Consider the following 288,358-nt stretch of genomic DNA (forward strand, 5'->3'; position numbering starts at 1 on the left):
TCTCCAGCTCTCAACTTTTTAGAGTCAGGGTCATGATATGTAGCCCAGACTGGCCTGAGATTCACTATGCAACTTAGAATAGTCTTGAACTCATGATCCTCACGTCTCAGCCTTCTAAGTACCAGGATTACAGGTGTAACCCACAATGCATAATTTATTTTCTTTCTCAGTGGCTTTATTGAGATAAAATTCATATAGCATTTAGTTCATGTGCTTTGTTTTGGGTTGTTTTGTTTTTCAAGTCAGGGTTTCTCTATAGCTTTGGAGCCTGTCCTGGAACTCACTCTGTAGACCAGGCTGGTCTCAAACTCATGGAGATCAGCCTGCTTCTGTCTCCTGAGTGCTGGGATTGAAGGCGTGTGCTGCATGCCCTGTTTTCCATCACAGCATGCTGTAGGTTGAGCCCAGAGCTTTGTGTAAGCACTCCATCTAACAATAATCTCCCTTTTAGTTCTGCCAATTTTCTTCACATGTATTTTGGAAAGAGAGAGGGGAGGAGGGAGGAAGAGAAGAAGTGAAGGAGTCTACATGGTGAACAAACCAAGTAGATACCATATCTCAAAAACAAAATAAAACAAATAGCTCCAAGGAACAGCACCCAGGGTTGTTCTCTGGCCTCCACTGTATGCTCCTTATATATATAAACATATACATGTGCAAACACACACACACACACACACACACACACACACACACACACCAATATCTCTTCTGGCCCCAGATCCACTGGTCATTACCTGCTATCAAATGCAGGAGGGCACAGGCACAGTGACACATAGAGCTGGTGGACTGACCAGCTCAGCTTCCACCCAGGCCCAGATCCAGGGCTTTGAGTTGGCCCACCCTAACGTCTTCCCCATCTTTGAGTTGCTGTCTTGCCCAAAGAGGCAAGTCCTGCAGATCCATAGCCACAGGATCCCTTTGACTCAGGGCAACAGCAGGATATCTAAGAGTCTCTATGAGGGTCCAGTATTGATGGTGTAGTAGAAGCCAGGGACCTTGAACTAGACTAATAACTTCTCAAAATGCATATTTGCAAGTAAAGCTGTTCAGGCAAAAGGGAACACTACGTGACACACAACTTCCAATGCTATTAAGACAGAATGAATGGACTGGAGAGATGGCTCAGAAGACCTGGGTTCAATTCCTAGCACCCACATGGCACTTCACAACTGTCTGTAACTCCAGTTCCAGTGGATCTGACTCCCTCACAAAGACATGCAGGTCAAACAGCAATGCATTAAAAAAAAAAGCATCTCTTTCAGGCAGGGCATGTAGCTCAGTGGCAGACTGCTTAGCACATTTGAGGCCCTATGGGATACAACCCAGTGCCTTGTGCATTCTAGACAACTCTTCTACCACCTAGCTAAACCCTGGGCTGTAAGCTATCTATCTTGCAAGAAGATACTGTTGGATCTTATTTTGTAATTTAATCTGACAATACTTACTTTTTATTTAGTCCATCATTAATCAAATTACCAATCGTTAGACTACAATTGATGACCCGAGTCTTCCATTTCACAAAATTATTCTTCGTTCCCTTTTCTCTCCTTTCTCACTTTTCTGATAGACCAGGTTTCTATTTTAATTATCCCATTTGCCCATCTGATTAGTTACAACTGTTTGTTTTGCTTAGCTTTGTGGGCTTTACTTTCTACTTTTTGAAATAGGGTGTGTCTTAAAAGTTTGTATTGCTGTGATGAAACACCATGACCAAAGTAGGTTCGGGAGCAAGGGGTTTATTTGGTTTACACTTTTATTTCACTGTCCATCAGGGTTCACTGAAGGAAGTCAGGACAGGAGATCAAACAGTTCAGGAACCTGGAGGCAGGAACTGATGCAGAAGTCATTGAGGGGTGCTGCGTCTGCTGCGCAGCCTGTATCCGAGAACGTGCGGAGGGTGTCGGGGATTGACAACACAGAGACTGGTTCAACGGTGTAAAGAAAACTTTAAGCAGGCCCCAAAAAGGCTCAAGAAAACTTCCCAGGAAAGGCCTTCCTCCAGAGAGGCTTCTGCTCTCTCTCTACCCCTGGCTGGTTCTGCTCTGACACCACAAACTGATTTGGGTGTGTCAGAAGAGGCGGTTAGTTTTTGGACAAGGTCGAGATCCAGTGGGCAAGCCCTTTTCAGGAACTTGTTGCCCCGGGCATTGTATTGTTTTTAGTAAACATGTTTTTAGTAAACATTGTCTTACAGCTGCCTACTCCCAGGCCAATGGGGAAGTGGGTCTCTGCTCAAGGTCTGGTGTCCCCACAGAGGGGTGCTACTTGCCTGCTTGGCCATCATGTTTTTAAAGACAAGGTTTCTCTGTGTAGTCCTGGGTGTCCTAGAACTTGCTCAGAGATCCACCTGCCTCTGCCTCCTAAGTGCTAGGGCTAAAGGCATGCACCACCACAACCTGACTACTCAACCTGCATTCTTTCTGTATACAATAACTGACTCTGAATTCCTATCAGAGAAGACATTCTCCAAGCAAATTTCAAGCTTGTGTGTGCGTTTGTAGTGTAGGCATGTGAGTAGACACCTCCTGTGTATGTGTAGAGGCCAGAGGTCAATGACCAATATCTTTCACTTATCCACCATATTTTTTTAGCTAGGGTCTCTCATTGAACCTGGAGCCCCCTATTTTGGCTAGACTGACTAGCAAGTGAACCTTCAAGTCCTGCCTGTCTCAACTTTTCCAGTGGTGATGGGCAGATTGATGCTGCTGCCCCTGGCTCTTTTGCAGGTGCTGGGGATCTGAACTCAGGAACTGAGGTTGCCTGCATGCACTTTACCCACTGAGTCGTCTCAGTCCTCCAATCACATTTCTATGATTGCTTACTCCAAAGCTGTAAAAGAAATCAGACAGATGCATACCAACCCAGGAAAACCTCAAAAGTAAAATACTGTATTTGTCAGCTTCCCATCATGATGACGAAGTATCAAGGACAGTAAGAGGAGACGCTTACTTTGACTTGAAGAGGTTTCGAGTTGGCCATTGCTTTGAACCTATGGTGGCACGCATAGTTCATCATGGTGACAACATGTGACAGAAGAGGCCCATTGAACTCATGGGGCCTGAGAAGTCAAAGAGACATAGAAAGACCAGGTCTGGCTGGGCAGTGGTGGCACATGCCTTTAATCCCAACACTCAGGAGGCAGACGCATGAGAATTTCCGAGTTCGATTCCCAGCACCCATGTCAGGCATCTCACAACTACCTGTAACTCAAGCTTCCTATCTGGTACCTCTGGCCTCTACAGGTACTGCATTCATGTGCATATACCCCCCAATCCCCTACATACATACACATAGTTTAAAATATTAAAATTTTTAAAAAAAGGAAGCAGTATTGTTTTAAGGTAGGCATGGTGACATGCACTTGCAAACTTCATTACTCAGGTGGCTGAGGCAGCTATACAGTGAGACATTGTCTCAGGAAATGAAAACAAAAAAAGTGTGTGTGTGTGTGTGTAAAAGAGGCAGGGAGAAACCTTTAAAAGGATTCCTACACAAGTAAACATCCAACTTTACCATCCTGACATGTATACCCAAGTAGGTGACTCCAATTTGATCTCACTTCCAGTAAGCCAATCAAAGGGGGGAAGGCCTTCAGCGAGTGTCTGCTCCTGGAACTGCATATAGCCAGACACTGGGTGTTATCAGAACCCGAGCAGCCATTATACAGGCTCTTCGAGGAATGACAAGGAATGAGAGAGAGAGGAGAGGGAGAGAGGGGGGGGAGAGAGAGAGACAGAGAGAGAAAGAGAGAGAGAGAGGGAGGGAGGGAGAGAGAGAGAGAGGAGGGAGGGAGGCAGGGAGGAAGAGATCAAGCCATTTTCATGTGTTTTTCTTTTTGTTTTTGTATTTTCAAGACAGGGTTTCATTGTGTAGCATTGGAGCCTGTCCTGGAACTCATTCTGTAGACCAGGCTGGCCTCAAACTCACAGATATCCGCCTGCCTCTGCCTCCTAAGTGCTGGGATTAAAGGCGTGAGCCAGCAATGCCCGGCTGTCATCTTTAAGTATTAAAAGAGCCATTGCAATGGAATTGGGCCAGTCTATACAGCAGCCATACATGGGAAAGCCACTCATCTATTCATGAAGCTTTTCTGAGGGGCCATCACCTCATCATGCACAGGGACAGTCTGAGAAATGTGTCCTTAGATGTTGCTTAGGTGATTTCTTTGTGTGAATGTCACATTGTGAATGCCCACAGTGGTACAAGTCTGTCATTCAGGATGGCTGCTTTTAGAGGGAGGGAGGTGAACTGGAGACGGAACCTGAGACACTGCACACGCAAGGCAACTGCTGTATCACCGGAACTACACCCCTGACCTAGTGTGGCTTCTTAACACACGGAGCATGGGATGCTGAGGCTGCTGCTTGTTGTCCAGTAAGCTCTTTTACCCACAACACTCTGTGAGTTTGAGGTCAGACTGTACTACATAGTACGTTTCAGGCAAGCCAGGGCTACATAGTGAGACTGTCTCTCAATAACAAAGGGGCTGGAGAGATGGCTCAGAGGTTGGGAGCACTGCCTGCTTTTCTAGAGGTCCTGAGTTCAACTCCCAGCACCCACATGGAGGCTCACAGCCATGTATGATAAGATCTAGTGCCCTCTTCTGGCATGCAGGTGTACATCTAGGCAGAACACTGTATACATAATAAAACTGAAAAAGAAAACTAGATAAAAACAATATACTCTAGTACAATAAAAACTTACATGTATCAGTAAGTCATTTATTAGCACTATCAATTATGTACTGTACACAACTGTGCTACATTTTTACACGAGTAGCAACACACTGGCTTGTTTGCACCAACACCAAGACCTGAGTAATACACTGCATTATATCATGACAGCTGTAACCTTGATAGGCCACAGGAATTTTCAGCTCCATTACTATCTTATGGTAATATGCAGTTTATTGACCAAAATGTTTAGGCGGTAAACAGTTGTAAATATCAAACATTGTTCTAGATACCAAAGAGGCCAGGAGGGACTAGAGCTAACAAAAGGTCCTGATCTTGAAGAGTTCATATTACAGTTATTAACACAGACGAGGAGGTGGTGGTGCCACGACAAAAAGCCTTGAGGGGTGGGGGTAGGGGACATGGAATCGGAGGGGACCACTTTCAAGACCAATGGTCTGGGAATGCAGAGATCTGAGTGAAGTGACAGAGGTAAGCATGCAGGAATGGGAGGGATGTGGTGGGAGCGTTTCTAATCCACTCCTGAATACCAGGGCCCAGGCTGAAGCCCGTTCACATGGACTTTTCTAGAACATCTCTTGAAAGAAGTTCCAGAAGAATTGTACAAATGAGTTTTCCACAAATGAGTCCATCATTTAAACTCATCTGGAGAAATCTTGCATCAGGATTAGCCCTCTCACTCAGGAGGAGTCACCAATGCCAAGAATCTGGGATGGGAGATGTCTAGTAGCAATGCCTTAGTTGTCAATTAGCTGTGTGTGGGTAAGTGCTCTTTGACACACAGCAGCACAGCCATCGGACATTTCTCAAGCAGGAAACATGGCGTGGATGGAGTTCCTTGTGCTCAAGCTCAGAGCCCAAAAGGAAATCGAGGCACTGCTTTTGCGTGGTGAGAAGAAAAGGACGCTTTCACTGCACTGTCACAAACTGTTCGAGTCACTCAACTAGGAAGACAGGTGAGGAGAAGGGACAGTTTCAAAACTACATGAATGGAGCCTGCTAGATTTATACTTCAGAGACAGTCCTCACATATGAACATTTCACTGGCTCCTCTGTCATATGAGAAAGTGAGTTGCAGTACTCATTTGGTTTTGTTTTCTGAGATAGGGCCTCGCTCTATTGTCCAGACTGGCCTTGCGCTTGTGGCCATCCTCTTGCCTTATGCTCCCCGGTGCTAGGAGTACGGGCCCAAATCTCCACACCTAGCCCACTGCAGTTTGCCTGTAATCCCAACAGACTGATGTAGGAAGATCTTGAGTTCTGGGTCAGGCTAGGCTGTGAGAAGATGGACAGAACACTAAATGGACCTCTTATGGTATGTGAGGCTACATAGTAAGATCCTGTCTCAAACAACACACTCCTATCCCAAAAATCACAATCAAAATACTTCACCAGTGATTTAATTTAACTGGATATGACACTGCTGCAACAGACTGTCCCTAGGTACCCTAGGGAAAGGGATGACTGGCCACCACTGACAGCTTCACCAAGCTCTGCGAGCCTCTGGAGGCTACCCAAAGGTGGAACTCTGGACATGTGCCAAACAGGGGGTAGGTTTTGGGAAAGGGTGACCATTCTGGAATGGACAATGCTTGATACAAGGCTCTGGAATGTCAACTTAAAAACAACAAAAACCTAACCCTTGGATCATTACTGACAAAATTTTAATCTACTATTAAACCCTAAGAACAAAATAGCCTTGACAATTATCTGAAAGGTTTTCAAGAAAAATTTATTTTCATAAATTAATTCATGTAACAGTGGGCATTTAGAGTCACAAACTATCAAACAGAAAAGGAACTGTAGGGGCATCATGTATACCGACATTACCAAAGATGGACACATTTCACTGAACTATTAGCCATGATAATATAGGAACACTGGGGACAGCAACTTACTGGCCCAGATACCAGCTCAAGGGGGCCTCTTGCTGAGAATTCAAACCCAGTTCAACACCAGACAGTCAGTCTCGTAAAGACAGAACAAGCCTGAATCTCAGCATGCTGTGCTGGACGGTTGCCACACGAGGACCCCAGCTTCACAATCAAGAAAGCCTCGCTGCTCAATGTGTGCTAAAAGGGACTATTAATTGTGACTTGAACAAAACTAAGTCTCCCTAGCCAGTTCTATATAGAAGTTCAGTTCAGGAAAGCAGCCCTCTCCTTGACAGGAGTCCAGGTGAGGACATTCCATACCTCTGGCCAATTATTTATGCTTTGGATACAGCCACCTATTGTGTGGTCATTACAAAGGCCCTTTTCATGATACCAAGGGAAAAGCTATAGAAATAAAACAAGGGGATCAAAGAAAGCACCAACTGCACACTCCCCTCCCCTCAGGTGCCAGGAGGAAAGTATCACAACCTACAAGTTGGTCTTGCACAGATCTTAATGCACACGACACAGAGCAGGTGGGGCCCCAGCCTGGGAGGTCAAGGGCCATGTCCTCTTGGCTGCACTGCAGCCCTGGACCTGCTGCCACAGTCCCGCAGGCTTGCTGCTGCTCTAAGCCTGGGGGGCAGGGGATATACCCCAGGGAAGGATGCCCACAGAGTGGGATCTAAAATTGACCTCAGGTTGGCTCTGGAGCCCTCACAGAAGACCCTTTCAGGCAAAATTGTGAGAAAAAAAAAGTCATGATTTTCACAGCTCTTGGAGGAGCACAAAGTTCGGGATTCACAGCATGAGTTTCTGAGCTCTTCAGGCTCGAGTAAGGCAAAGCTACACATCTTTCCACTGCACCTCCCCCCTCAGTCAGCTCTTACAGTAAGGGCAGCAGGCAGGCAGGCAATCTGCTTTAACAGGTGATGAGGTACATCTAGATGAACAGAGAGAAAAGCTGGACAGGACAGCAGGACAGAAAAAAAGAGAGGCACTAACGGAGGGAAGGAGGCTGTTACAGCTGGAAACTCAAAGACGGCAAAGGAAATGGCTGACATCTGGTTAGACCTGAGCTCTCTCCTTTCCCTATAGCCGTAACTTCAGAGGTAAGCGCTATTCAGTTGTGCTTAATGGCGACTTCAATACTTGGGGTGGGGACACCCCATCCTTAGAAATTCTACCAATTCCCATCACAGAACAGATCCGTAGTCCTGGCAGGTGACATGCCAACCGCCAGTATCTCCCTTCATAGTCAGAGGCCACGGGTTCCAAGGACACTGATGTGTCCCTGAGGCTGGTCGATCAGAGTGAAAGTGGACAGTGTGACAGGTGTGGCTGAGTATGGACTGACCCAATGAGTCAACTTCTCTTTGCTTGGAAGTAGAAGAGCCTGTTAAGGGAAGGCCAAGAACTGCTGCTCCCCCTACATTCCCAGGGCAAGGATGGACTGGATCTCTCTAGTTCTGCCACTGTTCAGATGTGCTCCCAGCCTTTCAAGTGCCCTACTTGTCATGGGCAAATCCTGAAGGTCTGCTGTCATGCTGCTGGTGCCACAGCTGTGCACACCTCATCTCTTGTCTCCTGGGTGATCTGGTAGTGAGACTAATGAATGGCCGCCTACTGCCTGCTAGCTTGAAAGCTGTCTAATGTACAGTGTCTTAGTACTTCCTGCAGTAACAGGACAGAGTTCGGATCACAGAGTATCTAAGAATCCTGCCCCAGGAAGGGAGAGGTACTGAGGTGAACAGAGGCCACATTTGTATGGTCTAGGCAACACGGGTAAAACAGGAGGATCTGCACACATCAATGAGGATCAGTGTGGTAGCCCACTCTTCTAATCCTATGGGGTCATGACCTTCAAAGCCTCCCAGACAAGCATGTGCCTGTTAACTTATTTAACAGCTGGGGTGGTAAAGGTCATAGTACATTTTTTTCCCCTCTGCTCATGTTTATTTTTCTGTTCTAGTGTGGCCCAGACCATCCACCTACAAAAAAAGGCACAAAAAGACCTCAAAGCTTCACCCTTCTCCCTGGCTACTAAACAAGAGGATGAAAGAATCCTAGGAGTACTGGTTAACATTCCAGCACAGCACCACTCACTCTTCTCTTCAGACAGACAGGAAACATCCCTGGACTGAGCTGGGAGGATGGGAAGAGGTGACCAGTGTCCAATGGCTGGGTTGAGCATCTTACTCATCAGCCAGGAATGGTAACTATTGGAACACAAACTGTGGGATAGCTGTAAAGAGCAGGAATGAGAAAACATGAGGAAAGGAGGTGGCATGGTGAGGGCACGGTGGGAAGACAGCTCTGTGGGGCTGCTGCTCAGACACGGCAGCCTACTGCCTGCAGACTCTTTCTGGGACAACCCTAGAAACTGCACTACTTCCAGCATGCAATCATTTCCAGTAGGTTTGACAAAGGACCAGAGTTCATGAGGCACTCTCAGAGAGCACTGGCTCTGGGATTGGGGATCTTGCTGAAGGGATGGATGGCTAGGTCTCATCTGTCAATCAACTAACTCTCTCCTATTCCTGAAGCAGACATTCAAGAAATGCTCTAGGTCAGCCCCTAGCACCACTGTTCCCAACTCCGTCATTTCAGAGAAAAACCACACTCAACCTTAATCTTCTTAAAATGGTTATGTGAGAGGTCTGCTTTTACACGTCACTAACCAGGTATGTGTGCTAAGTGGGCAAGACTGGGAAGGAGGATGAAAAAGTGCTTCCTCTAATGAGCTACATGAGAAGCGGGAGACAGGGAGGGGCTGCCTGAAACACATGAATGGAAACACGCCCCTATCAATGTGCTGATCAAATGCCTGTCACAAGTTCTCTTAAGACATGCATTGTCTTTCTCCTTAATGTCTTACAAAGTGTTTAAAATCACATTTAGAGACCCCAAACATGCAGCAATAATATAAAAACAAAAAAGGGAAAATAATCAACACCACAACATTAAAAAAGTGCAACTTACATTGGGGCCTGGACGGGCTCCTCTGGCACTAGTGACCCGCAGTCACAGATGGGAGAAAGATGGGGAAAAGCCACAAACACACAAACACACATTCTTTCAGACTAAAGGTCCTGGGCAGACAGACTCAGTTATTCCTTCTCAACCACTGAAAGGAGCTGGTGGGAACACACAGGCCACGTGGCCAGGAGCCCCCCAGGCTGGATTTCTACGTCTTGGTCAAGCAGCACCATAAACAGAGAGGAACTTTCACGTGGATGCACAAACACCGAGTCCTTAGATTCCTAGTGTTGCTTAAGATGTGTGGCTTCTTCCACCTGTGATGAGAGAGAAGGGAAGGAGGTGGCCTGATGCCACTCAGGACCATTCCCAGGAGAAAGGGAGCATTCCTGAGGCTCTATACTCAGCAGTAGAATTAGAGGGCCTTCTTCAACAGCTCCTAAAAAGGCTGCACCTTGAAATAAGTAAAAATTCACCGACTGGGCATTGTGAGTGGTTTGGGCATAGGGCAAAATCAGGGAACCTCTTTCAGGGAGTTCTGAAAAGATTCAAATGGAGACCCTGCGGTGTTCTCAGCAGCTTGCTGACTGCTCCTGCTCCTCCTCCTTGGCAAAGAAAGTCTCCAGTTCCAGCAGCTTCTGAATCAAAAGCGCATCCAGCTCCCGAGTCTGCAGAGCCGCCTTCTGGGCCCTGGTGAAGCTGCCCACCAGCTTCACTTTGCCTCGAGCTCGTCTCTTTCGGGGGATGGTAAAATCCTGGAATTCTAGGACACGCTTCCTTTTCTGCTGGCTGACAGAGATGAGTGTACCATTTCGTTCTTTGGGTTCCTCAAAGATGGTCTCTAAACACCTGAGGACAGAGCACAACTAGATCACTAACAGATGGACTCAGAGCCTGTCTGGACTACTACACCAACCAAAAGCTGCCCGCATCGATTCTCAACATGACTCTGTCCTGTGGCCAGCTATTTCTATGCATAGGAAAAAGCACACACGCTTTATAAATATGTGCACAAAGGTAGAAGGTTCAAACTTAAGGGTATACAGAAAAATTGAAACTAGTTCCTCATTCCAGTATGTATAATACTGGTAACTGCTCATTTTGTGTATTTTCTTCAAAGTCAATATGTAGACACATTTAAGTAACACAGTAGTTGACACTGGGCAAACAGCAAATCTTTTGTCACACAACCCAGACTGGCTTTGAACTCCCTATGCAGCTTAGGATGACCCTAAATTCCTGACCACCCCACCTCTGCCTTCCAAGGGTTTAGATAACAGACATGCTCATCTACCATACCAGGCTCCAGACAGTAAACCTGTTACTTTCCATGAGCCATAAGGACCTCTACCTCAATTCTGAGTTTTCCTTTTGTGAACAAATCTATTAGCTCACAAACCACAAAAATAATAAAAAATAAAACAAATGAAAACTGGTGGGTAGGGATATAGAGCATCTGTCTACTACACATGAGGGACTGCAACACCAACTTTTTTTTTTTTTTTTTTTTTTTGGTTTTTCCAGACAGGGTTTCTCTGTGGTTTTGGAGGCTGTCCTGGAACTAGCTGTTGTAGACCAGGCTGGTCTTGAACTCACAGAGATCCACCAGTCTCTGCCTCTTGAATGCTGGGATTAAAGGAGTGTGCCACCAACGCCCGGCTTTTTTTTTTTTTAAAGTATTTTAAAGACAGGATTTCTCTGTGTAGCCCTGGCTGTCCTGGAACTCCCTCTGGTCCTCCAACTCACAGATGCACCTGCCATTGCTTCCCGAGTGCTGGGATTAAAGGTGTGCACCACTACCACCTAGCTTTCAGCATGGTCTTAAAAAAAAAAAAAAGGATATTTAGGCTGGGCCACAGAAGCACACACTTTTAATCTTAGCACTCAGGAGGGGCAGAGGTAAGTGGATCTCTAAGTTGGAAGCCAGTTTGGTTTACAGAGCAAGTTCCAGGATGGCCAGGATCATACAGATCAATCCTGTCTCAAAACCGGCCAAACAACAGTAACAAAAGAGGAAAGTGAGGTATGGTGATGCAAGTCTATAATACCAACTACCAGGAAGGCGGAGGGAGGGTCACTGGGTTTAGGGACAAGCCTTGAATAGGCCTAGAATTTGCTAAGTGATGGTACATTTCCCAACAACAGCAAACAAAACACACTGTCCTGCACATGGGGCCCCTCTTACTTAGGATAGACCCCACAGCTTGTTTCCATATAATACAACACTGTCTATTCATTTTCAACAACTATGTACTATATTTCATTATAAAACAGACCAAAGTGGAATGAGAACACTAGTAATGCACTTTCAGTTTTTCCCATTTCTTTCCTATTACTTAGCAACACTGCAATGAATAGTCTCCTGTAAGTAAATGTCTTTCTAGGCAGAGCCCACGTACAAAATCTTGGGATAAATTACCAGGACTCTCTTCCTTTATTCCATACAAAATAGTCAATAACTGTCACTGCTTCAAACTTACCCAAAAGTGGCCAAGTGACTCTGCTTCTGTATTTGGGCTTGAAATCATGGTTGAAACAGTAATTAACAGCACAGATGAAGCTAGTCTGTGTATTCAGTAAAACACAGGTGCAAGGTAAATAGACATCTATGCCTACAGAATCCCACAAACACTTCTTTTCTGATTCAAGGATTTGGAACCCAAACCCCAATTCTAGCTATTTCTTTTAAAGATTTATTTATTTATTTATTATGCATACAGTGTTCTGTCTGCAGGCCAGAAGAGGGCACCATATCTTATTACAGATGACTGTGAGACACAATGGGGTTGCTGGGAATCAAACCCAGGACCTCCGGAAGAGCAGTGCTCAACCACTGAGCCATCTCTCCAGCCCAAGTTCAGCTATTTCTAAAGCCCAGTACTGGACCGGACATGGAGCACCTTTAATCCCAGAGCTCTCGAGAGGTAGAGGCAGGTAGATCTGTGAATTTTCAGCTAGTCAAGTCTGCATAATGAGACTGCCTCACCAAAAAAACAACAAAAAACAAAACAACAAAACCCCACCCACTCCTGGTAGAGATGGATAGAAATGTCTAAGTGAGAGAGGTGAGAGGCAGCAGTCATTCTAGCACCACCCCTTAAGCCAGCCACAGGAGTTACCTGTTTGCAGGAGGAGACTTGTAATTCTTGTTTGTATATATTTCTTCTAAACTAAACTCTTTCTTCTTTAACCTGAAAAGAGAAAAAAGGATTCTTCATGCCTGCTTCCACTCACACATTCCTTTTAAGTTGAAAAGTCAAAATCCTGTTCATTGCATTCCTTGTCGACAGAGCTATGGATAGAACTCAGGTCCCCAAACCACTGGGCAAGTACTCTGCTAAAGTTTCTAACCAGCTGTTCACCTTAATGGATGGCTTTCTCTGGTTCCTTTTGGGTTCTGAGACAAGGTCTCACTGGGTAGCCCTGCCAGACACCCCTGCCTCCTCCTATGGAAATGCTGCTGTGACAAACACAAGCACACTCAGTGGCTTTCTTTCTCTCCGTCAGCAGTGCTGGGCTAAATGAACGCTGGACAGGTGCTCTACCCGACACAGGCACCCATTTTGTTTTCTATATATTCTTATTCATGGCTTAGGAATAGCTTAGTGTCTGGCAAGAATTTAATGAATATAGTAAACCTTTGCTGGGTTTCTTTTTATTCTATTATTTTAAAAAATCATTTTATGTATGCGGGGTTTTTGCCTGCATGTACATCTATGCACTGTGTGCCTGTCTGGTGCCTGAGAAGTCAAAAGAGGGTGATGAACTCCGTAGAACTGGAGCTATAGTTGTGAGCCACCATGCAGGTGCTGAGAATTGAAGCCAAGTCATTTGCAAGTACAGCCAGTGCTTTTAATGACTTGAGTCATCTCTCCAGCCCTTCAAGAGAATTTATTTTATTGAGACAGGGTTTTTCTGGGTAGCTCTGGCTATCCTGGAATTCATTCTGTAGACCAGGCTGGCCTTGAACTCACAGAGATCTGCCTGACTCTGCCTCCTGAGTGCTGGGATTAAAGGCCTAAGCCACCAAATCTGGCCCTATGTGGGTTTTTTTTAGACAGGGTTTCTCTGTCTTGGCCCTACGTTTTTTAACGCATTTTATTTTTTGAACAAGTGAGATAGCCCAGAGTGTCTTCTGATTTCACATGCATTCCATGGCATGTGTGTGCCCATACACGAAATAAACAAATGTAGAATAGTTTTTCAGCCTCCAAAACAATACAGAGAAACCCTGTCTTGAAAAACAAAACAACAACAGCAACAACTTTAAAAAAGAATAATTTTTCAGTTATATTTTCCTTGGAAATGTTATGTTGCCCAGGGTGGCCTCAAGTACCTCTTGATTTTCCTCTTTGACGCATATTTATTTATCTATTTATTTATTTATTTTTGTTTTGTTTTTCGAGACAGGGTCTCTCTGTGGCTTTGGAGGCTGTCCTGGAACTTGCTTGGTAGTCCAGGCTGGTCTCGAACTCACAGAGATCCGCCTGCCTCTGCCTCCCGAGTGCTGGGATTAAAGGCGTACGCCACCAACGCCCGGCCTTATTTATCTATTTAAATACTGAGAACGTGTTTCAGTATGTGATCCAGACTTGTCTCAAACTTTAGATTACATTTATGTATTTATGTGTACATGTGTGTGTATGGGGGTGTGTGTGTCAGGGGATAACGTGTCAGTTTTCTCTTATTTTTTTAAGAATTATTTATTATGTATACTGTGTTCTGCCTGCATGTACACCTGCATGCTAGAAGAGGGCACAGATCTCATTACAGATGGTTGTGAGCCACCATGTGGTTGCTTGGTATTGAACTCTGGGCCTCTAGAAGAGCAGCCAATGCTCTGAGCTATCTCTCCAGCTCTGAGTTTTCTCTTTCTATGTGGGTCCCAAAAAGTGAACTCAGATCATCAGGTTCACTTACCATCTTGCTGGACTTTCTATATTTTTTATTTCTAATGCATGTACTTGTGAAGGCTGGAGAGAAACCCATAGGTGCTATCTTCAGGAAGCCTGTCCACTTTTTCACTAGATTAGGCTAGACTGTGAGCCCCAGAGATCCTTGTTTCCAATAGCTTAGAAATTCTAAGTATGTATTACCAGACCTGGCATATTTTTATCTAGGTTCTTCAGTCCTTGTGGTTGTAAGCAAGCAACTTACTGACTGAATCTTTTCCCTATGGCCAGCTTCAAGCTTTTGACTACATCAACCTAGTGCTGGAATTATAAGCAGTAAAGAGTAATTTTTTTATTATTTGTTTTTCAAGACAGGATTTCTGTCTGTGTGTAACAGGCTGTCCAGGAACTCACCCTGCAGATCAGGTTGGCCTTAAGAGATTCTCCTGCCTCTGCCTCCCAGATGCTGGAATAACAAGCATGGGCCTCCACTACCCAGTCAGTAATGTCTCTTTTAGCAATGACTTAGACATTCTGTTGCCGGGATGTACCAGCTTATCTAGTTTCTACCACAGCTGACGTAAATGTGTGTGAAGGTTTCCGGGCAACAGTCTAAGGAATATGAGTTCTGTAAAGTGTGGTGAGAGTACGCTTGCTTCTGTAAGAAACTGCATGCTCCTCAGCCCAGCAAGCATCAGTGCTGCACCCTGTCATCACTTTAAGGTGCAACTCTCCAACGACACACAACACCTAGTGCCTTTCAAGTGTGTATTTCCTTTGTTTCTTCTTTTACAAGATGTCAGTTCAGGAATTCTGCCCATTTTTTAACTGTGTTGTTCATTTTCTTACTGAGTTTAAAAGAGTTCTTTATGAGCTTGGAAGTGGTGAAGCACTCACTCCTTTAATCCCAGCATTCGGGAGGCAGCCTGGTCTACAGGACAGGTTCCAAAGCTACACAGAGAAACCCTGTCTCAAAAAAAAATTCTTTGTGGCCTGAGGATAAAACTCAGAGGAATGGATCTTGCCTAGTCATGTAAACAAGGTCTTGGGGTTTGATCCCAAAGCACCAATGAACACATGGAGGGAGGGGTTGTATATTTTGGATAACAGTCCTTAAATTGGATGTATATTTTGTATCTTTTTTTTCTCCCATCTTATGGTCTTCTAATTTTCTATCCATCAATCATCTACCAATCTCCTTCTTCTCTCTCCCTCCACCTCTCTGAAGCTAACTAGCTAGTTATCATTTATCATCTACTTACCTACCCACCGAATCTACTAACCAGGTTTGGCAATAAAGCTAAGGCTAGCCTCAAACTCAAGATCCTTCTGTAAATCTTGCAGGTGCTGGATTACTAGCATGTGCCACCATGCCAGCCACCTTCTAGTCACTCTTTTGATGATGGCATTTAATGGGGGGAAACCAAAGACTAAATTTCCTGAAATTCAATGATATTCTATTGTTCAGAAATGTAGTGTCATATGAAAAAGGCCACAGCCTACTCCAGATTCACATACAATGGTACCTATAATTGGATCTTTGGTTTATTGAGCTAACTTTTGTACATACAAATCCATGTACACATAGCAACATAGCACTGCTTGTTAGAAAGATTTACTTCTCCACTGAATGGCCATGATGCTTTTGTTGAAATCAACTCCTTTTAGATGTTTACTTCTGGACTCTTACTCTCTCATCATCTCAGAAATCAACCCTTAGGCTACTACCACACTGTCTTGATTATTGCAGCTTCACCTAATTTTTTGTTTTTTTATAGTAAAATCTGAAGAGCACAACATTTGCCATTAAAAGAAATCTCACCTTATCCCTTAAACTTCAATGCTTCAATGTCTAGAGAGTCGGGATTATAGGTCATGCTTGGCCATTTCAACTACTTTACATTTAACTGTTGTGTGTGTGTGTGTGTGTGTGTGTGTGTGTGTGTGTGTGTGTGTGTGTGTGGTACATGCGCATGGACTATGTGGGTACATATTCATACCTATGTATACAGAAGCTAGGAGGCCAGTTGAGTGTCTTCCTTTATCTCTATTTACCTTATTTCTTTCAGACAAGGTCTCTCAGGGAGAGAGAGATAGCCAGTCATTAAGAGCACTTGTTCTTCCAGGACCCAGGTTCCATTTCCAGCACGCATATGAGGGCTCACAACTGCCTCTAACTACAGTTCCTGGGGATCTGATGCCCTCTTCTGTTCCCAGGAGATAGACCATGCATGCATATGGTGTGCACACACAGAGGACAAACACTCACATGCATAATTAAAAAAAAAAAAAACAGAACTGGAAGCTTACCTTTTTGGGTAGGCTATACAGTTATCCAGTGGATCTCCACCCTCAACAGTGGGGTCACAAGCATGTGTAGCCATGTTCAATTTTTTGGTGGGTGTTTGTTTTTTAACTCAATTCCTCATACTCGAGCAGCAAGCAATCTTACAATCTTATTCACTAAGCCATTTTCCCAACCCAACTAAACTGCATAAGCTTAAAATAAATCAGTGTGAAGCATCTACTCTGGTCCTTCTTCAAGACTGTTTTAACTATTATTTATTTGTTTGTTTGTTTTTCGAAGCAGGGGTTCTCTGTGTAATAGCCCTGGCTGTCCTGGAACTTGCTCTGTAGACCAGGCTGGCCTTGAATTTAGAAATTCACTTGGCTGGGCGGTGGTGGCGCTTGCCTTTAATCCCAGCACTCGGGAGGCAGAGCAGGCGGATCTCTGTGAGTTCGAGGCTGGGCTGGACCAAGAGCCTCCAAAACAATACAGAGAAACCCTGTCTCGTAAAAACCAAAAAAAAAAAAAAAGAAAAAGAAAAAGAAATTCACTTGGCTCTGCCTCCCAAATGCTGAGATTACAGTTGTGTGCCACCCCTACCCAGCTGTTTTAACTATTCTTGGTAATTTTTTTCCATAAAGAATTTTACAACCGATTTGTCAATTTATGGGGGAGGGGGGAGGAAAGCGTTAGTTCTTTGACAGATTCCAGTGAACCTGAAAACGTATCCCAGGTAATAGCTAGTCTTCTCTCAATAGTCACCAGATGTTTTTCTATTTATAGACAGCTCTAAAAATCACTTCCATTTTATTCATTTACTTATTTACAAACTCTAGCCTAGGCTAGCCTTTAACCCCTTATGTACCTGAGGAAGACCTGGAACATTTGGTCCTCCTGTCTTCACCTCCCTGGTGCTAGGATTGAAGGTGTGCACAAAATGCAGCACTGAGGACAAAACCAAGAGCCTAGGCAATCAGAGGCAGGTGGATCTCTGTGAGTTTGAGCCCAGCCTAGTCTACAAAGAGAGTTCTAGGACAGTTAGAGCTGTTACATAGAGAAACCATGTCTCCAAAATAAACCACAGATAGATAGATAGATAGATAGATAGATAGATAGATAGATAGATAGATAGATAGACAGACAGACAGACAGTACCATTCCCTGTGGCGTTACTATGCACTTGTTTTCTGTAGTTGTACTGAGGCCCTGTGTCAAGGACAGAACAGTAAATAGCTGTGTGGTTCCACACTTCTCAAGTCTCAACACAAATGAGTTAAGTCAAATGAAGGTCAAGGGTGCTCCCCACCCCCAAGATAGGCTCTGTGTAGTTTTGGAGCCTGTCCTGGAACTCTCTGTAGACCAGGTTGGCCTGAAACTCAAGAGCTCCTCTGGACTCTGCCTCCGGAGAGCTGGGATTAAAGGCGTGCACCACCACCGCCCTGCTCAATACTTTTTCAGGTATTCTCAGGAGCTGGCAAAGTCTTAGGGCATTTTTTGTGGAACTACAACTTCCCAATTTTTTTGAAGCCCAGCGGTCAGAATTCTGGCCACTGGTGTTTATTGAGGCAACATCCCCATCTTACTGCAGAAGGCTAGCTCCTGTGGGTTCTAGGCTACAAAGTTGACATCCTGGGAAACAGCAGATACAAGTGAACTATCAGAGATGGTGCAGATCTGAGCTGGAGTCTACCTCCAACACTCAGGTATCATCCCTACAAGCTGAGGTTAGGGCCCAGTTAGATGACACCAAATGTGATAAATAGTGCTGGAGCAGAATCCCTACAACACGAAGATACATTTCTAGCTGGAGCCAGAAGCACTGCATGTCAACCTTGTTTGTTGTCTAAGAGATACTGGCACTAAACGCGCTGTATAGTTATTAATGTGGGATGGCAGGTGCTGGCCAACGAGTCACGGGCTGAGGTCCATATAGGGGATTCAGGCTCAAGGAGCCCCAGTTGTCCTTTTCCTTTACTGTGTTATCAAACGAGCTTAAACCTCCTCACGTGGATGCCTTACTATTCTGTGGACAGGGCTGAGGACACTGACACATTTTGTACACTCCCTCATCACTAATTTCCAGATCCAAATGCTCTTAGCAGTGGGTGGCCAAGAGCTGTCAGTATGGCCCAAGCCACTTGACCTCATTCACATGACCATCAGCTGTTTAGAACACTTGTTGTTCTTGCAGAGGACTCAGGTTTGGTTCTCAGAACCTACATAATGTATAACCATATATAGATCCAGTTCTAGGGCACCCAACCTCATGACCTCTTTGGATACCAAGCAAGCATATATACACAGATATATGCAGGTAAAATATCTTAAAAAAAAAAAAAAGGTTACACAATGTCATCCTGCTCTGCCAAATGCAAGCAGTAGAACGAGCCAACAGACCTTGTCATCCTTGGTGACTAGGTGCAGATTCCATGGCTGCCATTGTGGGCCCCAGCTGCCCAGGCACAGATGTACTGGGCTGCAGCTCAGGTGCTCCAGGGAACTTAGCAGATGCAGGGTAAGGAGGTGGCTATGCATTTTTCTGTCAGGGCTGAAGGTGAAGGCACTAAACAACCAACCTAGGGCCCTTGTAAACTAGAACCTCAGCTTAGGGTTGGCAGCCCTTCCTGGTACCATGGATATAGATTGCCAATTCATAAAAATAGCTGAATTCCTGAAAGTTCTTACCCTTTCATTCATTGCTGAGGTTTGGAGAAGGTAACATCCTTTATTGTTGTCCTGGTTATTGGGGATGGAGAAACATATGTGTTTATTTTTGGTTTACATCTACTTTATGGTTCCTTTATTCTTTTTTTGAAAGGAAGTCTCACTATACAGTCCTAGAACTCACTATGTAGACCAAGCTGGTCTTTAACTCAGAGATCCGACCAACACTGCTGAGATTAAAGGCATGTGTTACCATGCTCAACTATGTGCATTTATTTTATGTTTAACTTATTTCTGGAACTCAGTTTTTATTTCTTTCATGTTTTCTGTGCAACCTCTTCTGCTGGCTAAGAAATAACTAGCTTTCCCCAAGTAAGCTTTGTGGCACAGGGACCTCCGTAAGTCCAGTGGTCCATCCTTCTCCAGTGTTCTGCTCCACAGATATATTCAATGGTCAAAGAATCAACATCGAAATGCTTAACTTTAGCATTGTTCTCTGAGTTTTTAAGTATATGCAGTAAAAATGTGGGATTCCTTTTGTACCCCATGTTCAGTACCAACTATCTGGTCTGAGTAATCTACCAGTCCTATCACTCTTATTTGAGGATGGCACACATTACTTCCTTTCTTATTGGAGCTGGGCTCACACTATTTTGCCCAAGCTGGCCTTCAACTCCTGAACTGAGACAACCCACCTATCTTAGCTTCCAGAGAAGGACGAACTATAACCATGTGTCACAATACTTGACTGATACTTGCTTTCTCTAAAGAGGTAACTTGAAAATGTGTAAATTTTTATATTTTGTGTATGCATTTCTGTTTACATGTATGTGTACAACATGCATGTAGGAGCCTGAGGAGGTCAGAAGAGGCATCAAACACCTAAAATTAGAGTTACAGATGGTCCTCTGCAAGAGCGCTGCTGAGTCATGTCACCAGCCTCAATAAACACAGAGAGACACAGAGTATATCAACCACATTGTGTTTTCAATCTTGCTATATAAATTTACCTGCCTAATAAATCACTAGCCCGAGACTATTAAAGCATTTCCCATTTCTTTCTATTTTTGTTTTTTTTCAGAGACAGGGTTTCTCTGTGTAGTCCTGGCCCTTGCTCTGTAGACCAGGCTGGCCTTCAACTCACAGAGATCCACCTGCCTCTGCTTCCCGAGTGATGGGATTAAATGCATGTGCCACTACAGCGCGGCCTTATTTATTTTCATTTAATGTATAAGAGTGTTTTGCCCGAATGTATATATGTGTGCTATGTGTGTGAGCAAGTGCTTACAAAGGCCAGAAAAAGCACTAGAGCTCCTGGAACTGGAGTCATAGATGGTTGTGAGCTGCACTGTGGGTGCTGGATACCAAACCTGGGTCCTTTGCAAGAGCAGCCAATCTTTTCACCAGCCTCAGGTTTGCATCTACCTCCTAAGTGCCAGGGCTACAGATGTGTACCACCAGGGTTGGCTCTAGAACTTCTTTATTTTTATGCAGTATACTTTATAGCTGTGGTGATATATTGTTTATGATTTATTAAAGCTTGCCTGAGGATTCAGAAAACCAAGTCAGCCACAAGCCATAGAAGCCAGGCACACACCTTTAATCCCAGCAACCAGAAACCAGGAGGTGGTTGTACATACCTTTAATCCTAGGACTCAGGATTAAGAAATAGATGGATCTCTCTGAGATTAAGGGATACACGAGACTGAATGAGTCTAAAAGACTAACAGATCACATGCCTTTAATCCCAGCGCTAGAGGGGTATAAAAGATAGAAGCAGGGTCTTCAGTATTCAGTAGGAGGCATTCATTCTCTAGTCACACTGAAGATGAGGCATTGATTCTCCAGCCATGCTAAAGATAGGGAGGCTAAGTATCAAGGAAGATAGGAAGACAGTCTCAGGATTCTCCAGCCACACCAAGGATTGACAGCAGGATCAGCCCATTCTGCCTGAAGTAGTGGTGAGAGCTAGTGACCCGCTATTTTGTTTTTCTGACCTTCAGCTTGAAGTTTGAACCCCAATATCAGTCTCTGGGTCTTTTATTTATCGTGTTACATTCAGCCTTTTGTTTTACAGTTAGCCCATTCCAACCTGAAATTTCCCATGGTTTCTTCAGATGTTCTTAGGCTACTTTGTTTACACTAAAATCTGATTAGTAGAGAATATGTTTGGGCTAAAGACATACAGATGCAACTTTATTATTCTTTTTTCTTTTTAAAGATTTATTTATTTATTTATATGTATACAATGTTCTGCCTGCACGCCAGAAGAGGGCACCAGATCTCATTTCAGATGGTTGTGAGCCACCATATGGTTTCTGGGAATTGAACTCAGGACCTCTGGAAGAGCAGCCAGTGCTCTTAACCTCTGAGCCATCTCTCCAGCCCGCAACTTTATTATTCTTAAAATGCCTACCATTACAATAGTAATTAAAGAGCCCAGCTTTCTACCACTACTCTGAAAAGACATCTTAAATCTCCCTATATATTGGTATTCATTTTCAGATTTTCTATTGTTTTAGCAATTTATGATCTACGTTCTGGCTAATTTCTGAGACTTAATATTTTAAATCTCTGAGGCTACTATTCTCATTTCATTCCTTTTAAATTTTCCTCTTAGGTAGATGTGGTGGCGATTATCTTTGATACCAGCACACAGGAGGCAGAGGCAGGTGGCTCTCTGTGAGTTCGAGGCCAAGCTGGTCTACCCGGTGAGTTCCAGGACAGTAGGGCTACATAGAGACTCTTTCTCAAAGCACAAAAAAAAAAAAAAAACAAAAACAAAAATAAACCCACCTTTTTTTCTTGGTTATTACTATTTTATCTTTTATACAAGCATTGTATCAGAACATACATTTCATTTATTCAAATCTTTTTGGTAATTTTGTTTTTATTATATGTACATGAGTATTTTGCCTGCATGACTGCATGTGCACCACATGGTGCCTAGTGCCTAGGAAGACAAGCACATGTCAGGCCCCTTGGAAGAGGAGTTAAAATTTGTGAGCTACCATGTGGGTTTTAGGACCTGAACTTGGGTCCTGTGGAAGAACAGCCTGTGCTCTTAACTGCTGGGTCATCTCTCCAGTCCTCTTCAACTCGTGTGTGTGTGTGTGTGTGTGTGTGTGTGTGTGTGTGTGTGTGTGTGTGTGTGTGTATGCGTGCTTTTAAAAAGATTAGATTTTAAAGTGTGTGTGTGTATGTGCCTGTTTATGAGTGTAGGTGTCCACAGAAGCCACAAGAGGTTCCCTGGAGCTGGAGCTACACCTCACATAGGCGCTGAGAACTAAACTTGAGATCTTGGCAAAATCAGTAATATAATTAACCTCTGAGGCATTGCAAACCCGGCCCCATTAAAAAAACATATCTCTTGGGAAAGAAAATGTGTCAATGCTTTGCTGTTGACTGAAATGTGCTCCTTGTCAAAATATTTTGCCTTATTTTAAAACGTGAGTGTAAGGATCTGCTTTGTGGTACTGGACTCCTGGTTGCTTAAGCATTTCTTCTGTACACCAATACAAAGCTCAGTTTAGTTAGAGGGTGCTTCTCATCTGTGTTCTGCCATGAGCCCGTTAGTGACACATATATACAGGGGTGTTTGGAAATCATCTGAAAGGCCTATACCTATGCTATGTGGCCAGAGCAAAGAGTCCTTTGGTGGCATAATAGTCCTGGCCTGCAGAGAAGGTCCTCCAGGTCTCAGAGGCACCCCGTCCAGGGATTTCTGTGTTCCTTCTGTAATAAACATCACAGACTCCAGATCTTGTAGCACAGCTACAGCCTAACTCCCTCTGTGGGTTGCCTGTCAGCACTTATTTTATGTGCTCCAAAATGTGGTTCTTTCCTATTTGACTGTCATGGCCTCTATGACCCAGCCACCTAATGGGCTGCAGCTACAGCTTCTTCAACAGTCTCAACATCAACTGTGGGGATTGGCGATCCTCCCCAGTATGTCCTTCCTCTGTTCCTCTTCCTCTGTCCGAGCACACCCTTCACACTCCACATTATAGTTACTATCCTACTATAGTTTGAAAGTCCATATTAAATTAAAATACTGGGTGGTTTCTATGGCTTGACTATACCCAAACCAATACATGATACTTAGGCAAAAACCCAAGAGCTAAATCAAGCTGCAGCCAGACATCTACAGTGTGAGCTTTATACCCTTGTCCAGTGACTTTTCACATGTACAGAAGACGACAGCTTTGGGCTGGGGAGGTGGCTCGGAGGTTAAGAGCACTGACTGCTCTTCCAGAGGTCATGAGTTCAATTCCCAGCAACCACATGGTGGCTCACAACCATCTGTAATGAAATCTGGTGTCCTCTTCTGATGTGTAGATATACATAGAGGCAGGGTGTTGTATTCGTAATAAATGAATAAATTAAAAGAAATAAAAAAGAAGACAGCTTTGAGTTTGAGGCAATCAATGTCTCAAAGTCTTTGAAAACAGCCCTTCTTGCCAAATCCTATTTCAATATATTAATTAAATCACTGTTTTTGCTAAGCCCTCTTTGTAATTAATGATGTCATTTAAAACATGTCACTGATTTGTCTTTCTTCCTTTTATCCAGAGGTTCAAGAAAAGAGAATGATGATGTTACAAAACAATCTTGAGGAAAAAAAGAACAAAACTGGAGAGGCTGGTGAGGCGGCTCATGGGTTTATCTAAGAGCACCTACCGCTTAATCATGAGGAGCAGAGTACAGGTCCTAGCAGCCATGTAATGACTTGAGCACTGGCCCTGAAGGCAGGTGGGGCTGGTGCTGACTTCACCAGTGCCAGGTCCCAAATGAAAAGAGCAGAGAATGACAGGACATAGCATGGCCTCATCTGGTCTCCATGTACATATTCTCACCTCTCAGGTGTCCATACACTTGCAACGTGCGCACTCACACATACACACACACACACACACACACACACACACACACACACACACACACACACAGAGAGAGAGAGAGAGAGAGAGAGAGAGAGAGAGAGAGAGAGAGAGAGAGAGAGAGAGAGAGAGAAAATGAACATAAAAACAACAAAAACAAAGGTAGAGGTTTTGCTCTGTGGTATAACACTTGCCTAGCATATGTAAGTTCCTGGCCTCCATCCCCAGCATGGCAAAAGAAACAACAAAAAAACAAAACAAAGCTGAAGGCATTATAATACCTAACTTTTAAATGGTATTTATTTAATTTCTGTTCCTTCCTTCCTTCCTTCTTTTTGGTTTTTCAAGACAAAGTGTCATTTTGTAGTTCTGGCTGGTCTACAAGTCTAGAATTCACTATGCAGGTCTTGTTGGCCTCAAGCTCACAGATATCTACCTGCCTCTGCCAACATTAAATATATGCGGCCCAACATGCCCAGTTACAGCACTCAACTTTATAACACAGTGTGCAGGTCCGGGCATGGGTAATTGACTCAATCACCTCTGCAGTAGGCTTGCCCCAAGACTGAGGCCAGGCTGTTAGGAGTTTCAGGCTAGCTAGTAGTACATGGCAAGACACTGCCTCAAAAACAACCAACCAACCCTAGGAAATACCACGCATCTGCAGTAACCAAAACAGCATGGTATTGGTATAAAAAACAATAAAACAGAGTGGAGAATACAGAAATAAATCCACATATCTATCATCATCAAATGATTTTCAACACAGTTGACAAGGGCACACAGTGTAGAAAGGAAAGTATCTGTAAGTAATACTGGGAAAACTGACTCCATGCATAAAAAAATAAAACTAGTCTTTCATCACATGTAAAATCAACTCAAAATGGATTGAGACTCTAAATAGGGATATAGGTCAATATTAGAACACTTTTCCTGGCATGTGCAAGGCTCTGGGTTTGTTTCCTGGAACCACAACCAGAAAAGGCAAAACAAAACAACACCAGAAAACAAACAAACCTCCCCACCAAAAAAACAACAACAAAAAAACAAAAACAAAAACAAAGATAACTGGAACTAGGAAACTATCAGAAAAAAACCTTAGGGAAATGTTGTCTCATGACACTGAACCAGTAAAGTCTTTTTTTTTTCCTTTTTGGTTTTTCGAGACAGGATTTCTCTGTGTGTATGGCTATGGAGGCTGTCCTGGAAATAGCTCTGTAAACCAGGCTGGCCTCGAACTCACAGAGATCCTCCTGCCTCTGCCTCCCGAGTCCTGGGATTAAAGGCATGTGCCACCAACACCCCGGCTCCAAGTCTTATTTCCAGAAGATACATAGACCCCAACCAATAGCAAAAAGAAAAACAAAACAAAGCAAAAAACCCAACTGAAAAATAAACCCAAAGCTCTTGTTTGTAGTTTCAATTTCCTAGAAAGCTGAATAGAGAGTCTAAGAAATAACCAGCCCATGTGGAAAACCATTAACACCAATCCAGAAAATGGAAGCCCAGCAACTTTAACCCACCTCACTGGAGTCTGAGGAGAGGAGAGTGCTGTGGTGCAGACGAAGAGGAGACCTTGGAGGACGGACAGCTGGGCATGTGGATTGCTACCTCTTTTATTTGGTAAGATCTTAAGACATTTTTACTGGTGTGTATGTGTATGCATCTCTGTGAGTGTATGTTATAAGGTGCCCCATCCTCTGGGGAGGGCGCTGGAGGTCACTTGACATGGGTGCTGGAACAAAATTAGGGTCCCTTAGGAGAGTATCAAGGCTCTTAATTGTTCACTCCAGCCTCCTCAAAAATAGCTTGGAGATTTCTCAAAAAATTAAAAATGGGGGCTGAAGAGACAGCTCAACAGTTAAAAGCACTGGTGCTCTTGAAGAAACCCTGGTTTCCAGTCCCAGCACCACTGGCAACTCAATGATTGTCTGTAACTCCAGATTCAGGGGATCTGAACCCTCTTCTGGCCTCTCCAGGCACCAGGCAAAAATAGCTGTGAGCTGCCATGTGGATGCTGGGAACTGGACCCTATTGAGGTCCTCTATAAGTGCTCTTAACTACTGAGCCATCTCTCCAGTACCCTTATGGTCTCTCACAACAATCCTTAATTCCAATTCTAGGGATTGATTCCCTATTCTGACCTACATGGAATCCAGGAATGCTTGTGGTACAGACACGTAGATAAAGTATTCATGTGTGTGTGTGTGTGTGTGTGTAGAAACATTAGCCAGGTAGTGGTGGTGCACACCTTTAATGTCATAGATGAATCTCTAAGTTTGAGACCAGCCTGGCGTACATAGTGAGATTATCCCCCCAAAAAGAAATAAATTAATGCAAGATACTATAGGGCTTGATATACACATGTGCCCATGACCTAATTACCTCCAAATAGAAGTCTATCTAGTTTCTAGTTTAGGAAGGACACTTTGGCAACATGGGCTACAGTTTTTAATGTATATAGCTACTTTGAGGGCAAGGGGCTTCATAAGAGGTCCCATCTCAGGGATGGAGAAATGGCTCAGTGGTTAAAATCACTGGCTGCTCTTCCAGCAACCACATGGTGACTCACAACCACCTCTAAGTGAGATCTGATGCCCTCTTCTGGCATAAGTTGTACATGCTGACAGAGCACTCATACATAAAATAAAAAATAAATCTTAAAAAAAGAGATCCCGCATGAAAACCCAAAAGAATCTTTTTTCCCTCTCAAACATTTTATTTGATTTATTCATTACTGTTTGTGTGAGTGTTTTGCCCAAGTATGTGTATATGCACTATGTGCCTGCTTGGTTCTCACAGAGGTCAGACAAGGGAGGGCATCAGAGCCTCTGGAACTGGAGGGTGAACCACCACGGGAAACAAACCTGGCCCATCTGCAAGAGCAGCAAGAGCTCTTAGCCTACACCATCTCTCCAGGCCCAGCCACAAGAATCTTAAGATAAAAATTTACTAACAACTGTATTTTTCAGCAGAAAAGTGGTGGTGCTTGATTTTAATCCCAGCACTCGGGAGGCAGAGGCAGGTAGATCTCTGTGAGTTCAAGGCCAGCCTGGTCTACAGAGCAAATTACAGGATAGGCTCCAAAGCTACAGAGAAACCTTGTCTCGAAAAACCAGCCAAACAAAATAAAACAAAACACCAAACAAACAAAAAACCCTGTACCTTTCAGCTAGGCTACAGAATGAGTTTTTAAGGCACTAGTGAGAGATGCCAGCCTTAAAGGAAAAAAAAAAAATTAGAAACAGGTGTTAAGAAACCTTATGCGCAGTTGAGCAGAGAGTTCAAGAAACTCCCAAAACAATATAGGTATTGCCACTGCCCTGTCTGCTTCTGAGAGGTTGAACTTAGGAGCCTATTACTGAAGATACTATGCACTTTAGACATAGAACTCAGAGGACTCAAGCTGGATCTGACCTAAAAGGACCCCGAAGACTAGCTTTCATAGTACTACAAGATGCTATGCAAGCTTCCAAGGGAAGAATGTAACCAACAGTCCTAGCCAACTGCTTATGATCTACAACTTCCAGCCTGGCAAGGTAGCCCTAAGGGTGCAATAGTGGCACTCACATCTTGGTGGCAACCAACAGCGGTCTAATTGAACTTAAACCTGCTCAAGAAGAGAGAAATCCTGCTTGGTACTTGAGTCCTTCCTAACTTCCAGGCCAGTAGGGCCTGTGTCTTAGAAGACAGACTTCTGCCACTTTACTAGTGTAGTGTGATTCTTTCTCTGCCTTTTTTTTTTTTGTTTGTTTGTTTTTACGAGACAGGGTTTCTCTGTATTGTTTTCGAGGCTGTCGGTCCAGCCCAGCCTTGAACTCACAGAGATCCGCCTGCCTCTGCCTCCCGAGTGCTGGGATTAAAGGCGTGCGCCACCACTGTCCGGCTTCCAGTGTGATTCTTAACAGGATCTAAATGCTTACCCTTACACCCACAGTTACGTATAGCTCTTACTCCTCCCTCATCAAAGAAACTTGTGTTTGCAACAGACAGACCATTACAGAAAATCACATCTGGTTAAAATGAATAAAAATGATATTGGAGTGCCAGAACCCATCTACAACTCAACTCCTGTACTTGAGGCTTAGGGAAAATTGTGAAAGAGGGGGTAGAAAGATTTTGAGAGTGAGAGAATTTGTGAGTTTGCTGTTAACATAGGTATACAGAGGCTCAGTAAAGAAAACAGCATGATTTTTACAAATTTAGAGAATGAGAGATTCAAATGCAAGAAGCACTTAGAACCCCAAATAAACACAACCAGAGAAGACCCTCTCGGCAATAAATTGTAGTCAAGGTGCCAAAAATATAAAGCCAAGAGGCTGGCGAGATTGCTCAGTGGTTCAGAGTACTGGATGCTTGTGGAGAAGACCCAGGTTTGAGTCCCAGCATCAATATGGTGTCTCACAACCATCTGTAACTCTAGTCTCAGAAGTCTTACATCCTCTTCTGGCTCCATGAACGACAGGCATACACACAGTCCAGAAACACACAGGAAGACAAAACATCCATACAAATAAAACAAAATTAAGCTTTTTTAAAAGGGCAGAAATATGCGTGGCTGTGGTGGCACATGCCTTTAATCCCAGAATTTGGGAGGTAGAGGCAGGGGTCTGTTGGTGTTCAAGGCCAGCCTGAGCTACAGAGTGAGCTTGAGGACAGCCAGGGTTACACAAAGAAACCCTGTCTTGAAAAGCTTAAAAAACAAAACAGAGGAAATACAATTTATCAAACAAACGAAAGCAACAACAACAACAAAAAGCAAGTTGGTATAATTATTTTAATATCTGATAAAGTAGACTTCTAACTGAAATGAATCAGAAGACATAAAGAATATTATAAATTAATAAAAGGAGCAATTCCTCAGGAAGATATAAGGAGTCCCAGTCCACCTGTTCATTCAACTACCCACGTCTCCCAAGCTCCAGAAAGCAATGAGAGCCACTCCACAGAGGAGTCTTCCGGACATGAGATGAGGAAGACATTTGATCTGTTGGCTGGTCCAAAGTCCCAGAAGCTAAGAACTCAAAGTCATTCTTGCCCCCAACAATGACACTCCTGCCTAACATACAAGAGCTACTGGGATTCTACCTGGCTCACAGCAGCCAAATATCTATTCATTCTAGACTGCCAAGGATAGATTTGTAGAAAAGGGAGCATCACCACATGGAGACCAATAACTGTCTTGAATGTCCAGGACATGTCTAACAGACTTGGGTACCCTGATGAATGCCTACACTTCTCCTGAGTGGTGTTAGTGGTTGTCCAGTGTCCTTGTTCAACTTGGCTGGGGACACAGAGCCAGCCCGCTGGAACCGCAAAATTCAAACTATAAAAGGACTCAGAATCAGAGGATTCACCTGGATTCCACCATCTTCAAAGGAAGGACATGGGAGGAAAGGCTTTCTCAAAGACACAGATAAGAAGTGTGAGGATGGTAGACAGAGGGCAAGGGAGTGGCACTATTACCCTAAAAGTGTGAGCAGCCAAGCAGCGAGAGAACACTAACAACACATCTCCTGGGACATCCACATGAGAAAACACTATGCCAACACAAAATGAGCTACCATGAATGCAGGTTACAGAGCCTGGTCTCATTGCCCACTACAGAAAAAAAATCACCCACAGAGACATGGGGAGATAGGTGGATAGGGCAGAAAGTGAGGAAGTAAGACAGACATAATATAGGCTAGAGAGATGGCTCATCAGTTAGGAGCATCTGCTGCTCTTATAGAGGACTAAACTTCAGTTCCTAGTACCCATGCCTATAACTATAGCTCTAGTGGGATCAGAACCCTCTGGTCTTTGTAGGTATTTGCACTCATATGTGCACACACATACACACACCCATTTAAAAATAATAAATCTTGCCAGGCGTTGGTGGCGCACGCTTTTAATCCCAGCACTCGGGAGGCAGAGGCTGGCGGATCTCTGTGAGTTTGAGGCCAGCCTGGTCTACAGAGTGAGTTCCAGGACAGCCTCCAAAACAATACAGAGAAACCCTGTCTCAAAAGACCTAAATAAATAAATAAATCTTTTAAAATCTTTATGCACTGCTGATCAAAGTGCCAACTTCTGTAGCCAACATGGAAATCAGTGTGGAGGTTTTCCAAAACACTGAAATAGAAATGCCATATGTCAAGGCTAGAGAGATGGCTCAGCAGTTAAGAGCACTGGCTGCTCTTCCAGAGAACCCAGGTTTAATTTCCAGTTTCCATATGAAAGCTCAAAATTGTAACTCCAGTCCTAGGAGATCTGGCACCCTCACACAGATATACACGTAGGCAAAACACCAATGCTCATAAAAAATAAATCTTAACAAAAAAAGAAAAGAAATACAACCATCCTATATATTCACTAACATAATAAAGAAAACATGCTGTATACACACATATGAAATAGAATTTTATTCATTTGTAAAAAAAATGAAGTTATATATTTATAGGGAATATGCTGCAGAAAATTCCTTTACACGGTGTGAAGATATGTCACTAAGACTGGTTTGATAAAGAGCTGAGGGCCATTAGCTAGGCGGAAAGAGGTTAAGTGGGACTTCTGAGGACAGAGAGGACTCGCAGAGGAAGAGAGATGGAGTCACCAGTCAGATGCAGAGGAAGCAGGATGGGCAGTACAGAGTAAAGGCAACCAAACCATGTAAAAGAACATAGATTAAAAATATGGGTTAATTTAAATTACAAGAACTAGTTAGGAACAAGCCTAAACTACAGGCCGAGGCTTTATAATTAACATTAACTCTCCATGCTATTTTTGTGAGTTGGCAACCCAAAGAAAAAGCCGGCTACAGAAAAAAATGTACTTAGCTGGGATTCATTATGCAAAAAATCCAAATGTCCAAGGCTAACACCAGACTTTCCCTCGTAAGCATTAAAACTAGAAAGGAGATCGTGAGGGAGGGTGGGATTGTGAGGAAAGTGGGAAATGTGGGTAATAAAATATAAAAACAGAAGGAGGGCTTCCTGGGGCAGTAAGGGAACCAGTTGGGTACAAGAGGGAGTAAAAGAAGGGGAAGAAATGAGAATAAAGTATAAGAAAACAAATATATAAAGATGCCATGATGAGACACATTACTTTGTATACAAAACCAAAATTAACAGCAACATAAAGACAGGATTTTATATCATTATAAAAAGAAAAATATAGCCTGGTGTTGGTGGTGCATGCCTTTAATTCCAGCACTCAGGAGGCAGAGGCAGGTAGATCTCTGTGAGTTCAAGGCCAGCCTGGTCTACAGAGCGAGTTCGAGGACAGGCTCCAAAGCAATACAGAAAAACCCTGTCTTGAAAAACCAAAGAAAAAAGCCAGAAAGAAAAATACAAAACCCACAAACCCAAACAACAAAACAAAGTGAAACAGAGAGCCTTTGTTTCCAACTACTCATCTCTGTCAACAAGGCTTTTAGATTAGACGCACAGTGAAAGAAGGTAAGCCACACTGGAATCTACTTTTCATTCTCACGATCAGCACCACTTGATGTGGGGCACCTGGGACACACAAAGCATTTCTCAAGGTGGCACAGAGGGTAGTCAATAAAGGGTAAAATAGCTAAGTTCAGCTCAAAGGTAGCTCACAGGCTTCCATTCACAACACCTTCTGATACATCAGCAGTACAAAAAGAGCAGTAGGGAGAAAGAATTTTAAGATACTACATATATTTGTAATCTCAGCAGCTGGAGGCTAAGACAGGAAGACTGTGGGTTAAAGGCTATAAAGGGAGACCAGTTGAGCAGGCCCTTGACCCAAAGATAAGTTACTTAAGGGAACCAATGAAACATATATTGGACTCAGCACACGAGAACATAGGTTTGAAGAACTTTGAGGATGGCCTTGAGCTCTTTTTCCTCCTTTTTCATATCCCAATTATTGGGATCACAGGAGGGCATACATCTGTAATCCCTGCAGACAAGAGGCAGAGGCAGACGGATCTCTGTGAGTCTGAACCAGCCTGGTCTATAGAGTGGGTTCCAGGACAGTCAAGGCTACACAGAGAAAGCCTGTTTCAAAAGACAAAACAAAACAAAAAAGTATATTGGGGAAGTGGAGATATGATTCTAGTTAAAAATACTAGCTGCTCTTACACAGGACCTGGGGTGGTTCCTAGCAGCCATATGGGAACTATTTCTAGCTCATAAACTATATATACTTTCAGTCCCAGGAGATCAATACCATCTTCTGGCCTTAAGAGTGTTCCAGGCAAACATGTGGTTCATATACATACATGTAGGGAAACACACAAATAAAATCAATAAACTTAAAATTTTTCTTGTTAAGTAGATTGGTTTTTCTGGATTATGTGTGGGTTTTTGTTGTTCTGTTTTGAGACAGGGTGTTATCACCCTTCTTTTCTTTTGAGTGGGGACCTCACACTGTAGTAAAGGCTGGCTGGCCTTGTACTCACTAAGTACCCAAAGGTCTTAACTTGAGCAGCACTTCCTGCCTTGGCCTCTCAAGGGTTAGATTCTTACTTGAGTTTAAGTTATGATTATGTACACGTAATACCTAGCAGAGGAAGAACAATAAAAATGATTAATGTAGTAAAACATCTTGCACATAAACATTTAACTGTACAATCAATGAATTCTTTGGCATAAATTCCTACAAGTAAAAACATAGCTAGGATTACATGACCACTTTAAGGACAATTATGCTTTCTCTAGCAATTTTCCAAGAAAGTGAACCCACTTTGCATTAGAGAAGCTCACCTTTTGGGCCGAGGCAGGCCCATTGGGGTAAGGTTGGGATCTGGTTTAGGAATGGTTTTCCGAATTCGGATCTGTGAGACTTTCTTTGGTCTCTTCTCTGGCTCAGCCTGTTTTTAAGGGTTAAAAATAAAGATAATTCATTTTAAATAAAGCCCTTATACTCAAAACATTGCTCCCTCAGTTTATAGATAAGCCTGGAGGGTAGCTAATGACAAATTTCCCCTTCCTACTGTAGCTGTGTTTTCAGTTATTGCTCCTTCATATATTAAAACAGAGATGAACAGTTCCAACTGAGATAATCAATTCAAAGTCATAAGGACATGATCATTTACTCATCTTTCAAAGCAAAGTGACTCTTAGGGATAAGTCCCTCTATCAATATTCTTTAGTTGTGCTGCTGAGAAAAATGGATCTGGATAACAATAGGGCCTAAGATACCTAAGTCCTGCCTGGTGGACCAGGTGGACAACTTGAATCCAGGAGTTTAAGTCAGGAAGGAGAAAACGGTAAGACTCCACCTCTGAAAACAGACTGAAATGAAGAGAACAATCCCATAAAAACACACCATATCCTTTCCTGGTCAAGGCCGAAGCCAAGCAGGAAAACTCCTGCCTTAGTTCTCCCAGCTACTGAGCCAAGGCTAGAGTCAAGTCTGCACCTACCATGTGATGAGAGTCAGCAATGGAAACCCCAATGCCACCTCCACCTGACGTCTTGGTACTTTACACTTACCTCTTTCTGTTGTGCAGAGTTGCTCTGTGGTCGAGGGCATGCCGCTGACACATCATCCAGCTCATCAAACCCAGGGACCTGGAACTCAGAGGTTGAAAGCAGGAGCTTGCTGACAGCAGGTTCTGTTACCAAGCAAGACTTTGGAACCAAGGCAGGGAACACAGGCTCTAGCCTAGCACCATGGAGACAGAATGAAGAAGGTTAGCTTCATACTTCCAGCAAGCGTACATTTTTATTTAGTTTTTCTGTACACGTGTGTGTCCTTATGTGTGTGGAGGTCAGAAGACAACCTTAAGACAATGGCCTTTCTCAGCTGTCCCATCCATTTGTGTTTGAGATAGAGTCTCTCATTGGCCTAAAGATTACCAAGTAGCCTAGGGTGGCTGGCCAGTGAGCCTCAGGACCTGCCTGTCTCTGCCTGCCTGCATACTAGAATTACAAGTGTGTGCCACACAGAAGGTTTTTGATGTGGATTCTGGGGGATGAAAACTCAGGTCCTCATGCTCGCAAAGTTGTCAATTTATGGACTGAGCTGTCTATAACCCCAGCCTATATTATTTCTGAGCATATAGATTAAAGTCAATGACGTTTCTTCTTTCCAGGAATGACATCTACAGTCAACCTGTTTTCTAGTTACTTCTAGACACAACCTGGGTCTACACATGTGAAAAGTTACAAGAATGTGGCCAATTATTTCCAGTGGTTCGAGCAGTTTTATAAAGAAATGTGTAAATGAGTGGAGACTGGTGAGAAGAAATTTAGCGAATGGACAAATGAACACTGTTCAAATGAGACCAACAGCAGTCAGGGTCTAGGGCTGATGCAGATGAGGTGGCAGGACCCAAAACAGCTTGAGATTCTAATAAGCTGGCTAATGGCTTTTTGTTAAGCAAATGGTGCTAATTATACAATCCCACTCCTCATTATTTGATATAAAGCACAACCGAATCTCAGAGATGTTTATCTGAGACCTATAAATAGTAAGATTAATGAGACAAAAAGTTAAGAGTTGCGTCATGCCCAACCCATGCTATCTAAGAACAACAGATAAATTATTCTCCCCTGCCCTAGGTCACACACCCTTCCAGCCCGTGTGCCAAGGCTTACCTCATGTGACTGCTGTTGGTGTTATGGGTAGCTTCCAAGCCTGGAAGAGGCACATTTGGTATGGCGGTGTGGCTGAAAAAAAGCACAAGCACAAAGCAGCAGGTTATGAGAGGGACAACAGGAAGGCTCTGGGGTACTGCGACATGACAGAGGCCAAGAAGCAACCTCCCAACTGTGAAACTACGTTCATGTGCTCATCCCTGGGTGGGAGTAGGCTAACAGCAAGAGCGCCTCTTAATTTAACTGGGGAAGTGCCAACAAAGTAGAGGACAGCAGAAGAAATGACAGGAACAAGAATAATTTGGGGATTTACACCTTTAATTAAGTTGGTAAGCACACATGTTAAGATCCCTTTAAACATTTAATCATAAGGAACAGTAAACTGGCTCCAAATACAGAAGAGCTTGCCGCCAAGCCTAATCGCTTGAGTTCAAGCTCTGGAGCTCACTGGGTGGGAGAATGGACTCCCCAAAACTCTGCTGACCTCCACACGCACATCACAACATATGTGCACACAACACACGTGCACACATACAACAAGCCAATGTCTGTAAAAATTAGACATAAAAGTTATCTTGCACATATAAAAGAACCAAATACAAGAACAAAGTATCTACCCAAGCAACCCCAGCACTAGAGAGTACACTGATGATAGTGAGCCCAAGGTCATGTTAAGATAGTGAGTCTGAAGCTGGTCTGAGCAACATGAGACCCTGTTTGAACAAAACAGAAAAATGGGACAGGCAGGGTGGCTTAGCAGTAAAACCACTTATTGCCTGACAATGAAAGGTGACAGCCTGAGCTTGACTCCTGGAAAACACACAAAGATGGGAAGAGACCAACTCCAAAACTGTTCTCTGACTCTCTCTGCGCATTGTTTTCAGAGTTACTCATTTATTTTGCTGGCAGTAAGTGAGGTGTTTTATTGTTTTGCTTTTTCAGGAAAGGAAAGGGGTCCACCTATCACCTTCTCTCTCTCTCTCTCTTTTTTTTTTCCTTTTTCTTTTTGAGACAAGGTGTCTCTGTGTAGCCCTGACTGTCCTAGAACTCACTCTGTAGACCAGGTTGGCCTTAAACTCAGAGATCTGACTGCCTCTGCCTCCCAAGGGCTGGGATTAAAGGCATGTGTCACCATACCCAGCTCATCAGTAATTTTTTTTTGTTTTGTTTTGTTTTTGTTTTACGAGACAGGGTTTCTCTGTATTGTTTTGGAGGCTGTCGGTCCAGCCCGGCCTCGAACTCACAGAGATCCACTTGCCTCTGCTTCCCGAGTGCTGGGATTAAAGGCGTGCGCCACCACTGCCCAGCTCATCAGTAAATTTTAATAAAGCAATAAAAAATTAAGTGAGCTTAGGCATATGATTTTAAGTCACTTTTAGAGTCAATGAGTAAACTGCACAGCAACATTATCGATTTACCTTTCATTTGAAATAAAACAAAATCCTGAGTTCCAGGCTACATATGTATAAGACCTTACCTCCAAAAATGGAAAACAAGAAAATTTATATAAAATAGAAAGCTTCATATAGAATGTAGGAAGTAAAAATATTCTAGAAGTAGAAAACCCAGATGATAAAGGGTTCTGAAAGAGAAAAGGTACCAAGGCTAACACCCTGAATACCAGCACAGTGTATAAGAAATTAACAGTGAAAAGGTCATGAATTCAGGGCTACTATAGTGAGTGGACATGAAGGGGATACAACACAGTTTAAAGCTGTGTTCCACAGACTTATAACACAGAACAATCACATACATACTAGAGGCAGTATACATACTAGATGCAGACCGAAGTATGTATGTAGTATGCTATCATTTGAAATAATCCGATTATTTTTATTTGTTTATTTAAGTTTTTGAGGACAAGGTCCCTCTGTGTAACCCAGGCTGACATGGAGCTCACAGAGATCCACCTGTCTCTGCCTCCCAGGTGCTGGGATTGAATGTGTGAGCCACCACTGCCCAGCATCATTTAAAGTATATTTTCTTACTTTCTACTTTTTTGTGAGTTCACTATGTGTATATCATGGTATGTGTGAAGTCAAAGGACAACTTGTCATTTGTCTCCTTCCACTATGTGGGTTCCAGAAATCCATCTCAGGTTGTCAGGCTTGGCGGCTTACTCACCGAACCATCTTGTCAGCAGGCACCCCATTAATTTATTTATGAATTCAATAATTTTACATAGCTGGTGTGGTGGCACACACCTTTAGTCTCAGCACTTGCCTTTAGTCCCAGCACTTGGGAGGCAGAGGCAGGCAGATCTACGAGTCTGAGGTCTGCCTGGTCTAAACAGAGTTCCAGGACAGCCAGTACTACAGAGAAACCTGCCTTGAAAAACTTAAATAAATAAATAAATAAATGATTTAGTGCATGGTTGTTTGCCAGTACGTATGTATGTGCCCACAGAAGCCAGAAAAGGGCACTATATCCTTGGGAACTGGAGTTACAGGAGGAGGGTTGAGAGAAACCGAACGGGTGTCCTCGTAACTGCGAGCCTTTTTGAGACAGCTCACTCCTTAGTAGTAGCTTGCCTTGAGATATCAGGTTTTGGGTGGGCTTGATTTGACTTGAAGCGTTACTGCTAAAATTCAACAGTAGCTGGGTGCACGCCTTCAATCCCAGCACTTGGGAGGCAGAGGCAAGTGAATTTCTTTGAGTTTGAGGCCAGCCTGGTCTAGAAAAACGAAAAGTAAGTAAATAAATAAATAGAATTCAGCTGTAGCAGTAGTAAAAAGAAATTAAAAATGAGATGTCTAACACAATTCTTTGATGATTGTTTTCATGTGTGTGGGAGGTCGATTCCAGCATCGTAACTCAGGCTAAGCATGCACTCTACGCCAGCTATACGATCACCTCCTAGAAACTAACAGAACAGGAAAATTTATATCTTAAGTTCCTCCCTCCTTTTCTCTCTGAGCTGGACTGAACTTAGGGTCTTATACTAACCAAGCAAACATTCTACCACTAAGCTACACCAGTCCAGTCCTCTTCTATTTTCATTTAGAAGGTACAATAATCGTGATCAAATTATTCTCCCCTACTCCCAATAGTGAAACTATAATAACTTCTGTCCATTTCATTTCAAATTTTACAAAGTCCCCAAACCAAGGGAAGCTAATGGAACCTCTGAAGCATATACTACAAAAGAAATGTAGAGACAGGGGGAGCAAAATGGCTCATACTTGCAATCCTGGCACTCAAGCCGCAGCAAGATGTTCTCGAGTTCCAGGCCACCCCAAGATACAGTGTCACAAATAAACAACAATGAAAGATGGTGGCATACACTGGGAATTGTGGTACATAAATTTAACTTGAGCACTTGGGAGGCAGGGGTAGGCCAAACTGGTCTATATAGTGAGTTCCACAACTGCAGAGGGGGTGGGGAAGACTATGACATGAAGAGTCAAATGGAAAGAACAGTGCAAAGTATAAGAGAAGACGCTATGGGCATATTAGGGGCTTCTGAAGTCAAGAACTACTGCTGCACTCTCTCAACTGAGGCTTTACAAGGTACACGAGTGTAGACACAGGAAGCCTCCAGCACAGTTCTGAAAAAAGAGGGGACAAGCTCTTACCTGCTTAGGGTGCTCAGGCTCTCTTGCTGCTTGCTGTGAATAGAATAAAGAGCTGGCAACTGGAAGGTACAGGATGGCCCATGCTGGCTCCAAATGGACAACACACGGCCCACTGAGTAGGGCAGAGAGCAGAAGACCTTGTCTGCTACAGAGGCTGGAGACCTTAACCCTTTTAAGCCCTGTGTAAACTGGGTCAAGAAGAGCCTCTGCATGGTAGGCATGTGATTGGAGAAGCTCCGTTTTTTTGTCCAGATTCGGTAACATCCTGGTGAACAAAGTGCTAGAAGTGTGTGAAGGCCAAGGACAGAGCAGTCCGCTCTGGTCTGGACTATGGCAGTGCCTCCATAGTCTTGGAGAGGAGCTGGAGTCTGTGGAGGAGCCTGAGTGTGTGTCTGACTACAGAAGCCAGCATCTTCCCTGAATGTGGCCATCCCAGGGCATCCGTGGGACATGAAAAAAGAAAAGGTCCACTTGGGAGGTGGTGATGAGCACTGGGAGGTCTCTAAGGCAAGCCTTGATGGAGCACAGTGCTCAGGAAAAGTCCTGGAGGACTCAACCGTGCAACTGGATACTGATTTCACATGAAAGGAAAATGGGAAGATTTCAGTACCAAACAGCAGTGATGGCATCTTGTTGCTCAAATCTATGAAGTTCATTTTGACAGCTTCAAGAGAATAAAGTGCCAAGGGCTTACTGTTAGACCTCCTATCCCATCCAGCAGCTGCCAAATATGGGTCCAGCTGCATTGCATTATGTGAAAATCCATCTAGAAGCTTTTTATATCTGAATCGCTTGTAGCTTTTAGCCAATGGAACAAGGGAAGAGGAATACCGCCGATATCTGAGTTTCTGGGGCTTTGTGGCCAGAACCAGTTTGGAGGCAAGGATAGACAGCTTGTTTAGTAAGGCTGATTCTTTGGTAGGCTTCCTACAACTCAGGCTCCTCAAGGGGTGGCACAGAGTAGCCTTCAGCTTTGGTATGTGGCTACGCAAGCTCTTGCTAGGTACTGCTTCAGGTTCCAGTGGTGCGGCAGGCACGGCACAAGGGCTAAGAAGTCTGTGTGCTTTTGTGGGGATGGGGTTAGAGGAACTCTTTCCACAATCAGAATTTCTCACTTTACTTATTTTTCTCCGCACAGGGACTGGCTCCAGGCAGGAAATTCTCTTACATGTTCGATGAGGCTGCTTCTTTAAAGGATGCAATCTTTGCTGATGTGACAGTGTCACAAAGGCACCATGTATTTGATCACCCCCAGCAGAGCTGGGGTCATGTTCTTTCCAGGAGGTACCAGGAAGCCGATGACCTGTGCATAATTCAATGTCTCTCTTTAACAGATGACATAAGCTTTCTTCTTTTGGGTCTTCCAACCTCTGAAGCTGTCTAGCCATTTTTTTCTTGGTAGGCTTTCTTAGGGCGACTTCTTCCATTATGATGGACTCATCTTGGTCAGCCACAGGTTGCTTCTTATTCTGCATCTCATCTGGCAACATGTGTTGTTCTAACAGTGCGTGCATACCCTTTTCCTCTTTATTTATTATAATTGCTGTTTCCATTATCAAAGGCAAATACTTATCTGTGGAATTCTCACCAGAATGACAAGGTTTGCAAACATTTTTGTCCACACTGACATTTGTGCCATCTTCTTCACCAGGGTTACTTATATCGGCTGGTATTCCTTCCTCCATGTCAGACTGAACTGTGCAATCCTTGACATTTTCATGAAGCATTTTACCATCTTTGGGTTTAAAGAGATGTTTCAATTTAGGTGCTTTGCCACGAACACCAGCGGGTGAATGTTCTTGAGAAGACAGAGGGGAATGCCTGTCAACAGAGTCTCGGCATCTAGAAGACATCAAGTCTTTTGAGGATAATTCAAAGGTTTCCTTCTCACCAAACTCAGAATTTGCTCCTAGTCCCTCTGTCACAGATCCTCCTTTACCTTGATGCTCACAATGAATATGATTTAAAGACATGCCTCCTCTATCTAGTGCTCTTATATCTGGCTCATTATCGGCAACAGATTCTACTTCACGATCAATGGCAGAGTCTGAACGCTCTTCCATTTCACAGTCTTTTAGAGATCTGCATATTTTTTCTTCACGTGATTTTACTATTTCAGGAGAGTCTACTGTAGAAGCAGCAGCATTTGAGAGTTCTGAGTTCTGGCTAGTTGTACCTATAAATACAACATTCAGTTCTCCTCGAAGAGATGAGGTACTCCTTAAGGTCTCGCCTTTATCTCGCCTTGTAGAATGACCAGCTAGACTAGATGCTCCCATGTTTAGCATACCATCTGTAGGTTCAACTGGGCAGTCTGGACACACATGTAGCACACTGTGTGTCAACTCTTCAGAGCCAGGACTATTTTCAAAGGCTCCTTTGGAACCTTTTTTCTCTATACTACCACAAAACACAAGGTTTTTACTGTCTGAACCAACTATCAAATCCTTTTCCTTACGGCTTCCCTTAGGGCTAGTCTCTTGGTGGTCACCGTTTAGTCCTTCCCAAGCTGGCTTACCATCGCTTCTCCATTTGTCTGGACTATTTTGGTTACCTTGACAGTCAGAAACTTCATCTGCTTTCTGGTCAAGACTTCCAGCTGCTTGGAACATGGTTTTAAAATGAGATGAAACAACAGTCAGAGACTGGTCCACTAGTGTGTCAGTTCTTGGAATGTTTGTCGATTGGTTCAGTTCTTGTGTGTCACAAGCAGAGGTGATGTGTGTATAAACTGCAGTGTCTTTGTGTTTATCCCATTTCTTCTCACCCAGTCCTTCCTCACTGGTTTCCACATGACTGCTAGCATGAGTAGCTGTGGTTAAAGCTCCACTATCCGACACTCCTGCTGTCAGCTCGTTTCTAACCCTGCCTCCTCCAATGCCGCTCTGAGTCTCCCTCCCAGCAGGTTCACTCTCCAAGAAGGTACTATCTTCCACAAAGTCTTCGGGTCTTTGGAAACAGTGACTGCTGGACTCAAATGCATTCCCACAGTTTATTTTACAGTTGCTGACATTCGGGATATCTTTTCTGGGTCCAAGGGCAGCACATATAGAGAACACACTCTTTTCAGGTGCATTTCTTGTTCTGCATGGACAGCTGGAGGTATCCTGAGACTGAACATTTTGACATTCTGTGTCAAAGGAATAGCCAGCTGCTTCTTTCTCACTTGAGAGGAATGTGGAATGTAGCTCTTTGATACCTGAATCAGCCATTTCTTTTTGTCCTTCTGGGCTTCTTATTTTGACATTTAAGGTGTATATGTATGAAGAGGCACCACAGGTTTTGTCACCTTGTGGAGACATGGCTTCCAATTCTGTCTCAGCAGGAATGGTTTGAGTATTGGTGGTAACATCTGTTCCACTCTTTAGAGAATGATGGCTCTGTTGAGCATCTCTGCTTGTTGCTGAAGGCATCTCTCTGTTTAGATCTAGTAGAGAGTCAGTTAATAATGTCACATGCTCTTGAGAATTAAGGGACACTTGTTGATTTAAAACACATTCATGTTCTATTTTGTGCACAATCAGTTCACTGTTACAAGAAAGTTCACTCATCTCACTGGCAATGATTGGTTCACCTAAATGTAAAATGTCATGTGAGGCCTGTACACACTTTTCCGAAGCAGGTTTACAATCAAACTCTGGACATGGTGATAATTTTGCAGTACCCTTCTTGGGTTTTGATATTTCATTATGTTCAAAACTTACTGAATCTGCAGGTATCAAATTCTGAAGGAATTTTCTTCCAGACAGAAAATCACTGCATGATGCTTTATTTGGCAGAGAATCATCCAGATTTCTCTGGATGCTGACTACAGACTTAGAGTCTGTATTGTAAATCTTTTCATTTAATGCACTGGACTTTTCTGTTATTTGTTCTGGCTCTTCAATATGCATCAACAAGGACAAACTGCTTTCCTCAGAGTGTCTCTCAGGATGGTTCCCATCACTGACAGTTTTTCTATGGTCCTCGGAATTTACCAAATTACCTTGAATTTTCAGATCATTTTTTTTAAACATTATTTCTGTTGCTTCAGTAAAAGAATTAGGCACAGAATTATAGTTCTCTATATAGGACCTAGCCTGAATGCTACAGTTACTGTGATTACTGGACTCCACAGCTTGTTTTTCACCAGACCCATCCTGCTCTTGTTGTCTGACACTGGAAAGAAAGAGACCTCCTCTTTCACTCCTGGGCCTGCAATACTGTTCTTTACTTTCTTCTCTACAAGCGAAGTTCTTGCTTTGCTCAACCTTGTGTATTTTTTCAGCAGATTCCTTTATTAAACCATTGTCTTCAAAACGACTTCTTTCTAAGGATTTGGGGCCAGATAAATATGATGTGAGATATAAAATTTTAGAATTTTCTGCTAAGGGTTTTATAGAGTCTTTGCTTCCTGCAGTGGTGGAACGATCGTGTGCAGAACTGAGTTTTTCCTTATAGTGGTTGAGAATCTGCTGGTGACCATCTTCTGCTTCACAGACAAGGTTTAAGTCACACAACTCTTCCTTCACTTTGTTCATCTTGGAAATGGCACAGTTCCCTGGTAATGACAACCAAAAAGGACAATTAGTAAAAGGGCAATTAGTAATTCTCCACATGGTTTTCTTAAAGAGCACCTTTTTAAATTCAGGGTCCCCAAGATTGGAGGTTCTAGGGTAACACAGCTCAATGAGGGTCATGAATTGTCTACGGCTGGTGTTGACTCACAGTGCCGCCCTTGTGTCCTTCATTATTATCCCTTAGTCCCATTGGCTTTCATACCTTCTGTGTCTTCTTCTGGCAGAGTTCCAGTTGTACTGTGTACATTTCCTTTTATAGAAGAGAAAGAAACTCAAATCAGTATGTAATTTTAAAAACTAAAAATTAAAAAGCTGCTCTACCTAAATGAATTTCATCATGCATCCAATGATGACAGAAGACTCGGTTCAAAAAGATAATCAAAATGCTTAATAAGCCATACCAGCATTTTGTTAATTTGCAAACTATGATAAAGAGACCAAAAAGAGCAGCCAATTTTGAAAACAAAACAAAACACCTTCTTAATATGTTACTTGGCATTCCCAGATATACTAGATAACTGAGTAACACACAGAAAATGTGAACTTGATTCAGTCTTAAGAAGCTGCCATTTTCAAGCAGATCTCTGGTCTGCAGAGTTAGTTCTGAGACAGACAGAGCTACACAGAAAAACCAGTCTTAAAAAACAAGAATTCTTTTTAAAGTTGTCATTTTTCAAACACCACTAGGAAGCTCTAGTGGCTCCAGTTTGTAACACAAGCTACTCAGGGGCTGAGGCAGGACAGCAAGATCACAGAATGTCAGAGCTACAAAGTGTGTCCCAGGTCAGATTAGGCACCTCAAAAATAAAAGCTGAAAAGAGGGCTAGAGAGATGGTTCAGCCATTAAGAACACTGGATGCGCCAGGCGTTGGTGGCGCACGCCTTTAATCCCAGCACTCGGGAGGCAGAGGCAGGCGGATCTCTGTGAGTTCGAGGCCAGGCTGGACCGACAGCCTCCAAAACAGAGAAACCCTGTCTCGTAAAAAAAAAAAAAAAAAAAAAAAAAAAGAATACTGGATGCTCTTACAGAGGACCCAGGTTCAATTCCCAGCACTGACACGGTAGCTCACCACTGCCTGTAACTCCAGTTCTGAGTGATCCAACACCCTTACATAGACATACATGCAGGCAAAATATCTATGCACATAAATAAGTTTACAGTCAGGTTGTGGTAGTAAATGCCTTTAATCCAAGCACTTGGGAAGCAGAAGATCTCTGTGAGTGTGAGGCCAGCCTGATTTATAACAAATCCAGGACAGTCTAGGATACACGTAGAAACCCTGTCTCAAAAAACTGGAGGGGAAAAAAAAACAAAAACCGAAAAGAGGGCTAGTACTCAATGGTAGAGCACTAGCCTAGCATATCCAAGGTCCTGGGATCAATGCTAGGTATTGTAAAACTCATCCATCCATCCATCCATCCATCCATCCATCCATCCATCCATCCATCCAATCTAACACTAGTAAACTATCATTACAACATTCTTATTATTCAATGATTGTTTTATTACCTGAAATTAGATATATTATAGATAAAATAGCTCTTTGAAAAGGAACAGTCAGAGCTGGGACTGCAGCTCAATAGTAGAGCCCATTCCTAGCATTAGTGAAATCACAGGTTCAATCCCCAGCACTGCCAAAAACAAGTAAGAAAAAACAATTATGTGTAGAACTTTATGTAAGATTAATTTGCACACTGAATGGTCCTAAATCCAATGGCTTGTAATTGCCTTTCTGAGACAGGTAGTAGTGGCATACATGCCTTGAATCCTAGTACTGAGGCTGAGGCAGGTGGATCTCTTGAGTTCCAGGACAGCCAGGGCTACACAGAGAACCCCTGTCTCAAAAAACCCAAAAAAACAAAAACAAAAACAAAAAACAAAACCAAACAAACAAAAACAACCCAGTTGCCTTTCTGTAAGATTGGGTTGCATTCCTGAGTAACAGGAACATGGAAGTTTAGTTCACTCCTTTCAGTTCTGAGTTAGTATTAAGACCACTGTCATGAAACTAATAAAGCAAGCAAATAAACAACAACAGCAAAAACCTACCTTTTGTGTGAATGTAAACATAACTACAGACACACCTGTGATGCCTGCAGAAGGGAGACAGGAGGCCTACCACAAATTCAAGGCCAGCCAGGACTCTGAAGCTCCTCAATATTATGGTACTTGCTTCTCTGAGCCTCAGTTCCTTCCTTCCTTCCTTCCTTCCTTCCTTCCTTCCTTCCTTCCTTCCTTCCTTCCTTTCTCTTCTTTCCTTCTTTCTTTCTTTCTTTTTTTATTTGTAGAAAGCATGGTAAGCACACTTACCTCAGCTCTGTATAGAGGGTTAACTACCATGTGTAAACACTACCTGCGACAGTGCTTGCAGTATTAGGAGAGCTGCCTGTCTTTTCTCTTCGATTCTTCACTAACTGGACATGGAAACAGTTAAAATGGTATCTAGGTTAGAATACCATTTAAAACTATCCAGAGTACAGGCTGCAGGTAAAATGTAGCGATACAAGGCTTGCCTGGCAGGCACAAGGCTAGCATCACCTCACAGACAAGCTAGGGGAGTAACAAGTTTGCTACTTGTTATTAACATTGAACCCAGAACAGTACAAACAATTAGCTCTGCCACTAAACTACACTCCCAGACATCTACAATAGGTAGAGGCATCAAGCACTGGATGGATAAATGTGTGCTGGATGTCAACAGTTAGCATAAATATCAATTACTAGCTAAAGGCCACCTCCAATTCCCCTCACAGTACTGAGCACTGTGAAATAATCTAATTTTCTATCATCCTAAACAACAATCTACCCATGAATTTCTCAGCCTGAGCATCGTCATAATTTATTTATTCTTTCTATGGGATGCTATACAATGCCCTGTCATATGTTTAGTATCAAGGCAGCTGTATCCTCATTACATGAGGAACAATGAGAAAGTCTTCATCTACCCCATTTGATGCTGGTGGCTTTCCTCTGTGCAAGACAGTGAAGTTCAGATTTGCTGCAACACATTCAGCCTCCACTTAATCAAGAATCTTAGGGAGGTGGCAGGAAGCAAATACTTTCAAGTCGTTATGGGAAAAGGTAGGTGGGGAAAGGTTTGTGCATAGCTGGAAAGCAAAATAAATACTCTGGTCCCTAATTGTGCACACATTCTGAAATTTCACAAGACTTTGAAGCAGAATTTAAGGCAGCCTTTTTTTTAGCATCTACTATTTGCTTACTTGTGTATGAGTGTTTTTCCTGAATGTATATAGGTACGCCTTGATGACTTAGAAGGCCGGAAGTTGCAGATGATTATATTCCAATGTGTAGGTGCTGGGAAATAAATCTGGGTCCTCTGTAAGAATAGTCAGTGCTCCTAATCACTCAGCCATCTTTATTTTTTAAATAAAGCCCTCAACTTGTGTTTTAAAGAGTTTAAAGTATGAAAAAGGGAGGAGAGTAACTTTGCAGTGAGGCAAAATCAACCAGTACTAATGTATGTTGACAGCATGGGTCCTTCCTTGATATAATGTACTAAAAATTATACTTCTATCTCCAGGGGCTGAGATTATAAGTAAATAACACAGTGCTCCTCTGAAGGTAACTGTTATTGATGGGATCTTTCACTTCTAAACCCACAGTCTATATCTGCATTTCCTAAAATCACCCCCAATACCAAACACAAGAATGTGCCACTGGCACAAACTAGACAATCCTAAAATGACAAGAGGATTAAATAGGACCCTCAAACAAAAAGGTTTTGAAGTACAATAATATGAATAAAGTATGGACTTGGGTAAATAATCACTTATACATACTGGCTTTTTTAAAAAAGAATTATTTATTATGCATACAGTTTTCTGCAGGCCAGAAGAGGGCACCAGATCTCATTATAGATGGTTGTGAGCCACCAAGTGGTTGCTGGGAATTGAACTCAGGACCTCTGGACGAACAGCCAGTACTTACACTCAGCCCTATACTTTCTTCTTTTCATTCAGATCTGGGCTCTATCCCAAGAATGGAAGTGACCATAAGTAGAGCGGGTCTTCCTGCCTCAATTAACATAGTTTAGGTAATTCTTCATGGAAATGCTCATATATTTGTCTCCACGCTGATTTTAAAATCCCATAAAATTTAACTATCAAAATTTTCTATTGCTGTGATGAGACACCATGATCAAGGGAACTTATATAGAAGAGTTTGTTGGGGCTTACAGTTTCAGAGGGTGAGTCCATAACCATAATGGCTGGGAACGCAGCAGCAGCAGGCAGGATGCTAAAGCAGTAGCTGAGTCTCACATCCTCATCTACCAGTAGGAGGCAGAGAGAGACTGGACTAACTGGGAACAGCCTGGGCTTTTGAAACCTCAAAGCCCATCTTCAGTGACACACTTCTTCCAAAGTCACATCTCCTAATCCTTCCCAAACAGTTCCACTAACCAGGAAACAAGTGTTCAAATACATGAGCCTACAGGGCCACTCTCATTCAAACCACCACAACACAACACCACACCATCCTTGTGCGCATGCATGGGGATATGGAGATACTGTAGAACAGGCTCAACTTCTTTGTGAATCTAAAACTGTTCAGCAACAATTCAAAAAGTAAGTATTCACCGGGCAGTGGTACACACCTTTAGTCCCAGCACTCAGGAGACAGAGGCAGGTGGATGTCTGTGAGTTCAAGTCCAGCCTGGTCTACAGAGCGAGTTTTAAGACATCCTGGGCTACATAGAGAAACCCTATCTTGAGCACCCCCGCTCAAAAAAAGCATCCTATCAAAGAAATGCAATTGGAAAATAAACACATAAAAATACCAGAGATGGTAGCTTCAGGTGAGATTGGGTCTCCGGCGCCCATCCCCCCCCAACACCCATCCCCTCGATCTTCCCGGGCTGCTCCTGGCATCCAGAAGACCGGCCCACACAGGAAAGACATCAGCCCTTCTAGGCCCCAAACTCCAACGAGCGCAGCTTCAGGAAGACATCAGCCCTTCCAGGCCCCAACCTCCAGCAACCCCAGCTTCAGCTTAAGCTTCAGTGTCAGCATCCCCAGCTTCAGCTTCAGGAAGGAAGGAGACCAGTGGAGATGGAAAGACCCCACCAGCACCCACTGGGAAGTGGAGATGGGAAGAAGACAGAATAAGAGCTCACTCGGCAATAAAAAGACCAACATGACTCCACCAGAATCTAGGATACCAACACCAGCAAGACCTGAAAAGCACTACATAGAAGAAGCAGAGGAGACAGACCTTAAAATTTATTTTATGAAGATGATAGAGACCCTCAAAGAAGAAACGAGGAAATCCCTTAAAGAAATAGAAGAAAAAACGAACAAAAAAAAATCCATGAAATGGGGGGAAAATTTTCAAGAAATAAACAAATCTCTCAAAGAATCTAAAGAGCACCAAGAAAAAACAACCAAACAAATGAAGGAAACAACTCAAACAGTTGAAGGATTGAAAGCTGAAATAGAAATGATAAAGAAAACACAGAACAAGGGGATGCTGGAAATAGAAAAGCTGGGTAAACGATCAGGAACTACAGATGCAAGTATCACCAAAGGGGCTGGAGAGATGGCTCAGAGGTTAAGAGCACCAGCTGCTCTTCCAGAGGTCCTGAGTTCAATTCCCAGCAACCACATGGTGGCTCACAACCATCTGTAGTGAGATCTGGCGCCCTCTTCTGACAAGTAGACTTACATTCAGACAGAACATTGTATACATAGTAGATAAATAAATCTTAAAAAACAAAAAAGGTATTACCAAAGAATACAAGAGATAGAAGAGAGAATCTCAGGTGTTGAAGACTCATTAGAGGATATAGAGTCGTCAACCAAAGAAAATCTCAAAATCAGCAAATCCCTAACACAAAATATCCAGGAAATATGGGACACCGTGAAGAAGCCAAACCTGAGAATAATAGGTATAGGAGAAGTCAAAAAAATACAACTCAAAGGTACAGAAAACATATTCAACAAAATCATAGAAGAAAACTTCCCTAACCTAAAGAAGGATATGCCTATGAAAATACAAGAATCTTACAGAACACCAAATAGGCTGGACCAGAAAAAGAACTCACCTCGCCATATAATAAGCAAAACATCAAACCCACAGAATAAAGAGAAAATATTAAGAGCAGCTAAAGAAAAAGGCCAAGTAACATATAAAGGCAGACATATCCGAATTGCACCTGACTTCTCAATGGAAACGATGAAAGCCAGAAAATCCTGGATAGATGTCCTACAAATGCTAAGGGAACAAGGATGCCAGCCCAGACTACTAAATCCAGCAAAGCTTTCAATTACCATAGATGGAGAAAACAAAATATTCCATGACAAAGCCAGATTTAAACAATATGTATCCATGAATCCAGCTCTACAGAAAGTGCTAGAAGGAAAACCTAGATCCAAGGAAGATAACTACACTCACAAAGACACAGGCAATATATAATCCCACTTTACAAAACACCAAAAGAAAAAGGGAGGAGAAACTACACAAAATAACTTCACTAACAATAAATCAAGCACAAACAAGAATCATCAATCAATGGTCATTAATATCCCTCAATGTCAATGGCCTCAACTTGCATATAAAAAGACACAGTCTAGCAGAATGGATATGAAGACAGAACCCTTCCTTCTGCTGCATACAATAAACACATCTCAACATCAAAGACAGACGTTATCTCAGAGTAAAGGATTGGGAAAAGATCTTCCAATCAAACAGTCCCAGGAAACAATCGGGTGTACCAATCCTAATATCGAACAAACTAGACTTCAAATTAAAATCAATCAAAAGAGATGAAGAAGGACACTTCATATTCATCAACGGAAAAGTCCATCAAGATGAAGTCTCAATTTTAAACATCTACGCCCCAAATACAAAGGCACGTACATTCGTGAAAGAAACATTACTAAAGCTCAAATTGCACATAAAATCTCACACACTAATAGTAGGAGACTTCAACACTCCATTCTCACCGCTAGTGGAATAATTCCCTGTATCTTATCAGACCACCATGCATTAAAATTAGAATTCAACAATAACGCAAATCGAAGAAACCCTACAAACTCATGGAAATTGAACAATGCACAATTGTTGTTACCATCCCTGGGTAAAGGAAGATATAAAAAAAGAAATTAAAAACTTCCTGGAATTCAATGAGAATGAAGACACAACATACGTAAACTTATGGGACACTTTGAAAGCAGTGCTGAGAGGAAAGTTCATAGCACTAAGTGCCCACATGAAGAAACTGGAGAACAGTCATACTAGAGAATTAATAGCACAGCTGAATGTTCTAGAACAAAAAGAAGCAAACTCACCCAGGAGGAGCAGACACCAGGAAATAATCAAATTGAGGGCTGAAATCAATCAAGTAGAAACCAGGAAAACATTGAGAAGAATCAATGAAACAAAGAGTTGGTTCTTTGAGAAAATCAACAAAATAGACAAACCTCTGTCCAAACTAACCAAAAGACAGAGAGAGAGAGCATGCTAATTAACAAAATCAGAAATGAAAAGGGGGACATAACAACAGACTCTGAGGAAATCCAGAGAATCATCAGGGCATACTTTGAAAATCTTTACTCCACAAAATTCGAAAATATAAAGGAAATGGACAATTTCCTGGATAGATATCACTTGCCAAAACTAAATCAAGAGCAGATAAACAATCTAAACAGACCTATAACCCCTAATGAAATAGAAGCAGTCATCAAAAGTCTCCCAAACAAAAAAAAAAGCCCAGGCCCAGATGGCTTCAGTGCAGAATTCTATCAGAAATTCAAAGAAGAGCTAATTCCAATACTTCTCAAAGTATTCCACACAATAGAAGCAGGAGGCTCACTGCCAAACTTGTTCTATGAGGCTACAATTACCTTGATACCCAAGCCACACAAAGACACAACTAAGAAAAAGAACTATAGACCAATTTCCCTTATGAACATCGATGCAAAAATACTCAATAAAATACTCGCAAACTGGATTCAAGAACACATCAGAAAAATCATCCACCATGATCAAGTAGGCTTCATACCAGGAATGCAGGGATGGTTCAACATTAGAAAATCTATCAATGTAATCCACTTGTAAACAAACTGGGAAAGAAAAACCACATGATCATCTCACTAGATGCTGAAAAAGCCTTTGACAAAATCCAGCACCCCTTCATGATAAAGGTCCTAGAGAGATCAGGGATAACAGGAACATACCTGAATATAATAAAAGCAATATACAGTAAACCAACAGCTAACATCAAACTAAATGGAGAGAAACTCAAAGCAATTCCTCTAAAATCAGGAACAAGACAAGGCTTTCCACTCTCTCCATATCTCTTCAATATTGTACTTGAAGTTCTAGCTACAGCAATAAGACAACAAAAGGAGATAAAGGGAATACAAATAGGAAAAGAAGTCAAACTTTCACTATTTGCAGATGATACGATAGTTTATATAAGTGACCCAAAAAACTCTGCAAGGGAACTCCTAGAGCTGATAAACACCTTTAGTAAAGTGGCAGGATACAAGGTAAACTCAAAAAATCAGTGGCCCTATTATATACAGACGATGAAGTGACTGAGAAAGAAATCAGAGAAACCTCACCCTTTACAATAGCCATAAACAGCATCAAATGTCTGGGGATAATGTTAACCAAGGAAGTGAAAGACCTGTATATCAAGAACTTTGAGTTTTTAAAGTAAGAAATCAAAGAGGATACCAGAAAATGGAAAGATCTCCCATGCTCTTGGATTGGTAGGATCAACACAATAAAAATGGCAATCTTGCCAAAAGCAGTCTACAGATTCAATGCAATCCCCATCAAAATTCCAGCACAATTCTTCACAGACCTGGAAAGAACAATAATCAACCTTATATGGAAAAGCAAAAGGCCCAGGATAGCCAAAACAACCCTATACAATAAAGGAACTTCAGGAGGCATCACCATACCTGACGTCAAGCTCTATTATAGAGCTATAGTCCTGAAAACAGCTTGGTATTGGCACAAAAATAGGCAGGTTGACCAATGGAACCAAATTGAAAACCCTGATTTTAACCCACACACCTATGAACACTTGATTTTTGACAAAGAAGCTAAAACTATACAATGGAAAAAAGAAAGCATCTTCAACAAATGGTGCTGGCATAACTGGGTACTGGTATGCAGAAGACTGCAGATAGATCCATGTTTATCACCTTGTACAAAACTTAAGTCCAAATGGATCAAAGATCTCAATATAAATCCAGCCACACTGAAACTTTTAGAAGAGAAAGTGGGAGATACTCTTCAATGAGTTGGTACAGGAGACCACTTCCTGAACATAACACCAGTGGCACAGACACTGAGATCGACAATTAACAAATGGGACCTCCTGAAACTAAAAAGCTTCTGTAAGGCAAAGGACACAGTCAACAAGACAAAAAGGCAGTCCACAGAATGGGAAAAGATATTCACTAACCCCACATCTGACAGAGGGCTAATCTCCAAAATTTACAAAGAACTCAAAAAGCAAGTCTCCAAAACACCAAAGGATACAATTAAAAGGTGGGGTACAGATCTAAATAGAGAATTCTCAATAGAGGAGGCTAAAATGGCCAAGAGACACTTAAGAAAGTGCTCAACATCCTTAGCTATCAGGGAAATACAAATCAAAACAATGCTGAGATACCATCTTACTCCTGTCAGAATGGCTAAAATCAAAAACACCAAAGACAATTTATGCTGGAGAGGATGTGGAGAGAGGGGAACACTCCTCCACTGCTGGTGGGAGTGCCGACTCATACAGCCACTTTGGAAAGCAGTATGGAGATTCCTCAGGAAAATGGGAATCAATCTACCACAAGACCCAGCAATTCCACTCTTAGGCATGTATCCAAATGAGGCAAATTCATACAACAAAGGCATCTGCTCCACTATGTTCATAGCAGCATTATTTGTAATAGCCAGAACCTGGAAGCAACCTAGATGCCCCTCAACTGAAGAATGGATAGAGAAAACGTGGTACATTTACACAATGGAGTATTACTCAGCAGAAAAAAACAATGGAATCTTGAAATTTGCAGGTAAATGGATAGCACTGGAAGAAACCATCCTGAGAGAGGTAACCCAGTCGCAAAAAGAAAACATGGTATGTACTCACTCATATATGGATTTTAGACATGGATCAGGATAGTGCCAGTCTGCACTTCCACTGATAGAGAGTCTGGGAAACAGGAAAGAACCTAAAATATATGCATAGTACCCAAGAGGAATGAGGCAAGATCCTCTGAACAGATGGAGAACACGGTGAGGGGTGGGGGGGGGAGTGGGAGCTAGGAAGAAGAGGGGGGAGGGGAAGAGAGAGTAGGTCATGGGGGAACAGGAAGGTTGAGTGGGGGGGATAGAACAGGGGGAAGAGGGAATCATAGGTTAGAAGACAGATCAGGCACCAGTGTGACCTCTAGTGATCTAAAGGGATAACACCAATTGGCAAGCTAAGCAATAGTGGAGAGACCACCTCGAATGCCCATTCCTGATAATGAACTTGATGTCTATAACCATCCGGGAGCCTTCATCCAGTGACTGATGGAAGCAGAAGCAAACACCCAGTTAAACACTGAACTGAATCCAAGGAACCCAGTGACAGAGAGAGAGGAGCAATGAGCAAATTGGCAAAGAATGGACTGGCAAAACCAGCAGAGACAGCTGATCTGACCAGGGGAGAGCTCTTGGACTCCAGACCGACAGTGGGGAGGCCAGCATGGGACTGATCCAGACCCCCGAATGTGAGTGTCAGTGAGGAGGCCTGGGCAACCTATGGGGTCCTGAGCAGTGGATCAGTGTTTATCCCTCGAATACTAACAGACATCGTGTGTCCATAACACAAAGAGGGATGCTCTCTCAGCCTGACTCTTAGAGGAGTGCATGGACCCTGTCGTGAGTGAAATGACAGACTCTAGATATCCCCTATGTGGCAGGAATTGGCAATAGGGTGGGAGGCTGGGGGGGGAATGGGGGGTGCAGGAGGAGGGGAGGGAGAGGGAACTGGGATTGACATGTAAAACAAGCTATTCAAAATAAAAAAAAATACCAGAGATGGCTCAGCAGTTAACAGCACTCACTGGCTGCTATGACAGGACCCAGGTTCAGTTCCCAGCAGGAACAGGGCAGCTCACGACTATCCGCAACTCTAGTTCCAGGGAATCTGAAACTGTTTTCTGGCAAAATACTGATTCACAGTTTAAAAAAACAAACCAAACACCAACCAACCAAAAACCACAATAACATTGGCTATTAGAGAATACAGAAACTACAACGGGCCAGAAATGGTGGCATGTGCCTTTAATTCCAGCACTCAGGAGGGGCAGACAGGAGAGGCACTACAAATTCAGTATGATCTACATAAAGTGTTCTGGGCACCAGTAAGATGGTGCAGCAGGTTAAGGCACTTGCCACCAAGCCTGAGGACCTGACTTCCACCTCTGGGGTCCACACGGTGAAGGGAGACAACAAGCTCAGGCTGTCCTCTGGCTTCCACGTGCACACTGCAGTACAACCAACCATCCAGACATAAGAAATAAACCATTTAAAAACCGAGGCAGGAGCTGGTGTTGGTGGCGCATACCTTTAATCCTAGCACTCGGGAAGCAGAGGCAGGTGGATCTCTGTGAGTTTGAGGCCAGCCTGGTCTACCGAGTGAGTTCCAGGACAGCTTCCAAAACAATACAGAGAAACCCTGTCTCAGAAAACCAGAAAAAAAAAAAAAAAAAAAAACAGGCAGGGACTCATGGTACAACCCTGGCTGGCCTAGAACCTGATATATACACCAGGCCTAGTTTATAAAGTGAAACTTAGTTAAAAAAAAAAATAGGGGAGGGGTAGCTATACTGAGATGTTACTTCATGCTAGAATTAAGAAAACCTCTCCACAAAGAAAAGCAATTTAGGATAAATTATAACCTTTCTATATTGTTGGTATTAATGGAAAATAGACTGAGACCTTATAAAAGAAAGAAATAACAAACATTTAAGCCAATTTAGAGAATTGGGCCACAAAAGCCACATAAGGCAAATACCTTATATTCACTATAAACAAATTTAGAATGATGAAAGTACACTAGTAGATGGGAGACCAAAGGAGTTGGTTACAAGATTACTTTAGAAGAGACTACTGTTACAAGACTTCTTTTAGATGCCATGAAAATTAGCTGGGCATTGGTGGTGCACCCCTTTAATCCCAGTACTCAGGAGTCACAGGCAGGCGGATCTCTGTGAGTCTGAGGCCAGCCTGATCTACTGAGAGAGTTCCAGGACAGGCTCCAAAGCTACAGAGAAACCCTGTTCCCCCCCTCCCCGCCCCCCTTGGTTTTTCAAGACAGGATTTCTCTGTGTAGCTTTGAAGGATGTCCTGGAACTTGCTCTAGAGACCAGGGTGTGACCTTGAACTCACAGAGATTCGCCTACCTCTGCCTCCCGAGTGCTGGGATTAAAGGCGTGCGCCACCAAAGTCCAGCAAAACCCTATCTTGAAAAACAAAGAGAGAGACAGAGACAGACACAGAGAGAAAGCAACTTTTTTACTAAGTGGATGTGGTAGTAGTTGACTTTTGCAAATTATAACCCCTTAAATTGTAAATTGTAGGACAAGGGAGCCAGTGAAATGCTCAGCAATTAAAGGCACTTTCCCAGAGCCTGACAATTTCCAAGACTTACATGATAAAAAAAAACAACAACAACAAAAAACCAAAAACCTGACCCTACACATGAATCGTAGTATTCTATTACATACTGCACCTCTTCCAGTTAAAAAATAAACGCCAGGCAGTGGTGGCACATACCTTTAGTCCTAGCACTCAGGGGGAAGAGGCAGACAGATCCCTGTGAGTTCAAAGCCAGCCTGATTTACAAAGCAAGTTCTAAGACAGTCAGGGCTATTACACAGAGAAACCCTGTCTCAAAAAACCAAAATAAAATAAGAGGGCAAATACATAGAGAGTAAAATTTTCATTAAAAAAGAATATTTGAGTTATTTTAAACAAACAAACAAAAAAACCCAGGAGGTGGTAGTGCCAGCCTTTATTCCAAGAGATAGAGGCAGGTGGATCTCTGTGAGTTTGAGGCCAGTCTTGTCTACAGAGAAATCCTGTCTCAAAAAAGAGAAAAACAAGAACAGCAGGAGCAACAACAAAAATCAATGAGCTTTTAAGAATTTAAACCAGGTGTGATAGCATATACCTGTAATTCCAGTACTTAAGAGTCAAAGAGGTCAGGAATTCAAGGCCACCCCTGACTACATAGCAGGATCAAGGATGCCCTGGAATACACGAAAACTACCTCAAACAAAAACAAGCAAGCAAAGAGCTAGGCCAGTTGTTTCACAGCTTTACAGTACTCAGTAGGCAGAGGCAGGAGGATCTCTGTGAGTATGAGGCCAGCTTGTTCTACATAGACAAGTGCAAAGCCAGCCAAGACTATATAGAATCTGTTTCAGCAAATAAACATCCCTCAGATTAACAGGCAGGGAGGTCACTAGTTAGAATGTCTGACAGGGCAGGCTCCCTTGTGAAACAGCCCTTCTACTACTTCTCTTTCCCCTCTATGGGCACTCCTCACGAGCCTCCCCCACTGTGACGTCTTTGGTCAGAGATGTCCCCAGCAGGTTTCTATGCTGAAACACTCAGCCCAGCAAAGAGCAGGAAACTTTGGGGCATGGGGTCTTACTTGGGTCTGGGAGAGGTCTACATGAAGAGAGTTCCAGGGTAGCCAGGACTACATAGTGAGACCCTGACAAAAGACGGGCAGGACTGGGGTGGAGGGTGGGGCGGATTTAAACAAAAAGTCCTGAAAAGGAGACATGTCTGCACAGAACTCTGAGTTTGAGGCCAGCCTGGTGGTCTACAGAGCAAGTTCTAGAACAGCCAAGGCTATACAGAAACCCTGTCCTTTAAAAAAAACAAAAACAAAAACAAAGCAGCTATGCCTGTAGACCCACTGCGTCCCAGTTCGTACCTTGAAAAGACTGTAAAGTTACAGGTCCAGAAGCTTAGCTCGAGCTAGCTTGTGCCCCCAGAGATAACACACATACTCCTCGTCAAATGTCAGGGTATGATCTGACCTCAGAACCAGGAGACTGAAGTGGAGGGAGACCACAGGCTGTGCAATGAATGATTCAAGCCTCCACCACAGCCTCAGCAGGCCTGGGTACGCACAGAGCCACACTCTATGCCCACCATTCCTGTGCCCTAACGTCTCCTCAGATAAGCTTCCAGACCAATTTCTATCCTTATTCTTCTATTTCTGTCTCCATTCACCCAGCCCCATGTGAACTACAACAAACAACAAAACAAAACCCAAACCTGGCAAAAATGATAACTAAAAGAATACTTTGTTCCCACTAACAGTATACACTGACTATCACCCAGAAGACAACTAAAGCCTTTCTTAATAAACCCAATTTGGTAGGGTAGTGGTGGTGCACGCTTTTAATCCCAACACTTGGGAGACAGAGACGGTGGATCTCTGTGAGTCCAAAGCCAGCCTGGTCTACAGAGCCAATTCCAGGACAGGCTCCAAAGCTACAGAGAAACCCTGTCTCGAAAAACCAAAAGTAAATAAATAAACCCAAGGGCTGGAAACATGGCTCAGAGATTAAGAGTAGTTATTGTTCTTCCAACAGTCCCTGATTGGGTATCGAGCACCCACATGGTGGTTCACAACTTGTCTTTAACTCTAGTTCCAGTGGATCTGACACCCACTTCTGGCCTTCAATGGCTTCTGCACATGTGGTATATATTTACTTAAGCAAGCTGACACATACACATAAATAAATGAATCTTAACAAAAATCTTCCCAGGTATGATGGCACATGCTTTTAATCCAAGGAGGCAGAGGCGGATGGATACATATGAATTCCAAGCCAGCCAGGATTACATAGGGAGACCTTATCTAAGAAAGCAACAACAGCAAAAAAACAACAAAAAGTATCATACCTCTGTTCTTTAGCAGATCTCCAGAGAAGTCTGCACATACAGGTTCTTTGCTGGATTGTATCAGGAGGACATCCTGCAACAAGAAAACCCAACAGTCAATGGATAATACAGAGGTACATGAGTTATTACTTCAGACCTCAGTGCAACCAGGAAATCTGCTACTAGCCACAAGAATTGAGATGAAGGAAAGCTCAAGTTTAGATTAATAAATAAAAAATATTACTTCTTGCTGGGCGGTGGTAGCGCACGCCTTTAGTCCCAGCACTTGGGAGGCAGAGGCAGGCGGATCTCTGTGAGTTCGAGGCCAGCCTGGTCTACAAGAGCTAGTTCCAGGACAGCCTCCAAAGCCACAGAGAAACCCTGTCTCGAAAAACCAAAAAAAAAAAAAAAAAAAAAAAGCTCTATTAATGCTTTTTTTTTTTTTCCAATTTTGGAGGTAGGGGTCACCATGCATACCAAGCTATAATCCTCCTGCCTCAGCCTCTTGAGTGGTGGGAATGCAGGTGTGAATCAGAATGCCCAACTCCTAAGTGCCTTCTGAAAATAAGAAATAAGTTGGGGTACAGGCGCACTTAGTGCAAATGCCAGCTTAAGCAGGTATAGGACAAGCCATGGGTGGCAGAGGTGAAGTTAGTGTCCCTTCCTTCCAAGGTTTCTCTGTGTTCCCTTCTTGGGCATGCAGCTCATAGGACAGCTATGCAAAGTTTAATGAGGGGTTGGAGGAGTCTGCCGGATCTCATAATTGCAACTGTTGGAAAACTCCTACGACACTTGCAAACCAATGTGAAAACGGGGAGACTAATGGCTGAATTGTGACTTTTTTTTTTTTTTTGGTTTTACGAGACAGGGTTTCTCTGTATTGTTTTGGAGGCTGTCGGTCCAGCCTGGCCTCGAACTCACAGAGATCCGCCTGCCTCTGCCTCCCGAGTGCTGGGATTAAAGGCGTGTGCCACTACCGCCCGGCCCTGAATTGTGACTTTTACTGCCAGCTCTGGAGAAACAGAAAAACCTCTGTAAGTTCAAAGTCAGTCCGGTATACACAGCAAGTTCCAGGCCAATAAAATGACACAATCAAACCTTGCCAAAAAAATTGAGGCTTGACTTCAATTTCAAATTTTTGTTCTGCCTTTTCATTTTTATGTAAATCAAGAATTACTTTTAAAAAAAGCTGTTTTTGAAGTTTTTGTTTTTTTTTTTTGTTTGTTTTTGTTTTTCGAGACAGGGTTTCTCTGTGGCTTTGGAGGCTGTCCTGGAACTTGCTCTGTAGACCAGGCTGGCCTCGAACTCACAGAGATCCACCTGCCTCTGCCTCCGAGTGCTGGGATTAAAGGCGTGCACCACCAATGCCCGGCAATTTTTTTTTAATTTAAAAAAACATACTGTTTCTTGCCGGGCGTTGGTGGCTCATGTTTTTAATCCCAGCCCTGTAGAGGCTGAGGGGAAGAAGCACGGATGTTAAGAGGCCAGTCTCTGAGCTACTGAGTTGAGACTTCTTAAAAAGACAAACAGTGCTGGAGATGCAGCTTGGTAGGTAGGTATAGTGCCTAACTAGCAGGCACAAAGCCCAGGATTCAACTGCCAACACTCTAATGAATGAAAAGTTTTTAATCACCAGATGATCTTGCACCTTTATATGTAGAGAGGAACCTTTACAGGAATTTTCCTCTGAATCTCAATTCAGAGAAACTGCAGCTTTAAGTAAAGCCCCGATTGTGAAGTCACAGAAAACTTTTACACCTCAGCAACATGCTATAGATACTTCTCTGTTGCATGAGATCAGAGCCACATCAAACTAGGGGACAACAGTACCCTGTAGACCCAAGAACAGTCTATCAACATCAATTCTGCCTTGAGGCAGTTAAAGACTTCTACCTTTATAAAAAACACTTCTTTTCAATTGTGTGTGGGTATGCATGCTTACAGGTGGAGGTCAGATGTTGACCTTTGGTGGTCTTCCTCATGGGCCATCCACCTCATTTTTTTTCTTTCCTCTATTATTATTATATGTGTGATGGTGGGGAGGGCATGTGTCTCTGTGCATGTGTGGAAGTCAGAGAACAATTTTGTGGAGTTGGTTTTCTCCTATGGTTCTGGATATCAAACTCAGGTCTTCTGGCTTATACTTTTAAACACCTTTACCTTTGTCGGGTGTTGGTGGTGCATGCCTTTAATCCCAGCACTCAAGAGGCAGAGGCAGGCGGATCTCTTTGAGTTCGAGACCAGCCTGGTCTACAGAGCGAGTTCCAGGACAGCTTCCAAAGCCACAGAGAAACCCTGCCTCAAAAAAAAAAAAAAAAAAAAAAAAAAAAAAAAAACCACCTTTACCTTCAGAGTCTTCTCAACCAACCCTCAGCTTGTTTTTTGAGAAAGGGTCTCTCAGTGCTGAGGATAGGTTAGACTGGTCAGTGAGAGTCCCAGAGACCCTCCAGATAACAAGTGTGCTATCATTCTTACATGGGTGCTAGGGATCAAACTCAGGTCCTCACGCTTGCATAGTAAGCAAGCATTTACTGACAGAGATGTCTCCAGCTGCCAAGAGATTTCATTTTAAAGTCACTGAAATTTTATTTATTTTCAATACAAAATCCTTTTCTATGCCAGGCCGTGGTGGCACATGTCTTTAATCCCAGTGCTCAGGAGGCAGAGGCAGGTGGATCTCTGAGTTTGAGGTTAGCCCAGTCCACAGACAGGACAACCAGGGCTACACAGGGAAACACTGTCTTGAAAAACCCCAAATAAATAAGTAAATAAATAAAGCAAAAAGAAAAGGAAAAATCATGGTACTGGACAGATAGTCCAGTGGTCAGGAGGACTTGTTGCTTTTGCAGAGAACCTAGGTTTGGCTCTCAGCACCCAAATGGTAGCTCACAACTATCAGTAACTCCAGTTCCAAGATCTGAAGCCCTCTTTTTCCCTCCACAGGTACCAGGCACACACATAGTGCGCATACATACTCATAGGCAAAATATTCATACACATAAATTTAAAAATAAATATTAAAAATCTTTTGTGCATAGGGTTTAGGCCTTATGGACTTTTCCTTATCTACTACACAAAGACAAGGTAACTAAGGAAAGCTGAGAGCAGGAAAGGTGATCTTCCTCAGGGAAAGGATACCAACTGGCTGTCCATCAAATGATCAGCCCTGAAAACACACACAAGTAACATTATACGGACTTAGCAGATTCTTTTTAGGAACATAAACGTACATATACATATATGCATGCAATAACAATCCCAAGTCCTGGGCTTAAAGTCGTGTGCCACCACCACTAACCAGTGCAACCTTCCTTTTTGAGCAGGGTCTCCCACTGAACCTGGAGCTCATAGATTTAGCTCAGCTGGCTAGACAACAAACTCCAAGGATCTGCCCTGTCTGCTACTGAGGTGCTGCTGTGCCTAGCTTTTTATGTACTGGGGATCTGAACTTTTCGTGGCAGATGCTTCACCAATTAAGCCATCTTGCCAGCCCTTACACATAATTATTTAACATTATATGTAGACATACATTATTTTGAGGGGCTGGAGAGGTGGCTCAGCAGTTAAGAGCACTGACTGCTCTTCCAGAGGAACCAGGTTCAATTTCCAGCACTCACATGGCAGCTAACAACTGTCTGTTAACTCCAAAATCTGACACGCTCACACAGACATACATACATGCAGGCAAAACACCAATGCAATTAAAATAAAAATAAATTTAAAAAACATTATCTTTAGAGACTCAATAATTCATATAATAGTAAAAGCACAGCACTGACTTACATCAAAAAACATCAAAATCAATATTTTTACAAATGTTTCAAGATGCTGGGCGTTGGCGGCGCATACCTTTATTTAATCCCAGCACTCAGGAGGCAGCACTGTGAGTTCGAGACCAGCCTGGTCTACAGAGTGAGTTCCAGGACAGGCTCCAAAACAATACAGAGAAACCCTGTCTCGAAACTTCCCCCATCCAAAAAAAAAAATGTTTCAAGACTAAGTCACAGGCTACCTGTCAGCATTTATAATTTATCATGAGAAGCGTTGCTCTGCAGTGTCATCACTCACATTCAACTTGTTTCCATCAAGCCTCATTTCTTACCTGACTGGGGCAGATCTTTTCTTTAGAAGCTGTGGAATGCTGGCATGGGTCCTCCTTTGCTGCCTCACAGGGGTCTCTGAAAACTTCCGCCTGGTCTCCTTGACCTCTGAAGACCTTTGGCTCCATGCTCTGGGTTCTCTCTTCCCTATCCAAGACCTCAAAAGTCACAGGCCCTCTTGCTGTAGGGTCCACTAGTCCGCACCACCCAGGCTTGCTCCTGTAATCCAAGGTCTCAAAGGTTTCTTCACAGCAGCCTTCTGCACGAGTCCTCTGCAGCTCCAGGGATGATACCCCATTCTGACTTACATGAGAGCTTGAGGCTCCAGGGTTTACATCTGGAATCATACTGGGCTCCTTCTCAGCATGAAGCTCTTTGGAGACACTTACTGAGAGTTCAGAGTATAATTCATGTACCACAGCAGGCATGAGTGAGTCAAGAGGAACTGGCTGAGTCTCTACTCCAGATGACAGCATTAGGGCAGATGGAGATTATGGAATCAAGTCTTTTACATCAATGGTTTACCCTGACACAAATCAAAGGAAGGGATACAAGTTTAAAACCTTGTCAGGGTAAAAGAACTGTTTCAGTTCACATGGGTTAAAATATGGAAAACAGCCAGGAAATGGTGGTGCATGCCTTTAATCCCAGCACTTGGGAGGCAGAAGCAGGCAGATGGAGTGTCAGAACAGCCAAAGCTGTTACACAGAGAAACCCTTTCTCAAAAAACAAAACAAGGGCTGGAGAGATGGCTCAGCGGTTAAGAGCACTGACTGTTCTTCCAGAGGTCCTGAGTTATTCCCGGCAACCACATGGTGGCTCACAACCACCTTGAATGAGATCTGGTACCCTCTGCTGACCTGCAGACAAAAGGCTGTATGCACAATAAATAAAAATAAAATAGCAACCAAAAAAAGGAAAACAAATTCAAATTCAAATGCCAGCATTCTTGGATACCAAAATGTCTACTGAATTGGTGGAAAAACACATATCTTATCTTCAATAGGCATGCCACCTTAATTAAAATACTGCTTTGTGAATATCCTGTTTAAATGTGAAGCACATAATGTATCTTAGTGGTAGAGCACTTACTCGGGGTATACAAAGTCTGAGTTCAAGCCCCAACACTACCAACATTAAGTGTTGGGGCTCATACTTGTGATCCTATTATTCAGGAGGCTAAGGCAGGAGATTGACACAAGTGCAAGAACAGCTTCAACTACAGAGTAAGTTCAAGGCTATCCTGGGCTAAGACTGAGCTCCTGTCTCAAGAATATGGGGGGAAAGGAGAATTAGCAAAATGGCTATGTGGTTAAAAATGTATATATACTGTTCTTGTAGATGACATGAGTTTGGTTCCCACTTGAGTCTGCACCCATGCTGAACAGTTCAAAACTATCAGTACCTCAAGCTCCAGGGGGATCTGATGCCTCCAGCATCTTTAGGAAGCTATGCTCATCTGCACAGAAAAATATAACACATACTACTAACCAGCCAGGTCTGGTGGCACATACCTTTAATCTCACTATTCACGAGACAGGCAGATTTCTGTGAGTTTGAGACCATCCTGATCTATATACGTGAGTTCCATACCAGACAGGGTTCCACACAAAAACCCTATCTCAAAATAAATGAATAAAACCTTTAAAGTAATTTCTTAGCTCTGAAAACAAATTGAGCAAACCCAGGTGAGCATAAGACATTAATGTGCATCCAAAACCAGTCCTGACAGACTAGAAACTAAAGGTGCTTCTCGACCTGATTGCAAGGCATGAGCCTTAGACACCTTGTTCACTGATATATCCCAGAGTCAGCACTGGACATGTAGCAATTCGTCAGGAAGGTTGTTTTTGTCTTACATATTTGTGTGTATTTGTGTGTGCACAGGTGCACATGGAGGGCACAGCACAATTTTCAGGGTTATTCTCCTCCTTTGAGACAGCCTCTCATTGGCCTAAAGCTCCACAATTAAGCTAGACCGGATGGCCAGCAGCCCAAGAATCCTCACCTCTGCCTGTCCTATGGCTTTTTTTCTTTTTTGGGGGGAGAGGGGTTCGAGACAGAGTTTATCTGTGGCTTTAGAGGCTGTTCTGGGACTCACTCTTGTAGAGCAGGCTTTTCAAGCCTGTTGACCTGAACACAATCCCTGAAACTCACAAGGTGAAGGAGAGACCCACCTGACAAAGTTGTCCTCTGGTCTCTACGTACCTACTGTGGTGAACACAGGCCCACATTCATATACACCATGCATACACATACATATAAATAAAAGACACTATAGAAAGTAAGTATTATCTCTCTGTGGGAAGGAGCACATCTGCACTGCAACACCTGAGCAAGCAGGACTGTGAGTTCGTGGCCAACCTGATACACACAGCCACTCTCCATCTAGAGAAAACCAAGTTTACAGATACACACAGACTTCTTGGGTCTCTGCCACCTTGTGTCAAGATCTCTTTCTCCCCTGCCTGCCAAGGAGATATGGGTGCTCTCAAAAGCTGATACATAACTTTCTTCTTAAGTTTCATTTCCTCGATGACTTCACCTTTCCTTGAAGCTTCTTTGCTGAGGGAAACCCAATTGTATCTCCTTGGGCTGGGGCTGTAGCTCAGTGAAAGTGTTTGCCTAACATGAAAGATCCTCGGTCACAGGACGAAAACACGGCTCCACAGGACCACAGTTAGGTTCCCAGCAACCACATCGAGCACTTATGACGTCCTGGAACTCCAGCTCCAGGGAATCCACCAGGGAATCCAGTTTCTCTCCTGGCCTCTAAAGGTACCGCATGCATGTGCACAGACACACACACATATACACAAATAAATACTACAAAAAAAATGGGGGCTCCAATCCCTAGTACTGAGGAAAAAACACAACACAAAAACAAAAACACCAGCCGGGCGTTGGTGGCGCACGCCTTTAATCCCAGCACTCGGGAGGCAGAGGCAGGCGGGTCTCAGTGAGTTCAAGGCCAGCCTGGTCTACAGAAAAATCAAAAAAACAAAACAAAACAAAACAAAACACCAACAAACTGTTCCTTTGATCATAGTCACCATATCATTCAAAAAGTCCAGTTAGGCATACATATAGAAAACATGTTCACAAAAACCTGGGCACAAACATTCTTAGCAGAACTATTCACAGTGGGCAAAAATAGAAACAAATACAAATGACCACTGGTAAGTAGACAAACAAAATACTGTCAGATTATACAAAGGAATATTAAGCTTTAAAAAGGAGCAGAGTACCAAGAGATTACAAAATGAACAGACTTTGAAAATACCACAAATTTTAAGACCCTATTTATACAAAATTTCAGGTATAGGCAAATCTGCAAAGTGGATACTAGTATTTGCTTAGGGATAAGAGTTCTGCCATCATGCCGGGCATTGGTGGTGCACGCCTTTAATGCCAGCACTCGGGAGGCAGAAGCAGGAGGATCTCTGTGAGCCTGGTCTACAAAGTGAGTTCCAGGACAGCCTCCAAAACAATACAGAGAAACCCCTGTCTCAAAAAACCAAAAAAGAAAAAAAAAAAGTTCTGCCATCACAAAATGACAGGGACTGCCTAATTTCTTTCTGTAATAATAAAATTGTTTTGGAACTGGAAAGATGACTCAGTGGTTAGAAGCACTTGCTATTCTTACAAAGAACCTGAGTTCAGTTCCTAGCACCCATATGGTAGATTACAACCACTCAAACATCATCTCCAGAGGACCCACCAATCTTCCAAGGGAACCAGCACACATATAGAGAGGTAGAGACAAACGGATGAGTTTAAGGCCAGTGTGATCTACACAGAGAGTTCCAAGCTACCCAGAGATACACAATGAGGCTTGGTCTCCATTATAAGTAAATAAGCAAGTAAAAGAAAAAGTCCTAAAATTAGGGCTGGAGGCTCAGTGGTTCAGAGCTCTGGCTGCTGTTGCAAAGGACCTAGGTTTGGGTCTCAGCACCTATACAGTTCCAGGGTATTCAATGCTCTCTTCTGATGCCTATGTACACTGTAAGCAAAACACTCAAACACACAAAATCTTTTTTAAAAGTTCTGAGCCAGGGCTGGAGAGATAGCTCAGTGGTTAAAAGCACTGACTGCTCTTCCAGAGGTTATGAGTTCAATTTCCAGCAACCACATGGTGGCTCACAAACATCCTTTTTGATTTTTTATTTTTATTTTTTTATTTTTTTGGTTTTTCAAGACAGGGTTTCTCTGTGGCTTTGGAGGCTGTCCTGGAACTAGCTCTTGTAGACCAGGCTGGCCTCGAACTCACAGAGATCCGCCTGCCTCTGCCTCCCAATTGCTGGGATTAAAGGCGTGCGCCACCAACGCCCACAAACATCCTTAATGAGATCTGATGCCCTCTTCTGGAAATGCAGGCATTCATGCAGATAGAGCACCCATACCTAAAAGTTCTGAGTCAGATGTGGTGGTCCAGTCCCAGCACTCAGGAGGTAGAAGCAAGCAGATCTCTGTGAGTTCCAGGACAGTCTGGTCTACATAGTGAGTTCCAGTACAGTCAGGAATATATAGAGAGACCTAGTCTCAAAGCAAAACAAACAAACAAAAAAACCACCAAAAATAAAGTTCTAAAATTGATCACAGTAATGGCTGTACAACTGACTATACTATAAAGTACACAGACTTGTACAGTTTAAACAGGCAAGCTATTTGAGTACTCTGTGCATGTTAGCATGGCTTTTTACTTTTTACTTTGTTTTTTCATTCTGTGGTGCTTAAGAGCATGCTCAGGGCTTCAGAAATGATAGGCTAGGTTGCTCTACCATTGAGGACCATTTCTAGTCCAGATGAATTATATCTTGATGAATTATATTTTAACAAGGCTGATATTTGAGGTGGAGCATTTAACAGCTCAGCTGTTCTATGTATTTTATTTTTATTTTGTGTGTATGAGCATTTTGCCTACATGCATGTATCTGCACCACAAAGACCACGAAGGTCAGGTGTGGTAGTGCACATCTTTCAAATCCCATGCACTTGAGAGGAAGAGGCAGTTTGAGGTCACATGGTCTACAAAGCAAGCTCAGAACAGCCAAGACTGTTGCAGAGAAACCTTGACTCAAAAAACTAAAAAGAAAAAAAAGTAAAGGCAGGCTGATCAGGAGTTTAAGATAACACTTCATTACATAGACGTTCTAGGCCAGCCTGGGTTAAATGAGAACCTGCCTTAAATCCCGCCTAATGAACCCAACATTAACAGTGTTGCCTGGGTGATGCACCCAACAATAACTCATTTGTATGTTGTACTTTAGTGATTACTGTGACTCAGCTGTATTTCAGTGGAGAGTACGTGTTTGGAAGGTATAAGACCTGGGTCTGAGCACCAGCAACACAAAAAATGAGCAAACAAACCAACAAAAAACAAATACCGCTGTCTCAAAAAAAAAAAAAAAAACTAAAACAGGAAAAAAAAGAAGAGGAGGAAGGGGAAGAGATACTCTAATAAGTGACCTCTCATCTGTTTCAAATGCAAAGCTCTGTGGGGAAATAGTTCAGTCCCTCTTCTGACTCTATTCACTAGGTGCACAGCCTGGAATGTCTTCAGTTTAAAGGAACTTTCTTGGGTTTGTTTTTGCCATGCGAAATGACCAAGTCAAAATAATCACAAGACAAGCCCACTATGAAAAGGATAACTTGCTCTTTTGTTTCAGCACACACCCTACAGGCAGATATCATCAACAGAAGTACTGTCTTCAATAGGTACTCATAGGCATTTGAGGCAATTTAAGAACAATTTATATACAAAAAAAAAAAGCTTTTTTTCAGTGTGCCTTCAGGTAATTTGGAAGTGTGTACCCTACCAAAATTAAAACAGAAACCTACTATTAAAGAATTAATTAACAATGAAACTCTGTCATTAGAATATTTTACAATGTCAAAAATTCTACAGTGGCAGCATTTCTTTTTCTTTTTTGGTTTTTCGAGACAGGGTTTCTCTGTGGCTTTGGAGGCTGTCCTGGAACTAGCTCTTGTAGACCAAGCTGGCCTCGAACTCACAAAGATCCGCCTGCCTCTGCCTCCTGAGTGCTGGGATTAAAGGCGTGTGCCACCAACGCCTGGTGGCAGCATTTCTAATCATTCAACTTTCCCCAATAGTTTCGGAAGTAAAACTTTGCAGCAATAAAGAAAAAAAAAAACAGGAAAAAAATTAAACAAAGAAAGTAGAACTGAAAACTACATGCCTCAATAATCCCTTCTCTTTAGTTCAAATGTAAAAGAAGCTATTAAGAACGTTGTGCACATAGCTGGGCGTGGTGGTAAATACCTGTAATGCCAGCACTCGTGAGGCCAGCCTGGTCTTCAGAGGGAGTTCCAGGACTTTATAGAGAAAACTGTCTTGACCCCCGCCCCCCAAAAAGAAAGAAAGAAAGGAAAGAACACTAGGCACTGGGCACTGCCATGCTTGTGGCACGGAACAATACTCACAAGAATGCCCAGGCCCTCAGAAGTTCCTAGCACCCCTTTCACCTTGAGAAAAGGGCTTTTTTTCCCAAAGATTCTGATTCTTCAGCCAGTCCCTCCAAAAGGGACACTCAGATGTAGTCAATTCTTCCCTGAGGGAATTTGGAGAAGAGGGACAGAAAAAGAAGAATCTTTTAATATGATCTCCCTAAACCAGGAGTAGTGGCTCACACCTGTGATCCCAACACTTAGAACTGCTGAAAGTTCCAGGACAGATTTGGAAAAAAAAAATGGTGAGTATCATCAGATCAGCTAAGGCTACATAATAAAATCCTGTCTCTGAAGAAAAACAAGCCTGGAGGTGGTAGCCTTTGATTCCAGCACTCAGGAGAAAGAAGCAGGGAATCTCTGTGAATTAGAAGCCAGCATGTCTACAAAGCGAGTTCCAGGACAGCTAGGGCTACACAGAGAAACCCTGCCTCAAAAAAACCAAAAAGAATAAAGAAAGAAAGCACTAAAACAAGATCTTGCTGGGCATTCGTGGTGCACACCTTTAATCCCAGTACTTGGGAGGCAGAAGTAGGCCGATCTCTGTGAGTTCAAGACCAGCCTGGTGTACAAGAGCTAGTTCCAGAACAGCCTCCAAAGCCACAGAGAAACCCTGTCTCAAAAAACTAAAAAGCAACAACACAATAAAGAAAAAACCCAAGATCTCCACACAAACTGAAAGCAAGACCAGGAGGACACACATTACATGGGAACCCAGTTCTTAACCCTGAACTGTGCAGGGAGTCTCCACCGCATCGGGCACTTTCCCTTTCCCTTTTTCTTAAAATTAGGAATAAAGATCAACCTTTCAACAAAGGGGATGAAACTGAAAATGCTCTTGATGTCTACTGACAAGTTATCATGTATGGAAGATTTTCATATATTTATCAGTAGAGAAAGGGGGAAAAACATCTGCACTACTTTACATACTAGGAAAGGACAGTTTTATTTTTCTGAGGATAGCTGGAGGCTGGAGAGGATATGTAGATAAGAAGCTACTTTTTAATCGTCACAAAAGCGAATGAAGGGAATAGAAAAGCAGACCTAGATAAACTTGGGCAAAAAAGCCTGGCTTCTGGCATTTTTTCCCTCCCTCTTAAGACTCTTACAGGGAGACAGATGCAGGAGGATCAGGGGCTTGACTACAAAGCAAATTTGAGGCCAGTGTGGGATACATGAGGTACATGTCTGAAATAGCAGCATTCTGTAGAAAGCTCAAGGAGGATTACCAGGGGTCAGGGGTTGGGGTTCAGTCTAGGAAAGCCTGGGTGGGCTGTATCGAGACCTTATCTCAAAACAAAACAACAACAACAACAACAAACAAACAAACAAAAACCCAACAACAACAACAAAACTTGTTTCCAAAATTTTTATCCCCCCCCCAGAAAGGATTTCAATGTATAGCCTTAGCTCTTCTTGGCTGTCCTGGAACTCGCTCTGTCAACCAGGCTGGCCTCGAACTCATAGAGATCCGACTGCCTCTGTCTCCCAAGTGCTGGGACTAAAAGTATAGGACATCACTGCCTGGCTGTTTCCAAATATTAATCACATATGTAATCACAGCATTGGGGAGGCAGAGGCAGGCGGATCTCTGTGAGTTTAAGGCTAGCCTGAGCTGTTACACAGAGAAACCCTGTCTTGAAAAACAGCAACAAAAATTATTTTTTTTCTTCTGATTTTTACTAAGGCTCTCATTATTAACTTAGAGAGTACAGTAAGATTCCAAAGAAGAGGAGGTGTCCTTTATTATGGGAGTGTGGGAAAAGCCTTTCTGGAGGAAAGAATGGGTTGAACATTTGTGATGGAGGATACATCCATGCAAAAGCCTGCTTCTTTGAGCAGGACATGGCTTTTCTTTAACAAATCAATAGTAATAACTGACCAAAAGTCCACTGTGCACCCAGCGTTATCACAAAACTTCCCTTTAGCCCTCATGACAATTCATAGGAAAAGAAAGTACCAGGTTAGAGATGGGCTGCAATTGACGGGATGGGTGAGTCAAGATCACAAATAAGTTAAGTGGGAGATACAAACTTGCAAATATCAAACTCCAAAAGAGGAAGAGAAGCTCACTGAATACTAAAAGACCTAAGAAAAACACAAAAAGCAAAGCTCCCTTGGTGGACATGATTGGGGGAAGGGGAGAAAGGCTGACTTGCAATAACATAAACTCTGGGCCTTCCTCTCTTTATCTTGAGGTGAGCGTGAAAAATGAAGGGAAGACAAATGTTTGGGGGGGGGGTGCTTGTTTGTCTGAAGAAAAGAAAGATACCTCTGTCGCTTCTGGGGGGAAGTTGAGAATCTTCATTTGGAAAACGCTGACCAAAGTGGGGGTCGTTTGGGGATTACCCCTTAAATCCTTAGGATAAAGAATACCCTTTGGCACATAAACGGGCCTCCCTTCGCTGACAAATGGACCAGAGCCGAGGAAAGGCGAATGCCGACAAGGGGCGTCGTCCTCTCCAAGGAGAGAAGTTAGGGGTCCCCTGCAGGTGGAGGTTGAAAAAGGACCCTCTTTCCCCTGGAGCCAAGACTCTGTGAAGCTGTTTTCTCCCAGTGACGTGGCGCCTGATCTCCTTGATGTCTGTGGGTGTTTCTGTCACTAACAACGCAGCTTTGGTGCCCTTCAGCGCCCCAAAAAGGCTGGGGACCTGGACCCCTTTAGTCAGCACCGTCCAGCGGAGGACTCCCAGGGCGTTGTGGGGCCGCCCGGGCCTCTTACCCTGTGGCCTGCTCCGCGGCCCGTGCTCATCCCGCCACCTTGGCCTCGGCTGCCTCGGTCCCCGCTGTCCCCGCGGCCGACAACTCTACCAGATCTTCTGGAGCCGAGGCCCGAGGGCGCTCCGGCCTCCACCGCTTCTACAGTCTGTCCCCCCCACCCTCCCACCGCACTTCCTCATCCGGGGCCAAAGCCAGCCATGCGGACGGGTCTTGATCCCGCCTCCGCACGGCGCGCGCGCATTCGGGAGGGCGGCTCTTCCCAGCCGGTACCTCCGCCCTCTGCTAGCCCCGCACACACTCAGCCCCGCCTCCATCGCACTGGCTCTTAAAGAGAAACACACCCTTTGGCCCAGTTGCTGTCTCCAACTGTTAACAGAGCTATGGTCCAATCCATTTCTGTAACATGGACAGCTGCCACCATCCTGGCAGATAGTGAGATCTTTAATAATTACAATAAATGGTTTAGGTCACACCATTCTCCTGATGCTTCCAATCACACTGGTTACTAAATCTAAACGATACACCAGGAGGTGGTTGGTTACACTTTGTTTTTATTTCTTTGCCGCTTCAGCGTTGAAAGCACTGCATTTCATCTCTCATTTGTTGCCTGTCCCTTCCCATCCTCGCCTGTTTTCTTCAGCACTATATCATAGCACCTAAAGTGTCTGGCAGAGATTAGAATGGAAAAAGGGTGGGGGGACGGGATTAAATATGTCCATAGAATAATCAACTTGCCCTGAATCACAGTCATGATTTAGAAACAGACACCTGTAGTTTTCTGAAGCTCACCAGCCTGGCAGGCGATGAAGGCTTTGGGGAAAATTGTAATTAACCTTTTCTCTGATTAGGATCTGCGGAGGGAGCCAGGCTTGGCGATGCACTCCTTTAACCCCCGCAGAGGCTAGAGTATCTATGAGTTCCAGGGAGTTTGTTGATTCAACAAACAAAAATATCATGAGAGGCTGGAGAGAAAGCTCTGTGTTAAACAGAACACTCCTGCTTTCCCCGTACATTTGTACATTTGAGGTCAGTTTCTAGCAACCTTTCTGGGAGGCTCACAACAACATGTTAACTCCAGCTCCTGCAGGAGCCCCTGCTTCTGACCTACATACTCACACTCAAAATTTCCCATACACGAACACATAATTGAAAAAAAAAATTTTAACCATAGCTTTGAGTTAGTGAGTATACATTTTGCCTGAGATAGTGGTTTTTCTCAGCATTAGGATTGAAAATACCCAAATTCATGTGCCAACCCCCTCTATCTTTGGGCTGAATGAAAACATATATAGTTAATATATGTGTATAGTTTGCATATAAATTACTGATTTTCTAATCTATAGTGAGGTAAAAATTAATTAACAAGCCAGGTGGCGCAGTGTCTTTAATCCCAGAACTTCAGGAGTCAGAGCAGAAGCAGGCAGATGTCTGTGAGTTCCAGGCCAGCCTAGTCTACAAAAAAACAAAAACAAAAACAAAAACAAAAGCAACCCTCTTCCCGCAAAACAAACAAAAAGATTAACTAAAAATTCACTTTGAAATATTTCAAGTGGCTGGAGAGAGAGATGACTCAGCAGATCCATGACCCGCACTCCTTCAGAGGACATAGTTTGCTTTCCAGAAGGCAAATGAGGCAGCTTACACCACTTATAACTCTAGATGCAGAGGATCCAATGCCCTTTTCTAGACTCTGCAGGTATCCCCCCATAGATACAAACACATGCATATAAATAAAAAATAACAAAAATTTTCTTAAAGTAAATTAAATTGGGGTGGAGATATTTTGAGACAGAGTTTCTCTGTGCAGCCTTGGTTGTCCTGGAACTCACTCTGTAGACCAGGCTGGCCTCAGATTCACAGAGATCCACCTGTCTCTGTCTCCCCAGTGCTGGGATTAAAGGTGTGCAACACCACCAACCTTGGTAAATTTCTTTAAATTTCACAGTATCCATATTCAGTATGCTCACTGGCAATTGCACAACTTTATAACGGGGAGTCTGAAAAACTCAACACTACTGGCTTTTCCTTGTTTCAAGATCCAGTATGGTTTTGCATTATCAGTCCCACTTTTCATCTTGCTTTCATTTTTAAATATGGTATTTTCTCTTCATGAAATGTTCGCACTAACCATGGTTTGTTTATTTAGTTTTTGAAAAAGGCTTCACGTAGCAGAGGATGACTGTGGGGGTTTTAATGAGAATAACCCCATAGGCTCACATAGTTGAATGTTTGCTCTGATGTTGGTAGAGCTATTAGGGAAGGCTTAGCAGCCACAGTCTCATTGGAGCAGGTGTGTCCTTGGGGGTTGACTGGGAGGTTTCAAAAGCCCAAACCATTCCCAGTTAGCTTGTGCTAGCTCCATGCACACTCTCCCTCGTTCCCATTCTCTCTTCCTTCCTCTCTCATGCGTGAGTCCCTCTGCTACTCCTCTAACCCCATCACCACGTTGTCTACCTGCTGCCAAGCTCCCTGCGGGGACATTCAGGGACTCACGCTTTGAAACTGTAAACAAGCCCTCATCAAAGTCAAGTGTCACCATGCCCAGCTCTGCTTTTATTTTAATTGTTTGGAGACAGGATCTCACTTTCTAGCTCAGGCAAGTCTGAACTTGCTCTGTGGACCAGGCTGCCTTCAAATTCTTCCTGCTTCAGCCTTCTGGACAGTAGGATAATAGACACGTACAACCCTGCCTGGCTTATTCACTCTCTTAAATCACTTGAAAATATTATTCATCTTACTCAGTTTTTATTTTTAATTCTCTCTCTTTCCCTTTCTCTCTTAGGGGGTGGGGGATAGGGAGTATTGCAATATAATTCTCCCTATGTAGCCCAGGCCCGCCTGAAACTCACTATAGAGACACGGTTAGCTATCTTTTCTCTTCTTTTTTTGCAAAATGGTCTCTTAAACTCCATTAAGTTTTTGTTGGTGGTGTTGTTTTTGAGTTTTTTGAGACAGGGTCTCTCTGTGTAGCCCTGGCTGTCCTGGAACTCTCTGTCTGTACACCAGGCTGGCCTCTAACTCAGAGATCTGCCTCTCAAGTGCTAGGATTAAAGGTGTATGCTACCTGACTTTTTTTTCCTCCTAACATCTTTATTTTTAACAATCTCTCACTATGTAGGTTAGACTTGTCTCAAACTCTTCCATTGATGGCATTATATATGAGAACCTTTACCAACTGTACTATGGGACACCCTTTGGCCCACTCCCAAGTCCTCTACTGTGTTACAGTGCTTTTGATAAAAAAAACATATATATATATTTTTTTTTAAAAAAAACATTAGAATCCTGTAGCTTATGTTAAAGAAAAAACTTTAAAAAGTGCTGTAATTAACCAGAGGCAAAGATGCCATTTAGATTAGTAGCTATCAGGATCAGAAGCCCCATGGTAGTGTTATGCCCTAAGACACTAGTTCTGGTTATAAAATGGTTACCAGCACAAAGCAGGAGGCTGGTAGAGTGGCATAGGTCAGAGACCAGGCTGAAGTTGCATGCAGACAGGCAGCTTTGCCCAGTGTGTGTGATGCGCTGGGTCCCATTCCCAGGACTAGCCGTAAGAGAAAGAAAGAAGAAAGAAAGTGAGGAAGCAAGAGGCTAGTGGTGGCTCATTCCCCAGACAGAATTGGGAGGGAGGCTGAGGCAGGAGGATTGGCACGAGTTCAATGCCAGTCTGGCTAGTCACCTAACTCTTAGAGAGAGAGAGATGTCCCAGGAGATAGGGGCTTGAGCCAGCCCTGGGTTTAACATACTAAGTTGGCTTGAAAGAGGTTGGGATCCATCCCTTCTGAGTGTTCCTCAGCTTTTCACTGTACCTGTGACGTACCCTAGTGTGTACTGTCTAGTCATGATACAATAGAATGTTTAGAAAGATGTCTTCAAAGTCACAGCATCTATTTATTTATTTAGATATATATGTTTAGTATGTGAATAGCGTCATTAGTCATGCAATACTGGGCATACATCCCACAGTGCACTTCGTTTTTGAGGCTAGGTCTCCCGTCTGGGTTTCTGCAGCACAGAGTTCTCCAGGCTAGCTAGCTAGCCCTTAAGCTTTTTTGGAGGGTGGTGGTGGTCTCACTTAATAGCAGGGCTTGGATTATAACAGATGCATGCTCCTCATCTCTTGCGTCCCAGTGATGGAAGTCAGGCTGCCAGGCAACCCACTTAACCAACTCCCCTGCTGGGTAGCTTTTTTAAAAATTCATATCATAAAAACTATAGCTGTTGTCAAGAATTATTGGAGGAAGGTCAAGAGTTGGGATTGTTTCAATGGTATTTGAGTAGCATTGATTAGCTTTCAATCCCCAATTCTGTAGAATGGGCGCTGCTCTTGCATGCCCCAGGCCCTGGGTTCAATCCTCAGAACAATCAACAACCAAAGGATCATAAAAGCCTAGGAATGTCTTAGGGTTTGGGTTTGTGGAGACTTGCACAGCGGACACTTCCAAGCAGGAGCTATTCCTTTGTTTTAAGTTTACAACACTGCCCCCCTACGCACACCACACACACTGGTCGATTTCATTCCAAAGCCTGTATACTCCTTGTAGGCACTGGCCCTGAAGCTCTCTATTTTGACAGGGAGTAGGTTTCAGTCTCAAAGTACCATGGGTGAGCCCAGATTGGAGAGAATCTCCTTCATCTAAGTCACCTCCTCCGGAAGAATCTAAAGGCTTGGAATATCACTGAATAGAAACTTTGGCTCTACAGATATAAAACTAACTGTCAAAGACATGGCCTGGATGTTCTGAATAGCTTTCCAAAGCTGTGAGTTTGATGACAGAGTATCTGGTATCCATCCGTTAATGAGAGAACATGGGTGGTTAGGGTGAGGACCCTGGAATTAACTTTTGCTAAGAGGAAGAATTGAATGCCAGGGTAGAGGGCAAGGTCAATTAAATGCAGGTCTCATACTAGTCACAAGGTTCCCTTGTTCATAGCATCTTCATTTGTCTATGGGAGACGTTGAGGGCAGAGTGTAATTGCTCTTTGCCTCTCTGTTGTTTTAGATATTTAGAATGTGGGTGCAGACTCTGAGGTCCTCCAATGGGCAAGAGAATTCATCCCTCTGTCACATGAAACATAAGGAGGAATTCACCTTTAGATAAAGAGGAAAGTTCTTTCTTCCTTTATTTTTTTTTTTCTGGTTTGGCCTACAATGGCCAAAGCTAGTCAGTCCCATATACCCAGAGACAGAAGCAGCAGTCTTCTGGCAGGTCTCATTTCTCATGCATCCTTGTTCCATAAAGAGGGTAGCATGCAACTTACTGTGATTGGGTAATCTGTGCCCCAAATACCCCACCCAAGGGAACTACTTGGGCCTGGGAACTTCCTGCCATTCAAGCCTATTAGCCCATTTACTCAAGCATTCAACAGTTCATAACCAGTTTTTTATACACCTGATTCTTAATATTATTTTATATTTAAAAAACTTTAAGTTTACTTTAAACTTGTTCTGAGTTAGTCATGTTAGGCTTAATTTTGACAACAGAAGACTATACAGTGCGAAATGCATATTGGTCTTTCCCTCAAAGCTTGTCTCTGTAAATGTGACATTTGTACTTCGCATGACTGACCATTAGCTTGTATTTCTTAATTATTCTTAACTGTTTACAATAAATCAGTTATACACACAGTCCAGTTTTCTCGATACATAACCCAATCTGGCCTTGAAGTACAGGGCATTGTCAGCCCTCTGTCTCAAGAATACCTGAATTACCAGGGTGCACCATCATATTTAGTTTCTCCCTGAGATTTTTGTGCTTTTCTATAGCCCTCTGGGCCCAGAGTGAGTTATTAACATTGTCAAAAATAAGAAAACACCGCTCAGTAAGATAGGAGTCGACTCTTACAAGTTTCTCCTATTCTGAGATCACTGTCTGAAACGAAGGTCCGGGCTGTGGCTTTAACTTAAAATTTCCTTTCAAAGCAGGCAGCACTGAAGCTGGAGGAGGGAAATGCCAGCAGGAACTCAAGAGCGCGAAGTCGGACTCCACGCCACGCCCCCCCCCGCCCCCAGCCCCGGAGGAGGAAGTGGCGAGGCCACCGAGACGAGGCGGAGTCTGGGCTAGAGCGGCCAGGGCAGGCTGAGCCGGGACCGGCAAGGGGCGGGGCCAAGGGGCGGAGCCTCCGGAGCGGCGCGGGCTCAGGTGAGTGCTCCTCGGCGGTGCTGGCTGGCTGGCTGCTAGAGCTCTGGTGCGGAAGCTGCGCGAGCTTTGGGGGCTCAGGTGGGATAGCCTGAGGAGGTCCGGGATTTCTGGCCAGGATCTGGCCTCGGGCCCGTCCGGAGGAGGGGAGGGGCTCTGGAGCTGGGGGCGAGTCGAGCGCCTGCCTCGGACTGAGACTTGAGGGGTTTGAAGGAGGGGGCTCTGAGCCAGGTTCGAGGCCCGACTTTTCCCTCAGCCCCCGTGTGACCTTGGATAAGTCTTTCTCTTCCCGAGCTTCTGCAGGACGGTCCGCTGAGAGTTGGTACACAGAGGTTTGGCAAAGAAACCCCAGCCTTCCTCTCTGGTTCTCTTCCCCAGGACATTGTTAGTGAAATGTGAATCATGGCAGTGCCTCGGGCGAGTTCCTTGTTTTGACGTTTCTCTACAGATGTGATGGACTAGCCTAATATCTCGGCACTATTTTGGTGTTACTAATGCAGACAGAAACAAGACAGTGACCCTCACCACAAGTCTCTTAGGTATGAGGTAGAGGGAAGATCTTTCCAGGGGACTGATCTCAGCCCCAATTCCCATTAATTCCTAAAGCACACTTCTGTTTGTTTTCCTCCCTTGCTAATTGGAGGAGTGATTTAATGCAAGGGTTGGCTCGCCTCTCATCTGAACAACAACCAGTATCTTCAAGGCCTAAAATTAAAAGAGCAATTTTAGGAAGCCTGACATTCTGGCTGTTTTGTTTGTGTTCCAGTGGCAGGAAGGCAAGATGACTTCCCTGCTCCAAGATTGGAACAGCTGAAGAAACCGCAAGAGAAAATGAGAACTACAAAGGTCTACAAACTTGTCATCCACAAGAAGGGATTTGGGGGCAGCGGTCAGTATTGATTGGCCCTTGGGGATTGTGTAGATTGGCCGAAGTTATGATGTGCCCAATACAATGCCTTAAAAATTATGAATATCACAGTTGAGGCTGGCAGGTAAAAGTACAGCAGTGGCAGCTCTCGGGAGAATGCTTGAATCTAAGCGCACAGGCCCTTTTGAAAAGCATTCACATTCAGATTTTGTTTGGTTGTGTTTTAACTCTGGGTCATCCTAGGCTCACCTGGAACTCCCCTTGGAGCCAAATGGCCTTGAACCCATTATCATCCTGTCTATATCTGGAAATGCTCTACCATACCTGACTTAATTTCTCCTTCTGTTTTTTTTTTCCCCACCTCTTGCCTGTGCAGTGCCTGGAAATTAACCCAAACCCTCATGGGTACTAGAAAAGCTCTCTACCACAGGACTGCATCCAAGCTCTCCCTAATGTTTAAAAAATAAATGCTATTTACTTCAGCAGTCAGAATTACTGATACAATGAAAGAGTTTTGTTTTTGAGATAGTCTTGTAGCCCATACTGGCTTTGAAATCAGTATGTACTGGAAGATGATCTTGACTCTCTGACCTTCCTTCCTCTCTGACCTTCCTTCCTCTATAACCGAGTGCTGGGATCTCACTTGCTCTCCCATCTGCTTTAATGTGATTCTGGGCAAAGAACCCATATGTTGTGCATGCTAGCAAGCACTCTAACAAGGAGCAATAGCCTCACCCTCAGTGAGTTTTTTTTTTACTTTAAATTTAATTTAGTATTTGTTTATTTGTGCACATGTGTACACCTGTGTGTAATGTGGACGCGTTTGCACACACACAGGAGCCATTAGCCTTTTGTTCTCTTTTTTGGATACAGCTTCTCACTATGTAGCCTTCACTGGTTTACAATGCCAATCCCTCTGGCCTTGAAGTTACAGAGATCCTGTGTTACAGAGATATCTTTGCCTACTTACTGTTGGGATTAAAGGCATGTGCCATTATGCCTGGCCACCTTGTATTTTTGTTCATTTATTATTTTTCTTTACCTTGTTTTTTGAGACAGCTTCTCGTGGGACCTGGGGCTTGCCAATTAGTCTAGACTGACTGGTTGGTGAAATTGAGTGATGACATGTGGAAGCTCTGCCAGATACTTTGGATTCATTATGTGATGATTTGGAATTAATTCAGTACTTGCATGTTTACAAACCTTTAGTTGTCAAATTACTGCAGTCCTCATATTTAATAATTTCAGTCCCATATGGGTTGCAACACACTGTTTATGAAACTGGACTAAACATGAAAAATAGCTATTGAGTAAGCAACAGAGATACCTTTAGCAGAGGAAATAATAAGAATACAGTACATAATGTGTATAGGTCTGTGGGTTTTTTTTAATTTTTGGAGTGTGTGTGCATGTGTGTACAAGACATATAGTTTGATGATATACATAGGAATACAAATAAAATTCTGCCTCGTGATGGTACGGCACCTTTCATCCCAGCACTCGGGAGGCAAAGGCAGTCAGATCTCTCTGTGAGTTCAAGGCTGCCTTGGTCTACTTGGTGAGCTCAAGCTACATAGTGAGACTCTGTCTTAAAACAAACAAAAATCAAACAAAAAAAAAAAAAAGAAGAAGAGATGGCAAGACGGAAGAAAGACAGAAAAGAAATGAAACAAAAAAATGTTCTCAGGGAACTTAGACAATGGATGTTCATAATAGGGACTTTACAGAGCTTGGCCCTAAAATTGGAACATTCCAAATAAAAGCTGAGATCAACCCGGTAAGTCCTTTACAAGATTGAACTTTATCAAGTATAATTATACTTGAAGTCTACCTTTATTTTTGGATCCATCTGTCTGTCTGTCTGTCTATCTTCTTTTGGTTCTAAGAATTGGGATTGCAGTCAGGGTCTCATGCTAAGTGTGTACTTTATTAAGCTATGCCCTTAACCTTAACCCCTGTAGTTTCAAGGTTGTTTTGAACCCTAGTGTGAACTAACACTTGAAGTCGAGACTATTTGGCTCTAGTTTTATAACATATAAGAGCTGGCAAGCCTAATTTAGACAGAAGGAACTCAGTACTAGTAATGAGCTCTGACTGTACCTTGAGGACTAGCCAGTTTGTCCCATAGGTTTATCTTTGCTTTTGTTCTAAAGTTTTATTGTGAAGGTTTAATTAAGACAGTGTTTTTAAGGAGATTCTTTGAATATTGCATAAATATAAGAGTGCTGTATTTGGGACCTAGGCTGTTTCCGTTATGTGTATGCCAGATTCACAAGTGTTTTAGATTGTAAAGTTTTATGCCAGAAGTGTATTTCCCGGGCCATGGGCTGCTTTTTCCACAGGAGCAGTAAGATCGTGGAAAGAGCATGTGCTTGGAGACAGGGCCCTGAGTCCTATATGACTCAGCCATTTACTGTGGTGGCCCTGGATACCTTTGCAAAATTTTTAAACTTATTTTTTTCTGAGCTGAAGGTAGAAACCAGGCTCTCAAGCATGCTAAGCAAGTACTTTACCTCTGAATTACATCCCAGCCCTATGTAAATCCTTTAGTTGTTCTAAAACTGGATTCAAAGTGGACACTCAAGGAAAAGGCAGAACACTTGCTTATCTATGTGTTAGCCTTAGGTTAAGTTACATTCTTGGTACCTTATAAAATAGGAAAACGAACAGTCAAAACAAATGAGGGCCCAGTGGGTAAGGCCCAAACCCATTGACCTGCGTTCAGTCCTGGGCCTCGAATGGTGAATGGAAAGAATTGACATCTGCATGCTGTCCTCTGACTACACACACACACACACACACACACACACACACACACACACACACTTACAACAAAACCAAACCTAGGAAACAACAACCTGAACGGAACTTCAATGTAACAACAAAAATAAAAATAAATGTTGAGCCTGGTACAGCCTGCCCTGTGGTCTCAGCAGTCTAGAACATGGAAGAGTTCAAAGCCACCCTATATAATAAGTCTGATGCCATCCTGAGACTCTTATGTCAGTCAAAACAGTGAATAGTGCCAGAGTTCATCTGTGAGATCCAGTAGTAATACCAACGTGATGGGGCTGCCCTGTTTTCTCTCTGATGCTTTTATTTTTTAGAGGGTGTGTGCTAGAGATTCAACCCAACACCGAATATATGCTAAGTCTATAGTCAACTACTAAGCCTGTTTGCCTTTTAAAGTCACTGATTTGTCTTTCAGATGATGAGCTAGTTGTGAACCCTAAAGTGTTTCCTCACATCAAACTTGGAGACATTGTGGAGATTGCTCACCCCAATGATGAATACAGGTGAGAGATTAAGGGAACTAGGCACCCAGCTGTTTTCAAATGCAATTTCAGGCTAGTCAGGCTATCTAAAAAAAAAAAAAAAATCATGTTTCCCTACTTTTAATCCAAGCATTTGGAGGCAGAGGCAGGCAGATCTCTGTGAGTTTAAGGACAGAAAGAGCTATTACACAGAGAAACACTGTCTTGAAAAAACAAACAAATAAAAAGCTCATGTTTAGGGCTGAAGAAGTGGCTTAGGGGTTAAGAGCACTGGCTGCTCTTCTAGAGGACCTGAGTTTGATTTCCAGCATGTGGCATGTCACAGCCATCTGTCCTCCTAGTCCCAGGGCATCTGATACCCTTCTCTGACCTCCTAGGACACCAGGCATGCATGTGGTACACAGACATACATGCAGGGAAAACACTCATATATATATATAGAAAGTTTCAAAAAATTTTAGAGAGTTTTTAAAATTATGGTCAGGTGTGGTGGTGTATGCCTTTAATTCCAGCACTCAGGAGGTAGAGACAGATGGATCTCTTGAGTTCATGGCCAGTCTGGTCTACAAAGTGAGTTCAGGACAGAGAAACCTTGTATCCAAAAGATTTAATTTTTTTAAAGTTATGTATATGTCTGTGCATTTGAGTGCAAGTGCCCTTAGATGGAGATTCCCTGGATCTGGGGTTATAGACAATTGTGAGTAATTTGAGGTATGAGCTGGAAACCAAGCTTGGATCTTCTGAAAGAGCAGCAAGTGCTCTTAACTGAGCCATAACTTCAGCTCCAACAACAGGTTTTTTGTTGTTGTTGTTGTTGTTTTTGTTTTTCAAGACAGGGTTTCCCTGTATTGTTTTGGAGCATGTCCTGGAACTCGCTAGGTAGACCAGACTTGCCTCAAACTCACAGAGATCCACCTGCCTCTGCCTGCCTCTGCCTCCCGAGTGTTGGGATTAAAGGCCTGCGCTAGCAACCAACAAATTTTTAAAGTGGCTCATGTTTGTTTTAAAGTTGGGGTAACAACTCTTGGAAAGTTTTGTTGATTTTGTTCATTTCTTTTCAGGCCAAGCGTAGTATCTTTGTTTCTAAGGAAGTTTTCTCTGGCTGTGACACTAGTTACAATGTGTTTTACATTATTTGTTTGCATTTTGATGGGAGGTAGAGAAAGTTTACCCCCTGCAGTCTTGCTCATCTTTGTTGCTTTCTTTTCCAGTCCTCTGCTTTTGCAAGTCAAGTCTCTTAAGGAAGATTTACAGAAAGGTAACTATTACCTCTCTCTTTGAGATTTTTATAGTTACTATCAGAGAAACTTAAGAAACCTCTTTTGGGAATCTTAGGGATAAGTACCTATCAGGTTGAGTTTCCTCTAGCAAAAAAGACGATAGATAAAGCTTTTGGAAGGTGCTGACTACATTTGCAGACACTGCCCCAGGGGCAGTAGTTGGTATTTTTGCTGTCTTCATTTACCTTTTTAGCTAGTTAAGCTGTAACCTTTCCCTGACACCAAATCAGATATGAAAATTGCTAAAGAATCTCATTTGTTAGCATGTTGCAGGCATCGAAGAAATTAAACTTAGAGCCAGAGGAAAAGGCAATTTGAATATGGGAAGTTTTATATTTAACTAAAAAAAATTTGATGGTGAATTTTCTAAGTAAGTTTTTCACAAAATATTTAAGTGTTTTCCTGGATGAATGTGTTGCCAGTGTCCTCCATTTTGACTAGGTGTTTCTAGATTCTTCCTGTCTTTTTTCAAAGAATCAAAGAGTTACATGCAAATCAAAAAGTAGCAAGGGATTTTATTCAAAGAGAAAGGGAATGTAGAGAGTAGATAAGTTGCAAAAGCTTGAACAAGCAAGGGACCTAAGTATCTGGTTACTAACTAGGGCTTACTTTTGTAGGTCTAGGAGAAAGTCTGGGTAGTTTTCTGTATTGAGTGTTAGATTTGGGTTGTGTAACCGATCATGTCTTTTTACATGATGTGTTTGATTTTAATCATATGCATACCTACTGGTACCTAGGCATAGGGTGATAAATAGGGTATTTTCCCTAAGTGTTTACTTATAAAACAGTTTGCCCACTGTGCCTGCACTTTAGGGTTTCTGTAGGGAAAAGGGTCCAGCCAAAAACAAAAAACAAACAAACAAAAAAAACAAACACACCATGAGCACAGCCAAGGAAACACACTTTGGCCCTACAACCAGAACCAAAGAAATGTACCCTGACCCTGAAACCAGTACCAAAGAAACACACTTTGTCCCTGGGATCAGAAAGAAATACACCCTGACCCTAAAACTAGAGCCAAAAGGCTAAAAAGGACCAGAGAAAGAGAAACACACTTTGGCCCTGAAACCAGAGCCAAATCTGACCCTAACCCTGTGTAGAAAACTAACCAATCGTTGAGCCGGAGCTCTAGCCAATCTGAGCTCAGCACTGAAATCTGACCAATCCCTACCCTGGAAAAACTTCTCCCGCCCCCAAGAATCCCTATGTAAACCCTGTGTATATTCAGCTTAGCCGGTCCAGCTGCTTCCTTCTAATAAACCTCTTGGATGAGCTTTGGGTGAAGACCTTCTTTTGCAGTGGAGTGGAGGCAACCCTGGGCAGAGTGAGTGAGTAGGGCTGTAACACTTTTGCTGGGGAAACCTTCCGCTGGCAGAGTGGCGTTGTTACACTTCGCTTACCACTCTCCCTAGAGCAGTGCTGAACTGTAGCAACTTTGCCCCGGGAAATGTTCTCCTGCCCGAGCAAAACTGCTACACTGGGCAAACATCCCGAGCTGGAAGACCCTCTCCTGCCGGAGCATAGTTGATACACTGGGGAAGCCTTTCCCTGAGGCAGGGCTGTAAGCTATACTTACTGCGGCCTGTGGTAGTCCTTGGCTCCTGAGCTCCAGGATACCTTTCCATCTGATATTAGTATTCTGTGACTCCGGAATGCCAGAATACCTGTCCCATCCGATCCATCGAAATGTTTACAATCAGACCCTGTCTCATAAAAGGGGAGGAGCCAGCTGGGTGGTGGTGGCATATGCCTTTAATCCCAGCACTTGGGAGGCAGAGACGGGGGATCTCTGTGAGTTCCAGGACAGCCCTACACAGAGAAACCCTGTCTCGAACAACTAAAAAAAAAAAAACCAACAACAAAAAAGAGGGGACGTGCAAGGAATGTGGCTCAGTTTGTCTGCCTGCCCAATATACACTGAGCTCTGGGATCCTTCCATCTCTCAAACTGTATAAAACAGGTGCTGGGTAGCCCAGCCTGGCCTCAAATTCACTGTATAATCTAGTGTGGCTTCCAACTCAGGACAATCCTCATGTCTCAGTGTCCATCTCTGTGTATGTGTGTTAACGTGTTGGGATGGTGTGTGTACATGTACCCATGCCTACATATATGGAGACTAGAGGTTAATGTCAGGTGTCTTCTATCTCCACCTTATTATCATTATTATTATTATTGACAGTCTTTTTTGTTTGGTTTGTTTTTGAGACCGGGTCTCACTGTGTGACATTTGCTATTGTAGAACTCCCTATGTAGACCAGGCTGGCCTTGAACTCACAGAGATCCACTTGCCTCTGCCTCCTGAGTGCTGGGATTAAAGGTGTGCGCCACCGATGCCTGACAAGACGGAATCTTTTGATGAGCCCAAAGCTCTCTGTTTTGGCTATGCTAACTGGCCATAGGTTCAGGAATCCATTTGTTTCTGAACCCCCATTGCTAGAGTGCAGGTGTGTGCTGCCATGCATGGGTTTTACATGGGTGCTGAAGATCAGGACTCATGTTCTCACACTCATGGAGCAAACACTTTACTGACAACCACCTCTCTAGTCCCCCAAGTGCGAGATCCTAAATGTCTGCCCCTTTCCCTCCTATCTCTTCTCATTTCTCCAATCTTTTCTCTCTCACTTTCTTCCTTCTTCCTTCTATTAGCAAACGCAGGGACTCATACGTGCTGAGCATATTTGCAACCACTGAGTTACATCTTTCTCTTTCAGTTTTCAGACTGATTTAGTTTACTTTGTGTATGGATGTTCTGCTTGTATGTATGTATGTGTATCATGTGCGTGCCTGTTGGATCCTCTGAAATTGGGGTTACAGATGGTTGTGAGCCACCATAGCCATCTCTCAAGCTCCTCTCTTTTTGAGTCAAGGACTGGTTAAGTAGCCTAGTCAGGCATTTCAGTCCTCCTGCCTCAGCCTCCAAATGCTGGAATTATGGCAGGGAGGGTAAGCCATAATTTTTTTTTTCATTGCTTTAAATCAAGTGTTAGTTCTTGGGCTTGTTTCACCTGTAGAAAACTGTTTAAAATTTAATCTTCTGGATAACAGAGGCCATAGCAAATGATCAAAATATGTTAGCTGAACCAGATTTTTTTTTCTGTTTCAGAAACTGTCAGTGTGGACCAGACTGTGACTCAAGTATTCCGGCTAAGACCTTATCAAGATGTCTATGTGAATGTTGTAGACCCCAAGGCAAGACTTTGTTTTTAACATAGTATCTTATAATGACTAGTACCTATCCTCAAAGTTTAGGTCACTATGGGAATGAGGTTCTTTTTTTTTTTTTTTTTTTTTTTTGGTTTTTCAAGACAGGGTTTCTCTGTATTGTTTTGGAGGCTGTCCTGGAACTCACTCGAACTCACAGAGATCCGCCTGCCTCTGCCTCCCGAGTGCTGGGATTAAAGGCATGCGCCACCACCGCCCAGCTGGGAATGAGGTTCTTAAATGTAGTGCTATATAGTTAAGTGGTTGTATCTAGGTCACTTAAATATAAGTAATATATAGGCTGCATTTAAGTCCTCACTTTTTAAAGCTTGTCTTAGTTCATATAAAAGGATGTATTTATAATTTCCTATTTAATTCCTAATATTTTTGTATATTTTGTCCATTCTTTTTTCTTTTTAAATTGTTGTTATTTTAAAAAACTTTTATTTGCCGGGCGTTGGTGGCACATGCCTTTAATCCCAGCACTCAGGAGGCAGAGGCAGGCGGATCTCTGTGAGTTCGAGACCAGCCTGGACTACCAAGAGAGTTCCAGGACAGTCTCCAAAGCCACAGAGAAACACTGTCTCGAAAAACCAAAAAAAAAAAAAAAAAAAAAAAAAAAACCAAAAAAAAAAACCTTTTATTTATCTTTATTTATGTTTGCTTGTATGTTTGCCTGTTTTCCACACATGTGCTTGGAGTCCACAGAGGCAAGAAGTAGATGTTGGATTCCCCTGAAACTGGAGTTATAGATAGTTGTGAACTATCACGTAGGTGCTGGGATTTGAACCCCGGTCTTATAGAAGAGCAGTCAGTACCTCTGAGCCATCTCTCTAGCCTGTCATATTTATTTTCTTTAAATTATTTATTCTTTTTTTTTTCTTGACAGAGTCTGTTGTTTAGCTCAACTGACATGGAATGTACCATATAGCCCAGTCTGGCCTGGAACTGGCAGCAGTCCTCCCTCAGTTTCCTGGGAGTATATGATACACTGCTGTACCTGACTTTGCATTTGTTTCTCTTTTGTTTTGTTTTTTTGAGACAGGGTCTCAGTATGTAGCTTTGGCTGTCCTGGAACTCACAATGTCGACCAGGCTTGTCTCAAATTTACAGAGATCCGCCCGCCTTTGCCTCCAGAGTGCTGGGATTAAAGGCATTTGCCACCACATCCAGATTTGCATTTTTTTGGGGGGGGGTTTGAGACAGGGTTTCTCTGTGGCTTTGGAGGCTGTCCTGGAATTCGCTCTGTAGACCAGGCTGGCCTCGAACTCACAGAGATCCGCCTGCCTCTGCCTCGTGAGTGCTGGGATTAAAGGCGTGCGCCACCACCGCATGGCACATTTTTCTTTATTGATGCCTTATAGGCAGAATAATTGTTTGTAGGGTGTTATGTGTATTTTCCAGTGAAACAAATTAGACAAATCAATGGAATCTTTCAAGACTAAAACAAAAGGACATGGTGTATGTGTCTGTAGTTCCAGCTACCTATGCTAAGGCAGAGAGGATTGTTGGAGCTCAGCACTGGGTAAGCAGCCTGGGCATCAAAGTAATAATACTCTTTGTCAAACAACAAAAGGAATGAAACACAACAAATAGTTCTCTGGGCTCCTTTTTCCTGGGATAGCTGCCATAACATATGCTATAGCATTGACATGGGCATGGTCGAGTTGCCTTTGCTGTAGAGAATTCTGTCAGGTTCTGCAGATGAGTGGTCTTCCAAAGGTTTTCTTTTTTGCATTTTTTTCATGGTGTGTAGACATCATACTTTGATAATAAAGTGTGACAAAACAATTATAAAGTATGGTTATCCTCTTTTAGGATGTGACTCTTGACCTAGTGGAATTGACTTTTAAGGATCAATACATTGGCCGTGGGGATATGTGGCGACTAAAGAAAAGTTTGGTAAGATACGATTTTTTCTTTTTAATTGTTACGTTTGTTTGTTTGTTTGTTTGTTTTTGAGACAAGGTTTCTCTGTATAGCCTTGGCTGTCCTCGAACTTGCTCTGTAGACCAGGTTGGCCTTGAACTCACAGAATACCCCTGCCTCTGCCTCTCAAGTACTGGGATTAAATGTGTGTACCACCACCACCACCCGGCTAACATTATCTTTCCTATGACATGAATTGTCCTTGTTTATCATATAAATTTAGAGCCACCAAAATAGCTTCTGATTCTAGCATCTAAAAATAGTCACTGTAAATATTTGGCTATATCCTTTCCTATTTTCTGTTTTGCTTATTTATTTTGTTTTTATGTGTGTGGCTGTGGCATGTGTTCATTTATGCTGTGTGCATGCCTAGTACTTTCATCAGTCAGAAGACAACATTGACAGACTGAGCTGCAATGTGAGTGCTGGGAATCAAACCTGGGTCCTCTCTAAGAGCAGCAAGTGCTGAGCCATCTCTCAACCCCATCCCCACTCCCCATCCCATTTTAGAAAAGGGTCTAGGTATGTGGACTTGGCTGGCCTGGAACTCACAGAAACATCTGCCTCTACCTCCTGAGTGTTGGGATTAAAGGTATGAGACCTACTTATTTGTTTTTTATTTTAATGAACCTTTTTCTTTTAAAATGCCTACTTCACCAAAGTTGTGACCCTGTGTTGAAAACTCTTTAGTTTTTACATATTATGAAGGAACAAATTATATGTGAAATTTTTATACAAATATATTTTCAGGGGGAGAAAAAAATCAAACAACCAAAACCTTATTGGTCTGGGAACATATTTCTTTTTTAAAAATTATTTATTATGCATACAGTGTTCTGGCATGCAGGCCAGAAGAGGGCACCAGATCCCATTACAGATGGTTGTGAGCCACCATGTGGTTGCTGGGAATTGAATTCAGGACCTCTGGAAGAGCAGCCAGTGCTTTTAACCTCTGAGCCATCACTCCAGCCCTCTGAACATATTTCAATGGTAGAATCTTTGCCTAGTATTTGTAAGGCGGTAGGTTCAATTCCCAGCACCAAAATAAAAATAAGTAAATGAATAAAAATTAAGCATTTTTTAATTGGGCAAAAGAGTTTCTGTTTCTCCAGCTTCCTGAATGGTAGAGCACTCACTTTGAAGTCCTAGGTTTGACCTCTGGCACTGACAAAAAAAATAAAGGTGGAAAGATAATTTGTGCTACATTTATTATATGAGTGTAGAGACCTGTGTAAACATTTATGAAGAGCAGTGTATTTCTCAGGCTTCACTTACTGTCTTCCTGTCTTCACTATTTGTACTTGCTGAAGTCTAAAACGTACAGGCCAGGCAGCTTCCTGTGAGTGAGGCTGTTGCTCTCTTGCTGACTGGACTTTGTGTTGGAGGAGATGGACCAGGCTGGCCTCAAACTCATAGAGATCTGCCTGCCTCTGCCTCCCTTGTGCTGGAATTAAAGGTGTGCGCCACCAGCCTTTTATTGTTGTTGGAGGAGGAGATTTTAAAGCCAGGAGCCTTTTTGTGTGATTTTCCGTGGCCTGATGGGTTCAGTCATTTTTTTCTCTTTCCCTTAGGTGAGCACCTGTGCCTATATCACTCAGAAAGTGGAATTTGCTGGCATCAGGTAGGTATTGTGGCATTCTGGACTTACTGGATGGTAAGCAGAAGTAGAATCTAGTGCAGGAAACCAGCTGAATAGGATACATGAGGCATGTGAGTCTCCATATAGTAAAGTGCACAATAAGAACAAAGAAGTACCAAAGTACGATAGTTTAGGATTGTTTTATGAGTTTACGGATTGTAATTTTGGGGCCTAGTCTTATATAGCCAGGCTGGTGTCAGTTTTACTTTGTTGGCAACACTGGCTTTTAGCCCCTGAGCCTTCTGCCCTGACTTCTCCAGTGCCAGGGTGACAGATGCATGCCTCCACACCTGGCTGCTTTCAGAATTACCTTAAGAAGTGGTTGAAGCTACTGTAACCAGAGGTATGAATTACATATTTTAGACTGGAACTACTTTGTATCAACATGTTATCACATCTTCAGTTTTACAGATCAGGACACATGTGCACCACCATTGCCCTGCTATCTGAAGGACTCGTAATCCCCATTGCAGATATACTTGCACATCCGTGTGTATTGTTGCTGTAGTCACAGTAGCTAAGAAATGGGAGTCAGCCTGTATGTCCATTAACAGATGAGTGGCTAAAGAAAACGGCATGCATACCTACCGGGATTTTAATGAACCCACTAAAAACAAAATCTCCAAGTGGTGATGGCACATGCTATTAATCAAAGCACTTGGGAGGTAGAGGCAGGCTGATCTCTGAATTCTGCGGCCAACCTGGCCTACAAAGCAAGATCCAGAACATCTAGGGCTGTTACACAGAAAACCCTGTCAAGACTCTAGTTAGAAGACAGTGAGTGAGCGAGCCACCTGAAGAGCAGTAATAATAACTTGTATGTGTGTCTCCTCTCAGGGCACAGGCTGGTGAGCTGTGGGTCAAGAATGAGAAGGTCATGTGTGGTTACATCAGTGAAGAGACCAGGGTAAGCTTTACAAAGTGACTTTTTGGTTTTGTTTCCTTATACTGTATGTCTGAATCTGGAATTCAAAGTAAAGGAATAAGCAAAATCTCATGATTAGTACCATCTGCCCAGCTAGAGCTGGGCCTCTATTGCTCTGATATTTTATAGTTGGATCTTGGCAAGTTGGAATTGATCTTCTTTTTCTTCCAAATGAGTCTATTCAATATATTAAATACAGGACTAGTTTTGGTAGCTCTTGCTTATAATTGCAGCACTTAGAAGGCTGAGACAGGAAGATTACTGTGAGTTAGAGGCCATTATGGGTTTTATAGTCAGTTCCAGTCTGGAAACCCATGTGGACGCCACTGCTGTAGTGCCAGCATCAGTATCCTTGTATGTTCCTACACAGGAGGTGGGAGGTGGAGAGGAGACTCTTCAGAAGCTCCTGGGCCAATTCACCTGGCTTTTGTAGCACTGAGGAGACCCTGCCTCAGTGTGGAAAGGTGAAAACTGTATTCAGAGGTTGGCCTCTAACCTCTACTTGAGCATCAGTGTGTGGGCCTACACCCATTTAAACTTGACTATACTTATACTCTCCTGCTTACCTACCTTTCACACACACAGACACACATACACACAGAATTTAAGTTTAAGGTTCTCTTACCTTACATTGATACATACTGTTTTTTTTTAAGTGCTGGAATCAAGCCCATAGTAGCACATTATTAACACCACCAACCTGCCCTCTTACTTTAGTTTAGGTAACTTCATAACCAAATCATTTGCCTGGTTTTCTTTCTTTCTTTCTTTCTTTCTTTCTTTCTTTCTTTCTTTCTTTCTTTCTTTCTTTCTTTCTTTCTTTTTGTTTTACGAGACAGGGTTTCTCTGTATTGTTTTGGAGGCTGTCGGTCCTGCCCGGCCTCGAATTGCCTGGTTTTCCATCTCATAAAATGTTGTAAGTAGTAAATTTGTTTTTAATTAATTAATTTTCAAGGCAGGGTTTCTCTATGTTGTCCTGGCTGTCCTGGGATTTGCTGTGTAGACCAGGCTGATCTCAAACTGAGATCCTCCTGCCTCTGCCTCCTGGTGCTGGGATTGAAGGCGTGCGCCACCACCACCCGGCTGGTAATTCTTTTTTTAAGATTTGTTTATTTATTGTGGGCTGGAGAGATGGCTCAGCAGTTAAGAGCACAGGTTGCTCTTCTAGTAGTCCTGAGTTCAATTCCTAGCAACCACATGGTGACTCAGAACCATCCGTAATGAGATCTGATCCCTCTTCTGGCATGCAGAACACTTTATATATAATACATAAATCAATCTTTTAAAAATTATTTATTATGTGTACAGTGTTCTGCCTATATATGTACTTGCTGTGCCAACCTGAGAACCTGAGTTCGAATCCCTAGCACCCACTTTTATTTGAGGAAAAACAAACAAACAAAAACAAAAAACCTGGGCATGGTCACACATGTTTATAACCAGAGGAGTATCTAGAGGGAAGAGTTAAGGTAATAGCGGAACTTGCTGTCCGGCACTCAGGCTCCAAGTTTAATGATAGACCCTGACTTAAGGAAATAAGGTAAACAGTGACAGAAAGGGACACTAACTTCCTTGTTTGGCCTCTCTGTGCACTTATAACACACACACACACACACACACACACACACACACACACACACACACACACACACTCACACACTCAACACTCATAGCCACGTACACCAAAATTGCTGTGTACAAAATCCTTAATACCAGTACCTAGAAGTCACAACATGATCAAATCTAACACTTTCAAAAGCATTTATCTTTCTAGACTTTATATTTCTGTGTGTTAGAAAAAGAGAATGAAATCATTAGTACTTGATATGCCCCAGTACGTATAGGAAGGCTCCAGTGTGAATAGTCTTTAAGGAGTAAGTCTAATGAACTAAAAAACATCAAAACTAAAAATGATAAGAGATTTGCATTGCTTTTCACCAAACTTCTTCAGAGCTAGGAGATAATGACTGAATAGCATTAGTGGTAAAGCACATATAATCAAAATACCACTTACACTTTTGTTTGGGGCAATTTGGCAAAGGGGATATGATACCAGTTATAATTTATTAAGCTTGCCTGGACTGTATTGGTGCATGCCTTAAATCCCAGCACTCTGTAGGAAGAGGCAGGTGAATCTCTGATTTCAAGGCCAGCCTGGTATGCAGAGTGGATTCCAAGACAGCCAGGGCTACACAGAGAAACTCTGTCTAGAAAAGTCAAACATTTGAAAAAATTATTAGGCTCATTTGGCAAGTCTTAGTTAAAGTTCTGTGAGGTTTCTGTGACTTTCATGGGTAGAGCTGCCGCCCTGTTTTTTTTTTTTTTTTTTTTTTTCAAGACAGGGTTTCTCTGTATTGTTTTGGAGGCTGTCCTGGAACTCGCTCGGTAGACCAGGCTGGCCTCGAACTCACAGAGATCCGCCTACCTCTGCCTCCCGAGTGCTGGGATTAAAGGCGTGCGCCACCAACGCCTGGCCTGGTTTTTTTTTTTTTTTTTTCAAGACAGGGTTTCTCTGTATTACTTTGGAGGCTGTCCTGGAACTCACTTTTGTAGATCAGGCTGGTCTTGAACTCACAGGTCTTGAACTCAGAGAAATCCACCTGCCTCTGCCTCCTGAGTTCTGGTATTAAAGGTATATGCCACCACCACCTGGCGAGCTGCTGCCCTTTTTACAACTACATTTCTTTTGTGAATCTTCATGAAGCACTTTTAGGTATTACAGTACCTTGTAGGTCCTTCTGCAGGTGCTGTAAAACTGCAATAGGTTAGGAACCAGATCTTGATACCTGTAATAAAGCTCAGAGTAGGATTTTAGTAATTTCTTTGTTTTTATAGATTTTTAAAATTTTGTTGTGTATGAGTGTTTTGCTTGCCACATACATAAATGTGTGCCATATACATGCCTGGTGCCCATGGAGTCCAGAAGAAGTCATTGGATCCCCTAGAACCAGAGTTAAGGACAGTTGTGAGCTTCAGTGTGGGTGCTGAGACCTTGACCTGGATCATCTACAAGAGCATCAAGTGCTCTTAACTACTGAGCTATTTCTCTAGCCCCTGCTTTTGTGTTTTTGAAGTCGGGTTTCATGTAGCCCACGTTGACCTTCAACTTGCCATGTACCCAACCCTCCTGTCTCTACCTTCCAAGTGTTGGGATTGTAAGCACTTGCCGTCACACTCAGTTGTACCTAGTATTGGATATTGGAGCTTCATGGATGCTAGGCAGGCATTTTACCAACTGGGCATTCTGTCAACTAAGTGAAAGAATGCATTGGTAAAGCTTGCTTTTGGAAATAGCATTTCATAGTTAAGAGAATTTCTCCACCATCTCAAAAATTATTTTATTAAAAACCACAATTTTGTTTCGTTTTGTTTTTCCAGACAGGATTTCTCTGTGTAACAGCCCTAGCTCTCCTGAAGCTAGTACTGTAAGTCAGGCTGGCCTCAAACTTACAGAAATCCACTAAGTCTCTGCCTTTTGAGTGCTGGAATTAAAGGTGTACACCATTATTGCCTGGCTAAAACCACACTGTTTATTCTGAGTAAATGTTTTGTTTGATTTTTGACACAAGATTTTGCTATTTAGTCCATGTTGGCTTTGAACTGACTATTTCTGCCTTACTTTCCTGAGCTTGATTACAGGCATGAGCCACTACATTAGAGTTTTCTCTATTATTATTTTTGTTAAAATTTTGTGTAATGTATTTTGTTTCGTTTCATGTGTTTCTCTGTGTAGCCCTGGCTGTCCTGGAACTCACTCTGTAGACCAGGCTGGCCTCAAACTCACAGAGATCCACCTGCCTCTGCTTCCGGAGTGCTGGGATTAAACGTTTGTGCCACCAATGCCAGGCTATTTAATATGTTTTGATCATGGTTTTCTGTCTCACTTAACACTTTTCAAATCATCCCCACCTCCCTGTTCACCCAACTTTGTGTTCTTTCTCTCTAAAACAAAAACAAAGAAGAAAATCAAAACAATGAAAAAAATAACAAAACAAAGCCAAACAAAAAGCACCCACAAAAACATGGAATTTGGGCTGGGCGGTGGTGGCGCACACCTTTAATTCCAGGAGGCAGAGGCCCTTGGATCTCTGTGAATTTGAGGCCAGCCTGGTCTACAGAGCAAGTTCCAGGACAGTCTCCAAAGCTAGAGAAATCCAGTCTAGGAAAACAAAGCAAAACAAAAAACCATGGAATTTGTTTTATGTTGGTCAACTACTACCTGCCCTGTAGTATGGTTGAAATACCCAATGACACTCCATTGGAGAAACTTGATTTTCCCTTTGCCAGCAGCTATCAGTTACAAGTAGCTTGGTGGTTATGGACGGGACCCTGTGTCCACTTTGACATTTCAGTGCTGGGACCCTGTCTTGCTTGAACCTTTGCAGATCTTTTACATGTCTTATGTGGACTGCCAAAATCTCTGTGAGTTCCTATGTGCATTGGTCCTGTTGTATCTGGAAGACACTTTCCTTGGGGCCATCCACTATCTCTGGCTCTTAGAATCTTTCCACTTCTTCTGAATAGGTCCTGGACCTTAAGAGGAGAGGGTTGATGAAGAAATCCCATTTAAGACTGCTCCAAAGTCTCTCTGTCTTTGTATATTGTCTAGTTTAGATCTCTGTTAATTCCCATCTACTGCAAAAAAGAATGAGTATCTCTGATAAGGGTCGAGTGATATAGCAGTGTATCATCAAGAGTCATTTTATTTCCATGTTCCTTTAGTAGAATAATGATAGGTTTATCCCTTAGGCCCATGACATATCCAGTCGCAGGTTCTTGGCCACTTTAGCAGTGTCAGGTATTGGTTCTATTTCATGGAGTGAGCCTTAAATAAATAATAATAATAATAAAAAACACCAACAAAACAAAAAAGCCCACACTCTTACACAAACAAACAAACAAACAAAAACCAGTTGATTATTCCTATAACATTGTGACACTATTGCACCAGTATTTTTTGTATGCAGGTTGCTGTTGTAGGTTACAGGGGTTGTGGATGTTAGCTTTTAAGCTTTCAATATGTGTACACTGTTCATTTTTGCTGTTTTTTTTGTCTCTTTTTCAAGAGAGGGTTTCTCTATGTAACAGCTCTGGCTGTCCTGGAACTGGCTTTGTAGAACCAGGCTGGCCTTGAACTCAAGAGATCTGCCTGCCTCTACCTCTGGAGGGCTAGGTTTGAAGGTGTGCACCATCCCCTGACGTGTGCACTATTCTTAAGTGTTTAAGTATGTTGAGCTGGTGCAATGGCTGGTGAAAACCTGAGTTTGAGTCCCTCGGACCCACAAAGTGGAAGGAGAGAACTGACTGCACACACGCACATATACATACTTACATACATATAAATGTAGATAAATAAATATGTTAGGTGTATTACTATTGTGACAGTCTTTGAGACACTATTCATTTTGTAGAACTGAAATTCTATACAGATCTTTTGCTTTTTAATGCAATTATGTTTTTGTTTGTTACAGGTGGTGTTCCGTTCTACGTCGGCTATGGTTTACATATTTATTCAGATGAGCTGTGAAATGTGGGATTTTGATATTTATGGTACTGTTCCCTAAGAATTGCTTGTAACTGCCACTGGAGAGAATTTTCTGTTTTCCCCCGTTTGTATCATTTTATAGTAAGCACTTGCTACTCTCTAAAGTTGTGTCCTGCTTTCTTGCCAAACATCGCCAGTTTTCTCTCTTTTACTATTATTATTTTCAAATTGAATTTTATTTTATGTGTATTGATATGAAGGTGTCAGATCCCCTGGAAGATCCAGATTCCTCTGGAATAGCAGCCAGTGCTCTTAACCACCGAGACCACTGAGCCATCTCTCCTCCTCCTTTTTTTTTTGATTTTGGTTTTTGGAGACAGGGTTTCTCTGTAGTTTTGGAGTCTGTACTGGAACTCTGTCTGTAGACCAGGCTGGTCTCGAACTCACAAAGATCATCTGTCTCTGCCTCCCAAGTGCTGGGATTAAAAGTGAGTGCCACCACCACCCCGCTCATTGTTGTTTTGTTGCTATTTGTTCTTTGAGATAAGTTCTCTAATATAGCTGATGATGGTCTTGAAGTTTCCATTCTCCTCCTACTGTCTCCCAAGTGCTACAATTAAAAGCATTCATCTTTATGCCCAGTTTATGCTGTTCTGGAGATCGAACCCTGGTCTCTGTTATGCTAAGCAAGCACTCTACCAAACAGAGGTACAGTTCAGGGGTATTGGTGGTCCATACTTGTAATCCTACAGCACTCAGGACACAGAGGCATATTGATTTCTCTGAGTTCAAGGCCAGGCTAGTCTACATAGCAAATTCCTGTCCAAGCTAGGTAGTGAGACCCTATAGCCAAGGATGATCGTGAACTTATTCTCCTGCCTCTTACCTCTCAAGTGCTGTGACTTAAAGCATGCACTACCATGCACAATTCTTCTCTATTGTATTTATTTTTAGACTTTCATTATTAATATTATGTGAGTATGTGCATGCATGCCCCCATGCTCACATGAAAGTCAGAGGACAACTTTATTAGAGAGTTTGTTCTTTCTTGATCTTATGCATGGATTCCTGGGATCAAACTGCCCTCAGGCCTGAGAAGCAAATGCTTTTACCCACTGAGCCTTCTTGCTAGTTCCTCTTCTTTATTTATATAAACTGCTATATGGTGAGACAGATGCAGAAACAAAATATGAATTCCAGAAACTACAATAAATTATTAATGGAAAACCTGAATTCTCAGATCTTAAATTCTAATATGATTAGGTACCACCAATTTTTTTCTTTACTTTCTGTCGTTCACGGAATCTTGATTTATAACCCAGAGTGTCCTCAGATTCACAGTCTTCCTGCTCCAGCCTCCTGTGTGCAGGCATGTACTATTACCCTCAACTTGATGTCTTTCATTTAGTTTCCTGTCAATCACAGGAAAACCAAGTTTGCTTTAGCTTCATTGCATTTGAATTATTAAATAATGATCAGGGAAGGTTAAAACTACTATGAGGTATAGACATTGTGACTACCTCATTTGTACAGTTCAGATTACTATTATTGCAAATTTGTTCTTGTTGTGCATCAACAAGGAAATTATGGATAGGAGGAACTACAAACAATAAGTAATGAATACCTAGGGTCTACAAAATCATTTTTTCTTTGAACTTCCATTACTTTGAGAGAGAGAGAGAGAGAGAGAGAGAGAGAGAGAGAGAGAGAGAGAGAGAGGAGAGGTGTTGTAAGTACAATTTCAGGAGTGAGTTTTCTTTCTTCTATGGGAGTTCTGGGGAATCAAACACAGGTCATTAAATTTGGCAGTAAGTGCCCTTACCCTTAGCCATGTCACTGCCCCCCCCAACTTATCTTATAATACACTTTAAGCATGACTATAAAAATAATCATATTTGGAGTTTAGGTTCTCTTATTTTGAATAAATACTGTATTAACTGGTCATCTGCCTTTTTAAAAAATTGGGTTTTGTGAGTATGAGATTGGACCATTCTTTTTGTGCTAAGGAAGCACTAAACCCCCATAATTAAATTTGACTTGGTAGAGTTGAGGATATAGGTAGCCCAATGGTAGAGCTTTGCCTAATGTGTCTAGTGTATGCAAGTAGCATCTTCATTTATTTTTCACTTTGTACTTTTCTTTCTTTTTTTTTTTTTTAGACAGGGTCTCAAAATGTAGCCCTGGCTAGCTGGAATTTGCTCTGTAGACCAGATTGGCCTTGAACTCCCAGAGATCCCCCTGCCTGTGTCCCCAGTGCTGAAACTAAAGGAGTGCACCACCACATCTAGTGACTTTGTACCCTACTTTTACTATCTTTTACAAAAAATATAGAGGATCCCACTGTTTTCTATTTGGTCTGGTTCCTTGATTGTATTTAGAGGAGACATTTCAAGCAAAAAAAAGAAAGGAAGGAAGGAAAAAGAAAAACTAAAAGAAAAGAAAAAAAGAGAGGAAAGAGAAAGAATGAAAGAAAAAATAGGTAGTTCTCACTCTCACTGTTTCTTTTCAGGGGATCTGTATTTTGAGAAAGCTGTGAATGGTTTCCTTGCTGATTTGTTTACTAAGTGGAAGGTATGTTGTTGTTGTTGTTTTCATCCTAAACTTTTTCTAGATATATACCACTCACTAGATTTTTAATTTTTCAGGTTTTTTATTTTATTTTGTATTTTTCCAAATATGGTTTCCCTGTGTACCTGGGCTGTTCTAGAACTTGCTTTGTAGACGAGTCTATCTTTGAATTCGTAGAGATCCACCTGTCTCTGCCTCCCATGTGCTGGGACTAAAAGTGGACTAAGTTTTAGTTTTTGAGATAGAGTTCTCATATAACCAAGGCTGGTTTCTGCCTTCCTGTGTAGCCAGTGATAACCCTGAACTTTCTGATTCTCCTGCCTTTATTTAACAAGTACTGGGATTATAGGCATGCTCTTCTACTTTTGTTTTTTTATTTTTAACATTTTGTGTCTTTAATAGGTCAACCTTGGGTGTTGTTCCTTAGGTGTTACTTACCTTGATGTTGGATCTTCTTAAGAATGCTAAGTTTGCTGGCCAGGAAGCCCCAGAGAGCTCCTGTCTCTGCTGCCCCAGCATTGGGGCTACAAACATGTGCTGTTACACAGGTTTTTTTCTTTTTCTTAGAAAGGGTCTCCTTATGTAGCTATCTAGCCTGAAACTCACTATGTAGACCAGGCTGGTCTTGAACTCACAGAGATCTGCCGTCCACATACTGAGCGTTGGGATTCAATGTGTGTGCTGCCACTGCCCAGCTCCACATGACCTTTTAGTATAGACTGAACTCAGGTCCTTGTGCTTAGGTGGTAAGCACTTTACAAATGGAGTTTTCTTCTTAGCCCCCGAATGTGGGTTTTCTAAATGCAATTTTTCTATTAATTTGCCTTATTTTGAGCTACTTTCTATGAAATGTGGGCTCAAAATTTCAATTATGTTAATCACCTCAACATGATGAACAGCATTCATGAGAAATATAGGGCTAGCCTCACAGCTCACACTCAGTGGTGAAAGACTGAAAACTTTCTCTAAGATCAGGACTAGGAACGCTTCCTTTGCTGCTGTAGGTACCCCCGTATAAATAAAAGTAAAACATCTTTAGTAAAAGAAAATAGGGCAGGAAGCTAGAGACTAGGTGGTTAAAAGTTGGCTATTCTTCTGGAAGACCTGACTTTGAATCTTAGCTCCTACAGGGGATTACAGCTGTCTGCATTTCCAGTTCCAGGGGATCTGACACACTGTTTTGGACTCAGCAAAGATCCAGCACACATGGTGCACAGACATACATGCAGGCAAAATACCCATACTCGTAAAAATAAAAATAAAGGCAAAAATTTTACAAAAGAAACAGTAGCCGGAGCGATATCTCAGTGCTTAGGAGCACTTGCTGTGTTTGCATATGACCTGGGTTTGATTCTCAGGACTCACATATATGGCGGCTCACAACCATCTTTAGCTTCACTTTCAGGGAATCCAGTTTCTTCTTATCTCCATGGCCACCAGTCACATGCATGGTGCATACACATACATGCAGACAAAGCACTCATACACATTAGATAGATAGAAAAATAAATAAAATTTCTCATATTTTTGGATTGGGATCCTGGTAAGGCTGTACTACAGCTACCAATCCTCCGGTCCCAGCTTCCCAAATGGTTGGAAGTACACGCATCGACCACCATGCCTGGTCTTGATAAGTTAAAATGACAATGCTGACTGGGTGCATTGGCACATGCCTATAATCTCAGGATTTGGGAGGCAGAAGTATAAAGATCCCATCCTGGGCCATTTAGCCACACCTTGTCTCAAAATGACAAGAACAAAATAAATATAAAATACAGATCAGTCTGCAGCACAGTATGTCTGTGTCAAAATTCCTGTACCCATTTTTTTTGTGGAAATAAAAATCTGATCCTCAAATTTCTATGAAATTGCAATTGGAATAGTTTAAACAGTCTTGTAAAAGAATTAGGAATTTGATTTCTCACTATAGACAGCAAAATAGTGCTAGCGTGATACTGGCATTAGGAAAGACATATAGATCAATATAATTGAAATAAAAGTCCATCTATTAACCATACCTCTCTGGTCTGGTGCTTTTAGACAAGGATAATTAAGTCCATTTAGAGGGGAAGGCATACTCTATGCAGCAGACACTCTGAGACAACTGAATATATGCAAAAGAATGAATTTGGGCTGGACAGCAGTGGTGGCACCCGCCTTTAATCTCAGCACTAAGTAGACAGAGGCAGGCAGCTCTCTTGAGTTTGAGGTCAGCGTGGTCTACAGAGTGAGTTCAGGACAGCCAGGGTTGCACAGAGAGACCCTGTTTTGAAAAACAACAACAAAAAGCTGGGGATGTGGCTCAGTTGCCATGCACAAAGTCTTGAGTTCTGTGTCTGGCACCTGATAAAACTATCTGTAGTGCACATCTGTAATCCTAGCAATAGGAAGGTGGAGGCAGGGAGAGCATGAGTTGAGTTCAAGGTCATCCTCAGTTACATAGTAAGTTCAAGACCGGCCCAGGATACATGAGACTGTCTCAAAAACAAAACGAAACAAAAAAGATAAAATGAACTTTTTAAAATTAAAGCCTTTTGACCCTAGGGTTATAGTTCACTTGACCTTCCTGCCTGTGAAAACAACATCCTGATATACACAGTATTTCAGGTCACAGAGTTTGGAGTTAAACAGGATGAGTTTAAAATTAGCTTTTTTGTTATGGAGGACCTTGGTGTTCTTTTCTGCAAAATGGAGATGATAATAGTCTCCATCTCCTTTCCTCGTGATTTGAGAGACTCTTCTGCTCTGTGTAGTACAATATGTGACATTTTTTTTTCTGTCCATCGAAATTGGATAAGGATGGTGGATTTGGAGCGTATGAAGTCCAGTACCTAGTTGGTAACTGAGGAGGTTTGTTTTTCCTCAGCTGTGTGACTTGTACCAAGGGATTTCTATCCACTTGTGATATATCCATGGAAGAATGTAAGGTGACATATGTACATGGCGTTGTAGTCTTTCTTTTATGTCAAATGCTGAATTGTGTTAATGTGGTTGGAGAGATGAGCTTGAGTGTGGCAGGAACTGAAACAAGCTTGTTGTCTCGGTAAACAAACTACATGTCATATCCACCGGTAAGCACCCTGCTCCCAGAATTTTGATCTCAAGATTTCATGGAATTGTTTATTCTTACTAGCTCCCATCTGCATCCAAAAGTTGATTCATGATTTTGGCTTATAATATATCCCTTCCTGTCCCAAAAGCTTCTGGGCCTCATCCTGTGATGTATATGAATGCCTTTGGTTCTTAAAACCACCACTGTGGGCACTGTTCTAATGAATTAAAAATGGATGGAGATATAATCAAGTTCTAACACTCAGTTGGTCAAGTTTATGTCAAATAGAGAATTGGGTGACAGGGACCCTTTCTTACTCATAGCTTTCCAGGTATTTTTGTACATCCTTGGAACTTTCAGTAACCTATCTGAAATCACACAGTGGTAAGCTTAAGAGCCAGAATTGAGAACAAGTCTTGATAGCAAGTGTTCTGCCCCCTTCACAGTGCTTCCTACAATCATGTGAAGTTCTCTAACACTGTGCACAGCCATGTGCCCAAGAGGATTGCATGTATTAGTATGCATAGGTTGCTTCATAGTGAAATAGATAAAATAGACTTGTACCTACTTTTTCTGTGTTCACGACTAGGAGAAGAACTGTAGTCATGAAGTGACTGTGGTCCTGTTTTCCAGAACTTTTTATGATGCAAAATCTATTGGTGAGTAAATCTCTCTCTCTCTCTTTCTTTACATATATATATACATATATATATACACACATATATATAGACTTAAAAATTTTGATAAATTATTTATATGATATATCCTGATTATACCTTTAAATTTTTATTTGTATTTATTTATTTGGTTTTTGTTCTGTTCTGTTTTGTTTTATTTTTTTCCCCCAGAGACAGGGTCTCACTTTATTTTGGCTGTTTTGGGACTCACTATGTAACCAGGCTGGCCTCGAGCTCACAGAGATCTTCCTGTCTCTGCCTTAAGTGCTGGGAGGTGTGCACCATTAATCCCAGATCTTTTTTTTGTTGTTGTTGTTTTTTTTGTTTTTTTTGTTTTTTGAGACAGGGTTTCTCTGTGGCTTTGGAGGCTGTCCTGGAACTAATTCTTGTCGACCAGGCTGGCCTCGAACTCACAGAGATCCGCCTGCCTCTGCCTCCCGAGTGCTGGGATTAAAGGCGTGCGCCACCAACGCCCGGCTTTTTTAGATTTTTTAATTTAAATTCCAGATACATTTTTAACAGAAAGGGTCTTGCACATTTTTCAGGCTGGCCCTGACCTCCTGCCTGAGGTCCCGTGCCAGCACATGTGACTATACTCAGCTTCTTTCACTTATTTCTGTGGGGTCCCTCACCTTCATCTCCAGCAGTTTGTTTTCCTCTTCTTTGCTTTTGTACTTTTTGTCTTTCCCATCTTTGCTAGGGGCCTATGTAAAATAGAAATTAACACATCTTAATGTATGTAAGATGGCTGGGCTGTGACACCACCTAAAACTCACATAATAAACACACAGTTTTGTTTATTTTGAGACAGGGTCTCAGTATGTAGCCTGGCTGTCCTGGAACTCGCTTTGTAGACCAGGCTGGCCTTGAACTCACAGAGATCCACCTGCCTCTGACTCCTGAGTGCTGGGATTAAAAGTGTGCACCACCACTGCCTGGCTTATTTTTTGATGATATAGATCTTCATCCCAAAAGAGAGAAATTCAACAACACTTTAATAATCTTTTTAATATGACCTATACTGAATTTTCTGTGTTTCAGATGAATTTCCTGAAATAAACCGAGCTTCAATTCAACAGGATCACAAAGGGAGATTCTATGAGGACTTCTACAAGTATGTTTTGGTGCCTTGCTGTGTATTTTAAATAATTATTGGTTGTTTCTTCCTAACATAAAATTTTTTTTGAATTTCATCATTTTTCCATTCTTATACTTTTTAAATTCTAGGATATCAAATAGCACATTGTATTTAGAATTTTTGTTTTTGCTGTTTGTTCAGAGTCTCACTATTCACCTTTGGTTAGTCTGGAACTTACTGTATAGACCAGGCTGGCTTTGAACACTCCTTGTTTCTGCTTACAAGGTGCTGGGGTTGTAGGTGTGAACCATCACAGCTTCTTGATTTTTTTTTTAATTGTAAAGTATTTTAGCCTTCAAAAGTAATACTGAGTAGGTAGCACAAGAACCTGGATGCCCAGTGTCTGAATTGCAGTTAATACCTTGCCATATTTACTTTCTCTTCTTTTGACTACATTTTACTTAAAGTATAGCTCTTATAATTATTTTCCTATGCAAAATAAGATCATTTATACAAAATCATAATGTTATTTAACAAAATTAACAGTGACTGACACTATCCAGTTATCTGGTGCTTTTCAGAGTTCCTTAATTATGTGCTAAAATAACTATCTGTGACCAGAACAGCAGTGGTGAACACCTTTAATCCCAGCACTCTGGATGCAGAGAGAGGTGAATCTTTTTGAGTTTGAGGCCAGCCTGATCTACAAAGCAAGTTCCAGGACAGGCTCCAAAGCCTATCTGGAAAAAGCAAAAAAAAAAAAAAAAAAAAATGATGTTGGGGGCTGGAGGGATGGCTCAGAGGTTAAGAGCACTGTTTGCTCTTCCAGAGGTTTTGAATTCAATTCCCAGCAACCACATGGTGGCTCACAACCATCTATACTATCTATAATGAGATCTGGTGCCCTCTTCTGGCCTGCATGCATACAGGCAGGCAGAACATTGTGTACATATTAAACAAACAAATAAATAAATGGAGAACCAAACAACAACAAAGTATTTATGGGTGTGAGGGTGTATGTGTATGTATGTTAGCTCAGGGATCCACCTATCTGTTGTTCCCCTACCACTGGGGTTAAAGATAGACATACCTATTGTCTGGCTTTTCTGTCAGTGCTGGACCAGGTTGGCCTATAATTCAGAGATCCTTCTGCCTTTGCTGTACTGGAATCAAAGACTTTTGACACCACACCTAGCTTGTTAGTACTTTTTGTTTGTTTGTTTGGTTTGGTTTTTGTCCTGGAACTTGCTTTGTAGACCAGGCTGGTCTTGAACTCACAGAGATCCACCTGCCACTGCAATCCAAGTACTGGGATTAAAGGCGTACGCCACCATCGCCAGCTGTTGTTTTGTTTTTGACTGAGTAACCCTGACTTGTCTGAACTGAAACTCACTATGTTCACTAGTCCAGCCTTGAACTTGTATTCAGTCCTTGAACACAAGGACCTTAGTCCTCAGTTCTTGAATCGTAGACATGTTCATCCCTTCATCCCCTGCTTATTACTTACTAACCACATTTTTCTCCTTCCTTGAAACTTTGTAATGAACATGATAACATGTATGCAGTAAGTGCTTGGTTTCTCTTTATGATAATATTCCTTTCAGAGTGGTAGCTCAGAATGAGAGAAGGGAAGAGTGGACTTCGCTCCTTGTGACCATTAAAAAACTCTTCATCCAATATCCAGTGTTGGTGCGACTGGAACAGGCAGGTACTACATCCATGTGCGGAGGTGCAGTGGGGGACTGGAGTGTGGGACGGAGGCTGGACACAGAAGCAGGAGTGTTCATGCCTCTGTGTTGCTGTAGATAGAACCTGCTTCTGGTCAGGTCTTTATTTTCAGGTGGATCAAGTTGTTCCTTATATACGTGGTCAGTTCCTACACTGTCCCTAACACAGTGTTGTGAGATAGAATTTCTTTCTTTCTTTCTTTTGTTGGTTTTTTTTTTTGGGGGGGGGAGGGGTCTCTAGAGGGTTTCTCTGTGTAGCCCTGACTGTCTCTGTAGACTAGGAGGCCTGAAACTCAGATATCCACACACACCTCTGCCTCCTGAGTCCTGGGAGGGATTAAAGGTGTGTGTCACCAACACCATCTGGCACCTTCCTGTTTGTTTTTTAAGAGTTCCTCTTTCATGAAATGTTTTTCCTTGTATCTTTTGCTTCAGGGGGCTTTCCTCAAGGAGACAATTCTACCTCAGCACAAGGAAACTACCTAGAGGCCATCAACTTGTCTTTTAATGGTGAGTAAGAATACACAAAGCTGACCTCTTGCTTCCCATGTGGCCATAGACAGCCCATTGCTGGTGCCCAAAGCCCCAGACCTGGAGGCCTTCTTCCCATCTACTTCAAATTAGCTCTAAGTAGTGCATTCTGATTGGATGGTGGTAGGGAGTGAGTGCTCTTTGGCTCATGGGCCTTCTGTTGGGTTATCGGCTTAGTGTTCTAGTTGGCCTCTTTCAGCACAGAGCTGGGAGGACTCCTGCCTGGCTGCTTGTTTTACTAGACTATCTTTTTATTTCTCATATCATCCCTCAGCTGATTTTAGGTACATTTTTAAATTTTAAATCTGCTTTTTAAAAGAAAACACATATACACTTGAGTGTGGAGCCTTCGGTAGGAGGATCAAAAGCATGAGGGATATGGAGAAAGTGAACTACTTAGAGAGACCCTGTCTATCAAAAACAAAAACATAGGGTCAATGAGGTGACTTAGTGAGTAAAGTTGCCTGATACCAAGTTGAGGACTTGGGTTTGTTCCCTGAGATATTAGAAGGAGAAAAATAATTCGGGCATACACACAGTGGCACTCACACACCTACACACACACACACACACACACACACACACACACACACACACACACACACAATGTAATAAAAAATTAAACAAAACCACAGCAGGTGCTGTATGCTTAGAATTCAAGTAGAGAAGGGCATACTAAGTAAAAACAAGGCACCTGCCATCAGTCCTGTTATAAGAAGAGCCAGTTACCGACTGTGGCGTGGTTTCTTCTCAGACTTGTGGAAATTTAACGTTAAAGATTCAGGCAGCCCTTTTCAGGGAATGTGGCTTAGAGAAACAAGTAGTAGGAATTCCTGGAGCCACATTCCATCCCCAGTGACCCTATCTCTGCTGTATTTGGAATTCTGCTTTCTAGTGGGAAAACTATGATAAGCCCAGCTCCAGGTAGCCATTGGCAGCGCTTGCTGGCGGTGAGAGTGCTGATGTTTTCACTTTACTGCATCACCTTCCCACGAGTCTGTATCTAGGTGCTAGGGAATTCTAGAATGCAGAATTACTGCTCCTTTTGCCATATTTAAATTTCAAGGATTTCTCATGATTAGTTCAGGAATAAAAACTAAATCTATATCTTGTAAAGCTCTTGGTCCACTTCCTTAAATATTGTTGTAAGTAGATATTTGAGGGCGACGTATGTCTGCGTGGGTTCGAACCCCACTCCTGGTACCAGATATAACGATAATCGAGGCTATATAGGAAAAAACAATATATTTATTTATCAGGGAGAGAGAGAGTCGCACATACCAGGAGTTAGAAGCGTGGCTGGCTTCCAGGAGAAAAGAGAGAGGCCCCTTTTCCTTTCACTACCTTTTATCTCTACCTTGACCCCGCCCTGTTGGGCGGGTAGCTTTGTGGGGTTCACTCCTACAAGGGCTGGTAAGAGGACTCACGGACAGAGCTGCCTGTCTGTCAGGCTGATGAGCTGATTTCAGGCCCTTGGATTCTACATGGTGGAAGGAGAGAGCAGACCCTCACAAGTCCTCTGGCTTCTCCGTGTGCGCTTTGGCACTTGAGTGTATACACAGTAAATACATAAGTATGGAGTACCACATTTGATTCTTGGAGTTTCAGTGTAGACTCATTGATGGATGATGTACGTCTATGACACAAAAATTAAGCGCGTACAGGCTGTACGGGCAACTCTTGGTCACCAGTGAGGGTGACTTACAAAGGGTAAAGTGACTGTCTTGTTTTTAAGGCATTGCTAAAGCAGCAGGGAAAGGTGTTTATGGTAAACTCAGGTCAGTCAGTGTGGTTGGAGTGTGCAGAGTGCCTTGAAAGCACAGAGCAGCTTCCCTGTGCTGCTTCCTGGGAACCAGTGACATCATCACAGGGGATTTTTGTTTTCTTTAAAGTGTTTGACAAGCACTACATCAACCGCAACTTTGACCGAACTGGGCAGATGTCTGTGGTGATCACACCTGGCGTGGGTGTTTTTGAAGTGGATCGACTACTCATGATCTTGACCAAGCAGCGTATGATTGATAATGGTAACAGTCTTTGGTTTCTACTGTCTCCCTGTGTTAACATCATCCTTTGTCCTAGAACTGTGGAGTTTTCATTGTCTTCTTAGATTATGAAGGGCTTTGCAAGGTGATCAGGGAATGTCACTAGAATTGAATAGTGAAGGTCTTCTCTTTTTATAGGTGTTTTGGGTAATCACTGTCTACCTTAAAGCACAGTAGAGGAAACAGGAAATGCATGTATTTCTTTCCTGTGTAGGGAGCAATGATGAGTTTATAAATTGCAGCACAACAAGTCAGCTTTGCCTCAGACTGTGTTCAGTAATATCATTAATGGACTGGAATACTTACCTCTGCTGTTGTCCTCCTCACCTGCCTCTCTTTGCCCTTCCCTTTTTAGGAATTGGTGTGGACTTAGTCTGTATGGGAGAGCAGCCTTTACATGCTGTGCCATTATTTAAGGTAATAGAATCTAGATTTCCTTCTGAAAGACCAGTTGAGGAATAATTAAAAACAGAAAAGTTGGAGCAGTTCGTAGCCAGCTTGCTTTTTAGCTTACCTGTGCCCTGGCTTTTCTCCTGGCAGCTGCACAACCGGAGTGTTCCGAGGGATTCTCGGCTAGGCGATGATTATAATATTCCTCACTGGATAAACCACAGGTGGGTGTCATCTCAAGTGGAAGTGAATGTTTTAAATACTTTCCTTGGTATTGGCTCTTTAAGTCTGTTGCTTTGTTTTGCTTTTTTGAGATGGTTTCTCTTTGTGGCCCAGCCTCAAACTCATGGCAGACCTGCCTCAGCCTCCTGAATGCTGGGATCATATTGTGAACCACCCAAATATGCCTTGTTTATTTACTTGTTTGTTTATTTATTTATTTTATTGGTTACTTGGCTATACTAGGAATTGTTGGGTTTTTAAAAAATTTTTTTAATATTTACTTTTACTTCTATATGTTCATATACCATATATGCACACAAATATGGGTGCTCAGAAAGGCCAGACTAAAGTGTCGGGTCATCTGGAGCTAGAGTTATAAGTGGTTGGGAGCAGCCTGTTGTGGGTGATGATGGGAACCAGACTCAAGTCCTCTTAACCATTGAACTATCTCTCCAGCCTGCACCTAGGGCTTTATGCACAGTAGGCAATTGCTCTGCACAGCTTTGTCCTAACCCTGAGGATCATTTCTTATTTTCTTTCTTTTCATTTTATTCCTGGGTAGCAAGACAGTTTTAATATTCTTAGTTTGACTCTCAAGAAACAAACAAACAAACAAAAGTACTAGTGTTCTTCTCTATATGTGTTTGATTCAATTCTCCAAGAGAGCTTGACAAGGACTGATGTGGTTGACTCCTGCACCCTCCTCTCCTGCCACCATTTCCCTTCCTTGCTATGGGTGACAGACACTCTCAGGTCTGGGCTTTTTTTTTTTCAAGCTAGAGGGCCTCTGCCTGCCATTTCCTTACAGGCGCTTTCCTTCCAGCGCCAACCCCTCTCCTCTGTGACTCCTTCCCAGTGGCTGGCAGACACTTTTTCTCTGGCGCTTTCTGTTTTTTGTGTTGTTTGTCATGGGCTGGGCTCCGTGAGGGTCAGACTGCTTGGCTTATGCCTCCAGCTCAATAGAACCTTCTATAGCGTATGTCTTAAAAATTATTAGTACACTTATTATTTATGTGTCTGTGTGCATGTGTATATGTCTGCACATGCTATGGCACACTGGTGGAGGTCAGAGGACAATCTGTAATGTTTGGTGCTCTCCTTCCTTCCATCATGTATTTCCTGGGGGTCAAACTCAGGTCATCAGGCTTGTTAGCAAGCACCTTTACCTAACACTGAGTAATCTGCTGGTCCTGGCTTCTACAGCATTTACATTGCAAATATATTACCAGAGACCAGCTTGGAAACTCATTATAAATACAGATGTTAGCCTTGTGTGTGTGTCTTTTATCTTTGTCACAAGCTGTGTTCCTATTGGTACTGTAATTGTTGATGGTGAAGAACCAGAACTGAGCAAGTCTTACTTGATTAGCCATCTCTGTAAGGGTATGTGGGCCCATTACAATCATCCTGTTCAGTGAATATCCCTTCTCAGACTCAATAAAATATCAAATGGCTGGTTTTTATAAAAAAATGTAAGCTGGGCAGTGGTGCGTCCCTTTAATCCCAGTACTCGGGAGGCAGAGATAGGCAGATCTCTGTGAGTTCAAGGCCAGCCTGGTCTATAGAGCCAACTTCCAGGAAAGCCAGGGTACACAGAGACCTGTCTCAAAAAAAAAATGAGAGAGAGAGAGAGATAGATTGTGCTTTTTTTTGAGGCAGTGTCTTGCTGTGTAGACAAGCTAGTCTCAAACTGTTGCTTGTTCTGCCTCAACAATGCTATCATTAAAGCTATAAACCATCACATCTAGCACTGATATCATACTTAAAAAAGACTTTATTTATCTGGGTCTCTTGCCTCATGTATGTGCACCACATGCTTGTCTTGCGTTCCCAGGTCCCCAGAGGTCAGAAGAAGGCATTGGGTCTCCTGAAACTGAAGTTACAGATTGTGAGCCAGCATATGGGAGCTAGGAATCACACCTGGGGTCTCTGGAAAAGTAGCCAATACTCTTAATCCCTGATCCATCTGTCCAGCCCCTGTTTTGGTCTTTAGCTTTGAGGGGGAAAAATGTAGAAAGCAGAAAAAGATTGATTGAGTATAGAAGCACTGGGAAGAGACAAAGCGTCCTGAGGTGAGATCAGAATTTAAATAGAGGACCAAGGATGTACTAGTGTTAGTCCAGGTGTGTCCCTGCTCACCACTGACCATCATCGTCTGGGTTTTAGTCTCATCCTGGAAGGTGGTCTGACAGATTGTTAGAACTGTTTGAAATCTCTTTTCAGGAGACAAGTTCCACACTGGTTGGCAGCCTTTCCTTCTCCATCATCAGGAAATGTAAAAGTAGCTGTAGAATTCTTAGAAATACATGAATTCCAATTAAAGTTCTTCAGTTCTTCTCAAATTTTACTTTATAGTAACTTAGAAGATTGCCAAATTACCGCTTTATTTTTTCATCCTACATTGGTTTCCATTATGATGTATGATAGGACCTTATGTGAAGGACTTTTAAATCTGAGAATTTGGAAGGACTGAGACCTGTTTCTCACAATTCATTGTGAGCCTTGCAAAAAAAAGAACCCTGAAACCCCAATGAAAATTGTGATATTAGATTGGTTGTGTCCCTGAAAAATAGCAATTTCACAATTCAACTTAATAGAAATCAATTTTTCTGTCTCACATTACTTTATAACTCATTTCTGTGGAATGTTTGCATGTGTGTTTGTATGAGTGCATGTCTGTCATTTTGAACACATTAATAATAGCCTTAGAATACCCAAAATATGTCAGTGTTTCATTAAGAAAAAGAAATTAAAAAGCACTTCCATTTGGTGTAATTTAATTGATATTGAGCCCAGATTTGAATTCTCTATTTTTCTCTTAGTCTGTTGTATCAGCCTTAATCTCTGCCTGCCTGAATATCATCTTGTGAATCTCCTTGTGTGTGTCTCTTTGTGTCCCTAACAAAGGACTTTTCTTGCTCTTTCATTGAATAGCACAGAACACATCACATGGGGAAGGAATGAGTGGTACTTTACAGAAATCTTTAACAGAATTTTATAAGGGATTATGTCACTGAGCCCCACTGACACAGATAACAAGCAGTCAAAAGCTATCAAGCAATGTCTGTATGTTGTCTTCAGCATTTATGGTGGATATTCATTTGTTTTGTATTTGCTGTTTCCAGCATTTATTAATATAACACATATATACATGTGCATTATTTATGGGTCGCGGCAAGGAAGAGTGCATAATTTATAGTGTAGCTTATAAAGGTTGATTACATACATGGGAAATAACAAGGCAAGTAAGTTTGTTTGACCCATTGTGTGCTCTCTCTCCCTCTTGTACTCTCTCCTCCTCCCCCTCCCTCCTCTTCTTTCCCTCTCCCCCTCCCTCCCTGACTGACCTAAAACTTCCTCTGAGATTAAAGACATACACCACCATGCCCCTGATACATTGTTCTCTTAAAGTCAATTATAAATGTCTTCAAGGTGAACTGTTAACTGTGGTTGAGAGATCCAGCAGAAGTTCCAGTCTTTTAGAATATAAGAGATATTGCTGTGTGCCCTAGGCTGGCCTAAAACTATAGCACTCCTGCCTCAGCCTTCCAAGTGCTAGAATAATGGACATCTGCCTCCACGTCAGGGTTTCACTCATATCCTTTACTCCTGATGTCTGGGAAGAAAATAGCAACTTCTACTTAGTTCTGTCCTTTATACCACTGGGGGAAGCCAAATCCCAGGGGTTGTCTGTACTCCAGATCCAATGGCAGGTACAGGTGATACTCTTGTTTTCTTACGTATTTAGTGTACCATAAAGCTGTTCCCATGGCCTGTCACTTATCTGCAGGTCCTGCTGTTTTTATTCTTTTGTTTTTGCTACGCAGGGTTTCATTTTATAGCTCTGGCTGACCTAGAACTCACTAAGACTAGACTGGCCTTGAATTCACAAAGATCCACATTCTCTGTGATGAAAAGGGTGTCCCACCACATCTGGCTTTGTTTTTATTTTTATTTTTGTTTATAGTTAGTTTAAACTTACATTATTGTAAGTTTATGACTGAGAAAAGAGAATAAGAGAATACAAAAGGGTTCCTGAAGCATGGAAAGGTGGCACAGTTTTTGTGTGTTCACTCAGCACTTGGCTGGTCTCCAGCTAACATGGGTTTATGACGTGAAGGTATTAAGATTATTTTTAGAGGGGTGGGATTTAATGGTTTCTGCTATCTTTTCTTGAGTACTAACTTTTGTCCCCTTTTTTTAAAAAAACATTTTTTGTTTTGTTTAACTAAGTCCAGATCAGTGAGTGAATATTAAGAACTTCTTGTGGCTCTAACATTACACTAAACATCAGGATGTAAGTATTTGATACAGCAGGGCAGTGGTGGCGCAGGCCTTGAATCCCAGCCAGCACTCGGGAGGCAGAGGCAGGCGGATCTCTGTGAGAGAGAGAAAGTACTCTGATATAAAGAGATTTGTCCCTGAAATAGAACACTCTGATCTGTTAGCAGTTAGGACTAGTGCAGGCTAAACAGTGAGCATGCGGTGTATGAGGAGAAAAGGCCAGAGCAATAGTAGAAGTTGTTGTGCCCAAGTTGCAAAGTCTCAGAGACCACTAGGAAGACCCACCAAATTGCAAAAGCAAGGTTTAATGATTGTTCATCCAATCATGACAGGGACCCCTTCTGGCAAGCTGACACAGCAGCCTCCAGAGGGAGTGAAGTTCCCTGTCTACTGCTAGGTTTTATGGACAAAAGTTACAGGATTACATCAGTAGGTATGGGTTGGTTTCTGATTGGTTGACATTTGGGAACAATCAGGAGAATTTCTCAAAGTCATATTTTGGCATGAAATACCTGTGTACCAATTATTTTCATTGGTCAGTGCTGAAAGGGAACATTCTGTGATTTCTATGGCATTGTCTTGTTACTTGCAGGTGGCCTGTTGTACATAGATACCAGCAGTTTTCAGAAATATATACTGGAGACTACAGGGGAGGTTTTGGTCCCCCTGGAATTTCTTTTGTGGCCAAACAGTTCCCAGGAACCAAGCATCTAGGTTGGGTGAGGGGTTCTGGAGTTTCCTTGTGTCAGAGGCCTATGTGTCTTTTCTGTAGCCTATCATGGCTACTAAAGCAGGGGGCTGAGTGAGGGTCTGGTCCCTTTATTTCTAAATTATTAGAAGTGAAGCCTTTGAGTTTAGTTTACCCCTTTCAGAAATCTTGCTAATATTGAAGTTGGAATTTAAATTTTGTCACGTCTGCTGCGCGGCCTGTGTCCGAGAACGTGCGGAGGGTGTCAGGGATTGACAACACAGAGACTTGTTCAACGATGTAAAGAAAACTTTAAACAGGCTCCAAAAAGGTTCAAGAAAACCCCCTAAGAAAAGCTCCCACCAGAGAAGCTTCTGCTCTCTCCTCTATCCTGGCTGGTTCTGCTCTGACCCCAGAGGTGGATGTGTGTGGGTTTTTGAAGGTGCGGTTAGTCTTTGGACAAGGTCGAGGTCAGGGCGGTTTCCATGGGAAGGCCTTTTCCAGGAACTTATTGTATCGTTTTTAGTAAACATGTTTTTACTAAACATTGTCTTACAGCTGCCTACTCCCAGGCAGAAGGGGAAGTGGGTCTCTGCTCAAGGTCTGGTGTTCCCACAAAATTTTACTATTATTATATTATTAATACTATTACCATTGTTATTTGAGAAAAGTCTCACTGTGTATCCTAGGCTGGCTGAGAACTTGCTATTTAGATGGGCTGACATCTTAATTCATAGAGGTCCACTTGCCTCTGCCTCCAGACTGCTATTATGAAAAGCATTTACAACTGTGCTTGGCTTTATAATAATAAATTACTTTTATGTATGTGTGTATGTGGTGTGTGGTGTGTGTGTGTGTGCGTGTGCAGGGGTGTGTGGAGATCAGAGAACAGCTTTTGAAAATTCATTTTCTCCTTCTATCAGAGGTTGCTGAAGATCACAGTGTCAGGTTTTCACAGTGCTTTTACCAGCTGAGCCATCTCACTAGCTAGAATTGGGAAGATCTGTGAACCTAAAACAAAGCCAGGCACAGGCAAGCTGATCTTACTTGGGACTGCAGTTTTAAGGTTTACATTAAAGAAGCTGGGCATAGTCGAGCACACCTTTAATTCTAGCACTTAGAATTAGGTAGGCAGATATGAGTTTGTGGACAGCCAGGGCTACACTGAGAAGCCCTGTCTTTTTTTTTTTTTTTTTTTTTTTGCGGGAGTGGAGGGTAGGGGGTGGGGGAGCTTTTCAAGACAGGGTTTTTCTGTATTGTTTTGGAGTCTGTCCTGAAACTCGCTCTGTAGACCGGGCTGGCCTCGAACTCACAGAGATCCTCCTGCCTCTGCCTCCCAAGTGCAACACCAAAATGTACATAAAAATAAAAAAAATAAGCTATAGATTAATGACTTTTTTTTTTTTAACAGTTTCTACACATCCAAAAGCCAGCTCTTTTGTAACAGTTTTACTCCACGGATAAAACTGGCAGGAAAGAAGGTATGTTTTCCCAGTTTGAACAATTTTCGAGCTACACACAACTGTTTGTTTATTCTGATCTTGAAGTACTGTTATCTCCCTTCTTCCCTGTCTAGGGTCATAAATAAGGTTTAAACATTTTTATGTTGAAACTTTATGGAGAAGCTGGGACTGTAGCTTTACTAAATATGTACAAGGTCCCAGGTTCAATCCCCAGCAGGAAGGAAATGGCGTCCATGCCCCACCTGGATAAGGTTGTGAGAATAAGATACAAGGGGGAAACTAAATGATTTAGCAGCGCTTGACACTGTGATAGGCAGGTATCAAATGTTCACACCCATTTTTCACAAGTTACCTGATAGCTGGGCCATCTATCAGGTAACATAGCATACTGTGTTAAGTTTGGTTCTATCAGAGGAGTGATAAAATATTTATTTAATTTTTCAGCCTGCTTCTGAGAAAACCAAAAATGGCCGTGATACATGTGAGTATTTTTGAGATGTTTTTTCATCACTTTTAAAAATAATCAGCTAATTTTGGCAACAAAATAATGGGAAGTGTCATAAGAAGGTTCACATAAAGGTCAATACACCTACATTCCTTGTTGGCTGCAGTGAGTGGGTCCAGTGAGGAATAGTAAAGCACAGAGGATATTCAGCTCAGGTGGCATTTCAGACAGGGCTGCGTGGACTTCAGCGCTGAACACTGCCTTTCTTTACCTGCTATACTTTTTTGTTTGCTTTGGTTTTTTGAAACATGTCTTATGTGTATAACAGCCCTAGCTGTTCTGGAACTCACTTTGTAGACCAGGATGGCCTCAAACTCACAGAGGTTCACCTGCCTCTGTTTCCTGAATGCTGGGATTAAAGGCATTCGCCACCATGCCAAGCTACTGCTATCCTATTTTAATGACATTTATATCATTCAGTCTTAACCTGATGGCTGGGTTATTAGTCCATCTTTTCCCTGGTAGATAATCACCTGTGCCTTGCAGATTTTGATGGCCTCCTATAGTTCATCTCTATAGGCATCCAATAGATATTTCTATAGGTATCTGTTAGGAATGTGTTTTAATTGTATTATTTGTGTTTTACAGCTCTTGGGACTCCAAAGGAATCTGAGAACACCCTTCCCATCCAAGTAGATTATGATGCCTATGATGCTCAAGTTTTCAGGCTGCCTGGTCCATCCCGGGCTCAGCGCCTCGCCACATGCAGGTTTTCTGTCAGATTACTTTGAGGGTTCATGACTTAGGGGTCAGTCATGTGGCACAGGTCTGTACCCTAGCATTCTATAGGCAAATATATAGTAAGCCTCAAATATATAGTAAGGCTGTATTTCAGAGAAAATAGATTGGTTAAGAAAACCTGAGAGGTGCTTGCTTTGGCAGCACATAAACTAAATTGGAACAATACAGAGAAGATTAGCATAGCCTCTGTGCAAATTCATTAAGTCTTCCATATTTTTTATATGTTTATATTAAAGCAAAAAGAAAACCTGAGGGACCTTTATGAAAGCAACCTTAAAAATGTTTAAATTGGGGCTGCAGGGATTGCTCAGTGCTTAAGAGCACTTGTTACTCTTTCAGAGAACCCAGGTTCGGTTCCTAGCATCTAGAACTCCAGAATTCTGGGAGCTCCAAAGCTTTCTTCTGACCTTCATGGACACCAGGCAAACATGTGCACCTACACATATGCAGGCAGAATATTTACATACATTAAAAATCATTTAAATTGCTTTGTGTTAAGAGAAGCTTTTTCTTTGCTAGCCGCTTTGGTGCCCCCCCCGCCAGTTGCCTGGGCTCTGCCGCATTGTAGTCCCCAAATAACACACAAGACGCTGTATTAATTATGAAGCTTTTGGCCTTGCTTGTTTCTTACTGGCTAGCTCAGACTTAAGTAATTACCCCATAATTGTTAATCTAAGTATTTCTCTTACCGGAGAATAGTTCCGGGCTTCCTACCCCATGGCGGTTACATCTCGAACTCTCCTGTGTTTCTCCTTCCCAGAATCCTCCTGGACTCCTAGTCCCACCTATCTAGATTCCTATTGGCTCAACAGTACTTTATTGACATAAGACTTCCGCAACAGCTTTGTTTTGTTTTTTTCAGACAGGGTTTCTCTGTGGCTTTGGAGGCTGTCCTGGAACTAGTTCTTGTAGACCAGGTTGGTCTCGAACTCACAGAGATCTGCCTGCTTCTGCCTCCCGAGTGCTGGGATTAAAGGCGTGGGCTGCCACCGCCCAGCAAAAAATCATTTAAAAATTTTTAAAGGAATTTTAAATTAAAATTAGCCTCAGGAAAGCTATGTTATAGAGATCATTGGGAATTCTATTTGCAGACTCTTGAGTCTGTTTTGTCGTGAAGTATTGTCTCAAGGTACATATTTTAGCCAGGAAATGAAATTCACAAAGCACAGGCTCTTCCTCAGCCAGCACTAATATTGATCCTTTAAATTTGTTTTTCTACAAACAGAGGTTTTCTTTCTTTAACTCCCACTCTTTAAATTTGTTCTGTGTCATTTTGGCCAATTAACAGTTTCTAATTGTGATATATTTAACAACCTGTTCATTTTTGGATCTTGTGTAGTTTTCTTAAGATGCACTTGGAGCAGGCCAGATGGTGGTGGCACACACCTTTAATCCAGCACTCAGGAGGCAGAGGCAGAGGCAGAGGCAGGTGGATCTTTGTGAGTTAGAGGCCAGCCTGGTTCCAGGACAGCCAAGGCTACACAGAGAAATCTTGTCAAAACCCCCCCCCCAAAAAAAAGGCAGTCACATACACACAACCACATACAGAAACACACATGTACTCATAATTAAAAACTAAATAGCCAATGTGGTGGCACACACCTTTAACCCCAGCATTGAGCTACTCCAAGTTATATATTTTTAAAATTTTAAAACATTTTTGAAAGTTTGTATGTGTATGAATGTGTTACCTGCATGCATGCCTATATATCAGGTATGTGTCTGTGCTCAGGAACCCAGAAGGTATCAGATCCCTTAGGACTGGTGTTATAGACAGTTATGAGCCAGCATGTGGATGCTGGGAATTAAACCCACTGAGTTATTTTTCCAGCCCTTATATTTTATTTTCTTAGTAGTCTTGTATTTTTTTTCTGAGTTTAGATTTTGTTTTATTTTCCCCATATTAGAATTGAACTTAGGGCTTCAGGCATGCTAAACTCCCTTATGTTTTGAGATGGCATCTCAGTGAACCACCCAGGCTGACTTTGAACTTACTGTAGCTTGTAGCTCAGATTAGCTTTGAACTTGCAGTTTTCAAGCCTCAGCCTTTGGAGTGGGTGGGATTATAAGCCTGTACTAACAAGCCTGGCTTATTTGTTTCCCTGAGACAGGATCTTGCTCCATAGCTCACACTGCCCTAGGCTGACATCTGGTGCTATTTAGGGGACTCAGTCATAGCTATTCGGGGGCTTTTCTTAGCGATTTTTATTTGTTTCTGTCTCTTTTTTTAGATTTATTTTAACTTTTTATTTATTCGTATTGTGTTGATATGTGTGTTTGTTTGCCACAGTGTGAGCAGGTACCCACAGTGGCCAGAACACTGCATTGGATTTCCAGGATCTGGAGTTACAACAGGTGGTTGTAAGCAGCCTGGTTGATGCTGAGAAGTAAATTCAGGTCCTCCGGAACAGTAGCAAATGCTGTATTACTCAGGATACATTTAAAAAAATAATTTATTTTAACTGTCTTCACATGAAGTGCCTGATAAGGACAGAAGAGGGGATTGGATCTCACAGACTGTTGTGAACCCACTGATATGGGTGATAGGAATGGAACTTTGTCTATCTCTTCAGCCCAACTCAGTATTCATTTTTGTATGGTCTGGAGAGATGGGCCATTAGTTGAGAGCACATACTGCTCTTCTGAGGACCTGAGTTGAGTTCCCAGCCCCAACATTGGCCCTATCACAATTTCCTATAACTCCAGTTCTAGGAGGGTCCAATGTAGGCATCTGCAATCACATGCACATACCTTTCAGCCACACTGACGCATACACATAGCTAAAATAATAAAATACTTTTTTTTCAAAAAGATTCTTTTCTTGTTTTGATTCACTGTAGCCTAGGATGATCCTCCTGCCTCAGCCTCTGAATTATCAGGTTTGCATATAAGTCACCATGACTCCCCCCCCCCCCCCCCCGAGGTGAAATCTGACTTTGTTTAAGCTAGCAATATTTCCCACTTTAAGAGTTTTAATATTGGTTTTCTGAGTATATGTAGCTGATGATCATCATTGATTTTGTTTGTTTGGTTTTTTGAGACAGAGTTTCTCTGTGTAGCTTTGGAGCCTGTCCTGGAACTTGCTTTGCAGACCAGGCTGGATTTCAACTCACAGAGATCTGCCTGCCTCTGCCTCCTGAGTGCTGGGATTAAAGGCATGCACCACCACCGCCTGGCCCTCGTTGATATTTTAACTCAGAGTTGAAGTGTCTTTGTCGTCTCTTTCGTGTCAGGTCTGTGAGAGAGCAGGAGAATCATAATCGCAAAAGTGCCAGTTCCTGTGATGTCTCATCCAGCCCTTCCCTACCAAGCCGTGCACTGCCCACTGAGGAAGTGAGGAGCCAGGCTTCTGATGACAGCTCCCTGGGCAAGAGCACCAACATCCTGATGATCCCTAACCCCCACCTGCACCAGTATGAAGTCAGCAGCTCGTTGGGCTACACCAGCACCCGAGGTCAGAGCGCTGAAGCACAGACAGAGACTGGGGAGGTCTGGGCACAGTTTCTTTTCAGTCTGTGGCATGGGAGTAACAAGGTATTGGAATGGGATATAAGTCTCATATTTTAGTTATTTCCATGCCAGAAAATGGGTACAAATTATATTAGGTATTGCATATGTATTATACTATTTTTGTCTCTAATCTTTAGTACATCATCTACAGAGTCTTTTTAGACCTAGGGTCAAAATTTGTTATTTTCTCATCTCAATTTGTGCCATACTTAAAATAGCTGTGTCCTCTGTATTGACTTTGCATATTTATGCCTTTTTCTTTGCAGTAATGGAGATTAAACTCAAAGCAAGTGCCATACTGCTGAGTTATATCCCAGCTCTTCTTGCATTTTTTAATTTTGAGGCAGGGTTTCACCAAGTTGCCCAGGCTGTTCTTGAACTCTCCCTATAGCATAGATAGTCCTTGAGCCTGCCATCCTCCTGCCTCAGTCTTCAGAGTTAGTTGCAGTTATAAACCATGTCACCAGGCCCAGTTCATATTTAAATCCATGGATTTTTGTATATATACATTAAATGAAAAAAAATTTGGGTTGAAAAAATATATATTTTAAAATATTTGTACTGGGCTGGAGAGTTGGCTCATTAGTTAAGAGCAGTTGTTGCTCTTGCGAAAAAACTCAGATTTGATACCCAGCACCCGTATGATGGCTCACGACCTGACCTCATCTATATCCCAGGTGCAGGGGAATTCAGTGCCCTGTTCTGATCTCTGAAGGCACCCAGCATGTATGTGGTACTTAGACATACATGTAGGCAAAACACTACACACACACAAAGAGTTCATACAGAATATAATCATACTCTTATCCTTATTGTCATTTCTTAAATAATATAGTAAATATTTACATGGTATTTATGTTGTATTAGTTGTTTTAAGTATTATAGAATTATTTGAAGTATATGTATAGGTTATATGCAAACACTATCCTTCTATATAAAAGATTTAATATCCATAGTGGGGCAGATGGAAAGATTATTGAAATCAGTCTCATAAACACCCAGACATGACATATATTCTCTGTCCCTCTCTGATTTTATTATGCTTAATTTTTATTTAATTTTTTAGCCTTTTAAATGAATTGGTCTAGCTGGGAGTAGTAGTGAACCTTTAGTTCTGTCACTGGGGTTGTGGATTTCTGGGAGTTGAAGGCCAGCATGGTCTACTTAGTGAGTACCAGGCCAACTAAAGCTACAAGTAACACACAGTAAGAACCTGTTTGTTTGTTTTAAAGTTGGCTTAATTCAAGGTAATAGGGACTTTAGAGTATAACAAAGATAAAGCAACAGGTTCTGGTGGGACTCTAGACTGGGTTTACTTCAAACTCATAGTTCAGTCATGTGGTGGTGGTGGCTCATATCATTGATCCCTGTACTCGGGAGGCAGAGGCAGGTGAATCTCTGAGTTCAAGGCCAGCCTGGTCTACAGAGTGAGTTCCAGGTCAGCCAGAGCTACACAGAAAAACCCTGTATTGGGAAACAAAAATAAAAAACAAAAATTCACAGTTGATGTAAGAGTAGCTAAATGAAATGAAAACTAGAGACAATGAGCCATTGTATAAAATTTATTACACTGTACAACAGATTCCAGAATAATACTTTATTCTAGCTACCTGTTAGTGGCAAAAGATGTTATAGCAGAAATTCATGTGTTTAAACAGGAATGAAAGAGGGTCATTATCATCTCGGGTACAAGGAACAGCTTAATTTTGCCAGATTTCTTTCTTTCCTCATTTCTTTCTTTTGATTTTTTGAAACAGTGTTTTTCTTAAAGGCCTGACTGTCCTGGAACTCATTTTGTAGACCAGGCTGGGCTCAAACTGAAGAGATCCACCTGCCTCTCCTCCCCAGTTCTGGGATTAAAGGAGTGTGCCACCATAACCTGGTTTTTGCCAGATTTCTTAATTGCTCCTGAGGCTGCTGCCCTTTCCTGGGGCCTTGACGGTTAGCTTCTGAGTTTCTTCTGCTCCTGTCGTTTTCAACTTGAAAGCCTTGTTTTCCTTGTCTGTCTCCTTAGCGTGCTCCTTGTGCTGTTTCAGGGGTTTCCTTTTACCACTTCTGAGACCTGATCTGTGCCTCTGGTCACTTCCTGTGTTTAAGTTTTATTTATCCGTGTGGGTATGTGCTTGCAGAGGTAAGAGATACTGGATGCAGGCTGGATTTACAGGCACTGTGAACTTCCTGATGTGAGGTGCTATGGAACAAACCAGGGTCCTCTACAAGAGCAGTTAGTGTTATTAATGACTGAGCCATCTCTCCAGCTCCTCTTCTTTCTTAATCTGTCAAATACTAGGGAACACAGGTGCTGCTCCTCCTTACCCTGTTTATACAGCTGCAACTCAACTAAAGTTTATGGGTTCTTCTGACTTGAAAAGAATGCATGGGTGCTGGAAAGACAGCTCAGAAGTTAAGAGCACTGGCTGCTCTTCCCAAGGTCCTGAGTTCAATTCCCAACAATCACATGGTGACTTACAACCATCTATAATGAGATCTGGTGCCCTCTTCAGGCATACATGCAGACAGAAAACTCTGTACGTGATAAATAAGTATACCTTGTTTTTTTTTGGGGGGGGGGAGGTGGTTTGAGATAGGGTTTCTCTGTGGTTTTGGAGGCTGTCCTGGAACTAGCTCTTGTAGACCAGGCTTGTCTTTTTTTTTTTTTTTTTTTTTTTTGGTTTTATGAGACAGGGTTTCTCTGTATTGTTTTGGAGGTGGTTGGTCCAGCCTGGCCTCGAACTCACAGAGATCAGGCTTGTCTTGAACTCACAGTGATCCACCTGCCTCTGCCTTCCGAGTGCTGGGATTAAAGGCCTGCACCAACACTGCCCAGCATAAATACATCTTTAAAACAAAACACAAAAACAAAGCACAACCAGCCAGGCATAGTGGCGTATACCTTAAATCCCTGTAGAGTCATGTGGATCTGTGTATGTTCTAGGTCATCCTGGTCTACAGAGTGAATTCAATGTTATCTAGGGCTACAAAGTTGAGATCTTGTCTCAAAAAAAATATAAGAAAGACAATAAAATAGACTTAAAAACCCCTTTTTATTTTTGCCAGGCAGTGCAAAACAAAACAAAACCAAAAACACCTTTTATTCTTGAAGCAAGTTTGAATTCATGGGAAATACTAAAAGGTTTACAGGAAGGGTTTGCATCTTTTGCTCTTCCTAATGGTGGCACTGTATATGACTAGAGCAATATCAAAACTAAGAACTTAACATTGCTATAATTTACAGAGTGTATTCATTTACACCTGCACTCATATGTTTTATGTGTTTTTAATCACATAAAAAATTTATCTTGCCTGGACATCTATAGCTAGGCCTGGTGGCACAGTCCATAATCCCAGCTCCTGGGGAGGCTGAGGCAGGAGGGTCACAAGTTCAGTACCTCTCTGGCCAATTGGTGGTTCAAGCCCAGCCTGAGCAATGAAGAAGCATTCTCTTAAAAGGAAAACCCAAAAGGTTAAGTTTTTGGGAATGCAATTCAGTGATAGAGCGATTGCCCGGCTTGCAGAAATCTAAGTTATATCCCCAGTACAGCAAGACAAGACAAAGAGCCTCCCTTGTGCCACTCGTTAGAGCCATCCCCTCCATTAACCATTGTCCTCCATAATATCATTACCTAAGAATATGTAGATGGGGGTTGGAGAGATGGCTCAGCTGTTAAGAGCACTAATTGCTCTTCCAGAGGTCCTGAGTTCAATTCCCAGCACCACAATGTGGCTCACAACCATCTGTAATGAGTCTGGCACCCTCTTCTGTCATGCAGGCATACATGCAGGCAGAATACTGTATACATTAAATAAATCTTTAAAAAAAGAGTATGTAGATGGGAAACATATCCGTCCTCATTTGTGTTTATAGCCTTAAGAATGTTATATGCAGAATTGTTCCCTTCTGCTCTGGAAGGAGCCCTAATAGGAAAGAAAGTTTTCCAGGACACAGTATATTAACAGGGGAAACTTTGATCTTGTGGGACTTTAAACAGGACACATTTGTCAGTTAGGAGTCATGAAGCTATGCCTACGGCCTATGAATATTTTTGATGATTAGGTTTTTTTTTCAATTAACTGAAAGCTTGGAATTTCAAAAGAGACAGAAGCAGGTATTTATTTACATAATTAGAGAGTATAACCTATGTCACCTATATTAACTTAAATTTTACATTTTCTATGCAAAGAATGATGTTTTAAAATGTTCTTTCTTGCTCTTTTGAGACAAGGTTTCATATAGTCTAGACTGGCTTCACATTCACTTGTATCCTTCCACAATGTGAGTTTGGAAAACAAACTTAGTGGCAAGTGTCTTCACCTGCTGAGCCAACTTATTGGCCCCTTTTTGAGACAATCTCATTTTACTATTCCTGGGGTTAGCCTTGAATTTACAGCAATCCTCCTGCCTTAACCTCCTTAGTGCTGGGATTATAGATGTACACCATCCTATCCTGCTGAGTTTCCGCTTTCATTTCCATAATAATTAACTAGGCCATATTTCTTACTTGATAAATCAAAGCACTGATTCATTAATTTACAACATCCATCAAACTGCTGGAGTAATCTGATTAAGAGAACAAACAAGGGTACCATCATCAAAGCAAAGGCTTGCACACATCCAGCAGAAATTGACTGGGGAAGTTGAGGTAATCCATTGGAAGTTCTAATTCTGTCCATAGATGAACTTTTGGTTTCCTGTTCCCACCACAATATGTTCTTTCTTTTTTTTTTTTTTTTTTTTTTTTTTTGAGACAGGGTTTCTCAGTGAAACAGTCCTGGCTGTCCTGGAACTCCATCTGTAGACTATTCTGACCTTGAACTCAACGATCCACCTGCCTCTGCCTCCCAAGTACTGGGATTAAAGGTGTATGCCACCATTGCCCGGCTCAGACTGGTCTTTTAGTTGGCTGTTTTCCTGCCTACTACACCTCATGATATTGGAATTACACACATACACCCCTCTGTCTAGTGACAGGATTTTTGTGGTGATTTGACTATTCTATAATTTATGCAAAATTAGAATATTACTCAAAGGTGAAATATTACAATGATTAGAAGGTTTCATGCTAGGTATTAGACAAAGGGAATGGAAACATTTATTTAGAACTTACGTGTGAATGGGTTGTATATTTAGAGAACAACTTTGTGGGTACATGGGAATTCATGTGTGGAGGTCAGAAGACGACCTTGGATTTTGTTCTTCAAGTTCCTTCCACTTTTTGTTTGAAACTTGTGTTTTGGGGACTGGCAAGATGGCTCAGCTAGTAAAGGAATTTCTGTACAAGCCTGGTGTCCTGAATTCTATTCCTACAACTCAAATAAGCATGAAAGGAGAGAACCAACTCCAAGGGATTTGCCTTTGGTCTCCACATGTGTACTTTTACACTCAAACCCCCACACTCTGTGTCAATAAATAAAATGAAAAAGCATGGCTTTTGATTAGCCTGAACTTTGCCAAGTAAGCTAGGCTAGTTGACCAGTAGCTCCAGGTACCTGTCTTTACTGTCCATCTCTTTATTGCTAGGATTACAAGCATATGCCCCTGAACATGTTGGTCACAGAGATCCAAACTCAGGTCTGCATACTTGTAGGTCAACACTGAGCCATCTTCCTAGGAATTCTTTATTCTCTTCCTTTTTAAAACAGGGTCACATTGTAACCTGTGCTGGCCCCAAACTCAGATGATCCTTCTGCCTCAACCTACCAAGTGCTAAGATTATAGATTATAGGTTAAAACATTCCTTGATGCCATTTTAAAAAATGTTTATTTATCCCATGCACATTGGTGTTTTTCCTGCATGCATGTCTATGTGAGGGTGTCAAATCCCCTGGGACTGGAGTTACCATTTGGGAGCTGCCATTTGGGCACTGGGAATTGAATCTGGTCCCCTGGAAAAGTAGACAGTGCTCTTAGCTGCTAAGCCATCTCTCCAGCCCTCCTTGATGCCACTTTCTAATCAGCATAGTTGGTTCCTGAATATGGGGTGCACAAAAAGGGACTTGGTTCCCATGGGTTTCAGTTCTTAGCTCCTTAGATCAGGTTATATAGCTTGCTGCCTCCATTTCTGTTATAGGCTATTGCACAGGACAGATTGAATCTAAATATAATATTTCCTTGCCTGGCCAAGCATGAACACATTCTTTGTTCTTTTTCCTTAGGAACATTTCTTCAGTTTCACACAAAGACATGTAATTGTGTATAACTCTCTCAGTACACAGGCTCAATGCGGGGAGCCTCTTAATCATTGAGGAACTCAGTATTCCTTTTATCCCGTACCATCATCTTCAACGTTGCTTTCCAAAGTTGCCATGGAAGAGGAAAAGATAATGGAGATGACGCTTGTAGATAGCTGTTGTCTAGTACTTGAATGGGCTAAATATGCATGTTCTTTTGGCTACAACTTGTGTCATTTGGTTTCAGTGCAAATGGAGAGGGATTCTAGCTTTGCCTGCTCAAAATCAAGAGGGTCTAGTGACCCAGTCTATTCACCAAACATAGCTTTCTTCTGTTTATCTGTCTGTCTGCCTGCCTGCCTGCCTGCCTATTTTGGCAGGTCTTACTATGCAGCCTTGGACAGCCTGTAACTCACTATGTAGATCAGGCTGGCCTTGAACTCAGATCTGCCTGTCTCTGTCTCCCAAATACTGTGACTAAAGGACTTTGCTATAACAGTTGGCTCAAATATTTATTATTATTTTTTTGCCCACATAGAGAATATATTCACTCCATTCCCAAGACCTATCGTTACTCATTGCATCCAACTCAGTGTTCATAGGCATGTATCACCACCACCCTCATCATCTCCCCAATGCCCCCCAAAATATGGAAATCCATTTAGTTTATGTGTGTCTTCACTGGGTCAGGTCTCCAAAATATTTGAAAAAATAAGCAAATCTAAGCATTTATAGTTTCACAATTTTACTAATTTTCTGGTATTTATGATGTCCTAGATTTTTGCTAGTCTTGACTCATACTTAATTCTGATTTCTTTGTGGGTTTGTGCTTTGTCTTTCTGTTCAATTCCGTGATTGCCAGCAGATGTCCTGGAGAACATGATAGAACCACCACAGCGGGACTCTAGTGCACCAGGAAGGTTTCATGTGGGCAGTGCAGAGTCCATGCTGCATGTTCGACCTGGTGGATACACACCTCAGAGAGCGCTGATTAACCCTTTTGCCCCCTCAAGAATGCCCATGAAGCTCACATCCAACAGAAGGCGCTGGATGCACACTTTTCCTGTAGGTAAGTTGGCTGCTCAGCAAGGAACCTTGGGCTGTAAGTTCCTAGCTCTGGTCCTTAGCACCAATAAACCGTGTGCCAAGTGCCTCAGTGTCCGTGAACCTCTTGGCTCCTCCCATGAGGTGGACATGCCTGATGGGCTTTTCACAGGGTGCTCAGAAGATCTTTGGAGACACACTTGAGAACAAGTTTTGTTTGTAACTGACCAGCTTAAGAGCTATGGTTGGTTGGTTGGTTGAAAGGGACTATGCTTTACATCAGCTTTCCTGTCTCTCATTTTCACCCATTGCTCTCTACACTGCATTTATGCTACTTTGTCATTTCTCAGCGATCTCTGAGGGATGAAGAAAGAAAAAAGCAATTATTTTTACTTCACTTTTTTTCTAGCCCATCTTTTTACTCTGTTCTAGCCTCAAGCAGTAAGGGCTTATAATGATGCAGTTAAAAGTAAACTTCAGCTTAATGGTTCTTGCTGGGCCAGGAACAGATGTAATAGGTTCCATTCTCTCTCTCTCTCTCTCTCTCTCTCTCTCTCTCTCTCTCTCTCTCTCTCTCTCTCTCTCTGTGTGTGTGTGTGTTTATGTGGGTTTTTTGTTTTATTTTGCTTTTTTAAAATAGGAACAATCTTACTGAATGATTAGAAATGTCTAGTTGTTGTCTTTTACATTTGATTTTACTGTTTAAAGTTAAATAAAAAAATGTGAAATATATCTGATTTATTTGGCTATAATTGGAGGCCATTCCAGATCTCTTTTGTCCCTTGTCTCTGCTAGAATCACGCAGGTTGTTTCTTTCTGGTTTTGCTCTCTCTTTTGTTATTCTTTCCAGATTTATTTTGAGGTATCTCTGTTTCTCACTTTTGTACTTGCTCTTGCTTTTTATTTATTTTTGAGACAAGGTCTCAGATAGCCCAGACTAGCATTGAGCTTGCCATATAAGGAGGATGATCTTGAATTTATGATCACCACAAACACAGCCTGTTCATATGATGCTGGGGATCAAACCCAGATTTTCCTGCTTTGTGCAAACTAGGCAAGAAATGTCTCAGTTGAGTTACATCTCCAGTCCCAGGCTGAAATCTTTCTCTTTGTGTGTGTGTGTGTGTGTGTGTGTGTGTGTGTGTGTGTGTGTGTGTGTGCGCGCGCACACATGCATTCATGCTCACACTGTCTCTCTTGCACACTCATGCTCATGCATGTGTGTGCATGTGGAGGCCAGAGTGTCTTCTGCTCCTAGTCTTGGAAATAGATGCCCTTATTGAACCGGAGCTCACTGATGGGCTAGACTAGCTTTCCAGCAAGCCCTAAGAGTTCTCCTGCTCTACCTCCCCAGCCCTGGAGTTATAGGTACATATTGTTATACCTACTCATGGTGCTAGGGATCTGAACCCAGGTCCTCATGCTTGCCCGATTGATTGAGCCATCTCCCCAGCCCCTAGGTTAAAAACTCTGAAGCCGGCCGGGCGGTGGTGGCGCACACCTTTAATCCCAGCACTCAGGAGGCAGAGGCAGGCGGATCTCTGTGAGTTCGAGGTCGGGCTGGACTGATAGCCTCCGAAACAATACAGAGAAACCCTGTTTCGTAAAAACCAAACCAAACCAAAACAAAACAAAGAAAACTCTGAAGCCATAACTTTCAGCTCTTTGTGCTTTTCCAACCCTACCTTCATGCCCACGTTACTAAAAACAAAACAGCAACTAGTCACTGTTCATTTAGTTTATCCTCTTGAGCACCTGACCGTCTGATAACTGAGGCCCTTCTTCACCAGGCAGCCCAACCTCCTGGGTCCTCATTCCCATCCTCAGAGGCTCTTTCCCTTCTCACCCAGTCTCATGATCTCCACACACTTTTAACTCTTTCACCTTTGGTGTTCATAGATGTTTCTTCTACCCAGATTAATTTTTTATTAACCTTTGAAAACTTACTTAGCCTTCTAACGTGTATGTTTCCAGGAAATGACTTTCAGTGGACATGACTAATTCCGCCCTTTCCTACTCTGTCTTTCTTGTGCTTAAGCACCTAGATTCCTACAGTCACGCTGTTATTTTCTGGCTTTTCTTTTCCAGACAAGGTTTCTCTGTGTAGTTGTTTTTTCACTCTTTGGGGGCCCACCACCAAGCTCCCAAATAAATACACAGAGATTTATTCTTACTTATGAATGCCCAGCCTTAGCTTGGCTTGTTTCTAGCTAGCTTTTCTAACTTAAATTAGCCCATTCCTCTTCAATCATGTTTTGTCTCTGGGCTTTTTACCTTTCTTTATGCTCTATACCTTTCTTCCCTTCTCATTCTGTGGCTAGCTGTGTGGTTGGCCCCTGGCATCTTCTTCTTTTCTCACTCCTTGCTTTCCTCTCCAGCCTAGCTTTCTCCTTCTATTTATTCTTTCTTCCTGCCAGCACCACATATTTTTCTCTCCTACCAAGCTATTGGCCATTCAGCTCTTTATTAGACCATCAGGTGTTTAAGGCAGACAAAGTAACACAGCTTTACAGAGTTAAAGAAATGCAACATAAAAGAATGCAGCATATCTTTCAGCATTAAGCATATATTCCACAGCATAAACAAATGTAACACATCTTAAACTAATATCCACAACATTTCTGGGTAGCCCTGACCTGGAGCTCACTTTGTAGCCTTTAACTCAGAGATCTGTCTGCCTCTGCCTCCCAAGTGCTGGGACTAAAGGTGTGTACCACCATGCCCATCTTGTTATTTCCTTTTTTTTTTTCTTTGTGTAGTCTTAGCTGTTCTGGAACTAGCTCTGTAGACCAGGCTGGCCTCGAACCTGCAGAGATCCACCTGCCTCTGCTTCCTGAGTGCTGGGATTAAATGCATACACCGCCACTGCTCAGCATGTTATTTCATTTTTATTTTCCCTCTCTTTTCATCTTTTTATCCTCTTATACTTGTCTTTTCTCTATGGCATCTCCATAGTATTCATGAAACTGAGAGTCCCAGTTTATAATCCCAGACATAGAAGAGCAGAAGAGTCCTCTGTGGGAGCCTGCAGGTCCCTTGTATAATGTTCTTCTTGCTGTGCTCTTTGTCAGATCTCTCCAGTGTCCCAACAGTTGGAGAGAAGGAAAAGTATGTTTTCGTGTGCTGCGTGAGCAGTCAGGTCAGAATAACAGGTTCTTTGTCTGGGCAGGACCATCTGGAGAAGCAATCCAGATCCATCATCAAACCCGGCAGAACATGGCAGAACTGCAGGGCAGCAGGCAGAGGGACCCCACCCACTCCTCTGCAGAGCTGTTGGAGTTGGCATATCATGAAGCTGCCGGAAGGTGAGGATTTGCACAATGCTCTGGAATGCTGGTGAAATGACACATTTGTGACTTAGAACTCATTCGTTCAGGCCCCTCCTTTTTTAGCCAGCATCATTACCATCCCTGGGCAAAGGGTAAACACAAGCAGCCTGATATTTTTCTTGTAATATTACTAAGGCCCTGCTTTATGTTTATTTTGAGCTTATAAACCTTGGTCACGGATCTTAGGGTTTGCTTCTGGAATGCTGGGACAGGTGATGCATGCTGTTGTCTTAGATAGCTTCCCTCTGGATTGAGATATTGGTTTTTGAATGAAAGCTCTGAATGTCTTATGAAGTATCTGAAGAGTCAGTATAGGAAGAAAGTCATTTAAGCCTTGATGAGCATGACCCTGGTTTAAACCTGGACTTACTGGTCCTAAATTGCTTTAGGAAGCACTTTATAAAAAGCAGCCTTGTATGATGATATTTTGTTTATGATCTAACAAATAAAGCTTGCCTGAAGATCAGAGTGCACTAGTTTGCCATAGAGGCCAGGCAGTGGTGGCACACACCTTTAAGCCTAGCACTCTAGAGACAGAGTTAGTTCAAGGCCACCCTGAGCTACCTGAAATTGATTCAGTCTAAAAGAGAAACAAAGCTCACACAAAGATGATCCCAGGACTTGGAGTGACATGCCTTTAATCCCAGCACTAACAGGCAGGAATGTTATGACTGGGTGGAGAGGAGTATAAGACGGGAGGAGACAGAATCTTTTTTTTTTTTTTTTTTGGTTTTACGAGACAGGGTTTCTCTGTATTGTTTTGGAGGCTGTCGGTCAAGCCTGGCCTCGAACTAACAGAGATCCACCTGCCTCTGCCTCCCGAGTGCTGGGATTAAAGGCATGCGCCACCACCGCCCGGCGGAGACAGAATCTTATTGCAGTCTGAAGATGCAGTCTGAGGCAGGAAGTCTGAGATTTCATAGAGATGGATGCAGTCTGAGGAGTAGTGCAGTCTAGGCAATCGGTCTGAGGATTCATGGGATGGATCACTCCTTCGGTCTGTGGTAGAAGTAAGAGCTGGTGACTAATCTTTGCTTGTCTGATCTTTCAGCACCACCCCCTCCCCCAATAGCTGACTCTGGGTTTTTATTATTAAGACCAAAGAGAATTCGTGCACTAGCCTTGGCCCCTTCTTTGGACACTGGACATCCTCTTTGCTGGAGGGTGTTTATGTGGAGGTCTGAACAGTCTGTGACCCTCTTTACTAGGTTAGCTCTGGTACATACAGTCAAGCATTTTATATCATTTCTTTGTTATTAAGGGGGAAGCATAGGGAAGAAAGGGGAAGTGGTATAGCATGGTGGTGGGTGAGCAGCCAGGGTGTCTGGGGCTGGCACACAAATAAAATTACCACGTATTGGTTTGAGGTATAGATCCAAGGGTTGCCAGCCTGTGTGACTGAATATTCAGGCCCGTTTTTCATGGGTCCTCCCTTCTCCACTTACCCTCTCCCTACACACTAATGTACAGGGTGAGCAGGAAAAAAACATGACGATCAATATTAATTAAGCTGGGTGGCTGACTTTGTTCTCTGCAGGCACAGCACTTCCCGCCAGCCCGGTGACAGCATGTCCTTGAACTTCAGTGGAATGGAAGAGCTTTCTGTCAGCCTGCTTAGCAACAGTGGTGCAGGTAACTCATCCAAGAAGTAATAGAGTTGGGATGCTCAGAGCAGGCTCACATCTAGAAGTGACACACACAAAGGCCAGAAAAGCAGACCGTGTCTTTTTTTAGGATCTTTTCAGCCACAATTTAGGGTGACCTATTTAGAAGCAATTCTGTATAATGCATGGAATTATAAATGGGCTGCACATTACATTTTTAGCTGAGAACATGTTGGTCAAGACATATTTATCATTGTTTCATAAGGGAGTCTTGTCTGAGAGCTGTGGGTCATTGAGAGTAGCTCCAGAGACTAAGTAGGAATAGTTTGTTTTACAGGTGTTGGGATTGCTAGGCCTGGGGAACAAATGCACCCTCATATAGAAACAGTCCATAGGGGAACATTATGATTTCTGACATAACATCACAAAAGAGAAAGATGTCTGTGGGTAGTGGCATATACCTTTAATCCCAGCACTCCAGAGGCAGAAGCCTGTGAGTTTGGGGCTATCTTGGTCTGCATAGTGAATGTTTAGGCCAGCCAAAGCTATATAATAAGATACTGCCCAAAAAGAGGGAGGATAGAGGGAGGTGATCCAGTGACGATAAGAAGTATCTCAGACTTAAAGGGATAGAATTGGTTGGATGGAGAGTTAGAAGGCACAGATTTCAAGTGCAGATGATGGGAGGAGTACAAGCTTGTTCTTTGTGGAAACAATATCTAGTAATCACAATAAGGTACAGATTACATGGTCAGTTGAATGCCTAGAGATACAGAGATACTAGTCTCACAGCTGTGCAGCCATCCTCATTTGAGAACTCTGCTCAGAGTGCCTTTTAAGGGGAACATGCCTTTAGATAGGTTTAACAAATAAAGCTTGTCTGAATGTAAGAGTGCAGAGCAAGGCACTGGTTAGCATAGAGAGACCAGGCAGTGGTGGCACACACCCTTTTTTTTTTTTCTTTTGAGACAGGGTTTCTCTGTGGCTTTGGAGGCTGTCCTGGAACTAGCTTTTGTAGACCAGGCTGGTCTCGAACTCACAGAGATCCACCTGCCTCTGCCTCCCTATTTCTGGGGTTAAAGGCATGCACCACCAATGCCCAGCTGGTGGCACACACCTTTAATCCCAACACTGGGGAGGCAGAAGCAGGCAGATCTGAGTTCAAGGCTACCCTGGACTACACAGATTGAATCAGTCTAAACGAGAAACAGAGCCAGGTGGTGGTGGTGGTGGTGGTGGTGGTGGTGGTGGTGGTGGTGGTGGTGGTGGTGTCTCACACCTTTAATCCTATTACTTGAGAGTCACCCACCTTTAATCTCAGCACTAGGGAGGTGGAGACAGGAGTTATATGGCTGGGCAGAGAGAGGAATATAAGGTGGAAGGAGACAGCATTGTATTCAGTTAGAGCATTCAGTCTGAGGATTCCTAGAGACAGGGTGGCCTGTTTGGTCTGAGGATTTGGTAGAGGTAAGAACTAGTGTCTGACTGCTCTGCTTCTCTGACCTTTCAGCATTTACCCCTATATCTGACTCAGGGTTAGTAAAAGTTTGGGGCTTTTTATGTCATATATTTAGGGTGCTTAAATGTTACATGGCTGCAAGATTTCCTAAAGTGCCTACAGAATGTTACAAAGGCAACATTTCTATTACTTTGCCAAAATAGGAAGCTTAAGTTGTAGGAACCAAATTTTGAATTTTCCTGGCTTTAGGGGGTAGAAGGTTACTAAGGGGGGTTGCTCTGGTTTACCTAGACTGTTCCTTGAGCTAGCTTGACTAATGACCAGAAGCAGGAAGACTTACTTGAACCTAGATGGTAGCAGCCAGCCCCAGGATCTACCCAGAAGAGCCCAGTGACCTGGAGAATCTCAGAGATACCACATGATGCCCTGTATGTAGGTTTTGGGATTTTACTTTGCAGTTGAGAAAGGAGTGAGCTTTCAAAAAGTCTTGATTTGAGGATGCGTGTGGAAGGTGTGTAGGTGACATTGTCATATCCTCTTAGCTGAGAGTTTCCTGGTGCACTTGTGCACACAGATAGGCAGGCATTGGGAAAGCATTTGCTTGCAGCCAAGCTCTCTGTCCCACCCATTTCCTTCTTGGGCTCCTAAGTTGTCAGTCTGCCTAACTGATGGACGGCTCTGCTTTTGCCATTCTTCTACCTGCCCTTCCTCCTCTCCTGCCCTTTGGTTCTGCTTCTGGCTTTTGTTCAGGCCTTGGTTGTCTCTGTTCAGGAACGTCACAGCAGCTCTTCCTGATCTGTTACTTTCTCCTTCAGGGAACTACCATGCTGTCACCAATGAGGTATTGCAAAATGCAGATCTAACCAGCCTCTTCCCACATGCACAGCCTTCAGTCGCTCTTCCTGGCTTTTGACACCAGTCATCGCCTGTTTCCTCTGTCCCTTCGTGTCTTCACCTGACTTCACTCTAACGGCATGTTGAATGCGGAAAGAGTACAAGCTGTTAGAATCTTAGGACATGAGACTCACTCCACCTCTAATGGGAAGTGAGTGCTTTGGGCTAGTTACTAACTTCTTATACCTCAGGTTCTTCATTGTGAAGGGGATATTTTGAAAATAGAAACAAAAACTAAAAGTAAATGACAGCCCATATGAATCATTGAACAGTGCCTGGCAGTCATGGATCATCAAAGATTGAGAATGGTGTTAACAGAACATGGGTTTTTCTTTAAATCCCAGCTATTCTCTTCCTTTTTCCCTGTGTTGTCTTGTCCTCCCTGTGTAGAATATGCTCCTTTCCTGTCTGTAAGCCTGTGCTGCCTGAAAACACCCACTTCCCCTGATGGTTCAGCTCCAAGTGTGCCTCCTTGTTTGAAGCTTTCCCTTGAGATTTCCTTTCCATCTCGTGCTTTCCTAAGAGATGTTAGACATGCTTCCACACAGCTCCTGATCCCATCCCAACTGCACAGCTTGGTACATCGTGACCCCTCTGCTTCTGTGTCCGTCTTTCCGCTAGACTTAACGTGTTTATTGTTACTTGTCTCTCCAGAGTGTTTGTCGTGTTTATTTACAGATGAAGTTTTATTTCAAAGACCACACTGTCTTGTGAGAAGCTTTAGAATGACTTACAAAATTATTGTTTAATTTGTACTTGAGTATTTTGTGTGAATGTGATTCATTCTACAGTGTTTAGCTTCTTAGAAACTGTGGAGTCCTTTGGTTGTTTTTCTCATTGGGGTGATATAGTTATATGGGGTTACCCTTTTCTTGTCTGTCCCCTTATGACCTATAACATAAGTTTTGAGAAGGGCCAGAGGTCATCAGAAAGTGGTCTATAACTACATGGGAATTGAGTTTCAAGTTGTAACCTAGGCTACCTGATAAGTCACAGGTAGGAACACAGAAGGAAATTAGATTAAATCTTCATAATTTTTATTCCCATATACAATAACCAATTAGTGCCCTGTCTCTCGTAGGGTCTATCTAGAAACTCATCTTTGTTGTCCTAGTCTAGCCTAAGGTGTCGTTGCCTTTTACTTGGATGTAGTGGTCTGTTAACTGGTCTTAGCTTTCTCTTTTGCTCCTTCTTATTTATTCATGCTTGTGTGAGTATATGAGCATATGTTGTGGGGAGATGCACAAAATTGCGCACATGCAGAGGCAGGAAAGGTCATCAGGTGTCCTATTACTCTTCATCTATATCTTTGTGGCTGGATCTGTCCTTTAACCTGGGACTCACACCTTCTCGTTTAGGTTAGAAGCCTGGGGTCCTTCTTCTTCACCCCCTTGGAGCTGGGGTTACAGGCATTTGCAGGGAGGAGTGCCTGGCTTGATGTGGGTGCTGGAATCTGAACTCTAGCACTTATAATTACAGAACAGTGTTCTTAAGCACTGAGGCATCTCTGCAGCCCTTTATATTGTTTATATAACAATAACAGATTGACTCAGAGTAAATATTCTAAAGTAGAAGTCAGATCATGAAACTTACACAAAGCCCTCTAAGGGCTTCTCAACTAACATTTACTAGCTAACGCATTGCAGTCACTAACAGAGACCCTAGCGTCATATTTCCCTGGTTAGCTTCAGATCTCAAGTGTTTACCCTTATGTTTCTCTCTAGTGGTTCCCCTGATAGCTCAGGCACAGTCAGTGTCTCAGTCCTTTCTCTTGCTCTCCCCTCTGCTGTGTTCTTGCCCCAGTGAGCCTTAGGGCTAAAATCTCTATGTCTAAATTTGCCAGACAATGTTGTTTGAACTTGTTAACCTGTGTAACTACTACAGTGTCCTCTTTGGCTCTCAGTGCCCTGGATTGGATGGTCACTTATGTGATCACCCTCCTACCCTACCCACAGCTTGCTCCCTCTCTTTTTTCATGATCAGTTTGTCACTACTTTGGTTTCTGGATCAACCTTGGGGCCTTGCACTTTCTAGCCAGTTTCTCTGCCACCGAGCTGTGCCCAGCTCTCTCAGGTCTTCACAGAGTTACGCTCCACCCCGCACTGTACACATCCCTGATGTTTTTCTATAGTGCCACCTGACTCCAAGTCTTTTTTTTTACTTCTTGTGTTTGTTTTAAGCACTGTTAGAACAAACATTTTTGTTTTGCTCATTCTGTATTTCCAGAGCTTTAGGTAGTTCTAGCACAGAGTACATACTTGAAAAATGTGTGATAGATGGTGCCCTTTGTTTTCATTTGCAGTGCTGGCGATCAAAGTCAGGGCCTTGGGTATGTTACATGCTAAGCCAGTGTTGTACCAGTGAGCCCCACCCCAACATAATACCGTAATTGGGAATTTCACACCGTGCACCTCGATCACACTCACTTCCCTGTCCTTCCATCCCAGCAATCCAGCAGAGGCAGTCAGATCTCTGAGTTCAAGGCCAGCCTGGTCTACAAAATCAAGTTCCAGGACAGCCAGGAGAAGCCCTGTCACAGAAAAACAAAAACAAATTATCCCTGTCTTGGAACAACATAGAGTTGAAATATATAGCTAATAAACATTTCACTTACTAAAGACAAGAGAAAGGGCAAGAAAACCACTTCTGTGACCTTATCTCTACCTCCCTTGGCTTGAAGCTTCTGCCATCTGCAGGTACCCAAATGTGACTCAGACGTCCTGCGTTTGAGCCTGATTCATATATGAGTCATGCTTCTCAGGAATAGTGTTTCTGTGGGTTTCCCTCTGGCTCTGCAGGGTTTCATTGTAAGCACGATTCTGAGACCTTGTAGCTGTGTTGTTTACTTCTTTCTGTGCTGTCTAGAAGTGTCAAGGCTGTTAAGGGGTCTTGGCAGATCACTGTTTTATTCTTCTGCCTTTTTACTTTTTGGTACTGGAGACTGAAGCTAGAACTTTGTGTATACTAAACATCTATCTACCTGAATTATGTATCAATAACCTATTTAAGCAATAAACAGGAATGCAGTGTAGCTCAGTTGGTGCAGTGCTGGATCCTGGGTCCCGTCCCTAACACTGCATGGAAGACTGGGTCAACAGTTAGATAGAAAACTAGCTCAGTGGCATCTTCGGAAATTCTTATCTTACAATGTCACGTCAGGGCTTTTAAAAAAATTCTCTAATTTTTAATATAATTTTATTATATATGTGTGTTTGTACATACATACATACATACATACATACATACATACATACATACATTTTTCTTCTTACCCTGTAGGTTCTTTGTGTTTATATTATTACTTCCAGTTTAGTGTTTGCCTGAGATTCCTGATTGTGTGAATGAGTGGGTCTCTGCATCTGTATCTGTTTCTTATGCCTTTTTAGAACTCTGTTTGTTTTGTCCTAATCTGAGGAGTTGGTTTTTATTTTATTTTATTGTTATTCTTTGGAAGCATGCTTGTTTTCTAATGAGAGATGAAAGGGGGTGGATCTAGTTGGATGGAAGTGAGAAGGAGCTGGAGGGTTAGGGGGAAGGAAAACCATAATCATGGTATATTATGTGAGAAAAAAAATCCTTTTTTTTGAGACAGGTTTTCTCTTTGTGTCTCTGTAGACCACCTGCCTCTGATTCCAAAGTGCTGTGTTTCAGCTTTTATTTTCAATAAAAGGGAAAAAATTCCAAGTAGAGAAAAAAAAGAAAGAAGAAGAAAAGCTGGGCTTGGGGGTTAGAGTTGGCTCAGCAGTTAGGAGCACTTGTTGTTTTTACAGAGGACTGGGGTACCCATAACTGACTGTAACTCAAGTTCCAAGGGATCTGATGCCCTCTTCAGACTTCTGTGGGCACCAGGCATGAATGTGGTGCACAGTACAGACATGCATTTAGGCAAAACATTTATAGAATTGAATAATAGATAAGCAAACAAACAAACTGGGCTTGGTGGTACAGGCCTATAGTTTTGGCACTGGGATAGAGGAAGAAGGATTTTAAGTTCAAGGTCATCCTCGGCTACATAGCAAGTTTAAGAATAGCCTGGGTTACATGAGACCATGTCTTGAAATATCAAACAAAAACCAGTATAGAGTCATTTCACTGTTTAAGTAACTGTTTCCTAAGTGCATACTCCTGTGGAATCTATTTTTATGTCCTTACTTGCCTTCTGTATATGGTGTTTAAAGTGTCTATTCAAATATTTTGTTCACTTATTTTTTGGGTTGTTAATTTTCTCCTCTTGATTTTTGAGAGAACTCTTCATAGTCCATATTACGTGATTTTCTAGTGTTTTCTTCCAGGTCATTGCTTCCCTGCCCCCCCCAAGATTTCACAAGGAATTTATAAATATTTGTTATCGTTAAAAGGGATTCAAGTGATACAGAGATATATGGAGTAGAAGATGCAAGTTCTGGGCCTGGAGAGATGCCTCAACAGTCAGGGCATGGGATACTTTTACAAAGGACAGGTGTTTGTGAGGATCTGATGTCCTCTTCTGGCCTCCATGTGCATCAGGTGCACATAAAATACACACATATATGAGTAGGCACTCATACACATAAAATAAATAAACATAAAAAGACAGCAAAGTTCTGTTTTTCACCTACCTCCTCCCTTAGCTTTCTGTTTGGAGACAGTTTATGTTAGTTGCTTTTGAAGCTCTTTTCAATCCTTTTTTTGTTGTTGTTTGTTTGTTTTTTGCTTTTTTCTTTTTCAAGACAGGGTTTCTCTGTAGGTTTGGAGCCTGTCCTGGAAGTAGCTCTTGTAGACCAGGCTGGCCTCGAACTCACAGAGATCCGCCTGCCTCTGCCTCCTGAGTGCTGGGATTAAAGGCATGCGCCACCACTGCCTGGCCTTCAATCCTTTTTTATAGTATGATTTTCTGAAAATAGGTATGTTTTCTAAGTGATGTTCAATTAGTTATATATGTGTTTCAATTAGTTCCATTATTTCATATTCAAGTTTCATTTTAAATATTTTTCAGACTATTTTTATCTGAGTAGATTATTTGTTATTCAGTTAAATGCAGTAAATTTTTTTTTTTTTTGAGACAGGGTTTCTCTCTGTAACAGCCCTGGCTGTCCTGGAACTCACTTTGTAGACCAGGCTGGCCTCAAACTCAAAGAGATCCACCTGCCTCTAATTCCCGAGTGTTGGGATTAAAGGTGTGAATGCCTGACTTTATGTTATAGTTTTTTTAATTATTAATTTATTTTTTTCATTCCAATCCCAGTTCCCCCTCCCTCCTCTTTGCCGGTTCCCCCAACTCCCCCCTCACCTCTCCTCTCTTCCTGGGAGAGTATAAGGCCTCCTCTAGGAAGTCTACTAAGTTTGTCCCAACATCTAATTGAGGCAGGACCACGGCACCTCTCCATCCCCACACCTCTGTGTCTCGACTGAACAAGGTATCTCTCCATATAGAATGGGCTCCATTAAGTCAGTTTGTGCATTAGAGTTAGATCTTGAAACCACTGCCAGTTGCCTCATATATTGTCCCAGTCACACCATTGTCACCTATATTAAGGGAGTCTAGTTTGGTCTTATACAGGTTCCCCATTTGTTAGACCAGAGTCAGTGATCTCTCACTATCTCCAGTCAGCTGATTCTGTGGGTTTCCCCATCATGGTCTTGACTCCTTTGTTCATATTATCACACCTCCCTTACTTCAATTGTACTCCAGAAGCTTGGCCCATTGGTTAGTTGTGGATTTCTGCATCTGCTTCTGTTTCTGGAAGAGGGTTCTAGCTTCTCTGGGGTTGTGGATTATAGGCTGGGTATCTTTTGCTTTATATCTGATATCCACTTATGCGTGAGTACATACTGTATTTGTCTTTCTGGTCCTGGGTTACCTCACTCAGGATGTTTTTTTCTAGTTCTGTCCATTTGCCTACAAATTTTAGGATGTCATTGTTTCTTATCACTGAGTACTCCATTATGTAAATGTACCACATTTTCTTTATCCATTTTTCAGTAGAGGGTCATCTAGGCTGTTTCCAAGATCTCACTATTATAATAATGTTACTATGAACATAGTTGAGTAAATGTCGTTGTGGTGTGAATGTGCCTCCTTTGGGTATATGCCCAAAAGTGGTATTGCAGGTAGGTTGATCCCTAATATTCTGAGGAATTACCATACTGATTTCCACAGCGACTGTACAAGTTTGTATTCCCACCAGCAATGAAGGAGTGTTCCTCTTTCTCCACATCTTCTCCGGCATAAGCTGTCATTGGTGTTTTTGATCTTAGCCATTCTGATTGGTGTAAGATGGAATCTCAGAGTTGTTTTGATTTGTATTTCCATGATGACTAAGGATGTTGAGCATGTTATAGCCTATTTTTAAAATGTGCTTTGGTGTTTTGCCTGCATGTATTTCTGTGTGAGGATGTCAGATCATGGAATTACAGACAGTTGTGAACTGCCATGTGCATGCTGGGAATTGAACCCGGGTCCTCTAAAAGAGCAGTCAGTGCTCTTAACCACAGCCATCTCTCCTGCCCCTTTATGTTATATTCTTAAAAGCAATGTTTTGGAAAGAATTCCAGAAGGTAAGGTTAAACAACAACTATATGTATTTAGGTTTTATGTTTGCTAAAAATTGGTTGGAATGACTCTAAAATGTGTCAATTTTCTTTAAGAAAAAGAAAAACCTTATCAGATAGAAAGAATGGTGTTGGTGACATTTAAGTTCTGGTTCATTCCCAGATTTTGGTTGTTCATATTTTTCTTTGGTTGATTCTTTTTTTTTAAATCATCCATTTAACTTTATTTTATATGCATTGGTGTGAAGGTATCAGATCCCCTGGAACTGGAGTTACAGACAGTCGTGAGCTGCCATGTGGGTGCTGGGAATTGAACCCAGGTCTTCTGGAAGAACAGCCAGTGTTCTTAACTGCTAAGCCATCTCTCCAGCCCCTGATTAATTTGTGATGTTTGAAATACCCAGTTTAGAATAGACACTTGGTTTATAATTTTATTTTATCTTTATTTTTTAGCTTTTCCAATCATAGCTGTCAGAAATGTTTTGTAGGGTAACTTTTGATTCAGACGGAGTGCCTTTTTCTTTCCCTAGGTGTGAATCCTAGGACCCAGAATAAGGATTCTCCAGAGGATGGTGTTTCTACCTCTCCAGACCCAAGTAAGGGGACAACTGATGCAGAGGAGGCAGGCCACAGGGGTATGGGATAATGAGAGCTTGAGGAAGCCCTGTGGGAATAGAGCAGTCCAGAAATCCACATGTTACAGTATAGAAAGGTTATGTGATGAGGGACTTTTGAGAGAAGTATGGCCGAATGACCTGCTCCAGCACATGTGACTCAGGACACAGAGGAAAGAGAAGACTTCCCACAAAAACCCTCATGCCAGCCAGAAGCTAGTGTTAGCTCTTAGACCTAATACTGGCTCAGGAAAAAATCAGAAAGAAATAATGGGCTGTTACTAGAACCTTTCAGATATACCCATATTGAAAATATTTGTCTATTTAAATAGCTGAACAAGTAGAGACCATCTGTATTAGCACAGTAGCAGGGGAACAGCCATACCTCTACACACACTTTATGTGGCTGTGGCTATGTGTCACTGATGATTAACAACCCTCTTACTATTTTTCATGTTCCTATTACTCTTTTTTAAAGGGTTTTTAAAGTAATTTATTTTCATTTTCTTTGCATCAGTGTGAAGGTGTCAGATCCACTGGAACTGGAATTACAGACAGTTGTGAGCTGCAATGTGGGTACTGGGAATTGAACCTGGGTCTTTTGGAAGAGCAGTCAGTGCTCTTAACTGCTTAGCCATCTCTCCAACCCCTCTATTACTCTTAAAGGTCAGAGAAAAAAAAATGTGTTTGTGTGATGACACACAAAAGTCATAGCACATGGGCATGGAGGCAGAGGACAACCCATGGGAGTTGTCTCTGTCCTTCACTGGGTAAATCCAGGAATCCCACTTAAGTTATCAGGCTTGATAGCAAGTGCCTTTCCTATTGAGCCATCGTGCCAGCCCAGAAGTAGTTGTTTCTTCTTCTTCTTCTTCTTCCTCCTCCTCTTCTTCCTCCTCTTCCTCCTCCTCCTCCTCTTCCTTTTCCTCCTCCTCTTCCTCTTCTTCCTCTTCCTCCTCTTCTTCCTCTTCCTCCTCTTCTTCCTCTTCCTCCTCCTCTTCTTCTTCCTCTTCCTCTTCCTCCTCCTCCTTCTCCTCCTCTTCTTCCTCTTCCTCTTCTTCCTCCTCTTCATCATCATCACATGACTTTAATCCCAACACTTGGGAAGCCTGGTATAAGTAGGAGTTCCAGGCCAGCCAGAGCTACATAGTGAGACACTGTCTCAAAACAAACAAAAAAACAGAATGAAAATGTCTGATATAATCAAACATGATTTTATGTGGGTTTTAGTAATCATCTTTATTAATGACCATTTGGATAGTTTCCAGGTTTTTTTTTGAGGGGAGTGGTGATTTTTTTTTTTTAAGACAGGGTTGCTCTGTGTAGCTTGGCTAGTTGTGAACTTTATCAACCCTTCTGTCTCTGCTTCCCTAGTGCTAGGACTACAGACATGCTATCATGCCCAGCAGAAATCACTATAGAAGAGTCAGAAAGGTAGTGAAGACTAACATGATCTAAGACAACATAGAGGGTAGCTGACTTCCATTTCTGACTTCCTCATGGTGGCTTTGATTAGGTCTCTTTTACTTCTGGTTTTATCCAGGAAGTGGGGACAAGTATGGCTTCTTATGGGAAGTTGGGGTGCAGCTCCAGCTGTTTGGGGATATCTTTTAAATTCCTGAGATAAGAACAACTCTGTAAGACCTGCATAGAGCTGGAGTTAGGCCTGTGTCCAGTTAATGGTCTTCGCCAAGTCAGTGGCGCTTCATGAAACACTCTGTCCCTGTACTTCGTGCACAAGACCTTTTCACCCATTTGAGGGTGATGTGAGGCTCACAAAACTACAGAGAAAACATTGTGTTTTAAACTTGTTACTGACACATGCACTTACAGTATATAGTGTATATGTATTCCACTCAGTACTCAAAGGCAAAGGTATGGAGTCCTTTTGTTGTTTCCTCTTAAGGAGATTTTTTTTTTTTTTTTGGTTTTTATGAGACAGGGTTTCTCTGTATTGTTTTGGAGGCTGTCGGTCCAGCCTGGCCTCGAACTCACAGAGATCCGCCTGCCTCTACCTCCCGAGTGCTGGGATTAAAGGCGTGCACCACCACTGCCCGGCCCTCTTACGGAGATTTTTAAAAAATAGTCTTCACTTAACAGATCTTACAGATTAGAGTAAGCTTTACTTATCGAGATAGCCATCGGTTTAAATGGAATACTTGAGGGGGAATAATAAGTTTATAAAGAAAGGTAGTTTAAAACCCTGAATAGTGCACATTGTAATCCCAGCCTTTTGGAAGCTAAGGGAGAAGGATTACAAATTCAAGGCTAACCTGGGATTCACAACAAAACTGTAAGAGAAGAGGAGAGAGGGGAGAGGGATTATTGTGATGCTGGCTCTGGCAAGAGCTCACCAACTGCATCACATGGTGGTTGATAACATCATGATTAGAAAGAGTGAATCAGAGATCACATGCAGAAAAATGAAAGCTAGAGCTCAGGCTGGGGCAAGAACTGCCTCAAGTTCCAGAATCACCCTGACCTTCCTGAGGACACACCTCCAGGAACCTCCCTCTAGACTCCATATTTCTACCCCAGTTCATGAGTCTAGTGAAACAAAACATCCAGACCCTAGTGCTGCTTCAGCACTTTGACTTAGTGGGAAGGGACAAGCACCCGAGCAGATATGGCAGTATCTGTAGCCATTTCTGGTTTTCTGGGTGGAGTGCACCATTGGCATCTTGTGAGTAGAGTCCAGTGTCACTCCTCAGCATCCCTCAATGCCCAGCACAGCCCCCTATAACATCTTGTGCAGTCCAAAATATCAGGAGTTAGTTACCAGTATTGAAAACCTGCTTTACCCAAGGAGCAGACATCAAACTCAAGTTTCCAAATCCCAGCCTTGTAACTGTCCCAGACATCCTCTTTTGGTTTTCCTCCTACCCTTTTGAATCTATTACTTGTTGTGATTCTGAAAGTGTTCCTGTTTCTGCTGCTATATGCTGTTTTGCTCCCAATTAGGCTGAGCTTTCTTCCTTTCCTTGAAAGGAGAAGCTCTGGCCTGAGTCTCTCTTCTGCCCTCAGAATAATAATTTGCTTTGATATGTAACTCTGCCTGCCCTGCAGTAACCTCGCTGGCATTTCAGCTGTAGCTCATGATCAGCAGAAAATGAAAAATAGCTGCTGTGAATCCCATTTGCATGATGGGATTGAATAAGCATGTGTTGCATTATCTAACAAACTCTATTTCTCTCTCTTTCTCCCTCCCCCATCCCCTTCTCTCTGCTCCTTCTCTATCCCGGCAATTTCTATCACCTTTTACCATGAACTCCCCTCGCTCCATCTCCCAAACCTGCCATGGTGACCACACACACCTTTTCCCCATTATTGGAGGCAGTTCTGACACTGTCTGCTCCCCCTGTAGTGCCAGGCTTCTGTTGCACAGTTGGAGTGGATTGGAAGTCTCTTACTACTCCTGCATGCCTTCCCCTCACTACCGACTACTTCCCGGACCGTCAGGGCCTGCAGAATGACTACACAGAGGGCTGCTATGATCTCCTCCCAGAAGCAGACATGGACAGGTCAGTGCCCAAGAAAAAAGCAGTCAGTTTTGTTTGTGAGGGTTATGGGCATATTGAAACATGTATAGAAGAACAATGAACTTTTAAACCTTTCATGTCCTCTTTAAGTATTTGAGAAATTCAATGATTCAAGAACTGTTAACTTTCGGGGCTGGAGAGATGGCTCAGAGGTTAAGAGCACTGACTGCTCTTCCAGGGGTCCTGAGTTCAATTCCCAGCAACTACATGGTGGCTCACAACAATCTACAGTTCAATCTGTCTGGTGCCTTCTTCTGGTGCAAAACACTGTATATGTAATAAATAAATAAATAAATAAATCTTTAAAAAAGAGAGAGAGAGAACTGTTAACTTTCAAGTTTTGTTGACTTTAACAGCTTGCTAACATATTGATAATATATTTGCTAATGCAATTGTTTTGGCACACTACACCTGATTTTCTAAGGTTATTCATTTTTTTCTGCCTTGTTGAATTGGTCATTTCTTCTAAAGTTGGCATACAGATTATGGATTTTTTGAGCTGCTGTAGAATGATAACCTAGGATGAATTAATAACACAATAACTAATAAGTATCACTGCCCAAGGTCAAGCATATCCACCCTCTCAGTCATTTCTTTTCCAGGAGGGATGAGGAGGGTGTTCAGATGACAGCCCAGCAAGTGTTTGAAGAGTTCATTTGCCAGCGCCTCATGCAGGGCTACCAAATTATAGTGCAGCCAAAGGCCCAGAAACCTAACACCGCGGTCCCACCACCACTGAGCAGTAGCCCACTCTATAGCAGAGGTAAGTGATTCTGCATAAAATTATGTTTCTTCTTTTCTAAAAAATCTGAGAGAGTAGGTTTTCTTTTGTTATATTATTGTCTTAGGGTTACTGTTGCTTTGATGAAACACTGTGACCAAAGCAACTTGGGGAGGAAAGGGTTTATTTGGCTCACACTTCCGCATCACTGTTCGTAACTGCAGGAAGTCAGGACAGAAATTCACGGAGATCAGGAATCTGGAGGCAGAAGCTGATGCAGAGGCCATGGAAGAGTGCTGCTCACTGGCTTGCTTCTCTTGGCTTGCTCAGCCTGCTTCTTTAGAACCCAGGACCACCAGCCCAAATGTAGCACACCCAAAATTGGCTAGGTCCTCTCCCATCAGTTACTAGTTAAGAAAATACCTAGTAGGCTTGCTTATAGCCAGGTCTCATGGAGGTATTTTCTCACTGGAGGCACTTCCTCTCTGACAGCTATAGCTTTGTCAATTTGACATAAAAACCAGCTGGCACAGGTACAAATTTATCTCCAGCCCTTTTGAGAGTAGTGCAGCTCAGTGGTGGAGGGCTTATCTAGCATGCATTAGGTCTTGGTTCCATCACTAGTACACAAACACAAAGAAACAACAATAGTAAGGAAAACTACATGAACCAGGTTCAGTGGCCCAAACCTATATTATCCAGTACTTAGTAGCTTGAGGTAGGAGGGTTATAATGATTTTGAGGCCAGCCTGGGCTACATAGTGAGTTCTAGGTCAGCCTCAGCTACAAAGTAATACTCTTAAAATAAAAACAAGACAACCTTACTCTAAGTTGTTACAGACACTGGTTACTCTTGCATGGGACCCTGGTCTGGTTCCTAGTACTTAGATGGCGGCTCACTCCCAGTGGTACACATACTGTTGATCCCACTGAATGAGAGTAAAGACCATTATCCAAAGACATTGGTCAAATTAAGCAAGCTTTATTTTCTGTCAGACAGGTCTATCTTCAGAAAGCAGAGTTTGAAAAAATAGCATCATAGGATGAGGTAGGGTTTATATGGTCCAGAAATCTTCAAGACTAGTGGTTGGGGAATTTCCAGAGGAATTTTGGTTACATAGGAACTTGGTTGAACATTTAAAAGTTGTTTAGCAGAACATCTTATCAGGGTATACTCAAGGTATGAGTCAAACTCCATAGGATGGGAGCATGTCAAATTCCAGAAACAGGTTAAACCATGGTCAACTTGAATTTTGCGGCAAACAAAAATGAACTTGTTTTGACCTTATAACAAAATGGCTTCCATCCTTAAGATGGAGTCAGGCTGGTCTATCAGTAAATTCAAACAACACTCATACAAATAAAAATAAAATATTTAAAAAAAAACTTACCTTTTTTGTTGTTTTTTGTTTTGTTTTGTTTTTCAAGACTGGGTTTCTCTGTGTGGCCCTGGCTCTTTTAGAATTTACTCTGTAGACCAGGCTGTTCTTGAACTCACAGGGAGGGCTCTGCCATCTCTGTCTCCTGAGTTCGAGTGCTAGGATTGAAGATGTAAGACACCACTGTCCAGCTAAAATTTTACTCTTTTTAATCAGCCAATCTCTCTCTCTCTCTCTCTCTCTCTCTCTCTCTCTCTCTCTCTCTCTCTGTCTCTCTCTCTCTCTCTGTCTCTCTCTCTCTCTCTCTCTCTCTGTCTCTCTCTCTCTGTCTCTCTCTCTCTCTCTGTCTCTCTCTCTCTCTCTCTCTCTCTCTGTCTCTCTCTCTCTCTCTCTGTCTCTCTCTGTCTCTCTCTCTCTCTCTCTCCCTCTCTCTCCCTCTCCCCCCCCTCTAGGATCTTACTGTATGCCTCTGGCTGTCCTGTAACTCACTATGTAGACCAGACTCACTTCAAACTCAAAGATACATTTGCCTCTCCCTCTGAAGTGCTGGGGTTTAAGGTATACACCTGCACGCCTGGTTGTACAATTCTCTTTTTAAGAAAGAGAATATTGCCAGGCAGTGGTGACACACACCATTAATCCCAGTACTTGGGAGCAGAGTTCTGTGAATGTGAGGACAGCCTCGTCTACAAAGTGAGATCCAGGACAGCCAGGACTACACAGAGAAACTCTTTCTTGAAAAACAAAACAAAAAAAAGGAAGAAGATATTAATTTTAGGAATGATGTAGTTTGGTTAGACAACTAGAAGCAGCAGGCAGCCAATACTGAGTTGTCAAGTGTATAGTGAATGCTCTAAACCTGGAGGTGGGTATTTATTTAATTGTGTCTTGTGTTATACCTACCTGTTACACAACAGGCTCTCAGATGGTGCATCCAAATTTACAGTTTGTTTGTTTTTTAATCTGACAGTCCACAAGAGCCAGAGAGGGGCATAAATAATCCCCCAGAACTAGAGTTACACGAAGTTGTAAGAGGTTCAGTGTAAGTGCTGGAAACCAAATCCTGGTCTTCTGGAAGAGCAATATGTGTTGTTTTGTTTGTTTGTTTGTTTGTTTGTTTTGAGCCAGGGTTTCTCTGTGTAGCCCTGGCTGTCCTGGAACTGGCTCTGTAGACCAGGCTGACCCCCGAACTCAGAGAGTCACCTGCCTCTGCTTCCCAAGTGCTGGGAGTAAAGGTGCTTCCACTGCTGCCCAGCCAAGTTTACATTTTTAATATGTCTTTTTTCTGTTTTGGCACTGGGGATCAAGCCCAGGACCTCATTCATGGTAGACAAGTTCTTTACCACTGAGCTACACCTCAGTCCCTTCATTTGTACATTTGTTCTTTTTCCCCTTACCGTGTTCATCTTTCTCCTTACTCACTGAAGTTTAGTGACCTAATTCAAGAATGAGTCATCGATTAGTGGCAGGGACTAATAAGTGACACTAATTGAGGAAAAACCAAGTTGTAGAGAATTCTTCTAAAATAAGTGTGACAGAGGGAATTAAGTGTGGGTGCCTGGAAATGGAAAGCAATAATCATTTCCCGAAATAATCAGTGAGCTGTCTTGATCTCTTTGCTTCTTCATTGTTGCTAACAAAGCCTCTACTTCACTATTCGGCCACTGTACAACTTCAGATCATTGTTGGTTCTAGTAAAGTCCCCCTGGCCAGAGAATTTAAAGACGTATGCATGTTATGTCAGCCCATCCAGGCTTCGCCGTAGATGAAGCTGTGGGTCTCTTCTGTGTTGTTTTGAAAGCTCCTTGTGATGTTTGTTGCATGGTGCCTTCTGTTCATATTATACATTCTACTTTTTGTTTTGTTTTTTTGTTGTTTGTTTTTTTGAGATGGTCTTATTTAGCCCAGGTTGGCCTTGAACTCTTAATCTTCCTGTTTCACCTCCTAACTGCTGGGCTTACAGGTATGTAGTGTCATACCTGCCTTAGTCTGTATTAACCTTTTGGAGTGCCAAGACTATTTTGGAAGATTACTATGGTCACCACTGTTACCACCAAAGCACTTTAAACTAGGACTGTTTTGGATTCATGTCTTCTATCTCCACAGTGGAAACTGCAGTGCCTGGGAATATAACAAATATTATAAATATATATACTTATTCACTCATTCATTCAACATTTTTTGACACTCCTAGTCTAAAGAAGGAATTTATAGCTCAATAGAAAATAGCTTTTGTCAAACTACGAAAAATGGATCAGCTGTGATAAAGACTGGGAGAAAAAAGTTAAAGACCCATGACATCTCTTTAATTTGGAGCTTGATCTCGTTTGGAGGATCAAGTGTAGCTTCTTTGAGGAGGTGATGTTTGACCTTAGACTTGAAATAAATAGAAGACATTAGGAAAAATGGAGGGGGCAGGTTGAAGGGAAGAGCATTCAGGCAGAGGGATTGGTGTGTACAAAAGCCTTTAGCAGGAGACATTATGGTAATTTTTGCACACCAAAAAGAAAGCTAGAGTTATGGAGCATAGAAGGAGCTGGAGGTGTGGCCAGAGACATTAGGTCTTGCAAGGCTGCAGGAAGAGTTTAGTTCTTTAACCCAAGGAACAGTAATGAATTTACCCTTAGATGGCACTGGCCACATCTAGTCCAGTCTCTGCTCCTGAATGGATGGTGAGTGTCCCTTGTGAGTCTGTAATTCTAGTGTCGAGTGCTAGTCCTGATTGATTCATGAGTCTTATTCTTCATGGCTAGTTGTCAGAGGGACACTCTTATTTCCTTGGTGATAAAACCTGCTGGTATCCTATTACTATCATTATTGGGAAAGTTGCTTTTCAAGGTCAAGATCATGCTGTTTCCTTGTTTCAGCTTTATTGATTGCAAAGGTAAGGTAGGATTTGTTCCAACAAACTCTTGGAGTTTACTGTGTGCTGGGAAAGGCACACGTTAATTTAACCACAGGTGCATTTGATCACTGGGGTACACCTAGTTTAGAATGCTATGTTGGAGTATGAGCTGGATGCTCATGAACCTTGTCCCCTGATACTTTTCTGAGAGCTGCAGGGTGCTCATAGCAAAGTGGAGGAGCACCTCGTGGAGCATACACCGCTCCAGTTGCAGAAAGCAAGGCCTGGCAGGTAAAGAGCTTGAGGCTGAATTCAGGGTCCAAGCCGAAGCCTCTTTGTATATGCTGCAGGCCTGCCTTGGGAGATTATCACATTCACAGTGGAGACCCTCTCAGACTGTCCTCTCCTCTCTTCTGAGCACTTCCAGGCCACCCACCACATGTGTCTGTCTCTCTGAGCTGAACAAGAGAGAGCAGCACTTTGTTTGCAGGTCACAAGGATCTTTGTTGTTTTCTATGGCACGACCTTTAGTCCTTAGAGAATCTTTCCAGTTCTTGTTATCCCCCTTTGCTGTGCTTAATTCCGTTAAACTAAGTTTTGAACACCTATTCTGGGCATGGCACTTTTATCAGAAGCTAATTGAAAATATAAAAATAAACAATATTTAGCTCTGGCCTCTTGGAATTTTATTTTAAACTTTAATGTAGTCTTGAGGCAAGGATTCACTATTTTCCCAGTCTGGCATCAAACCTAAAGATTCAGTCAATCTGCCTAACTTAGTGTTTCATGTTCTGGAGCCATAGATGTGCACTGCTGTGCCTGTGTCCTTGAAACTTTTTATAAGAGTTTATATTGGAGAGATGCATACCAAAGGAGAGCTCCGTATAAGATTTTTACATGACTAATGGTGTCTGACAGCTTTTCCAAGAAAGTTACCTTTGGTGGTGATACTACGTCATCTATAAATTGGCTGTGGCTCAACCAATAAGGGCACTTACTACCATGCCTGATGACCTGAGTTTGATCCCTAGAACTCACATGTAGAAGAGACCCAATCCTGCAAATTGTCTCCTGACTTCCACATGTGCACTCTAATATGCATGTGTACTTGTGCTTGTACACACATGCACACATACAAGGTAAATAAATGTAAACATTTTTTAATCTGTAAGATTTCAGTTAGTGGCTCAGAAAGAGAAGGTAGAAGCAGTGTCACAAACAGGTGTGTGGGGGCAAAAATTGCATAAAACCAATCAGTGGTCCTTTCGGATTACAGCTGGAAGGAGCAGTGGGGAGGGAGGGCCTGGAGCACAGGCCAGGAGGCTGTGCTGGCTGCCAGCCCCAGGGTGAGTGCCCAGATTGGCTTGGGTAGAGTGGAGTTTCATTTCAGTCCCATACGTATTCCCAGAGCTGTTCACATTTACTCCAGAGGACTGGGCACCAGGGATGGAGCATAGCGTCCAGGTGCTGCTAGCACCTACTCTCTCATTTGCTACTAGTTGGTTTGATAAGAGAAAAATCTGAGTTTCTGGATTTTTTTTTAACCAAGAATAATGTTTCTGTGAGCAGCCTCTTGAAATATTGTTTCTTCTTTTCTTTTTCTTCTTTTTTTCCCCTCTTTTTTTTTTTTTTTTTTTTTGGTTTTTCAAGACAGGGTTTCTCTGTATTTTCCCCCTCTTTATCTGTATCTTTGTGAATAAAAAGCAAGACTGTGGTAAAAATGGGCCTTTACCAGATAAGTGAAATCATTATTTTTTCTACTAGGCCTTGTGTCCAGAAATCGCCCTGAGGAGGAGGGTCAATATTGGCTGAGTATGGGCAGAACTTTCCATAAGGTGACACTCAAGGACAAGATGATCACAGTAACACGATACCTTCCCAAGTGAGTCCTTGGATGTTTACAGTCTTGATGCCCACATAGAATTTTGTCTCTACACTAAATTATGTGTATAATACAATATGTGTATAAGAAGTTGAATGATTCCTTTAGACTTTTGGCTTTGCTTTAAAGTAAGTTTAGGTTTATAGTTTACTCCTTCCAGAAGGGAATTGATTCAGCTTATAAATCTTAGCATGATTCACATCAAGCATATTAAAAATTGAATGTAGAGAAGAATGAAAAGTTTAAGAAGATCTGAGAGATTTCCATTATAGTTTCCTAGGATGAGCTAATTACTATAGTTGGGGACTGAGCTCAGGATAGTGCCCAGTACACTGAGATAGAAAAGGGTTGTAGTGGAGGTGGGTACAGGTACAGGTTGCTTTTTTTTCCCTTTGGTATTTTGAGACAGGGCTTCTCTGTGTAATCCTGGCTGTTCTGGGAGTCACTCTGTTGACCAGGCTGGCCGCAAACTCACAGAGATCTGCCTGCCTCTGCCTCAGATTGCTTTTAAATATCCAAGCATCTCCTTTGTTTTTCAGGTACCCTTATGAATCTGCCCAGATCCATTACACCTACAGCCTCTGCCCCTCCCACTCTGACTCAGAGTTTGTCTCCTGCTGGGTAGAATTCTGCCATGAACGGCTAGAGGAATACAAGTGGAATTACTTAGATCAGTATATTTGTTCTGCTGGCTCTGAAGATTTCAGGTTAGTGCTGCCTTGGATGCATGTATCTTTTAATATGTCTGCCCTTTTGACTGGTGTTTGTTTTGTTGTCCTTAAAATTGAAAGAATAGAGCACATCTGCATGGGTTAAAACTCTGTGGCTAGAGATGATGGTTATGTAACAGAGTGAATGTACTCAATGCTATCGACATACACACTTAAAATGGGTTAAATGCTATACATATATATATGCATATATGTGTATTTTATTAAAATTGGAAACAAAGCAGAGCTCGTCACAATGTGCCTTTTGGTGTCAACACAGAAAATGAACTTAGTGGAGAACTTAGGTTCATAGAGGTTGCACAGAGTTCACGTTGTGCCTGAGGCCACCAGCTAATATGGAGCACATATGATTCAGTAATGTCTTATTTAAATTAACAAACAGTAGGATTACCTTTCTTTGTATGTGCTCACATGTATGATTATATACAGCTCTATATATTTTTAGCAAATATAAGGATTCATGTTATCACCTGCTTTCAGCATTTTTATTCTCTTGTTGAGTAGCCTTGTGGTTGTATTGTCACATTTATCATATTTTAACTTTTCTGTCTGTTTTGTAATTGGTGGACAACTGCTTCATTGGATCTGGGTTTACAGAAGCATTGTCATGGCACTGGAACTAAAGCAGAAACTATCTTGTGGTCTTGCAATTTTTTGTTGTGTCTTAAGCAAAGCCATTTGGGCAGGACCATTTCACATCAGCTGCAGAGAGAGCTCTCCAAAAAGGCTTTTGTTATCTGTTGTCACCAACACTCTGATTTCCTTGCCTCTCTCTAGTTTAATTGAGTCTCTGAAGTTCTGGAGAACCCGATTCCTATTACTGCCAGCCTGTGTCACTGCCACCAAGCGTATCACAGAAGGGGAGGTGCACTGTGACATATATGGGGACAGACCCCGTGCAGATGAAGATGAGTGGCAGCTCTTAGATGGCTTCATCCGCTTTGTAGAGGGCTTAAACCGCATCCGCAGGCGCCATCGTTCAGACCGAATGATCCGGGTGAGGCATTGGTTCCCAATCTGTGGGTTGAGACCATCAGAGAACATCTATTTCTGATGGTCTTAAGAGCTGAGACACTGTTCCTCTATAAAATCACAGTTGTGAAGTAGCAATGACAATAATGTTATGGTTGGGGGTCACCACAACCTGAAAAACTGTATTAAAGGGTTGCAGCCTTAGGAAGGTTGAGAACCACTGGGGTAAGGTTCTTAGAGCTCCTGGGGACTGCACCTAGCCTGGGATGCAGGATCTGTCCCCTGATCTCTCAGGGCCTTTCATTAGCCAGATGATTTATCGAATAACTACCTAGCATGTGCCTGAAATTCCAATCAGTATGTTCTTGCCTATTGTAGAATGAAGGAGAGGGGATTGGTGCTAGCCATGACTGGACTCTGCCTTATGGCTTGAGCTGCCCCTTCTAGCTGAGGACATAGCACCTATTGTGTACTCTCCAAGTGGGAGCCAGTATTGGGCACAGCTGTTGTATTCTGAGGCACTGAATTGCTAAGTAAAAGCTCTTAAGAGGGTGACGGCAGCAGACCTTCCTTTTAGAGTTTCCACCACTATCACTTGGGCCATACCCTGCCACTCAGGGAGAAACTGAGGCTTAGGAAGGTTGTAGGATTTATCTGAGGCTACCTTGGCAGTAAGGGGCAGATATGTGACTCAGCATTGTTTTGTTTAAATTAACATTATAGCATAATTGGCTGTCCCTCGTTCTCTCTGTGTATGCTTGTATACAGAATATAGGGATGCATGTTGCCAACCACCACAATCAAATGGTCCCCCAGAGGTAGAGAACCTGAGTTTAATCCCCAGAGCTAAAAGGAAAAACACAGAAGCATCATACTACCCTTGGCAGTGACAGTCTTCATATCTCCATGTATTAGCAACCGATAGTCTTCCCCAGGTGTTTTAAAATGCTGTCATATGATATAAAATCACTTGAGGCTTGCTTCTTCCACATAGCATTATACTTTAGGATTCATTCAAGTTTGTGTATTAGTAGTTCATTATTTTTAATCTCCTAATAGTGTTCCTTCATCAGCCCTGTTTTCCACCTTAGGCCTATGCACAAGATCACTTGTGATTAGAGTATTTAGGATGCTTATGTCAAAAGAGCTTTAAGTTTTGAAAGGAAACAGCTTTAGTTTGAATCCCAGCTCCAGGGGATTTGACCAACCTCTCTGATTTTTAGTTTCTTCTGTTGTTTGCTAAGCACAGAGAACCTGTATTCCTCTGCTGGGTTAATTGGGTTCCCAGGGCCCAAAGATGCAACAGTTTGAGCTGAGATGTGAGTGACTAACCAACTGTCTCCTCTTCCATGCTTTAGAAAGGGACTGCCATGAAAGGCTTACAGATGACTGGGCCCATCTCTGCACACTCCCTCGAGTCAACAGGCCCCCCAGTTGGGAAGAAAGGAACCTCAGCTCTGTCTGCCCTGCTGGAGATGGAGGCTAGTCAGAAGTAAGTGCCTGGTTAAAGAGACCTCTCCCCACCGATTAGACCTTAAGGAGTTTCAGTGCCTTGTTCACCAGAGCAAGGTGAAATATAATAATTAAGAAGATATTACAGGGCTGGAGAGATGTCTCAGCAGTTAAGAGCAACACTCTTTTAAACTGGCACCCAGCTGTCTGTAATTCTAGTTCCAAGGGGTCCTGCTCCCTCTTGTGGACACTGTGAACACTGCACATACATGGTGTACAGACTTTCATGCAGGCAGGCCTACAGGCATACACATGAAATAAAACTGAATCTTTTTTTTTTTGAAGATATTTACATGACAATAAAGTGAAGCTAACACCTGCTGTTACTGACACATAACAAAATAGGCTTGAAATTAGAAACTTGCTGTCCAGTCTGGATATGGTGGTGTATGCTTTTAATCCCAGCACTCAAGAGACAGAGGCAGGTGTTTCATTGTAATGGAGTTCGAGGCCAGCCTAATCTGCAGAGCTAGTTCCAGAACTACCAGGGCTACACAGAGACATCCTGTCTCAAAAAATGGGAAAAAAGAAGAAAACAGTAAAGTTGAGTGGGCAAGAAAGCGTGAGGTGTGGGGATAAGTGCATTTGGAGACAGTGTGGAGATCTGGAAGCCAGGCCCCCTTTCATGGTCTCATGGGACGGGGGATCACTTGGTAGTCATTTAATTTGGTTTTGTTATAATGAGAAGTTCTAAGCCGATGACAAAATGTAGATTGACTACATAAAGGTCCTCTCTATAGTCCTCTAATTTTCAGTGATCATCTGTTTTTAGCCACTTGTGTTTGATCTATAGCCTGTGGGTGTTTATCTTTTCTTTCTTTCTTTTTTTTAAAGATTTTATTTATGTATTATGTATACAGTGTTCTGGTTGCACGATAGAAGAGGGCACCAGATCTCATTACAGATGGTTGTGAGCCACCATGTGGTTGCTGGAACTTGAACTCAGAACCTCTGGAAGAGCAACCAGTGCTCTTAACCTCTGAGCCATACCTCCAGCCCTTACCTTTTATTTCTTAAAACCCAGGCAGTATACTCTCTTCATCTATAATATTTCATAATGTGTCTCTGAAACTTTAGTCTTCTTTTTAAAAAATGCATATCAGACCAGGCTGGCAAAGTGATGCCATATGTAAAAGCATTTGCCACAAAGACTGACGACCTGAGTTTGAGCCCCAGACCCACGCTGTGGGAGAAGAGAATTTGCCCATGGAAGTTGTCCTGACTGCTACACTTGCACTGTGGCATGTGTGCTACCCAATAAAACATGTAACTTCAAAAAAATCATAGTATTGTAATTTACTACAAAAATGACAGTTCCTTAGTATTATGGAATATATTTGTACTGTCTTTGGAGAAAATGTGATCTTAGTTAGCATTACTGTTGCTGTGATAAAACATCATGATCAAAACAACTTGGGGAAATGATTTATTTGGCTCATTCTTCCACATCACTGCTCATCATTAAAGAAAGTCAGGACAGAACTCAAGCAGGGTCAAGAGCCGATGCAGTGACCATGGAGGGCTGCTGCTTTTTCATCATGACTTGCTCAGCCACCAGCCCAGGGATGGCCCCACCCATAATGTGTTGGGCCTTCCCCATCAATTACTAATTAAGGAAATGCCTTACAGACTTGCCTGTGGCATCATTTCACAGAGACATTTTCTCAATTGTGGTTCCTTCTCAGATGACTGTAGCCCGTGTCGTTGGCAAAAACTGTCCAGCACAGTGTGTTTTCAGAGATGAGTCCTATGCCTAGAGTGGCTTGGTGGGTGGGTGCCAGGAGGTAGATTTTGGGTGGAAAGGAAGGACCATAGACAAAGTTGCAAACAAACAGTAGGTACTTGCGGGTCGGCAAATGGGAAGAGGAAAGGAAAGTTGAGCTCTCCTGAGAGTGCTGGATTCTTGTAGGGAAGGCCTCAGGATTCTGCCAGCAGGTTCTCCCTGACTGCCGAAAAGAACGAGAAACATATGTTTCTGGAGTGGTGTGAAGATGGGGGTAAAAAGATCTTATTTTAATTTGTCAATGAGTCACTGTTTAGTATGCACCAATGAGCCTCTTTCTGCTCAGACCGGGAAGAGCAAGCCATCTTGTGCTGATAGCATTCCCCAGTCTGAATGACAAGGCTTTGAGCTAAGCCTGTCACAAGAGCCAGGTCAGGAACCTGAGGCTTTTCTTTCCTTGCTAATGTGCTAGGTTTGGGGAGGCTGAAGGTAGGTTTTAAGAGGTTACAGAAGCTAGACTTTTATATAGTGTTCATTTACAGAGTGCTTTTTGTTTGCTTTTCTCTTTCACCTTGGAGACCTGCTACGGATATGGGTGCACCCCGTTTGTTTTTCTTTCTCTTGTTGTTTGTTTTTTGAGATAGGATTTCTTTGTATAGCCTTAGCTATCCTGGAACTCGCTCTGTAGATCAGGCTGGCCTTGAATTCTCAGAGACCCACTTGCCTCTGCCTCCTGAGTGCTGGGATTAAAGGTGAGCGCCACCACTGCCCAGCTGTTTGCATTATTTTTTCTTCCTACTACACTAAGCAGATCCAGTCGAATTTGTTGTGAAAACCAGTGTCACAGCAACATGAGAAAGGGCTTTACGTTTTTAGAGTCCTGCCATCTCACTGTAACTATTTCCTCCAGTTCCCTACTTGTCTTTTTATCTATAGGCACATACCCTTGATCAGGCTCCTGTGGAGTAATTTATGCTTTCTAACAGCAGTGGGTTGCCCTGGGTAGCAGATATTGGCTTACAGGCTTTTCTGCTTGTATCAGATGAGGATAACCCAATGTATCCAAATTGGGGTAAAAGCTGAGAAACAGATGTTCTCATGTCCTATGCAGGATGGCTCCATGCTAAAAGCAGGCTAACAGTGTGATAGTGCCCCATCCACCTACAAACATGTGAAAGATTTTTGCCTACTTGTGTATTGCTGTTAGTGTAAACTGACTTCCTCCTGCCCTCCCTTTATGGCCCACCAATCACATATGGCACAGCCTTTGTGTAGGATTGACTGCTTCCCTCCTTCCTCAGAATACAGTGTGCCCTGCACATGTTCTCACGTCTACATGTATTCGCTGAGAGAGTTCTGGGCTATCATACAGGAGCAGTCTCACCCAGATGTGAATGACTGTTCCTGATGTGGGGGTTAGCACCTAGAAGGCAGTTCAGTAAGTGTGCATGGTTATGTGCATATGAGGTAACAGGCTTTCTGCATCCCGTTGCCACCCCAGTCATGTCCCTTTGCTGCAGCCATCAAGACATGCCAAAGAAAGTCACTTTGTGGGCTGGTCCTCAGAAGAAAACTGAATGTAGAATGTATTGCAGTGTGGTGAGAGAAACAGTTTGGTATTGGTGGACAAAGAAAAGCAAGTGTGTCTTCTGCTTTTCCTCTATAAATTAGACCTCAGAACAGCCTCCAAAACAATACAGAGAAACCCTGTCTCATAAAAAAAAAAATTAGACCTCAGAATAACCAAGTAGTTAGAGATCCTTTTCTCTCTAAAATACTCTTGCTAATAAACAACAAAAGGAATGATAGAATATCACTGTGTGTAGTCACTAAAGGTTAAAGGAGCTAGGAGTCATCAGCTGCAGTTAATGTCAGCATAGGCAGCCTGGTACGGACTCTCAGGTACCAGTACACAGCACCACAGAAGAGGAAGCCTTGCCCAGAGATGAATCTAAATCCAACTCAACTTTTAAGTATAACTTATAGGTCTCAGCACAGGGCTCAGAGACGAAAAAAATGGAGTAGTAAAGGTATGAGCTCCGCACATCTAGATTAAATGCATTTACGGGATAGATGCGCTACAAGGATAAGGAGAGAGAAGAGGAGTTTAGACCTTAAAAGAGACTTAGATTACTTACTGCAAAACAGAGGCCTTCATAGAATCTTGTTTTGTACACACTAATATTTTTGAATTAGTGTTTGATTGTGGTTATGTTTTTTTCGGTGCTAGAGAGATGGCTCAGTGGTTAAGAGCACTGACTGCTCTTACAAAGAACCTGAGATCAATTCCCAGCACCCACATGGCTGTAATTCCAGTTTCAGAGAATCTGACACCCATGGCAAAACACCAATGCACATAAAATAAAGATAAATAAATGTAAAAAATAAATAAATAAAAATTATTTTCAGCTGGGCATTAGTGGTGTACGCCTTTAATCCCAGCACTTGGGAGGCAGAGGCAGGTGAATCTCTGTGAGTTTGAGGCCATCCTGTTCAAGAGTGTGAGTTTCAGGACAGCCGGGACTACACAGAGAAACCTGTCTCTCAAAAAAAAAAACTGAAATAAATAAATAAAGTTATTTTCTTTTAGAGATACTGCTGTTATAGATAAAGTGATATCACATATCACAATTTTGTTTCAAGGTAATTGGTGTAAGTAGACAGGGAGATAGAGGAAACAAAATTGTCTGAGTATGTAATTTTAATAGCTGAATATGCAGGAAGTCTCTGCATATTAATATAAATCATCCTGTTTTTGTTTATCTTTTATTTATATTTGATTGACAGTAAGGTAATAAAAGTGGTAGAGCACTTGCTATAGTGGGCATGAGAGCATGGGTTTGATCTCTGCAGCACACACACACACACACACACATACACACACAAAGTCAGAACATAAGAAATGTTACAGATTAGGTTGCCAGGGAAACAGACCAAGATAAAATTTCATATGTAAACTGTTTATTAAGGAGAATTCTTGGGCTCAACATCTGTGGGAGGGAGTGCTGTCCCATACTCAGTGACAGTCTCAGGGGCTCTACATGAGCGCTGAACTAGGTGGGACAGCTTTCAGAGGTAATCTGGGTTTTGACAACACACACACTATTCATTCATTGACTGTGGCTATTCAGTTTAGACCAACCTGCTCTGCAGTTGGAGCTGTCCAACTTATATAACGCTCCCAGCTACTGAAGAAAATAGGCCATTGCTAAGGAATTGACTTTGAAGTATCCAGCAGCAGCAATATAATTGGTCCTCTTTGTCTGTGGGCGATATATTTGTGGATTCACCACCCACTGGTCTAAAATTGAGTCTAAGGTTGGCAAGGTGGATCAGTGCGTAAAGGCTCTTACTGCCAAGCCTGATGACCTGCGTCACCAGAACCAACAAGGTAGAAGGAAAGAACCAACTCTTGTGAGTTGTCCTCTGACTTTGATTTCCATGGGTGTTATAGCAGGAGCCACACCCTGCTCCAATAAATAAATGTAAAAACTTTTTCTTTGAAATAAATCTGTACTACATGTGTAGACTTTTTTCTTATCTCCTAAACAGTGCTCTGTAATATAGTATTTACATTATGTTGGCTATGATATCATATAATATAATATGATAGTGGTTTAGTACATACGGGAGACTTAGAACCCTGGTCATGGCAGCACGCACCTATAGCCCCAGCACTGGGGAAGTGGAAGCAGGGAAGTCAGGAGTTTTAGGTCCCCTTAGCCGCAAAGCAAGCTCAAGGCTAGCCTGAGCTGCACGAGACCCTGTCTCAAAAGAATAAAGGGGCCAGAGCGATGGCTCAGTAGTTAAGAGCCCAGGCTGCCCTTGCAGAGGACTCAGTTTTCTGGGAATTTGGGTGTTCACATGGGGATATGAGTCAGTACCTCACAGATAACTGGGGAAGAGCCTATCCATATTACTTACCAAGTAATACAAATGAGATCTGAAAACAACATACAAGAGTTTATAGTTAATTTTTAGGGGAAAGAGGTATCAGAGATTGTCCACATGTCTTTGCACATATTCAGCAGAAATTTTGCTGCGGAACTATACCTCTAGCCCTTGCTTTTATATATCTATATCTTAGGTTAGACTTGAACTTGTGATCCTCCTGGCCCAGCCTCCCCATCTCTGAGATTATAGGTGTGTGCTATGGTGGCTGGGTTTTTTATCTTTCATATACTTTAAGCCATCTTTATAATACTTATGGTATACTTCATTCAGTTCGTTTTAGCTGGGGTAAAATTGGAAAATGAACACGTAGCTGTGTATTAATATACAGCAGGACTGAGATAAGATGACATATCAAAAGGAAATCTTATTTGTTGTGCTTTATGACTTGGGGAAGGAGGGAATATAATTATGTCAGAAAAACTAACATAAATCCCTTTAAAGTATGTAGAACTAATGCATATTTCCCTTGTTAGTTGACACTGCGTGTCACTGCAGTGCTGATTTTCAGAATGTGTTTTTGTTGGATGAGTGAGGTCTCACTCTGTTACCTATACTGTCCTGAGACTCCGAGGCTCAAATGATCATTTTGGTCAGCCTTTCAAAGAGCTTGGACTGCAGGCACATGCCAGCCTACAGTGATTTTCTTTTTTAATGTGTATGGGTGTTTTTCCTGCATGTATGCCTCTGTACCTCATGCTTGCCTGGTGTTCAAGGAGGCCAGAACAAGGCTTTGGATCCCCTGGAACTGAAGTTAAGGGACCATGTGAGTGCTAGGAATCAAACCCACATCTTCTGGAAGAGCAGCCAGTGCTCTTAATCACTGAGCCATCTCTCCAATTGCATAGTGGTTTTCTTCTTAGACTAAAATTTCAATATTCAAAAACATGGTTTAAAAAATCATGGGTTTTGTTATGAAATATTAATCTGTGTACATGCCTTACCCGTATTTCCACTTCCTGCCCTTCCCTCTTTCCCCTTCCTTCCTTAATTGTGCTCTTTCTCTTTCTGTGCCATATATAATTTAAGTCTATATTCTACATTTGAGTAGAAACATGATATTTTTGCCTTTCTGGAATGCTTGTTATTTTTTGGTCTTTCTTGAGACAGGGTTTCTAAGATGCAGCTCTGGCTGTTTTGGAACTCTCTGTGTAGACCAGGCTGTCCTCAAACTCACAGAGATCCACCTGGGATTAAATTGTGTGACACTACGCCTTGCTTCTTGGAATGCTTTTTATTTTTATTACATTTATTTTGTGTGTGTGGGATACACACATGGCACAGTGTGTGGGAAGGTCAGAGGACAACTTAAACAAGTTAGTTCTTTTCTTCCACTGTGTGCATTCAGTAGTCAAACTCAGGTTGGTAGGTTTGGTGGCAAATACCTTTACCCAAGGAGCGATCTTGCCAGCCTTAGGGTGATTTTTGGTTGGGCTGTTTTCTGATACACTGTGGGAGACAAATGGCTGTTTAAGACAGTTTAATGGTATTAAGAGTGCTCTGTAGGACCTGAAGGAAAAGCAAGGCAGAAGCATGTTCCAAAAATGGAAACAGCTGTGCTGTCTTCATGTAGGCTCACTTGGAGCTTCTCTAGAGGTCTCCCAGCAAGCTGCAGTCATGTATTTTCCTTCCTTCAGGTGCCTAGGAGAACAGCAGGCAGCTGTGCATGGCAAAAGTTCCACTCAGGCAGCTGAGAGCAGCAGTGTTGCTATGACTCCCACATATGTGGACAGCCCACGAAAGGTAAAGGTGGCTCACCAGTAGGGATCTGTTGCTGTGTGCTTTCAGGAGCCCAAAAGGAAGTATGACATAGCTGTGAATGCAGAATCAACTGTGCTGAAGCTGTAGTTACATTCTACCACAGACTCTCTTAAAGTTTTCTTTTATCCCTGTCAAGGAACCTTCCTGAAGATGGTAGTAAGTGGGTTTCTACTCAGATGCAGAGTGTGAATCAACCACAAACAACTGTATTGGTCCAAGCCTGAGATCCGACTTGAGCTGTGGAATTTGCCATCTAGTTTCCCTTCAGGGTCACCATCACAATTTTGGCCATATTTTATATCTAACTTCGTATCTATTAATTTTACTCATAAAAGTTTTCCATGTCATGTTTTTAAAAGTTGTGAGTTGTTTTGTGTTTTTTGTTTTAAGTTTTAGAGATTCAACCAAGGCCTTTTACATGTTAAACAAGTATTCTACAACTGAACTAAACTCTCATTCCCTAAAACACGATATTTAAAGTAACTATGGGCCGGGGTTATGGCTCAGAGGGAGACTGTTCAGTTTACGTACTCAAGACCTTAGGTTTGCTTCCCAGTACTACATATACACAGAAAACTTGTTGAAAATATAAATGGTTTCCCATTTTCAAGACAAATTTTAGCTGAGTGTTATAGAGCACGCCTTTAATCCCAGCACTCAGGAGGCAGAGGCAGGCGGATCTCTTTGAGTTAGAGGCCAGCCTGGTCTACAGAACAAGTGCCAGGACAGCCAGGGCTACATAGAAACAACTATCTTGAAAGGAAAAAAAATTGCCAGTTATATAGAACTTAATCTATAGCATCTAAAATTATAAATGATGCTAATGAATTTCCTTATGGCAGTTATTTGACTACAGGTCTGATTAATTACCTTGGTATAAATTACCTAGAATGGACCAGTAGTGGCGGTGCACGCCTTTAATCTCAGCACTCGCACTCAGGAGGCAGAGGCAGGTGGATCTCTGTGAGTTCGAGACCAGCCTGGTCTACAGGAGCTAGTTCCAGGACAGGCTCCAAAGCCACAGAGAAACCCCGTCTTGGAAAAAAAAATCAGAAAAAAAATTTCCTTAGAATTACACTCTAGGGATTAAAACATGAGAAAAGTATTAACCAAAGCTGTGGGCAGTTTGGAAACTGGACCAGAGATCAGCAACCCTGTGTGTGGATTTCAGGCTTCATGGACAAAATAGGAGTCCTGCATAAGTACTTCTAAACCATTTGAAATTATAAAAGCCATTAATTGTTCACAGCCTGTGAAGTCAGATGAGTGGCCAGATTTACTCCACAAGCTTTAGTTTGCTGACCCTTGCTCAAGGGAATAGCTGTAGGTCCCAAGGAGAGTCTGCGTACAAAGACTGTACACACAGAGTTCTGTTGGTTAAAAAAAAAGTCTCATTTCTGTGACATAGGTCTCTCAGTACTATCAGTGCCTCAGCAGTCATTCTCTGGGGTGGACTAATGTCAACCAGCCCTTTTCTGACCTTTAGGCATTGTCATTTCTCAGGATCAGAGGCGGTGCTGAAGACAAGATGGACAAGTAGAGAAATTACAGGAAGGCTGAAATGCACTAGAGACCACAGACTAGATTGCTGTTTGGGATGGTCACTGTACTCATTTGACTTCTGAAAGTCATGGTGCTGGACCTGTTCTCCAGGTTTAGGGAATTGGAAGCAAAATTGCCGTAAGATGTCCTGCTGGCAGGTCTGGAGGCAGTGCCTCTTAAGGAGTGTGTGATGTGTCTGCATCTCCAGTCATGCCTTTCCACAGGGTGTGCTACTGGAGTTAGCAGTGACTGTTGGGAGATACTGGCAATGGCGATGAAGTGAACACACAAGCATTTCCACTGTCTAACTTTTAGAACTGCACACACCTTGATCCATTGCCACTCCTGCATCGCAGTGATAATCAAGTGTGCAAAGTAAAAAGACTCTTTGAAATGTCCTATTTGTCATTTAGCTTTCAAATACATGGGCATTTATACCCAGCCATGAGTAGAGCAGGGTGATGGCTTCAGGAATCCCACTTTAGTTTCTTGACCTTGTTGCCCAAGCAGTAGAGGAGCAAGTACAGCATCCTTGCACCCCCTATATACACAGAAGATTAGGCAAGACTTTTCTCTTTGGTTCTTTGCTGCCACATTTAGTAACTAGCCGGCAGAAGAAATCTTAAGCTTCAGTGTCTCTCTCCCAGAGGGCTGTTTGTTATCCAGCCAGGCTGAAGGACAAGATGTCACTGCTGCCTTTACCCCGCTGTTCCCAACTCTGCTCTTGGGCTGTTCCCTCTTCCTTGCCATAGGTCTGAAGGAAGTTAAAGGAATCAAAGCCATAGGTACACACAAGGAACTTGGCTGTACCTTTCGCCCAAATAGATGGTATTCTGCTAATTGAAGTGTGATTTCTTGCTTGGGCTTTGCATTTGGATATTGTCTTTCTGGGCTCCCTATTCTACTCCCACCATATTCCCTCATGTCCTGATTTTCTCCTTGCTTTCTTGTTTTCGTTTATTTACTTATTTTTCATCCCCCTCTCCTATTCTCATACACAATCCATTTCTTGGCTACCTTACATCTGCTGCTGCTGCTGCTGCTGCTGCTGCTTCCTCCTCCTCTGACTTCAGGACGGGGCCTTCTTTATGGAGTTTGTCCGCAGCCCACGCACAGCATCATCTGCCTTCTACCCTCAGGTTAGTCCAAACGCCAACCTGGGCATGCCCATCCTGTTGACTTTCTGTTTACCTCTGAGCAGATGAAATTGGACTGAATCTGAGTTTGAGGGACAGCTGAATCTGAATTTGGCTCTGAGGTTTCTTGGTGTTCAGAGCAGCAAAGGGGAGTAGGAGAGATTGGTGTAGGAGGACAGCCTAGCACACCAGTGCTGAACAAGATGCTTCCCATTGCTACTTGTCTGGCTCACCTGATTACCATGAATCTCATTGTTGCTACATTGCAGCATCTGCCCTTTCAATTTTATAAGCATCATGAAATGTGTATATTTAAGGATTGAACACTTTCTTTTCTCCTCCTGGTACAGCCAAGATAAATTTGTAACAGTATGGCAGGGAGTGGTGGGGGAAAAACAACCAGTATTTATAAATAGGCCTGAGCTATGTCATAGACTAATGGTGTGTGGCCCTGGGCAGCTCACTTGCATTCTGGGCTTAGTTTATTTATCAAATGAAAGGTTTAGGTGAGGTCACCAAGGGCCTTCCAGGCCTTAAAATTCCTTACTTACCACACACCTAACATATGTACTATTATCTCATTTCACCTTATAGCATAACCTATCAGTTAAGTAAAAGTTCTATTCCAGTTTTATAAGTAAAAAAAAAAAAAATAAAGGACAAAGAGTTGCTTTCTACAGTACAGAGTAGAACTGGGATTTACATTCATGACCTACAAGGCTTGACTCAAAACCCACTCTGTAATTAGCATTAGTAATTACTATTTTGACTGGTCTTTGGAGGCAAATAGGGTTCTGCTGTTATGGAGGCTTCTAAAGTATTATATGAAATTGACTTCGCTGAAGAGACCTAGTTACAGAGATCCGAGTGAATAAGGGTTATACAGAGTTGATATAGCTAAGGAAGATGGGACGTGTGAAGTAGGAGAAGTTAAAGAGTCCTTATTTAGTGGAAGTCAGAAAAGCAGCTCATGGAGCTCCCACTTTTCCAGTGTTTTATGAACATAATCTTTGTAACAACTTGTAAAGTTTTATACCCATCTTGCAGATGAGAAAAATGAGACTTAAAGACATTGGTGGCAAAAGGACACTACACTAGTGGGTGGCTGAGCCCCTGTAATGTCCTCTGAACAGTACCGGGAGACTAAGGTTTAGTTAACATTGGAGTCTTGGTTTTCTAAGAGTGGACATTGCCACACCTGTCTGCAAACCTTACCTGTGAATGGAATAGCCATGTGCAGTTCCTACTGGGTCCCGAGTTCTTTCTTGACCAAGCATCTCTCATCTGAGTATAGGAGACATACTGTATTTTGAATTAAAGCAGACTCATGCTGATTTCTTTAGTCTTTTACTTTCAAACAGTTTTTTAGGTTTATTTTATTTTATGTGTATGAGTGTTTTGACTGAGTGTATGTCTGTGCACCCACATGCATGCCTGGAAGAGGGCATTGGGTCTCCTGGAACTGGAATTACAGATAGTTGTGAGCCACCATGTGAATGCTGGGATTTGAACTTGAGTCCTCTGTAAGAGCAATAATTGCTCTTAACCACTGAGCCAAATCTCCAGCCCCAAGGTCTTCTACTTTGGAATAAGAGACTCTTTATTGATGATTTAGACTTAGAATTTAGTATAAGAAAAGTCAACAGAGTTGAGACAAAGATCAGTGTTCTATTTTGTGTGGTGGTATTTACCTATAAAAACAAAGGTGGACAGGTTCCTATAACTGGAAATAGTAAGTAGAGGGCAATTCCATAGAGAGTTGCATATAAATGAATGCTTATCTCTCCTGGTGCTGTAAAAATGTGTGTAAGTTAAGCCAGGTATGTGGCTTACACCTGGGGCAGAGGCAGGTGGATCTTTTGTGAGTTTGAGGCAGCCTGGTCTATAGAGTGAGTTCTAGAGCAGCCAGAGTTATATAGAGAGACCCTGTCCCAAAATACAAACAACAACAAAAAAGACGTATAATTTTAAATTCAGTTCTTGAGCTAGAAATATGGCTCACTAGTTAAGAGCAATAACTGTTTCTCCAAAGGACCCAGGTTCAATTCCCAGCACCCACATGGCAGCTCACACCTGTCTGTAACTCCAGTTTCAGAGGAGCCAACACACCCATACACAGCCACCAATGACTATAAAATAAAAATAAATTATATATTTTTTAAAAATTCAACCCTTATCAGAGGCACTAAGGGATCTCTCTGTATGTACACACAATTAAATTGCATACTTTTGTTATTTTTATTACAAAATATACAAACACATTTTATGTTAATTTTCTAACATACAATGGAGAGAGGCCCACTTTCAAATCTTGGTTTCAGTACTAGACCAAGGAGGTGCTTTAGTACTGACTATGCTTCAGAACTAATTGTGCTTTACAACCTAATGTTTTCAACAAATTATAAGGGAAAGATATCATAATGAACACATTTCTGATTATAGTACTAGCAAGTTTTTTGTCAATTAAAAACAATAAAAAATACCTATATTTATTTAGAAATTAGCACACTTTCAATCTTGCATATGTAAATGTACAACATGTTGCCGGTTAGGAGATCAGTATATAGTCAGCATCAGCCATTATTAGAATTAATATAGGCTGGGTGGTATTGGCACATGCTTTTAATCCCAGCACTCAGGAGGCAGAAGCAGGCTGATCTCTGTGAGTTCGAGGCCAGCCTGATCTACAAAGCAAGTTCCAGAACAGACTCCAAAAGCAATACAGAGAAACCCTGTCTGGAAAAACCAAACCAAAAAAGAAAGAATTAGTATAATTGACCCTCTACATCCACCCACAATCAACCAACTATGGATCACAAATATTGGGAAGAAAAAAAATTATGTCCACCCTGAACGTGTACAGACCTATTTCCTTTAGTGTAGTGTAACAGTTATTTCATAGATGTTCTATGTATTAGGTATTGTAAGTCAGGACAGCTGTGAATACATTCCAACACAAAATCATAAACTTGAAATACTAGGAGATGGACTGTATATAATACAGAGCAGGAGTTGGCAGTCATGGGGCAAACCTGGCCCACCATTTTGCTTTTGTAAATAAAGTTTTATTAGGAAAGAACCATTCCTCCTCCTCTCACCCTGCCCTCTTCCTTTTCTTTCTTTCTTTCTTTCTTTCTTTCTTTCTTTCTTTCTTTCTTTTTATTTTATTTTTTATTTTTTTATTTTATTTTTTTTGACATGGTCTGACATAGTCCACCTAGTCTGGCCAGGAACTTACCATGTAGCTGATGATGGTATTGATCTATTGATCCTGTCTCTGCCTCCTGAGAGATGAGATTACATGTGTTCACCCCCATGCCCAGCTCTTTTTGTTTCTTAGTTTTCTAAGGTTGGTTGGTTGATTTTGGTTTTTCATTCAGATGTGGTTGCTTCAGTATTCATGTAAAGAGTTGAATAGTTCCAACAGAGATGCTGCTCACAAAGCCAATATGCTTATTATCTGGAAGGTGGTTGCCAACTCCCTATTTAGCCACACCTGCTCCCCAAATCATATAAATTTGTAGCAGCATCCCTCCTGCTGAGGAGTGATTTTCGGGGTACTGAGGTAAGAAACAACCCCACTAAAGGGACCTAGAAAGCAGGCCCTGTGTGCTACTCCTGTGTGTAAGTGCTGGGCCTGGTATCCTAATTCGCTTGTTTGATTTAATGTTAGAGCTTGGTTGTGCACAGGTGGCGATTGGTTATTGCTGACTGCCTCTTGCTGTACTTCTCTGGGTGTTGATGGTGCCCATGGAAACCTACATGGTTGGCTTTTCTTGTGTTTTTGTTTTGTTTTGTTTTACTTTTAAATCATTGAGCCTTGCTGTGGGAAAGCACAGTGGTTCTTTTAGAGCCAGAGCATGTTTTTTAATCTCCTGGGATAGCTGGTAATATCTAGAAACATTTTTTAGAAGATCTATCTATCTATCTATCCATCCATCCATCCATCTATCTATTTAATGTACTTTGGGGTTTTGCCCGCATGTATGTCTGTATGAGGGTGTCAGATTGCCTGGAACTGGAGTTATAGACAATTGTGAGCTGCCATGTGGGCGCTGAGAATTTAACTAGGTTCATCTGGAAGAGCAGCCAGTGCCCTTAACCTCTACACCATCTCTCCAGCCCTCTAGAAACATTTTTGACACATGTATGACTGGTATTACTGACATCTAACATGTGGGAGTGGGGCTGCTGTTCAACGTCCTACAGTGAACAGTCCACCCCATGACACAGATCATTTGATCCCGTGACAGTAGTGCTGAGATGACAAGCCTGTTTTAGAGATAGCAATATTAACATCATCTAACAGAGTATCTGATAACAGGAGGCTCTGTCTAAAGGATGTATTCAAGAATAAAGGCTTTTAGTCTTTATTTTTTTAAAGATTTATTTATGTATACAGTGTTCTGCCTGCATATATCCCTGCACACCAGAAGAGGACACCAGATCTCATTACAGATGGTTGTGAGCCACTATATGGTTGCTGGGAATTGAACTCAGGACCTCTGGAAAAGCAGGCAGTACGCTTACCCACTGAGCCTCTCTCCAGCCCCTTTTTATTCTTTTTTAGAAGTGCTCTGAAAGGAGTAGTCAGTTCTTTGTAAACATTTGTTCTGGGATGTAACCTTCAGTGGCTGCTGCCAGGGATTTTTGGTGAGTGGGGCATAGTCCTGCACTTTAGGACCCTCAGAGGAAATGAGACAGGTAGACTACTTTCCAGAGCAGCTCTCAGCAGCCACAGTGACGTCTGCCACTTGGGGGCTGGTGTGGGACTCAGCCTTTGATGGCAAAGCACCCATTGAGGTGGTTCTTTAGCTAGTGAGATAAGGACCACAGAACAACAGAACTCATAGTGCTATACAAATAAGGTTATCTAATTGGCAGGGTGGACTTGGTGAATGGTTGATATTATGGTGAGATCACAAGTCAGATGTGTTCTGTAGAGTTCACAGTGTGGTGGTGCACAGAGATATGCAAGATTTCAGAGTGACAGGGTGGCAAGGTTGGTGCTGTTTTTTAGGAAGATGCAAATGGGAATGGCTCATAGGTGGTTTTCAGGAGAAGGGCTGCAGTTTTCGGGCCAGGTAGGATCCTGTGTAGTCTTCTCAGATGGAGGGGGAACATGACCTAGTGCATGTGAGTTTCCTGAGGGGAGGGCAGAGGACTAGGCCTAGCTCTTTCTCAAGATGAAGCTAGAGGAAAGAACTTGGAGACGCCTCTGAGGTTTGAACCCAGGCAGTTAGAAAGCTGAACATACCACTGACAGGTACAGGAAGAGGACCGGAGTGGGAACCATGGCAGATGGAAGGTCCCTCCTGTGATGCCGTTTATCTTCCCTAAATTTCTTTTTCCTCCTTTTGGTCTCCTTAGGGATGATTTTGACGTCTGTGGTTGGCTTTTCTTTTTTTTGAGACAGGGTCTTGCTATGTAGTTCTGGCTGACCTGGGATTCTGTATGTAGACCAGGCAGACCTCAAACTCAGAGATCTGCCTGCCTCCAAATTCTGGGATTAAAGGGGTACATTACTTTGCCCAGCTTTCTGTGTACTTTTTATGGGGAATTTCCTTTGGTGTCAATCTTGTGGTTTGAGTCTGATACTGGAGAGAGTGCTTTGGTTTTAGGATTATTGTGATTGCCTGGCCTCTGTCTGCCTTGGTTTAGAGGATGTAAGTCCTTAATTTGTCTGACAAGGTAGTACACCCAGGACTGGGTGTGGTCTCTAGACTCCTTTGGCTCTTTCAGCAGGGACCAATGGGGACTAAGAATGGGAGGAATGGAACAAGCCATATGTGTAAGTAGCTTTCATGTATGTGCATGAACATCTATATTGTGCCTGTTGACTTAATGAACCAGGAGAGTTTATTTACTGTTTCCTTTGGTTAATTTTGGATCCGTGTACTAATTTTTTACCCTTTTGCAGGCATCTATGGACCAAACAGCTGCTCTGGTATTGGATGGTGCCAGTTTGGGAGTCAGCACATGCCAGTCCATGGATAGAGGTAGCAACCAGACCTTTGGAAGCTCCCAGAACATAGGAGAACAGGCCTTTCCTTCTGCAAACTCTGACTGCAGGTGAGCTTCAGAATGACCAAACTAATACTCCTATTGGATAGGGAAAGTTTAACCAAGGGCATAGTAGTTGGGAGTCCAAAGCTCTGTCTCGTGTTCTAACTGGTACAGTTCATATGTGGTATCCTGAAGGAGTCAGTCCTCACAGCCAAGTGACAAAGCAGAGGATCTGTGTTCTCTCAGAGATGCAGAACGTATCATATGATGCCAGTCCTGGTTATGGTGGTGCCTGTGGCATGACGCTTGGCACAAGATGGCATGCAATCAGTAAGGAGATGCACTAACAGTGTATGAGTCATATGGTGTAGGTACACAAGGCCTTTCTTTTCCTGTTCCTAAGAATCCAAAGAGGAAGGGTACTACTTACTGCCTGTGCCTTATTTGCTGAGTGTTCTAGCTTGTTTGTTTGTTTGAAGTCAGGGTCTCTTTATTATGTAGCTCTGGCTGTCCTGTCCTAGAACTCACTATGTAGACCATGCTGGCCTCAAACTCGAAAGATCCATCTGCCCCTGTCTCCCAGATTCTTCTGGGACTAAAGGCGTGCGCCACAGGGCCTAGCTTGTTCCAGCTTTTTAAGAACTGGGTTGAGCTGGTTGGTTGTGACACTCATCTTTAATCCCAGCACTTGGGAGGCAGAGGCAGGTGATCTCTGTGAGTACAAGGCCAGCCTGGTCTACGAAGCTACACAGAGAAACCCTGTCTCGAAAGTAAAACCTGTGTTGAGAGTTGATGAGATGGCCTAGTGTATAAAGACACTTGCTGTGCAAGCCTGATGACTTAAATTTGATCCTGGAATCCATGCAAATGGAGAAGGAAAGAACCACAAAGTTATCCCTCTGACCTACATGCACACACACTGATATTTTTTAAGGGTAAAAGTATTTTTTTTTTATTTTTAATCAGGATCCAAGCATGTTGGTGCACATCTTTAGTCTGAGTTCAAAGACCAGCCTAGTCTACAGAGTGAGTGTCAGGCCAGCCTGGGCTATATAGAGAAACTCTGTCCCGAAACACTCCCCCACCCCCCACCCCCAGTTTTTTTCAGTCAGGGTCTGGGTATATACCTCATTTGGTAGAGTGCTTACCTAACACACATGAAGCTCTAAGTTCCAACCCTTGTGCTTTCGTAAAGTAGGCATGGTGGCACATAGCTGTCATCCCTGCACTTGTCAAATAAAAGTAAGAGGAGCAGCAGTCCAAGATCATTCTTGGCTACACAGTGCATTTGAGGTCAGCAAGGGATGTGTGAGACTCGTTTCAAGAAAACAAACAAACAAAAAAACCCACATAAGTGTACATATTTACGGGTTGGTGTGCCCTAGGTTTTGATGCCGTTGTCAGTTTTGAGAAGCTTGCTTGCTTTCTTGGCTATAGGTGGCAGTTCTACTTAATCTGTTCTTCATGCCACACTGTACTGGCTGAGCAGACCTAACTGTATGATCTGAGAAACTTGACTTTTGCAGCCCTCTCCCTGAGAGCAGCTGGTGTTGTTGGATGCGCCCTAGCTGGTCTCTGTTAGCAGTCACTGAACTCCTTATGCCATAAGCTCTGAACTGACTTTGCCTCCACTGCACCTACCACCAAGTGTTCACAGCTGGTTAGTGATGATTCCAGGCTTCTTTCCTGTCACCTAAATTACCACATAGCATTCTTTGATTGGCCAAGGTTAAGGAAGTGACATGTGAGAGGCCATCAGGCAAAATCAGAGTAGCCTAAGTCTTACAAGGAAACATAATTATTAATGGAGCTAGAGATATGTCTCTGCTTAAGAGCTGTCATGCTCCTCAGAGGACAGGAGCTGAGTCCCAGCACCCACATTAGGTGGCTCACAACTGCCTGTAACTCTAGTTTCAGGGGATCCCAAGCCCTCCTCTGCCGTCCACAGCAAGGATATAAATGAGGGAGAAACATGATTGAGAGGGAGATACTTTTTAAAGGTGTTGTGTTTAGATACAAAACCACTTTGCCTTTTAAAATGTGTATAGGCATTGTGGAAATAGGAATACATTGTAAACTAGCCCCAGTATATAACTGTCCAGAATTTTCCTGACTGTCTTCAGTTTCAATATTTCCTGGTGTTTGACTCCAGAAGAAGCAGTGATGCTGTGGGCTGGTGTCACTTAGAGGAAGAACACTTCAACACTTTAGGTCTTGGGTTCAGCCCACAGCACTGAAGCAGAAGCCCATTCTTGACATGTATGCCATGTTCCTTTGTTATACTCTGTTACAGCTCTCAGCAGCATGCAGCAAGCTCTCTGACTTCATCCTCTACCCTGGTGGAGATTCTGGAAGCCATGAAGCATCCCTCGTAAGTGACTAGGCACATTTATGAGACAAGGGCAAAAGGTACTCAGGGAAGGCCTGCCATGGTAGTGTGGGTGGTTAGATTTGTGTCTTTTACTCTGCTGCTTACCAGCTCTAAGATGTGGGCAGGTTACCTGACCTCCCTGAGCCTTGCTGCCTTGTTTAAACAATGAGAGTTTTAAAAATTACATTTTATGTATCTATTTGTGGGGAACCAGAGGGTATACACATGTCTGAGCCACATGTGCCACAGTTATATATGGAAGTCAGAGGACAACTTGAAGGAGTTGATTCCCCTCCTTCAGATGTGGCTACTGGCAGTTGTAAGTTGTCAGGTTTGGTGGCAGGCACTTTTATGTACTAAGCGTCTTGCCAGTCCTTACCGTGAGTTTTTACACACATGGTTAATGAAATGATTAAATTCTTATGTGAAGTACCTAGTATAATGCCTGGCAGATAAAGTATTTTCTAAATGTCCCTTCTTCTCTCAGTTCTTTTATCCTGGCATGGGAATTTCCTCAGCCTAGGAATTATATGGGGAACCCTCACTGCTCATCTCTTCTTTCTCCTTATTGCCACGGGGCACACATCTTCTGCTCACTCATTGGAGTTCAGGACAGGAGTCCAGCTGCTCTCTGAACAGAAGGGCCTCTCGCCGTGCTGTTTCATCAGTGCTGAGGTAGTACACTGGCTGATGAACAATGTGGAGGGAGTCCAGACGCAAGCGATGGCCATGGACATTATGCAGGTGAGACAGCAAGGAGGGCTCATCTGCACTCAGGGTCTGTCACAGTAGTCACCCACGACAGTAAAGAGATTTGCAAGTTGCTGTGAGCATCTGTTTTTAACTGATGTGCGGTCCATCTGGGACTGATGAAAGCACAGGTTTTCCTTTGAAAGAGATTTGAAGACCTTAGGGTTAGAGGTAGTAGCATAGGCCCCCAACATCCCGGAGAAAGTGGAGGCAGGAGGATCGTAAGTTAGAAGCCATCCTGTTCTGCACAGTGAGACCCTGTCTCAGAAATACATAAATAAGGGTATGTGCATGTGTGTGTGCGTGCATGTGTATGTTTTGACTTTAAAGTCTGCCAGTGTTTATTGTCTGAACCGAAATATTTTGGATAGAGTTTGTATGTTCTTGTCCCTCAGATAAATATCTGTGAAGGATTTTTCAGGGACTGCTTCCCGGCCCCAAGCCCAGTTTTACCCTGATAACGCCTATGCATCCAAGCCTTAAGGCTGAATTCCAGGCGGTACATCAGAGGCTTCTTCACATAGCAGTACAAGGCACCAGACCGAAGAGTCACTTCATCTCATGTGTCTTGAGCCTGGATGGGTCCACTTTTTAGTGCTCATTTCCATATACCATAGTAGGCACTTGAGATATTATTGCCAAGTTCAACTCATGTTCAGTGAACTAAGCAGAAGAATGAATAAATCGGGTTGACTGAACTGGCTCAAGCTGTCCTGTCCATACTGAGGTATATAATGGAAAACAGGATAGTTTGTTGACCAATTGTCTTGTCATTACTGCATTGTAAATTTAATAACTAATTTGAATAGGAATATGATTGATATTTCACTCTTTGGAGGTCTTGACATGCTATTTTGCATAGCTTTTCCCTGGCAAGCCATGTCTCCCTGAGAATATTACTTTCTTGTTGGTAAAATGAAATGCTACTATGTCAATTTAGATGAAATGAGCCGGAGGTACACATATCAACAAGATAAATGTCAGAAGCATTATATTGATAACAAGTTGGTAAAATAATACAATGCCCTTTATTTTAAACTTAAAATACTATAAAATTCCTGATTGTCATGTCAGCACATGTCTACATAAAACTTTTTTTAAAATGTGCTTGAGACATATACTTAGACACACACATAAACATAAAATAACAACATAAAATAAGCAAACAAATCTTGGGGCTGAAGGGAGATGGCTCATCAGTTAAGAGCTCTTGTTGCTCTTCCAGAAGATCAGAGTTTGGTTCCCAGCATCCACATCAGATGGCTTGCACCCGCCTGTAACTCAGAGGATCCAATACATATAAATAAATCTCTAAAACAAAAAATTTAAATATTAAAAGAGCATGCTTGAGAATATTACTTGTATTAGTTCCATTGTGTACACATACCACATTTCTCTGTTGATGGGCACTTCGTTTGTCCGTAATTCAGCAGTGAATGGTGCTGCAGTAGTCATTGCTGTGCAAGTGCTGTGACATGCTCACTAGAAGTCTTTTGGGTAAATATCCACAAGTGGTATAACTGGGTCATATGGTGGATTTATTTTTAGATCTTTTTGAGGACCCTCCATACTGATTTCCACAGTGGCTGGAGTAGTTTATATTCTCACCAGCAATGTATAGGGTCCCTTTGCCCTCATATTTACCAGCGTTTGTTTCTTGTTTTATCTTATCAATTTTTATTGTGCATGTGTATGTACGCGTGCACATATGAATAATACATGTATGTGTACCACATGTGCACAGATGCCAGAAGAGGGCATCATATCACCTGGAATTGGGGTTACAGGTGATTGTGAACTGCCATGTGGGTACTGGGATTTGAACCTAGGTCTTGTGCAAGAGCAGCCTTAACCGCTGTGTCATCTCTCCACAACCATTATCTGTATTTTTTAGTGTGTGTGTGTCTGTGTCTGTGTCTGTGTCTGTCTGTCTGTCTGTCTGTCTGTCTGTCTGTCTGTCTGTCTGTCGGCAGATGTATGCAGGTACTCACAGAGCTCAGAAGAGGGTGTCAAATCACCTGGTGCTAGATTACAGGTGGTTGTGAGCTACCTGACATAGGTGTTGGGGCTGAACATGGGTCCTCTGCAAGGCTCTTAAGCACCAAGCCTTCTCTTCAGCCTATTACCTCTAGCCTCTGCCTCCCCAAACACTGGATTGCAGGTATGTGCACCACACTGGTCATAAAGACTGCCTTCTGACTGGGACAAGGTAAACTCTGTGTGCAGTCTTTGTTGTTTTTAATGTAAACATTTTATGTGTAGGGGTGTTTTCCTTACCTGTTTGTCTGTGCACCGCTTGTGCACCGAGTGCCTGTAGAGGCTGGAAGAGGATGTCAGGTCCCCTGCAGCTGGAGTTGCAGATAGTTGTGAACTGTCATGTGGGTGCTGGGAATTGAACCCTAGTCCTGAAAAAGCAGCCACTTAAACCATTCTTAACCACAGAGCCATCTCTCCAGCCCCTCCCTATGTAGTTTTAATTCATATTTTCTAAACATTTTTTGACATTTATTGACTATTTTTATTTCATCTTTTGAGAATTCTCTGTTCATTTCGTTAGACCGTTTATTGGTGGGGTTGTTTATTTGTTGCTATTTTAGACATTAATTCTCAGTCAGTTGTATAAGTAGCAAAGGCTATCTTCCATCTGTAGGCTGTCTTCACTGACTGTGCCTTTGCTGTGCAGAGGCTTTCTAGTTTAGTTTGTGCTTTCATGAAGTCCTCGCTGTCAGTTGTTGGCATTATTTACTGAATCTTATTCAGGAAGTCCTCACCTATGCCTAGATAGTAGGTATTTACTAATCTTTTCCTGTAATAGTTTCAGAATTCCAAGTCTTGAATTAAAGTTCTTGATCCATCGGGAGTCGAGTTTTGTGCAGAATGAGATAGGGATCTAGTTTCATTCTTCTGCATGAGGTGATACAATTTTCCCAGCACTATTTGTTGAAGACTGTTTTCTGCCTTCAGTGAGTATTTTTTTCTATCTTTGCAAAATCAGGTGGCTATAGCTACATGGGTTTATATCTGACTCCTTTATTGTATTCCACTGATCTGTATGTTTTTGTGCCGGTGAGGTATTGTATAACTTTAAGTCAGGTATGATGATCCCTCCAACATATTCTTTTTGCTCAGGATTACATTGGCCGTCTATGCTTCCATATAAACTTTTAAGGGTTTTTTTTTCCTATTTCTGTGAAAAATGGTATTGGAATTTAATGGATTGCATTGAATCTGTAGATTCCTTTTGGTAAGGTAGGCACTTTTCATATTAATTCTTACAATCCATGAGCATAGGATTAAAATCCATAGGAAGAGTTTGGTGACATCTTTCCTTTTCTGTTTTATGGAATAGTTTAAGAAGCACTGGTGAGAAAAAAAGAAAAAAGCAGCAGCAGCACTGACGTTAGTTCTTTAAAGGTCCGTTAGATCAAGATGATCTTGAAGCCATCGTCCTTCTGCCTCCACCTTCCCAGTGGGATTACAGGGGCATATGCCACAGCTAATTTCCCTTTAGGGATCTTGGGAGGCATTCCCTTAGGTGAAGAGGAACACACTGCCTAGCAGAATGTTAAGTTCATTGAAGTTAGATGGTTATCTACTTGGAGTTTATATTTGATGAAATACATACACGTTACAGCTTAGAACAGGTTCGTTTTCACTAGCACATGCTCAGTGTCTAATGGGAACCAGAGAATGTTCTCCTGTCACTTACTACCTTGGCTGCTGTGCACAAGCAAGGGCTGCCTCTTTGAGATGTTACCTGCAGAAATTTCAGGTTTTCCTTGTCTCTCCTAGAAAATGCTGGAAGAGCAGCTCATAACACATGCATCTGGTGAAGCCTGGCGGACCTTCATCTATGGCTTCTATTTCTACAAGATAGTAATGGACAAAGAGCCCGATCGAGGTCAGAGCCAAAGCGCATGCAGTTACCACAGGGGCGAGTACTTTCCTAATCTTTGACATCACAGTGCGTCTTGAGCTCTATGTGTGGCTTTGTGTTTTAAGTTGACACTCTGTTAGCTTCTTTCAGCATTTGTATATATTTTAAGCATAACTGAATGATAGTGTTGATTTTTGAAAATTATTTACTAGCTATTTTTAAGAGTGTGCGTGTGTGTGTGTGTGTGTGTGTGTGTGTGTGTGTGTGTGTGTGTGTGTGTGTGTGTGTGAATTCAGAGGCCAGAAGTGTTGGATCTTCCTGGAGCTGGAGCTACAGGCAGGGTAAACCACCTGATTTGGGTGCTGAGAACCAAACTGGAGTCCTCTGCAGGAGCAGCATGCACTCTTAGCCACACAGTCATCTCCCCAACCCAGACAGTGTTTTGTTTTTGTTTTCTTTTTTCAGCTGCAATGTTTTTATTGAGGATAGTATTGGTGGAAGACAAAACTAAAAGAGGCCAAGGCACCTGGTTCAAAATTTTCTATGGGTCATATTTTGGTGCCTTAACTCCCACCCTGCCTCCATCCTGCTTAGTTGGTTCTGATGATAACATGATGGTCTCCAGTCATACTTTATGCCTCCTGGGCTTCCAGGTTCCAAATACTCCTTCAAGAAGACCACCAAGTTCTACCAGGTTTTCCAAGACATGTTTTGAATAAAGTCATTCTTTGGTATCAGAGGAGAATTACCTCAAGAACCCATCTCCTCTGAGATTAAAAAAAAGAAAAGAAAAAAACCACAATGTTTAAGGCCTATACATAAAATGGCATGGTTTCACATATAACCTCTTTGTACTCTCATATTATTTTTAATTATTTATTTTCTCTCTCTCTTGTGAGCCACCATGTAGATGCTAGGAACTGAACCCAAGTCCTCTGCAAGAACATCCAGTGCTCTTAACCACTAAACCATCTCTCTAGCCCCTTCCTCTATATTCTTTAAATCATCCCCAAATTATTTATAGTAAAACTTTAATAAAATACTGCTGTATTGTACTATATTGTTTAGGAAACAAGAAAAATTTTGGTCAAATTCAATATAAATACTCTCTTCCTCCCCCCCCAAAAATTTCCCATGTATGTGATCAAATCTGTAGATGTATATATAGCTCATGTGTTCAGGGGGCTAACTGCGTGTGTTTGCCTGTTTATTGTGGTTCTGGGATTGAACACAAGGCCTATGCACATTAGGCAGATACTCTGCTACTTAGCAACACTGTAGCCTCACCCATTTTTAATGAAAAAAGGGAATTCTCCAATGGGGAACAATTTCTAACATAATTTCTGGCTTGCATAGCTCTGGAGGCACCAAGGATTCAGACCAGCCTCCATAGTGTATGAATTTCAGATGCATGGGTCTGGTTGGAAGTGACTCCCACATTGTGGTAAATCACTTCTTCAACTCTGGGTCCATACATGATAAGGTATAGTTGGTGCCGTTCACTGTGGACTCCTGTTAATTTAGTATCTATTTTTACCTTCTAATAGAAAAAAAGAAAAAGAAAACCCACAACATTTTATGTCCTGAAATTATTACAAAACCGATAAGATTTTAACATAAAATTAGCCTACATGACAAAAGGTATTCACAGTATTGTGCAACCACCATCTCTTTCTTGTTAACTGTTACTGCTCAAGTCCTCCCTTCCCAGACACTACCTCTACAAGCGCTTGTAGGCTTTGTGTTTCTAAAAATGTCATGTGTGTGAAGACATATAATACATAGGTTTCTACACCAGGTTCCTTTCACTTAGCATAATGTCTTATGGTTTATCTGTGTTGTACCATGTGTCAGTCAGAAAAGCAGCATTGTGAGGAAGAATCCTTTATTTCCCCCTACTTTTTCCCGTAGCTATGCAGCAGCCCACTGCCCCCTGGCACACAGCCGGAGTGGATGACTTTGCCAGCTTCCAGCGCAAATGGTTTGAGGTAGCCTTTGTGGCAGAAGAGCTTGTACACTCTGAGATTCCTGCCTTCCTCCTGCCCTGGCTGCCCAGCCGGCCAGCTTCTTATGCAAGCAGGCACAGCTCCTTCAGCCGAAGTTTTGGAGGACGCAGCCAGGCAGCTGCACTGTTAGGTAAGTTGTTGACCTAGTTGGAGTCTGGGAATAGCAGGTGGCTGGGGAAGGGTTGTCGCTAGCCTTCTAGCATGTACAAGGCTCTTCTTAGAACTGTAAGAAAACTGTTTGTTTGAGAGAGGGTCTTTTTGTGTGGTTCTGCCTGGCCTGCAATGAACAAAGATCCACCTTCTTCTACTAGATTTAAAGCAGAGGCTCTTTTTTATTTTATTTTTTTATTTTTTATTTTTTGGTTTTTTTTTCAAGACAGGGTTTCTCTGTGGCTCTGGAGGCTGTCCTGGAACTCTCTTGGTAGTCCAGGCTGGTCTCGAACTTACAGAGATCCGCCTGCCTCTCCCTCCCGAGTGCTGGGATTAAAGGCGTGTGCCACCAACACCCGGCTCAGAGGCTCTTTTTTAAAAGAATTATTTATTTCCTGTGCACTGGTGTTTTGCCTGCACATATATACGTCAGGTATCAAATCTGTAACTGGACTTATTGACAATTGTGAGCTGCCATGTAAGTGCTGGGAATTGAACTGAGGTCTTCAGAAAAGCAGCCAGAGCTCTTAACCACTGAGCCATATCTCCAGTCCCCAAGAAGAGGCTCTTAACCTATAGGTCTTGACCCCTTTGTGGGTCAAATAACCCTTTCATAGGGGTCATCTAAGACCACTGGAAAACACAGATATTTACATTACGATTCATAACAGTAGCAAAATTATAGTTATGAAGTAGCAACAAAAATAATTTATGGTTGGAGGACACCATAATATGAGAAATTGTATTAAAGGACCCCAGCATTAGGAAGGTTGAGAACCACTTGTTAAATGCATTTACCACCATGCCTAACAAGAAAAGTATATGTTTCTAGGTAAAAACAAGAGTAAATTAAGATATCTTATGACTGGGTATGGTAGACTCACTTTTAATCCTAACACTTAGGAAGCAGAAGCAGGAAGATCTCTGTGAGTTCAAGGACAGCTAGGACTACATAGAGAGACCCTGTCTCAAAACACAAGAAAGGAAGGAAGGAAGACAGACAGTCAATTTCTTTCTGGACAGATGTAGTTGGTGGTACAGATCAGGAACTCTAAGACTTGAGAGGCAGAAGCAGAGCAGGGACTGTGAGTTTGGGGCCAGCCCAGGCTGCATAGTAAGGCCCTGTCCCAAAACTAACCAATTTATTTATTTGCTAAATAAATAAACAGGGCATAATCTCAACATTTAAATTCTTCCTCAGGGGAAAAAAAAACCTAAAATTACTTGCAGAAGAGAAAGACCTGAGTTTTACTATTGCCTGTGATTTGGTTGGGTGGATGCTTATTTATTTTACTGTTGTTTGGGGTTGGCTTTTTGTTTGTTTGCTTGTTCCTTTTTAAAAACTTGTGATTCTCATTTGGAGTAGCAGCAGAAAGCTATTCTGAAATGCCTAGTGTTGATACATAGACCTTTAGCTTGGCCTGTGGTGGCTCCCACTTCCCCATCCTTTTCCTTTGTCGCTGAGCTGGGATGCTCCAGAGGTATCTGAGAGTCTTGCAGAAACAAGTACCACATGCCTTCCGCTCATGCTCATGCATAGGTCTTCTCCTTATGTTTGCCACAACACTCTGTTAGATCTTGGAGTCACAAGGGACTGTTGCCTATCCAAACTGACCCCTGAACTTTCCCAAAGCATTGCTGGTGAATATGGAACTAGCTTCTTTTCGAAAAATTCCTCCAACCTGGCACTCACTGTTGAGACTTGCTCTGGTTGTGAGGGCTGAGCTTCAGTGTTCTTTCTGCTCTGGTGGTACTGATCTGCTCTCCAGGTCATTAATAGCCCCCTAGAATGCTGTGCTTGTTTTTCTTCTGGGCTTGTGCATATTGATCAGACTTCCATGTAGCTGGCTGTACCATTGTCCATACTGAAAGTCTTCTAGAAGCATTGTCAAATCTTACCCTGGAAACACAAAGCCAGTGATAGAGTAATTACCACTTGGGTGCCCCCTAGACTCACCTATTCTGCACTTAGCAGACCTGATAATAGAAGAGAGATGTTCGAAGTCATTGCAACTGCTTATCACTTGCCTTTGGTTTTGTGACTGAGGCTGTTTTACCTAGAGGAATTATATGCTTAGTGTGCAAGCCCAGAGAACACAGCTTTCTTTGACTGTTGAGTAAAGGGCTCCTGAGAATGTCATAAATCAGGACCATGATACTCAGAATCTAGCTTTAATAAACAGTTTAGTATCAGAGTAATCAAGTAAAGGTACCAAATGTGCCTTAAGCATTCATCAAGCCCTGATTGGCTTCACTTTGAGCATTAGTGAGTCTCATGTCATAAATTGGAAGGAAGGCTTAATGGGAATAGAGGAAAGAGGCACAAAGTGGCCAGAGGAGAAGACAAGTAAGGAAGTCTGTAAACCTTTCTCAGCCACATGTTTCTTGGCTGGGCTGCCATATCAGTTTGCAGACAAGGAAGTAAGGTTTTCAGAGACATGCGTGTGTGGCTGGAATTGCAGCAGTTTGGTTCTTCCAGCTCCAAATCAAGAGCTTTGCCCATTGTACATGTTCTCGTATTGGAAGAGTGTCATTCGGTACCTGAGGTAGTGCTCTCCTGCGTACCAACAGAGACTCATTAAATTTGTTGACTTAGGAGCCACTCATAGCTTCTACCTGCAGAACCCAGAACAAACTGACTCTTTCAGAGAAAGGAAAACTGAGAAGGAAGGATGTGAGAGCAGACCCTGACTTAACAGAAAGCCTAGGTGTGCTGAGTGCGGTTAGTGTCCATAGAGTCAAAACCCTGACTTACATGTCTGCAACAGGATAGGCTTTCATTCCCTGAGAAAATATTATAGAACTAATGCCTTCCTGGAAGGAAACCAGAAAAGTAAGACTTCTCACTGTGGTCCAGGCTGTTTTTCCTTTTATCTGTTTGTGGGTCACTGAATCCTGAAGATCTTGGGTACAACCTGATTGAGTTTCTGACTTCGTGATCCTGGTTAAGATAAGCTCTCTCCCTTGTGAAAGAAGGCAATGGATTGACTAAGGAGTCAAACTGCTGCATAATTGGCTAAATCTAGCTTATGGCTTATTTTATAACTGACTCTCCTACACTTTTTTACATTTACATGTATTTGTATTTGGCATACATGGAGGCCACAAAAAGACATTGGGTATCCTTCTGTGTCACCTTGTTATACTTAAAGGACTTCGGTCCTTAGAGGCAGGATCTCTCCCTGGGGCTTTGTGTTTTCTCAGCCCGGCTGAAAGCCAGCAAGCCCCTGGGAGCCTCCTGTCTCTGCCTCCTTTGGAGCTGGTTACAGGTGTGTGGAGAGACATCTAGCTTTTTATGTGGGTACTGGGGTCTGAATTCTGTACTTCATTGATTGTGCAACAAGCCCTTTTAAGTGATGTCATTTCTCCAGCCCCCAGATTTTTTTTTTTTTTGAGGCAGGGTCTGACTATACAGTAAAGATGTCCTCTAACTTTTATTTCTCCTGCCCAACCTTCTGAATGCTAGAATTATGGGGTTAAGCTACCATGTGTGGCTGTAATCACTAATTTTCTTAAAATGGATTTTAGCTTTCCAGAACAGTTCAGCAAAGACTTCCCATAGATCCCCTGCTCTTTTTACATCCAGCCTCCTTAACTGTTAACCCCCACCAGAATGACATTTGTTCTGATCCACAAACATGGATGCATTGTCATGACCCAAAATCCACAATTTATATTAGGGCTTTACTCTTGGTATTGTACATCCTGTGGGTTTGTATAAATTCACGGTGGTGTAACATACAGAGTCGCTTATTCTAAAATTCCATCTGTTTTTATAAAATTTTATTGGAACATAGCTGAACCCATTCTCTTATGTAGTATCTATCTATGGAGCTTTTGCCCTGCGTAGCACAGCTTCTTAGAGACAGCTCATAAAACATAAAATATTTATTACCTAGGACAAGCAGAACTAATTGTTTGTAGGCCTTTGGACTATTGACTAATGATGGGCACCTCTGTTGGGTGTCTCTGCTATTTTATTCTTATGGCACTTAGTTGTTCATTCTTCTGCATTATCTCACCTGTGCCCCTCTCTGACACAGCTGCCACTGTCCCAGAGCAGAGGACCGTGACTCTGGATGTCGATGTGAACAACCGAACGGACCGGCTGGAGTGGTGCAGCTGTTACTACCACGGGAACTTCTCTCTCAATGCAGCCTTTGAGATCAAGCTACACTGGATGGCGGTGACTGCCACAGTCCTCTTTGAGATGGTGAGACCGTCACCTTCCTTTAAGACAGGGGATGCTTTGTGTAGGTTCCCGTCACTTTTACATAGCCCTTTGACCTGTTAGGATGGCCTTAAAACATACGATGCAGAAGGAGTTCACAGTATAGGCTAGTGTTTCTTTGCCTTGGCATTGGGGCCAGATGACTGTCTGTTGTGAGTGACTGCCATTCCCATCATAAGTTGTTGAACAACATTCTGGCCTCTTCCTATTGAATACCTGTAGCGTACCACTAGCTGTGCTAACCAGATGTTTTCTAAAACTTGTAACCACTGGTCCGGAGTGAAAAGAAAACTCCATCTGTCCCTTATGTCCTGGAACTTCCATCAGCCATCACTATACCCATGTTTAGAACACTCTGGGGACTCTCTGTCTATACAAAATGGTGGTAGGCTAGCTGGCCAAGGTGGGTCATACCTAAAAACAAATCTCAGTACTTGGGATGCTGATATAAAAGGATCACTACAAGTTCAAGGCTGCTTAGCTACATACATACGTTTCCAGTCAGCCTAGAATTCAGAGTGAGAACACACTAATGCACACATGCTGGGTGTATATTATTTACATTGTATTTTTTTCTGTTACCTGTGTGTCTTCTATACAGCACAAATAAATCTGCCTTGTTTTTTATTTGTTGGGTTTAATTTTTTGCCTCATTATTTTTAATGGTTACAGAATATTGTAGTATTTATTTATGCCATAGTTTACCTCACCAATCCCCAGTTGGTGAATATCATTGGCTTTAGTTTGCTGTTTCTTGAACAAGACTTGAGTTTGTCTTCTGGGGCATTTGGCAGTGTCTACAGATACCTGTCAATCCCACACAGGGGGAAGATTGGGTATATTATTAGTCTTCAATGGACAGCAACTGGAGTTCTCAGTGTTAATGACTAGGTCCCTCAAAGAAGTAGCTGGCCCACAGTGTCACAAGTGTTAGCTGGCCTACCTGTGTATCCTGTGCTGTGAAGCCAACTCAAACCACTACCCATCCCCAGCTAAGGCACTACAAAATAAGCCCTCCTTAGCAGTCAGTGTCTTCTCAGAGCTCTCCTTAGCCGTCACCACAGTCTGCTCCTCCTATGCTCACAGATTCAGCCCCCCTCCCAGAATGTTTTCATGCATCATTTGAGTCCCACTGCCCTCGAACACCAACCCAAACCTTTCATCACATACCTGAGAACAGCTGGGAAGCAAGAATAGTTGTTTAGTGAATGCTAGCAGATCTCTTGAGAGAAGTAAGTGCAGCACAGGGCAGCAAGTTAATTTACAAGAGTTTTAAGCCTAATTTTGTCTCACAAAACATGGAATATTGGGGTTATTTCTCCTGGTCTGTTTCTGTTAGGCATAGTCTGTATGGCATTAGTATCTTCAAGACTCCTCCCTTGGAAAGGAACTTATCCAAGGAGCATCTATAAGATCTGAGTTAAGGGGAGGCAGTATCTAGGGAGTTGGGTTGGTGGGCAAAGTCCTTAATTATACAAGATTGAGAACCTATGTTCTGATCCCAGCACCCATATATAAGCCAAACAACAGCAAGTGCCAATAATACTGGGGGGGGGGGATAGGAGGGGTGCTGGAGAGATAGCACTGAGGACTTGGGTTCAATTCCCAGAACCCACATGGCAGCTCATACCTATAAGTCCAGTTTCAGAGGATCCAATGCCCTCACACAGACATACATGTAGGCAAACCACCAGTGCAAACAAAATAAACATAATCAAATAAAAATGCTTTAAAAAACAAAAAAACAGCCGGGCGATGGTAGCGCATGCCTTTAATCCCAGCACTCGGGAGGCAGAGGCAGGCGGATCTCTGTGAGTTCGAGGCTGGGCTGGACCAACAGCCTCCAAAACAATACAGAGAAACCCTGTCTCCTAAAAACAAAAACAAAAAACAAAACAAACAAACCCCACTAGGGTTGGGGTGGCACAGACAGGGGCTAAATGGCCAAGCCAGCTTAGCCAAAATGACAGACTTCAAGTTCAGAGAGAGACCCTATCTCAGAGTATTTGCTTGCTGCCAAGCCTAGCACCCTGGGCCCTACATGGTGAAGAGAGAATTGACTGACTCATAAGTCCTACACACTCTCTACTTCTCTGTCTCTCACAAATAAGTAAATAAATACAATTTTTAAGATAAGGTGGAGCAACTGGGGCGATGACTCAGTGGATAGAGCACTGAAATGAGGACCAGGGTTCGAATCCCCAGAACCCTAGGAAGCCAGGGTTAGCACCTGTCTGTGTCCCAGGGTAGGGACCGAAATGAGGACCAGGGTTCAAATTCCCAGAACCCTGGGAAGCCAGGGTTAGCACCTGTCTGTGTCCCAGGGTAGGGACAGAAATGAGGACCAGGGTTTGAATCCCCAGGACCCTGGGAAGCCAGGGCTAGCACCTGTCTGTGTCCCAGGGTAGGGACTGAAATGAGGACCAGGGTTTGAATCCCCAGGATCCTGGGAAGCCAGGGCTAGCACCTGTCTGTGTCCCAGGGTAGGGACAGAAATGAGGACCAGGGTTTGAATCCCCAGGACCCTGGGAAGCCAGGGCTAGCACCTGTCTGTGTCCCAGGGTAGGGACAGAGTTCCTAGACGCTATGAAAGAGGCCCTGTCTCAAGCAAGGTGGAAGGCGAGGAGCAACACCCAGTGTTGTGCCCGGACCGCACACATGCGTTGTGTGGTGTGTACACACACATGCAAACACTTGTGTCACGTACACACAGAATAAGGTGAGAGCAGTAGAGGAAGATACTTGACCTTGACCTGTTTCACATGTACACACCAAAGGTCCAAGCCAAAAAGAATACCAGCTGCTAGACATGTTGGCGTGCATCTGTAATCCCAGATGTGAGGTGAAAGCAGAAAGCACCAGTCCTAGACCAGCATGGGCTACAAAGCAAGACCATGGCTCAAAAACACAAAACAAAGAAGGAAAGAAAGACCATTACCTCTGATAAAAAAGATTATTGACAAAGCTCTAGAAATGAAGTCATTTCTAGACTAGAGTCATCTCTAAACTAGAGAATTTGGCTTTACTTTTATAGTTTTTTTATATTTTAACTTTAAACTTTGTTATTTTGTGTGTATGGGTGTTTTGCCTGTTTGTGTGTCTCTGCACCATGCAGTGCTCCCAGAGGCCAGAAGAGGATGTTGGAGTCCCTGCAGCTGGGTGCTGGGAATCAAATGCAGGCCCTCTGGGAGATCAGCCAGTACTTTAAGCCGCTGAGCCATCTCTCCAACTGCTGACTATCGTGTTTGTATTTGTGTCTCTGATGGAACTAAGAATAGTTGTCTTCTGTTCTTGTTTTTGTATGTATGCAACATTTCCAAATGATGTATGTCTGGGTGTTTTCGGGCGCACTCATGCATGTGCACAGGGTTACAGGGCCTGGAGAGATGGCTCAGAGGTTACCACTGGCTGCTCTTCAAGAGGATCCAGACTCCATTCCTAGCACCCATGTGTCATACCAGAACTGCCTGTAACTCCAGATCTACACATACACATGAAAATAAAAATAGTCTTTGATGTGTGCTCTGGGTGTTTGAAATAAGATTCTGGTGCTTGTACATCAAACACTTTACCTACTGGGCTATCTACACAGCACCTTCAAGTTTTTAAAGAATCATTTGTTTAAGTCAAGCTATGGCTAAACTGTAATTTTTTTTTTAAGGATGGGAGTCTTGATAAAATGCTCACACAGGCCTAGAACCCCTGGCACAAGTGGTCATCCTGCTTTAGCCACCTAAGGAGTTGGGACTATAACTATGTGCCACCACCCTCAGCCTGTATCTTTTAATGCTTGATTGAAGCAGAGGAGCCCAGAGTTCAGACAAGCCCAGGCAGCACTCTGACACCCTTTCTGAAAAGAAAACATGGATGCGTCAGGTCTCCCCTCTGTGCCAGAGCCACATCCACGAGCCTCTTGTTTCTTTTGTTCCTGGGGTGGGTGTGTGTTCTCAGAAGGGGACTCAGGACCTCAAGCTGGACAAGCACGTCATCGCTAACATACATCTTAAGCCTGAGGTTTTTGATGTTACGTTGGGGGTGGTTGTTTTGTTTTTTAATGTGTGTCTGTGTCTGTGTCTGTGTACCATGGTCTATATGTGGAGGCCAGGGAGCAAGTCAAGGGAGTTGGTTCTTGCCTTCCACTGTGTGGGTTCCAGGGAGATAAAACTTAGGTCATCAGTGTTGATGGCAGGTGCCTTTACCAAGGAGCCATCTCAGCAGCCCACAAGTTTGTTTTTTGTTTGTTTTAAGTACCCGTTTTATGGTTTTTTTAAACATAATAAAAGGGAAAAAAACTTTACATAGTCCCCCGAGGAAGCGTTGATTGTTGGAGTTACTTACAGGAACCCTGGCTTTCAAGAAGATAGTTTTAGGAGTTCCCTGGGATGTACTCTCCTGTATGCAAAAGCTGGTCACTTTAGCTAGAAGCCACTACAGTCATCTCTTACATCAAATAACAGTGAGTTATTTTCTTCTTTGATACACTGGACTTGGTCCACAACAAAACTAGAAAGATTCAGCCTTTGTTCTGTGTCCTTGCTTCTGACATTGCACAGAATAAAAAGGGTTTCAGGTCTCACAAGTTAGTTCCTTGCAAAGAAACTGATCAGAAGCTTGAGTCATGAAGACAAGCTGTGTGCTAAACTCACAGTTTTTCTAGCATTCATCAGGAAGCAAAATTGCACTTGTTCCTGACCAGGCCTGGCGAGAGCCCGAGAACTTGAATAAATGAGCGTGCCTGTCGGTATGTGTGCTGCTATTCTGGCAGGTCTGCTCTTTGGAAGCAGAGGTATTTTCTTTGATCCAAAGAACCTGGACATGATGCTGTTTTTGTGCTTTCTTCCAGGTCCAAGGTTGGCATCGAAAAGCTACCTCCTGTGGCTTCTTGTTAGTTCCAGTTTTGGAGGGTCCTTTTGCCCTGCCCAGTTACCTGTATGGCGATCCTCTGCGGGCCCAGCTATTCATCCCACTCAACCTCAGCTGCTTGCTCAAGGATGGCAGCGAACACATGTTCGAAAGTAAGAGCTCCTCCCTTCTTAAGGGTCTGTCTCGCTGAGCCAGTCCCCCATCCCTGGAACAGTCAGTCCCCTGTGCTCTCTCATAAGCAGGATCTAGGTGGAAAATGAAGACATGAGTGAGAAACAGAAAGCAGAAGGAGGTTGGCCATCAGGAGGAGGAAAGGATAAGTGGGAAGTGGGATGAGAGAGGGGAAGGAGGATACTTGTCTGAAATGTCATAATGAAGCCCATTGCTGTCCAGTGAACATATGCCCAAGAAAAACAGGCTACAAAAACCACGGGCTAGTTAAGACAGCCATTCTTTTTAAGATTTATTTATTTATTATGTATGCAGTGTTCTGCCTGCTGGCCAGAAGAGGGCACCAGATGTCATTACAGATGGTTGTGAGCCACCACGTGGGTCCTGGGAATTGAACTCAGGTCCTCTGGAAGAGCAACCAGTGTTCTTAACCACTGAGCAATCTCTTCCACTGCTAAAAGAACCATTTTACAAGTGGTGAAATAATCCGGATTTTACCCTGGATTTTTTTTTTAATTTTTCAATTTTGTTTTATTTTATGTGTATGAATGTTTTGCCTACGTTTATGTCTGTGCACCTCATGTGTGCCTGGTACTCACAGAGGTAGTTGGATCTCCTGGAACTAGAGTTCTGGATAGTTGTGAGCCACCCCAAGGGTGCTGGGAACCAAATTTAAGTCTTCTGCAAGAGCAGCCAAGACTCTTAACCTCTTAGCTACCTCTCTAGCCTCTGTTGGACATTTGATGAGTGACTGGGTAATCCAGGACAGCTCACTTAATGCTTCTGAGCTTTGAGTTTTTCTTGCATCGGTGGCTAGAGCCAATCTGCCAGGCCAGAGTGAAGCGGGCATTGGGAGAGGGGTTCTTGCACTGTCTGTCTGTACACCATTGCTCTGCCATGTCCTGTGCACTCTGTCACCTGATCACCTGCAATGATTGTTTGAATTTGAGGAGATGGTTTTGCATGCTACTTCATGCAAAAAGACCCTAAAGAGTCCACCAAAAACAAAACAGGAAGCATTGTCCTGCTGTGCAAAGCTGGGAAATGCTTGGTAAGTCCCAGGCTCTCTGTGTGCATCTCCAGTGCTGCATCTTGAGGATTAGAACCTTTCCTTCTGTCAGAAAGGGAGGGAACACAGGGAACCACCCTGATATGCCTTTTACAAAACCCTATCCATACTTCCCATTGCTATCACCAAGCACTTACACATAAGTAGCTCCTAAAAAGCTTTCCATGAGTTTAAGATGACATTGTCAAAAGCAAAAGGCTGGAGTTGATGCTGATGTGTCAGGAGCTATCTGCTAGAAAGATTATAAATATGAAAGACACAGCTTTGGTGTCAGAGAAATATTTTCTTCCTGCTCCATGTAAGTTTGTGTCCTGCTAAATGGCGAGGAGGGTGAGAAGGGCTTGCCAGGTGGGGCAGGCTCAACTTAGTAATCCTGAGGTTTTATGACAGGCTGCCCTGTTCCAACAGTCTGTACTCTCCGCTTACAGTGTAGAAGACATTTTTGTACCTGAGCCCAGTAGAGTCCCTCTGTATCAGCAGCCAGAGATTCTGAGAGTCACAGAGCTTACAAAGTCCCTTTGCGCACATAGGCATTCCTGTCTACCTCACGGCATGGCTGTGGGAAGACCATTTATGTAGTCCCTAAATGTGAATGATTTTGTCCCTTCTGGAGTTGTAAGCCAGGCAACTCATTGTAGTATTGTCAGTGTCTTGAGGGACTACAGTGACCCTGCCACATCTAGAGAGGCTCTCTTTATTGTAATAGGACTGCTCGAAGGGCTGGCATAGAGCTGATGGTCTCCCTGCTGGTTCTGACCTGGTCTTCTAAACCATCAACTTCAGTTGGTTACCATGGTTACAGAGAAAAGTCCTAGTTTAAAGGACTAAGGACCCAAGTCTAAAATTCAATTTTCTAGATTCTTGTAACAGTAAGTCTGAATCTTCAGACTGGCACAAATGTGGTTGGTGTGTGGGTATGAGTATGTCTGCTGCATGTGTATTTGTGTGTGTGTGTCTGTCTGTCTGATTGTGTATGTGGGTATGTGTGTGTGTATGCATCTGTATTTGAGTGTGTGTGTGTGTGTGTGTGTTTCCAATTTATTTTAAAGAAAGTTCTACTTATGAACAGAGTAACAAAGCTACTGCATCCCTAGTCTCTGGGTTGTCTATATTGTTGTGGGACCCTCAAAACCTCCATGCAGAGAGTAGTACATCCTGTTGCTATGTAACAGAGTGCTCAACCTTCCTATCTCCATTCTGCTTTTGGTCCTCAGCAGCTGGAAGAGGGAGCTGGAGCAATTCAGTCAGAGATGGGGGAGCAAATTCTCCTGTTCTTCCCTCCTCCCCTCTGCTGCTGATTACTTCTCAAGAATTCATTTTATATTCCTTACCCCTAAAATGGAGCTAGTAATATTCTTTATAGGGAAATGGAAAGTGAGCGGTATTAGAAACATGGGTGGGTGTTATTTTCAGAAGCAGCTAATTGTACGCTTCAGGTTTATGTTTTTATAGACTTTCAAAACCAGGTCTAGTGGTGCATACCAGTAAACAGCAGTAGGAGGATCAGGAGTTCAAAGTCATCTCTGGCTAGAGTTCGAGACCAGCCTGGGCTATGTGAGACACTGTCTCAGAAACAAATGAACAAACATTACTGAACTCTTTTCAGCTTTAGGTTTTTTTGTTTGTTTTTCAAGACAGGATTTTTCTGTGTTGTTCTGACTGTCCTGGACCTTACTCTGCAGACCAGGCTGTCCTCAAACTCACAGAGATCTGACTGTCTTTGCCTTCCAAGTACTAGGATTAAAGGTGTGCACCACCACTGACCAGCTTCTTTTCATCTTTTGAATAAATTATTACATAAGCTTCATTCTGATGCTCATACTAACTCCTAAGGACTACACCTTTCTTAACTGTAGTGGAACTTGGGGAGGGATTATGGGGTACACAGCTGTTCTTCCTGTAACTTTGGGTAGGAACTAAAAGTTCAGATAAAAGAGACAAGAATTGTCAAGAGCAGTGAAGAGAACAGTGTGAGTTTATTACAAACCTTGTGATCACAGCTCAGCATTATTCCTTATTCTTTTCAGGCTTTGAACCAGAAACATATTGGGATCGAATGCACCTTTTCCAGGAAGCCATTGCACACAGGTTTGTCCATTAGCAAGAAGGAACAGTGACAAATCAGTATTTTTCTCCAATATCACTTACCAAAATGAAACCCAGTTCATTCTGTTCCCGACAAACTCACTGCTTACCTCCACTCAGACTCAGAGATTAAATGCTGCCTTGCCAGTCCTGTGGCTATTGCCTTGCAGACCTCATTGCTTGTTACTCTGTGAAGGAGAGCCTAGAACTTCGTAAGTAGCCTACAAGAGCCCAGCTATGCTATGGAGGAGACAGGTGAAGTGAAACATTTGTCAAGACAATGGATTGTTTAAAAGTGATGAAGGAGAGTAGATATTTTTTTGGCACTGGGTCTTTGCACCAGGAGAAGCCTTTCCAGGTCCTCTGATTAGCATCTCCTACATCAGTGCAACAAACCACGTTGTTTCCAAGCATCACTCAGCTGGTGTCCACTTGCTACTCCATGAACCTCTGTTGTTGTCTCAGTGGCCCTCTGCTATGTCTTCAGCTGCTACCACTCGCTCTCTGAATATACCCCCAACACCCACCATTCTATTCCCAAGGCCTCAGGTCTCTAACCTCTCCCTAAGACCTGGACCTTACTTATGTGCTCAGTAAAGGGGTGTAGATTTGAGCAGAAGGAAGGCAGGGAGGGAGCACACTTGTCGTGAGGAAAGGCCTTACACAGGTGGTCTGGCCCACACCACCTCCAAGCACACTGCTGACGACCAGTGGAAGTCCCATGGCAACTCTTAGAGCTCGGGCTGCTTTTCACCCTTCTGGGCTTGGCTGGTACATCTGTAAGAGACAGTAGTTATTAGGGTGCCCCAGCTAACCACAACTGGTGAACAACTCCTTGGCCAGTCACTCGGTGTCCCCTGGATTTGACCTTTCGTTGCCAAATGTGCTTTTGTTTTCACAACGTCCTGTTCTAATTCTCAGCCCAAGTCCTGGTCAAATGTTCTCCAAACTGCTGCCCTTTCCTCTTCATCCTCTTTTCTAGCATCTGACTTCCTTTCAGGTCTTCAGAGCGACTCGTGCCTAAGCTCCGCCTCCTTGGCCCCTGGCAGTGTCTCCACCAGGGACTCTCAGCTCCCTCTATTTTGAATTCCTCTCTCTCTCTCTCTCTCTCTCTCTCTCTCTCTCTCTCTCTCTCTCTCTCTCTCTCTCTTTTCTCCTCAGAGGGCTTTATTGTGTAGCCCTGGCTAGTCTTGAACTCACAACCTCCTGTCTCTACCTCATGAGTGTTGAGATTACAGGCTACAACAGCACAACAGGCTTTAAATTCCTCCTTTCTTTTTGAAAACTATAGACTAGACTGGTTTATAGGCCCTTGGAGGGCGGAAGTTTAACTTTCCCATCCTTGTTCCCATTTCATAGTGCCCGTAGAGTGAGTTTTCCAGGATAGTTGTTCTACTCCTAGCTTCTTGTGCAGTGCTGAGGACGGAGCCCAGAGCACTGAGGGTGCTTAGGCAGCAACCAGCCACTAAGCTACATCCATCCCTGGTCCTACTGTGGATTTGCAGGGAGCAGAATTGCGAGTGGAGATGGAGCCCTGAAATGACGGTCTCTCTCAAGGAAAGGTAGAAACGCTCTCATTCCCCGCGTAGTCCCTCAGTGACTCCTAGCTCTTCTTTCTGCTTACTCTGGGTGGTTGGGGTGAGATAGTACAACATCTCTGGGGTAGATGCCACTTACCTCACTGCACTTGCCCCAAGTGGAAAATCTCTGGCTGAATTGTAAGTTTTCTGAGGATTTTTAGGGGTTCAGTTTGTTGTATTTAGTTTTTTATTGTTGTTTGTTTTAGGTTTTGAGGGGACAGGGTCTCACCATGTAGCCCTGGCTAGCCTGGGACTCATTTTGTAAACCATGCTAGCCTTGAGATCTGCCTGTCTGCCTTCTAAGTGCTGGAGCTAAAGGTGTGAACCACCATGCCTGGCTAAATTGTGTACTTAAAAGTTAAATGTCTTGGGGCTGGAGAAATGGACCAACAGCTGAGAGTGATTGCTGCTGCTTGTAGAGGACTCAGATTTGGTTTCCAGACCCACATTGGGCAGCTCACAACTGCCCATAACTCCAGCTCCAGAGGATCCAATACCCCTTCTGGCTGCCAAAGGCACTTGTACTCAAGTACATATACATACATATAATAACAATTTTAAATTAAAAGAATTTGTTTAGACTGGGTATGTGGATCGGTTGGTGGATTGCTTAGCTCGTGGGCACCGATCACCACGTGGATCTGGGCGCAATGGTGGATGACTGTGACCTAGCACTCAGGGCATGGAGACAGGAAGATCAGCGGTCGAAGGTCATCCTCAGCCTGGAGTACCTGAGACCCTGTCTCAAAAGTTAGTAATATATGACTAAGAAGGATCTTTACTGGTGACCTGAGGAAGAAATAAGGCAAGGGCCTCTGGCTCAGCTGACTTGGTTGGATGTGCATGCAGGGGATGTCGTCAGCATAGAGCTGGCAGCTTGGAGGGTGCAGCCCAGCGTCCCCGGGAGCTCAGTCCAGGAAAGAAGACACAGTCTACCTCCTACATCACTGCCTTCATTACATAAGCCCTCAGACACAGAGGGCAGAATCTGGGCACATCTGTTAGCACGTCCTTTACAGCTCTTAGCAGGTAGGCTAGAATAAATGTGCTTTATGGAAATAGAAAAACCAGGAATAGAACAAGCTATAGATAAGAAGTGGAACAGGACAAGTCACAGATGAGAAATGGCTTCTGCCCATTTCCCATTTCTAGAGCACAGCACAGCAAAGAGCCTCGGTTCACTGATCCTCACTTAGGAGTTTTAATTAAGTGCTTCCTTCATTCCATTTCCATAAAGGCCCTTTTTGAGAACCTTCCCAATGCTTAGCATGACAACATAGAGACAGATGTGGCTGAGGAAACAAGACAAGGGGCAGATGTGGATTGGTCAGCAGCCTGCCAGGACAGATGCCACCAGAGGCAGAGTGGGGAGCACATGCAGGGAAGGTGTGGAAAAGGACGGTGCTAGGTGGGATGGAGGCGGTGTGGACCGTGAGCAGGAGAGCTGGGGAGCCTCGGAGCTGGAATGCAGGTGTTGGGAAGTGCTGAGGAAAACATAAGTAGCCTGCATGTTCCATACGGGAGGCCTTTCCATGTTCCAGCATCTTGGGCTGTCAGGATCTTAGCTACGCACTGCCGCCTGTTTCTCTAGCTAATGAGACTGTGTGTGTTTCTGTCCTTACCATAGGTTTGGATTTGTACAAGATAAGTATTCTGCCTCTGCTTTTAACTTCCCTGCTGAGAACAAGCCACAGTATATCCATGTTACAGGTGAGGAACTGTGGGCAAATAATTGGGTGGGAGCACAAGTCAGCCCTGCCCAAGCCCTGTGCAGGACCACCAGAGCCAGCTACAGGTGTTCGCCAGTAGCTTCCACTCAGGCCTGCTCTCTCCCTTCAGGAACAGTGTTTCTTCAGCTGCCTTACTCCAAACGCAAGTTTTCTGGGCAGCAGCGCCGGCGACGGAACTCCACCAGCTCCACCAACCAAAACATGTTCTGTGAAGAGCGGGTTGGCTACAACTGGGCCTATAACACCATGCTGACCAAGACATGGCGCTCTAGTGCCACAGGGGATGAGAAGTTTGCCGATCGGCTACTAAAGGACTTCACCGACTTCTGCATCAACCGTGACAACCGACTGGTCGTGTTCTGGACAAACTGCCTGGAGAAGATGCATGCCAGTGCCCCATGAAGCCAAACTGCTCGACTGAGGGTAGGCTGTGGCGTTCTGGGGCTGGCCTTCCAGTCAGGCTCTGAGCATCAGGATGTTGCTGTCAGGGAATGGGGCCACTGCTGCTTTTTGACCTTTGCACAAGTATGAGTGAGGAGAAAGACTGGAAGCAGCTGCTGCCGCTACCACCACCCAGACCTCGCCGTCATGTGCCCATGGCAGGGGAGGCACAGATTGTCCGTGGGAGGGAGCCAGTGTCTGGGAATGGGTAGGCAGCTTCCATCAGGGTCCTTTTCCTTTACCAGCAAATGGGATATTCAGAACAGAACCTACTGATTCCTGCCCAGGAACATGTGTGTATAACATAATTCTGTGACATAGTGTACCATTGGCTCACACCAGGTGTACATATGTGTACATAGCAGAAGCAAATAAAAGCCCCACACAGTGTCTGTTCTCAGCCTTGTTCCTAGTAGCAGTCCCACCCTGGCTAGACAGCCAGGCCAGTGGAGTCACCTTATGTGGTAAGAGGGCTTCAGAACACACTGGTCTCGAGTCTGGCTATGAGTCAACTTGACAGTTTTCTTTTCAAAAGCCCTTGGGCAGGAGCAAGGACCCTTCTGAACAAGACTGGTGAGCAGCAGTATACGATAGGAAGCTCTAGGCTGATGCTGAGTGGATGCCCCAGCAGCCTTCACGGTATCTCTGGCGTGTAGAGGAGAGCTGCTGGCTTCAGCCTCAGGGAGGGCAAGGCTGCAGAGGGATCTGGAAAGCTGTGGCTGTCGCCTCCTCGTCAACCAGACACCCTGCTGACTTCCATTCTGAGCAGCTTTTGAACCCTTCACCTCTCCTGGGCCCTGTGCTGCAACTCCAGGTCCAGTCCTGTCTGTCTGTCTTATATCCCTAGGAAACCTAACTTGTCTCTGGCCCATCCTACTGTTCTCTGCTGAGAAGCTGGGTAAGCTTTTGTTACTTGTTTTTTAAAACTACTCCAAGCAGGTGTTCAAGACTGAAGCAAGAAGATTCTAGGCCAAATTGGCCTCCGTGGTATATTCTCAGCAACGCTGGACTGTGTAGTGACACTGTCTCAAAAGTCAAATGGGGCTGAAAAGGCAGCTCAGTAAGGAGCTTAACTGATCTTACAAAGAGCCCCAGTTCTGTGCCCAGCACACATGTGGACACTCCAACCATCTGTAATTCAAGGTCCAAGGGATCCTGCTCCCTCTTCTGGCCTCTTGTGGCAGCAGGTACACATGGGATACACATTGTAGGCCCTCCCCCTGAGGACCTCCAACTGCCAGGATCCACTCTCACAACACTCTTAACTCCACCCTGCAGAGTAAAAAAAAAGCCTAGCACTTGAAATCCCACCAATCCCCACCCTGAAAATCTCCACCTGGAAAGCTCCCTCCCCACCAAGAAACACAATATAGACCCTGTCTTCTGTTCAGTTCTCTGCTACTTCTCTCCCTAGCAGAAGCAGCCGCCCTTCTGAGCTGAGGCAGCCGCCCTTCGGAGCTGAGGCAGCCACCCTCCTGGGTTCTTCCCTCCCAATAAATCTCTTGTGTGAGGTTTGTTGTGTGGTATGACTTTTTGGTATTTCTTGGCTTCCAACTGCCAGGATACCTTTCCCCTCAGAGCTGTAACACTTACACACATATGTACAGGCAAACAAAACACTCATATACATAGAATTAAAATGAGTATCTTAAAAATAAACAAGCAATTTCACTCCAGTTGTACTTACCACTTAGAATTCTCTTGACTACCTAGACTCCAGAAATCTTAGGTGTGGTGCTGGAGATACAACTCAGAGAATACATGTAGTAGGCACTAGGCTTTGGGTTTGAGGCACAGTACCACAAAGATAAGACATTGTCTTACCCTGTGGGTTGTCTCCACAGCTACCTCTGGGACCAGGCTCTTAACCAACTCAACTCTTCTGCAAAACAAAACAAAAACGAACAAAAGCTGGGCAATAGTGGTACACAACTTTAATCCCAGCGCTTGGGAGGCACATGCAGGAGGATCTCTGTGAGTTTGAGGCCAACCTGGTCTACAGAGCAAGTTCCAAGACAACTAGGGCTATTAACTCAGAGAAATCCTGTCACAAAAAAAAAAAAGCCAACCAAACTCTTCTGCATGTACCCTTCCAAGATATCTCATCTGGAACTTCTGATCAACAGCAATTAATCCTGCATGTAAATATTTTTTTAGATTTATTTTTCATGTATGAGTGTTTTGCCTGTGTATATATGTGTGCATCATGTGCGTGTGGTGCCCCGGTGGGAAAGAGCATCAGGCTGGGCGTTGGTGGCTCACGCCTTTAATCCCAGCATTCAGGAGGCAGAGGCAGGTGGATCTCTGTGAGTTTGAGGCCAGCCTGGTCTACAGAGTGAGTTCCAAAACAGTAGAAGAGCACATGCCAAGTACGTGTAAATTCCTGGATTCCATCCCCAGCTCTGGATATATATATATATATTTAAGAATAAACTCGGCATTAGAAGAAATGAGGGGCTAGCAAGACAGCCCAGTAGCTAAAGGTGCTTGCCATTGAACATGACAATGTAAACCCATATTGTTGAAAGAACCAGCCCCAGAAAGTTCTCTGACATCCACACACGTTGTACTCATGTATCCATTGTATGTGTGTGTGTGTGTGTGTACATATATGCACAAATAAATTTAAAAACAAAATATATTGAAATCTGTGAGGGATTGCTAAAGTGGATAGAAAATAGCAGGAGAGAAGGTGAAACAATTTACAGCTCTCTTCAGTTACCCACTTCCTGAGTGAGTGCTGTGAGCTGGGCTTGCCCCGTGCCTGGGAACAGGTGAAAGGCCTCTGGCTGTGGAGGCCACACAGCTGAAGGGGATCTAAGCTGGGCTGCTTTGGAGACTGTGTGACCTGACCCTTCACGTTGCACTGTGGGGGCCTCGACGTGCTGCTGTGTGCTGGGGTCCCCCACACAGAGTCTGACAGGGAGTGGACAGTGACTGCCCTGCCCCCCCCTTGTTCCCCTGGGCCTGCAGCTGCTTTAGGAGCTCCTGGCCTTCAGGCTGTAACCTCACACTCTAAACCCACCAGGAGTGCTTGTCCAAGAGCGTGTGCCAAGAGCCAGGCCCTACAGCCTTTAGATTTGACCTCCATCCTCTAATCTGCGGGTGAGTAATCATCTGCTACCGGTGAATCGGCTCATGTTTCTTCCAAGAAGAAAATCTCAACCCATGAGAGCAGGACATAGGGAGAGTCTGTGTGATTCCTTGCAAACCTTTTTCCTCTGAGGCCTAGAATTCTCCTGGAACCTGACCTGGAGGTGAATCTGGACGAAATGCAGGGGACCATGAGACTGCAGACTGCTCCCTTCTCATCTAGCTGTGCTGTCTGTAGCGGTTGGCACTGGAACCTCGAATCAGCACTGTGCTTCTGCCGACCCAAGCTCAGTTCCTCCCATCCAATATCCCTCAAATGTCTCCAATGAGACAAAACGCTTTTTTTTTTTCAGGGTATCTTACTTTATTTATTTATTTGTTTTTGTTTTTTTTTTTTAGAAACACTCTGTTTATTTTTAAATCCATGGCATCCTGAGAGAAAAAAATTCCTAACACTTTTTGATGTTTGTCCAATCCTACTGACTGCTGTTCTACACCTTCCCCTCCCTGCAGTCTAGAATTGGATAATGGGGTGCTGTCTTGGGAAAACAGTCTCTTTTCAAGACAAAATGTCCTGTCCCTTCCTAATCTCTGTGTCCTCAGTCCCCAAGGACAGACAAGAGTAACAAAGTGGCAGAAGCCCTGTCCCAGGCAGACCAGAAAGACTAGAGCCAGCTGGGCACAGACAAATGTGGTTATAGTCCCAGCTCCTCAGGAGGATGAGGCAGGAGGATGACTTTGAACCTAAGAATTCAAGGCCAGGCTGGGCTGCATATCAGAGACCAGGGCGTGTGAAGGGAGAGAGAGGGAAGAGGAGAAACAATCAAGTATCTTGATCTGATTTTAAAAAGTGAAAACAAAGGTTCACATAAGTGGGCCTTCCCCCGTAGAAGAGAAGCCTGCTACTTGCCTCTAGATGTGAAGTACTTCCTTGATGGCAGCCCTAACCCCAAACCTCCTCATAGTGACCACTCATGCCAGGTCACAAGGCCAGAGCGACTGAGAGCATCCTAGCCACAGAGCAAGTTGCAGGCAGGGCCGGTGTAGACCCCTCCTTGGTGGTGGTCACTGCTCACATGCTGGCCCGGCGCCTGTGTTTTTCTTGCATATTCCTTGTTCTTGAAGCTTGTGTTTCCAGAGCTACTGGAGGGCAAAGAACACGTTACCTTGTATCCTCCACTGGAAGGACTTGACAAATTAGGACTCATCATTCAGCCAGCACTGGGAAGCTGAAGAGAACACGGTGGACAGCCACTGGGGCACTGTAAAACGTCTGTCTGTACTGGGTAAAGTGCCACAGTAACACGAGTGGAAAGGAGCAGTGAGTTTCCCAAAAGATCTCTTTTAGTAGGAACAGGGGAAGGTGAGGGCAATCGCGATAGAACACTCTGGCACCAGATGAACCAAAAAACTGAAGTCAGAAAAAGGTATATAGGGGGTTCCTAGCCTGCCCTGCCCAGCCTGCACTTTCAATGATTGATTTGGGGTGGGAGTAGAGTTTTTAAGTTCCAGGCTGCATCCTGGGATGACAAGTAGCCCATTGTCTGGGAACCCTGAGCCAACCTGTCTCTGGGGTTACACCAGGCTGGGCTTCACTCCTCGCTCAGGTTTTGCTGTTCCTAGCCTCAGATGGGAGGATCTCAGCTACACTCTGGGGTGGTAGCCAGGACTGGCAGGGGGGTTGCCTCTCCCATTTCTCCTCAGGCAGCCAGAAAGCCTGCTCCCAGGTTCAGCGTTCTGCGTCCTAACTGTGTGATCTGTGCTGCCCCCCTCCCCCACCCCATCCATTTGATCTGCATTTGTTTCCATGGTGACAAAATGGGAATAATCAAATCTTCCCTGTCTCTGGGAGAATTGGTGGGAGAACCTAGGAGACAAGGGCCGTGAGGACTGAAGCAATGCACAGGCTGTTTTATTGTTTGATCAATCAGGGTCCTTCTGTAGCCCAGGATTGCCTCAAACCTAAAACCATCTCGCCTCTGTCAGAGTCCTAAAACTCCAGGTGGGGTGGCTCATGTCACTGCTGCTCTCTCCTGATGTTCCTGCCAGCTCCCTGTGCAGTCCTGAGCATCTGTTCACCATGGGACGGATTAGATCTGGAGCTGGGATCATGAGCTTCTGGCCTCCTTCAAAAGAGGCCTTAGTGAGGATCCTTGAAGTCAGTCTTGTCTAGCTGCCTGGGTGGTGCAGGGTGCTTGGGGAATTGCTTTTTTTTAATTTAAGTTAGAAACAAGCTTGTTTCACATGTGAATCCCAGCTCCCTCTCCCTCCCCTCCTCCCCTGCCCTTCCCACCAGGTCCCCCAGACCCCACCCAATCTCCACTCTGATCCCCAGGGAGGGTGAGGCCCTCCATGGTGGATCTCCAGAGTCTGTCATTTCATTCAAGGCAAGGCCTAGGCCCTCCCACAAGAGTCCAGGCTGAGAGAGCCTCCCATATTGTGGGATGGGCAGCCAAAGTCCATTTGTACGCCAGGGATAAATACTACCCAAGGCCCCATAGATTACCTAGGCCTCCTCACTGACACCCACTTTCAGGGGGTCTGGGTCAGGCCCATGCTTTCCACACAGCCATCAATCTGAGGTCCAAGAGCTCCCCCTTGTTCAGGTCAACTGTTTCTGTGGGTTAAACCAGCCCAGTCTTAACTCCTTTGCCCATCAGTTCTCTCTTTCTGACACTGGATTCCAGGAGTTCAGTTCAGTGTTTGTCTGTGGGTATCTGCCTCTGCTTTCATTAGTTGCTAGATGAAGGTTCAGTCTCCCAGACTCTCTGGCAGTGGGATTGTATGCTGGCACTCCCCTGATTCATGTCTAAAATCCATACCATGTTTCTCTTTTTGTGACTGGGTTACCTCACTCAGGATGGTTTCTTCTAGTGCCATCTATTTGCCTGCAAATTTCAATATTCCATTGTTTTTTTCTGCTGAATAGTACTCCATTGTGTAAATATACCACATTTTCTCTATCCACTCTTCAGTTGAGGGGCATCTATGTTGCTTCTAGGTTCTGGCTATTACAAATAATGCTACTATGAACATAGTGGAACAGATATCCTTGTTGTATGAATGTGCATCTTTTGGGTATGTGCCTAAGAGTGGAGTTGCTGGGTCTTTTGGTAGACTGATTCCCATTTTCCTGAGGAATCTTTATACTGATTTCTAAAGTGGCTGTGCAAATCAGCACTCCCACCAGCAGTGGATGAGTGTTCCCCTTTCTCCACATCCTCTCCAGCATAAACTGTCATTGGTGTTTTTGATTTAGCCATTCTAACAGGAGTAAGATGGCATCTCAGAGTTGTTTTGACTAGCATTTCCCCAGTGGCTAAGGATGTTGAGCACTTTCTCAAGTGTCTCTCAGCCATTTTAGACTCCTCTACTGAGAATTCTCTATTTAGTTCTGTACCCCACTTTTTGATTGGAATCTTTGGTGTTTTGGAGACTTGCTTCTTGAGTTCTTTGTAAATTTTGGATATCAACCCTCTGTCAGGTGTGGGGTTAGTGAATATCTTTTCCCAATCTGTGGGTTGCCTTTTTGTCTTGCTGACTGTGCCCTTTGCCTTACAGAAGCTTCTCAGTTTCAGGAGGTCCCATTTATTAATTGTCAGTCTCAGTGTCTGTGCTACTGGTGTTATGTTCAGGAAGCACTCTCCTGTACCAATTCGTTCAAGGGTGCCTCCCACTTTCTCTTCTAACAGGTTCAGTGTGGCTGGATTTATGTTGAGGTCTTTGATCCATTTGGATTTAAGTTTTGTGCATGGCAATAGATGTAGATCTATCTGCAGTCTTCTACATGCCAATATCCAGTTACGCCAGCACCATTTGTTGAAGATGCTTTCTTTTTTCCATTGTATATTTTTAGCTTCTTTGTCAAAGATCAGGTGTTCGTACGTGTATGGGTTAATGTCGAGGTACTCAGTTCAATTCCATTGGTCTATCTGTCTATTTTTGTGCCAATACCAAGCTGTTTTCAGGACTATAGCTCTGTAATAGAGCTTGAAGTCAGGGATGGTGATGCCTCCAGATGTTGCCTTGTTGAACTATCCTGGATGTTTTGTTTTTTCATATAAAGTTGATTATTGTTCTTTCAAGGTCTTGAAGAATTGTGCTGGGATTTTAATGGGGGATTGCATTAAATCTGTATATTGCTTTCAGTAAGATTGCCATTTTTACTATGTAGATCCTACCTATCCAAGAGCATGGGAGATCTTTCCATCTTCTGGTGTCTTCTTTAATTTCTGTCTTTAAAGACTCAAAGTTCTTGCAATACAGGTCTTTCACTTGTTTGGTTAGTGTTACCCCAAGGTATTTTATGTTGTTTGTGGTTATTGTAAAGGGCTATGTTTCTCTGATTTCTTTCTTAGCCCTTTTATCGTCTGTATATAGTAGGGCTAATGATTTTCTTGAGTTGATCTTGTATCCTGCCACTTTGCTGAAAGTATTTATCAGTCCCCCTTCTCATTTCTGATTTTGTTAATTTGCATGTTCACACTCTGTTGTTTGGTAAGTTTGGATAAAGGTTTGTCTATCTTGTTGATTTTCTCAACGAACCAACTCTTCGTTGTATTTTTGTATTGTTTTCCTAGTTTCTGCTTTATTGATTTCATTTTTTACAGTGTTGAGGTTTGAACCTGGGGCCTCACACATGTTAAACAGACACCCTACTACTGAGTTGCACCCCTTACCCAAGCCCATAAATTTAAATTTTAAGGAGATACTGTGCATATGCCCTTCGTGGAAGCAACATGTTCCATTTTTAATGTGCCTGGCAAGGGCACAAAGAACCTCAAATGCCACCAGCCAGCCTGAAGGTTGGGAAAGGACAGAAGAAACAGAAAAAAGGAGGAAATCAGAAGAAAGAGAACAGCGTGAGCTGCCTGTGTCCTGAGCCCGAGATGCGTGGGCCTGAGGCCTGCTACAGCCAAATGACGACACCATGGAGGCAGCAGGACGACAGGACCTTCACTCCCAGGGGAATCCAAGTCTCCGCAAAGGAAATAAATTTCCTGGGGCAACTGAGCACAGATGGCAGAAAAGAAAAATCTCCAGGATTCTTCTCACTAGAGAGGATGAGAGACAGGCAAAGGAGAAGGAAAAGCCCTGGGGAGGCTCTCAATGGCCAACAGCCTCCTGGGGAGGACAGAACGGCTTGGGGCCTGGGCCCTTTGCACTGTGGTCAGAGCCATGTCTCCAGTCCCTCTTACTCTTGGGTACCACACAGACTGTTGTGGGCAGTTGGCGCTGAGAGAACAGAGGCACTTGACGCACAGGATGTGTCGCACCTCAAAGCAGAAGTGAAAGAGGGAACCATTCTTATGAGACTAGAGGAAAGTCTGTTCACCTCCTCAATATCTGTCTTGTGCAGGGACCAGGAGGGTGGCTGCCACCACTGGGAGCCAGCCTGGTTTGGGGAATCATGATTGTAGGGGCTGGGTGTGTGCATTCCTCCACACATACCTTGGGCTCTCTGAGTCTGCATCCTTTTGAAGCACCCCGATAACTGATTACTTAAATGAGTTTTGGATTTAGACTCTGAGAGAATTGACTGTCACTACAAGCCTGTCTCTTGCAGATTCAAAGTCAACCTCTCTCTGCAGAGGTTTACTGGTTTATTGTGTGTTTATTGGCTGGTTCACCCACAGTCCGCACATTGGATGGCCAGCCTCTCATCAGCACGTACATCTCAACAGTTTCCTGTAGTACACACAGAGAGGGATCCACGTGGCATTGTTCTTGATTCCTAGCGCGACTGAGAGAGAAGTCTTCACAGTGTTGTCATTGACATCTCCAGTGAAAGAGGAAGGGAGCTAGCTTTACCGTCCTTGAAGTGGCTTCCAGGATAAAATGGTGTGTGAGCATCGTGAGCCAGAAGAGGACCTAGGCAAGATTCTGCTGGCAACTTGGGCCACTGATGCCACTGAGAACCCTGTGAGTACATCTTATATCCTGCAGGAATCCTGTCGTGGCTGTGCACAAGTTTTCCCCTGCTATAGAAGCTTCTCCTGTTGACTGTTTCTCTCCTGAGACCTTCACAAACCAGATCCAGGCAGCTTCCTGGGAGCCCTGTCTCCCGGTGGTGACTGATCCTAGGGCTGACCACTACTAGCCTCTTAGAGGGTATCTAGTGTCACCTTTCTTCCCATTGCTCTCCACAACAGCAGGGGACACAGAGCTCATCAGTGGTTCCCAGAAAAGCACAACTTGTGAATGTCCATGGAGGCAATGTCTGACCTCTACTTTACAGAGAAACTGAGGGGTCGGAAGAGAAAAAGAGCCCAGTACTGAATGGGCTGTGAGTAAGGAAGAATTTCAGGACCAATGGACTCTGCTGGCTTCTGAGTTCACTGCTGCTCAGCACCAATAGACTCTGCCAGCTCCTGAGTTCACTGAGCAGCAGCTGGTCTGCTGTTGAGCCGGCGCTCTCTATGCTAACCCGAGAGTTCCCTGCTGAAGCCTGGGATGCTCACCCAGCTACTGCAACTGGACTGTGGCTCCCATGGAAAGGTCACCAAATGGATGGGAGCAACCACTTGGCAGTCTTAAAGTGTTCCTTTACACACACAGGAAAAATGGGAAGATTGGTTAAAAACAAAAAACAAAACAAAACAAAAACACCATTTTCTTTTTTTTTTGGGGGGGGGGTGGCTCGAGACAGGGTTTCTCTGTGGCTTTGGAAGCTGTCCTGGAACTAGCTCTTGTAGACCAGGCTGGCCTCAAAGTCACAGAGATCCACCTGCCTTTGCCTCCCGAGGGCTGGGATTAAAGGCATGAGCCACCACTGCCCGGCTCAGAAAAGCACCATTTTCTAATGTGTGTGTTTATGTATACCCAACACCATTTGTGCACAGCACTGTATAGATACAGGAGCGATAAGGGCATTAGACAACAACACAACACTCAGTAACTGTTGTTATAGTTGTGAAATATAGATGGGGAAAGTGTCCCAAAGGCTAGAGAGGCTGTGAGGTTGGGTAGGACCTCAAGCTACACTGGGGCTGAAGGGTGACTTCTGGGCATTTTCCTGGGACCCTGGTGGCTGGCAGAGCTGGCTAAGAGCAGAAATGGAGAGGGCAGAAAAGTTCTGGAGAGAATCTTAGTGGGTCCAGATGAGAGGAAGGGAAGGGCTGGAGGAGGCAATGAGCATCAGGAGACACAGATGTGTATCTTTAAGAGACGGAAGCTGTGTGGACTCAGCAAGCGTCCTCTGGCCTGTTGTGTCCTCACCCTCCATGCTGGGCTACTGTTGAGAGGAAGGGAAGGGCTGGAGGAGGCAATGAGCATCAGGAGACACAGATGTGTATCTTTAAGAGACGGAAGCTGTGTGGACTCAGCAAGCGTCCTCTGGCCTGTTGTGTCTTCACCCTCCATGCTGGGCTACTGAAAGCTTGTGATGGATAAAGACAGAGGGGAAGTACCCAGCTGGGGTTGCCACGCTAACAGGGACCTAATAGCAGAACCTTTAGTTTGATGGTAGGCAGGGGGACAGGCTGATGGTGTAGGTAGATTCCAGGAGACACAGAGACAAGGGCTACCTGTGGGTTCAGACACCTTGGTCCAATTTGTTGTATGTGGAAGCATTTCCCTTTGTCATATCACTGCCTCAACTAAGCCTGGAAAGGGGTTCAAGACTACAGCCATGTCCACCTTTGACGTCAGTAGGTGGACTCCTTTCCTTTCTCCCCTCCCTTGACCATGGCTCAGGCTCTAGTTGATGACCTAGTCAGTCTGTGCAGACTCCTCACTTGGGGAAGGCACAGTTCTGAAGCCCAGAGGTCCGACCTGCAGCCAGACCACAGTGTAGAGCCGCCTTGGCCTTCCTCTCCTGAGTCAGGGAAGCAAGCTCCATGAAGCTGGGTCACAGGCACTACTCCTGGAGCTGAACTTTCAGAACACCGCTATTAGCAGTCCTCACAGTGGTGTGTGTGTGTGTGTGTGTGTGTGTGTGTGTGTGTGTGTGTGTGTGTGTGTGTTCGTGGTGTTCGGTTGTTTGATTATTCTTGTTTTGTCATACTTTGAGACAATGTCTTTGTCTAGCTGAGAATGGCCTCCATCTTACAATCCTCCTGGCTCAGCCTCCCGTTGCTGGGATTACGGGTGTGCAGCACCAGGTCTGGGGCACAGTGGGTGTGACCAGCCGCCCTTCACAGGTATGTAACCAAGAATCACGGGCACCTCACTGGCAAGTGTTAAGAGTTTGGATTCTATTCCAGGTCCCCACGACCTTGCCCACACAGCCCTTTACTCTGGAAGGAGGACTTGGGGGCTGTGTTCTGTGTATTTTGGGTTTCACTTGTTGCCAGTGACTGTGAGCTTTGGTCTCTTCCTGTCTGGCAAGTGACTGTCAGTCCTTGGAAGCATTGCAGAATGACCTCACTGGCCATTGCTTTATCTATAGAGGGAAAACTGAGGGTCCTGAGCAGGGGACCAGCTTGTCTGAGGTTGGGGCTGGTCACTGGAGCTGGGCCAGGCTGAGTCTCTAGTCTTCCTCCTTCGTTCTCACGCCCTGATTGCCTCTCTACATAGTCAGTACACAGCAGGACCCAAACTTCCATCCCCCGGGTACCATGAGCACCTTTCCCACTTACCTCCTGTGCTCAGTGCTTCCTTGGCCCTTCACTAGAGATCTCGGAGGAACAGCAGACTTGGTGTGTGTTACAGCACAGCTCTTGATTTAGCTATGCGCCCCGCCCCCAGCTCCCCTGAAGCCTGCTCCTCCCACAGTCTTGCCTGATTTAGTAACCATACCATCATCTACCCAGTTACTCAGGCAGAAAGCCTTGGTATTATCCTACATTTCCCTTCCCTCAACCCCCTCATCTGATCCATTAGCGAAATCATATTGTAACCGACCTTTCTTCAGCATCCTTACCTTCATCCACGCAACCCAACCAAACCGGTCCCTTTGCATTGCTAGTTGCAAAGGCATGCATCTGGAATCCTAGCGTTCCTACAGCGAGATGATGGGAGATGAAGACTGGCGAACCACCTGGAAGCTTGCAGACCATTGATCTGGATTACACAATGCAGCAGAAACTAGAAGAAACCTTCCCTCAACAGGGCCCAGGGCGAGCGCCAACTCCTAACCGTTGTCTTCAGACCACCACTTGCATGCCATGACTGACTTTTTCACACACAGATAACAACAAACAAATTTTTTATTAAAAAAGAGCCTAAGAGGGGGGCAGGGAGCAGGGATCTGGTGGCACTTGACTTTAATCCCAGGAGGAAAATCTCTGCGAGTTCAAGGCTAGTGTGGTCTACAGAGTGAGTTCCAGGACAGTTAGGGCTACACAGAGAAACCTTGTCTCAAAACAAAACAAAACAAAACAAAACAAAACAAAACAAAACAAAACAAAGGAGCCTAAGTTACAAGTGAAGTCTACCCTAGGCCAGTGTCTCTAAAAGGACAGACTGCCCTGTCATTAAGGGGCGCTCATTTGGACTGGGACTGTAGAGCACTTGCCTCACTTGTATGAGGACCTGAGCTCGATCTCTAACACCAGAGTCAATTAATTAATTGATTAATTAGGAAAAAACAATCAGAGACTTTACTAAGAAACAATCAGGGACTTTACTAAGAACACACATATCCTTTGTCTTGCATTTAGACAGGTTTAACTTCTTGGAGCTTCAGTTTTGTTAACTATAACATAGGATAATAGCAGTGCCTACCTCCTAGAGGTGATATGAAGATCAAAGAATGAATGAGGAGAGTGCTTACAGCAGTACATTGGATATGGTGGGGTGCTAGGTAATGTTAACTCCATTATGATTATTGTTGTTTGTGGTTGTGAGACAGCATTCTGCTGTGTAACCCAGGCTGGCTTTGTACTCTATTTTTCCTCAGTCTCCCAAGTGCTGGAACTACAGGCATGAGCCATCACACCCAATTCTTTTTTTTTTTTTTTTTTTTTTTTTTTTTTTGGTTTTTCGACTCTGTGGCTTTGGAGGCTGTCCTGGAACTCGCTCGGTAGTCCAGGCTGGTCTCGAACTCACAGAGATCCGCCTGCCTCTGCCTCCCGAGTGCTGGGATTAAAGGCGTGCGCCACCAACGCCCGGCTCATCACACCCAATTCTATTACCATTTTAAAATCGTTGGTAGAGCTGGGTGGTGGTGGCGCACGCCTTTAATCCCAGCACTCGGGAGGCAGAGGCTGGCGGATCTCTGAGTTCGAGGCCAGGCTGGACCGACAGCCTCCAATACTGAGAAACCCTGTCTCTTAAAACCAAAAAAAAAAAAAAATCGTTAGCAGCATTATTGTCAGCATGTTTTAACTTACTCTTCAAGCTGCTTCTAGACTTATTCATGTGTATGAATGTTTTGTCTGTGTGTATGTCTGTGCAACACATGCATGCCTGGTGCCTTTGGAGATCCGAAGAGGGCATCAGATCCTCTGGAACCAGAGTTACAGATGGTTGTGAGCCACCATGCAGATGCTGGGAATCAAATCCAGGTCCTTTTAATCATTGAGCCATCTCTCCAGCACTTGGTTTTTCTTAAAGAGGCAACTATTTTTTTCCTGTTTTGGAGTAATAATAACATGTACATTTTACCATTTTTCATGGTGCAGACCCCAATCCACTTAACAAAAGGATCAAACTCTTTAACTAGCAAGTAAACCTCGGGTCTCCTCTTAGCCTCAGAGTAAGTGTCATCCCATGTGGCTCAGCCTCTGCAGTCACACTGCTCACCGCAGCTCTGTGTGATTCGGGCTGGCTCTCCCTAACCCCGGAAGGCTCCTTTCCTTCTTCACCGACTTAATGCCCCTCCCTCCTTCCATCTCAACTCGAGATCATTATAGTTTCAACTTTCCAATCCGACGGCTAGGAGAAGTCTTCTCACTTTATACAAATCTTGCTGGGCGATGGTGGCGCACACCTTTAATCCCAGCACTCGGGAGGCAGAGGCAGGCGGATCTCTGTGAGTTCGAGGCCGGTCTGGACCGACAGCCTCCAAAACAATACAGAGAAACTCTGTCTCATAAAAACCAAACAATAAAATAAAAAAAAGAATACAAATCTTATCGCTGTGACGAAACACCTGACAGAGCAACTTCCCTCCATAGGAAAAGGAGTGTTTTCTCAGCTCCTGGCAGGGCAGCCATGGCAGCAGGGGCTTGGGGTCACAATCAGGAAGTAGAGAGCAGAGAAGGCTGGTGATCGGCTTTCTGTCTCTTGTCTGTCTAGACTGAGATCCCAGCCCCTGGAACGGCACTGCCCGTGCATAGCATAGGTCTTTCCTACCCCAGTTAACCTCAATAGATAACCCTCGTCCACATGCCCAGAGGCCCTCTTTTGAGTGATTCTGCACCCTGTAGCTCGGCAATCCGTGTTAACCATCGTACTAGAGCTGTGCTCTGTGCTCTGCTGTAGCACTTACCAGCCACAGACTCATACTCTTCTCTCCATTTGAACTGACTGACTGTAACAGACTGAACTCCATGGGAACAGAGGCCAAACCATTCCTTCCCTTTGCCGGTACAGCATTTCTGCACTGTGCTAAATGGTAAATAATGAATGAATACGTGAATGAATAGAATGGTGAGAAAGCTCAAGGCCAAAAATCCTTCCGGGCAATAATTTATTGTCCTTGCACAAGTAACTCACGTTTTTCATTGGCATCAGGTCATGAAGCTGGAAGAGCTAGCTTGACCTCCAGTAGGCTCTGCTTGCTGGAATTTGGACTTGGGTGTTCACAGGGCATCCATGGCATTATAAAGGAGAGAAAGGCTTTGACCCATCAAACAGAGCTCAAAGGTAGACATGAAGCCGCAGCGTGACAAAGTCTGTCTGGCCTCCTGTCTGTGTGCCAGACACATTTGCTTTCCCTTCCTTCTTGAATCAGGGTAAGGATGAACCCTCCTGGAGCTCTGTGTTCTGGTTTCAGCGGATGACACATTCTTTACTAGGTTAGAGCACAGGTTCTATAGACCTAGGCCAGTCTCCGACAGAGTCCACACTGGGACACAGCGAAATGAGAACAACGGGGACAACATGGGGACTTTTTACAAAGCTAAATTAATTCTGAGATTGTCTGTCCTACATTTTTTTCTGTGTCAGCCTGCCCTTTCTTTTATGAAACCAGGGTGACAAGATTGATGATTTTGTGCCCTTGCTTGTCAAAATCACCTACTTAGTTCTCCTTTGAAATTTGCTGGCTGTGGAAAGTGGCTGAGCTGGGATGAGAATACATATTTGCTAGTTTGCCAGATACCTAACTCCCTCTGCTCTGCAGGCCCCTGGAGAGGATTCTACACAAGGGAAATGCAAGAACTGTCTGTAAATTATTGATGGACTGCCATGAGGAAGAGAGACGTACATGCTCTTGTTATAACCAGCGAGGCAGTCTCAGACAGGAACATTTCAGCTGTGACAGCTAAACATGGTGGCTCTAATCCCTGCCCTGTTGAGGCTGAAGTAGGTGAATCTCTGAGTTCCAGGCCAGCCTGACCTACATAGTGAAACCTTGTCTCAAAAGAAACAAACAAAAATTTACAAAAAAAAAAAAAACAAATCAACTGATTTACAGTAAGTGTCTGACAGATGAGTGGTCAGCAGTTGAATGGGCTACTCCTGCCCTGCCAACGCTTAGGCACCACTCAGACTTGTGGGGACTGATTAAGGGTGGTGACCTCAGAGTCAGACAGACCTGTATCTTAACACCAATTTCACCACTTATTACCTGTGTGATCTAGAGCAAATAGATTTTTTGCTACTTAAAATGGGAGGTAGAATCTGGGCAGTGGTGATGAGCACCTTTAATTCCAGCACTTGGGAGACAGAGGCAGGAGGATCTCAGTGAGTTCAAGAGGCCAGCCTGGTGTACAGAGCCAGTTCCAAGACAGCAAAGGCTGTTACACAGAGAAGTCCTGTCTCAAAAAAAAAAAAGGGTGGGGGGCATAGGAAGCCAGGAAGTGGTAGCAAATTCCAGCACTTCCTAGACAGAGGCAGGCAGATCTCTTATGAGTTTGAGGCCAGCCTGGTCTACATAGTGAGTTCCAGGTCAGCCAAAGCTGCACAGAAAAACCTTGTCTCAAAAAAAACTAATAATAGTAATAGTAATAACAATAATAATAATTTTAAAATGGGAGGTACAGACTGGAGAAATGAGTCAGCAGTTAAGAGCACCGGCTGCTCTTCCAGAAGGGGCTTCATTCCCAGCCCCCACATTGCAGCTCACAACGGTTTGTTATTCCAGTCCCAGGGGATCTGAAGCCCTTTTCTGGGCTCCCCTGGAATCATCATGCACACTGTACACAGATATACATGCAGGCAAAATACCCACCCACATAAAAAAAACAAGTAACTTATTTAAAAAAATAAAAGAAAGGGAGACATGGTAGCATGAATAATAAAAACCCAGGGACAGATTTTGGGGTTCAAGCTGAAGATCAGAGAAGCAAAGCAGCCAGCCACTAGAGAGTTCTCACCTCTACCAATGCTCAGACTGAAGGAGCGATCCACAGGACCTCAGATTGCATCTTCAAACTGCACTGCTCCTCAGACTGCCTAGATTGCAATGCTCTCTTCATCGTGGCTAGAGGCTAATTCCTAAGACTGAAAACTGAATGCCCTGCTCCTGTCTACCTTTCTAGTGGTGGGTTTAAAGGCGTGAGCTCTGTTACTCTTTTAGACTTAATCACTCTCATGTAGCCCTGGGTAACCTTGAACTCACAGAGATCCATCTGCCTCTGTCTCCTGAGTTCTGGAAATAAAGGTGTGTCACCACTTCCCAGCTTCTACGGCTGTGGTTGGCTTTACATTCTAATCTTGGGTGGCTTTATTAGATCATAAACAATATATCACAAGACATGGTGCCAGGAGAACCTACCATACGACAAATTAACCTGGCCATAGAGCTCAGGAAAACTCCTTAGAGAAGTAACTAACCACTGAATTGAGGGCTGCAGGGAAAGTAGGATTAGTTATAGGAATAGGGTTGTGGTGGAGAAGATTCCAGGCAGAGAAGACCATGCACAGGGCAGGATGAAGTTGGGGAGGGCAGGACGGGAGGAGAGATGCACTTCAGAGAGGCTAAAGATCTTCACTTTTACCCTCAGGAGTAAGCAGCAGAGGGCATGATCAGATTTGCCATGTCAAGATTTTTCTGGACTGTGGTTATAGGAGATGGCAGTTGAAGGTAGGATGGCAAGCATAAAAGGCTGAAGCCTGCAGGAAGTCAATGTCTAGTTGTTCATGAACTACAGAATGGAGCCCTGGGCTCATGAAGCAGTGGAGGAAAAGATGAGTGCATGGTCCTAAGTAAAGGAACACTTAGGAGATAAAATGGTCTTGACTGAGCAAACGTAATCTAGGAAGGCTGAGGTTTAGAGGGTGGCCGACGATGATTCCCAGGTTTCTGGATAGAACTGTTGCCAGGCAACAGAGTAAAAACCAGAAGGGAGTGGGCAAAGCCTGAGACATGCTTTCCCCTGCAATTGTTATAAAATGCATGTTTGAAAAATGAAAGGTGTTAGGATGTATAGCACCCTGGTTGCTTGCATAGGGAGAAGGGCCTCCTTACGAAGGTTATGTGACGCAGGCAAACAGACGGGCTTAGGTCGTGGCTTGGGTCATTCAAATAAACTGTGTGACTTTAAGAGGCAGCTTCACCACTCTGGGCATGCGCTCTAGAATGAATGGCCCACTTAACCTGGAAACTTAACAGGCATAATAGACCCTCCAGCCTTGTTTGTGTCCACTGTCACTATGTATGGGACTGTTCCTTGGGAAGCTGTTTCCTATAGATTTCGACCAGAACATAAAGGAGAAAAAGCATTAAGTCTAGAATGTGACCTCAGGAGCCCATTTGCTCTCTCTGCTAATCTTACAGAGTGAGCTGACATCTGGATCAGACCCTTGTCTCTGTCCTCCTGCACCCCCTGCCCATAGGAAGAGAGGCTGAGCAGTTTGCTCAAAGAGCAGCCTTTGGGAGTGAGTCCAGTGTTCCTTTTCTTATTTGGGGCCGGGGATCTTTCTGTAACCCACACAGCCTCTTCCTAGGACAGATGGAGCTGGGAAGAACCGTGGGGGACAAGCTAAGGTCATAGACACAGGTGGTGCTGAGCATCTGGGGTGAGGGGAAGTGACAAGGGGATATCTAAAGCATTGTCCTGCTAAGACAGAGTCATTTCTGACTCTTGGAAGATACCATGTACCGTTGCTATGCTCCTGAATGTCTTTCTGGAAATGTAAGGTGAACTTTGGGGAAAAGGGGGCAGGTAGATGCTTAAAACCCAGCCTGCTTCCCTTCCCTGCCCCTGCAAATAAGACATGAAAACATGGTTTGAACCTGCTGCTGAGGTTTCCATGGTGGCTCCACTCTGCCGCCTTTCCCATTGGCTAAGACATCCTGCTCTAGCTTTAACACAGGCTCAGATATGGGTCTCTTTCCTGATTGGCCAGCTTGTGCTGCAGCACCATGGCAACAGAGACAGAGGGACCAGTCTCTGCTGCAACTTGAGTCACCATCTACCTGGGGTGGGCTAAGATCTATGGGGCTGCTTGTCGGGTGTGGAAGGGGGGACAGGTACCCAAGCCAGTTCATAGTCAAGCGTTGGACTTCCCACACTGGTTGCTCAGGGATTTAGGGTGCTGGTGGGTTTCTCCTCATGTTGTCTATTTTGTATCTTGCAGCATCCTCTTAACCCCTCCTTTTCCCTAGGACTTTTAGGTGCTGTAGAAGAAAAAGCAAACCTCTGGCAGTGCCAGAAGTTAACTCGTGTGCTCAAATTCATAGAAACCACAAGCCAGAACTTGAGTTAATGTTGTATTGCCTGACTTAATGCTTTAAAGGACTATTGTGAAAGAATTGCAGGGGTCTTTTCATTAAAAATAAATAAATAAACCCTCCTTTTATTTGTCAAACACTGAATGCTTTTCAAAATACTCTTCCATCTAAAATATCCATCTTAACAGACCGAGAGGTTGTACAGGCTGGGACGGAATGGCAAACTGTACACATATAGTCACCAGAGCTCAGAGAAGGTGGGTGATCTTGTTTAGTATCACATAGTGCCAGAGTTGGAATGTCCACCCCTCTGAACCCTTGTCAGGCCACATATCCAAATCGCTTCCTTCTCTATGTCAAGTGTTCGAGGAGGCTGACAGGAGGGCTCTTCTAGCCTGTCAAGAGATTTAGGCTGCCTGAGCTGGGTTTAGTTATACCTGTAATCTCAGTGCTCAGGAAGCTGAGGCAGGAAAAATGCCATGTTTGAGGACAACCTGGGCTCCAAAGTGAATTCTTTTTTTTCCCTTTGGTTTTTCAAGACAGGGTTTCTTCTTGTAGCTCTGACAGTCCCGGAACTCACTGTGTAGACCAGACTGGCCTTAAACTCAGAGATCCACCTGTCTCTGCCTCCCGAGTGCTGGGATTAAAGGTGTGCATCCCCACTGCCTGGCTACAAAGAGAATTCTAGGCCAATCTGGGCTACAGTATAAGGCTCTGCCTCAAAAATGAATAAATAAACCCAAAAGGTATAATTAAATACTCTGAAGCAAGGAGTTTCATTTGGTCTTAGAGCTATGTTTACCACATGTAAGTCCCTAGATTTGTTCCTGGTGTAATTTTTTTTTTTGAGACAGGGTTTCTCTGTATAGTCCTAGCTGACCTAGAACTTGCTCTGAACACCAGGCTGTCTTTGAACTTGGATTTCCACAATGTCTCAGGGATATGCCTATCTCTGCCTGGGATGAAAGGCATGAGCCCTCACATTTGGTGTATCATATTTTTAAAAAGAGTGAATTAGGCACCTGGATCTAGTATCCTATACCATAATCTTAGTCCCTCCCAGTCAACTCTTAACTGTGGTTCTGGTGCCCCAAAGGGTCCATGCTTAATTGCAAGCCCTAGTTGTTCCTCCAGTCAGTTTACCTGTGAGGCTGAAGCAATGTATGCCGAGTGGGCCTGACCTCGCTCATTCATAATCGCAGGCTTTCACGGTCTGTCCAGTCCTAGCTGAAGAGACTGGAGTCTGGGAAGGTTCACAGAGTCCTGAGATTTATTTTATTTTGTGAGTGTATTCTGTGTACTGAGTGTGTTTGCTGCCTTCAGAGGACAGAGAGAGGGTGTCATGTTCCCTGGAAATGGAGTTCCATTCCACTCCAAGCCTCCGTGTATGTGCTAGGAACTGATCCCCGGGTCCTCTGCAAGAGCAATAAGTGCTCCTAACTGCTGAGTCATCTGCCCAGCCCTCACACAGTCTTAAACCAGGATTCCAAGAACAAGGACACTAGCTAGACGGGGGCCTGGGCATGCTCTCCCTGCTCCCCCAGAGAGCAGACAGGGGCCCGTGCCTGCTCTGAGAGCTGACTTTCCCAGTCTTATGTGTGCACATCTCCTTTACCTGAAGCTGCAGTTATGGATCGATTTCTTGGCACAGACTGAGGGCTGAACTTATGTGAAGGAATCTGAAGTAGTTGTTCCTTGAGGAGTGACTTAGAATCCCCAGCAGGAGGGCGTGGGCAGTAGAAATAAATAAAGAAACCCTCAGTGGCTTTCTTAGTTCAAATCTAAGCTGAAAATAAATATTCTGGAAGTTCTCTTTCTTACCCATTCAGCTTGGACTTCCTGAAGTTCTTGCCTTGGAACAGAGCCCTGTTACAAAGCCCACCCTCCTGCCCTTCCCAGAGCATTGGCTTTGAAGATGACTTTGTAAAAAGCTCACACCCGCCACTCCACTCTCCTACATGGCCCACCAGCAAGGAGTGGACACAGCTTCTCTACAACAGTTAGACGCCAAGACACCACCTGAGACACTGGAGAGATGTGGAGAACAGTCATGAAAACAGCAGCCCAGTGGAGGAGAGGGACAGTGAGTCCCAAAGTGACTCCCTCGGGATCTCAGATGGCAACTTGGATCGGATGGAACAGGGTAATGGGACAGCCGTAGACTAGCGGTGGAGAGGGGTTGGAGGACGATGGGGTGGTACAAAATGGCCGGGAAAGGGCTCTTTGAGGAGGTGGCAACCGAACAGATACCTGGGTGATGGGCAATTGCATCGCCTGTCTTTGATGGTGCCTGTCAGATGCTAGGTGGTCTTCTACCGGTTTCTCTTGGTTATGCATGCAGACACATGCAGCTGGAGATGCAGGAGGGCTGGAAGGATCCAGGAAGACACTTAACCTGTCTTGAGGGTAGCATTGGCTATAATGTGGACTTTCATCCCCTCGGCCTGCACCAGCCTTCTGTGGGAGTCCAGGAATGGCATTCCAAGAGGATGAGGGCCGAAGATTGTGAGGCCTGCGGAAGCCTGGGGTCATAATGGGTAGCTTCTGCTAATCCAAGTGTCAAAGTGAGTCACCAGGGAAGCCTGCAGGCTTCCAGCAGTGCCCTGGGAGGCTAGAAGAAGGTGTCAGAGTTCCTGGAGCTGCACTACCAGTGGCTGTGAGCCAGACATATGTGCTGGGAACTGAACTCCAGTCCTCTGCAAAAATACTCTTAACCACTGAGAATCTCCAGCCCTGAGCCGCCTGTTCTTGGTGCTGGGTAAAGGTCTGCACCCCACCAGAAACTCCACTGGAAATATTCCAGCTAGAGATCTCATAAGTGCAGAGACCCTGGAGTAGGACGGATCCTGTTGGTCTGAGCCTTGAGCAACAAATTTCTCCACTTTCCTAGTTTCCTAGTTTATGACGTGGGAACTACAGATGACTCACTTGTAGGTATACAGAGTGCACAGGGCTCCAAAAACACACCAGATTTTTAAGGGGGAGGGGGAGCTCACTGACTCCTTTAAGGCCTATAGAATGCCTTTGGAAAGGCTTAGGATTTTGGTTGCCAGCTCTTGGTGGGCATCCTCCACGCTTACCAGGGTTCATTGAGGACCACCAGCTACAGAGCACCATGCTCAGCAATTGGGTTCACAGGAGGGGAATCCGAGGGAGGAAGGTTGCTAAGCTTATGGCATGAGAAAATGGCTTGCTGCCCTAGATGGTGGCTGAGGAAAAAAAAAGCTGGGAAAATTCTGGGGCCCAAGGAAGACCTGGAGGAGATGAGTCTCCAATTGGGGGGGGGGGTTGTAGATATAGATTTGGCTGAAGTAAGACAAACTGTTGGCAGACAAAGTGCCAGGGGCTGCTTGTAGACTTCCTACTGTTTACCAAGTAAACAAGACAGACATAGGAAACCTCTTCGGGCACCATGGGACCCAATGGAGGTACCAGGGCAGGAGAAGCCTGGAGGCTTCCGGGAAGAAGTAAGGATGACGAGAGGCCTAAAGGATGGGTCGGACCAAGCACCAGTGGCAGAGGGAGAAATAGGAGATAGCAAGAGGGTTGCTATGGAAAGGACAATGTCTTCCCAGAGGGGAAAAAAAAGTTTGAGATTTTCAAGTTGAGAGTCCAGCTGAAGGCTGGGATGAGCTTGGGGCCAACTCAAGACCCCTGTCTTTTTCTCTAAAGGCATTAGACACAGGCTGCCCAGTTTAGCAGATACAAGCTGTATTGTTCCGTTTTCAGGCGAATAACAATGTTTTTAGTACGTGCATACATACAATTATTTAGGTCATCCCTCACTGAGGTCCCTCTATCTGAGATCAGCTGTCCTTCACCTCCTACATCCTCTTTGGTGTCCCCCTGTCCAGGTGTAGGATCACAGAATGGCTTTAGGCACCGAGAGGATATGATCACAGACTTTAGCTAGGGAAACTGCCTGGATTTGTGGGAAAATACACCAGAAGGAGACCAGGAGGAGGTGGGGGTGGCGGTGAGGTTTCTGCTATTGTCCTGGCCCCCAAAGGGGATGAATACTGTTGTGCCTGTGAAGTCATCTGCCTTTTCCACCAGGCAGGTGGCCCTGAATAAACCTCTCAGCTGGCAAAGTCCTGGGGGACTGCTGACCTGCATGTGAACATCTGGACCATGTGGCTTCTTTGACCTCAGCATCCTCGTCTGTTAAACAGATGATGGGGGTACGTCCACTATGGGCTCTGCCATCCCCTATACCTCTCCTAGTGTGGGACATGATGATAAAGACATTTGGATCCCCACTCCTTTTCCTCCTGTCCCGAGCTGCTTTCCCTGGGCACTGGACCCAGGAAGAGCCCTTCACATTTTGCTTGGAAGAAGTCCCACATCTGTGAAGGGCCTACTGTGTGCTAGCAATCCTCTTCATTCCTTGCCTCATCTGGTGCAGCAGCCCTGAATGTATATGGCCCATTCTTCAGATAGCAAACTGAGGCTCTTGCTCACACAGCTGTGCCGGGTGGTCTGGCTGGCGCCAGCTCTCTGCCCTCCCACTGTCTCCAGGAACTTCCCCCAGGAACCTCTAATCCCCCATTTATTTAGGACTTGTTGTCCCACTGCAGGCCCCATGCTGCCCTGGCTCTTTCAGAGTTAAGCCAGGGACTAACGAGGGCTGGCGCGGTGCTCATTTGCCAGGCTGTAGGGCTTAGGAAGCCCTTTCCCATCTGTGCCCTCCCCACGGCTCCACCGAGCTGCGACATGGCCCCCTCCAGCTCTTCTTGCCCGCAGCTCTGCTGCAGTAAGGACACATTAAATATTAACGGGGCAGCTCCTGGCACCACCGTGACGTCAATTACTGCTTGGTGAGGGCTGCTGTTGCCTTCCCAAGGTAAAGCAGTGACCGGAATTCAGAGAGCTTCCGTGGTGTCCCAGGGGGGCTGGCTGTCGGGACTTGGAGAAGATACTGCTAATGTAAGGCATGGCAGAAGTCCAAAGCCTTCTCTGCTGCCCCTCCCATAGCATTCTGTTCCCGGCATGATGAATTCCATCATCTGGCAAGTATTCGCTGAGCACCTGCTATCTGCCCAACGTGGCACTAGGCTCCAGGGATGCATCTGCGCATGACAATGGCGTTGCAACTTGGAGCTACCCTTGTGATAGGGAAAAGAGAGAAAGCTCCATTGTAGCACATGGCAGATACCCACTCTGGCCTGACACCAAGGGAATCCTTCCAGAGGGAGCTAGTTTATACTGAACCCTGAGAAAGGAAAGGGTCTGAGTTAGGTAGGAAAAGAGGAGGGGTGAGGCAGAGGGAACCTGACTGGAGCAGAGCCTGGTTCCAAGTCTTTCTAGTCATTTATCTGTAAACTGGATTTTCACCTCAGGGTTGCCGTGAGGGATAAACAGAAGCCATGCTATGATGACACAGGCCTGCATTCAGGAAAGGGGAAAGTGAGAGCACCACGGAGCAGCTGCTACAGTAGCCAGCCCCCAGGCCTGACCTGTTTATGCACATCTGTCAGGGGAGCACTGCAGAGGCTGAGGCAGGGGGATCGACTTCTGCTGCACGGTGAGATCCTATCTCAAAACCAACAGTTCCCCACACCGAAAGAAAACAGCTCCTGGCCTTGACTAATCTCATCACCTCCCAGGAATTCTTACCCCCATTTTCCAAGCAGTCAAACAGGCTGGGAGAAGAGCCCTGACAGGACCAGGGCCACGCTGGGGATTCTGGGGATTCTCTGGACACATGACTCCAGGCTGTAACTTACGCTTTTACCCACACTTCAGTCACAGGCAACCTGGTAAAGAGTTGCATGTCAAACCTGAAGTCCCAACAACCAGTGATGGTGAAAAACAGAGAAAACAAAGTAATTCAGCATGGCCACTTTGGGAAGAGGAGCAAATAATGAGATCTAGAGACACCTCCCTACCCCTAGTAAAGTCCTTGGGGCCCTGACATGAGGTTTAGGTTTAAATAGCAGTCCTGGGCAGGGTGTGGTCCTGTCATCCTTGTCTGTGCTCCTGTCTCTTCCGGATGGTGGTCTGAGGAGTTGAGAGCACTGTGAGAGTACTTCCTGGAGACTCTTCCTCTGGCTGGCACCAGGCATTACTAGGCTTCTTCCACTTTTCTTTTTCTCTGAGAAACTCTCCTGAGAATCTTGGGCAAAGTCTAATTTCTTGCAGGCCATTGATTTTAATAGTCTGATAGTCAAAGGGAGAAGCTGCCAGTGTCTCTCTTTAACTGTGAGGCTGGAGAGATGGTGTGGTGTTAGGAGGGCTTGCTGCTCCTGCAGAGGACCAAAGTGTGTATGGTTCCTAGTACCCACACTGGGAAGCTCTAGACTATCTAGATCGTAGCTCTAGGAGATCGATGCCTCTGGCCTCTTTGTGCACCTGAACTCGTGTGTGTGTGTGTGTGTGTGTGTGTGTGTGTGTGTGTGTGTGTGAATGAAAACACACACATACAAAATTAAAAATAAAATACATCTTTTTATTTTTTTTTTGCATCTTAGTTGTGTATAGTGGTATACTTTTTGTTTGTTTGGGGTTTTTTTGTTTTGTTTTGGCAGGGGAGACAGGGTTTCTCTGTCCTAGAACCAGCTCTATAAACCAGGCTGGTCTCAAACTCACAGAGATCCACCTGCCTCTGCCGCCTGAGTGCTGGGACTAAAGGCATGTGCCACCAATGCCCAGCTTGGTGGTGTACACTTTTAACCCCAGCACTTGGGAGGCAGAGGCAGGCGGATCTCTATGAGTCTGATGCCAACCTGGTCTACAAAGCAAGTTTCAAACCAGCTAGGGAGCATATATAGACATAGTGAAACAAAACAAAACAAGACAAAAAGACGATGAACAAGTTTAGAAGGGCAAAATGGAGTAAGAATAATGCTATAAAGTACTGGTGGTGGTGGTGGTGTCATGGTACAGAGCCAAGACCATCAACTGCAAAAGTGGCCATCATTTCCATATCTTGGAGTAAGATAGCAAGTGTTTTCAATATCTTTTTTTTTTTTTTTTGGTTTTTTTAGGAGACAGGGTTTCTCTGTGTTGTTTGGGAGGCTATTGGTCCAGCCCAGCCTCGAACTCACAGAGATCCGCCTGCCTCTGCCTCCCGAGTGCTGGGATTAAAGGCGTGCGCCACCAACGCCCGGCTCTCAATATCTTTTTAATGACCATGATTTTGTAAATTCTCTGCTGTTCCAAGACCTTTCTGACTCAGTCATTTCATAACATGTCAGGTACTAATAGCACTGTCACGATGTCCTCACTCCTCCCCAGTCAGTTCATCCCTCCCAGCAACAGCTCAAGGTCCAGCAAGGACAGGGCCACCACAGCAGGGGCTTGTCTAGGTTTCCTTCACTGCTGGGGAAGACTGAGCTTGGAAGTGAGGTTCAGTAACTGTCTGGTGCTGTTAGAGCCCCTGGCACTGACGAGCTCTGCCTGGGAGCCCTGGTCGCATCTCAGCTCCCTCCTAGCCCATTTAGTCTTGTCTTCGTCCTCTCTCCTTTTATCTTCCACTTAGCTGCCAACTGGTCAGGTGTCTGTCAATGAAATGACTTCATTATTTCTCCACTAGGGTGTGTGTGGCAGGCGGTGACCTCGGCCTTTTATAAAGATGGCCTTGGTGTGGGATTCTGTAACAAAGAGAAGGTAGAAATTGCATTCAATTCTGCATTCATAGAGCAATCCCTGAGTCCAGGACTCCCACCCTACCCAGCATCTGAGGGGCTCTGGAGACAGATGGAAACCAAGCTGTATCCTCAGGTGCTTCCATCCTACCAGGGAAATAGCAACTTGCTAAGGAAGTGGGAAGTAGGAAGCAGGGATTGAAATGACAAGGAACATGAATTCTATGGTCAGAAAGATGGAGGCTCAGATGTTAACTCTTCTACTAACTGCAGGCCTGGGGTAACCTCTCTGAGCTTCAGTTTCTCTATCTGTTCAATGGGTTTAAGAGAAATAGATGAGATGAGGAATAGATCGTATGCTACATTAAGTGTCATAACACAATGCCTGATGCCTGCTAATTGGTTGGAAACATCAATCTTATCGATGACACTTTACACAGAGAACAGATTAGAGTCATGTGGGAATGGCAGAAACTGAAAGGATCACTTCTGTAAAAGTGTCTGTCACACAAGCTTGACGACCTGAGTTTGATCCCTGGAACTCACAGTAAAGCGGAGAATTTATTCATGAAAATTGTCCTGTAACTTCCACACACATGTATGTAATTAAAAGATGAAAGGATGCAAAGGAGGAGTTTTTAAAAAAGGGATAGGTCTCACAATGTAGCACAGGTTGTCCTCAAATCTGTCTCAAGTGCTGTGATTACAGCAGTTTATAGTTTGTGCTGCCATGCCTGCTATGAGAGTATTTCTTTAAAAGATTTACTTTGACTAATTTAAATCATGTATAGGTGCATATGAATGTGGGTATGCGCACTTGAGCTCAGGTGGCTGAGAAGTCATCAGACACCCTGGACCTGGAGTTACAGATGAGCTACCTGATGTTGGGGCTGGGACCAAACTCGGGTTCTCTCCGAGTGTTCTTAACCACTGAGCCATCTCTCCAGCTTCCTGTAGGCCATCTCTTGTTAGAGACACAGATCAGGCTGTTTGAAGGAGGAAGGCTTGGTGGGATGTGTATCATGGGGCATGCCTTTAAGCCTTACACCTGGCAGGCAAAGGCAGGCTCACAGTTTTGAAAGTTTGAGGTCAGCCTGGGCAATGTACAGAGAACTTGTCTAAAATAGGGGGTTACTAAAGAAACAGAAAAGCTTGGAGGGATAGATAAGGACATTTTAGTGGGTAGAAATTTGTGGGCAGAGTCTGGGAACATGGTGTGCCCAAGATGTCCAGGGAGTGAGTAATGAGTTTTAAAAGCAGCTTCAGGCTCAAGTTGTAAGGAACTAGGTGGCAACACTGGCATCTTAGCAGGGAAGGAGCCTTCCCATAAGGCCCATGCTACAGAGCAACCTCCCACCCCCACCCCTGGGCTCGGCCTTCTCCTGTGGCCTTGGCCCTCCCAGATTGCTCTGTTTCCTGAGTCAGGGCCAGTCCACTGCCATCGTCTGGAAGAAGCCAGAAGGCTGTAACAATCTGTTTGTCTCCTACTAACATCCTGGGGAGGAAAAGATGTTTTTTTAGCACAGTTGCCTGGCAGGGAACCTTGGCAAAAACTCAGTGACCCTCTCCTTTACTTCCCAGGGAACCATTTAAGGAGCACTTGACAGTTACAATCTCAGCCCGATGCTCAGAGGACTCACAGGGCAGGGGCAGCAGAGCAAATGGTGGTGAAGTCTGGAGCCAGGCTACTGTGCTGTGCTGGATCAGGCAAACCGACATCTTGCTTGGCCTCTTCTCCCTTACTTTAGAATGGGAGAGTACTGGCAAGCTGCTGCCTCATGGCCTGCGAAGGAGCAGGAATTTGTTTCCTTGTCTCATTGATCTGGCCTCACCCCTTTATTATTTAGCTATTTATTTCTTTCTGAGACAGGATATCCCTTATTATTTATAGCTGTGACTGTTCTGAAACTCGATATGTAGATAAGGCTATACTCGAAAGAATTCACCTGCCTCTTCCTCAAGAGCTCTGGGTAAGGTGTATGCCACCATGGAGGCAATTATCCAGGAGTTTCCAATGAAAGGATCTAGAAATTTCTGACCAAGAAACCAAAGTTTGTTGAGTGTAGTAACACCTGCTTACAATCCTAATATTTGGGTGGAGATAGAAGGATCAGATGTTTGAGGCTATCAGGAACCTGTCTCAAAAGATTAAAATAAAATAAATGCAAGTTCAAGGTGGACGAGATTGCACCTATCTGTAATGTCAGCCAGCCAGGAAAGTAAAGAATTTGAGGCAAGCTTAGGCTATATAGTGAATTTGAGGCTAGCCTAGACTGCTGCATAGCAAGACCCTATCTCAAAACAAAAGACAAGTCTCCTGAACTTGTACAGAACTGAAGCAAAAGCCCTTTGCCCCCTCCTCCCATCACCAGAGTCCAAGCGTCTGCAGTTTGAAGCAGCAGCTTACAGGATGCAGCTCCCAGGACATTTTAACACTTGTAAGTTCAAAAAGCTGCTTTAGGTGCCACACCGGTTCCAAGTCAGGTTCTGAAAGGGGCAGGCTCAGGATGGCGTGGAAGCCTGTGGCTTCATCCCAGATTGGTGGCAGAATGCTGGTGGGGGAAGCTTAGGTGACAAATATCTAACCCTTCTGTGTCTCCGCTTCCTTCTACATGAGGGTGGCATGCTTTCTCTAAGCAGAGACTGTGAGGCAATATCTCCAGCCCAGAAGAGAGTAAGGGATTGATAAGCACGAGCTGCAGTTGGTGCTGCCCCTGACGGTGGTCATCATCATTGGCCGAGGAGCCAGAAAAGCCACTGTGGCAGCAAGCTGACTGCATCAGGGTGTGGCAAGGAGTCCTATCTTGGTGACACTAAGCTCAAAACAGTAACCATGCCAACAGTGTGACTGCCACCTCTCTGGAACAATACCAGGTCTTTTCTGTAATATGTCCCTGGGTGTCCAGACATCTCAGGCAGTTCAGAGTGTACCAGAGTATCTGACATAGAGATGACAGAACCAAACAAACAGGGTCATGCCTTCTGTGGCCACTTTTCTCTGGACTCTGGGTGGAAGGCTCTGGAAATGCTTTGGGAATCCAGCCATGCAGAGGAGCAGTCACCAGCACTGTGCTCAGAGCTGGGCACGGCAAGGGGTCAGTCACAGAGCTGACAGGGCTGGTGCTTATCCTATGGTGTTGTCCTAGAGATATTACACAGGTGCCTGGCACATGCCTATAGTCCCAGTATCTGGGAGACTGAGACAGGACAATTGTCATGAGTTTGAGAATTGCCTGGCCTATGGATCAAGAGCCTTTTTTACTTTTATTTTTTTGTTTTTAGAGATAGGACTTCTCTGTGTATTCCTGGCTGTCCTGGAGCTCTCTGTAGAACAGGCTGCCACAAGGTCAGAGATCCACTTGCCTTTGCCTCTTGAGTGCTGAGATTAAAGGCAGTCATCACAATCGCCTGGCTTTTTTTTTTTTTTTAAAGCTGGAGTGTGGTGGTGCTTACCTTTAAACCAGCACTCGGGGCAGAAGCTAAGGACCCGAGTTTGAGGCCAACCTGGTTTACATAGCAAGTTCCATGATAGGGCTACACGGTGAGACCCAGGTTAAGAAAACTGAGAAAGCCAGGTGGTGTTGGCGGCACATGCCTTTAATCCTAGACTTTGGAGTCAGAGGCAGGTGGATCCCTGTAAATTTGAGGCTAGCCTGGCCCACAGAGCAGGTTCCAGGATGGCCAGACTGTTACACAGTGAAACACTGTCTCAAAAAGACAAAACAAAAAGATTATTAGGCCCATTTTTCATGTGGCTTGCTCAAGAGAACTCAGAGGATAAACCGGCAGATCAGGATTTGAACCCAAGTCTAGAATCATGTTGGGCCCCCATTGGGCACCATGCAGATTCTGAGAAGTCAGGTGAGCCTTTGCTATTCCCCGAGAGAGACCTTGTACCAGGTAATGACACAGATTTGGCTCCTGTGTTGGGGACAGTTCTGAGCCCTGGCAACACTGTGTGTTTATAACCACTCATTGCTCTTCTTCTTGCTCATGGGATCTCTCGGGAGTGGTTCCAAAGCCAACCTATTGATATGGTGATGTGTTCTGGGATCTCCGGAAGAGTTGGCTGTCTGTCTCTAGGTGTCAAAGAGAAAAGGTCCTGGTAAGAGTTTATAGAGAGCAGTTGGGGGACTTGTGTATACTTCTTACAGCTTGACCCTGAGAGTTACCCCTCCATCCTTTCTTAGTTATGTCACAGGGCAGTGTGGTTCCATCTGGTGGAACCAAGTTTGAGCATCGGCTCTGTTCGCTTCTAGCTGTGAGATTTTCTTCAGGCCACACACATTTCTGAGCCAGTTTCATCAACTATAAAATGGAAATTGGAATTGTACTTGACTTTCAGGGTTATCACAAAACAAAAAATTACATAGCACACCACCCAGTGCTGAGAACATGCTGTCGAGTCATTTTCCCTCAAGAGTGAACATGGATGGGGCTAAGATGAAGCAGAGTGAGAAGAGGGGCTGGGGTGGCCCTGAGGTCTTTAATACTTCAGGGCAGGCTAGAGGCTGAGCCCACACTGCAGAAGTGTCCAGAGCAGCAGAAGGCTGCTTAGCGAGTGTAGGACCCCAGAAGCTAAGAGGAGAACCCTCACGGAGGGACGAGGCAGCTCAGCCCGGCGCACCCACGAGGGCCAGGGAGGTGGAGACGACGAAGCATCTCGGGGGCCACGAAGAGTCTGAAGTGAGGCCGACAAAAAGAGCTGCGAGGAGAATCGAGGGCCTAGGCCATTTCCTTCCCATTGTGCGCAGCTATAGCAGACAGTCACAGACCAGGCAGCTCATAAAAATTAAAATCTGCCCCTACCATCCCAGGTCTGGGGGCTCAGAAATCTAAGAATATGATCCCCTTGGCAGAAGATGGAAGCACAGTTGTGGGTTTATTTTTTGGACCTGGCATAGTTGTCTCTAGCTGGTATCAATCCATTTATGGAGGAGGAGTCCTCATGATCTCAACACTTCCCATCAGGCTCTTCCTCTGAAGACTATGTTCCGTCTGTAGTACTGTCAAAATCAATTATCCAGAACACAGCTCTGCTTCATTTTCCCTGTCAGCACATCTCAGGCTGAGATTGTCAGAAATGCTTAAGGGCTGTAGGCTCTGAGAGCAGGAAGCAGCCCAGGACGGCAGTGCTACACCTGCGCCCACAGAAGGCAATTAGACTGTGTTGGCTGGTCACAAAGCTCCAGGAATCCATTTGCCTCTACCTCCCCAGCACTGGGGTTCAAACGTGCTTCACCATCACCCAGCGGTGAGATCCCCGTCACCTGACCCATCACCCAGTGGTGAGATCCCGTCACCTGACCCCATCACCCAGCGGTGAGATCCTGTCACCTGACCCATCACCCAGTGGTGAGATCCCGTCACCTGACCCGTCACCCAGCGGTACGAAGCCAGGCACAGTAGAGCACGCTTGAACACCAGTGCAGAGGAGGTGAAGGCTAGAGGATTCTTAAGGCTCTAAGACCAGCAGGCATTGCCCAGTTAGTGAGTTCCAGGCCAAATGAAAGATCGTTATAAAGCAAAAACACAAAAAATGTGTGACCAGTGACATGGCTCAGACATAAGTAAAGGCACTCGCAGTTAAACCAGATGACCTGAGTTCCTCCCAAGAACCCACAGGGTAGAGACAGACAATGACTCACAAGATGCCCTCTGGGGCTGGAGAGATGGCTCAGAGGTTAAGAGCAGCAGCCGCTCTTCCTAGAGGATGGGGGTTCAACCCCCAGCACCCACATGGCAGCTCACCACTCTAACTCTAGTTCCAGGGGACCTGACACCCTCACACAGACATATAAGCAGGCAAAACATCAATACACGTGTGCATGCCATGCAAGCGCGCACACACACACACACACACACACACACACACACACACACACACAAAGATGTCCTCTGACCTCTACACATGCATTCCATCCCTCACCCCATCTGCCTCCCACCCAAAAAAATGTAATGTTTAAAAAAAGTTAAGTCTGGTGGTGGTGGCCCACACCTTTAGTCCCAGCACTTGGGAGGCAGAGGCAGGTGGATCTCAGTGAGTTCGAGGCCAAAGCGAGTTCCAGGACAGCCAGGACTGTTACACAGAGAAACCCTGACCAAAAAACCAAAAGTGTAAAACGTCCTCTCTCTATATTTAAAAAATGACACTGATGTCTCCTGAAGAGCAATGTCTGGGGTTCATCTCCACCTGTTGCCTTCAATACGCAGTCCTCAGTCAACCTAAGGCCCCTTCTCCTGTGATTCCCTGGGGATGTTTTGTTTTGTTTGTTTTTCAAGACTGGGTTTCTCTGTGTAGCCCTGGCTGTCCTGGAACTCGCTCTGCAGACCAGACTGTCCTCGAACTTACAGAGAGCCGCCTGCCTGTTTCCTGATTGGCTAGAGTGCCTGCTTTTATTTTCTTCCTAGCTGTCTTAAGGCCCATCCCAGGATCCCTGAGCTCGGAATGACAGAGCTGGGAGGGGCTTAGTGACCAGTCAGTCCATCGCTATCCAAGTCCAAGAAGATAGTGAAATCACATTTTGGTCCCTCCACACACAGGAACTGTGTGCCTTGCTTTGCATTTTCGCTACTTCTTCCACTGACGGCTCCACCTCAGGCCCTCACTCACACCAGGCAAACCTGGTGCCTCTGTGTTACAACCCAAACTCCCTTCCAAATCTTTGAGACAGACAGGGTAAGCCGACCAGGTTGGTCGCCAACTTTGTTTTTTAACCAGGGTCGTGGCTTGCACTTCCCCTTTGAAAAATGGGGGCCTGCTGTGATTTTCCCGGAGTGGGTTGTATGAAATAGGTTGGTGTCGGCTAAGGCCCAGCTCTGGGCCAGCTCCTCGTGACCGTTAAACTGCCAAGCTACCCGGCCCTGTCAAAGCCAGAGCTGGCGGAAGGCCACTTCTCAGGGTGCGGAACGGTGGGTTCCAGTGTCTCTGAGGGGCTGTCCCCAAGGGCAGGAACTACCACCAGCGCTGACCCAGGCGCTGGGTGTGGCCACGCCGAGCAGAGACGTCCCTCAGTGGGGGGCGGCGGCGCCTCGGCTTCCCCACCCAGGGTCACTTGCTGGGAGGACCCTCCTCAAGCCTGAGCTCTAACACGGTTTTGTGGCGCTCTCCTGGCCTGGGCTGCGACAACGCCTGCCTGAGGAGCCACCATCGCCGCGCCCTGGCCGCTCCCCACCCTCCAACACTGCGGCGGTAAAATGCAGCACTCCTAGGGCGCCTGCGCAGCTCTCCAGCGCGGCCCCAGCCGTAGCTATTTATAGCAGATGACGTCACCTTAAAAAGACCGTTAGGGCTGGGCCGCCCCGCCCCCGCTCCCGCGGCTCCCGGCGGGCGGCTCCCAGTGCGCAGGCGTGGTCGCGTCCTCCCCGCCCGCCCGCCCGCCGCTCCTCCTGCTGTCCTCTCTCGGCGGCTCCGCGGCCCTCGCCACTGCGCGTGCAGCCAGCCAGCGAGAAGGCGCGAGCCGCGGCGCAGCCTGCAGCCTCCCGCCAGCCGGCGAGCCAGTGCGCGTGCGCGGCGGCGGCCTCGGCGGTGACCGGGAAGCGGACGGCCAGGCGGGCGAACGAGGGAGCAGGCGGTGCGGGCGCGCGAGGCGAGGCCGAGTCGCGAGCGACATGGGGGACCGAGAGCAGCTGCTGCAGAGGGCGCGACTGGCGGAGCAGGCGGAGCGCTACGACGACATGGCCTCCGCCATGAAGGCGGTGAGCGCACCGGGAGCCCGGCGGCCGGGGGCTGTGGGGCGGGCCCGGGCCTGGGCGGCGGCTCCCTCCCTGCACACGGCCACCTTTTGGGCGCGGCGGCCGCCGAGCTCCCCATTTCCTGAGGCCCGGCCTGGCGGGGTCTCCCCTCGGAGGTTGGCGGGCGGGGGTCGCGGTTTCCTAGCTCGGAGCCCCGGTGGGGGAGGGGGTACACGAGGAAATCGGGTTCCTGCTTCTAGACCCTTCTTCCGACCTGAGGCGAAACGTGCTTCCCTTCCACCATTCACCCACTTGTAATAAAGAATCCTCAGCGAGTGGAGACCCGTCTCCTGGTTTTCTCTGCCACGACCTCTTTGCTTTGCTTTGCCTGAAGTGGGTTCTTTCCCATTTTCCACACCCGGGTCTGGCTTTGTGTGCGAAGACCTCTTTCCAGGAGTCATAGGCGTGAAGGAGGGCGTGGGTCCCTACATAATATCCCGACGTTTAGTGCAGCGTGTCTGCCTGCAGAGGAAATGAAAATGAAGCGAACCCGGGTGCCTTTGCATTCCTGAGACCCTCGTAGATGGATTCTGCAGCTTGGTTTCCGGTAAAGGAGACATGCTCAGCCACACCCTAGCAAGTATCCTAGATTAGAGCCTACCTGCTGGTTCCACCTCACTGTAGACGGCTGTTCACAGGGTCCTGGGTTTTCTCTAGACGAATATTTCTTGTCAAGGTCACAGTGATAAGGTGCAGCCGTGGCTACTAAGTGTCTTGGTGTAAACCCAAGCCTAGGGAGAATTCCCTTGGACTCCACCTTAGACCTCTAAATATACAAGCATTTTGGGAGTGAGACTCAGAAATCTGCCTTTTAAGCAGCCCTTGGGGCAGTTTTTAGCTGACATAAATGAGTATCCACTGCCCTAGATTGTAATAGCTCATATGTCCTATAGCTGGCCTTTGAAAGGATTCTTAAAGAATTACAAACCTAGACACTCCTATAAATGTAATTTGGAAATTTTATTTTGATACTACATAAGATATGAGGTGAACATTTAGGATTTCCCAGGTAAGAAGGGATAATCAAGAATGTCCTGTTACACATTCAATAAAATGTCTCTGGAAATCAGCAGCACGACAGCAATTTGTTGATTCATTGGTGATACTGACTTAACTATTATGCTATGCTGTGCTGATTATATAGAAGCTTTCCCTTTATACCTGGGGATGTTCTGGGTTTGGGGTCTGGACTTTGAAGAAATTGTGAATTCTTCCCTTAAGGAAACAAAGTTAAAATATGATCTTGCAAATTTTTGGAAACAAGACTGTAATCACTAATGTACATCTTGAAAGCCACCTGTCTTCACCCTCCGCCAAATAGTTCTGGGATTCTGCAAGTTGAGGCCTCTCCCTGGACACCTGAGTGAGGCCCGTGCTCACCGTGTGAGTGGTGCTTGAAGGCTGCAGTTTTGGGAGATAAAAATGTTGAAGAGAAAGAAGGATGGGGCTCATATGAAGATGAATTAAAACTAAAGAAAAATGGCGGTCATGTATCTGGAGCTATCAACTATCCTGAGGTGGGAAATTAGGAAAGACTAGAGAGACGTTACCAGAACAAAATATGGTTTCAGCAGGAAACAAAAGGCCCTCTGGTCTTTCTAAGTGGACTTGAAAATGAAGTTGCCTACTTGTATTCACAGATGCTCTCTGGGGCATTAAGGTAACATTTTAGAAGCTAATGGACCTTTGAGTTTGTTAGAAATTTATGATTCATGGGTTGGAAAAGATACCAAGAACTGAGAATTTAGTATTTGCACCATCAAATATTTGATAAAACATTCCAAGTTACCTATTAAAATATAAGGGGAGTTGTTTCCTACCATAATTAATGGTTGCCACCTATATTAGTGGGATATATTTTTAGGTGGGTGGAGAAAAATCTTATTTTGCCTGTTGGTCTAGTTTTTAGATGAAATTCCTAATGAATGTTAATAGGCCATCTATTTGTGAGCCTTAATTAAAGCTTTTGGGAAGAATGAACTCTGGTATCCTCATGTTGGGTTTTTCCTTTTTTTAAGATAGGTTTTCTTGTATCCCAGGCTGTCCTCAAACACATTAAGTAGCTGAGGCTGGCCTTGAACTCCAGGTGACCCTGCCTTTACCCATCAAATCCTGGGATCACTGATGTGTGCCATCCTGTCTGGCTTCCCTCTGGGTTTATGTGGGCTTTTCCCAGGCATTTTAAAGGTAGGTAAGTACACTATTCTAGAGGGTGGAACAGGCTTGACAGAATGAGCGGGGTCACCACTCTGACCTTGAAACTTACATCTCCAGGGTCTCTAAGTATAAAATTAGGAATATTGGTGTTAGTAACAAGTCAGGTTTTTTTTCTTTAGTCTTCAAGATGGTTATTTCTTAATTTAAGTAGTTTAGTCATAGTGCCTATAATGATGTTTCTTAATGCAGCAGCGTCACCTGGAGGACATTAGTGGTAAACTTGAATTTTGGCTGAAGGTGGAGCTTGGGTGGTACAGCCATTGCCTAGCATTTTAAGGGTCCTGGTTTTGATTCCCAAATCCCCCCCCCCCAATTAGGAATAGTGGTGTTACTTCAAATCAGTCGAAGACCATAACTTCTCCAACTCATGAAGAGTCAGCACATGTTTCTGAACAGAAGCTTAATTAAAAAGTAGACCTTCAAGCCCTTCCTGATGTCACCTAGTCACTTCCGTGGAGTGTGGACTCTAAAGTAAATTTAAAATGTTATTGTAGGACTGAAATATCAGGAAAAAAGGGAACTATAGGCTTCTGTATGGTGGGTAGATAATTCAGTCATGTCTTCTTATTTCCCTGAGTCATTTATATCAAAATAGGGGTGGTAACTGAAATTATAAAATGCAGATATACAGTACTGTACAAAGTTATTAGGGTCTTAACTGACTTCAAACCCAGGATCCTCTCCCCTGTGCCTTGTGAGTGCTTGGATTACAGGCATGTGCCAGCACAGCCAGCTGCTACAGTCTCTTATAGTGTTGTCAGAACATAGAGCGAAATGTTGGATTTAATGAATATCTAAGTGCAGGAAACAAAACTGCATTTAAGGAAACATGAATTGGGCAGGAAGAAGCAAAAGGCTCTTAATCCTAATGGTTATGAGAGTGAAGAAATGGGGAAAAAAGCAGGTGTGTGTATAAGGAGAATCCCACTGAATGACTGGGGGAGACATAATCTTGTGGACTTTTAAGAAGTATCAAAAATTGTGTCCATATGGAATTTTTTTTGAGACAGGTTCTCATTGTGTGTGTCATTCCCCCCCCCACGTGTCATCCCCCCCCCCACACACACACAGAATCCTCCCTAAGTGGACCAGGCTGGCCTCTGCCCCTGAGTGCTGGGATTGAGCCACCATGATTTTGTCTACTATGAAAGCCACTTTTTAGTGCTGTTTGGAATAAATGAAAACTAGGAGAGTCCCGTTTCCTACTAGCTGGGTATTGAAATGTGACTCTCTTTACCAATATCCAAACTGAGGAAGAAAGAAGACATTTAATATTTATGTAATAGCTTCAGATAGAGGCTAACTGCTCTAGGGTCGGTTTGGGTAGGAGAACAAGCACTTAACATGCTCAGGGCTTTGGCTTTGTCCCTTGTATAGGAAAAATACATAGTCTCTCTGCCCTGAAAGCAGTGCTTGTGATTTCTGTCTGCATCTGGATTCCTGAATTCTCTCCGGAAAAGCTTTCATGGGAGCCGTACTACTCACTTGGGGTGAAAAAGTGCTCTTTGTTTTTTAATATTAGGAGTTAACTGTAGAGGTTACACTTTTCCTTTAGGAATATGGTGTAGGCTAAATTTGATAGCTTATGCCTGTAATTCCAGAACTTGGGAAGTTAAGGGTGGAGGATTATTGTGAATTTAAGACTAGCCTGAGTTATTTAAATAAAACTTTATAAAAATAAAAATTGACATGAAAATTCGAAGACAAAGACTAACCTGAGTTATGCAGTAAGATCCTGTCTGAAAAAAAGAAAAAGTTTTTGAGGGTTACCTCATTGTCTTCCATATTATATTCAGCCAGTTTATTGTTTTACTTACTAGTACTCACTAGATAGTAGCTGTTAGTCCATGTACCTATTGTTTTTATTTATACTAATTGCCTGGTGCTAGGAATCAAACCCAGGGTATTTTTTATGCTAAGCATATGCTCTACCACTCATTGACTCTTTCAGCTCTCATACAATGTTAAAACAGGAGTTTTAGTATTGTTTGTAGTAGCACCATTTTACAGATGGGATTTACAGTGGTTAATTTTGCCTGGGTCAGATGGTTGTGAAGCTAGAATTTGAATTCTCACTTTAACGTTGTACAATCCCCCAGGAAGTTACAGGATAGTTTCTTATATATGTCTTCGATACTAACCATTGTTTCAATTACTTTATGTAGGTGGACTTACTAAGCAGTTAACACTTACTGGGTGTATCTGCCAAGTTTGATTAAAAATAGAATCTACCACTTGTGGCTTGGCTACAATGGACAAATGTAAAAGGAAGTATGTAGGTCTGACATTGCCTGTCCCGAAAGTGGAAGTGTTTTTCAGTGTGATAGTTAGAACTGGTTGAATTTCATTTCTGACTGTAGTTGTCAGGGCTGAGAAGATAGCTTGGTTGGTAAGGTGCTTGTGCACACATGAGGACCTGAGATGGGACCCAGAACCTGCATTAAAACCAGCAGCAAAGCATGGTGAACAGTGGCTTGTATTCCCAGAGCTGGGGAGGCAGAGAGACAGGCTCACTGGCCATCCAGACTGCTTGTTAGTTCCAAACCATTAGAGACAGTCTCACAAAATCTCACAGATGGGTGATGCCTAAGGAATAGCACCTGAAGTTGTCCTTTAGCCTCTTTCTACACACTTGTCAACTGATGTCCCTCGTGTCCCTGTGGAGGTAACCGAATGCTAGCATTTTAGTGTTCTCCACACTTCACTGATGTTCTGTTCTGCCGTGGGTGTTGATGCTTCAGTAATTAGAACTGGGCAGGACTTCTGAAGCCACCAGTCCCTGTGCCTTCAGAGGCAGTGATATGCTGTAGTGCCAGTCTTTTGAGTTATATGACGTCAAAAGCAAGCCAAAGACAAGTCAGTCTCTAGTGATAGTGAGAGTCACTGTTCCATCTGGCCAAGATTAGAATCAGAATAATGTTAGTTAGTTCTGCTAGTCTTGATCTTATATAGCCCAAGCTGGTGAGCACACAATTCTCCTTCCTCAGTTTCCTGAGTAGCTGTGATTATGGGCCTGCATTATTACTATGCTCAACTCCTGTGTCAGTTTGGTTTGCTCAGTAATGCATTTGGTAATGGATATCTCCCCAGATTAAGAACTTCTAAGCTTTTCTAGTCATTGTTCTGTTTTTGGCACTAGGTCTATTTTTATCCACAATTTATTGCCTTATGAGTAGAGGGAGGAGGCCCTTAGAGATTTCTGAGTAAGCAAATAGTGTCATAGGAAGATAAATGAATTAGCAGCAAACTGTGTTATTTGTGACTTTCAATAATGCTGTGTAATCTTAGAGCAGAGAATGGGTGTCATGGGGTTGAGAGTTGGTACAGCCAAAGACTGTGTGAAAGACAGCAGTTAAATTGTTGTCATGGACTCTTATTTTTGTTGTTTGTTGATTTTGTTTTTTTTTTTTTTTTTTTTTCACTGAGACAGGGTTTCTCTGTCTTTGGAGCCTGTCCTGGAACTCACTCTGTAGACCAGGCCTGCCTCAAACTCACAGACATCCACCTGCCTCTGCCTTCCAAGTGCTGGGATTAAAGGTGAGCACCACTACTACCACTGACTCAAGATTTATCTTGTTTTTTAAGAAATGGAGAGATGCCTTTATTCCAGACCTCAGGAGGCAGAGGGCAGGGGGATCTATGTGCAGTTCAAGGCCAGCCAGGGCTGCACAGGGAAACCCTGTCTTGAAAAAACAAAAACCAATACAGAGAAACCCTGTCTCATATAAAAAAAAGAAAAAACAAAAACCAAAAATGCCCCAAAAACCAAAGACTTGGCTTCCACATAAGGTCACCTTAGCAAGTACTGGAGGGAGATTAGGATTTTTTTTTTTTTTTTTTTTTTTTTTTTTTGGTTTTTCGAGACAGAGTTTCTCTGTATTGTTTGGAGGCTATCCTGTAACTCACTCTGTAAACCAGGCTGGCCTCGAACTCACAGAGATCCGCCTGCCTCTGCTTCCTGAGTGCTGGGATTGAAGGCATTCGACATCAACGTCTGGCTTAGGATTTTAACATAAGTTTTTGGGGGACATAGCTCAGCCCACAGCAAAATCTAGCTCTTTCTACTAACTGTATAGCTGGTTAGTTTGGAAAAAAGTAGCATTGCTTCTTTTCAGCAGATTTGGGCATTTACTAATGTGCTTTTTACTTTAGCTTGGGTGAAGCCAGGAAGTATCTGCGGGGAGTACCACAGAGCAAAGTCAATAGCATTGTGTAATGCCTTCCGTGATACCCATTAAGCCATTCTACCAAAATGAGAGCATCATTTAAAAAATTTTTTTTCTTGCTGGGTGGTGATGGTGTATGCCTTTAATCCGAGCACTTGGGAGATTGAGGCAGGTGGATCTCTTGTGTTTGAGGCCATCTTGGTCTATAGAGTGAGTTTAGGACAGCCAGGGCTACACAAAGAAACCCTGTCTTAAAAAATCTTTGTGTATGTAGGGGGATGGGGAGTCAGATCTTCCTGGAACTGGAGTTATAGGCAGTTGTGAACCACCCAGCATGAGTACTGGGAACCAAACACTGGTCCTCTGCAGGATCAGCAAGCTCTCTCAGACTTGAATTATGAATTACTCTAGGCCCTATCATGTCCTGAGTACTGAGATCACAGGCATATGCCACTGTGCCTGGTTCCATTATGAACGGGATTGTTAATTACATTAAAGGGATGATTTCAGGATAGTCAGACTTTGTGCTCTTATGTTTACCTCTGATATTTTGCAGGTGACAGAGCTGAATGAACCTCTGTCTAATGAAGATAGAAATCTCCTCTCTGTGGCCTACAAGAATGTAGTTGGTGCCAGGCGATCTTCTTGGAGGGTCATTAGTAGTATTGAGCAGAAAACCATGGCAGATGGAAATGAAAAGAAGCTGGAGAAAGTTAAAGCTTACCGGGAGAAGATTGAGAAGGAGCTGGAGACAGTTTGCAACGATGTCTTGGCTCTGCTTGACAAGTTCCTCATCAAGAACTGCAATGATTTCCAGTATGAGAGCAAGGTGTTCTACCTGAAAATGAAGGGTGATTACTACCGCTACTTGGCAGAGGTGGCTTCTGGAGAGAAGAAAAGCAGTGTGGTTGAAGCTTCTGAGGCCGCATACAAGGAAGCCTTCGAAATCAGCAAGGAGCACATGCAGCCAACACACCCCATCCGGCTTGGCCTGGCTCTCAATTTTTCTGTGTTCTATTATGAGATCCAGAATGCACCAGAGCAGGCCTGCCTCTTAGCCAAACAAGCCTTTGATGATGCCATAGCTGAGCTGGACACATTAAATGAGGATTCCTATAAGGACTCCACCCTCATCATGCAGTTGCTGCGAGACAACCTCACTCTCTGGACGAGCGACCAGCAGGATGAAGAAGCAGGAGAAGGCAACTGAAGTCCCTTCAAGTCCCTGGCCCCTCCTTCACCCACCACCCCCATCATCACTGATTCTTCCTTGCCACAATCACTATATCTAGTGCTAAACCTATCTGTATTGGCAGCACAGCTATTCAGATCTGCCCTCCTGTCCCTTGGGAAGCAGTTTCAGATAAACCTTCACGGACATTTGCTGGACTGATGGTTGCTTTGAGCCACAGGGCATTCCCTTTTGAATTGTGCAGAGAAGTGTGTTCTGAGTGAGGCATTTTATTATGCCTGTTGAGCTATGGCAAATCCAGGTGATGGTAATTGAGTGTAGAAAGGAGAATTAGCCAACACAGGCTATGGCTGCTATTTAAAACAAGCTGATAGTGTTCTGTTAAGCAGTACATCTTGTGCATGCAAAAATGAATTCGACCCTCTCACCTTTCCTTCAGCTAATGGAAACTGACACAGCGACAACTTGTTCCTTCACCATCGGCTTTATAAACTGTTTAACGTGAGCTTTCAGCAGCCCTTGCTGTGCCCCTTTAAATTATGGCGTGTGCACACTTTCTTTTCAATGCAGTGCATCAGAAGTTTTGGTATGTGTAACTTTTTTTTTGGTTGTGATTAAGAATCATGGATTTATTTTTTTGTAACTCTTTGGCTATTGTTCTTGTGTATCCTGACAGCATCATGTGTGTCAACCTGTGTCAATCATGATGGGTGGTTATGAAATGCCAGACTGCTAAAATAAATGTTTTGGACTTAAAAGAGTAAATAAATGCTGCTTTGGGGATATTATCTGTGCCTGGCCTTGATTCCCCTCCCCCCTTTTCCTACAAGGCTGTTTCAGTCTTGGTTTGAGTTTCCCAAACATTGTAGCGCTGCTAGTATGTATTCAGACCTTTGATGTCATTGCATATTTTGTAGCACATAGTAGTTCTCTGAAATGATATTATCCACTCTCCTTGTTAACTGATGCTATAAATGAGCCAAACATAGTGCTGCTTTCTGTGGCAGGAACCTCTAATGGTTAGTCCATGTTGGGAGGTTGTGGTTGATCCGCTTGAGGATTGACTGGTGTTTCTGATAGTCAACCCTGAGCTTGTATGTCTCATTCTCCAAATCAGATATCATAAAATGCTAATTAAAAGGGCCCTGAAGTAGGTTTCTGTGATTGAAAAGATTTTTTTTGCCATGTGGAGTGGTGCGTGCCTTTAGTTCCAGCACTTGGGAGGCAGAGGCAGTCAGATATCTCAGTTTGAGGCCAGCCTGATCTATACAGCAGTTCCAGGCCTGTCAGAGCTGCAGAGTGAGAACCTAGAACCTGTCTTTAAGAAAAACATGAGGATTTGAGTGTGGGTTTATGTGTGGTGGTAAAAAGACAAGTGTAGGAGTTGATTTCTTTCTACCATGTGGGTTCCAGGAACAGTTCAGGAGCATGAAATCTGCCTGAGCTATCTTACAAGTAATTTGTTGTATTTATTTTAAAGAGTACTTAAAACTTTTTCCTTTTTTGTTTGTTTTACTTAGAACTTTTATTATTTGTCTTTTTTTGAGACAGGGTCTATTGTAGCCTTTAAGCTCACTATGTAAACCAGGCTGACCTCAAACTCAGATCCACCTGCTTAAACAGGGTTTCTTGAGGAACCGAGAGGGAGCTATAAGCTGCTGTAGCCTGCTTTACTGCCTGTCTGGTAGACGTTAAGGTTTTCTTTTTCTTTTACACAAGAGGAATTTAAGTGCTTATTTTTCATAGATTTCAGAGATTGGGCTGTTTGACAAAAAACATTTCAAAAAACCTATATGTTATGGGAATTTATGTGTATAGTCACTGAATGTACAGTGATCCTGAATGATAAGTATGTTAATATTTTTGACATGAGCAAACTAGGTATCAGCCATGTCATTTAAGGTACCTGTTTTCAAAGGTAAAGCTGAGGTCAAAACAGACGGTTGGCTGGGATGCAGTTTGCAGGTAGAGTGCTTGCTTTGGATGAGTGAAACCTCAGGGTAGATCTCCAGCACCACGTAATTGTCAGCTATTCTAGGACTGAGGTATGGAGGATTGGAAATTCAGCTATGCACTGAGAGCTCCAGGCCAGTCTGGAATACATGGGAGCTTTTCTCAAAACAAAAACAAAGACAAAAAAACAAAACTAGGCTGATAAGCTGGGTATGGCAACATGTTCCTACAGTCCAGCTAGTTTTGGGGGACCATGGCAGAAAGGTCACTCAGGTTCAGGTGTTTAGTTAGGGCTGACAAACATTTTAAATATGGAGCTGCCTTACTTCCTGGCTCCTAAACCATGTAAGACCCTAGAAAGATGACACCAGTGGCCAGTCTCTGCTGCTTCCCTCCTCCAAGCTGACTTCTATACACACATGAATGTTTTCCCTCAAGAGCTCACAAAAGACTCTCAAATCTTATGACCTGACTGGAAGCCTCCCCTTCTCTTTGAACTAGGTAACTTTGAGTCAGTCTTCGTGGTCCTAAGTTGTTTCTCTACTTCCACTGAACTGTAGACCCTTGGCGTCTAGAACAGGTGAAGGTCCACAAGGTTGAGTGAGTTGAAGATGAAAGGGATATAGCATCAAGTTCATTTCCCAAGATGTAAGTGCCTAGACTGTTGGGGAGGGCAGAAGCTATCTTGGAGGGAAGAGGAAGTGATACTTGCTGACTTACTTCTGTGAGCTAGCCACCTTGGTAAGTGAGGCTTTAGTTTAGGCTGGAGAGATGGTTCTGTAGTTAAAAATAGGTATAGCCCCCTAGACAATTAAAAGCTTGATTTCCAGCACCCATGTTGAGCTCTTCCCAGTTGCTTGTAACTCCAGCTCAAGGGGATCTGATGCTCTCTTCTGGCCTCTGTGGGTACCTGCATTCAAGTGGACACACCCCCACCCCGACAGATACAGAATAAAAAATAAATCTTTAAAAAACGAACTTTAAAGTTCCAGGCTGAAGCCAGGTGAGGTGACACACGCCATTAATCCCAGCGCTTGGGAGGCAGAGGCAGACAAGTCTGAGTCAGGCCAGCCTGGTCTAAAGAGCGAGTTGCAGGACATGCGGGACTGCCCAAAGAAACCCTGTAGAGTGCTGGCCTAATGTTAATGAGGTTCTGGGTCCCCAGCACCACAAAAAAGAAGAGTGGTTAGAATTCTGAGACTCGGGAAAAGTGACTCTTCTAAGGTTGAATAGCCAGAAGGCAACCTAGCTGGCTGTTTTGCAAAAATTCAAGGTTTTTGCTTCCCCAGACACCATATTGCCTTTGCACAAAAACGACTTTAAAATTCAAAAGGATCCAGAGCTGTGAAAGAGGAGACCCCTTGCTTGCCAGTCTTCTGTCACTCTGGGTCACATTTGCCTTTTCAACTAGATTGGCTTCTCAGTATCCCACCAGCACCCTGTGCGTGTCCTGAAATCAGGGCCTTCATGCTTTTCCTTTTAAGCCTTCCACGGAGAAGATACTTTGTAGGCAATGCTATGACAGATGGGAACTGTAGCACCAGATGAAGCCCAGCTACCCCAAACTTGTTCAGCCTGCTGCTCACTTAGTTTTGTGTGTCCAACATGCTCATGCATGGGGTGCAATGTGTGCGTGTTGATATCAGGTGCTTTCTTCTGTCACTCTTCATATTCTTTGATAGAGTCTTACAGGGGTCCTCTGATTCAGCTAGAGTGACTAACTAGTATGCTCTGGGGTTCTTTCTGTCTCTGCCTCCCCAGTGCTGGGATTAAAGACATGGGGTATCACTCCTGGCTTTTTTACATGGGTTTTGAGTAAGACCCCTGTGCTTGTGGGGCAGTCACTTTATTGACTGAGCCACCTCCCTAACACGTATTTAGCAGTCCTGGAATGACAATCCAAATTCTATGATCACCCTTCTCCTTGACAGCTACTCTGAGCCCATTTGGGGGTCTAGGACTATGGGCTCTGTACTACACAATGACATTTATCAGTCCTCCCCCACTCAATAATGCCACTGGATTGCTACTACATGGTAAACGTTGGGTGGGTGGCTTGAGATGCCTCTGTCATTTGACTTAGACATAAGCCTTGTTCTTACAGGGCTAATTCGTGATCATATGTGTATATGCGTATCTGCGCACACCCGTGTGTATGTGGATACAATAAAAAGATGATGAAAATATCGTTCAGGCCCCCCCCCTGGAACACAATTCACAATTTATTGTATTTATGTATGAGGTGACCCATGAACCATTGGCTCAGTCACCAAGCCTGATGACCTGAGTCTGATTCCCAGAAGCCACATGATAGTAAAGAGAACTGACTCCTACAAGTTGTTCTCTGACCATGCGTGGACTGTGGCAGGAACATCCCCAAATAAACAAATACTTTAAGAAGTGGCTGAAAAAGAATCTTTTATTTTTCCAATTGTCTGCTATATGAAAGTCTTAGAGTTGGCATCTCTTCTAAGCCGGTGGTGTGATCGTACGTCCTAGCCTCTCAGCTTGCTGCTTTTGGTGGTCTCTGGAGACTATTCCATTCCTGAGATGTGTCTTATTGTCAGCTGCTCTGGGATGGTCCCCATCTTCTTCCTGGCCTCTCCTCCTGTTCCACCCCTCCCCCTCCCCATTCCCTTCTCTTCTTTGCTTTTGTCTTTTCTGCACTGCCCTCCTCCCACTTGACTTTCATGGCCACCCCCTGAATTCCACCAAGATGGTTACTATGGAAACACCTCCTGGAAGTGACATCACTCATTTCCCAGGCAACTGTTTCTAGGGTAGTGAATCATTAGCTCACCATGGCAACCCTTCAGCAGTATGCTTCTCCAGTGAAACTGGAAAACAGAATGCTCATGTATTTGGGGGTGGGGATGCAAGGTGAGTCTATTAGAAGAAGAAAGGTTTGAGAAGCAAGAGAACGCTTTGGCTGCTTTGGAGAAAAACAGGAATGAATGTGAGACAGGAAAGGATGGAATCTTTGGGGTTAACTCTTTCTCCTTCCCAACAGCTAGGCTGATCATGTAGCATGTCACCAAGCTGGGATAGTCGAGAGTTACTAGGTACACCATTATTACTGTGCAGGAGAGACGTCTCCCCAAGCAAATCAGGGTATACGACCCCCACCCATAACCAGGCAGGGCAATTCCTCACCTACTCAGCCACTTTTGTGTGTGGTTATTTGGGGTTCATAGTCATGTGTGATGAGGGAGAGGAATCCCACAGTTACTCCAAAACATGCTGTGGTACAGAATGGGTGTGCTGTCCAAAAAGGAAGATAGTCGGCTTTAGGGAAAGCCTGTCAACAGGTATTGGAAGCAGTTCGGGGAGGAGGGATGAGGTAGAGGGTGTATGTGAGAGGAAGATTGGCCTAGGAATGAGCGGGGACAAAGGGAACGCGGACTCAGGAGGAAAGCATCTGGGCACAGTGGCTCATGTAACTCCGGTATTTGGGAGGCTGAAGCGGGATGATTGCCATGCGTTTGAGGGCATCCGAGGCTATTGGTTTCCTCGATTTCTCTAGCACTGCGAAGCCCCGGGAAGACTTAACGCGGGTGATGTGACGGCAATGGAGAAACATTATAGACATAGTTAGGGGGTAGAGCCGACAGGACTTCCCGAAGGCCTGGGTAAGGATGAAGGCAAAGAAGGACCAGTGTCACCAAAGATGTGGCTCAGCGACGGCCAGCCTCTCAGATGAGGAAGGTACGTGGGCTGAAGCAAGAGAGGAGCCCGGAGGCAGCAGTTGAGGAGATCTGCACCTTCAAGAGCGGCCTTGAAAGGGAGTGGCTACCAAGATGCTGTGCCCTTAGAGTGGGTTTTGCTTCTTTCTTTTGGGGGTTGTAGCAGAGCCTCCACTTTAACCGGTACCCTAGGAAACAAGGAAGAGAGGAGAGCAGCATTTGCAACAGCTGCTGAGTGGCCTCGCAGCCCTGTGAGGTGAGCGCTTTTGTTTGGTTGTGAGCTCTTTACTGACACATGTCACAGGTGAGGGAACCAAGCATAGCGAGGTTCCAGGACTTGCTGAAGCTTTCAGTGTGCAGTACTAGTCCTACTTGGTTTTACTGATAATGAGCTCACCATCTTCCCTCAACCTTCCTAATGCTGTGACTCTTTAGTAGTGCTCCTCATGGGACTCCAACCATAAAATCATTTTTGTTGCTACTTCGTAACTAGTTTTTCTACTTTTATGAATTGTAATGTAGATATGTCATACCTGATATGAGACCCCCAAAAGGGGTCGGGACCCACAAGTTGAGAATGACTCCTCTAGATAGTATTTTCCCAGTGTCCTTAGAATCCTGGTAGAATGAAGGAATGGAAGCCAAGTGCCTCCTAAGCCCCAGGTGTTCCTAGGCTAGCCACCATTGTTCTCTTTAATTACCATGTGGGGTGAAGATCACACAGAGGGTCTGAAAAAATGATGATTCTGGGGCAGTGTCACCATCAAAGCCAATTGCTCTCCGTTGCAGATGTCCTTAGTTAGCCTTGAAGGAGCAACTTGCTCCCCAGGAGGAGAAGCAGGTGTGGAAGGCTAAGGGCATGGCTTGCTGTCTTGGCTTCCTTGTCTGTGAGAGCCGCAATGATACCCATCCCATAGCTTATGGCGAGGCTATGTGATGAGTTACAGACTTGGCATGGCCTCCCACTGCAGAGCAGGACTGAGAACTATGCGTGATTATTAGAATTAGGGCAGGAGGGCAAGGCTTGTGGGAGAGGCATGGTACAAGGACATGTGGCCCAGCTCCCTGCTGAGAGAGACGACTCCTCCTCACCAGCTGGCTCCCGGGGAGACATCACGATTTGGAACCTTCATTCTCATTCCTATACTGGTTGCTGGAGAAAGAGCACTAAGCCCGGTCTCTCTTGGTCAAGAGGGGCTTGTAGAGGAGGCCTGGAAACAAGCAGACTGCATCCATGAAGATGAGACCTGGGAGCGGGTGGTCCTCCTTTGGTCCTGCCTACATGTGGTCCTGTGCCTAGCTATACCAATAAACAACCATGGTTTTCTGTAGTCTCCAACTATGGCACCTTAAAAGCTACAAATTGCTTAAAAGGGACTTAAAAGGAGCGAAAAATAGGAATATTAGTCTCTGTGACCCTACCACACCTCACCATACATGGGGCTTCCTCAGTCAGGGTTCAACCCGAGAAAACAGTGTCATCATGTTATAACCAAGGAAATGATTGTGGGGCTGGCTGGGAAATCATTAAGCAGAGGATGAAACTCTGAAGAACTGAAGATGTTATCCACAGGCAGATTGTTTTTCTTCTAAAGGGAAAACTCAGCTTTGATTTTAAGGCCTTTCAATTAATTATACCAAGCCCATCCTGAGTATGCAGCTACCCTCCCTTACTTAAAGTCAACTGATGATCGACATTATCTGCGTCTACAAAATACCCTTGCAGAATGATTTGGGCTAAGCCAGGCATGGTCTTGGCAGCTCGTGGAATTTATAATGTGACTGCTGATTCCTTACTATATGCTCAGGGAGTTCCACGCAAATCTCAGGTGACACTCAAAACGTTCTCTACAGTAGATAACCTTGTCTCTAACTTTACAGTTAAAGAGAGTCAGCTTCAGGAGGTCACATGGTCGGGGTGGAGGTGGGGGCAGGTAACCCGGCTGGGACCATTCACAGTCTATGGCCCCTCCCAGTCAGCTTTCGCAGTCTCTGCATGGTCTCCTCTTCACTAAGCCCTGACTCCATCAGTCCTTGGCTTTAGGAAGTAGCTGCTCCAACCTGGTACCACTTTCGTAGGCATTTGCTGCCCCCTAGCGGGTTTGCTGTTGTTCACCACGCTCCACTAGAAGGCAGGCTCCCGAGTATGCACAAGAGCAATTGAGGAGCCTCGGTGCACATCCCACGGGGTTTCCCGACTCCAGACTTTTGTAGAGTCCTGGGAGGGAGGATCTAGAAGATTTCTGGGAATCGCGAAGCGAAGTTTTGACACGCCTTGGGGCTCAAAGCGTCTTTGGTGCACAGGAGACTCATTTGAGGTGTGTCCAACCTTTTAATTTACTCTTGAGAACCCCCTAAACTGGTCATTAAAAACCCTTATATTTGGAAAGATAGATGGCTGAGCCGTTAGAAACACTGGATTTGGACTAAGATGTCACCCTTTTTATCATGCATTGGAGCATAGTGGTGGCTCAGAGCCTGGCCTTCCAGGAAAGTGGTAGAGCCTGGGTCTAACCTGAAGATAGATTTTTTAAAAAAATTTTGTGTGTGGGTGTTTTGTCTGAATGTATGTATATGTACCATGTACATGCAATACATGTGGAGGCCAGAAGAGAATGTTCTGGAGCTGGAGTTAGTCCTTTGTGAGCTGCCATGAGGGTGCTGGGTGCTAAACCTCGTTCCTCCGAAGGAGCAGCCTTAACTGGGGAGCAGTCCCTCTAGCCCTGAAGACAATCTCCTTACACCTTTTCTTTGCACGGATTCACCTCACTGAGTTTCTCTGTGCAACCCCCTCAACTGATTTGGGCCCTGACGTTACCATGAATGTCCCTACTGTGGTATTGACTATGAGTTTTCACAAACTTTTTGGTATTTCTGGAGGTGGAGGGGTGGTCTGCACTGAAACCGTAATTGGTTCCCACAGCCTGTAGGAGCTCTTGAGTACACCCTTGCTTCTTCCTGAGCTGCTGTAGTAGCGAGAGACTTGCACTCTACTCTCTAAGGCCCGATTCTTATGCGGGAAGGAAAAATTCCTAAGGGATGCATCTAAGGACACCGAGGGACTCTGTCCAGGTATAGTGTAGAACAGGCAACAGAATCCTTTTCTTTTTAAACTGAAAATAGATTCTTCTTTCATACAATACATTCTGACCAGAGTTTACTCTTTTCAAGCAACAACCCCCCCCCCCGAATCTCCCATCAAAAAGACCAGGTCTTCAGAGACAACAAGCAAACACTACAAAACAAAATACAACAGGATACGGCAAAAACCCTCACACCGCAGCTGAGCAAGGAAACCCAACAAACAGAAAGTCCCAAGAGTAGTCAGAAGAGTCAGAGACATAACTCACCCCACGTTAGGAGTCCCAGGGAAAACACCAAGTGTATAAGAACACCAGAGGACCTGGTGCAGGCCCATGCAGCCCTGTGCCTGCCGTCCGTGAGTCCATATGTGCCCTGCTTGGCTGAGAACCCTGCTTTGTGAGCTGGTGAGTGGAGGGTTGAGGTGCCTTGCTGTGAATGCACAGCCCAGTGGGGCTGGGATGGGCACCAGGAAGGTGAGTCAATGTACCCTAGGGACTGGGGACCCTCCATCAGCTTAGCCTGGTAGGCTCTTGGTACTCTCGTGGGGAAGAGAATTCTGATGATCCGAGGAAGAGGGTGGGGATGGGCGAGTTTCAGGTATATGCTGGGACATTTCCTCTCTTTGCCTCATCCTGCTGCTGTTGCTTTTTCTTCTTGAAGCCAGACACTCAGCTCACTATGCACAGGCCGTCTCAATGGTCTAGTGAGGACATAGCTCTTGGAAATCAGAGGCAACTAGGGCAGGAACGGTCACTTTCTTGTGTATGAGTGCAGAGTCGTCTGGAAGCAGTGACCCCTGTGTATGTGTGCAGAGTCGTCTGGAAGCAGAGACCCCTGTGTATGATGTCTGGAAGCAGAGACCCCTGTGTATGATGTCTGGAAGCAGAGACCTCTGTGTATGTGTGCAGAGTCGTCTGGAAGCAGTGACCCCTGTGTATGAGTGCAGGGTCGTCTGGAAGCGGTGACAAGGTTCAGGGAAAGGATGGGGTCAGTCAAAGCCAGGACTGCGCCATGTGCTGTGAGGGCAGCAAAGAGGTTGCCGAGATGACAGAGAGTAAAGCAGGGCAACTGGGAAAGGCTCACCCAGAAGGTGACACAACCTACGACCTGAAGGAGATGGAGCCAGTCCTGGGATGGAAGGAATGCTTCTGAACTCATTCATTTATTCACTAATTCATATGTTACTACAAGCCTGCTAGATAAAGTTCTAGCTTCTAGAAAACCAGAGAGCAGCAGTCCAAGGGAAACCCTTCCTGTCCTTGTGTCTATGCTCTGGTAGAATCTGACCCTTTCAGAGACTGGTGACTCCTTTAAAAATAAGAACAACAGTCAGAACACCAGGGGGCAGTAGTGGTCAGGAGACTGAAGTCGCTCTCTGAGGAGGATGCCAGGGTGTTACTGGTTGGACTCTTCGTGCCCTCCCCACCTTGTCAGAGTGCTCCCCCCCTCCACCTTGTCAGAGCGATGCTGTGACACATTCCCTGGATTCCCCAACTCTTGGCTGACACAGGTGAAATTGAGAAAGAGGCAGGAAAGGTTCCGATGAGCTGATAGCATTGAGCGGCCCAGAAAGCAGCTGGGGGCTAAACTGCCGAACTTTCTGACCCTCTTTCTCATCACTTCTGGCTGGCATCCTCCTGCCAGGGGAACAGCTCCACCCCCTGGGCTGAGCGGGTACCAAACAGCAGGTGGTAGTCAAGACAAACAAGGCAATAAAGTCCATCAAGGTTAATTTATGTGAAATAAATGCAGCAGTATCCTATTTTCATCCATTAACATTCTAAACACCCCATTCGAAACGCCCTGGAGTGCTTCTAGCTGCTAGGAAAGCTGCCATTAGGGAGAAACAGCATGATGACTGGGGGTATGGTTGAATTCACACACACACACACACACACACACACACACACACACACACACACACACGGGACGATTTCTCTGTGCAGCCTTGGCTTTGTAGATCAGGCTGCCCTTGAATTTACAGAGATCCACCTCCTTCTACCCCCTGAGTGCTGGGATTAAAACTGCATGCCACCATGCCCAGGTTGGGCTGAATTCACTTTACCATCTGTGACCCACTGAGAACTCTTCTCGCTCCATTGGGTGGTTTATGGTACTATGTATCCTCAAGTAACATCTTCTCAAAGACTTATATAAGAAGATATCCGTCCGGTATGGAGACCCATAAGAGCCCAGATAAGCATGTGGGTGTGCGTATGACTTAGATCTTAGATACAGGTGACATCAAAGCAGAGGGATTAATACGGCAATCACACGACCCACCATGGAACTGTGCACAATACCATTATTTGCCACTTTCAACGACTGTATCTTTTGAAGTGGGAAACTTTGCTTGCTTGCTTAATCAACTGAGTGGTTTATTTTTGTGGTACTGGGGATTGCTTTGTGTACTATACCCCATCTCACAAAAGTTCCTAAAAGTATTTTTTTTTTAAAGTCGGCGTTGTCTGTACGTTCTTTGGCCATGTCTTGGCTCCTTTCCCATTGCTGTGGTAAAGTGCCACGGGCATGGAAGCTTATAGAGGAAAGGTTTGTTTGGGGTTATGGTCGCAGAGAGGAGTCCATCACAGCAGAGAGACACAGCAGCAGGAGGCAGGCATGGCTGCGGGAGCAGAGGCTGAGGGCTCACATCTTGAGCTACAAGTTGGAAACAGAGAGTAAACTAAAAATGGCACAAGTCTTTAAACTCTCAAAGGCCACCTTTGATGCACTTAGTTAATTTTTGCAAAAGATGTGAGGTAGGAGTCCAGCTTCAGTCTTTTGTGTGTGGCTATCTAGCTGCCCAATAGTGTTTGTTAAGTTGTCTTGGAATCCTTTTTAAAACCTACACTCTGCTGTACTTACACATCAGTCGTCATTGGAGAAGCTTCCTGCAGCAGATGGGAGCAAACACAGACAGGCACATTAGGACAGTGTGGAGAGAGAGAGAGAGAGAGAGAGAGAGAGAGAGAGAGAGAGAGAGAGAGAGAGAGAGAGAGAGAGAGAGAGAGAGAGAGAGAGAGAGGAGACCGAGGACCACTCAGCCCTAAGTGGGATGTCACCATCAAATCCCTCCTCTCAGGGTGCAGGGAACCTTTTGTAAGAGGAGCAGTGGGGGAGCCAGGCGTTGGTGGCGCACGCCTTTAATCCCAGCACTCGGGAGGCAGAGGCAGGCGGATCTCTGTGAGTTCGAGACCAGCCTGGACTACCAAGCGAGTTCCAGGACAGCCTCCAAAGCCACAGAGAAACCCTGTCTCGAAAAACAAAAACAAAAACAAAAACAAAAAAAAGAGGAGCAGTGGGGAGGGAGGAGGACACCAAGGAAACAAGGCCTTCTAGACACAACAGGACTGGAGCACAAATGGACTCACAGAGACTGTGGCAGCGTGCACAGGGTTTGCACAGGTCAAAGCCAGATGTGGTTCCAGTGCTGAGAGGGAAGCGGACACCAGCCCCCCCATCCTTACCCAGAAGTTATTTCCAATTGACAACCACTCACCAAAGAAAAATCAGTTTTTTCCAAATGGAGTCTCACTGGGTATACAAACCACATTTAAAGGCAGACCCCATGCCTGGCAGTAGATGGTCAGCTCTAACGAACTCAATAAACTCAACGGTAGTTTTGTAGGGTTTTTGTCTAATAATGCTTTGTCTGGGCTTTTTTTTTTACCTTATTGTTCTTCCGCTTATATGTTATGGTGACTGATTTTGTGATTTATGGGTTCTCTCTGTCTTTCTGTGCACTCTCAGGCCTGTGCATGTGGTTTTCATACTGTTTTTCTTTTGTTTCTGTTGTTCTTTCCTGTTTCTTTTTTAATTTGTCTATTTTTCCCTCTAAAGTTAGAGAGAAAGACGGCATGGGGTTGGATGGGTAGGAAGGTGGAAAGGATCTGGGAGAAGACGAGTTTAGTGACTACCTAACTGTCATCACAGAGCCTTCATCCAGTAACTGATGGAAGCAGATGCAGAGATCCACAGCCAAGCACTGGGCCAAGCTCCTGGAGTCCTGCTGAAGAGAGGGAGGAGGGATTGTATTAGATGGGGTGGGGGTGAGGGTGGGGGTCAAGATCATGGTGGGGAAACCCACAGAGACAGCTGACCTGACTGTGAGAGCTCACGGACTCTGGACCCACAGCTAGGGAGCCTGCAGGGGACTGATCTAGGCCTCTGCGTGTGTGTGACAGTTGTGTAGCTTGGTTATATGAAGTGCCATGTGCTGTTCTGGCACACAGTAGTAGACCAGCAGTGTTTAGGGGACGTCAGTCAGAGGCCTCCTCTCTCTTTATTCCACTGGTATTGTATTTTATCTGAATTTTACCCATAATTATTTATCAGTAACATACATCGTTTTTATATTTTAAATTTTATAATTCGTTTTAGAGGTCTTTTCTGCTGCACCAGTGCTCTGGTCAGTTGGTGAATAATTGACTTCACAAACTCACAAAGAAGTCATTTAGTGAGGTCAGGGGGAGGTCAGGGCTAAGGAGCTACTGCCCATTTCTCGCTCTGACACCTCTGAAGCCTGTGGATGTGAGAGAGAGGGGGGGAGAGAGAGAGAGAGGAGAGAGAGAGGACAGAGAGAGGAGGAAAGAGGAGAGAGAGGAGAGAGAGAGACAGAGAGAGTAAGAGACAGAGAGACAGAGACAGAGAGACAGAGAGAGAGTTGAAGCAGAGGGTTAGGTGAAGGCCTGCCTCTACTCAGTGGCTGTGACTGACTTTGCAGCATGACTTACATGGTCCTGGTAGCCATGGCCTTATTTTATGCTTTTTTCCTTTTTAAAAAAGTAAGATTCATACAGCATAACTATTTTTTTGTTAATGTATGAGTGCTCTGTCTGCATGTATGCTTGCAGATCCCATTATATAATGCTGTAAGCCACAGTGTGGGTGCTGGGAATTGAACTCAGGTCCTCTGGAAGAGTAGCCAGTGCTCTTAACCTCTGAGTCATCTCTCTGGCCCCAGAATTGACCTTTTTTTTTTTTTTTTTTTTGGTTTTGCGAGACAGGATTTCTCTGTATTGTTTTGGAGGCTGTCAGTCCAGCCCGGCCTCGAACTCACAGAGATCCGCCTGCCTCTGCCCTCCGAGTGCTGGGATTAAAGGTGTGCGATACCACCGCCTGGCCAGAGTTGACCATTTTTAAAGCACAGAATTCTGTGTATGTGATGCTGTGTGACTGAGCATTTATACCACTCACCTGGAAGCCCATCTCTAGTCACCCCACCCCGCTTCCTGGTAACCGACTCTGCCCCGAATGGTTTACCTTTTCTGGGCATTCCCGATAATGAGATCACACAATCCCTGGCATGTGTGTTGCCCCCTCAGTCAGCAGCTTTCACGGTTCACTCATGGTGATCAGTTCTCCATTCAGCTGTCCGCTGAGAGGCTGCGGCACACTCAGGCTGTCTGTTGGTCGTTGTGCACAGGGATGCAACATTTCGTGTTCCTTCAGCACCAATCTTGTAAGTGTTTAACCTTTGGAGGACCCCTCGTACCAGTCTCACCTTCATTTGTAAAGGTTCGAATTTTCTGCATTGTTCTCACCAGCACGTATTTTTCTTTTTTGAGGACAGTCACCCTAAGAGTTATCTGCTGTTTTTTTTCTTGCTAGTGACTAAAGGATTGAAATGTTCATGCATTATGCTGGCCTGCCCGTTACCTGGCAGAATGCACTCAGGCAGTTCTCTGGTCAGCCCAGGGTTCCGGTTACTAGTCTGCACGCAGGTGCAAAGGACCCCTTTAAAAGACAGACCCCTGCCCACTTACGCTCTCTCTTCTCCCTTCTCTTCTTTTGACGTCTTAGCCTCTTCTCATCTCTCCCCCCCACACTCGCCCTCCCGGTCCCCCACCTGGAATAAACCCTATGCCTAATATACTCTCTATGGTTCGTGTTCCTTCGCGCCGTTCCATCTCCATAGCGTGCTTTCTATTTAACTTAAACGAGAGAACAACAAGGATGTTGAGCGTCTTCTCTTTTCCCACCTCGCTTCCCGCAGCTAGGGCTGTAGATGAGCACTGCCTTGACTCTCTTTTCATATATTCCCTCTTTTTTTCACTCACGGAGATCCGCTGGCCTCTGCCTCCCTGTGCTGGGATTAAAGGCATGCACCACCACCGCCTGCCTTCATTTTTATTTTATGTGTATGCACGAGTTCCTGTATGCATGCATGCCATGTGCTTGTAGCACTGTGGAGTGCCATGGAACTGGAGTCACATACGGTTGTGAGCCATCATGTGGGTGCTGGGAATCTAACCTAGGCTTTTTATAAACATTGGTGTTCTGGAAGCGTGTATGAAGGTGTCAGACCCCCTGAAGTTACAGACGGTTGTGAGCCGCCACGTGGGTGCTGGGAATTGAACCCAGATCCTCTGGAAGAGCAGCCGGTGCTCTTAACCACTGAGCCATCTCTCCAGTCCCGAGTGGCAGTGCTCTTGATGTCGAGTCGTCTCTCTGACATGGTGTGGGGTGTTTTTCCCATGCTAGAAATTGAATCCAAGGCCTTCCCTTCCCTATGCTAGACACTAGTTCTACCACTGAACCACATCTTCAGGTCTCTCCTGTTTTGGTTTTTCGAGACAGAGTTTTTCTGTGTAGCCCTGGCTGAACTCACTTTGTAGACCAGGCTGGCCTCAAACTTAGAGAACTGCCTGCCTCTGCCTCCTGAGTGCTGGGATTAAAGGTGTTTGCCAACACCTTCTGTCTCATTCTCTCCTTTTGAAAACATTTTTTACACATTTATTTGGCTTATGTGTGTGGGTAAGCTCATGCCACAACGTATGTGTGGGCCAGAAGACAACTTTCGGGCATTTTCTTTCTTTCCACCATGTGGATTCTGGGTTTTAAACTTGTCATTAGGCTTAGTGCTCGTTAGCTGTTGCATGATTTCACTGGCCCTTTAAACATTTGTCTTAAAGCAAACTCTGGCAAGTTTTATTTGAAGAATTTTGTATGGTTTACTTATCTATTTCTTTCTTTCCCCTTTTTAAACCTACATAACCTAGGATTCTCAGGCGGTCTCCCATCCAAGTATAACCACTTCTGACCCTGCTTAGCTTCTGAGATGAGAAGAGACTGGGTATGTTCAGGGAGGTATGCTGTTAGACTATCTATTTACTTAATCATGTATTTATTTATTATTTTCATATGTCTGTGTGTGTCTGCATGGGTTTATGTATGTCATGTGTATTTAAGTACTTGGGGAAGCCAGAAGAAGACATTAGATCCCCTGGAACTGGAGTTCCAAGTGGCCGAGTCACCGTGTGGGCCCTAGGAACTGAACCTGGGTCCTCTGCTAGAGTAACAAGTGCTCTACTGCTGAGCCATGGCTCCTGCCCTCTAATGGCTTATTTTTCATGGCATGCTTCTAGGATATCCAAATCATCTACAGCAGTGAGCTCAGACACTGTGCCTTCTTCACTTTGTCTAATCGAATCTTTTGACCATTGCCTTAGTTGCTTTCTACTGCCAGGATAAATCACTGAGGCCACAGACAACTTGGGGAAGAAAGGGTTTATTTCACCTTACAATTCTCAGGTCACACTCTGTTGCTGAGGGAAGACAGGACAGGAGCTCAGACAGGTCACACAGAGCAGTAGCCTGGAAACTGAAGCTGACATCACAGAGGCCATGGAGGTACAACTCCACGTCGGGGCTTGTTCAGCTTACACTCTTGTATCACCCCCAGCCCGAGGGTGGTGCTATCCATCAAACATGGACCAAGAAAATGCCCCACAGTCTTGCCCCCAGGTAGATCATCCTCTCAGTTGAGGTTCTCTCTTCTTAAATGACCTTAGCTTGTGTCAAGTTGACATAAACCAGCCAGTGCATTCGCCATGGAGCTGGGCATCAATTTCAGCCAACCTGGGAGGAAAATCTTTTTAAAAATGTTCCTTTTTCTCTATCCCTCCACCCGTTTTTGAGACAGTCTCACTTGTAACCCAAGCCATCCTTAAATAAAATTGTCCAACTATCTTCAAATCCCAAAGTTCTGGAGTTTCAGGTGTGTGTCACCACATGCAGCTATTTTAGATTTCTTCAGACCTGGACAGTGGCAGTGAGGGTGACTGACTCGCCTCGCTTTGTGTGGTTGTCTTTGGAGCTTGTGCTTTACCATATGGGTTTCACACGTTGGAGCCTAGAGTCGATTAGCTATAGTGACTTGCCATTTTCTTACGGTCACCATCTTCCTGCTTGAGATAAAGGATGGTCTTCAATCATGAATGGCCCCTAAGAAGACTGGGGAGCAAGAGGAACCCTGGGACCTCACTATGTATCCCTGGCTGGTCTGGGGCTCTCCACATAGGGCAGGCTGGGTCTGTTGATATACTCCCACAGCTTCTACATGACAGCCTTGCTCTGAGGGATTTCTCCAAGGACGCTGGGGAGCAGTTAGACTTTGAGTTAAATATGCAGCTCTAAGTGCTCTATTATATGCCTCATGTGTCCCAGGAAGCCCTTTCTACTTGGCTCCATTCTGAATGGAGAGGGTAGTGAGACATCCTCATAGACACACTGTTCCCAAGGGTAACAAGTGGGAGTGCTCCCCATGAAGACCAGGTGCTCCCGGGACAGAGTCTCTATTGCTTGCTTGTCTAGAGCTTATCCTTTGTAGCCCCTGTCTACACTGGCAATGCTGGATTCTCTCTGCCTCCTACTTGCTTCCAAATATCTTAGATGTCTTGTCCTCCAAGGTTTCTAGACTCTCCCTCTTGGTCCTCTGTTGATGGGGTCGGCGGACCCTCCAGCACGTATGTCCTGCCGTCTGGCACAGCTGGAGAGATGGACAGGAGACTTGCTCCCTGGTCTCTGCTAGACTGTGGGCATTAGGTGACAGATATTGCCTATTTCGGTTCTCATTGGGAATGGTGGAACAGTCTCTAGGACCCTGCAACCACAGAAGGAGTGGGTTGTTCTGTCCCGTGGGGCAGGAGTGTAACAGTGGTAGCAGCCTCCATGTTGCTTATGAGGCACCAACCTTTACTCTGGTTTGTGCTTGGGGGTGGTTTCTCTTTTCTCCAGCCTCATGCCCACTCACTTAGCCCCTCAGAGTACACGTATAAGAGAGTTGACTCTGCAAGGCACTCTGCTAGACCCAGAGACAGAAAAGCCCCGCATGGTGGACATCGCAGCACAGGGAACTGGATGGGCATTTAAATACAATGGATGGGCTGTGCGCCTGAATCAAGGCCAAGCGAAGGGTGGGGGAAAAGCGGTTGAAAGGGAGACAGTGTTTCCCAGAGAGAAAGGCTGAGAGTTTGAGCCTCAGGGGCCTAGCATCCATCTGAGCAGATCCTCTGTGAGAAACGGCCAAGGATGCAGCTTCTTTGCCTAAGCCAAGAATAGTTTTAGTGGCTAGAGAGATGCTCAGCAGTTTAAAGTACCGGCTGCCTTTCGAGAGGACTCAGGTCCAATTTCCATCAACCACATGGCGGTTCACCACTCTGCAATTCCAGTCCCAGGGGATCCAATGTCGTCTTCTAGCCTCTGTGAGCGCTGGATGCAGAGAATGCACAACGCACAGACGTACATTCCGGCAAAACACCCACATACATAAAAATAACTAAGTCTCAACAAAGAATGGTTGGGGGAAGCTCAGAAGCCCTTTGACGTCCCCTGTGTGTCTCCCTCCTGAACTACACTGAGAGCGCCTTGAAGTTCAAGGACTTACTTTCTAGGGCAGTGCTCAGGGCCCCAACCTCTTTCTGGTCTCCCAGGTAATTTACCTGCTCTGTGTCCCACCTGCTCCACCTGCAGCTGGTAGATGTGACAAATTACCCATGTTGTGTGTTATTGGAAACGAATGCATCAATCACTAACAATAAATCACTCAGAACTTTTTTTTGAGTCAATGTATTTGCTATGTAGTCCAAGCTGACCCTGAACTCACTATGTAGTCCAGGTTGACTACAAACTTGAGATCCTACTGCCTCAGTCTCCGGAACTCAGACATTACAGGTGTGCATTGCCGTGCTTGGCTTCTGTTATTTAGGCTTATAATATGCATGCCAGGTCTCGTGAAATAGACTTACACAAAGCAAGTTTTAAAAAACAACAGAATTTCTAATGTCAGATCACAGTTGGGATAAAACAAGAAATCAATCCAGAGAAACTACAGTAATTATTATGATGGGGTTAATACCTAGAATATATACAAACTATAAAATGGATGCCCAAATCATCTAGTCAACAAATTGGCAAATGAATTAACAGTTTTTTTTTCTGAGACAGGGTTTCTCTGTGTAGCCCTGGATGTCCTGGAACTCACTCTGTAGACCAGGCTGGTTTTGAACTTACAGAGGTCCGACTGCCTCTGCCTCCCGAGTGCTGGTATTAAAGTCGTGCGCCACCGCCTGACTTAAGAGAGGTAGCAGACAGGCAGCTGGGTTACTGGGGAGCATTTTACGAAAGTCTGTCCTTTTCTCTTATGTTCCCAGAGAGGTCATTGCTCTCTCCCTGATTGGGAATTTCCTTCCTTTGGCAAGACCTGGAGCCCGGCAATATTGTGGTGCCACAGGTGCTGCCAGGCAGGTGCCTCCTGCAGGTGGCCTGGCACCTTATCTCCCCTACCTCAGCTCCTTCCTGCCTTTCCTGGCTAGCCTCCCACAGCAGAAATAACCCGAGGCCAAACATTAACAGTGAAATCATAAAACCACGTGAAGCTCAGATGACTTCCAGTGGTCTGGACTCTCTGTGCCCTGTTATCGGAGAAATGTTGCCTCGTCTCCCTTTGGGTGGAGTGGCTGTGATGACAAGCTACGCAGCACTTCAGCCTCCAGGAAACTACCCTAAGACTTGGCTGACAATGCCACTATTATCTAAGAGATAGGGTTTGGAGAGCCCATAGCAATTTTTTCTTTTTGTATTGAAAGAGATATGTTCTGACGTATGTGAGTAGGAACTCTCCCAGCTTGCTGTGGTCTCTACTGTACATGTATTTTCAGAGCTTATAAATACATGCATTGTGTTGAAAAACATGCCTGCCTTCCAAGTACCCTGGTGTATGTGCATCGATCTGTTGTGTCTCTTTTTGTTCTTAGAGCCTTTGTGGAACCAAGTGAATACTGAATAAGAAACATTTGTGCCCACCCACACAGTGGTCTTCACACATGTGCCTTTCCAGGGAGGGGCACATGCAGACACACATGCCGTGCATACCCTTTCCAAACCACACTCACATGCAGATAAAACAATAGCACACACATCCGTCTGCCTACAGTTGCACCTCATAGTCACATGAATATGAATGAGCCCGTCAACGCATCTGTGACGAGAGAACGTTGTTTCATGCATGATGGACAGGTTGACAATGTCCTGGAAAGACCACCTTTCGTTTGTGTTCTGGGATGCTTGTATTCACTTTCAGTTATAGACTGATGGCGTTTCCTCCGTGATGCTCTTTTGTATTTTATATGTATGAGTGTTTTGCCTGCATGCATGCATGCTTACCTTGTGCTTGCCTGGTGCCAGAGGAGGTCAGAAGAGGACATCAGATCCCCTGGAACTGGAGTTGTGGGTGGTTGTGAGCTGCCCTGTGGGTGTTGGGAACTGAACCCAGGTCCTCTGGAAGAGCATCCGGCACTCTTAACTGCTGAGCCATCTCTCCAGCCCCTCCCTGATGTCCTTATAAAACAGTGGAAAGCACGATTCCACACAGGCCATAACATGGGGATGAATGAAAAGGTGGCCGCTGCGAGACCAGGAAGGAGGCTGAAGGAGAAACTGCGCCGGATGACACCTTCATCCCAGACTCTGAGCTTCTAGAACTGAGAAAAAGTATTTGTGTTGCCTAAGCATCTCACCTGTGGCATTTTGTTTTGTTTTGTTTTTTGGAGACAGGGTTTCTCTGTGAAGTCCTGGCTGTCCTAGAACTTGTTTTATGGACCAGGCTGGCCTCAGACTCACAGATAACCACCTGCCTCTGGCTCCCAAGTGTTGGGATTAAAGGTGTGTGCACCACCACCTAAATTCAATATCTTATTAAGAAGACCATGCTCTGTGAGTTTGAGGCCAGCCTGGTCTATAGGGCAAGTTCCAGGACAGCGAGGGCTACACAGAGAAACCCTTTCTTGAAAAACCAAAAGGAAAAAAAGAGACTGTGTTGGTCTTTCCAGGAAGTTTGTCAACCTGTCTATCATGCATGGAGTCACATTTTTTCATCATGAGTACCACCTATGCCATTTAAGCAGGGTCTTTCAGTTCAGAATTTCTAGGGCCCTTTGAGGAAATGTATTGTGGGTTGTCCAGGAACTGCCCTGGGTTATTTCCTTCAAGAGCAATAATGATGATAACAGCAGGAGGAAACAGTCTTAGATTCTACAGGTTTGACACCTCAAGCAGACTGGAGCGTGAAGACATTTCTGAGTGTGTGTTTACATGCTGGACCAGGGCAGCTTCAGGCTGTGGTTTCTTTACTCCTTCCTTCCTCTCTTCCTCTCCTCCTTCCCTCCTCTTTTCCTCCTCCTCCCCTCTTCTTCTTTTCCTCTCCTTCCCTCCTCCTCTTCCCTCCTCCTCTTCCCTCCCTCCCTTCCCCCTCTTCCCTCTCCTTCCCTCCCCCTCTTCCCTCCTCCTTCTTTCCTCCCATTCACTTCGTTTTCTTCCTCCTTCTCTTCATTCCCCCTCCTTTTCTCCTCCTTCTCTCATCCTATTCTCCTCTTTTTCTCTACTCTTTCTCTCCTCCTCATTTCATGTAGCTCAGGCACTGGCTTTAAACATGCTTTGCATCCAGTGATGACCTCCAGGCTCTTCTTCTTGCCTCTGCTTCCCAAGTGTTGGAATTACAGTTATGCACCACCATGATCAATTCCTGTGGTCCTGAGAACTGAACCCAGGGCCTTAGGTATGCCAGGAAGACAACCACTCTGTCAACTGAACCATCTCCCTGTCTCCAAGCTACATTTTCTCATAAGACAGCAACTACATTCTCCAATGCCATGGCTGACATAAAGAACACTGCTATCTCCTTTGGGTTCTACCACAAACCTGCTCTCACATCACTTTCATGTGACCTGGTATTTATTTTTCAGGTGATCAGCCTGTCTCATGGGGTTCCTAGGAAGATCCAATTAGCTAAGAAAGCTGTAGCTGCTCTGAAGTGTTAAGAATTCCTAGTGGCTAGGGCTTTAAAAAGTTTTAGAAACAAACAAACAAAAAATGTTTGGGCATCTCAATAAAGAGATTGTGTCAGGCACAGGCTCATAGGATACAGGATCAAACACAGCATGGGTTCTACTTCCAAGGGAAGTAGCAAAGCAAGAAGAAAGCCATAGGACATGGGAACCATGTCCCCAGACAGTGGACTGTGGCAAGGCGGCTGGAGGAGGTTATGTTATAGGGCATGGAGGAGTCAGAGGAGGTTTGATGGAGGAAGTAGGGATTGGTAGAATTTAATAGGGAGAATAAAACTTGTGGGGAATGAGTACTATGAGTTGGAGGGCCAGAGAATGGCACCTGGACTATGGAGGCAGGACTAAATCAGAGTTAGGCCTGGTAAAGATTAAAAGAGAAAACACAAAACTAGGTTAATTTTTGAATTAACTGGAACTGACCCAGCCCAATGGCTAATCCGTTTGACCCTGTTAGGAATTGCTTGGACCCTGTCCCAGGCCTACCTAACACAAGCTGAGGATCTGGAGCAGCCCGGAGCAGAGCTGAGAGGGGACCCTGGAGGTCACACTGTCAAAGCCTCCAATCTTTCCTAGAGGCAAAATGAGGACAAGAAAGAGCAAATGAGAGAGGCTGAGGTTTCACAGGGAGTTAATGGTCAAAGCAAGGACGAGGCTCACGTCCTGGGGTGAGTTCTAAGTGCTTTCCTAGACTGTCACTAAGAAGTGAACTTGGCCTCAAAGGTTTTTACCCAGTGTTGGGTGAGGTCAAAAGTCGAGTCCAGCTTTTAATCCCAGCACTCGGGAGGCAGAAGCAGGTGGATCTCTGTGAGTTTGAGGCCAGCCTGGTCTACAGAGCGAGTTCCAGGACAGCCTCCAAAACCACAGAGAAACCCTGTCTCGAAAAACCAAAAAAAAAAAAAAAAAAAAAGTCGAGTCCAGCCCTGTCTATGCAGCTGTGCAACTGCCCAGCCCTGTCTATGCAGCTCTGTAACTGGTTGATTGTTTCTGGGTGTAGAATCAGCTGAGTTCCTTGTGAGTAACCAAGACCAGCAGTTTCTGGGCCCAGGGACTTTAACAATGACCTCAAGTCCCTGTAACTTCTATCAGGCTAATTTATAGGTGCTATTGTACTAGAAGGACTTTGGACTCACAGCTGTAGGCTTTGGCTTTGACTTTTTTTTTTCAATTCTTGTTCTTCTCTGAAAGAAACTGAATCAGCTGAAGATAAATTCTTTTAAAATTGTGTGTGTGTGTGTGTACCTGTGTGCAGGTGCCCATGGAGGCCAGAAGAGGGCACTAGATCCATGGGCCTGGAGTTATGACATCTGTTTACTGGCTCAGCAGTTAAGTGCAGTGGCTACTCTTCCAGAGGACCAGGGTTTTATTCCCAACACCCACATGATGGCTCACAACCACCTGTAACTCCTGTTTCAAGGAATTTAAAGCCCTTTTCTGGCTTCTGTGGACACAGACATACATAAAAGAGAAACACCCATCTACAAAATAAAATTTAAAGAAATTATTAACAAAAGAACAGTATGTGTTCATAATTGCTGGACCACCTCTCCAGCCTTGTTCTGTCATTTCTTTAAAAACAATGTATTGGCTGGAGAGATGGCTCAGAGGTTAAGAGCACTGGCTGCTCATCCAGAGGCCCTGAGTTCAATTCTCACCATCCACATGGTGGCTCACAACCATCTGTAATGAGATCTGGTGCCCTCTTCCGGCCTGCAGGCAGACATGCAGATAGAACACTGTATACATAATAAATGAAACACTTAAAACAAAGCAAAAACAATGTATCAAACTGGAAAGATGACTCAGAGATTTGGAACACTGGCTACTTTTCCAGAGGTCCTGAGTTCAATTCCCAGAAACCACATGGTGGCTCACAACCATCTGAGATTTGATGCCCTGTTCTGGCGTGCAGGCATGCAAAAAATAAAAAAATAAATACATCTTTTAAAAAAAGTACCATTATTTATCTAGAAACTCTAAAAGTATCTTTCTTGGCTGTTTCTATGGACTCTACTGTTCCTGGACTCCAAGGCTGCCCTCCAACTACTATGTAGCAGAAGGTGACTTTGAACTCCTGATCCTCTACTCCCTACCCCCATCTTCTGAGTGTTGGAATTATGTGCATCTACCACTATGCCCAGTCTTTTGTGCTGCTGGGGACTGAATTCAGGCTTTTGTGGGTGTTGGCAAGTACTCTACCAACTGAACTACACCCCCAACCCTGCACTGCATTTTTAAATAATTTATTTAACTTTATTTTATGTGTGAGGGTGTCAGATCTCCTAGAACTGAAGTTACAGACAGCTATGAGCTGTCATGTGGGTTCTGGGAATTGAACCCGGGTCCTCTGGAAGAGCAGCCAGTGCTCCTAACTGCTGAGCCATCTCTCCAGCCCCCTTGTTTTTGTTTTTTTATAATGATTTATTTATTTTTCTTTTAGGTGCATGTATGTCTGTGTGAGGGTGCCAGATCACCTGGAATGGGAATTACAGACAATTGTGAGTTGTCATATGAGTACTGGGAATTGAACCAGGTCCTCTGGAAAAGCAGCCAGTGCTCTTAACTGCTGGGTCATCTCTCCAGGTCCATATTTTCTCCTTCTTTCCTTTCTTCCTTCCTTCCTTTCTTTGTCCTTCCTTTCTTTTTTTTGAGACAAATTTTCTCCATGTCTCCAGATTGTTCTGGAGAAGTGAACTTGGAATTTGGCATGCAGGTCTAGAACTCACAGAGATCCACTGTCTCCTGCCTCCTGAGTTCTGGGATTAAAGACCTGCACCACTATGCTGACTATGTTCTTTCTTACTTTTTTGGGGGATGGAGTGAGCGGGGACTCATTATGTATCTCAAACACAATCCTCCTTCCTCTAGGTCTATGCTATCATACGTAGCTGGACCGTCTTGTGGAAATTCTGATATGCACATAAAATTAACAAAACTTCTGTCTGGAGAGATGGCTCCGTGGTTAAGAGCACTGGCTGTTCTTCAAGAGACCCTGGGTTTGATTCCTAGCACCCTCATGGTGGCTCACAACCATTTGCAACTCCAGTTCCAGGAGATTTGATACTCTCTTTTGGCTTCTGTGGGGACCATTCACACAAGTGGTGCATAGACATACATGTAGGCAAAACGCCCATACAGTTAAAAAATTAAAAAGAACAGATTGATAAACTCTATGGGTTAGTGCACTGTGGGGTAATTTGGCTCCCTCAGATGAAAGGGAGACATTAATGAGAGTTCTCGCTTCCCTACTTATGTAGGCATGCACATAAAAATGTATTCACTTTGATTTCACTGTGATATTGGAACTACAGTGGATCCATAGACTGGGCAGCTCATGGACCCTCTCGGTGAGATTGTTTTAATGTCTTCACCGTGTTATTTTCATTACCAATGAGGGCAGCCATTGACTTTTTTTTCCTGTAGTAGGATCAGTTAGTATGTCTTCTGTTTCCAAATGCTCTTTAGCATAGACTCGAGCCCGCTGTTCAGCAGAAAACATAGGCAATATGTAAATAAATGGGGGCTGGACATGTTCTGGTAAGAATTTCTTTAGATATACTGTAATTAAAATTTTTATGTGATTTTCACATTATTCATTATTATATTAATATTTTTATTTTTAATTTTGTTTTAAATTGTGCGTGTGTGTGTTTGTGTGTGTCTATGCACACTACAGGAGTGCAGTAACCTTGGAGTTTACAAGAGGCTGTTGGATTCCTTAGAGCTGGAATTACAGGCAGTTGTGAGCTGTGTGATGTGGAAGCTGGGGACTGAATTTAGGTCCTTTACAAGAACAGCACCCTTGAGCTACCTCAACTGCCTTAAAATTGATTATTTTTTGAGCCTGGGTTTAATTTTGTAGCCTTGGCTGGCCTGGAATCCATTATATAGATTAGGATGGCCTCAAATTCACAGAAATCCACGTGGCTCTGCCTCCTGATACTGATAGGCGTAGCAAGAAAAATAAATGACCCAGAGACTGATACTGGGGTTAAAACTTCAAGCTGAAGATCGGAAAAGCAAAGCCGGCCACCAGCTCTCACCTCTAGCTCAGGCTGAAAGGGCTGATCCACGAGCTCTTCACCGAGCCACAGACTGCTGTCTCTCCTCAGCGTGGCTGGAGAGAATCCTGAGACTGAGCCCTTCCTATCCTCAGTGTGACTGGAGAAAGAGTGCCAGCTCTGAGACTCTGTTCCTGTCTTAAATACCTCTCATGAATCCTGGGATTAAAGGTGTGAGTTCCAATTCTCTTTTAGATGGATTCACTCTAATGTATCCCTGGAACTAACAGAGATCTATCGATCTGCCTTTATCTCCTGAATCCTGGGATTAAAGGTGTGTACCACCACCTCCTGACCTCTGTAGTTTGAGACTGACATTGTTTTCTGAATCCTCAGGCAAGCTTTAATAAGTCATAAATAATATATCACCACAGGCAAATGCTCAACAAAATTTAACCTTTTAATTGGCAGTAATTCTATGTCTTTATGGGGTAGAGTATGCTATTTAATGATCAGCTCTGGATATTTAGACCATCCATCATCTCAAGCACTTATTATTTCTTTGTGATGAAAATAGTCAGAATTCTCTCTTCCAGAAAAAATTTTCCAGTTTTTTGAGACAGGGTTTCTTTGTGTAACCTTGGGTATCCTGGAACTAGCTCTATAGACCAGGTTGGCCTCAAACTCACAGAGATCTGCATGCCTCTGCTTCCTGAATTCTGAGATTAAAGGAATGAGCCACCAATGCCCAGCTTCTTCTGCCCATTTTGAGTTTTATGGTGCAATACTGTAGCTTTTGCTTTTTAAATTTGTTTATTTCTTTTAATTTTGTTTTACATTCCAATCACAGCTCTCCCTCCTATCCCTCCTCACAAACCCCCACCTCACTCCCCAACCCACCCCATCTACTCCTCCCAAAGGGTAAGGGCTCACAAGGGGAGTCAACAAAGCCTGATCCATTAAGTTGAGGCAAGACCAAGCCCCTCCCCACTGCATTAAGGCTGAGCGTGGCATCCCATCATAGGGAATGGGATCCCACACCATGGGCTCATGTACCAGGGATAGATCCTGGTCCTACTGCCAGGGGTCCCTCAGGTGCCCAAGTTTCACAGCTGTCTCTCACATGCAGAGGACTTAGCTCGGTTCCATGGAGTCTCCACAGCTGTCTGTCTAGAGTTCATGTGTTCTCACGAGCTTGGTTCAGCTCTCTCTGTGGATTTCCCCTTCAGGGTTGTCTCTTGTCTGTTTTTATTTTTCTTCAACAAGCATAGAATGGCTACCTTCTATTGAAAGCAAATGAAAAACAAAGTATTTTCTTTTTTAAAAGCATAAGTTGTATATTAACAAAGATGACAAATTAGTTTTTTTTTCTGTTACCCTAGCATTTTATCCTAAACAGAATCACAGAGTTAGATTTTAACAGGATCAACTCTTTACACTAAAGATCATGGAAGTCATTTAATGTTAAATTTGTCTGCTCTTGCTGGGTCCATACTTGGAACCCTAACACTTGGGAGGCTACAACAGAAAGATCATCTGAAGCCAGAAGTCTGAGGTCAACCTGGGCAATGGAAAAAACTTTGTCTAAAAAAAAAATAAAACAAAACAGACAGACAGACAGACAAACCCTTTTGCTTTCATGTCTTGTGACTTTTAAATTTTCAACCATTCAATACTAAAAAGCATCTTAGTCTGTGGTCCAAAAGAGGGCAATGATGCTGTGCTGGGGTAAACATGGCCCACTCTGCAGTGGTGTGTGTCCTGTAGAGCTCTGTGCTGGGGTAAACATGGCCCACTCTGCAGTGGTGTGTGTCCTGTAGAGCTCTGTGCTGGGGTAAACATGGCCCACTCTGCAGTGGAGTGTGTCCTATAGAGCTCTGTGCTCTGTTGGGAATGTCCTGTGTTTGGGTCATTAGCACAGTAACCAACACCCACGCTGACCCCTGAACACTAGAAATGTGGTTGACTTGATCGAGGAAGTGATTTTTCAATTTTATTTCATTTTAATTGATTCAACCATCAATAATTCAATAATTAATGGGCTTGTGATTCCAAATATTGCACATATTATTTTCTGAGGGCTGCTGTAACAGATCACCAAAAACAGAGTGGTTTTAAACCGTAGAAATGTTCTTTTTTTCCAATGAACTATATACTTCCAGACCTCAAACAACAGAAATTTATTCTCTCATGGCTTGGGGAGCTATACGTCTGAATGGAGGATGAATTGGCCACACTGTGTTTAAGGATTTTGTGTAGACTCCTATTCCTTCTCGTGTAAACTCTTTACTGGCTTCTGGTGGCTCCCGGAGATCCTTAGCACTTTTTGACTGTGTATAAGCATGCCAACTTTTGCCATTGTCATCGCATGGCTTTCTTCCCGCTGCTGTGTCCTTGCTTCTCTGCTTATACTGAGTGGCTGCAATCCCGAATGACCTTGTTTCTAATTACAACTGAAAATTCCAAATAAAGTTGCATTCTGTGGTTCTGGACAGACACAGGTTTTGGGAAGGACAGTCATCAGCCCAGCCTGGAGCAGCTTTACCACAGATGCACCTGCATTTACTACGCATGGCTTGTTGGAACTTGGGCTGCTGGGCTCCATCCCTAGACTTTCTCACCGTATGTCTTGTCTATGGAATAAATACCCAGTGATGCTGCCACTGCTGGCCCTGTGTCCACTTGATAACCACTTCTCACGTGTCATTAGTCTTGTTAGTTTGCTGGGGCTGCCATGAAAAAATAATGCCCAATGGGAGGCATAAGCAATAGGAAGGTGTTATCCCACAGTTCTGGAAACATGAAGTCTGAAATCAAGGTGTGCTTTAGGGCTTGGAGGGAAGGGTCTGTTCTCTAGGTCTTTATCCTTGGCTTATAAATGTATGTCTTCATGTTCATATGGTATTTTCCCTGTGTGTGCCCAGATTTCCTGTTTGGATAAGAAAACCATTGGTATTGGATTAGCTACTACTCTTTTTGTTTCCGAGGCAGGGTTTCTCTGTGTAGTTTTGTAGACCAGGCTGGCCTGGAACTCACATAGATCCACCTGCCTCTGCCTCCTGAGTGCTGGGGTTAAAGGTGTGGGCTATTACCACTGGCTATGGATTACAACCTTTCAAAAGCTTAGTCACAACTGTGAAGATTCTATCTCCAAATGTCACATACTGAGTAACTGAGGGGTTTAGTATTTTAATACATGCTGCTTTTGGTGGGGAGAGTACAATTCAACCTATAACAGACCTTGACTTTGCATTTGATTATTTTCATTTTAAAAATATTTGTTTTCTGGACAGTGATGGCACACGCCTTTAATCCCAGCACTTGGGAGGCAGAGGCAGGTAGATCTCTGTGAGTTCAAGGCCAGGTGTGTGTGTGTGTATGCGTGTGTGTGTGTGTGTGTGCGCGCGTGTGTGTGTGTGTGTGCGTGTGTGTGTGTGTGTGTGTGTGTGTGTGAGTGTATGTATGTGCACCACATGCATGAACTATCAGAAGATTTCAGAAATGGGCATTAGATCCCACAGATAGTTGTGAGCCACCATGTAAATGCTGGGAATCAAGCCTAGGCCTTCTGCAAAAGCAAGTACTTTTAGCCACTATGTCATCTCTCTAGCTTCCCAACTATTTCCTCTTAATTGAATTATTCTCTCCTGGAAGGAGGAGGAAGTTCATATAAAATTCAGGAAGAAACTGAACCAAACAATGTCTAGTACATAAGTAAAATTTACAAGGCTCAGGAAGCTCCTGAAATGTATGAGATCCATAGGCCCCTCCCCAAGATGGCAACAGCAGTAAAACGCTGTGGAGGAGAGGAGACTCTCCTACAGGCCAGCCTGTCTTCAAGTTGGGCTGGGAGTTTGAGGGACACAGCTTTTGTGGGTTGTCACTCACTCTGAGTGGGGCTTCTAGGAGGCGCAACTGACTTTGATGCTCCTGTAAGTGACCTTTCACTTCCATCCCCTGAGTAACCCTAATAAACTCTCCAATTTATTAAGATAAACTGGGGGTGGAGTTGTTTCTTTGGTCTGTCCTCAGGGCCTATCTGGAGTGAGTATAGTTTGTTCATATTTCCCAGAAAAGGCCATGCAGCAGTGTGTGCAATAGAATTACTTCCTTATCTCTGAACTCTGAGTGACTGCTGGTCTGGATAAGTTTCCAGAACTAAGAGGCAGGAGTCTCGTATTCCAGTTCTGCTCTGTTGACAAACTATATTCACAAAGTTGGGGGTGGGGTGGGGATGGGGGTGGTGCTTGCATAAGAACCCTGATATCGAGGTCTTACTATCTCCCTGGACTTTGTTAAATGCTGAATTCTGTCAATCTTAGATGATAAATAAGGTAAGTGTTTGCTTGGTTCTTGGCCTCCATGTTGTTTTGTGAACTCTAAATGTATGTTAATGAGACTAAGGTAGGAATTTGGTCCTTGTTGAGTTCACTGATTTCTCTCTTGCATTTTCTTTACTAACTCCCATCCATCTATCCATCCATCCACCCATGCATGTATGCATGTATGCACCCATCCACCAATCCACTCATAAACACTCAGCATCTGTTATGCAGTAGGCATTGCCCTCACCAGGACACAGCTGAGCTATTCAAAGCCTGGTCTTGCATGAAGTCAGACACATAACCAAGTAAGCAGAAACATGTTTGAGGAATCTACAGCTATGACTTAAATATTTTTAACTTGCTGGTCATAAGGCAGAAACAACTTTACACTGTAGGCTCCCATGTCAGCAACAGATGATACTTTTCTTAGCTGGGATTTTACTGCTGTGCTAAAACACCGTGACACAAAGTGACATGGGGAGGAATGGGCTTATTCAGTTTACAGCTGAGAGGTCACACTCCATCCATCTCTGAGGGAAGTTAGGGCAGGAACATGGAGGCAGGGACTGACGCAGAGCCATGGAAGAGTGTCACTTAAGGGTTGCTCCTCATGGCTCGTGTAGCCAAGAATAACCTTGAGCTTTGGAGTCTTCTGTTTTCACCCTCCCACCTCAAAATGGCAGGGCTATAGGTGTGCAATATCACACCTGGTCTACAAGCAATGTAAGGACTTGAACCCAGGGCTTTGTGCATGCTAAGCAATCAATCAGTTTGCCAAATGACTCACATCTCCAGCCCTCAATGTTTTCTCTTGAGGCTGTCTCATTTTATCTCAGGCTAGCCTCAAATTTGTGATCCTGTTGCCTCAGTATAGCATATTATAGGCAAATATCAGTACAGCTGGTTTTCAGTGTAAATGCCTAATTTTCACAATAACTTAGAGAGATGAGAATTTTATCTAAAACCAAACCAAAATAAGATAAAAACCCACGAGGGAACAGAGGGTCAGAAAGCAGGGACTGAGCCACAGTTACCTGTTGGGTGGCGGAGGCCCTGGGAACTAAGCTTGGGTTTGCCTGGTGCTAATGCTTACATCTTATCTCACCGTACTGCATCCCGTGCCTTGACATGAATTCCAGTGTGATAAGGGAGGTAGCTGCAGATACTGGTTGTAATTCTGGGGTCCTGTCTCTTAGAACCCAGGATGTCAGCTTCTGAAGTGGTAGAGGCCCCCTCTGGAAGGGCAGTAGGAAACGTGTCTGGAGACAAAGGGCGCCTCAAGACCAGTGTTTCCACCTCTGCTGGAAGATGGGACATCAGGAGACCTTTTGACAGGTACAATCTGTTGATCCACACCAAACCCATAAACCAAAGCTTTTCTGGCTGGCACGTCATCACTTTATCTACAACCTTTGGGTCAGATAAGAGACTTCAACTAAAGCAATTTTTTTTCTCTTTGAGCACTTATTATCTAACCACTTATTAACTTGCTTTGTACTATGATAAATAATAAGAAACGACCTTTGAACTCATTCATTGGAAATGTTCTGAGGAAAAATATTTTATATACACACAATGCACGTGCATACATTCCCTCAGCGGCAAACGAGTGCCACCCAAGGCGTCTATCCACATTGACCTCTGTACTCTTGGGAACTCAACAACTTTGCAAAGATCAGGCTGTACACGCAAAGGCAGTTAGTATCCAACCAGAATACACACACATGTGTGCACACATGTGCGTTCACACATACACACACAAAAAACCCAAACAAACCCCCAAAACCAAAAAGACCACAAAACAAAACAAAAAATCCTAACAACTACACACACAGAAAAACAGAACAAAAAATGAAAAGAAAAAAAAACCAAAATTCACTAGTCATCCTCAAATGATCTAAATTTGGAAAAACAGAAACTAAGACCAAACTAAGAAATTTAGTTTTTGTTCATCAGCTATGCTCGCTAGATGTATGGGATTGTTTTAAACACTACATTCTCTCCATGATCATTGGAAGAGTGGGGCTGTGATTAAAACCCTGGTGTCTTAAGGTAGTGTGCACACACCAGAATGTGATAAAAACCCTGGTGTCTTGAGGTAGTGTGCACACACCAGAATGTGATAAAACCCTGGTGTCTTGAGGTAGTGTGCACACACCAGAATGTGATAAAACCCTGGTGTCTTGAGGTAGTGTGCTCACACCAGAATGTGATAAAACCCTGGTGTCTTGAGGTAGTGTGCTCACACCAGAATGTGATAAAACCCTGGTGTCTTGAGGTAGTGTGCGCACACCAGAATGTGATAAAACTCTGGTGTCTTGAGGTAGTGTGCACACACCAGAATGTGATAAGATCCTGGTGTCTTGAGGTAGTGTGCACACACCAGAATGGGGTGACATAGCTTGTTCAAGGGCATACAACCAGTGAGTGGTAGAAGTCAGCACTCCCAAACCAAGCAAAAATGAAAACCAAAACAAAGACAAAAAAAAAAAAACTAAATGAAGCAAAGAGACCCCCCAATGCATGGAGTCTGTTTTGTGCTGCCTAATTCCTCCTGGATATGTGGAGCCAGTGATTCTCCATGGGAGAAAACTGATTTTTCCTTTCCCAGCAGGCATCAGTTGATGACAGTATCTTGGTTAGGGGTGGGACTTTGTGTCTACCTCCCCTTATCAGTGCTAAGACTTTGTCTGGGTTGAACCTGTGCAGATCCTGTGTGTGCTGTCTTGGTATCTGTGTGTTCATGTGTGTATTCCCTCTGTTGTGTCTGGATGACTCTGTCCACCACTTCTGGCTCTTGCTAACTTTCTGTCTCATCTTCTGCTTAGATCCCTGACCCTTGAGCAGAGGGGTTTGATGAAGGCATCCTATTTAGGGTTGAGTGCTGCAAAGTCTCTCACTCTCTGCACACTACTCAGATGTGGGTCTCTCTGTTAATTCCCATAAAGTACAAGAAGCTTCTCTGGTGCGGGCTGAGTGAGGCACCGGTCTGTGGATACAGCAATATGTTACTAGGAGTCATTGTATTGCTACTATGCTATTTTATTTTAGCAGAAAAATAGCATTAAGTTTTCTCCTAGGGCCCATGGCCTGTCTATTCTCAGGTTTGTGGCCTCTTTATCAGGGTCAGGCATGTGTTCCATCTCACGGCATGGGCCTTAAGTCCAATTTTTAAAAAGCAGTTGGTTACTCCATCACACTGGTGCCACTACTGCTCCAGTATACTTGAAGGCAGGGAGCTGTTGTAGGCCACAGGATGGTACTGATTATTATTTCTTCCCCAGTAGGATGCAGAATACCACCCAACACCATGAGTGCTTAGTCAATAGGGGTGAAGTTCCTAGATCAATTTCTCCGTGTTTGATGGCATGAGTAAAATGGTGTTCTTAGCGATGGAGCCTTACTATCAGGCTGTGGAGAGTAACCAATAGCTTTGGCAACAGCCTGTGATGTCTGGGGGAGGTGGTCTGTGGGACTACTTTGGCAACAGCTCAACAAGCTGTAACCCATTTCCGGCCCTGAAAGTTTTACTTGGTGTCATAAGATGTCTAGAGGCATTGTCTTCCCCACGGTGACTCCATTTGAATTCCTCTCATATATGCATGTACTTTAGGACACTTCTACTGTAGTAGGTTTATCTGAAAAAGGTTTTTAGTGTTAGCTGCCTTTCCCCATACGTCCTCCTTTATGCTGCTCTCCCATTCACCCCTCATTTGATTTCCCTTCTATAGTTTCTCTTTTATCTGTTTATAACACTGTCTTCCATTCCCCCTTCTTTGAATGACCTATCCTTGGCTCTGGGCCTGTCTGCTCTCTGTCTACCTACATGCCTATCATCACCTACTCATCCGTCACTTGTTCCCATACAGTTGTCTATCTGTCCCTCTCTGTCTAGCGCTCTTTCTCTCCTCAGAGACTAACTCCCTTGGTTGTGGTGCTCAACCTTGATTTCTGAACGCTGAACTTTGGAGTTTCCCTTTTATGAAGCAGCAAGGACGTAGTTATTAAGGTGCCTTATTCAGCATCTTATTAAATTGTTACATTATTATAAAGTTATTATTATAGTATTAATATGTTATTAAAACACTTTATTTTGGACCAAAGGTATTTTGTTACAGTTTAAAATTTATGTATAGCAAATCCATTCCTTTTTAATGTTTAGATGTATAAGTTTGACAAAAACAGGACTTAGGGGTTGGATAGATGACTCAGAGGTTAACAGCACTGGCTGCTTTTCCAGAGGATCCAGTTCAATACCCAGCACCCTTATAGAAGCTCACAACTGTCTGTAACTCCAATTCTGGGACATCTGGCACCCTCATACAGATATACATGGATGAAAAACACCAACGCACATAAAAATAAATCATAAAAAGAAAAAAGCAGAGGACCCAAGTCTAGTTCTCAGCACCGATACTGGGCTTCTTACAGCTACTTGTGATTCCAGCCAGTTCCAGGGGATCTAATACACCCACTCTGGCCTCCTGGGCATCTGTGCACATGTGCATAGACATATACAAATAGACATGAATAAAATAAATCTTACAGAAATAAAAAAAAAACAACTGGATACACATTCACTAAATGCTAGCAAGGAGGCTGAGCAACAGAAACTCTCTTTCATTGCTGGTGAGGGTCACACAATAGCACAGCCACTTTCAGGCACCAAGGATGGAGCCCAGGGCCTTACATGTGCCAGGCAAGCTCTGTCCCACTGAACTATATCTTCTGTCCTTGCAAAATGGCTCAGCTGCTTTAGATGGCACTTTAGCAGCTTGTTACAAAGTGAGACACCGTAAGAGTCACCTAACAGGCAGCTGGAGAGATGGCTCAGAGGCTAAGAGCACTGACTGCTCTTCCAGAGGTCCTGAGTTCAATTCCCAGCAACCACATGGTGGCTCACAACCATCTGTAGTGAGATCTGGTGCCCTCTTCTGGCTTGCAGGCGTACATGCAGACAGAGCACTGTGTACATAATAAGTCAATAAATTAAAAAAAGAAGAATCACCTAACAGTCAAGTGATGATATATTTATTTTAATGATTTGAAAAACTGACATATGAATATAGCAGCTGTCTTCCTAATTGTGAAAAGCTGGAAGTAACCAACATGCTCCCTTTCAGTGCTCAAATGGATAAACTAATAGATCCATAAACTGAATATTACCCCAGGATAAAAAGAAGTGATCTATCAATTCAAAAGACTTCACAGAAGAGGCTCAATGGGATAAGGTGATTGCTGGCAAGCCCAACAAACTGAGTTCAATCCCCAGGACCCACACTCTAGAAGGAAAGAACCAACTCCTGAAATTTGTTCTTTGACATCTGCCCATGTGTTGTGACAGCACGTGCATTTTTGCATACACAACAAATAAACAAGTCTCTTCAGAACTTTAAAAATGCCGTAGAGGAAGGTCAAGTTCATGTTGCTAAATGGAAAAAGTATGTCTAAAAAACTACCTACCTTGCTTTTAGAGAAAACACTTCACTGTCATCATTGACAGTGGAAAGGTTAGTGACTGCCAAGGGTTGGAGGTGACAAGGTGAGTAAACCCAACAGAGGAGATTTTGGGGGGACAGAGCTATTGTGATTAGGTTAAGTTGGCTGGATCCCACTTGCCTCCATCTTCCCAGTGCTGGGGTTACGAGTATCACCAGGTTTTTATGTGGGTGCTAGCCACTGAAACTGTTTCATCATGCTTGTGCAACAGAGCACTACTGATTGAGCAGTGTCTTCCCAGTCCCCATCCCACCCCCAAATGATTGATTCTTCCTAGGTGTGATTTGCTTTTCATTTGACAATTCAAGTTTACATTCACTCAAAAAAGAAAAAAGTGCACTCATTGATATGGCTTATGTTTTGAGTTCACTGGTTTTCCCTGTATGCTGCAAGGTGTTCTGTGGGGAGAATCCGAGGCCAGGTAAGTCATCAGAGTCCTCTGGACCAAACCCACACAAAGTTATGAAAAGGGAACCAAGTCTTCAGTTCCCAGGGAGAGGGTGTGACAGTGCTGGTAAGGCGATTAGTGTTTCTTGCTTCAGAGACAGGTGTGACCTGAAGAGGGTGAGGCCAACCTCTGTAGGCCAAACTCCTAAATTGAGCAGGCGGAAACATGTCTCTCTGAGCTGGAGGAATGAAGAGTAATCCAAAAGCTCAGTATTGTTTTCCATGTCTCAGAATCCTGGCACTGGAACCAATCTCAGATTATGGGAGGACACAGCCTGGGCGGGGCTTACTTAGATCCACTCCAGGTCACAGTCATGGTTCTGCTCTCCATCCACCCTGACTGCCTCTCTCCTGATGAATACCTATTGAGCACTCTCTTTTTGTGGGATGTCGTGATGTTTCAACCTGCTTTTCTGGCCATCTTGTGCTGTGCCTTCTGTCTGTCTGTCCCAATTTTCCCTTCTCCTAGGTCATTATCACTGGTCTTTTCAAATGCTGCTCATTTTATACTTTTATGGACCACCTTCTCTGTTCTCCTAAGAGTATCTGATGCAACATCTGGAGGCTCCAAGACCTTTCTGTCTGTCTTCTGCTAATCTCCGAGTCTTTAGAGGCATGAGCCAATTATTATTATTGTTATTATTATTATTTTATATCCCAAATAGTCTTCACAGACCCAGGCATGTAGTATGAGCTTCATTTATTAATATTGCCCTCCTAATTGCATACACTGAACATCGGTCGTCTTGCTCTGGGTGTACCACGGTATCACCAGCCACACCGGTGTGTTGGTAAGATAGGCATTGTTATTCTTATTTTGCAGAGGAGAAACATTAGAATGGTTAATGATTTGCTTAAGACAAAGGACAGAGCTTGGACACAGACTTACATCTGTTGGACTCTGAAGCTATGTTCAATAACTTACCGATGATTGAAAGAATGAATGAGTCAGTGAAAAAAGACCTGTAGGAGAAATGCTGATGTATCATGTATGTTTTGAGAAGGTGTATATTCCACAGGATAGAAAGCAAGTATAGACACTTAGGCTCAACATAGGCCTGGGCATTATAGGGTCACAGGAAAATGGTGGGAGGGAGAGGTTCCAGGGTTGTGAATGGAGAATAAGGAAGTTTCCCAGATGAAGGAGCCTTGTAGGTTGGTAGATTAGGTTGAACTGGTAGATAGGGCAATAGGCAGAGTGGTCCTCCAAAGTTGACTGAGGAAATAGCTCTCACCAGCTGCATCAGCAAGGGGAGATACTAGGTCTAGTTGGCCTAGACTGAAAGTGAATGAGGATGTGAAGGAGGCAGATGTTGCCAGATATTTGATCACACTGTGAACCTCGACTTTGAGTTAATTAAATAAACTTTGGGTCAAGAGGCAGAGCCAGCAACTGACTGACAGGAAGTGCAGAAATGGATAGAGATGCCCACAGCAAGGAGTAGGAGGGATTTGGAGTTTGGCCTTCTATTTTTGGTTTGGGATCTTGGAAGACACTCTCTCTTGAGGCGTGGCTAGCTAAGGAGGAAGGTCAGCTGGTTGCCTCTTGGCCTCTCTGAGCCAGCAGCTTTCCACTCCAGTACCTTACTCCCGAGTTTATTGGTAAAATAGGATGATAGAGACTTAGTTAAGAACTACATTTGGCAGCAGAGGCAGAGGCAGTTCTGGGAGGGGGGTTTGTGAAGACACTGAGGTCCCACCCAGCCTTGGCCTGAGCAGCAGGCCAGTGATTGTGGAATCAGTCACTCGCTGTCACTAGGTCAAACAGCAGCCGCTGTGCCGGCAATGAAACAACAGGCAGAGGGCAATGCCAGGCTGGGAACAGGTTGGCAGATGGCAGAGAAACATGGCTGGAGTCCTTGGCTTTTCTTTGGTAGGTGTGGAGAGTGAAATGTTTCTGTACCCCAGTATTGGGTCTCTCCAGCGATGTAATAAATAAAATCAAGCCGAATTAATAAATTCAGGGTTAATCTGAGCAAAGCATTCCTGGGTGGTCCCAGGGGAAGAAGAGAAAACCACCACGAGGAGAGGGCTTTTAATACCCTGTGGGGGTGGAGCAGCTGATGGCCAGCTTTCTCAGTCTGGAATGGGAGGAGCTTCCCAACTTGGAGCACCCGGCAGTTTTGGGTCAGAGAGGATGTGGCTCAGTATGCAAGGATTTGAGGAAGGGAAGGCCAGGAAGAGGGTACCATAGGCTGGTTGCCATAGTTCAGGGAAAGATGTGGTGGCCTGCTTCAGGGTAGGGAGTGTCCAAGGCAGGGATGGGGTGGGGTGGGGGGGTGCAATAAGGAAAACCTAAAAGACTCATTTCTGCAGTGGGGAGGTGTGAGGCAGGAGCAAGAATCAAGATGTGGAGTAAGGTCAGAGCCTTAAGTTCTGGCCCCAGCTGAGTTACATGGCCCCAAGTGGCATCAGCATTCCATTTACAAAATATGGGGAGAGAGTTGTGACGTCTGTAGTGGCTTTTCAGGGCACACATTCAAGCAACTCTCTAATTTCTAGTTGAGCAGACCCGGAAAGAGAGACTAATTACTTCCTCTAGGTAGAAGCTGACTTTGGAAGGGCCCGTCTCTGGGATCCTCCGGAGTAGCCAGGAATTTGTGATTACTGAAACACGATGATCTGGGAATCAGATAACAGGCCACACCCTGCTTCCTTAAACAGGCTTTGTTCCCAGCGGAAGTATCCTGGAGCGACTTAGGTTATCTCCTGAATTATGAACCTTCTGAGGAATGAGTGTATGGATTCTTGGCCTCTGACAGTGCCGAAGTCATTATGTAATAAGGCTCATATTATGGGCCAAGAGGCCTGAAGAGAGTTCTCTAGAATCTCCTAGTGGCCGCTCTACTTGCAGCTTTTAAATTTGGCACAAGTGGAAGTGTGAGCAGAGGGACTAGTTGTGTGCGTCGGGACTCTGGGAGGATGAAAGAGGCCCACAGGCCAAGGATGACAACGGTAGAGATGGGTCGGGAAGAGCACAGAGGGGCAGGACTTCTCAGGGTGACTGAGTCGGGGTCAGTTTTTGCTTTCCTTCTTTGACCCGTAGAACACACTCTCTGGACACGTATTTCCAATACACTGTTAAGAGCAATGGTTCCAATTCTAGTTGTCTTCGTTAGCTGCATGACCTGGACTGATTGGTTTCCTTATCTAAGAACTGGAGTATCATGGAGTGGCTTAGGCTATCTCCTGAATTATGAGCCTTCTGATGAGTGAGCACCTGGTTTCTGGGCCCTTGTTCAAAGTCGTTATGTAATAAGGCTCACCCCTGTGTCCCAGGGTTGTGGGGGACTATATGAGATAATGTTTATCAAGCACTTACTGACGTGCTCAATAAGCAGTAGATAGAAAGTGACAGATTAGTGGTGGCTTTTTCACTATTTCTCTAGCGTCCCTCTCAGGCAACCGTTGTCTTGGTCTAAGGGAGAGACTTGGTTCAAGGTCCTGAAACCTTGATCTCCTCCTGCACCTGCATCACTACTCACTATACTGTCTTTCCTCCACCACTCTGGCCTTGGCCTGGTGCTACCAACTCTAATATCCCTCCAGCCCACTCTCACATTGTCTAAAATCCATAGAGCTTCTTGCTACCTCCAGGTCATACAGGCATGCATGAGGGATTTCCAAAACAACCCCTCTCTCATACAGCTTGGTTTCTAAAACCTGGCCTTGTGAAGGAGCTCCACAGTGATTTTCAGGATGCCCAAGCTACCCTTTCTCCTTACCGTTAGGACACTTGACTTCCTTGCTTAGTACCTTCCTTTTTGACTGTTTCTCTCCAGACTGCCTTCTTAGGCGCATTATGCAATTAGGGCTCATGTAATGGGTCTTGTGTTCTAGGGCCCTCATCTCGATCCCACCACCAGTCACCATGGAGGAAAGTCCCTGCCCCTCTGAGCCATAGTGCATCTGTATGACAAATGAAGTGTGGACTTCAGGCTTTCCAGATCCACGGAGGAGCTCCAGATTCCTGTCATAGGTGGCTGAGGCATCTGTCTCTCATCTCTGCAAACTGGAAACATTATCATGAGGACTGGACTGTAGCTCACTTGTGGAGTGACTGACTAGGACACACATGGTCTTGGGTTCTAACCCAAGCAGAAAGATGATTATGATATGTGAAGGAAGCTGGGGTTGTGTCAACTCAGTATGTGCCCATGGGGTATACTGATTCTTTCAAAAAGAAGAAACTATAGTGCCAGAAGGATCATTTGTCCAGTTTCCTACTGCAAGTAGCTGGCCATAATGGAGTCTTTGGGAGATGTACTGCCATCCCCATTTCCCAAGGCAAGAGAACAGACCTTATCACTGACGCTGGGAATTGGTGCTGCAATGGACCTTAACAAATTCACTGGAGTAACTTTAATCTTCTGGTTAGTTTACATGCCCCACCCTGACCATGCCCCAGAATGTATTGCTCCTAGACTAAAGGTTTCTGCACAGATGTGTAATTCTTTGTCCAAAAGCCCGAAAGCATCCTGCCCTCATGCTTCTTCACATCTTCGCAGTCTCATGAGCATCCCTGGGCACACGTAAAGTTAAATAAAGTCTTGTGCTTTGCTCTGGTTAGCAACCTGCCCAGTTTTTCCTTGGTCCCTAGACCCAGCTAGGGAGAGGGCTGCTGAGACAACACGCAGAGGATTCAAGTTTGATTCTCAGCCACATTGAGTGGTTCACAACCACCTGTGCCACCAGCTCCAGGACTCCTTCGCCTCTGGCCTCCATGGGCACTCATGTATGTCCAGACACATCCCATGCACATAGTTAAAAACACATCTTACAAAACAGGAAGTAGTATGAGGAGGGGTGATTATTTTCCCCTCTCCCTAACTGATGAAAGGTGAGAAAATGTCTTATAACACGGAGAGTAGTGCAAATACAAGACTTCCTCAAAAAGAAGTCTTGATGAGGTGTAAGGGTGTGCAGGGAGGTGAAGGGATTTTGTGCGTACCATTTTTGCTAACTTCTGGTGAACGTGTATCTATAGGGCACCGTCTCAGGCTGGGAGTAGGTCTTGGTGGCAGAGGGCTTGTTGCTGTGTGACCTTCCTCATCAAATATGAACAAAAGTCATATCATGCCTGAAGGGGCGCTGACTGCAGACCAAAGAAATGCTCACAATGAGCCTAAGTGGAGAACCAATGAGCTGACTGGGGTCACTTCCACCCCAGGGTGACTGAGGGCAGCTCCACCACTGAGAAGCCAGCCCAGCCCAGCATGTCTTCATTAGGGTTTCTATTGCCGTGAAGAGACACCATGACCAGTGCAACTCGTATAAAGGAAAACATTTAATTGGGCTGGCTTACAACTCAGAGGTTTACTCCGTTACCATCATGGAGGGCTGCAGGCAGGCAGGCATGGTGCTGGAGGGGGAGTTAAAAGTTCTACATCTTGATTTGCAGGCAGCAGAAAGAATCTGTGTCCACACTGGGCATGACTTGAGCACAGGAGACCTCAAAGCCCTCCCTCACAGTGACACACTTCCTCTAACAAGGCTGCATCTCCTCCAACAAGCTCACTCCTCTTACTGTGGGAGCCATTTTCTTTCAAACCACCACAGGTGAGGAACCCTGAAGCTGCATCTTCAGAGCTCTCTGAGAAAGTGATCAGCAGCTCCAAAAGGATTCTCCCTGCCCTGTCCCACAATTGTCACTACTCCTATAGCCTTGGGGGGGGGGGCTTGTGGCTTTCTGACCTTCTTGAGCCTGGTATTTTTTTAAATATATGTTTTATTTAAATTAGAAACATATTTGCTTCACATGTCAATCCCCTCTCCCTCTCCCACCCCTCCTCCCTTGGCCCTCCACCAGCCCTCCCAACTCCCCACCCAGTCCCCACACAATTTCCCAGGGAGGGTGAGGCCCTCCATGGGGAAATCTCCAGAATCTGTCATTTCATTCAGGGCAGGACCTGGGCCCTTACCCATGTGTCCAGGCTGAGAGAGCATCCCTCTATTTGGAATGGGCTCCCAAAGTTCATTCTTATGCCATGGTAAACACTGATCTACTACCCAAGGCCCCAGAGATTGCTGAAGCCTCCTCACTGACACTACATTCATGGAGTCTGGATCAGTCCCCTGTTGGCCTCTCAGCCATCAGTCTGGGATTCAAGAGCTCCCCCTTATCCGGTCAGCTGTCTTTGTGGGTTTCACCAGCACGGTCTTGACCCCTTTGCTCATTACTCCTCCATCTCTGTCACTGGGTTCCAGAAGTTCAGTTCAGTGTTTAGCTGTGGGTATCTGCCTTTGCTTCCATCAGTCCCTGGATGAAGGTTCATGTTTGTTTTTTTGTGACTGGGTTACCTCACTCAGGATTGTTTCTTCTAGTGCCATCCATTTGCCTGCAAATTTCAAGATTCCATTGTTTTTTTCTGCTGAGTAGTACTCTGTTGTGTAAATGTACCACATTTTCTCTATCTACTCTTCAGTTGTGGGGCATCTAGGTTGCTTCCAGGTTCTGGCTATTACAAATAATGCTGCTATGAACATAGTGGAACAGACATCCTTGTTGTATGAATGGGCATCTTTTGGGTATATGCCTAAGAATGGAATTTCTGGGTTGTGGTAGATTGATTCCCATTTTCCTGAGGAATCTCCATACTGATTTCCAAAATGGGTGTACAAGTTTGCACTCCCACCAGCAATGGACGAGTGTTCCTCTTTCTCCACATCCTGTCCAACATAAGCTGCCATTGGTGTTTTTTATTTTAGCCATTCTGACAGGAGTAAGATGGTATCTCAGAGTTGTTTTGACTAGCATTTCCCCAATGGCTAAGGATGTTGAGCACTTTCTTAAGTGACTCTCAGCCATTTTAGACTCCTCTATTGAGAATTCTCTATTTAGTTCAGTGCTCCACTTTTGAGCCTGGTATGTTTTTTATTCCATTTTTTCTTTTATTGAAAACAGGTATTTTTTCACACAATATAAACTGGCTACAGTTTCCCCTCCCTATTCCTCCTAGTTATCCTCTGCCTCCAACTCACCCAGCTCCATATCCTTTCTCTTTCCTTAGGAAGCTAGCAGGCATTTAAGGAATAATAATAAAATACAATAAGATAAAACAAAACAAGACAACAACAGTTTGGAATAGGACAAAACAACCAAACAAGAGATAGAGTCAAGGAAAAAGCACAAGAAACTTATATACATTCAGAGATACTTACGTTTGCACACACAGGAATCCCATAAAACATAAAACCAGAAGCCAAAATATGTAAGTAAAGGACCTGTAAGGTTTGTTTGTTTGTTTTTGCCCTGGCTTAACGTTTTGAGACAAAGAGCCTCCAGTTCATTTTGTGCTGCTCATCACTGCTGGGCCTGGGGCCTACCCTGAAGAGTGGTTTGTTTGCCCAGTGAGAATCCCTTGGAGGAAACTAAAATTTCAGTTTACAAGTGGTCATCAGTTTGAGATAGCTTCTGGGTTAGGGACGGGGTCTTATGTCCGCTTTCCCTTCCAGCTCTAGGACTCCATGTGGTGCAGGTCCTGAGTGCTGCCTCAGTCTGAGAGCTCACACATGTGCCAGCCTTGTTGTGTCTAGAAGGCCTCATCCCTTGGTGTCTTTCATCCCCTCTGCTTCTCACACCCTTCTGCCTCCTCTTACATTGAGTTCCCTGAGCCCTGAGGGGAATGGTTTGATGGAGACATCCCTCTTAGGGCTGAGTGTTCCAAGGTCTCTCACTCTGCATGTTCCCTGACTGTGGGTCTTGATATTTGTTCCTATTTGCTGCAGGAAAGAGCTTCTCTGATGATGGGAAGGCACTGATCTATGAGTCAGCAATGTGCCTTTAGGAGTCATTTGACTGCTGTGTTCCTTTTGCAGAACAGTAGTATTTGGTTTATCCCCAGTCTCTGACCTATCCAGTCTCGGGCTCTTGACCAGCTGAGCACTGCTGGGTGGGAGGAGCTCCATTTCATGGTGTGGGCTTTGTGCCTCTATTACACCAGTGCACCCTGCATGCAGGTCATCATCGTATGTCAAAAGGTTCACAGCTGGGTGGGTGTCCACCTTCTCCCTCGATAGAGTGCAGAGTACTCTCAGTACCACAGACACTAGGGTAGAGGCTCTAGGTAGACTCCAGATCGACTTCTCCATGCTCGGTGAGTTCTATAAGTGTTGCTTTCAGCAACAGGGCCTTATTGTCAGTTTGTAGAGAGCCACCAATAAACTTGGCAATAGCCTGGGTTGTTTAGGGGTTCCCTTGGGACCTCTTTGGCCAATAACTCAATTAGACATAACCCATTCTTGGTACTTGGTAATGAGAGGTATCCTGTTGGGGCTCTGCCTCCCCTACTAGTCAGTGATTTCTTTTAGATTGCCTTCATATATGTATATATTATAGGACATGTCTATGATCCCTCAAATGGCCTTTACTTTTAAATGTTCCTCCCCATACTCTCTCCCTAGTCCCTCTTTTCCCTCCTCCTCCCTTTGATCCTTCCATTCCCCCCTCGTCCACTCATAGCTATTTATTTTATTCCCCTTTCTAGGGAGATACTTCCCTCCCTGCTGGTCCCTTTCTCTACACCTAACCTCTGTGGTTATATAGATTGTAGCTAGCTTGTCAATGACTTAATAGCTAACATCTACATACAAGCAAATATATACAATATTTGTCTTTCTGAGTCTTAGTTACGTCATTGGGGTTGCTTTTTTTTTTAAATTCTATCCATTTACCTGCAAATTTCATGATTTCACTTTCTTTTTAAAGAGCTCAGTAATATTACACCCTGTAAATGGATCACATTTTCTTTATCCATCATTCATCCATTGATGGACATCTGGGCTGTTTTCAGTTTCTGGTTATGAATAGAGCAGCAACAAACACAGTTGAGCAAGTGTTTTTGTAGTGGATGAAGCGTCCTTTGCACATGTGCCCAAGAACAGTATTGCTGGATCTTGAGGTAGATATTGATTCCTTTTTTTTGTTATAAACACTGCTTTCCATAGTGACTTGTACAAATTTACACTTCCACAAGTAATGGACAAATGTTCCCCGTAGTTTACATTCTTGCCAGAATGAGAGCTGTCATTTGTTTTATTGATTTTGGACATTCTGATCGGTGAAAGATAAAATAAATTTCCAAGTAGTTTGATTTGCATTTCCCTGATGACTAAGGATGTTGAATAGTTCTTTAAAGAAGTAAAACAGAGAAACCCTGTCTCGTAAAACCAAAAAAAAAAAAAAAAAGAATAGACAGTGCTCTTAACCTCTGAGCCATCTCTCCAGTCCTGATGTCCAGTTTTTTTGAGTTCTTTATATATTTTGGATATTACTCCTCTATTGGATATATATTTAATAAAAACCTTTTCCCATTTTATAGCCTGTTGCTTTTTGTCTGAATGATGATGTCCTTTGCCATACAGAAGCTTTTCTGTTTCATGAAGTCCCATTTATTGATTGTCTTTGGCCTATCTGGAGTAGAGTTTTGTGCAGGGTGGTACTTATGGCTCTATTTACATTCTTCTGCATGCAGCTGTCCACTTTGAACAGTATCATTTGTTGAAGATGCTGTCTTTTTTTTTTTCAGTATGCATTTCTGGCTTCCTTATATCAAAAACAAGGTGTCCATAGGTTTGTGGACCCTTTTCTGGGTGTTTGATTCTATTTAATTGACCAACTTGTCTGTTTTTGTGCTAATACCATGGTTTTTAAAATTACTATTGCTCTTTAGTACAATGTAGGATCAGGGGTGATGCTACCTTCAGTAGATCTTTTATCATTTAAGGGTGCTTTAGTCATCCTGAGGTTTTTTTTTTTGTTTCCACATGAAGCTGAATATTGCCCTTTCAATTTCTATGAAGAATTGTGTTGGAATTTGAAGAGAATTGCATTGCATCTGTAGATTGCTTTTGATAGGATGGCAATTTTTACTATGTTAATCCTACTGATCCATGAACATGGGAAGCTGAACATAGATTAAGCTTTACTTTTTTTTCTTTTAGAGCATAGAGCTTAAACTGAAAGAGACTTTTCTTTTCAAAGATTTATTTATTTATTGTGTATACAGTGTTCTGGCATGTATGTAAGCTTACATGCCAGAAGAGGGCACCAAATCTCATTATTATAGATGGTTGTGAGCCACCATGTGGTTGCTGGGAATTGAACTCAGGACCTCTGGAAGAGCAGCCAGTGCTCTTAACCTCTGAGCCATCTCTCCAGCCCCAAGCACTACATTTTAAGAGCTGCTCAAAGCAATTTTTGGTGGTGGGAGAACATAGAATTACTTGCTCAGAGGCCAGGCAATGATCTTAGGCAAGCTGTCCTTACTCTTTGGACCTCCATTTTCTGAGTGTAGAATGAGTGAGTGGGCTAAATGCTCTTAGTACTTTTCCGTGTGAAGAGCCTGTTATTGTTAAAAGTCATGTGACTGTAAAACCTGCCGTGTGCTTTCTTTAGGCGTGGAAGGAGCTGGCCCTCAAGGCCACTGACAGCAGCTTCTACAGTCCAGAAGGTCCAGTGCTGTGCGGTGGCAGTCACAGCGTTAATGACAACTGTAGTTTACAGAGGCCTTTGCCCCGTGGCAGCCACATCTCTCTCACATGGACAGTTGACTTCGGAGTATACTTTGCACCCGGGGAAACTCTCCAGCCTCTGACTCTCGAGGAGTGGAAGGCAAGTAGAACGTGACTCAGGACGAATGGAGACAGGGTTTACCCTGGAGGCCGGGACACCACTGGGTAGAGAGCAGGGAGACACCCTTATGGAGTCTTCCAGGAACAACGAGGCCTTCGCTTCTGGTTGGATCCACAGCCCGTGTTAAAGCCCATGTTAAATTGTTTTCTCTGCTCTTTCTGAGCACAGTCTTGACGCATCTCTTTTCTTCTATCAACGTTTCTGAGAAATTGCCAGTTGCAGTGGCGCACTCCTTCAATCCCAGCACTCGGGAGGCAGAGGCAGGCAGATCTCTGTGAGTGTGAAGCCAGCCTGGTCTACAGAGCGAGTTGCAGGACAGCCAGGGTTGTTAACACAGAGAAACCCTGTCTCAAAAAAACCAAACCCAAACCCCAAACCAAAAAACATTTCTGAGAAGTTCCCTGTTCCATGTATCCATCCAAACTAAACTGAACTGGATGGCTGAGCAGCAGACCCTCTCCTCTCCAACAACAGAATCGTTCTAAAGTCAGAGATTTTAGCATTCTCCACTGTGGATCATTGTGGGGTTCACCATTCACTTGATGAATCCGGTCTAGAGGCAGGGGCTCTTCACCTCAGACTTAGATCTTGGATTTTATGTTGCCATGTATATGCTTGTATGGGCATACCTTTATGAGGGCTTTTACATATTTGCTTGCATATAGTTCCATTTGTGTTGCTTGTCGTGTGTTATTAACTTAAATGAGAGCTTTTTTCCTTCCTTCCTTCCTTCCTTCCTTCCTTCCTTCCTTCCTTCCCTCCTTCCTTCCCTCCTTCCTTCCTTCCTTCCTTCCTTTGTTTGTTCCTTCCTTTATTTCTCTTTTGGCTCTGTCTGTGCTTGAACTCGCCCTGTAGACCAGGCCAGACTTGAACTCACAGAGATCCTCCTGCCTCTGCCTCCCCAGTGCTGGGATTAAAGGAGTGCGCCACCACCACCTGGTTCAACTTAAAAAAAAGTTATGTAGTAATATTCCATTGAATGGACATGCCATATATGCACATATATCTGTGTATATGGACCAGTGCTTTATGGATGGACATTTATGCCATTTCATATCATTTTCAGTTCAGATTAGTGTCATAATAAATAAATTTAAGTATAGATAATTTTGCCCTCCTATTAGCCTATATGTTATGCTATATATCTATAGCACAAATTTTTAGACATAAACTGTTGGATCAAAGGGTGTATGCACAATTATTTAATTATGAGTAGTTTTAGGCTCATAGTAAAATGGAGTAGAAAGTACAGAGTGTCCTATAGAACTCTGACCCAAACACACCCAACGTCACATTCGTCATGGATGATAACCTCATTATTAACCAAAGTCCATGGTTTCTATTGGGGTTCACTATCTGTGAAGTACATCCTAAGGGTTTTAACAAGTATATGATAATATATATCTATTATTATAGTACCCTACAGTCTAATTTCCTCTATTGTATGAATACACTCTGGTTTGCTTCTTTATTCACTTAAGAACAACAACTTGGCAACTTTGAATTTTTGGCAGTTATGAATAAAGCTGCTATAAACACCTATATGCATTTCTTCCTTTTTCCCTGCCTGTTCAGGGCCTCATGCACCCTTAGCAAGAGCTCTACCACTGCACGGGACTGTGGTATGGCTCAGTGGTAGATTTACTTATTTATTTTTAATTTATGTGTCTCTGTGTGAGTTTATGTGTGCCACATGTGTTTAGGAGCCCGCAAAGGCCAGAGGTTGTAGAACTAGAGTTACAGGTAGTTGTCAACCACCCTGTGGGCTGAGAATTGAATCTAATTGCTGAGCCATTTCTCCAGGCACAGGATTTTTTTTTGGACATTTTTTTTTCAACTTGTTTGGTTAACTACCAAGAGACTGACTGCTGTGATTTATGGTAAGATTGTATTTAACTGCTTAAGAAACAGTCACAATTTTGTTTGAAGTAGTTGCATTATTTTGCATTCATTTTTTAAAGAGATTTCTTTAGTTTTTGTGCACATGTGTTTTGTATGCGTGTGTGTCTGCACACCATGTGCATAACGGGTACATCCAGAGCTCAGAAGAGGCTGTCAGGTCCTCTGGAGCTGGAGTCAGGGTCATTCTGAGTCACCATGTGGGTGGGAACTGGACCCTGGTCCTCTGCAAGAGCAACATGTACTCTTAACCACTGAACCATGTCTCTATGCTGGGAGCCTTTATCATTTATTACAGAAGTAGCAATTAATATTCTAGGTATCAACCCACCAGAATTAACTTCTGATGGAGAAAACTTGCTTTGCAAAATCTGCAAGAAATACAGACTCCAGAATATTTGTTACTATGAATTTGGCTGCATATAGAATACATACTGGGTGCTTTGTAGTCGCAAATAGGCTCAGAGAAAGAATTCCTTCTCAGTGGGGTAAGAGCGCCCCACTGCTTACTGAGGCTGGAAGCAGCAGCCTCTGGATTTCACACTACATAGTCTTAGTTTTTCCTTTTTATATAGCACTGAGAAGTCCCCTTTAATCAGTTAACAGCACATTTTACAAGTCACATCTTACAAATCATGTACCCCCTGAGATGTGAGGTGCCTGCTTTTCTCAAGATTTTATCTGCCTCCCTGGCTCTGAGAGAAATGCATGCCCTATTGTTAAAGGATTAATTGTCTGTGGATATTTAAAAACTGGAAGCTTTGTAGGATGAAAAGGGGCTTTTAGAGAATTTTTAAAAGGAACTTTTGGAGAATTTTTAGAAAGAACTTTTTTTATTTTGTAAATGTTTAATCTTTATTTAGGATAAACATCAGTAAAAGCTATTTTGATATCACTGGTGTGTGTGTGTGTGTGTGTGTGTGTGTGTGTGTGTGTACGCAGGATGGTTATTTTATTAGGCAACTGTTTTTATCAGTCTCAGAAAGTATTGTATCATATAACATGGAGGTTATGAGATTTTTAAATATGACATTGACTGGTTATTGTTCACAATGCATCTAAGTTTTAGACAGTATTCATAGATTCTGACATAAATGCTGGATATCTACTTTCTGCCTTCTTATAGTTGAGTCCCATTCCTCTGTTTTGTTTCACGTTCTAAAGGTTTGTTGAGTATAGCATGTGCCTTGTCAATGTACAACAGACTAGTTTTCTTTCTGGGTTTATGCCAAAGAAGCATTATATTGAGTAAGAAATGAGATTCACATTTGTGGACTGGCAAAAAAAAAATCACTTCTAGTCAGCTATGAGGATTGGAAGGGAGCAGGGAGAAAAGTATTTCTCACTGGCTGAGCTTAGGGATCCAGTGCCAAGGGCTTGTATGTCACTCCCAGCTTCACATAGAAAGAACTTTTTAAGAGAATTTTTAAGGAGAACATCTAAAGAGAACTTTTAGAGGAAGAACTTTTGAGGAGAAATCTTAAAGAGAGCATTTGAGAGAAAAATTTGGGAAGTACATTTTTTGAAGAATAAAGAGCTATGGGAAGAATGATAAGTGTATGAACTGATTTATTGGTCTTCAGAACTGTGTAGCCAACCCCAACCCACCTGCTGTAAGCCTTCTGCCTGAACCTCGATATCTCTAGTTCTCATTTTGTATTTCTACTAGCAATTAATGAACCCTGTTCACCCACAGCCTTAGTAGCATCTAATATTTTCGATGTTGATCACCTATTGACTATTCCATTGTTGTTTTAAATTTGTAGTTTTAAAAAATTAATTAATTTATTGGGACAGGGTTTCTCTGCATATCCCTGGCTGTTCTGGAACTTGCTCTGCAGACCAGGTTGGCCTCAGACTCTCAGAGATCCACCTGCCTTTGCCTCCTGAGTGCTGGGATTAAAGGTGTGCACTACCACCACCTGGTATGAAG

The 288,358-nt window shown here is 43.9% G+C and overlaps 3 protein-coding genes, 1 long non-coding RNA gene and 1 pseudogene across 14 annotated transcripts; 4 read left to right on the forward strand and 1 right to left on the reverse strand.

The window, feature by feature from the left end:
• Window positions 1–6,408: 6,408 nt before the first annotated feature.
• On the reverse strand, window positions 6,409–71,314 carry Prr14l (proline rich 14 like). 2 transcript variants are annotated; one of them, XM_040746866.1, is made up of 10 exons: window positions 71,180–71,314; window positions 61,992–62,515; window positions 57,911–57,983; window positions 43,166–43,213; window positions 38,405–42,944; window positions 34,830–34,901; window positions 33,723–33,894; window positions 32,991–33,097; window positions 12,670–12,741; window positions 6,409–10,399 (listed from the first exon to the last, which is right to left on the reverse strand). In XM_040746866.1, exons 2-10 carry the CDS (start codon window positions 62,463–62,465, stop codon window positions 10,123–10,125), a joined length of 5,835 nt encoding a protein of 1,944 aa, XP_040602800.1. In that variant the 5' UTR covers window positions 62,466–62,515; window positions 71,180–71,314; the 3' UTR covers window positions 6,409–10,122. The 2 variants fall into 2 exon arrangements, with proteins under 2 accessions (XP_040602800.1, XP_040602801.1); XM_040746867.1 differs by lacking the exons at window positions 6,409–10,399; window positions 12,670–12,741; window positions 71,180–71,314 and adding an exon at window positions 30,663–32,787 and having other exon boundaries at window positions 61,992–62,671.
• A 5,958-nt stretch (window positions 71,315–77,272) lies between these two features.
• On the forward strand, window positions 77,273–196,458 carry Depdc5 (DEP domain containing 5, GATOR1 subcomplex subunit). 10 transcript variants are annotated; one of them, XM_040746870.1, is made up of 43 exons: window positions 77,273–77,321; window positions 78,085–78,207; window positions 81,395–81,482; window positions 82,673–82,719; window positions 85,845–85,930; window positions 87,761–87,844; window positions 89,443–89,492; window positions 90,348–90,417; window positions 95,907–95,985; window positions 98,430–98,491; window positions 102,130–102,199; window positions 103,259–103,331; window positions 104,900–105,003; window positions 105,458–105,532; window positions 107,446–107,580; window positions 107,954–108,015; window positions 108,139–108,212; window positions 114,594–114,663; window positions 115,090–115,126; window positions 115,739–115,859; window positions 119,125–119,345; window positions 126,435–126,638; window positions 129,783–129,918; window positions 131,480–131,574; window positions 140,961–141,026; window positions 144,382–144,565; window positions 145,186–145,346; window positions 151,293–151,410; window positions 151,950–152,117; window positions 152,919–153,138; window positions 154,472–154,605; window positions 161,937–162,042; window positions 164,676–164,741; window positions 170,659–170,810; window positions 173,038–173,115; window positions 173,727–173,859; window positions 177,658–177,799; window positions 179,654–179,878; window positions 183,942–184,111; window positions 188,973–189,144; window positions 192,260–192,320; window positions 195,525–195,607; window positions 195,737–196,458. In XM_040746870.1, the coding sequence occupies exons 2-43, from the start codon at window positions 78,150–78,152 to the stop codon at window positions 196,027–196,029; spliced, it is 4,833 nt and encodes a 1,610-aa protein (XP_040602804.1). In that variant the 5' UTR covers window positions 77,273–77,321; window positions 78,085–78,149; the 3' UTR covers window positions 196,030–196,458. The 10 variants fall into 10 exon arrangements, with proteins under 10 accessions (XP_040602804.1, XP_040602803.1, XP_040602805.1 ...); XM_040746869.1 differs by lacking the exon at window positions 77,273–77,321 and adding an exon at window positions 77,330–77,399; XM_040746871.1 differs by lacking the exon at window positions 77,273–77,321 and adding an exon at window positions 77,348–77,367.
• Window positions 116,017–116,109, forward strand: LOC121140994 (annotated as a pseudogene).
• A 33,445-nt stretch (window positions 196,459–229,903) lies between the features above and the next one.
• Ywhah (tyrosine 3-monooxygenase/tryptophan 5-monooxygenase activation protein eta) lies at window positions 229,904–238,568 on the forward strand. The gene is made up of 2 exons (XM_040746879.1): window positions 229,904–230,169; window positions 237,145–238,568. Exons 1-2 carry the CDS (start codon window positions 230,083–230,085, stop codon window positions 237,796–237,798), a joined length of 741 nt encoding a protein of 246 aa, XP_040602813.1. The 5' UTR covers window positions 229,904–230,082; the 3' UTR covers window positions 237,799–238,568.
• Window positions 238,569–269,147: 30,579 nt separating this feature from the next.
• Window positions 269,148–278,462, forward strand: LOC121140662. Its single transcript, XR_005877587.1, has 2 exons — window positions 269,148–269,282; window positions 277,734–278,462. It is a non-coding gene; the product is annotated as an uncharacterized LOC121140662 (long non-coding RNA).
• Window positions 278,463–288,358: the final 9,896 nt, after the last annotated feature.

The sequence above is a fragment of the Mesocricetus auratus genome, unplaced genomic scaffold, assembly GCF_017639785.1.
Source record: "Mesocricetus auratus isolate SY011 unplaced genomic scaffold, BCM_Maur_2.0 Super-Scaffold_100006, whole genome shotgun sequence".
In the NCBI taxonomy this organism is placed as follows: domain Eukaryota; kingdom Metazoa; phylum Chordata; class Mammalia; order Rodentia; family Cricetidae; genus Mesocricetus; species Mesocricetus auratus.

Excerpts from the sequence above, each read along its gene's own strand:
- Prr14l (XM_040746866.1), bottom strand. The coding sequence starts at position 62,465 with ATGCTGTCATCTGGAGTAGAGACTCAGCCAGTTCCTCTTGACTCACTC. Across the intron at positions 43,214-57,910 it reads AGATCTGCTAAAGAACAGAG|GAAATGTACACAGTACAACT; the intron begins GTATGATACTTT and ends CTTCTATAAAAG. Across the intron at positions 12,742-32,990 it reads GGCCTGCCTCGGCCCAAAAG|GTTAAAGAAGAAAGAGTTTA; the intron begins GTGAGCTTCTCT and ends TTCTCTTTTCAG.
- Depdc5 (XM_040746870.1), top strand. The coding sequence starts at position 78,150 with ATGAGAACTACAAAGGTCTACAAACTTGTCATCCACAAGAAGGGATTT. Across the intron at positions 103,332-104,899 it reads TTCTATGAGGACTTCTACAA|AGTGGTAGCTCAGAATGAGA; the intron begins GTATGTTTTGGT and ends TATTCCTTTCAG. Across the intron at positions 107,581-107,953 it reads GCAGCGTATGATTGATAATG|GAATTGGTGTGGACTTAGTC; the intron begins GTAACAGTCTTT and ends TTCCCTTTTTAG.
- Ywhah (XM_040746879.1), top strand. The coding sequence starts at position 230,083 with ATGGGGGACCGAGAGCAGCTGCTGCAGAGGGCGCGACTGGCGGAGCAG. Across the intron at positions 230,170-237,144 it reads TGGCCTCCGCCATGAAGGCG|GTGACAGAGCTGAATGAACC; the intron begins GTGAGCGCACCG and ends GATATTTTGCAG.